We start from the raw sequence: 288358 nt of genomic DNA on the forward strand, positions 1-288358 counted from the left end.
TTTTCTCCTCTCTCTGTAACACGGAAATAATCACACTTACCCACTTCTGCACAGTGCTTTGAGGTGCAAAGCTAAAGAGCATTTAGTAGCATTGATATTACCTTGCTGGAATTGGTTTTGGAATTAGAAATACAGATCAACCCTTGCTGAACATTTTTTAGGGGGATGTAAATACAAATAACCTTCCAGGCAATGCAACTCTGAATGTGCTCCTGAATACATAAACGCAAGCACGACCTGTTAGATAATTTACAGCCCAATTCTATTTCAGGCATCAATTAATGGAAACTTCTCAGTTCAAGAATGGTTCTTAATTTTACGCTCAATCTAAAAGCGCATTTATAATTAAGAGTTTCCTTGAATAAGCACCGTCTTAAATGCCTTGCTATGCCAAAGGCCCTACTCTCCAGGAGGAACACAACCAGCCCAGAACATGCAGACATTGTTGCGCTTAAGCTCACAGCCGGAGCAGCAATCAGCGTACATTTTCTGTTCCTTGTTATCTTCATACCCAATTTGCTCCTACAGTTGTGACAAGCCCACGGATGGATGAGGGATACAGGTGCATACCTAGCATTTTGAAGGCTGGAAATCATCATTACTGATAAAATTAGGTATTATTTTCAGAAGAGCTTCCGTATGATGACGTTCAATTTCTCTTTACAAAGAAGGATATTATTATATTGTTAAATTTGAAAAAGTCCCTTTGCTCATCCTTCTCCTGCTCTTTGAATTATTTTTACGGTGGCAAATGTTTTGTCTTTTGCTTCAGTATTCTGACATTGACATTAGTCTCTTGCTTCCTTGTCTGTAGGGGAAATCTCCCTTGCTAGAAAAAACATGGTACTAAACAAGAGAGCTGAATAAGATCCCTAACATGTTGCAGGGCTAAAGGGCATTAAATTCCTTCTTTCTAAACTCCCTCCCCACCTTCACACGTTAACAGGAATCACTAAGGTGATTCATACATACCCTCTGAAAACACGGATGAACATTCAACGGCACCATTGATGGTGACTTATAACAGACAAAGTATAAATATAATTTTTCCCACATTAGCATTTCTCAGTGCTCATCAGCTTTTCATCCAGAACTGACTTGTCAGTCAAGTTTTCTGTAGTCGAGGACTGGGGATTAAGTAATTCCTGTTTAATGAGGGCATGCTATTTTGAAACGGTATCTTTAAAAACAAAAACCAAGTTGGGTAATCATTGCTTATTTGATACAATTTAAAAATTCTCTTTGAATACCGTTCATGGCAAAACTGATTCTACAAAGGCAGTATGGTGTTTGTGTTGTCCCATTGCAGCAGGTATCTCAGAAAAATTAGACAGAACCAACAAGGTATCCCTGCGTTAGTTGCCCAGAGAGGCTGTGGGGCCTCCCTCCTTGGAGATCTTCAAAAGCCTCCTGGACGTGGTGCTCCTGGGCAGCCTGCTCTGGGTGGCCCTGCTTGAGCAGGGGGTTGGACCAGGTGGTCTCCAGGGGTCCTCAACCATTTTATGAATTGCCCAGCAAAATATTAATTAAGGTTAGAACAAGGGATTACGCAGCTGGTAGCTGGACCCATCCTGCTGTAGCTGTGCTAGCTGCTTGAGGTGGAGTTGTGGCCAGCACCACCTCAGCAGCTCCAGCACCCACAAGGACTTCGGCTGCTCTTTGGCCTGCTCTGTTGCCCAGGGGTCTCTCGGTCTCTGGTAACTGGGTGTGTAACATTGCCCACCTTGGGGGTTTCAAGGCCTTCTGGCACTTTCCTGCCACTGCGGGAGCGTGTAATTTGTTCATTCGGTATAAAGAGTTGTGGTATGGAATCATTTACAGTAATCTGTGATAAATTACTTTTTATTCCCTTATTTTTTTTTTGTTGAAAGCTCCTATAATCAGATCACTCTTCTTCAAGATTGCCAGACTCCGGTCAGAAAACTGCAGATTGCAAACTCTCCTGTTTCATTTTACCGTTCTTCCAAATAGCTGTCATCAATCAAACTCTAGAAAAGGAAGATGTGTATTTCACCCTTCCACTTCCTCCTGACATAAATGAATTTCATAAGCTCCTTTCCCACGTCTCGTGGCAGCAGTTAATCCACAGCAAAATTCACAATTTCAGGAGAGTTAAAAAGCATCAATCAGTTACTGGGAAACAGAGAATAGCATAGTTTTCTCATAAGCCTGAGAGTTCAATTTGAACATGCATATAATTACAGACTTCAGATGCACTTCTCTGCATAAAGCAAAAGCAACCTGGCTTTGTACCACCGACGTTTGGAGATGCCGGGCCTTCACAGAAATCACTGCCTGCATATTCAGGAAACTGCGAAGAGCTACAACGTGATGCCTTTTCGCCTCACGGCACAACACAGGGCTTCCAGGATGCTGGGAGCCTCACCGCAGCCTCCTGCCCCCGAGCAAATTTCACAGAGCAGTGATAAATCTGGCAATTTTCCACCCTCGGGACTTCAGTGCTGCTACTTGGTTGTGTTGTAATTTTTTGTTAATATATAATTGCATAAAGCCCTTCATCAGTGAGGCCCCCCCCCCCCCCCCCCCCCCCGGCAGTGGTAAGTCAGCCTAGCAACAGGAGGAGCGAGGTCAGCCCAGTCTCTCGCCAGCTCACAGCACCGCGGCACAATGCGGCTGCTCTCCGCCGGGACCCGGGAGGCTGCGGGGCCGGAGCAGGAGCTGCTCCAGCTCACCCCACCGAGGCTCCTGGAATGGCCTTAACTGTGTGTTCTTGTACCATGTGTCTGTCTTGCCACGGGAGACAAGAAGGGCTTGTTTGGTCTAGCCGGGAGAATATGAAGACTGCTCGGGGATACAACGGCTGCCTGAAAGTACACTGGGGGTAAACAATCAGGAGTGAAAAAAGAAAAAAAAAAAAGGGGGATTTGAGTCAAAGGGCACTGCTGGCGTGTATGTGAACAAAGGGGTGTAGACCACCCAACTGTAAATGTAGACTGAAAACTGGAAGAAAGTTCCTGACCACAAGGGCAGTTCTGCTCCACTGAGAGCTGAGGACAAATCCACTCGGCTCACTCACTTCCAGTTGATGTTCAGCTATTTTGGGAGACCTCAGTAGCATGCAGTGCTACAGGATGTGGTATCTCCAGTCATAAGGGAGAAAATTTGGTGTCCCAGGGGACTTACCTTCCCGCTTCATGTTCCTAAGAAATATCTGATAATCTCTGGTTTGGATTTTTCTGTGTGTGTGTATGAACAGTCAGCTGTCTGAACAATTGGAGTACAGCTCCTCTCTTCCTGCCTCCCTCCAAGGAAAGACTGCTTTCAAGGGTAGCAAGCTGTTTTCTAGAAACTGTATTTTATTTCAAGTATTACTGCTAACAATAATGCCTCTCGAGCTTACCGACTCCCTCTTCTGAGTGTGTCTGTGTGTGTTTGCACATAAAGTATTTCTCTCACGCATTTAAATCAGGAGACCTGGAGTAACCTTCATGAAGTAGGTGGCATGAGGGTGGTGTGAATCAGTAGAAATAATTAAAACGGAATGCACGAAGTAGACAGAATCAGGCTGCAATACACTCAACGCTGCACTTTTATTGTGTGCTGCTACTGTTAAAGGAGGTTTTGGGCACCGGTTTAAGCCTTTAATGGCCAAGCGTTGCCGTCATCTTCTGTTAGTGCGTGCTCTGGATCTGGTCCTGGGTCTCTCGCCCAGAAGGAATTCCAGTGATGTTCTTGATGGTTACTGCAAATCCAGATATGGGCCAGCAAACTGCACAGTCAGAATGTAATTAATTTAATGTTCCATTAAAAAAGGGGGCGGTTTCCATACAAAGGTAAAACGACAGCTTCATTGTTATAAACCTTATAAAAGGTAGACACGTTTCCATCGCGAGTTCCCTGGGGAATTCCTCTGTTTTCTGTGGTCTGTTTCACCTGCTTGTATGAGGTATAAAGAAAATAATGTGCAAGTCTGGAGGAGTGTTTTATTAGGAGACATAAACTTTTGTTTTATCATGGTTCTGGTTCATTTATATATATACACTAAAAAAAATAAAACAAAAAAACACAACTAAAAGTGCTGCTTCATTGACACTGAGAGTTTGTCTCGGGGTTCTCAGCAATGAAGATTTATCTCCCCTAACATTGGCGTAACTGGTTAATTGCCCAGAACTCCCACTTTGCTGCAGCCCATAGCATTTCTGATGAGTATCTGGCAAGACGTTTTGCTGTGATTTTACAAAACGTATTAAAAAGGAACGATCTCAAGCAGTTACAGCCCTGTCCAACCTACATTACTCAGCTAAAACATCCTCAGGAGTGTAAGAGAATTCTCCAAATAAATAGTGTTATGTCCTTATGGTGTGAAAACTCATTTATCTGATTGTAATTTATCTTTTCAGTAATTAACTTAAAATCAGATTTTGGGGGAAGTGTTGGTATCTGGTCGCTGCTCCTAAACAATTTTTAGGAAGTATTTCAGTAGTTTTAGGGTCTGAAATACATATTTTCAGTAGTTTTAGCAATGAATTACAGTGACAGGCTAGCAATGCTGAACCTTTTTCTCTGTGAACCTTCTCACAAAGCAGTTCTCTGTGTGTGTGTGTGCATGTACTTACTGTATAAATGTGCCCCATGCATTTTTATGTCCCCTTGCATCCCATCTGTGAGGAGAGATCGCCCAGGCTCGGTGCTCGGCTCCTGAGCCCACTCTGACTGAACCGAGAGGGGACGGCTGGTCACGGAATCACAGAACCATGTAATTATAGGATCATTAGGGCCGGTGAAGCCGTGAAACCCCCTCAGCACACCGAGGCGGACCGTTAGCCAACGGCCACCCTTCGGCACCGACTGAGGGCGACCTGGCACCGGTCTCAGTCCCCCGCGCCGTGCGGATTCCCTAGCTCAGCTGTTCCAGCGAAACCTCCCGACAACAGTTCGGGAACACAGCTACCGAGAGCAGGGCAAAGACCGGGAATATTTTTTTAAACCGAGCAGCGAGCGGGCCGCTCTCTCTCCCTCCCTCAACGTGTTCCCCCCCCCCCCCCAAGCGGGCGCTGCCGGGACTTGTAGTCCCCACCGGACTCCATTTCCCACCCCCCCAGCGGTGGCGTCACCGGGGCGGGCTGATTAATATTCATGAGGCGTCCTCCCCCTCCCCTCGTCCCTCGCCCCTCCCCTCCCCGCCGCCCTCCCTCCCGCCCTCCCTCCCTAATGGCGGCGGCGCCGGGCGGGGAGCGGGGCTGGGGCTGAGGCGGGCGGCGCGGGGGCCCCTGCGCGGAGCTGCGCTGCCCGCCGCGCCCTGAGCCCTGAGCCCCGCCGGGACGCGGCGTCCCTCCTTCCCCCGCTCCCTTCCAGCAGGCGATGGAGCAGCGAGCCGGAGACGCCCCGCCGGCCGGCGGCGGGCGGGCAGAGCCCGGCAAGAGCCCGCCGGGCAGCGGCAGCCGGGCGGAGAGCGGCGGCCCGCGGAGGAGGAGAGCGGCCGGCGGCGGCGGCGGCGGTGGTGGTGGTGGAGGCGGCGGCGGCGGCGGCTCGGCGCCCCCCGCCGTGCTGGCGACCCCCGGCGCCGCCAACTCGCTGCTGCTGCGGCGGGGGAGGCTGAAGAGGAACCTCTCCGCCTCCTCCTCGTCCTCCTCGGCCGCCCCGGCGGGCACCCGCAGCCTGGACAGGAAGGCGCTGCTGCTGCTGCCCAAGCCCCCCCGGCAGCTGCAGCCGCTGCAGCCCCCGGAGCGGGACTGGGTGCGGCGGGACGTGCGGCGGGGCTGCGTGCACGTCTACGAGCGGCACGCCGCCTGCTACCTGCGCCCGGTGCTCTGCACGCTGGACACCACGGCCGACGAGGTGGCCGCCCGCCTGCAGCAGCTGGGGCACCGCGGCGGCAGCGGCGTGGTGCGGGTGCCGGGCAAGCCGGGCGCTGCGACGCCCCCGCCGCCGCCTCCTCCTCCTCCCGCTCCTCCGCAGCAGCGGAGACCCCCGCCCGAAGCGGCCGGGGAGAGGCCGAGGAGCCGCCGGGGAGCTCGGAGCGGGCCGGCCCCGGCAGCCGGAGGGGACGGCAGCGCCGACGAGAGCGAGGCGGCCGGCGGCAGGCCGAGCCCGGCGCCCTCCGAGCGGAGCCCCGCGGCGCCGCCCCCCGCCGGCGAGCTGTACCTGGCGGGGCCGCCGCTGTCCTGCCCGTCGCTGCTGGGCGAGCTGGGGCCGGCCGGCTCCGACACGGAGAGCTTCAGCCCCAGCGCCGAGAGCGTCTCCGACCGCCTGGACCCCTACAGCAGCGGCGGCGGCGGCGGCTCGTCCTCCTCGGAGGAGCTGGAAGCGGAGCCGGCGCCCCCCGACGGCGCGGGGGAGGCCGCGGGGCCGGCACGGAGCCCCCCGGGGCCGGGGGAGCCGCCGAGGGCCGGGGGGGCTCCGGGGGGCGAAGCCATCGGCCGGGAGCCGCCGTCGGGGCCGCCCGCCCTCTACGTGCAGCTGCACGGGGAGACCAGCCGGCGGCTGGAGGCCCACGAGAAGCCGCTGCAGCTCCAGAACGACTACCTCTGCCAGCTGGGCTACCGGGACCTGTGGCGGGTGCAGGAGGAGGGCATGGACGCGGAGACCGGCTGCCTCATCCGCTTCTACGCCGGTGAGACGCCGCCGTCGGGACGGGGGGGGGGCAGCCCGGGGCGCCCCGTCGGGGTTACACCGGGCTGGGAGGGTGAACGGCGGCTGCAGGTGCTGGCCTGAGGCCGCCGTGGGGTTCTGCGCTCGTAGGGTTTCAGCGCTTTGCAGCCCTGCCTTCCCTAAATTGCGTCGCCCCATAGCCCTCCTGAGCTGGGCTGCTTAGAGAAAGGGGCTCCTCGCAGCTCCGTCCTGCGAGCGCAGCCCTCTGCTCAGCCTCCCGCATCGCTCGCGCTTTGGGTTTCATCGCTCGCTGTTTATCAGAGGTGCAGGGCTTCACCCAGGGATTGAGGCTGTAAGCAGCGGAAGCGTGCCAAACGCGGGACGTAGCCTTTGGAAACGGGCTGTCAAAACCTTGAGCATAAAAGGCAGGAGCTTGCAAACGCGGCCTCGCCAAGGCGACTTTGGGTACAGAACGTGGGGAGCGTTGGGTGGGAAAGTTAGCTCCCACGTTGCCGTTACGCAACGCTGCCGTTTTGTAGTGCTTTAAAAATATCTTCTGTGTCGGCTGAATTGCTTGGTAAAAATACCTATTGTCGTCTTGGAGCTCCTTGGGTTTTAACTGTCTCGTCCAGCCCTCCGAGGAGGGGAGTGTTTAATGTCCAGCAAAGTGTTCAAATACCCAGTGAGTTTTCCTCTGGAATAGGTCAATGTAGTACCCAAAGATCAGGTCCCGCTGGTAAAGCAGCGAATGACTTTCCCTCGCAGGGCTGGCTTAACAGAGTGGTACTCCACTGAACCGTGAGAATTCAGCGCTTTAATGCTAAAAATACTGAGATTCCTCCCTCTAGTGAATTCCTGTGGATGTAAAATAGAGGCGGTAATGGCAGGCCGGGAGGGAGAGCGGTACACTGCATGAGTGCCCCTTCTTATTCAGAAGAGAATGTGGGAGTGACGGCGAGCGGTCAATTCCTCTTTTCTTCAGTTTTCTAGGTTAGCTGTATTAATGACCCCAGCACAAGTGGTGCTTGGTCAAGGAAACGACAGGAGAAGGTTAGATGTGCTGGGGTCAGAAAGGAGATAAAATCTTTTTTTCAGGTGCTGAGGGTGGTCTGCGTGTTGCTTTGGCCGTGCTGGTGAGGGTGGAGTTCAGCAGGTGGTGTTGGAAGGAATGCTGCTTCCATTATTTCCATTCCCACAGCCCAGTGGGAATGCATGGGCACGTTTCAAAATGGGGCGACCGTGTGCCTCCTTTCCCAACAGGATGCGTTCTAAAGAAAATACAATCAGAAAACATAGCTAAGCCTTCTATACAGTTAAGCCTGTTTGCATGTAGCCTTTATGCATTAAGTGATTAATTCTATCTGCTCAATGCAGCTGTTCCAACTGTCTTATTTTAGTGTCTCGACTGCTAACATAGTTCATGTGTTCTGGACTTCCTTGTACAAGACTTCTAAATAGAAATTTAAATCTATAAGAACACATACAATTAAATGAATGCAAATCTGTTACGCAATTTCATATACTAAGCAGTATGTCTCTGCACTTCAAAAGTGCAGTGTTTTTTTTGAAATTTTATCTCTTTGGGGGGATCTGTGATCAACATCTAAAACACCTGCGATCAGGTGCTCGTAGCAGAGTGGTTCCAGCATCTAATGTACCGGACCATCCAAAAAGAGCTAAGAAAATATTATCGACGTGTCATCATACTGATTTTCTATAACTGTCTTGGCAACTTCTCGGCTTCCTTATTGTAATTTTTTTTTTCCTACCGGATGATGAAAGGGGGGGGAAGGAGGAAGACTTAAAGAATGCACATCAAATTAGACTTGGAAAGGGGAGTGTGTTTTGGCCCGAAAGTCAGGGTGTTTTGGTTAGGAGAAGTACCTTTTTGATAAATGATCCTCCAGGAATACCCTAAGGAATGCTTTCAAACAGTGATTTCCTGTTTGCCCCGGACTTCATTGGTTTAAGCAGACTGGCTTGTCCCAATGGATAGAGAACAACTAGCATCTCTATCCCTGTAATTTCCTGCAGGCTGTCTCAGCAGGATTTGGTGATTCTGGCCTTGTACTGATGTAAAATGGCATAAACCTAGGCTGGATTTATTGCACTGCTTCTAAAAAGAATTCTTTTGTCTAATCCCCTTGAAGTGGGGAGAGGAGAGAGCTTGTTGGTGACTTCTGGGCTTTTCTATTTCTGGGGAGAGACAGCTTTAAAACTGGAAGATTTCAGTACTGAAACGTGATGTTAAAAATTCTGAACAAGGTAACGCGATATAGCCAATGATTTCAGTGATTACTGTATGTCGGTGATTTCTCTAGTTGTCATCTGTTTAAAAAAAAAGCATTTTAGAAAAAAATAACTAGAACTGCAGAGCATCAGGGTTTTCACTGTGACAAAATAGCTTTCTTAATGTTTAGCTGTTCGCAAACATTCTGTAAATGAAATGCCTGTTCTTTAAATGCAGCATTCCAAATTTAAACGTCCCAGAAAATAAAATGTGACACTAGGAATGTAAGAGTCCTTCTTGTATGCTGTTTTGACTCGCTTCAAAATGTGGTTAGCGCGTATTTATTTTGGTATCTCCCCTACTTTTCTTACTGTGAGCGTGCGGTTGATTTCTTCAGTCTATTGACTGAGCCTTGCTCTGAGATGATGCTGTTGCTGAAACAACATTCCTTACAGATTTCAGGATCTGATTCTGCTCCCTCTAACATCAGTTTGAGCAGAATTGGACGTTAGTGGCTAATTGCGCGTGTCAACTTCTCCCTCTGTTGAAATCTGTCTCAAGAAAATATACTGTCTTCAAAGTTTGAAATGCTTAATCTCTATTTAAAAGGATATGGTTAAATAGCTTTCTGCTGAGATACTTGACTGGTTATGGAACTGTGTAGGAATCCATAGTGCAATTACAGCCATGATATTGTAGCTGGGAGACCGATTAGGTCAGACTTACTAAACTATTCCTAAAACCATAAGAGTGGCTGTGATCCAGAAGGCCTCTCGAAAACAAGTTATAGTATTCCTTATTGCTCTGTAAAAATAATTCTTGTAAAACATAACTTCTCCCCGTGGCCTTGCCTTCTCTATAATTTGCATGTCGAAGGAAAAACGGGCTAATGCACCAATCTAGTCACTTAAAAACTGCAGGACGGCTGACTTGTTTTGAGACTTCAGGTCAGAAGCGAGTGGGGAATTCTATTCAGTGCTGTGCTCCGGAGCATTTACGTGGCGAGCCGCATGAGCAATTTGATCTTGATCTTGAAGACTGGTACAGGACAATGGATGTTTGAGGCTTTTTTGTTTTACGACCTCAAGGTGATGTTATTTGTGATTCTGGCACTGGGCTGTCAGTAAATCGTCTGCTCTTTGAAGTGACATAGGGCTTCTGCACCTGCTGGTGTCATCAAATATATCACTTTGCAGGAGATGCTTGCCTATGGGCAGAGTACTAAGGAATGCCAGATGTAATTAGGGGTGTTAATTTTGCAACTGGCTGTCAGGTTCTCTCTCGGAAGAGAGGCTTCTTGCTCTCCTCGAGCTGTGAGGAGAAACCCATCCAGACCTGTGTTAGAGTTGGTTACATAAAATGTTGGTCTGTCCAGCATGGAGATAAAGGTGGGAAGATCTACCAGCAGGATCATTTGTGGTGGTCTAAGAAATTTTTTTAAAAGCATGCTTGGCAATTGGGGTCACATGAAGGCTTCCAGCTGTATGGATGGAGACAGGGTTTTGGATGCTTAGGGTTAAGTGAAAACACTGTAGGCCAGGCAGTGCTGAGCTCTGGAAGATGACATCTGTTGAATCACCAGCCGTTTGCTGCACTACTTGGTGAATAGCTCAGTTCAGCTATTTAATACGTTGGTAAACTCGATTCAAGATGACTGATGTTTAAGGGAGGGAAACGTGCCAAAGACAGACGTGTTTTTTAACTTGGGGTAGGACAACAGCTGTGCTGCAGAGAAGCTTCTGCCTTTGGAGCATCGACGTAGTTCTGAGATCCAGCATCCCGTTTAAAGTGAAAAAATAGTTCTCCTTATTGTGACTGGATGTCTTTTTCTACAGCTGTGATTGGAAAGGTGAGGTCTCGGTGTGCGAACTGTCTGAAACCGAAAGGAAAAATAACCTCTGCCTGGGGCTGCCATGATCCTGATTTTCTTTCTCTTCCCTGCGTGACTTGTCTATACGCCCTGTTTACCTTGTAATCATTTATGTGTTTGCATTTCCTGCAAGGGGAAGCAATACCGAAAACTTCCCACTTTGGGAAGTTTTCATCTCATTTCAACGACATTGAATCCGAGCAGGCGGTCTTGGTGTGGCCAAACAGGGGACATTTCCAGCCCTGTTCCGCAGGGAAGTGTAAAATGGCTGCGGTGCTGGGCTTGCTCCACCTGCCCGTGGGCAGCAATAGCCTTGTGCTTATCGAGCCCCAGTCGGAAGGGGGTCTCTCGAAGGCAGGCGATTTCCTGAGGCTCGGGGGCTGCGAGTGCTCCTCGGCTGTCCTCCTGCACAGGAGGAGCCCAGCAGATAAAGCTGGAACGCTGGTGGGACTTGCAGCTGAGCCTTGGTATGTAACACCTGTTAAGCACAATGGGTCTTGCGGCTTTTAAATTCTCTTGTGCTCCTGGCTAGCATCCATAACTTAAGTACTTGTGAAGTATCAACATGGGAGATTTCAGTGTCATATACGTAAGTTACTATATGTACTAAATATATGGTACCTAAACTGGTGCACCCAGGAGCTGCATTTCCTCACTGCTGCAGCATGGAGTGCAGCATTCTCCTTTTCCTTTTTTTTTTCCATCCTTTTTAAGTGTTTCGATACTATCCCTCTATCTCACCAGCTATTTCCTTCTTTTTTTCTTTCTGAAACTATACATAAAGATCCTCTTGATCGTGGCACTGTTGATACACCTAAAAGCCTTTGTGCAATTAAGAACGTCCATCTGTTCTGTTAGGACACTGGCAGACTGCTATGCATCTAAAGCGCTACATGGTTCTTGGAAGGTACTACTGAATAGTACAAAAAACCAAAACAACAACAAAAAAGCAACCACTAATTTGAAACAGTGTTAGAAACTGGTGTGTGCTTCTGATCTACTGAAAATTAGTTTGTGGTTTAATGAAACAATGTAAAGAGAGATTTCTTTGTTATCCTGGTGGGCCTCTGGAAGAGGAAGAGGTAGGAAACATGCCTAAGAAAGCCAGTTAGAGTATATGCATATGCAATTTCACAGAACAGAAGCTTAGAGAGAAATCCTAGAGTGTTTCTTGTTACCCTCCTCCATTTAATTTGGAGGGAACCTGTACCTTGAGTGCTAACAGCTGTATTTTCCAGTGGGCTTAAGGGATTCTCATTTTGAATTAACTGTTTAAGTTATTAGTGTGTCAATCTGTAGACAAAAAAAAAAAGGCAAAACAAATGTAAAAATGACTTGTAGCTTTCTATTTGCCTTGGACAGTAAATGCAAAGATGCTTTGACTAACTCTTCAATGTTTCATTATTTCATTGCTGTGAAATTATTTCATTGATGTGGCACACTGGCATTTTAGGTGAGATGGTAAAATCTCTGCATGTGTCTGTTTTCAGCTTCCCTCAACGTAATTTTATTGCTGTATTTTAGAACTTTTACGCAGGTGGGGATTTGCACTATGGGAAGCTGTATGTCTGAAATAGCCTGCTAATTTTATTCTTAGACCCAGAGCACTGAATGTTGCATTTATCTCTAAATTTTTTATTTTTTTTGTGAGGTCTGTTTTGTTTTTTTTATTTTTTTGCATTTCTGTGTATTCAAATGGAATAGACTTTGATGCTTGGAGTCAGTCGCAGTTTGTTTGGGTAAGCCAACCAAAGTAGAAGGGGCGGAAGTACTAAAGTTTGTTTTGTAAGCATCACTATCTTGGCTGTGTAACTCTGGCTTATTTTTTCCTTCTCAAAGATGTTTGAGAGAAATGCAACCAACCCTTGTAAAAAGCTAAAAAGATTTAAACTCAAGAGTGGATGTCTTAACTTTTTTTTTTCTAGATTTGGCTTTAAGACAGGAGTTCTGAAACACTTAGCTTTTAACAAGATATTTAAGAAACTTCACAGGGACGCAACATCCTCATTTAAAAATAATCAACAATCTCTTCCTTATGATACTCATGAGTAAGATTGGAAACCGAAGTTGAAATTCCAGCTGCATGGTAATGACTGAATTGTGTATAGATCTGAGGTAGTTAAGCACTGCAAATCTTGTCAGAAAATGTTCTTGTGAAAATTCTAGATTTTTAGCTTTCTGCTTCACCCAACAGTCCCCCTGGTTTTATTCTTTGTGTAATTTTTGCCCTTCAGATAGGTTTTCTGTTGTGTTAGCTGTAGCGCTACCTTTTTGGAGAGAAAAATTTTTATATTTTTCACTATAAAATAAATTATTTGCTGTAGAATATTTTTCCCAGTTGGGTTGGCATTTGACCAATTATGCTATCTTAACGGAGAATTTTCCAAAAGTAACTAGTGACATTCTTGTTGAATGTCTTCCAATTAATTGCCGCTAAACACTGAAGCCATCTTAGGTATTAGATAATTTCAGATTTAAATCTTTTTATTTATGGTGTATTTTAATTGACTCTTTATTTACTTTTCTATGTCTGTTACGTGATAAAATGTTACATGCAAAGCATCACTTTTTATGATATGCATCACTTGCCTCTTGAAATGCAGCAGCTGTCCTAACAGCATGGAGAGGCATATGTGGGTAGCAAATGAGTAGTGCTACAGTATCCAGTTGAAATACCAATCAGGATTTCAGGTAGGCAAAATTAATAGTAAAAACAATGTTCTGTGGTATTTGGTTGTCACACCCACTTTGGTGTGCGCTGGCAGTGATCATAGTTCAGTGTCTTTTCTCTAAGATAGTATGGGCATGGTGTCCCCTTCCATACCCCCTGCCACTGTCATGCAGAATCCTTTAGCTATGTAGGTCGATAGTCCAGTTTTTATGTGTTGGTTGCCACAATCTGGATTCTTCTTGCTTCCCTATTTAGCTAGCTAGCTAGACAGACCTGTCCCTTTTAGTTTTACTGCTGAGACTTTCTGCTCTTGTGGTTGTGGTTAAAGTATGTGGAAGAATGGGAATGTTGCAGAATCTCTTGCACTGTTTTTTTTGTTGTTGTTGTTATTCCCCTTTACCCCCCATTATTTAAGGGGCAACAATTATTCTTTGAAGAACATTTTGTTTACCAATGACAACTGTTAAATCAAGAAAAAAGACCTCCTGGAGTGAAGAGTCATTTAATTTTACAACATTGCATAGCGTCTTTGAAGCTTTTTCTGTTGATGGGGAAGTAAAATTTCTTCCAGCTGGCTTTGACTTATTTGGAGGGATGCTCAAAATACTCATTGCCGAACTAGCTGTGTGTTCCTTGATTTGACAGTTAGGAATAACCATTTACATATTGATTTAAAATATGAAGTTTCGGGGAATTTTTCTGTCCAGTCTTATCTAGCTTAGTTCTCAGAAGGAAAATGAAATGAAGTTGTGTAAGAGATGTAGATGCAAACATCCAACTAGAGTGGAGAAGTCTTTTAAAGTTTAACTCGAATTTTTCGTGGGCCAAAGGTACATTTGGCCCTTTGAACTTCATAGGCCATTACCTGCTTGTTGCCTTGTCCAGTGGCAACAGGGATCTTCAAACCAACTTCAGCAGCCACCGAGTTGTGTTCGTAATTCTCAGAAAAAACATAATTGCTGCATTAACCGGTTGCTATCATCTGCGAGCACTGGGGGTGCCATGCCAACTTATTTAAATAAAAACAAAACAATGGGCCTTGTTCCAAGGGAGTAATGAGGAGCTGGAATGCCTTTGAAGTTCAGGAGCCTAGGCTGTAGGTGCAATTTACATAAACCTAATTATGTAATCTGAATGCAGTTTCTCTTCCTGTTTGTTCAATTTTTGAATCTTTGTGCCCAAAGAGAAAGAGATAGTAAGACCTGCAATTAAGATAAGTAGTAGGCCACTCCTCTTTTGAATGTGTGCTCTGGTGAGGAGAGAATTTTTGAAGCAGCATTCGAGGAGAACAAAACCTGCGATTCAGGCACCTTCAGTTGATGAGCATAAAACCAAGTCCTTTCCTTTCAAAGAGCTGCATGCTTCTTTAAACAATAACTATGCCCAGTTCAGCCTATTATTTGCTCTAAAATAAACGGTATAGAAAAGCTTGAAGTTCTTACTAGCAATGATTTTGCTTTCATATAAGCCGTAGGATGGTCTGTAAGGAGCTCTCCTCGGTTTTAGAGCTACCTTGAAACAAGTAAGTTTCTAACTAGACAGCAAGTTTCCTCATCAGAATGCTATGCGATGACATTTTGTTGTCTCAAACGCTTGCTTTTTCCTCCTGTCTGATTTTCTCTAGCCTTTTAAAAGCAGATAATATGCAGTAGCACTGGCCTGGTGAGGAGAGTCCTGCAAGCAACAAATTTAGCTGTATGTGCAGTCTGCTCATTTGTCGGATGGTTGGTCAGGTCTACAAGTGACTGTTTATCACCAGATATTTTATGATGCTTACTGACTCAAATTGTAAATGATGGAGGAACATATTTTTCCTTCTATTGTATATTACTTACTAGGACAAACAGACCTCTAGGGGACAACAGTCTCAGTGAGCAGTCATTTTATTTATGAAACTTAATTATATCTGAGACAGCCTAATATTGTGTGTCATTATTGGCTTACTGCATCTACATGTATTTGGCTTTCATGCTATAAAGCTTGCCTGGTATAATACAAAATGTAATGACAAAGCCTGTTATGAATGAAGTGTGAAACTCCTGGAAGAAGGCTTGCAGGTATAATGTACTGAATTTAATAGGCTAGGAGCTTTTGGTTTCTTATACCAATACCACAAGGTTACAAACACAAAAGCAGAATAATTTGCAAGTTGCAAACGGGATGTTTCTAAAAGTAAAGTTAATCATGTGTGCAGGAGGTGCAACTTAATGTTCTCCGAAATACCGTCAGGAGACTGTTGTAATTATATGACAGGGATTTTTTTTCCTGTTTCAGTCACAGAGTTGAGGATTTTTAATATACTGGCTTGGTGAAAGTGTAGAGCTCAGAGTGTGGTTGTGTCGATTAAAATTTAAAGATTAGAAGTAGACCAGAGCTTTTATCCTTTCCAAGCAAGTAGCTAACTTTTCTTTTTTTTCCCTCTTGGGTGTTGTAGCTAACAAAAGGAAGGACTGGCTGAAAATGGGAATCTGAACTCTTTGAAGTGTCCAAACGCTGTGAAGTGGCTGTGGACGTGTCTTATCTCTTCTCTTTTGGTGGCATGAAAATCACGTCTCCTGTCTGTATCAACCAAAATAGAATCCAAAGTCTCTATCTTCCATGTGAATCAACTGAAGATTAATGTGATACATTTCAGGCTATTAAATAGAGAAAGTTTTTCCATTTCATAACTTCAAGAACAATGGAATCATCTGTGTAAGTGTATTCATTCCACTTGAGATTAGACTGTAGCACTAAGGACTGCTTGGTTCGTGTCTCTTTAATCTTCTTAATCAAGTGACAACTTTAATTCCTGCTAATACGAGAAGACTACATTACATTATTTTGCTTTCTTTTGATTTGCAGATTCCATCTTGGGAATGTCTCTTGTAAGAAATATCTTTTGGGATGTTTGTTTTCTGAATCCATGTGGTAAAAGATCCTCGTTTATTTATCAGGTTCCAGCTTTTTCCTTCATAAATAAAACCTAGAGTGAAAATACGCAGATCAGTATTGCTAGATATCATAGCAAAAAGATTAAGAGGCTTTGTAGTCTGCAGTGGACTAAGTCATATCCCTTTTGTCAGTGCCAAAATAAGTGTCCAGAGAAAACTGTCTACTAGAGCCTGGGGTATATATTATATGTATTTAATTTGTGACACTGTGTGTTGTGATTCTTTGTATAATGCTCCACTGGAGTGTGAGCAGTTTCAGCATCTCTTGCTTCTTCAGTTTGGCATTAATAGGAAGCATATTTTGTACTGATGGCAAATAGCATATATTGTACCGTGGGAGTGAGGGATCCTTTTAGCCCAGAATATGCAGCTTAGCTCTTTTTCTGCAGGAAGTTTTGGGGCATTCTTGGCTGTATTTACCAACTCGTTAATTTTGTACAAGAAAACTTTTAGTTTTTCAATATCTTAGGGTGTTTCTCTGCAACAGATACTTATCAGTATGGCTCTTTGTTTTTTTTTTTACTTTTCCATGCATCTATGAGTCTGTGTAAAAAACAGTGCCACTGAGTTATTGTGGAGAAGAGCGTTCATTATAGCGTAGGCAATGTGGGGCTGCCAAAACAAGTAAAATTTTCTCCAGAAAGTCACAGTACATAGCTACAACAAAATTGCTGTGTCTGTGTGTTAACAGTGTAGGATCTGGCAATGATGTAGCAGGTAGAACAGACCTTTAAAGGAGTTTAAGGTATATTTTACCTTTTATTACAGAAACAAGCATGTAGAAAAATTCAAATATAAAAAAATTGTGTCAAATGTATGTTCTTTACACAGCAGTGCATCTCTTGCAAATATAGGATCTTGAGGCAAAGGTTGTAGCCTGTATATTGTTCTCAAAGTGCTTTTCTATGAGAAGAGTTTGTAAACTGGTTAGAAAGAAAGAAAAAAGCTTAATCACACGTAGTAAGAATTGTGGCTGATAGTAGAAGAATTCATGCTGTTAAAATCTTTGAACCTAAAACTGGGTGTATTGAATTTTTAACATCAGACTGACTTGTAAACAGTGGTATTACATGCAGCACTTCAGAAATGCTTATACTTTTTAGGAGTGTGTACAACAACCAGGGAGGAGTTTGAGCATTTGGCAATGCTCTCCTACTTGCTGTCACCAGCTAAGCTGAGTACATTCAACAGGTCAAGTTAAAAAATGCAGTTAGCAATCACTGTCCTTTCTGAATTGTGAAGGAAGGTACTGCTGAGGAATATGCTACAGAACAAGTCTAGTCTCCTCTTGTAACCCTGTGAAAGGATGTATTCCTGGAAAGCAGGTTCTGGGAACTGCAGACTTCTGTCCAGGAGGAGATTGCGTATGTGTACTTGACGCTAAATGCAAAAACAGCTGTAATTTCAATAGGGGTGCCTGTCCTTATGCCTATACGTCTTCATTTTGTTTCATTTCATTTCGTTTCCTTATGCCTTTGTCTTCATTCTGCAAGGTTCTTAAGCTTATCACGCTTAAAGAGTTGGTGAATTGCCTTTCCAGACACGGTATTGTGCCTTCAAGTCTTCTCATATTGACAAGCCTTAATCAGAGGTGTTATTGGAGACTGTCTTCCATAGGTCCTTTGGCCATTGTGTCTTGGCACTCTGTGTGTTGTTGCTGGCACTTCTGCTGAGCTCTTTTGTAGCTCATATTCCCTGATTTTTCTAAACATGTAGGGCATATACTCGTTTGAAAATCCTTCGAACCTTTCTCTGTAGACATGGCTATACTGGTTTGCAGCAAAACGTGTAGGCATCCAAAGATGGTCGGAGATTGTCTAACCTCCTTACCTAATGTAGATGCTGCCCATACCAAAGCAAATGACATGGCATAAAGTTAATGCCCACTAATCTTTTTGTAGTAGGAATGTCTGAATATTGTCGTGTCTTCATCCTCAGTAGCAAGGAGATAATGATACTATGCTATTTCCCTAATGAAAGATCATGCAGACCTTGTCTTACACATAAATGTCCTGTTTTGGCTTGTTGGACTCTCTTGAGCATTTGCTTCGCAGTGCTGGAGTTACTTTGGTCCTTCTGGCAGTTCACGCTCAGAGGAATATACCCCAGTGGGTGTCTGTTCACAGACAAGCATGCCTGGCTTTCTTGCTTTGAATGTGAATATCTGTTTGCTTCCCTTTCTTGCTAGGTTATGAAAAGCATGGTCGTAGATAGTTAGAAGTCTCATTAAGCAGTATCGTCATGGCCACTAGTCTGAGCATTTCCAATTGATGTGAGTCGGTGGATGGCTGGCATCTTTCTGCTAAGGCATGAGGACCAGGTGCTGTTATCAGTAGAGATGTCAGGTAACAGGCTGAGTTCCTGAATCATAAGCAAGGCTTGCTGAACCTTGAGAATGAGTACGCTGTGCTCTGGGTCACTCTAATCTGCATGTGCTGTTCTCATCCTGTCTCATTCTCATTTTCCTGCACAGTCAGAGAACGGCTGAGGGTTGGAAAGGACCTCTGGAGGTCATCTGATCCAGCCCCCTGCTCAAGCAAGGCCAATTAGAGCAGGTTGCCCAGAACCATGTCCGGGCAACATTTGAATACCTCCAAGGAGGAGACTCCACAACCTCTCTGGGAAACCTACACCAGTGCTCAGTCACCTGCATCCCAAGCATCCTCTCCTCCAGGCTGAACAGCCCCAGCTCTTTCACGTCTGCTCATAGGAGAGGTGCTGCAGTCCCTTCATCTTGTGGAAAGAAGTAGAGGTTTTAAAATCTCACGGTAGTTATTCCTGTTACCATGTGTGTGCTTTAATTTTTGCTGAGGCGAAACGAGGATCTGTTGAATGCTGCAGCATAAATCTAGTTGGGGGTGAAGGTACAGTGCCAGTGTTGTTCCAGGCTTTGCCTGGAAAGGTCGCGAGTTTCCCAGTAAATGAAGAGCAAAGGTGAAAAATGGACATGGTAAGGAAGCCTGGCTTGTCAGCAATCTGACTAGCGAAGACTGGTCTCCGCAGGTGGGACAGTACTCCAGTGCCATCGCCATCTCCTCTGGATGCTGGCAGGGCCCGGTGGTGGCTTACCCTGAGGAGAGGGAGAAGGCTGGGCCAAGGCACCGGGGCTGCGTGCTCCGCGCAGGCACTTGGGAAGGGGTTCCTTTCGCGTGCTGTCTAATGGATTCAGCCTTTTATTTTATAATATAATTAAATAACCAAGCCTTTGTGAGGCTCCTGAATTCCTTTAATTTAGCGGCAGCACAGAAGCTGAATTCAGAGCATTCATGGGCCTGTACTATCTCCCTGACTACTTGCCAGGTCTATTCATGCTGTTCTGAGTGCAGGAAGTTCTCACATTCATTCAGGACTGGGGGTGGGGGTGGGTGGGAGGCGTTGTGTGCTTGGCTTTTTTTTTTTCTTTTTCTTAAAGCAAGGGAAATGGTTATAAGGAAAATTCTTCAGTGATTCCCTGGGACCAATTTGCCAACTGTTAATCTGTGAGTAAATAATGGGAACAGTTTATACACTTGGCAGCTCTTGAGAAAGAGCAAAGAATCATGAGAAGTTCACAGTCCACAGCCCCAAGATAGCTGAATGCTTTGGTATGTTAGGATTTGTCTGAACAGGGATAGACCAGTACTTTTCTGTTAGCACGCGTAATCTAATATATTCTGAAGTACTAGGTTTGATGAGGAAAACGTTACTCTGGCATGTGCTAGCTGGCTGCTTATGCTTGCTCAAGTTAAGTAATTCTTTCTCTGCTGGAGTCTTAATGCTCTAGCCAATATGTTCATGTTCTCTTGCAGACGGCTACTAATGCTTCCTTGAGGAGAGGGTGAGGAAGTGTTATTTGCTGCCCGATGAGAGCAGAGCTGGTGGAATATTACCTTTCCCTTGTCCAAAGAAAAGCCAGAGGGAGAGAGGAAAAGGTAAAACAAAACTGAGAAAGCAATGAAAAAAATCAAAGCAAGCAAAAAGGAAGCAGAAAATGATTTGCAAGCTTAAGCATTCACTTCACTTCCCAGGAACTGTCCCACATCTCTAATCTGTGGTATCTAATCTTTATAACCAGATACCACAGTGATAGATGTAATTGCCATGTGTAAAGTGCATAGCAGAAAGGAAAGTGACTTTTTGGTGTAGGTTTTCTGCTGATGAAAATGACAGGTCTTGGGAAGTATGCAGGTAGGTAAATACAGCAGATAATCTGCAAGCAGGTTGCATTTTCACCAAAACAAGCATAATTGTAGTAATACAGACTCTGCAGATTTGGTGTTCGCTTGTAAAGTTCTGTGCCTGGATCTTCTGTTCCACACTTGAAAGAGAGGTGCTTGACAGTAAAGTTGGTATACAGCACTGAGTAGCTGTGAATGAGCAGTAAAGTCCTCAGCTGGAAACCTTTTAATGCATACAAGGCAAGCTGTATATACCACGTTCCTGCTGGAAACTGAATTGGAGGTGGGGAACCCAAAGTTTGTCTCTTAGGATGTGCTGAATTGCACCTTTCTGTTCTGGGGTATAAAACTTGCTAACCAGTGTACCCTTAGAAAAAATGTTTTTAACTCGGATTACCTTAAGGCAATGTAATTCCTTCATAATGTTCTGCCTTTACGGGGATCCTGGCATGCATAGGACTTAATGACTCCCTCTGCTAGGAGGCTTAATTTGCCACTGTGATGTTGACCTACAACTTCCCATTCTCCTGGAAACCAAAATGGGTGTTGAGGCTGTGTTCCTCTCCTTTGTGATTTCTATACGAGCAGGTATTTCTCTTAGGTTTTGGTATAGTTCTGTTTGTCCACAATAAGTACTTGGGCTCTTTTTGACCTTTTCTCTTTCCATTCTCTAGCTGCATATTTTTGAGATCTTTTGTCTTTTTGTCTGAAGTCTTCTTTCTGAGATAAGCTGTCATGAATTAAACAGTTTCTTATGGTGCTGTTGTTTCTAGAATCTCAGTCTGTTAAGAACATGTACTTGTGGATCATGGCACGCATTACCACACGTGACGCCAAATTGTCTGGATTGTTCTAGCAAAAACAAGGAAACAAGGAGTGTGAAATCACTGTCACTGGATAGTGTCTTCATTGCTTCTTTTTCGCCTTTAATTTAGAACTCCGAGTTCTGATTTCTGCTTTTTATTACAAGCAATGGTGCTGAATATTGGTGGCAGTTTTTTAAATTTACCATTTTAAGGTATTTTAAATTTACCATTTTAAGGTATTTTAAATTTACCATTTTAAGGTATTTTAAATTTACCATTTTAAGGTATTTTAAATTTACCATTTTAAGGTATTTTAAATTTACCATTTTAAGGTATTTTAAATTTACCATTTTAAGGTATTTTAAATTTACCATTTTAAGGTATTTTAAATTTACCATTTTAAGGTATTTTAAATTTACCATTTTAAGGTATTTTAAATTTACCATTTTAAGGTATTTTAAATTTACCATTTTAAGGTATTTTAAATTTACCATTTTAAGGTATTTTAAATTTACCATTTTAAGGTATTTTAAATTTACCATTTTAAGGTATTTTAAATTTACCATTTTAAGGTATTTTAAATTTACCATTTTAAGGTATTTTAAATTTACCATTTTAAGGTATTTTAAATTTACCATTTTAAGGTATTTTAAATTTACCATTTTAAGGTATTTTAAATTTACCATTTTAAGGTATTTTAAATTTACCATTTTAAACTGTGACAGCTTGGCTTTTCACATATATGTGCATGTATATAATATATAAAGCCTTCTGCTTATCTCTCCATATAATTATATTGTACGTTCTCTTCAGAGTTTAGAAGGCCATTACACATACTTCGAGAGGCACATACTTTGTGAACCCAATTTCATTACAAGGCTTAAAAATGTATGGAAGTACATGTTTGCTTCAAGGTTGTATTTTGGTGAATTTTTTTTAGCAACTTGTGAAAGTCTTTAGCAAAACAAAGATAAATAGCACCAGCTATTCCACACATTCTTGAGTAGTGGAGGAAGGGAGTATGTCGATTGAGGGAAGGTTTGCAAGTTAAATAAAACTGTTGTTGCCAGGCAGCCCAAGAAGTGAGTTGGCATCACTTGAAAATGAGAGTAGATTGTGGGTTGATGTTGGAGCAGTATGGACAATGGAGAAATAGAGAAAAGAAAGAAACTTGAATGCTTTTAAATTAGCTTGTTTCTGCTTGCAGAACACACAATATTGAAAGGAAGGTAGCTATCTTGGAAAGCCTATGACTATTGTGAGTAGGAAGAGAGCTGGACTACACTGAAAGTCTAATTCTCTTCATTTTTTTTATTATAGTATGTCATGGTGAGTTAATGACTGCTATTACAAAACAGGGTGTTAGAACACTTGAAATTATACTCTGGCTCCGCCTAGCCATGAGACGTGAGTTGACTGATGCTCAAAAGTTACCCTATCTCCTGTAATGCCAAGTTTTTTTGTTTAGCTTCTGGTTTATGTAAGTGAGCGTTTGCTGCAAGGTGCTTCGTGCAGCGCACAACCACCAGTAAATACCAGTCTTCATAGGATCCTGCTGTTCCTAACCTGGAGCTAGGCACCCCTTACAGAGGTGACTAGGAGTCACAGACTTGCTGTGTGGATGAGCTTTATGCATAAAGACGTCTTGGTTTTTAATGAAAGCACTTTCACTTGTCTCCTCCCCATCAGCGGTGTAGGATTTGCTCTGCTCAAACATATGCCTTTATAAGATTAAACTTGCAGTGTGCTTATGTTTAGCAGAATGTTTTAAGATAGTAATTAATGCTGTAGCCGTCATGTGAATGGAAAATATTTCTGCAAACATGTCTATGTATCTAGATACTTAAGAGGATAAAATTAGGCTTTGGAATTTCCCTCTGGTCCTGTTTAACTTAGTTAACTCGTAGACACGCTTTTATTATGGTGATAATGGTTATCTGCCATTGCTGTTTTACTTTTAATGTCAACGTTGCACTGTCCTTTGCAAGAGTGTAATGTGCAAACCATTACATGGTTGGGTTGGTGCAAATCAGGACAGTCAGCTGGAGGCTATGCTCTTACGTTCTAGCATCTGGCAAGCTTCCTTTGTTTCTTCAATTTTTGTGCAAGTTTGACAACTTGTGTAGCATCTTTCTTGAAAACTTTTTAATATTTATACTTCAACCCTTGTTGGAAAGTACAGTATTGCAAGCATATATTCCTTTAACTTGTCTTCAGAATTGGTATCCTTTGTGACTAATGAATATGGTAGACACTGATCTAGCTGGGACTCTAAATTGTTTTAGGATTATCAAGTCCACGCAGGATAAAATGTAACTGTATAATCTTACTGATACAATAGTACCATTTCTTCTTTTGTTCTACTTATTTTTGTGGAAAAAATCATGTAGGCAGCTCCAGGGGATGGACCATATTGTCTGCTTTTATTTATTTTTATTAAATTATGCTTTGCTTAACTACCTTGAGGTTAGGACGTATGTAGGAAAGCTTTGGGCTAGATGGCAAAATTTGTGGCTTCTGGTCCTCCCCCCCCCCGCCTCAATTGCTGAAAATTGTGAATAACATTGTTTTAGGATGTGCATTTCTTTCACAGTTCTGACCTTAAAACTGCAGTGGGAAATGGTGAATTACTTTTTCTGTTGCCTTTCTTTATTTCATCTCTAAAAGCAAACATTTTTCCAAAACAAAAAAGGTAAAGTCGTCATCTTGAGCGATTGTGTAGTAGAGAAAGTGAGGTGACAAGGTATTGTTTTCTGAAGGCTTCATATGAAAGAGAACATGATGGCTTGAGCGAGCAGTTGCAGCCACAAGCAAGGTGGATTCCAGACGGCATTGATGAAGCATGACGGCGATGAAAGAGCCGTCTCTCTAGGCTACACACACCGTTCAACTTTGACTGCTGCAAATATAAGCATCAAAATCCTTTGTCCCGAGAGTACTTGAGTGCAAAGTTCATTCTGCACTGAAGCTTCTCACCCGATGTGTATGCGGTCTGTCATTCTGTCTAGTATAAGGATTTTTCACCCCTCAGTGTGGTATGACACCGTCTCAAAGTGGCTGCCTTTTGGTCCCTGCATCATGCGGGTGGGCAATGCTGCAGGCAAGAGCCATTCACCTGTCCTCTGAGGAAGCCTTCTGACAAAATGGGTTGGGCATGGTTGCCTAAAGCAGTTGGACACCCTACCATTTTTACCAACCTTGGTCCCGAGCTGCATTTACGTTGCATTGATGCAGATATTTGAGGTGCCACTGGTGCTGGAACTTGTAATAGCTTGAATTAGCAGATGGCTGGAGGAAATATCTGAAACTTCAGTGGCCATGAATCGCTTGTGTTAATAAAACTCTTAGCCTCCTGTTAGCTGCTAAGTCAGCGTGTGTTTAGTTATGAGAACTCATTGGAGCCCTTTTCCTGAGTCTTCTGATTTGCGCAGGAATCAGGTTATTGCTGGAAGAACTCTGCTCTTCCTTTCCCTTCACTTCTGCCTTCACTTCTTTATAAAAAACAAAGTTTAGATTTAGGAAATTAAAGATTCTAAATGTAGAATTTAAATATTATAAATTTCAAAAATGGAGGGGGGGAGGGATTTGAAAGGCGGAAATTGGTCCAAGACCCTAATTCAAGAGAGAGAAAATAAGTCTTGTTCTAACATCTTTATCTTAAGGCTCTATTTTGCCAGGCTTTTGTAACAAGCTGGGTAAACAATACTGATAAAGTGTGTTGTTCTAATTTTTGTACACTTTAAACCTTAATCAGACTTCAGAGTGTTGCTTTCAAGCTCAGAGGCAATTATCTAGATTACTGAGATTACATATTTGTGATTGTTGGAGTTCTACCACAGTTTTTTTTGGCTGCATGTTCTTTCTACTGCAGAAGAAAAAAATAGTCCCAGGCAACTATGTTCCTGTTGTAGTGGTTTTTGGGGCAGACCCAGGGGGATGCGAAGTAGTCTGAAAGCAAATACAGGACTTCCTGGGGGGGAAGTTGTGCAGTGGCTCAGCCACTGCTCTGCTGTCTTGATTGCTGTATCGCCTGTTAAAAGTCACTCATTTTTAATTAACTAGAAGAACAGATCATCCTCTTTTTTTTTAAATGCGGCTTGTTTTTTCCATCAAGGGAAGGGTTCTTGATTGTTTTATTTTTTTTGTTTCTGAAGAGTTCTTATGTACTGTGCTGACCTGCTGCTCTTGGAGGCCCTAGGGAGCCTGTCAGTGTTTGTACAGCTTCAGGGAAATCTGACCCGCGAGTGCCAAAGGGCTGGTCTGTGCTGAATGAGAACGAAATCTGTTTCCGTTCCAAGGGGGTTCTGTACTGAAGACAGTGCCGTTGCACTTCTAGAAGACCTCATGAAGCAGCAGCTTTCCTAAGGCCTGGTTTGAGGTGGGGCTTTTTTGTTCAACTCTTCTGGATAGCCGTGAAAACAAAATGGACACTGTCTTCTGTGCACTAGGCTGTGACTTGAAAGAAATAATGAACACTGAGATTCTTCAGCCCACAGAAATAGACAGGAGCAGGAGAAGCCTTCTGGAAGAAGGCTCTTTGAGTGGGTGCATGTGGCAGTGCGTGCTTGATGTTTGCTGTGGTAAAAATTCTGTGCTCTGCTACCATAGTCTTTTTTCCTCTTCACTGTGGCTTAACAAGAGATACTCTTTTTCCAAGACTTGTTGGTCTTTATTATGGATGATACCAGAATTCCGCATCAAGGAGTCTTTTTTTCCTTTTTTTTCCTTTATTCCTTCAGTTGCCGTAACACGGCCATGCTCTGGAGTCACCTAGAAGTGTTGCCTCTTATTGAGGTTGGTGCAGTTGAGCTTACGTGTTGGCATGGGTCTGACACTGCTCACTGGGGTATGCCACTTGTAGGGTTTCCTCTTACAGGCTCTCAACTAGAGGACAGCACTCAAGCCTTGGAGTCTTGAAGTTCTTACATCCTAGTTTCTGTAAACACTGAGGCTGAAAAGCACATTTTAGAGGGTCAAATGTGTAGCGTTCAGCAGGCAGCGCTTCCCTTCATCTCCTTTTTGCAGTATTGGTACTTGAAGGCTACAGAGAAATCCTAAAATAAGATCAGTGCATGTCAGTACCATTACCTGTGCCTGTGGACGTCTGCATAGCTGAGCAAGGATTGGTGGTGTCAGTGCCCTCTTGTGCGTGTACCTTTTTTTATTAAAAAGGTTCTGTATAATGTGCATTGTTCTGGGACTGCAAATGCACTGATGGTACTGATGTGACATCTTGTTCTTAAAATATCTAAAAATCTTATTTTTGAAGTATCATAAATGAGTTTGACTCTATTTCTAGCAGTTGCTGAATTCTCACAGGTTCTAACTTAATACTTCTTCAAAATAAACATGTAAATATTTACGTGATACCTTTTCTCAGTGAGTGTCCTATGTCTCTTGCTGTATACTGTCCAACCCATGTATTACAGGCTATAGTTAGTAATGTATTGAACCTGTGCATTTATTATATATTTATTATTATTATGATGTGATTTTTGCACTAAGAGCAGAAACTTCCAACTCCAGGTTCCTTCACCTTTGATTTTACTGCCTGGATGCTGAAAAAATGAATTGCATGCAGTTCTGTGGCTAGCTCCTGTTCAGATACAAGGGATAAAGTTGATTGTTCATAAAGTTTTTGCTGCCTTAAGTTTGAGGCACCTGTGTTAACTAGGCTTTTTTTGCATAGGAATCATAAAATGTGTGTAAAGGCTGTACATGAGGCTTCCTCCCTGAAACAAAGGGAACTGCATTTGTATATTGGGTAAAGGAGTGTCTTCCTGCTTCTAAACCAAACAAAATCTCATCAAGGAGAGAGTTGATCTTTTCCTTCTCTTTCCAGGTGCTGTGTTGTCACCTTGCACAGAAGTTTTGTTAGGTGTCTGATTAGCATTTTGAAACATACTCAACTCTGTAGAGGGCTTTTTTACTACAGAATGTAATATGTGTTACAGCTTAAGAAGACACTTTCAAAATTCTTAAATATCAATTGAAAATGAGCTAGTGCCATGGAGGAATTTTAAATAAGGAAGACTACACTTTTAAGCACAAAAATTGAAGGTTAAGCCTGGATGCCCTTACTTGCATAATTTTTAAAGACTTAAGCTCCAGGCATAAACAAAACAAACCATCCTACCCTATTCTTCTCCAAAGTAGCACTCTTGGTGCGGATTAGAGAATTGCTTTAGGGTAATTTATGAAGTAGTGGTAGTATCGTGTTTACATATCTGCTGGTGTTACCGGGATCTAGAGTTTGGTAGAAAATACTCAAAGGTACGAGAAATGGATAAATTAGGAGACCGATTAAGTGTTTTACACTACTGCTGGTACCTCATTTTTTACTTTGTTTCTTCACTGTGCAGATGGCCATGTTTTGAAGAAGTCCTTTTGCTTTGTAGGGTTTTTTTTCCTCAACGGGTCTCAGGGAAAAGAAAGGTTTTTCTGGCTTGCCTTGATGAAAAAGAAAGAGCAGCTAGTAGATGGTTCTGTAGAAGGATAATTTGTCTCTATTAAATCTTCTGGAATTTGATATTTCACCTAGGATATGCTGTTGTGTCTCTATAAACACGCATGGTGTAGCATTCAACTTCTAGGATGTTGTCTGTAGATCTCCAGGACAAATATAAGGTTGACTTTCATGGCTCTGCAAGGTCCAACTGGACAAAGGTGCAGATTTACCAATAAATGGTTTGGGTGATATATGTGATTTGTGGTGGCATTTTGCGTAGTTTTGTGTGTTTTTTCTGTTTGAGGGATTAAAACAGCCTTATCTTGATAAGTATTATCTTGCTGAGGTTTAAATTTCATCACTTTGTGCAAGCTGACCGTTTACAAAGTGGTGTTGATGTATAAAATAAACTCCTTTTACAGCAGTTTTGTTGATGTGCAGATGGGGGGAAGGAGTCACGTTGTGTCACATCTTCCTTTGTCTCCATTGTAAGCTCACTTGGGAAGTCTGGAAGCAAACACCCTCCTAAGAAAGTATTGGTTAAGGAGTTCATGTACAACAGGGGAAAAGGCACAAGTATAGTGATCCCTGCAGAAGTGTTACACATAGTGCTACTTCTGGGCCCTCTTCCTTGAATGTAGGTGACTGTCAGAGGAAAGGAACGCTTCAGGTAGTTGAGAAAGGAATTTACAGTTTGGGGCGGGGGTTACATTAGATGCTAGCAAAATGGAGGCTGAGGAGGATTTGATCTAAACCTAAATGCTTGGGGCTTTCACCCCATCTAATATCATGTAGTTTCAGCTATCTCTGAACTGTGAACTGTGCTGAAACATAAGCAATAAACATGGTTTGACTCTGATTAAGTGAATGTTTGTTAGGAGTACGTTTGTCTCAAAGTTTCTAAAGTTTCTCAGCCACGTCTTGTAATGAGATCTTCAGAATTAGTCTGCCCTGGAGACAAGTGGGCTGCTTGTTCTCTAGGCTGAGCAAGCCCAGCTTCCTCAGCCTGCCATCACAGGGCAAATGCTCATGACCTTCATGGTGGCCCTCTGCTGAACGCTCTCTCTCTCTCTCTCCCCTTTTATTTTAATTTTCAGCTCACAGTCTTTACTGTACCGGTGGGCTAAAAACTGGATGTAGTATTCCAGTTGCATCTAACCGTCTGTGATTACAGGTGTATTGTATCTGCTGGCTGCACTCCTGTTAATGCAGTGCAGGATGTTGCCGGCCATCTCAGCTACCAGGATGTGCTGCTGTCTTGTTCGGTTTGTCTGCTAAGGTCCCCAGCTCCTTTTCAGCAGACCTGCTCCTCGGCCAGTCTGTCCCCAGTCTGTATCACTGCACATGGTTATTCTTTCCCAGAAAACACATGATTATTCCTTCTCTGGGCAGTGTTTTGAAATTCCTCCTTTGGAGCTTTGTTAGGACTTCCTTGCTTAAACAAATCTTGTTCTCCCGAGTATGGGGATGGACTGTGCTTGTGCTTGGGGATGCAGCTGTTAAAGCCCTGCTAGCTTTCCTGAGCTCCTCTGCCTCCTGTGGCTGGTTTCTTGAATAAGTCAGCTTGCTCGCCTGAAGCTGAGGGTCTGTACTCCGCTGCTCTCCTTCCTTGCTCCCCTCAGGATCCTGAACTCAAGTGTTTCATGGTCACCACAACCACGGTTGCTGTTGATTGCTGCCAGCTCTTCTTCAGTGAATCACACTGGTGAATGATAGGTACACGTGTACTGAAGCATCCCTGAAGTGACCGAATTTGGGACATCACATTTTATATCTGAGTTCTTTTGCAAGTATTTCTGATGCCTACCCCTCTCTGAAGAAACACCATTGGAAGCTTCTGGATATCAGATTTACTTGTAGAATATTTCTGTTCTAAATTCTCGCTACTGTTGTAGATTTGCTAGATACATTTAGTAGTTCACTTGTGTTTCTTTTTGCCCTACCTACAGGAAGTAATTAGTAACTAATTTCATGTTTTGCTTACTCCTTTCCCCTGTCCCCCAGTGTAGTTTGCCTCTTGTGTAACAGTATTTTTTTTAAAACCCATTGATCTTGATTAGCTTTTGAAGACTTTGTTCAGTCTTTTTATTTTGAATGATTGAGGGAGGAAGAAGGCGGTGTACAAAATGTCTTAACAGTTGAGTGTTGTGGTGGCAAAACACTCCCTGCTGGATTGGTATCATTAGCCTGGCTTTGGTCTCCTGTACAACAAACGAAGCCATTACATTAAAATGTACCAGAACTGTGATAGGAGGGTGAACTTAACTTCATGAAACTTAGTAATAGAGGGAGGTAGTGTAGCACCCTGCAACTGTATTTTAAAAATTTGTGTATATACATGCTTATGGAGGAATAAGAATACAAATATAAGCTTATCTGATTTTAACATCTTCAGTTGTCTTAGTAATGCCTTAGGAGCTAGGGTTACCCTGGGCATTAGACTTACTGTGAGGGAACCTAGAGCTCTTTAGGAAAAGGAGGACAAAGTGTTTTTTTTCCAAGAATACTTGTATAGGTATTAATATTGCTTGTGGCTTATACCATGGTTTGTTTAGTTTCTAACTTTTTTTAATCTAGGTGCCTACTATCTGTGAAGGGTAATAGATTTGGTGACATAGACAAATACCTTCTCGACAGATGCAGAGTCATTTCCCTTGGGGTCAGAGGTGAAGGTCTGACTGTCTCAGGTTGATGCAGAAGAGAATGGGTTTAACTCGGGGGAAGTGAAGCAATGACAGGCCAGAGTATTCAGATAATGTGTGGCATCAAACTGGTTTTGTGAAGCTGGAAGTGCATTCTAGACTCGTTTTCGCTTTCCTTTCTTTCTCCTTTGCCAGTCATATGCTTTGTGGTGAGTCAAGCACTTAAAGCACCAGAATTTATGTATGATCATGTAGAATATTCTCTGCCTCTCTTTTCAAGCCAGGCAGGGAGAAAATGATTCCTTCTGGAAGTGTTTCTCATTACCCTGGATGTTCGAGACAATGATTGGAGAAACGTATCTTTGGAGAGGTTCTTTGTAATATGGAGCATGGTGTTCTGCAAGAAAGCAAGACTGGAAAAACAGAAGTCTTTATGAGCTTACTTGTTCTCTTGAACTAGTTCTGCTTTGCTTCCTAGGCCAACTGTGCCTTTAGTTTTAGAACAGAGGTTACTCAGATGCTACATCACTATTAGCATCGAACTTGTGTGCTTGTTTCATTACGATTTAGCTGGCTCTCTTTGCTCTTTCTTGCTGATCTCAAAGGCTTCATGCAGTACAAGTCTTGTACTCATAGAATGCTAAAAGGCTTGTAAGGACCTCTGGATAGGTACAGTTCTGCAACTGGAAGGTTTCTTACAGTATCTTTCTCTAGTGAGACTCTTGAATTAATTGTTCAAAGATGGAATGAAGTGAAATACATTCTATTGTCTTGTTTCTCCTTTATTTTATATTTATTTGGTGCTTAAAAGGTTACCCTTTGTTACTAATGCGATAGGGCAAACGCATCCTTGAGGCCATCAGTTCAGGTGTGGACTCAGAAATACCTCCAACTAGATTCTAAATCACTGTTAAAAATACATTATTTTAAGGGGGAGGAGACTAATTGATATGAGTGGTGCATGTTGCTAGCTGAGGGGGTGAGTTTACTATGTAGAGGCCGTACAAAAAACTCTAGAGCTGGAAGTAAATTGTAATGAAAGATTATATAGAAGGGGTCCTGCACAGTGAAAGCAGATGGGCATGATAACTTGGGTTTGTGAAAGTAGACTTACTTTTCAACTGACTCCTCACAAATGAATTGTGTGTGTATATGGAGGCTGGCTGAATATAATGCCAAAAGAATTGGAAGCAGAATTGGACAGACCGTTTTGAGAGTCTTTCAAGAATAGAAAGCAAGAGGAAAGAAAATGGTTTGTATCTGTGGAGCTGAGGGAAGACAGGATGCTAGATGAGAAGAATCTAGACATGAGGTGTCCTTAAAGGTCTAAGTCATACTGACTAGTGGTGGGGCTTCTAACCTGGTTTGTACATGTAAACACTATCTAATGTTAAAAAATAAAACTCTTAACTGAGAATGTGGAAGCTGCATATTAGAGAGAAAAATCTCTTTGCCGCGTTACTAATGTTTGTACTGGTGATTTGGAAATGAAGTCTCTCTCGTGAATTAAAAGTTAAGATTCATTAGCATTTCTGCATGAAAATATATTTTCTGTCCAAGTTAGTCTGTATGTGTTTGAATGTGCAAAATTTCTTTCAAGCTGTTTTAAGCAAAACTGCCTATGTCAGTGGATTCATTTCTTGGTATTTTTAGAACATGGTGTTCTGCCTTAGGAAGAAATTAACTATTTCAGAGTTGAAGAGCAAGTATTGCGAAGAGATCTGAAATAAGTTTGTGCAACACTGACAAACCTTGCAAAGGCATTTGGGTTTCAGTCTGCTGTTTTTGCAGCAGTAATCTGCTGCAGAACTGCAGGGCTCGTTCTCCAGCACGCAGGTATAGTAGGTCTTCTCTTATTCTGCAGCTGTTTTATTGGAGTAAGGGAGTTGAGAGAAACGCTGTGAGTCATTTGTATATTGAAGTTCACCAGCATCTCCTATAGAGCCCTTGTTCTCCATTTCTATTACTCAAAAATATACACAGGACGTAGGTTTAAATAGCAGAAAGTTCAACTAGAGAACCTAGACAAGTAACTTTCTGTTCTCAGAGTACTACATCTTATGAAACTGATGTTTAGCTGCTCTAGATGACCCTGTTTAGGTGCTTTTAATTCATAAGATTAGTAGGGAATTAACATTTATTTTAATAACTTCCAATTCTGTGAAAAGGATCCTTAGCAGAAATGGAAAGGAGATCAATGTGGACTGCAAATAATAGTGTAAGAATCTGTTTCCTTCCAAGTAGCTACCCTTGGTTTTCATTTACAAATGTTTGGTCTATTCTTTGGAATAGCTTGTACAACCCTTAATAAAGGGTTATCAAATCTTTAGCAGGGCTAGGTTTCCTCTAAGATTTCTCTTAGGTAGCATGGACAGCATAGTCCCTTGTGTGAGCTGTGGTAATTAGATAAATAAGATGAACAGTTTAAAGAAAATGCATATTCACTGCAATAGAAATGGTACTGGATTGTTTGATAGATATGATAGTAATGATGTTTAATCTAAATATAGGTGAATTCAGTCTAATTTTTTTCAAAAAACACTTAAACTCACAGACTGAAGGGCTTGTGTGTCTTCTTTCTCTAGCTTAAAAAAAAAAAAAGGCCTCAAAATATGTATACCTGCGTAGGTTGTCTTCGCATACGTGACGAAGTTTGCATCTGTGGGACTGTGTCAGGAAATGCTCAAGGACTGGTGCTTGGTGACTTCTGTGACTAGACAAAAATTTTAATGGTGATGCGTGATCAAGTGCAGAAATCTCTCTAATCTGGCGTTTTTGTTTATTTTGTGAGTTATGGTAACCCGTGTATCCCATTTGAAGAAGTGCAGTGGGATAAGACCTGATGAGAGCCCCTGATGTCCTGCTGCAGTGGTTTCATTCAATTTGTATCTATGCTCCCAAGCAAAGAGAGAGTTTTACTGCAAACATGGAACACTAACCTCTAAAATTCTGTGAATTGCTATGGAATCTGCGGTAGTAACACTGCACAAAAATATTCCATTTGATGGCGGCTCTGAAGTAGTGTCTGAGATGATGATTGTTTGCTCCTTGCTTTCTGCTCAGTCTTAACAAAAGCTTGGATGTCGGTTTTATCTGATGCCGCCTACTGTGGACTTGAGATAGGGAGTCCCAGCTGCCTGACCCTAATGGGTTAACACTTGGATGTTCTTGGTTTGCGAGCTCAGGAATTTCCAGGAAGAGAATTGAATCAGTGTCCCTTACTTTTTTTTTTAAAGAGGGAGGGGGAGAAAAACAAACGGAGTAATTTGGAGGTGTCATTGCACAAATCTTGAGCTCTTGAGAGAATACTTAAGCTTGTCTGTTTAGCGGTGAACGTAATTGATCCACCTTCTCATTGCACAGAACATAACTCAATTATGGTAGGAACAAACAGTGTCTCCAGAGATGCAAGCTTGAGTGGATATATGAGATCCTGGCCTCTGTCCAGCAAATGATGCCATGACTTCTCTTACTTCTGGTGCTTAATATCTTATGTTAGAGTTTTTCTGCGGGAATTAATACAAACAGGGAGGAGAAGGATCTGAAGTGGTATCTGTTCTGTTTTAGCTGTCCTGATAAGACACTGCTGTCAATTTAAAATGTAACATGGAAACTTTTTATCTGTGCCCTTTTAAGATGCTTAATTTTATCTCTGGGTATGCAGTCAGTCAAGGGTGGTGTGTAGGGATTTCTTTTATGCATCTGTTTTGGGACCTTTCTGCTTTTGGGGGTCTGGACTGAAAACCAGGAGCTCTTTTTTTCTTTTTCTTCACAGTTTAAATATATTAAACATATATCTAACAAAACGGGTTTGTGTATCTTTCAAGCAGAGCTGTCCATTTCCACAGTGCTTTTTTTTCTCCTGATGCGGCTCTTAGTTTTTGTCCGCTGAAACTAATTGAAGCTAATTGAAGATGCCATGGGAGACCCAACAAAAGGGTTTGCTTAAACTACAGCAAACACCATCCACTTTGTACAGACCCTCATCTTGACCGAGAATAGAGTCAGGATGTGAGTGCAGTGTCAGCTTCTCGGATTTTTTTTTTAAGGTTTATTTTGTTATCTGCGAACTGGCTCTAGAATAGCAGAGCTCTTCTCTTGGGCATCTAATTTTACCAGAGTTTGGGTTCAATGAGGAGATAACCCTTGCACAGATTTAGTGTGGAGTCAGAGTTCTCCCATAAAACCTCTGGAGCTGAATTATTGCTAAATAGAAAAGTAGCTTGCTTTGGACCTACGATAAAGGGTATAGAGAGTGGACTTTGATCAAAGATCTATATGTGTATGCTGCTGCAAATAGTAACTTGTGCTAGCTAAAAGTACAGTGTGGAAATTGTACCTGTACTGCAGAAGGTCTTAGTAAGAGCTGTAGCTGCAGGTGGCTTGGCTCTGAGTGTATTTCTTCATAGGAAGAACCAAAACACAGACAGTTGTCCCCTGAAGCTGTGACCGTTCCCTGGCAGAAAGCTGTGAGCAAAGAGAGTTACAAGATCTCGGGACCCTTCTTGGGGAGAAGGGAACTATAACTGGGGAAGTCTAGCTTCTTTAGAAAAAATAAAGTGTATATTTGGTGATGCAAATGGAGTAACTGTCCGTTAGTGGTGCAGTTGATACAGTAGGCTATTAAGAAGTATAAGTGTTGGGAAGGGAAATAAAACTTCTGTGCCTGAGCTGAAACTTTTGAGATAGAGAAATTACCCTTGGCTAAGGGTACTCTGGTTTTGATTTTTCACGATTTGTAAGGTTGCTCTAAACTGTTTATGTTTCTGACTATGTAGAAAAAATGGCTTCTCTTCTGTGAATGTAATGCTGGCTTCAGGGGTCAAACTTTCAAAGCTGAACACGAGTAACTTGAACAGTGCTAGTTTAGTCTGTTTGTATTGTTACAGTTGAGCTAGTAATTGCGTGTTCAAACCAGTGTGCCTGTTTGGAAAAATACGTGTTGCTGTTCTGCAGGAGTCCAAACAAGTATCTGTATTCAGCTGATTGCTTTAGTCAATGTGCAATATTTTTTTTAAAAAGAAAAAGAAAAAAGTAGTACTACAGTAAATTCAGGAGAACAGTTAGTCTCATCATTTGGAACAGAGTAGGTCTAGAAAAATGCTTACGAACGTTACGTGTGTTTCTGTACCAGAGGAGAGGGATGAAGTATTTATTGATATTATTTGAGGTTCTTATTGTCTACGTGGGAGGTTACCCAGGGGTGTTTCTGAAATCCTGTAGTTTCTGTCATCCTCTGAAGATGGGACGTGAATCCTTGTAGCGTGGGATAGGTGCGGCTTTTTCATGTTTCCCATGCAGTACCTCAGTGTTTTTGGACTGCTCTCCTTCGTAGATGCTGAGGCAGGCAAGTCTTGAGGGGACTGGCAGCTCAGGCTGGTTTACCTAGCGCTGTTTGGTCTTTTAAAATGTTATGTGCTCTCTTGGGAGATCAGTCTGCCTTCTGAAATTCTGTCTGGTGATGTCAGGTAACAGTTTGCTCAGTTTGAACTCTAGCATAGGTAAACCTGGTGATGCTTTTGAAACAACACGGACTTTGGGAGAATTTGTACTAACGTGTGGAAATCTGTAATTTAGGAAAATCTCAATTGGCACTGCTTCGGGGTGCATCGACACTAAGAGTGGGAACCCCTTGGATGGTAAGGGTGTGGAAAGGTAATGTGCTGCTTTTTAAATTTGAGATTGGACTTCAGCATGGAGGACTTGGCGAGGTACCCCAGTGGAAGGAAAGACGTGGGTAAATGAAAACTAGCTCCTCTGTTTCTTTTGGTTCCGGGCTTCTGAGTTCATAGTGGTAGTTCATTTCTAATGACAAAAGTGTCTGGATGCTCTTCCTCTTCACCAAGCCCATGCCTCTCCTCAGTCAGACACTTTCCTTACTAGCAGTAAATTTACAATGATTTAAATGTTTTTCTGCTGCCTGTTCTCTGACCAGCTAAGTCCATTGCTTCTTAGATAAGGTTTGGATAAATATAGGCTCAATAAATAGATTCCCAGGTGGTTAAATCGTGAGTTGTGGACAGAGCCTCAGTCCTGGTACTTGTTTTCTTGGCTGTAATTTCTTACGGCTAATAGTACTTCCAGTTCTTCCTTAAGCGTTTTTGCACTGTTCTGCTTGTGATAGGCCTAGATAAATGCTAGATTGTAACACTGATGACAACAAACAACTGTTGTACTCTGCTCTTCAGGATGAATGGGTGCTGTGTTCTGTAATTACTAGGGTAAAAGAGGACACTCGAGTTCTCAAAAGTAAGCCGTTTTCTTTCTTTTCCGTCCTCTTCCTGGGTAACATCATCCAGGCTGTGGAGGGAGCTAGTGTTGTCACTTCATGCAGAATAGTGTGATCGAGGTTTGTTCTGGTCTACTCTGCTCAATTAGTCTAGCAGAGACCTTGATATAATCAAGGAAGTTTGTGTTTTTTCATTATTTTTTGGAGTGTGTTAGCTCGCAAGCTACATGTAATGTGCCCATAAGAAAACTATCTTGTAACTTCTGCTGTGGCCTAGACCTGAACAAATATTCTTGTCTGAGTGATTCTGTTCCTGTGTCTTCCACATCGATGTGTGGTTTCATCTGGAGTTGCAGGAAGCCTATGATAGTCTATGACAGACAAGCACGGGACAACCTTTTGCTGCTCTGAAGGAATGAGATGTGATATTGCAAGAGTTCTGCATCAGGACAGTTGAAGTGAGCATCAGGACTTCGGGCTTATCTTCAATGAGTGTTGCTAGTCAGAATATCTTCAGTACCTCTGTGAAACAGCGTGACAGACCTCTCTTCCCAGAAGCAGTCAAGGTGTTGGGTGCATGCACTCGTCTTAAATCTTAGGCATTCATTTGTACTTTCAGTTGAAAAAGGTATTGAGTGTCGTATGAGGGGAGGAGGGAAATAGCTCTTGACAGCATTCACAAAAGCTATTTAATAGCTGGGAATTTGGTTTTCTCCATCCCAGTGTTCTGTTTTTTTCTTAGCTGTTATCTGTGCAAGAACTAATGGGCATGCAGATGGCACAATGGATGCCTTGCACAGACCAAAAATGAATATTTCATCATGTCTCCCAAAAGATAATGTGTAGCTTGCTAAGAAGCTTTTTTTCTTTTCCAGCAAGTAGCTCAGCTCCTCTAGATTTCACAGTTTCCAAGTGCTCATCTAACTGAGGGAGGGCTTCAGATTCTGCAGCTGGCAACCTTAAGTAATCTGCCTCTTGCTCAGCGGTCTGGCATGGTCAAGATGAGCTGTGGATCTCGTTCTAAAGCATTGCTTTGTTGCTGGAGGCATTTGACCTTAGTGCTTAGGTTTTTATTGTAGTTATTGCAGGCTTTGGCAACCTAGCATGTAACTCAGAGGTAAAAGAGGTTTGTGGTGGTGGGTGGGTTGTTTGTGTGTGGTATTTTATTTATATATATATATATATATATATATACACATTTAACATTTCATGTTAATGGTAAAATGTCCGTACTGGTAACACTGTTTGTGAGCTACATTTGCTCTCTCAGAAGATGCTTCTGCTTTTATTTTAGGTAGTTAAGGGCTGATCCTCTCTTTAGGTCATCAGATTCATAAGTACTTTTTTCTATTTTGATTGATTTCATTCTGTAAGTTGAAGAGAAGGAGGGGAAAAAAGTAATAAAGAAGGCTTCTTAATAAACATAGACTCTGATGTCTGGATTTACATCCTCTACAACTAAAGACAAAGGAAAAAAACCAAAACCAACTCAGGGGTCTCTGAAGCAATTAAATGAGTAAAACGTTTCCATTTACATGGTTTATATGATGCAGCCAAAAATGTTAGAGATCTGGCATTTATTTCTTGGACAGCATTCTATTACAAGACAGACTAATGCAGTTGCTGGTAAGACGGTCAAACTGTTTGGGCTTAAAATTTCCACACAGTGTCTACTTAATGCTGAATTATTTTTAGAAAACCTCAAGGAAAATATTTAAATCATATTAAGGAAAGATTAAGGGAATTAAATTTTGCTCCCATGGAAGCGGTAGCGTTGTATGTGTGTATGGTGAGGGGAAGAGCATTAACAGCTTAGCACTTCTGTATTCTGGGGAAATAAAAATTTGTTGGGCAGTATGTATCTGACTCTTTCAGTGCAAATCTTCAGATTTCTTTCGTTCTTCAAGGAACTAAAAATCATACTGTGTGCATACTTGGAATAAGTGTAGCTTGGAAACTGCGTTCTTGGAAGATAGCAGCTGTGTGAAACATTGAGCTTCTGGCCCCCTGAGACACTAAAAGGATTTCTCCGACTACATACAGGATATAAAAAGTGCTGCTTTGGTATACGATGCAAGAAGTGAAAACAAGGATATCCTCTTTTTCTTTTTTTAAACTGTTCAAAGGCAATATTGAGAGGTTACAAGTTTGACTTGCTTACAATAGGTGATTAGAAACCATCTTGGTATTGCCTCTAAATTAGAGGTGTTTTTGACACGTGTTATGTTTTTATGGCTGGTGTTCCATTGCAGGACTCTTTGTCAGTTGTACATCTTCGTTTCCAAAATGTGTATATTCTCTCCCTGTATTTTCGTCTTTTTCATTTACTTGAGTGTTCAGCAAAGGCTTTGAGGTGTAATCAGTTTCCTTGGATGAAATGTCTGCAGTACTGTGCCTTGCCCATATTGGAATCTCATTAACTGCGATGCATATTTTGGGGTTAGGAAATGACTTACACTACTTGCAGGCTTCAAACAGTGTGTCCAAGTGATAAACTTTTTCTCCTGCTGTAGCCGTTGGGCTCCGTGGAGTAACGGATGCTTCGGCCTAAAACAGGAGGAGTCCCTGTGTGATTTCTGGCCAAATACTTAATGCAGTGTTACAAAACAAGTGAGCTTGATACATGTTTATTGTGAGAGAGGTTCCCCTGGTACTTATTATCAGAAGACTGGAATTTAAGCCTAGCTTTCTGTACCACAAAATAAAGAAGTTGGTGTAGGCTTCAGCTAAAGAAATTTCAAACGAGATTTTTTTCGCTAAGTTAGGCTATTTCATTTAGGGTATTCTTGGGTTTGTATTGCTGCTGGAGTTTCGAATTGAGATCTTTCATTTATATTTTAAAAATCTCCTCTTGAGCTTTTGGGCTGTGGAGGTGTCTTGAGATCTTAGGGGAAGGGGAGGAATTGTCTTGCTATGTGAAATGTTTCAAACAAATTTAATAATTTGAGCACAGAGCAGTTGATTCCAGCCCTCTATAAGACAGGTGGTCCCGTTGAAGGTGATAGGTGGTTTTTCTGTGTTGTTTATTGTGTGGTACTCAGTGGAGCTTCCAGAAGTAATTTTCTTTATACACAAACCTGTAAAAATACTAGAGTATTAACCACAGAGTGAGCGGATTAGACTTCCGGATGTAACTACGCTCTCCCTGGCACACAAAATGAGCAGATTATGTGGTTCTGTTTTTGTTAAATAATTGTGTGGTTTCTTTTCAGAGGTAGCTTGTACAATTTAGAAAATTGAATGGGACTGCTTTGAGAAATTGAGTCATGAAATCATGGAAAAGAGGTATGCAGGGAAAATCACTCCTTTCAGCTTCTCTGCAGCTCTTCGGTATGAAAAGAATCGTATTTGATGTCGATTGGAATTTTTACAGTGCGTGCTCGTGCTCGGTTAGCAGTGTACAGAATAATGGGGAGTTCTAGTAATTGGTACCTTTCCTATTTAGGCTTACAAAGACTGATGACAGGTTTTTAAATTTAATTGCAAAGCCATGTCTGAGTGTTCTTAAAGAACTCTTTAGTACTGCAAGCTGCTGGGATAGTGGTTTCTCTCGTACAAGATGAAGTTTTGCCAACAATGACGCATTGACTGCTATGCAGAGAGTCCTAAAGATTGTATTTTATGAGCAGGGTGAGAGAAACTTGGATGGGTCTCAGCAAAATCTTCAGCAGGGAGTGTAGAAAAACTGTGTGAGCTCCTCCTAATTTTCTCCCTGTTGTTAGATCAGTTTTTTTCTGTATCAAATAGTAGCTTCAGCTTTTGTTATGACATAATATGAAGACCAGATTTCATAGAATTTACAAAGATAACTAAGCCAACATTGGGCAAATTCTTAACCCATTTTGTGGTTTATCATCTGTTACTTACTGGGAAGGCTGCTAATACTGAAAATGAAGAAATATAGTGAGCTGAACAGGCTTGGAAAGTTGTAAGCATAACTTCTTTAGGCCTGAAAGTGTTGTGGCTTGAATAGGTGGATGTAATTGTAAAGTGGAATTGTAATAAGGAATGGCAAGTATACTTTACTTAGTCACAGACGGAAGAAATGTTGAAAATATGACTACTCTGGAGCTTGCTTGTAGCTCCAAGCGAACTCTGCTTTTGTCCAAAAAAGTACCTTAAGTCCTCATTTCTAAAACTTTGACCTTGTTTCGTAGGGCAGAGGAGCACTGTGGGAGTGGAAGACTGCAGTTTGCTAGTCTTCCAATTCTACAAGTCGATTCTCAGATGCAGTGGCTAAAAACAGCTTCCCCTGCTTCCAGTCATGGAGAGTACATAGGCCTTATGCAACTAAGCTTCTCTCTCCTTCTTTCATTTTATTTTTATTTTCTATATTCCTTTTCGCTCTGTGTTCAGCCCTGCCGTCGATTGCTGGAACTGGCTGTTTCATCTTGACAAAGGATTGCTTGAAGCAGGTGAGGAGAGGTGGGAGAGACCTTTTCTTGCTATGAATTATTCAACAGTGGGTCTCTAGCTGACACTTCTAATATTAACTTTTAATAGAGGCTTCTGTCCTCTGGTAATCCATCTGGATTGCTTGATTGGGTGACAAATTTTTTTCATGTAAGTCATGAAATCACTTACTAGGAAACCTTCTGCAGCCCTTTGTAGAAGGCTTCGGTCTGAATGTCACCTACTTGCTCTTAAAGGCACATAGAGCTTAGATTTTCATAACCATTACACGGGCTGCTGGCACGTGGCAGGCAGACCTGGAGTGGTCACCTGGCGTCTAACGGCACAACATGAAGTAAGTACAAGTGGTATTTAGCAGTGTGGGGAGCACTGCCCTGTTACTGGCTTTCTGTGCAGGGCCAGGTTGGCTTTTTGGCAAATAGGAGGAGACATGTCTCTGTGCCCGTGAGTGTTTGCACTCCTGTCACGGGCGAGAGCACATGTATGGTCATGGCAGAGCTGAAGGAGAAGAGATAAGCTCCTTAAAAATGCCTTCACCCCTCTGGGAACTTGTGACTGGTATGCCTGCCGTGTCTTGTAATGCAGATTTTAACTGAAGAAAACCTTAATAGACCATATATAAAGGCAAGTTGGGATTGAAGTAATGCAGCTGACTTGTATGGCTTGCTTGCTTTTAAATGTGCATCATTTGACTTCGTCTGTTGCAAATAGCACATGTCTGTTTGAGAAGTAGCAGGAGTTAAAACCCTGATCTCTGTTTAAGATGATCATTGTTTTTTTAACGCACAGTGTTGCACTGAGAGCAGATGGGGAAAACAAAGGTTGACAGTCATAGCTGGAAGACTAGGGTAACTTCTGGTGTTTCTCGCGTAGCAGCTGGGACTCTAAAAAGCAGGAAAACTGCTACGAAGGGTATGGAAGAGAGCAGACAGGAAAGATGAAAGGGAATGGACGTAAGCGTGAAAATTCTTGCCACCTCTCCCCCCCCCCCCCCCTTCCTCCAGTTGCACTAAATATATGCAATTCCCGGAGCACAAGGGCCACACACACTTCAAAACCAACTGTAAATATTTAGCTTGTTCTTTGTCCCAAGTTGCAGCATTTTGCTTGACAGGCTTTTCTCCTCTTATTTTAGAGACAATGGAAACAGTTGGTACTTATTTTCAACTTTGTAATTTAAAGAGGGAAGAAGTCCAGTTTACAGCGCTTTAAATATTATGCATAATATCCCTTTTAAGCCTTTTTCTGCGCACCACCAACAGAAGAGTCTAATGCTGAAGAGGAAATCCTACCATGGAGACTACAGTTTAGAATGGACCAGCCAAAGTCTGCAGCTGAAGGGACGGACTCCTGCTATTTCTGTCAGCCTACACATCATTGTTGTACTCTGTCAGGGAAGCTCCGATAGTCTGAGCCACATCAAAGCTGTAAATCAGCTGGTAAAAGCTTTACTGCTACATCAATGCTGCAAGCCTTGTCAACCCAGTCACATGCAAAACAATTGCCGTCTTAATGTGTGTTGGAAAGAGTGAATTGGAGTGCCATCTTTGAAGAGCTGAAAGCGTCTTCTCAATAATAGCGTATTTTACATCTTAAAAAGACAACAAAACCTTCATTTGAAATGTTCAGTGTTTGTTTAGAGGGAGGCTTTGCTGCTTTGTTTTTTAGTCCCCTGTTTCTCCACTGCAGAGGAATTACAGAGGTGCAAGAACTACATATACAGACTTGCATGCTAAATCGTCACCAGAAAGAAACCGTTGCTGTCGTGGAGTGCTGAAATGCTCAGGTTTCTTCCAGTTATTATATAAGTGGCACTAAAAATATTACTGTTGCAGTCAGCACTTTGAAAACTAAAAGGGAAGCAAATACTAATTCTTGGTTTTTGTGTGTGTGTTCCGTCATTGTCCACCTTCTGTAGGTAGTGTAGAGGATCTGTGCACAGATCAGGCCTGTATTGTCAAGGGGATAGCTTGTAGAGCTGATATTTTATTTGTAATAAAGGTTAGAGATGCAATGACAGCTAAAGCTGGGACTGCAGACAAGAGAGTGGTTTTGTAGCTAATCAAATAGGAATGAATTCTTCTCTATCCTTACTTTCTGTTAAGGCACTTATCGATTTACTTAAACCACTTTTTTAATTTTTGTTTTTGCAGATGGACACTTGTTTGTTTCCTGCTTTCTAGATCTTTCTTTTTAATTAGATGCACTTTAGCAAGTTACAATATCAATTCTTAAGACAGTGGGAGTAGGAAAACTTTGCTGTCTGAAGGAAGGAGCTGAGAAATGAGAGATGAGAACCTACTTCTACTGCTGACTCATTGTGGCCTAAGGCAAGGCTGTCTCTCATCTTAACCATCTGCAGGATGATGATGATGATACTTGTCTCGTGGTGGTAATTGCAAGCATGTGAGAGTTAATGTGGTATTGGAGAAATGAACTGTTCAGTGCATCTGGGGAGTAAATAAGGCAGAGGCTGCTATCTGGAGGAAGATAATTTTGTCACATTTCCAGAGTAAGACCTCCCTTTTCTGAAGTTAGTGCCGTACACAGGTAAGCTCCCTCCTTCAGTGGTGTGAATGCTCTTTTTTAGAGTGGAACAATTTCTCCATGCATCCTTTCTTTTCCAATCTCTCCTTCATGTGCTTGCATTAAGTTTTAGCTGATATTTGTAAGGGTTTTGAAGGCCTGGCAATGCAGCCTCCATGTGTTAAGCACTACTCAGTATGGCGTGTGATTTTAATTTGAGTGTTCATGGCATTATTTACAAGTGTAGTGGCTTCTGTTGATACTTAGCAAAGTTTGTGGTGATCTTTCATTGAGCAGCACATAACGAAGTTGAAGAACAGGAGATGACAGCTATGATCCTTGTGAGAGGAAGGAACTGTACACAACATTCAGCGCATAGTGAGAGCCTCACTGTTTCTGCATATATCAAGTCTGCCAGACATCTAGGTAGTAGGAAACTTTTTTTCCTTGATATCGAGAGAGTTGCTCTAAGAACAACTTTTAACTGATTGCTGCTTTGATGATCCTCATCACACTGCTCTGATCAGAAGTTGAAATGAATGTTTTCAAAACTGTTGTCAGGAAGCATAACTGATGGCAGATGGTAGGCCACACCAGGTTTGTAGTGTATTTCTAATCTCAATCCAAATTCCAGCTCCTAAAAATGACAATTGACTTGTTCCAAGATCTCATCAGCAGCAACTTTAGAAAGTTGTAGTTGCTGGGAAGAAGCCTTGTTTTCTGAGAAAGGTGGACAGCTCTTTAATATAATGTAGTGGATGAAAAGTGTGAAATGGTGTGTTTGCTTCCCTGCTGTTCTGGATTTCTCAGAATGCATTCAGAGTGTGACCGAAGTCAGGGGATGTAAAAACAGTAAGTACAAACTAGATTTGTTTTTGTCTGACAATTTGATGGTTCTGACATCCATGAAGATCCAAGTTTGTCATGTTCTTCACAGGAGGCCTTCTGGGGAAGGGGTGGCGGCATAGGAGAAGCAAGCTGTTTGTGGGACAGGTTTGCGCAGTGTGTGTGCAAGGGCCTTGTGTTTTTTTCTCTTTGTGGGTGTAAGTTTTCTGCCTGTATTTAGATATCACCTAGCCTAGTGGGTTCCAGTGCTATGACTAGGATTCCAAGGTGTTACAAAGAGAAATAAACGCATAGAAACGGTTGAAGCAGATGGCTTAGATGAGAACTGTTGGGAACAGAGGAGGCATCAGCAATGTGGTGAGAGTGCAGCGGGTAAGAGTAGTGAAATATCTAAAATTTCTTGCTAGTGTGTGTTTTTTCTTTGCTAAAGAGATCAGAAGAGTTCTGAGCTGGTTTGCAATTATTTAAAGTTACTTACTTCTATGGGATTCTGAATATAGAAACTGCATCCTCCAAAACCCTGTTGTCATTTTGTACACGAACGCAGCAGTTTCCAAGAACGGACAATCTATGTAAAGAAAATTAGTGGCTCAGTGGAGTTTAGTCTCTGTGGCAGGGAGTATTGTTTCTTGGATTCACAAAACCAAATGGAAAGGTATGAGACTTGCCTCAAGCTGTTTGGGGTTTCTTTTAGGCTCCTGGCATTCTTGCATGCTCTTAACCTAAAACACACTCGATAGAAAAGCACTGAGGAAGAGAGATGGAATGTAAATTCTGTTACAGGAATGGAAGGCAATGTACTTATTCTGAATTACATTTTACCTGGAGTATTCTGTGACTCTTACGGCAGCTTTGGTACTAGTTGTAAATTGTCTGGGTTATCTGGTTTTCCCTGGTTGTTGCTACTGTTTTTCCTTTTCTAATCTGGGTTCTCAGAAAATGGAGTTTGAGACCCTGCTTTTCCACAATGTCTTTCACTTAGAAAATAAAGGAAAAAAATGCTTTGCTGATAACTGGAAGGCACTGGGTTCTTTCTTGCATCAGGCCAATGTGATATGAAAGCAGAGGGGCTACTGCTATCTTCTGCTTGCTGGAACAAGAAGCAGAAATGGTACTGTATGCTGCTTAGATAAGAAGGTTGATAAGGAGATTAAGTCTTCTAAATTCTAACAACATACCTGTGTGTGTTATCTTGTCCAAAAAGATTTTCATTGCAGTATTTTAAAAAAAAAAAAATGAAAGGGGAAATACTAGAAGTTGTGAGTTGTGCTATCACCTTTTTATTTAAGTGGAGTATTAAGTTCAAATCTGATTGCAGGGGGGGAGGGGGAATTGAAGTGCAAAATCGTAATCAGCCATGCAGGTAGGGCAGATATCACAGCTTGTTTCCAAATTTCAGAGTGACCTCCTGGATTGCTTCCTTTCAGTTATTTTAAGTGGTATCTGGCTACTGTTGCCATCACAGTTTGCAATGGTGTAGGTTCCTGAAAGTAAGCATTCAGAGGTATGATAATCCAGATGTGCTTTGCGAATAAAGTTGTTAGAGCCAAATGGATGTTTTGGGGGTGCTAGGCATTATATGCTTGGGAGAATGCACGTCTCCATACAGTGAATCTTTTTAGTGTGTGTTAAAAATCATTGTAACAACCTCAGTTGTTGGTTTGGTTGGTAATGACATTTAGGTTGAGATGTTTTCTTGGCAGCCCCGCCTTTGAGGATCTGCAGAGTGCCCGGACTTCAATTCTGTATTTGCATTAACATGACTTCACATCTTTTCAGCTCCCTGCTGATAAGCAGGGTTCTTTGCCATGACACTGCAACAACTAGTGATCAACTACAAGCTAGAAAGAATTTACAGTGATCTAGTCCAGCTTTGTTTAAGTTGTAGTACTGATTTAAATGTTTTTCTTCTTTTAGAAAAGTTCCTAATATCCGCTCAAAATTAGTGCTTGTATATGTGGAGAAATGTACCTCTGTCCTCTGTGAGATTAATAAAGGTATTTTCAGTAATTTTGTTATTAAAAAGCAAGTATTTTGCTTTGTTGTGTAGTCTAAATATGCATAGTTTCAACTTCCGTTATTTTAAATTGGTACATATTTGCTGAACTTGAAGCTAGTTCTTGAATTTTTCATCCACTATGGAGAGAACTTGAAGACTAAATAGCCCCTTTTACCTTTTAATGGACCTAAATAAGACAAACATACTAAATTGAACTTAAAGGTACATCTTCAATCTTCTTACTTTTGCATCTTTTCATGAATCAGATCTCATTTCAGTCTTTGAGCTGTGGATTCCAGAACTAGCTGTAGTATTTCAGTAGCAGTTGCACCAGTAATACAACACTTTTAATCCTATTTGTATTGTCTATTTATATTCTCAAGGATAAAGTCAGCCCCTTTGACCTAACAGCACAGAGCTTTTCTGATTCAGGTGGGAAAACAAGCCAAACTCATGTGGCCAAAATCATTATACAGGGATGTGAGAGCCCTGCATGTCTGACCTGTTGTCACGACCTCCATGTGTCCCTGAGGTTTGCTACTGCAAGTATGTTCTGCGCTAGTTTTTCCACAGCTGGATGGGGATGGAAGTCCAGGTCTTTCTGAATTGATAAGCTTCAAAGTAGCTCATTTTACTGATTGATGGCTGGCCATCCTTCATTAGGCAAAAAGATCTGAACTCCATCTAGATCTTTTAATGGTTTTCTGGAAGCCAGGATCTGTTACTTTGTGCAGAAGTATGTTTTTCAGCTGTACTGGTAAACTTACCCCTAAGAAACACCTTTTTTGTTTGTTTCCTCCCCCTTCATTCATTGCCTCAGCCCTCCATAGGCACCATATCTCTCCCTTTGGCTGGACTCCCCTCAGAATTATCTTTTTTGACTAGCAGAATTATCTTTGACTATTCTTGTAAGTTTATCCCTCTAGAAATGCTGATATTTTGAATCCATTTTGATTAAAAACACGTTGATTTTGTATGAACGTGCTTATTTTTACCATCTCCCAAAGCAGTATGCATGGAGGCTGTTGATTTCAGCCTAGAATGCCTTCAATACCTGGTTCACTTGGGTAAAATCATGGCTTTCCTCCAGTGACTCAGAGCTTTCCTGACTTTCTTTAATTTCTTCTAATTCAATAGCATTGAAATAAACGATAGCTGTAAAAATGGGAGAGAGATGGAAGAATCTTTAGGGCAAGGGGATTGATCTAAGACTTGGAGGAGAAAAGTCTTTTCAAGAAGCTTTACAGTGTAAGTTGGCGTTTTCAATAACCAGTCAGGAATGTTGCTTTTGTGTTAATAGCAACAAAATCGGTACATAGGCAAGCTGACATTTAATAATGTATGCTACGCTACAGAAGTACTTTTGAGTAATTGGAATTGGGTTCCCATAATGTTAGTCATTGTGTAAAATATTAATTCCTGCCCTTGAGATCTTTGTATAGACAAGACAAAAACAAGGTAGTTGGAGCAGGCGTGAACAAGCAGAGTAGTAATGTAGTGGGGCAGGCATATTTGTTTCCCAGCTGTTGTACTTTCTGGTCTTGATTAAGTCTGGATTGACTTAATGGAAAGAGGTGAAGGCAAATTGCAGGGGAGCATGAGGGAGGGGTGGGAGTAATGTTGCTATCAGCTTGATGGAATGAGCTGGGGAGAAATCGCTGCTGTAGTTAAGAGCCAAGCTGTGGTCTTCCATCACAGTAGGAGAAAGGGAAGCGAGGGTCAGACTAACTCATGAGGACAGTAACTTCTTCATGGTCTGAAATGCCTGCGCTGTGAGATGTTCCTTCTGTCCTCTGGACAGTGAGAGCTGTCTCCCAGCTTTGTTTACTCTTCAGTGTGCATTGTGGCAATAAAAATATTTGCGGTAATTAGAAAAACTAATCCTTTATGAGAAGCAGAGGCAGTGATTATACTACTTACAAGTTCTTATGCATTTCCTGGTGTGATTAAAAGCAATTGCTTATTCCTGTGGATCCCCTGCAACCCTTTCTCCATTTCCTCACTCTCTGAAATTTGAAAAAATGTCTTCTCCCCTGCTCATTTTACAAGTGGTTTCTTTGTGACTAGGACGTTCCTAAAGCACATGTGTTAACTGGCAGAGGTAGAGACCAATGTGATGTGTGTAAGGATGAAAAAACGGAATTCTCCCTGCTGTCTGCATCCCCACCTAGCTCCGTTGTACCACCAGTGAACCAGCGGTGCCTGTCTTCTGTAGGACGCGGAGATTTCCCTGGAGCATCTCTTTAAGCGGGCTACATCTGAATCACAACTGTCCCTCTTGTGGTGGCTGTGAATCATTATTGCCTTGCTAATGATGGAACACTGGTCTCCTGTGGTTTACCATAATAAGATGAGTCATTAAAATGTTACCTAATCGCTGCTGAAATGTCTTAAGGTAATTTTCTTATTTAACTTATTTATTCTGAGTGATGCTAATATTTATTGTCTGTAATTTACAATATATCTAGTTAACGCAGCATCACTTGCTGATAGTGCAGATGCTGTGAACCGAGAGGAGCAAAGCCTGCTGACTCTGAATGCATTGGACAGCCTAAGTCTATTTTATTTAACTGAAGAGGTAACCATTCAGAGTACCCAGAATAATTAGTGTCATTTGCTTTTCTGTAGGTTTGTAGTAGCTTCTTTGTCTTTATGCAAATATGGCATGCACCTACTTGGGTGGTGAAGTCCCAAGGTGAATAATTGGGACAGGAGATGAAGTTTGAGCTTTTATAATCATCGGGGTGAGAAGAAGATTGTGAATCAAGGATGAGGAAGTCTCAAACTAAGGATTTCAAGGTCTGCCTTCAGTAATAGTAATGATATAATATGCAATATCTGAGAGATGACAAAATACCCACCGCATATACTTCTGATCCTTAATTTCCCCAAGAATGGGAAATGATGGATATTGCCCTACTGGGTGCATTTAAAGTAGTGTTTGAAATTGGCTTGTGCAAGCTACCTTGAACGTGACTGATGTTTCTTGTTTGAATTGTGTTCTTGAGAAATGAGGCAAACAATACACAGGGAGCCTTCTGTAAGTTCTGCCACCCTCTGCTCTTGGTTTGAAGTAATTTTTCTGTGTCCTAGGCTTACTGTCATCCCAAAACTAGTGGGGAAGAGTGAGATTTCAGGACAGATTTCATTGGTGTTGGAGAGCAAAGGTGATGAGTTAGTCTCTAAAGAGGAATTGACTCCAATTTTAAAATTATCTTGTGGAATGATTTTAGTGTAAGTACAATGAGGTAATTAAATATCTCCAGCTGTGAAATGACTGAGAAGCACCTGGTTGGTCTATGGAAGGAGAAGGCAATTTCAAATGGTCCCCTTGCAGTTGTCCAAAATGTGCTATAGGTAGCAGTGCCAAGATAGGCAGAGGGTCTTAACTAACAAAGCAGTGAATCTCAGAGTATTAGTAATGTTGCGTTTTCCTTTTATTTCTTATGCTTGTACCTTAGGTTGGGGGGGACGGCAGGGCAAGGCATGTGGGTAGCAAACAAACATCTGGTCACATAAGAGGGTTTTTGGAGATGTATGCATTTTGGAGATGTCTGCAGTGAAAGTACTAATTCAGGTTCAGCTCTATCTCGCAACATAGGAGCGTGCTGTGGCTCTACTCAGGCAGTTTTGTTGCAGGGTAGAAAAGGCCTCGAAGTCATCGCTGTCGGCCTTCTGTATGTTATGGGTACCCAAGCCTCTGGCAGAGAAAACACTAATCCTGATAGAGTTTTTCTGCTTTTCTTCAGCCTGCTTTCTGTAGATCAGCCTGAGCCCCTTGGAAGGAGGAGTTACAGGAGTTTAATTGGCCCAAGAGTGAGCGTGACAGTAAAGCAGTCTGCTACGTTGTTCTGCTTGCACTAGGCTGAATTACAATAAAAAATTAAATATAAGCCCCCAAACTTCCCTAAGAATGGGATGTACCACTAGGGAGCTGTGGCTGTTCCATCTGGCTTTTCTGAATTAATTCTAAAGCTGGAAAGCGGTTTGAGAGTGAGCAGCCTAGGGGCTCAAACAACAAATTGCAAATTGAGAAGTGATATTTTAAGAATTTTGACTCTTGGGGGAAGGGAGTTACATGCTTGAGCCTTGCTAGAATAAATGAAAGCCTAGCTTTTCTCTTGATATTGGTGTTAATTTTTGTTTGACACCATGTCATTGGGTTCGGCATTTCAGAATTTTATCTGAATTCATTGGTAGTTTTTTTCTCATAATCCCAGTAATTTGACAACGAAGTTATCTAGGTGGAAGAGAGAAGCTTTGGTTGAATTTCAAGGCACTTGGTCAGATTCCATGGTTTTGCACCATGTGTGGAAGACAGCAAGCACTTGTTTCAGGCTTTCTAAGGTTAAAAAATAAAAATTGGAGACTGACTTTGGCATCTTTTTATAAAGCTTCTGTAAACTGATTCACACAGAACAGTGAATAAAGTAAGGTGAGTATACCAGTGGAGGAAGTCATCAAGGTATCATCAGTGCTTAATTTCCATGACAACTCTTACCAACTAGCCACTCAGTTGATATTAAGAAAACAATTTTGAGGCTACAAGAAAAATAAGGAATTTAGTATTTTTGCTGTGTTCTTCAGCCTTTCTTCTTCCCTTATCAAAGGACAGACAGTATCACACCCTTCCCCGCCCCCTTAACTTTTTCTGGCTTAATGCGTCTCCAGACTGTGCAAAGGGCACTCAAGCGTGTGTAACAAGCTTGCCGCTGTTCTTCTGTGGAGCTTGGAGCTAGAACTGATGGTAGGTAGCTAAACAGAATTGCAGACTGTATAGTTTGCTCCTAAGTGACTTAAATAAATAAAAACCAAAACACAACAAAAACAACAAAACAAAAAACAATACTGAGCCTACAGTGCAAGGTATCAGTCATTTTGGGAGCTGTTACGTGAAACCAGCTGCTTTTCTACCGCATCAATTTCTGAACTGAGACCAGTGAGCTCTAAACTCTTTGCAAGATACTCAAAACGAAAGCCAGCTTGAAGCAAATCTAGAACAGAAACGAATGTGTAAGGCAGCGTGGAGGTGCCACCCATGACCCTGCACGTGGGATGCAATGCATCTGTTTATAAGAGCGTGAAAGTATCCACGTCAGGATGCACTTTGCTATGGTGGGGGTGTATCTGCAACTCTGCCCTTTATATCATTCTTATGTGGACAGTACTTTGTCCCTTATATCATTTTTACATCGACAATACGAAGTTTCTGTTTATCTGAGAATATAAACTGAAGTTTAAACATCTTATACTTCCCTGACGGCCAAATGATGTCAAGCTACTTTGAGCTACCTGTTGGAGATAGTAAACTGTTAGGTTTAACTTTCACAGCCTCGCTTTTCAGTGACTTATATAGCTGCTGTTGTTTTTTCTCCTGGTCAATTAACACAACTCAGGCACAGCACTTGTCAGGGCACTAAGCCTTTGGGCAAGGAGCCCTCAGAGCACTGACAAAGCAGGCCACGGGTTCCTTTTAGCGCTTCCAGGCAGTGTAACTCTCTGTATCGCTGTTTTCATCACAGAGGCCTCAGCTCAGCAACCTTTTTACCTCAGAGCATGCTTTGGCAGATGCTTTAATGGGCAAGCTGTGGTGCGGTGTATCGGCTGGGGGGGTTGGCCGTTGGAGGAGAGGGATGGGGAGGTTTCTGTTGCTAAGGAGGGAAGCGACGCTGGAGCTGAGGCCTGGAATGCGCCAGGCCAGTTTTCATGCCCGCGCATTCAGTGATGCTTTGTTTCGTAGGCAAACAGCTTGTTGAACAAGTTTTCTCAAATAAATGCAGCCTATAGGATAATGAAGAGCTGTGGTTGATTTCTTCCTTTTTGAGACACTGTGTTGCTTAGGTTTTGTGATCCTCTTGTATAGATGAGTCATTTTAATCTGAAATGTCTTCTGTGGAAGTGCTTGGGAGTTTCCCTAGCTGTAGTTTGGAGATCAGTGTGTGCTTTATACATGTCCCAAGCAGTGTCTTGCCATGGGAGAGGTTCAGATGTAGCCCACGTGGTTTGGGTATTCTGCATTCAACTGGTTGTTACTCTTTACCTTTTGTGTGAGCTTGTTCCCAGATCTTCATGATGTTATTTCAATGGTGTTAAACAGCTTTGGATGCTGACATGTGAATGTGTGACTAATTGCATGTACCTATAGAATTTCTTGCCCTGCTTTCTTCCTGCTACATGCCCAGTTAAGCCTCTCCTGCATCTTTTCCTAGTGTTGCCTCTTAAAACCGCACATTACCATCACTTCTGCAGCCTGATTGCAGCATTATAATTTTGTACAGTGGAAGGGTGGAATGAAACTCCTTGTGTAGCAATTATGTTTTTTGGGGGGATTTAGTTCAAAAGTATTCTGTTCATATGTTTACCACATGACCTGTTGCTTTGTATCTGAATTTTTACATGTGGGAGAAGTTGCCTGCTAACTTCAAGCATGGAAATTACAAGGTGGGAAGGAGATGGGCAAAGTGTTGGATTATAAAGGATTCTACAAGCAATACTGGCTTAGAAAATTCTCAAAAGAAAAAGCTGTTTTACAGCGGGGTAATTGCATGATCTGGCCAACAGCACATTCCCACAAACAAGAGTGCTGTTGTGACTGGGTGTCAGGGAAAGGAACACTGTAGAAATAAACTGCAGAAATGGGAGTGGAAGGGATGAGAATACCTTAAGACAATTGTATTTCTGAAGTGGGCACAAGGTGTATTAAAAGAAACCATGGTCTGAGGAGGAACGTAAAGGGAGTGGTTGCTCATGTATTCAGGGTGCAGTGGCAGTGTGCAATGTAACATGGTTGTATGTTGTAGGGAGTGAAACCACTGCTTGCAGTCCTTTGGGACAGGAGAGGAAGGGGCAAGAGTTTCAGAGGTGAATCTGGGAGATGGTAACCCTGTGGTGAAACAAAAGTGCTTGCATGGAAGAGAGAGCCAGACACAAGTCACCTCTCTGCAGAGCCCACGTGACTCTGTTTGCCTGGGCATAAAGACAAGTGACTGCGGCAATTTCCAAAACTCATGTTAACATTGTTGATGATGCTCTACAGAGACCTAGCTTGCATGTTTGACTGCTAAAATACTATTAGAAGCTTAATATAATGCTTCATTGTTGTTGACAAAACAGCCCTGTAGCAATGATAGAACAACCCAGACTACCAAATACATGCAACAACATAAACATAGTTTTTTCTTTGAATATGAACAGTATTGAGTTGCTGGCATATTTTCTGTTCTGTCAGCTATAGCTGAAGCTGAACATATCAAATGCTCATCCCTGCTAGCAGATGAAGAGTGGCTTCTCTATACGTTGCATTAAAGTGAAACTACTTAAAATATTAGTTCACTGCTTCGAAAAAAGATGTTGTCAGGAGTGTTAAGAGCATGTCAATTTAAAATAACTTCTTCCTTATATAGGAAGATGAATTAGGATGACTGTACTGTTAAAAAAAAAAAAAAGCTGCTAAATTAGTAATTCATTACCAGACACAGAGGTTTTTTAATTCCTTCCCTCCCTCCCTCCCTCCCTCCCTCCCTTAATGAAAATGATTTTCAGTTCAAGGGAGATGGCATTGTTGCTCACCCTGCAAGCTGTTACATAGATGTAGAGAACTGTTGCTATAAATACTAAGCATGCAGGATTTATTGCAGTTCTAACTAGAAGAAGTGAGACTTCGGTAAAGTTGATCAGCCCTTGGAAATTAAATGGGCAAACCCAAGGCCCAGGCAGAGTGCCAAAAGTAGTAACCTGTATTTTTTGAGTGACTTGAAAATGTTTAGCAGTTGTAAGTACCAAAGGAGAGCAACTGTTTAATGCTGTCTATTGGCATGATTTTTTTTGGCTTGGCATTTGGAGTAATAAATGTCTTATTTATACTTTACTTCTTTATCCTGTAGCCATTTACTGCAGTTTTGTTAAGTTTGCAATTCATGTGACAAGGTAGAAAAACCTTTTCATTTAGACAAAGAATGCAGCACTGCAGTTCTTTTCCCCATAGTTCTGAAGCCACTGATGAACTAAAATTCAGGAAGTGTTTTTTCTTCTCCCTTGTGATTTCGCTAACCCTTGTTAAATCTCCTGAGACTTTGATACTTGTTCATAAATATACCAACTTTCTCACCTTGTACATGAAGCATGTCTCACTGGTACTGTTGTTCCTGATGTTTGCTTCTGAGTCATGCTGATGCCATTTAATTGTTAATTTATACTAAGATATATATTTCATATAATATAAACTATATATTAACATAAATATATTTTGACATAATATATATATATCATATTGCAATATATACATATAAATGTGTAATATGTATGATTATATATTTAGAATAATGTTAATTTAATCAACAATTAATGGTGCTTTAATAACAAAGCCTGAAAAATCTATGAGATAAAATATCTTCAAGATGTCCTCTGGTCATGGAGTTTCTCTGTCAGATTTTAGGCTCTAAAAGGGAAACAACAGGCTATGGGACTTGTGGGATTTTAGGTCATGTGAAAACAATCTGCCTTTTTCCGTCTATGAAAGCTGTATTCTTTCCCTTTGACATCAAGCCCAATGTTAAAGTTAAGCTGAAGCTGGTAGGAAATACCTGAGTCATTGAGGAAGGATTCCAAAGTAAAGGTAAATGGACAGCAGCAACCCAAACTTGGCAAAATTTTTGTTGTATTTGCTTCAGTGTAGTCTGTTTCCTGATTTGTAGCATTCAGGTGGGGTGTCAATAAGGATTGTATGCATTCATATCCTTGTAAGCTCTGGCTGCAATAGGTGTTAACTCAAGTGTGGGAGTCATGTTGTCACTTCTCAGCTGTGAACTCATCTTCCTCTGCTGCAGAGGGGATCAGCTATTTTTGCTGTGACCAGTTTGCTGAAGCCAGTTGAGTTGGCTCTGAAAATACTGAGCATCAGCAGCCTTCAGCTTTTGTCTTTTTTCCCTTTTAAGGTGGTGAAGTTGATCACCATTTTGAAGTTGCCAGCATAGTTTTAGGAATTGTCAGTTAGGGCTGTGGCTCACTACTGATCTTCTGGCTTAACAATGTGCAGGTACCTGGGGACAAAATGATGGTTTGTGGATGTTACAGAGGAACTTTATCTTCAGGAAACTATAGGTAAATCTATTGGAGCACTTAAACTTGCAGGTGATTCTTTTTTCTTGTGTTTTACTGAATAAATCTATTTTTAAGTTGGAACTAAAATTGCTTTATTTTCCTAATCCTTAATAAAATAACACGCTCCAAACGTTGAGACTGTGCTCTTACATAATCCCTAAACTCAGGCATAAGAGTTACACGTAGGCTGTTTTTGGTACAGAAAAGTTTTTTCTTTAATACAGCCACTTTGAGGTTCTGTTGCAAGCACATTTCATGCTCAGCTTTGAGGTAGCATACTTTAGGAAGAGAAATCTTATCTGAGCTGTATTCTTAGCTGCTGAAGTTTGTCAGTCTCAGGGCCCTTCGGAAGACAGGCTTATCTGTCTCTAAATGACAGATTTACTCTGTTCCTCAAAACCACAAGGTGTGCTGTGGAGTCTGGTCTGAAGTAAAGGCATCTTTCATCTAAGGATGGAGCTGTTTGATTCAGTGCTTGTCTTTTACTGGTATTTCTAAAGTAGAAAAGTAAGTGTGCAAGTAAGACGTAGGAGCTGTTCCTTGTGATTCTTGGTCAAGAAATAAGTATGTGCAAAATGACTTTAGTCCTTCTGGCTCTGTTTAATTCTGTCTTTTTGTGTAGGTTTTGCAAAAAAATTAGGCAATCGATCTTGAGGAGAGCTTTATTTCAAAGCAGGTGACTTCTCATTTTCTCACCTTCTTGTAACAGTTTAATATCTACTTCCATATGCCTGAGGAACAAGATAACACATTAGTATGCCACACAGGGTAGAGCCTACAAATAGGTCTTGATCTGTATGCTTTTCTGATAGCTGAAATCATGTGGGTGTTGTTACCTGTTGTCTGAGTGTCACTTCTCTCATCATGGCATGTGTCTCCCGTTGTGTGTGGTGGGGGATTGCTGGCTCCTTCGTGCCCTCCTGGTGATCTTTGTGGGACAGTGACAGCACGATCTTGAACAGCAAAACTTGGGCTGTACTGAAGGATATGGGGTTTAGAAGCAAAGCAAAGTTCGTGTAAACCATGTACAGAGAAACTTGACCAGTGCTTGTAAATCTGAAGCAATGTTCTTATAATAGATCTACCTATAGCTTCATTGAGCCCTAACAAGGGCATGGAATGTTACACCAAGGTGGCAGATCTTGGGAATTCCTGTTAATGCCAAGAAAGCGAAAAAAGGAAACAGAGGGAAGAGATCATGTTTCTGAAAGGTCTATTGCACTGTGATTAATTCTGGTGCAATATTACTACTTTTGTCTTGGTACCAAGTGATCTGACGCAGCATTTGTATTCCAGGTGCTGGGCTGTGTCCTGAGGCATGTGGAAAATAGTTTCATGTGCTTACGAGAATAGAGCGTACCAAAAGGAGAGATCCAGAAATAGGCCAGGCTGGTCAGAGAGTCAGTATTTAAGATGCTTGTCTGGTGTATGTCTCTTTCTTTTACTAATTAAAAATAAAGTAAAATAGTGTGTTTTGGGGTTTTTCTTTGGGGGTTTGGAGTAGGTTTTTTTGCTTTATTTGTGGCATCCTGGCTGAAGTTACTGAATTGACAGAGGCTGTGTATAGGTGCATTTAAATTGGGAGTCTCGTGCTTTAATTGAAGCATCAAAAATTTCTTCAAGTTATGAAATAAAGTAAGTCGTCTAGTCTTGAATCACTGTCCACCAATTTCTGAGGCTCTTTTCTTTCCAAGTTCTTAATCCTGAACAGAAAGAATAAGCACTGAATATAGAGCCTTATTTTTGTTTTTTAGTATCACAGGAAGGGAATTCCTGAAACTGCGTGTCTTGCATCTTATAGATTTGGTTCTTTTTAAAGAGAACCCCTGGGATGTTGCGTAGAGTTAGTAGGGGTAGAACCTTACTTAAAAGGTTTTGGAGGTTTTGACTTGCACACTTAGGCAGCTCTAGTCCTGTTGTGTGGGTAATAATGGTGGGAGCAGTGCTTAGTGAATCAAGGGACGGAGTGGAGCCCCCCTGGAAGAGCACTCCTTTGTTCCACAATGTCATTTAATGTTAACTGTTTGCTAGCCTTATCTTCTGAACAGCATTTTCTTTCTCCAGTAAAAAACTGAAGCGGGAGGAATTTCATTCTTGAGTACTGGCACAAGAGAGGAACTAACTCCTCTAAAGTCAGTAGGGATTCGTTAGGGAAAGCAAGTCTTTACTGGCAGTGCAGAGTCTTGCGTGTGGTTTATTGCATTGACCGAAGAAGTATCACAGCCTTGACAGGGATGACTCCTGTGCAACCGGCACAGTAGGCTTGAGGGAGTTTTCTGATAAGCAGCATGCGTTCCTCCTCAAATACAAACCAACATGGTAACTTCCAAATCTTTGAACCACAGTATGCATCAATACGTGTATGAGAAACTCTTAAAATGATAAATGGTGTTGAAAAATGGCAGGTAAGTAGGTTTAGGCCAGGCTTGGGGCCCTGGTAGTCTTTGCGAGTCTCCTTGGGGAGCAGTACAAGTAAGCCAGCATGCAGGGCTGGCAGGGCAGGAGGCATCAGCACTGAGGCTGCCACACGGCTCATGACAGCTAGGTTCACAGGATTATGAATCAGAAATCTTAGTGACTTTGAAAGTACTGTTTGCTTCACAAATGGGCAAGGACAGGAATGACTCGGTTACGTTTGTCAGTGTGGTTTGGCCCACAGCCAAACATTTTCTGAACTGGTTGCAAGAGCAGGTTTTCCTCTTTATATATCAGGTAGGGAACAACCACAGAGACAGTTTGCTTATTGTGTAATATATATACTGAACTATGGGACCCAGGGTTAGGATCCTGAATATGGTCACCCTATAAACAATACCACATTTTAATTTAAAGACTTACCGAAAAAACATTGTCTGGCCTACATACTGCAATGTACTGACTGCACATCATAACCTGTTTGGTTTCTCACAGGAAACAAGTCCAGAGGCTAACTTGTTGCTTGTTTTCTGTGGAAAACTTTCCATTTCAAATAGGTAAATTGAAGTGCTTCTTAACAGAAGAGCTCTGAGAACGTACTCACCAGCTAAGGGAAGCTGCTTGCTTTCTTCAAATCCAAACAAAAGACCAGACAGTGTATATTTGAAAGCCCCTTTTCATGATTCAGGTCACTTGTCCTAGTTTCCAAAGGCTGACTTCAATCCTGTGCGTTTGAGATGGACAATGGGGTATGTCAGTATTTGTTCTACCTCTTCTCTACTTAATAACATCCTAGTCCCATTATTTTATCCCTGCTCTCCTCCCGTTGTTAAATAGCTTGATTCTGTCAGGTTGAATAAATATCTAAATTCAGTCCACTGGAGAATTGCTCAGTTTCATCAGCAGATATAAATGACGCACAATTTCTAGAAAATGGAGCAGCACATTGTTGCTGCCTTTGTCTGTCTGTGAGCTACCCCTCTGTGCAGAACTACTAAAACTGAGACGAAGTGGTGAGAACTGCAGCTCCTGGTTTCTGTGGGCTCTGCACCTTTCGTGCTCTAAAGGAGCAGGTATTTGTGTCAGCGTGGCACCCATGGGCTATACTTTGGCTACCCATATCATGGACAATGGTGAAATAAATTGTTTTTAGCAGATTGCCACAGAAGTGCTGGAGTAGCATGTTGTATTTTGCGAATATGATTTGGAGCTAATGAAGCACATCAGAGAGAAGCAGCCTTTTACATAATGCCATTGCTTCAGCACTAATATGACTAATCTATTTGGACAAGTAACGATGAACTCCTGAATGGCTTATTGCAGGATGCTTGAGTAACTCGGTTAGAAACAACAACCTTTGTGTTGGCATGATAATCTCTTTTATAAGAACAAGTGGCTAGGTTCTCTTCAAAAGAGTACTATTTTTGTTTCAGAGCAGTGGGATGTCAAGTCTTGGGGCAATGCATTAAAAAATAATAAATAAAAAAAGTGGGGGGGAAATCATCCGAACTTGATTGTAATTGCAGGCTGGAAAATGTTATTTGGATGATCATCTGTGGATACAGAAGAGAGGGATGCACTGGGGATGCATGGTGATGCAGGAGGTGTATTGGGGGATAGATAAAACTGCTAATGGCCACATATAGAAAGTTTGGCACCTTTCACCTGAAATTATTTAGGTTTGTGATAATTTACCCTTAAACTAATAAAGAAACAAGAAATTAAAAGCCCTAAGTTTTAGTGCACTTGCTTTTTCACAGGCTCTAGGAAAATTTGTGTTAGTCCCATGCTGTGGAATCCAGGGGCTGGGTATTTTTCTGTTTTGTGAATTCAGACTTTTTTTAACCTTTTGTGTGCGTACTCCTGGTGCTACTCCTTTAGCAGAATCGGTGACATAGAAGACTGAGTAATGCTTAGACTGAATCCAGTTTTTCCTCCACAGATTGGTGTAATACTGTTTGTGTGTCTACTGTAACATGTCACTTCTGACGTGTTCTGAGTGCTGGCTGACTCAGTAGAGGAGACAATAAACCAGTTAACATAGCATAAAAGTATGGGCATCAGTCATATCTACAGAATTCTAATAAACTGAAGTTCTCTCTTGTCAGTAAGAGTGGTACTGTTGCTTTGTATTCCTCTTGAAACTGAAGCCTCGTAACAAGACAACATACCGGCTGGAGGCTGACTTTTCCCGGTTAGGCGGAAGCATGCAGCAACAAAGGAACCTGCAGCATTCCCAATTTTTCCTGTCTGGTATGTCTCTTATTTTATTTTTGCCAAGGGCACATCTGCAGCAAGAAGCTATGTAAGTCCTGTACTTGGTAGCATCTTTTATCTGTCAGTGATACATGTAGGAGAAATAATCTTAAGTGGTTTTGTTTCTATTTTGTTTTCTTGGAGCATTGCTCTTCTTAAGCATAAGGAGAAAGTTAGGAGAGAATGCCAAATATTGTGTATCTGGCCTTACTCAACAGGAATATTATTCGCTTCAGAGTTGTGTAGGTAAAGCTGAAGGTGGCTTGATAAGGAGTCCTGTACTTTGAAAGGATAGACTTTCAGAATTCACTTTTTTTCACTATTGCAATCTTTTGGCCAAATCTGTCCCTAAAACTGCTGCTCATAACATTTTTAGCTTTCAGCAGACTTCCTTTATGAAAGAGTTATGACTCTCTGATCCATCTCTGGGAAGGTTATATTTAGTCATGGGGAAACTATCTGTTGCAACTATTTCCAAGAAAAGTAAGAGTAATCCTGAGCTACTGTACTGAGGTTATCACTGTGACAGTTCCTAGTTAGGAATACTAAATTTGCAAGTAGATTTTGAAGAAAGTCTGACTGTGAGTTGAACTGTATTTACTTTGCTCCCAAACAGGTTTACCCCTAATGAGAGTTGGATGAACACAGCTGCTCTACTTGCAGCTTGAGTAGAAAGTTTTAAAAGTAATTTTGAATGTGGATTTCTTTTTTCGTGAAATGATGAATAAAGCATAAAATCTAGAAGGCAAGAAAATCTGGGGTTAGAAGTTTGCGTTTCAATCCAGTATCCTGAGGCCTAGCACAGTGCATTCAGATCATTTCCATGTTCTCCACAAGCAAACTTACGTAAGGGAACGTGAGAATTTATTTTGCATGCATTGAATCCTCTGTGGTGAAAACGTGATACCGCCTATGGATTCAGAATGTCTTTTTTTGTATTAGCTTCAGAAGCCTTGGCAAAGGAGTACCTTCGTGCTTGTTACGAAGTAACTGCTTCTGGGATTAAAAAAAAGTATAGGGATTTTTTTTGAGTAGAAGTGGTCTGTGTTCTTATTTTAAAATGACTAAGTTATGTAGATTTGGCTGTTTCAAATTGAGTTGGTAAGACCAATATCTCTTTCAGTTTAGACTTGGAAGAAGAATAAAGTGGCTTGATTAAGAAGCAAAGAAGTTAATCCAGTAAAAGCTAGTTGTTTGCTCTAATGATCAGGCGCTGGTGGATCGATGAGTTTGTTTTCCAAAGATGGTCAAATGATTTTGAAACTCTGTGAAGTCCTTGGACTCTAACTGCCTCATGATTCAGTAAGACAAAACCTCATGACAGCTTCTAACTCATCACCTCCCTGGAGCTGAAATCTCCAAGTCTAAGTCAAATGTTCAGACAATGCCCACTTTTTTTTTTTGGAGAAGTGGTTGGTTTTATCATCTTAGCAAGTTCTGGTTGGTTTGCAGTGCACTTTTCAGAGGTGTCTTACGGATGTTAGCACTTTTTTTTCCTCAAAGCTTTGCTAAATATTTCTGCTTCCTTTTTGTCTTGTGATGACAATTACAGCACTCTAGGTTCCTGACTGAGCAGTGGCCTAATATTCATAATGTGTTTTGCATCATTTTTTCATAATTTTGCAGTAGCTTCAGGAAAACGATCTCTGCCATGTTAATTAACGGTGATCTTGTTTTTTTATAAGCTTCACTTTACAGGACTTGGGTTGGTTCATTTCATCCTTGTAAAAAACATGAATGACTGCCGTAGTCAGCTTCTGGAGACAATAGTGAATTCGTCCCTGAAACTAACAAAACCTGAGACAGAGGAATAGTGAAAGTGTTTATGGGAGGAAAATAAAAGTATTAACTAACCATAATCATAGGAAAAAGATTTCATTCTCCCTAAGAACAGAGGCTAAGAAACTTGTGCGAATGATTTTTGTTCAAATGCTGAGTTGTATAAATGGTTGAGTTCAGTTACAGTGCTTGCTCAAAGCCTCTCTATTTGTAAACAGTCAAGACAAGTGTGTGCTTTTATAGGAAAAAGAAAAATAATTAACGTAAATGTGAACCAAAAGGTTTTTAAAGTCACCTCATGGATTTTCCCACTATCTTAGCAGTTCTTATGACAAATAGTTCAGTGGAGCAGCAAGACAAAGTATGTCTAAACAGCTTTTTATGCTATGATTTAGTATGCAAAATGCAAATTGGATGAGGTAAACTACACAGTTCCTTTCCCTTAATTACATTCCAGGTCATTGGCTTACTTTGCTTCAAAAACCAGCAGGAGGCCAGTACAAAAACTCAGATTTGTGAGTCAGAATTTGAGCAAGACAAACTGGGGCAATCGGGAAGTGTTTCGCTTTTCTGCCATGAAGGGGTATCTCTCCCTCCTGCTGTATTTCCTGCTAAATCTTTGCAGACCTTCCAGTGGTGTATGGATGTTTGTAAGTCTTCCTCTCGTCATCTGGATTTGACGGCAAAGCCAAAATATCAATGCTAGGGTCACTTGAAGTTGAAAGCAAGAATCTGTGTGCATAGTTGCCTTTTTCTTGTGTCATCGAGCATGTGGCTCCCCAGCTTCTCATAAAAGATGCGTCAGCTGGTGGCAGCAGTGCCAACCCCCCCCTTGAAACAGAGAAAGCGTGCTTTTGGGGCCTGATCCTTCTCCCCATACAGGCGCACACAAGTGCACATGAAGATGACAGCAGCAGTTCCCAGCCCAGTTATAACAGAGAACAGATTTGGTTATTTGGGCAGCAGTAGCTGCCTGAGCAGCTGTTCCCCATTTTCTTTGGGGAACTGGCACTGGCAGGGAGCTGGGGGGGGACTGAGCAAACTTGGCCTGCTCCCAGTGCCACAAGATGTGTTTGCCAGTGCTGATTGAGCCTTGAGATTCTTGCACGGGCAGAGTAATGGAGCTGCTCTGGGGACCTACTGGGTTCCCTGTGTCCCACAGAGTGCTGCGAGCTGCATCAGCCTTCTGGTAAGAGTGGAGGAGCAGGCTGAAGTTCAGCTGCTGCTGGTAAAAGAAGTTTGTCTGGTTCCTCTTCTTGCAGTGTCCTTTCTTGGTGTGCTATCTCATTCCGTGTATGCCTTCACATGTAGCGTGCTAGCCAGCGTGAATGATCTGAACTGTTTTTCTCTTGCTTGTTTTTGCTTAAGATTTAGGGGAAGGTGCTTTCAAGCACGTATCCTTCATTTTTACATTTGTGCATATCCAGAGTAGTGATGAAATGCAGGAAAAACAAATCTGATTGCTTTTTTAGTCTTTCAGTATTTCTAGTAAAAGCATTCAATTGAACAATTTTGTGGTGTTTCAGCTCAAGTCTCCTTTCCATAGCCAAATGTGAACAGCTCCAGGAAATCTTTTGCTACTTCAGGTGCCTGAAAATCAATTAGATCATCTATTAACTCAGTTCAGCTGGCAACACCGTACATTTAAAAAATAAATAAATAAATAAATTAGCAAGATGTTATTACTGATCTGAAGTAAAATAGATTAGCATCAATTTGGAGATTGGCAACATGCTTGGCATTTTGTACCAATTCCCTTGTGCAAAGTAAATAGTTCAGTTGCAATCAATTTTAATGATTGTTTTGCCCCAATAATAAATTTCACTGAACAGATTTTTGTTTCTCTAGTATTTTAAATGAAAGTAAGCACTGACAATCCATAGGATTAAAAAAAAAAAAATGAAATTAAAAAAAACAGCTTGCAATCATAATATATCCTTGACCTCTTCCTTTTTTCTTTTTTTTTTTTTTGCTAGGGTGGAGATGAAAATATTTAGAACATAAATAGACTCCGTCAAAAAAAATCTTCAGGAGTCTCAGTTCTGCCTTAAAGGAGTGTGACTAGGCAGAGAAATCAAAGATAGTATTTTGGATTATTTTCAAAATATATCCAAATGCTTTTAAAACTTAATCCTGTATGTCTGTGAATGAGATGGCCTCGTGAACTTTTCCTGTGTGTTTTTTTCCTGACAGTGAGCTTCATACATGTTTTAGAGGGATCAGCTCTAGCAGTGATCTTTACAGGATGCCTTTATATTGTATCGCTGTATCCAGTAATACAGCAGAGCTGTGGGAAGGCAAGGCACAGAAGAGGATTCTGGTCCATGGCCACTTCCTTCTCTCTGAGTTTAATAAATGGGTTGCAGAGCTAGCACAGGAGGGGATTTCTGCTGTTAAGGATATGTCTGAAAAATCCGGGCCATTTGCATTCCCCAACATTGAAATAACTTATGAAATACAACTTTCAGAAAAATAAATGTGATATGATCTGTTACTTTGTAAGAACCCAAACACTAAGAAGACAATCGGGCTGTCAGAGTGGGTGGATCAAAATAGAGAGCCTGCTTAAATAAGATCTTGCATATTTTAGGTTTTTTCCTTGATTACAGGGTGGAGGCTTCAATACAGATTTAATAAGATTAAAATATGTTGAACTTAAAATGCTGTACTTTTTTTGGGGGGGATTTTTTGGGAAGTGGGGAGTGGGTGGTGGTTAAATGCCAGTATTAGACGTGGATGGGGGTTGGAAAAGTTCAAGTTGCTCTGCTTTTTGGATAAACAATTTAAGTACAGTGTCTTTTCAGCCACAGTGTTTTTTCCAATGGTACAGAAAGCATTCATTTCTGTGACAGAAAAATGAAATATTACGGTCAGACCGCAATCAATATCCATAAACAGACAGGCTTGTGCTCTGTATCACACTAAACATTGTCCAGCTGGTCTGCTCTTCTCTCTTGGTGTTGAAACGTCTTGGATTCAAATGCCAGTGAAGAAGGTGCTCAACATTCAGAATGGGTTTCTCAGGTATGTCAATGGACACTTCAGACTCGTGGGTGATGGTGTTTTCACCAAGAGGATGAAGCTTAGACAAGTAGCCCCACCTTCAAATTGATCCTGCAAGTGTTGTGCAAAGTACTTGTGGGGAGCACTTAGGGGTTGCTGTCTAAAATTATCGTGAGCCAGAGTTAAAGTCATGCTCTGACTTCCTTTAAGTTCCTGGGGTTGTTTTTAGCACACTCGCTTTCCTGTCAAAGCTGAATTTTGAACTAGTTGTGATTTATCTTAGGTAACTTCCTGACTTAAAAGTGGCTTTAGGAGCTCTAAATCAGAATTGTAAAACTGGACCCATGCACAGGCTTTTTCTTCTCTTGCTGTGAGCGTGGAAATTTTCAACTTTTTTTTTTAACAGGAGTGTAACATGAAACAAGAATCCCTGTGTAGTCAGCCTTATTAGGTAGCACTTGTGATTGTCCTTTCACAGACCCTTGGAGTGCTGTGGACAGAAAAGTGATGGGTTTGGGATGACTCAGATGTGCGATAGTTGATTTTAATTTAAAGAAGGAATGGAAAAAGCTGATCTCTTCTGTTTTTTTTCCTGCCTTTTGTAATAAAAACGTATGACATGCACTCCTAGACAATTCCCATATGCTATCCAGTTACTTCTAGTCTCTGTGGTAGAAAAGAGAAGAAAGTGTCAAACCTGATATCTGTGGGCATGTGATAAATCTTTCTGCCTCTGTTTTCAAGGGTAGAAAGGCATTGAAAAAAATGTTCCCTTTCATGTTTCTTCGTGATACATATCTTCCACTCCCCACTGTTTCCTTGTTCTAGTGCTTTAGAAAATCAGCTCTCCTTTCTCTCTTTCTCAGAAATGTGCTCTGAAGTACAGGGCTTTTATTCAAGTTGCTTTTTATTGGTCCATATTTCCATACATTTACATAGAAATTTAATGTATGTTGACATAATCCCATCTTTGTCATGTAAAATAAAAATAAACACTTGATTTGACAAATTGATTGGGAGAGAATCAACAGGTGCGTTCTTCATCAAGAAAAACACCTTGTCAGCTCTGAGCAGGCAGAAACCAAGGTAGTGAAGCTTTCTGAGGGTATCTTGATCCTTTCCCTGCATTTCCATCATCTAGACTTCTGCACGACTCTTTAAAGCTGCTGTTGTGGTTAAGTGGAAATGAGGGGCTGGTACAGCTGCTAGTAGGAGCGATCTCTAGCTGTGGAGTCATAGGAGAGAAGGGGGAAACGTGTGGCCAGCCACAGTCCTGCCCTGCTGCAGGTCTTGCTTTTGGCTGAAGGTTTGCTCCATCCCACTTACCGAAATGAAAGCTGTCAACCAAAAAGGCTCTTAAATGTGCTGTTTTTAAAAATAAATAAATAAAATGTTTGTAAAAACATGTTACAAAAACGTGTGCATGCACAAATGTTGGCTACTGTTATTTGGGAAGAAGCCAAGGTATACATACAAAATGTGCCAACTAAGTTTATATAGCAGTTGAGCAGACTGGCTTATAGGATATAACAGTATAGGTTAGAACAAGATCGGTCAATAGGGTCATTGCCCAGCCAGAATTCCTTCTAGTCATAGCATGGAAATCTTGTGTTGATGAAGCTGAACTTGAAATGCTTAATTTTTAAGACTGACAGATACTCTCTGACTAACGCGTTCATGCTGTTTTTACTGGGTTTTGTACTTTTTTTTGTCTTTCTGTATCTTGAAGTAGTCACTTTTTTAATCTACTAGTTTCTTTTTTTGATTAGGTAATGTTTGTAGATGTTAACAATTTTAAATCCAGCCTTCTGACCTTCTTTTTACAGCCCTAAATTTTGAAGGGGGTTTACCAAACAGCGTATAACATCTTTAAGTATTGTTGCATATCAAAATTTTGATTTTTGTACTAGACCTAATTGAGCCATGCAAGTAATAGCTTTGTAATACTGTACAGAATTGTTTTGACATGAGCTGCTTATCAGCTGGGTCCTATAATAAAACTTACATTTAGATTTTGATCTACACAATAACGCTAGTACAGTAGTCTATTGTAGGAAATGTCATACTTAAAATGCTTTACCTTTATGGGAATGTAGATTACCACATACTTTTAGATATGTTGTACAATACCAGATTTGGTGTCTTCTGATGAAAGAGCAAGGAGAAAAATCACTATTTACAACCTGAATACATTTAATGCACAAAAATAGTTTAATGATTTTGAGGTGGATGGCATTTTAGTCTAGAATACATTGACAAAGAGCATTTGTGTTATACGTGAAGTTCATATGAAACATTCCTTGATCTAGTGTGCACAAAGTATTTGTTCCTCCGTAGCTTTTGTTTTTTAAACATTTAACTATTGACATCTTCCAGCCTCAGGACCAGGCAGGTAGCTACAGGATCATGGGGAGTTTTGCTGGTAAAGAGCACAGGTTTCCATCTTTCTGTCATAGTATTAAGGCATACAGATGAACTTCTGCCAGGGGCTGTCATTGTTCCTTCTCAGAGGAGTGTGTGTTCAAGTAGTTATTTTGAGCTTACATTGCTGCACTTCATGTTGAGCATCTAATGCTGATAAAACCTGAAAGCTGCTGTTAACTTTAGTGGAGTCATCCGAGCAATTTTGTTCTTGAATTCCACCAAGACTCCAGCTTTGTCTAAAACGGTTGGTTAGCTCAGAGCTTTTGCCAATACAGCGATTGCATTAGACAGGATAAGTATCCTTTGGGATGCCAGGGATTTTACTGTGCTTGTGGCTTTATTGTGTGTTGGGAGTGTGATAAGTAGAAGTCAATTTTGCATGACTTCACAAAAATAAATGTGCATTTCCAGTTTTCTGTTCAGCTGTGCTTTATGATGACTGAGCTGGGGGAGAAAGGGGAAAGATCAGTTGAGCAATCATTGGGTCCTATCCTGCTGAAGGTGTATGTGCTCTTTTGCAAGTTGTAGTACTACTGGCATATTTGTAAAGCGTAACTTTCTCACCCTATCTGTTCAATTTTCACTTCATTAATTTTAGTGCATATGATTGTAAAATGGTGCAAAGTTGAATTTCCATCTTAGTAAGGGACAGCATGAAATGCTGCTAAAATATTCTTATGAAATATATTTGAGATGTGATCAGATAATGGCATAAGTCTTCTCAATGTTAGACTTACTCTGTTTAAAATTTACTTTTAAGCAAGAAAATTTGGTAGATCTCACTAAGGAACTTCTTCAGCATCTTCCTTAAGTGAATCTGAAGTTCAAGGTGAGAAAGTTGTTTTAGATGGTACTTCCAGGAAGCTTCTAGACCAATACTGTAGCTTTTTATAACCCTGTTAAAGAACAAGAGAAAGGAGATGACTTATTTTTTCTCTTGATGATTCCTTTTCCTTATGATACTACGATTATTTTTCCCTGTGGAGGTGGGATTATGGTTGTTTCTGAAAGGAGTTGATACTGAGTTTTACTGCTGAAGGCTAGGAGACTCTCCTCCCCTTTACGAGGTTTCTTCAAACAAATATTTGGTTATAACAGTAGAATTCAACTTGCATGCCATTGTGTTTCTGATGCAAGTGAAAGTGAGGATATCAAGAGCACTTCTTTTTCTCAAACAGCTCTGCCTGCCTTCATGTAACTTGCTTAAATTTCCAAGTGAGGAGTGCAAGTGCTTTGGGCTGAGAGTTTGAATGTGAAGGACCTGTTTTTCAACCAGAGGGGAGTGCTCTGTAGGAAAAGATGGGAGGAAGAGATTAAGGACATGTGAGTTATAAATATGTTTTGGGGTGTGTTTTTTGGGTTTTGCTTACACATGCTATACTTAACTGATATGAGTTCTCAAAATACATTGGAGCAGCTAGATCTGCAGTTCACTTGTTACGGTAACTAACAGTTGGAGTCCAATACTTGGGGTCTGCTGCCTCTAAACAGTAATCCAGATGAACTTCCACCATGATTGCTTGCTTTTAATTGCAAGCAGCATCCTATTCACCATTGCACGTCCTACTTTATAGCCTGTTGCTTTCATTAAGTTGTCCCAGCACAGAAATTGTGCTAGGTTAACAATGAATCTTAAATGAGTTCTGCTGATTCACTGTTCTTTTTCTTCAAAAGATTTTGGCTTATGCAGTTTGATATTTAGCTTTTGACACTATTGCAACCATTTTCCACTGATAAATATGCAACACCTGATAGAAATGCTGTTAAATTTTGCCTGCAGTATCTTTTCAGCTGTTGATGCCATGTTTTCAGGCCTCTTGTGTGGAGGTGGTGAGTCTTGTGAGAACAAGATGCAGGGAATGATCGAATGAACAAAAATTGAACTCTCAGTGGGGAAAAAAGAGGGATATTTTCTGCATTATGAAATTCATTCAAACCTTTCCTCCAGAGAGTGTTTAATTTAAATGGAAGGCAAGATTATTGCTATAAAACTAGTAACTCTTTTATTGCATCGTGTCATAGAGATGATGCCTCTCCTTAAGGATGATCTTCCTGTAAAGTGGGAATATGCTTCACAAAAACTGGAGGCTTGTCTTTCTTCTACTCTGTTTTGTCTCATAGTGGATATTTCTTTGAAGAAAAAGCTGAGTTAAGGCAGTTCAATAAAATTCAACTGTTGTGTCTTTAAGTGTGAGAACTTGAGCTGCTAATTTCTAAAAGAAACATAACCACTTCAGAGCTTCCCCCAGCCCCCTATTAATACAGAGAGCAGCAAAATGAGTATAATGAATGGCATCTATGCTAATAGTTATGTGCCCATAAAAACAGCATGATGGTGTCCGAGTCTCTGTTCCAAAGAGCAATACAGAATCAGTCAACAGCTGCGTGTTAACTCTTTTAGGAATTCATAAGAGTCTAAGCAGATTTGAGTGCAAAAATTGAAGTCCTCCTTTTCCGAATGGTTTGTTATGTAAAATTTTGCTTTATATATTCTTGGTCTGTTATCTTTTCAAAAAGTCTGTTATCTTTTCAAAAACATCCTCTGTTGACTGCTGGTAGAGACTACTAGATGAATCCTTGGTCTTAGATGTGAAACTTGCTAATTTTGTACCTTTGTTCTTAAATTGTGTGGTACCTTCAGCAAGGAAAAACACTTCTAACAAGCACATATAAGTAGGCTTTCTTCATAAGGTTGAAATGAAAATGAGAGTAGTGCAGTAGTTTCAGGATTTTTTACTCATGTTTTTGTGCTTCCTTTGCTCTCTTCCTTTTTTCAATCCAACTTGCTGCTTTATTTTTACACATCTTGTTGCACTGGGGCCTTGCCTGAAGTCATCTGTGCTGTGCTTATTTTGACTTCAGAGCAAGGGGAAGGAGCCTTAAATGACTGGAAAGCTTCAAAACCATTGCAAGCTATAGCATTCTCTGTTCTTAGTGAAAGGTTTTGGGCAAAAGCAGAACTCTGCAGCAGGATCTGGTAGTAAGGGCTCAGCACCAACTCTTCCTGTTCAGGTCTCCCAAAGGTGGATGAAGACACCTGAGGTCTTTCAATGTGTTAGAGGGGTCAGTCTCTGCTTACGGCTCATCAAGATGAGTGCCTTGGCTACCTGACCACAATGTTGTGTGCTGGGGCCTGTGGGCAGGGCTGGGGCAAGGTCTCCCCCATTTCCCATCAGAGGCATGCCTGAGGTGCTGCTGCCGCTAGGGACCAAGGCATCTGACTGCTCTGATGATTTTTGACAGCTTTGCCAGGAAACAAGCCAGCTTTTCTCTTCAATCTGACTGCTGGTCTTCAGTTTTTTCCTCATCTCCAGTGTGTACAAGTCCTGATGTTCATAAAGTGTCAGTGTGGGAAGTATCTTATTTCTGAAATTGCTTGGTGAAAACCGTAGGTGGGCTTAATTACATATCCTCTCCAGCAGCAGCAACCATGTTGCGGGCCTGGCCCCCGCATGCCGTTCCTCTGTTCTCCATGCTGAGCTGCTCGCCCTGAGCTGTCCCTGTGGCCTTTCGGTCAAAGGGAAACAAGAAATTAAAGCACTTGGGTTTGCTTGAAACGGCTTGGGGACAGCTTATGGCGAACAGTTGATGTAGTAGGGTTGATGCGACACTGGCCTCAGGCCAAGGGCCTGGCAGTGTGCAGATGAGAATGATGACCTCAGTCGCTGGCCTGTCTGTAGCTGAAAAAGGACGTCCCCAGATTAGGTGCTCAGACCAAGTCCTTTGGTCACTTGTGAAATGCCTTGGGCTCGGACATCGTTCCAATTGAACAACCAGTGGCTGCTGTTTGTACCTGAGGGCGGTCCCTCCAGTTAGGCGGCTGTCTGCGCCGCACGGGCCCCAGAGTTGTTAGCTGTTGTTCTGTCAGGCCAGTATTAGCAATTAAAATGAAACGCGCTGCACAGAAGTGAACGCGTTCCTTATGTCAACACTTTTCCCCACTCTTATTTTGGTAATGTCTTAAATAGTTCTTTAGAGGCAGACTTTATTGGCTATACTTTTCAAACAGGGTGGAATAATAAGTACTTGCAACTTAATCAGCCATATAGCTTCAAGAGAGCTTTCTCTTCCAGATACTTTTATGTCCCATAATGAGCTGGTATTTTATAACTTCTGATGGTAATGTATTCCATATGCCTTCCATTGCTAGGATGAAGAGCTTTACTCCAGCATCCAAAGCAAGTGGGTGTGGGTATTTAGTAAGGTTTGAAGTCTTTGCACTAGGCAGAAGTCCAGTACGTTATGCACCCGTAGCTTCCTCATGCTGCTCATGGCAAGGACTTCGTGTTTTAAGATCACGGGAGGGCAGCTGGTGTCCCATACATGCTTCCTGTGAATGGCTCATGGTTCTAGACAGCAGTCCTGCCATTTCAGTCAAATTCCTTCCTTTTCTCTGTCCTTGTTCTAAATACCACTAGCTTCCCTCCAGGACTTTGGACAAACTAAAACCGAGAGGAATTCAACCATGAATGTCAAGATAGCCAAATGAGTGGTCTGTTCATAATTCCTTGAGGCATCTCCTCTAATGCCTTGTGCAGAACAAAAGTCCTGTTGTGGGTGTGCTTAGGAGTTGCTGTAGTCTTGGAGTCCTGACAAGAATGAAAAATAATCTTTTTATGGTTTCTTGCTAAAACACTTGAACTGTTCTGGTTGGGCTTAGCATTTGAAAAACATTTTCTGGTATGCAAGTCTTCTAGATGTTCTGGCATATTTGCCTCCACTCTGATCGAGGCAACAATAATTATCTTCAAGTTTTTGGCAGGATTTGAATTTGTGTTTCAAGTCACAAAGGATCATCGTTACCTTTTTTTATCTGCACAACTGTCAGCTTCAATGCAATATCACAGGCCCCACTGAAAACTTATCTGCCCCCTCTGGGTATAGTTAAAACTGAAGAAAAATCTGAATATGAATTTCACTATCTTCTGAATCTCAAGTGGGAGGTCTGTGAGACAGATTGAGGAAGGTAATTTCAGAACTGCTGATCCTTTTACTGGAAACAGGATTTTCATCAGCACTGGTAGGTTACTTCAGTAATTGATTTTTGGCGGTGGCACTCCGGTTATGGCGTAACTTGTGCTCTTCGATCCTTCGCCTGAAGACATTCAGATGAAGTTCTGATGGTCCCATCCCTTGTAAATGTTCAAGGAAAAGGTCATTTGTACCAATTGCTGATGCCTTTTCCTTTGATTATTTTTCGAGTTGTAAAATACGTAGGGGACGTTTACTCTTCTTTTTCTTCCTGCTCCCTCGGTGGCAGTGATGCACTCTCTTGTAGGAGCCATGCTGTGGGGCAGCAAGAGACTCTGCCACCTGTTGCTCTCCTTAGTGAAGTGAGGAGCAGTGAGTAGTAGGATCACTTTGCACACTTCTCAAGTCACATCTCTCTCCTGTTGTGGCAGTAGCTTCCTACCTTAGTGGTGTTTCAGCTTTGCTTGCCTTTATGGTGTTCTGTCACCAAATTTCTGAGCTCTTTAACACTGCATTCTCTTTAGGTAAGCTTTCAGTTTAGGTAAGCTTTCAGTAGACAAGGTTGCTTCTTGTCAAACAGTCTTTGCACTGAAAAACATGCAAAACTTTAGTGGGTTTAGGGACCTTTACTTACAACTGAAATAAGTCGTCAGTTTTTGTACTTTTTTTTGCATGATAAAACATTTTGATACTATAAAATCTCAACAATTACAACCCTTTAGCAGGAATAAAACTGAATGATATGTGAGCAGATTGTGTCTTAGGCAACAATGTGATCCAACATTAAATATAGATTTTTAAGTTTTTTAGTGGTATAGAGAAGAATAGGAAGAGGAACCTTTTGCTTTTATAAAGTAGTCTCAATATTTTAGTGTTGTATGTTCTCATCAGGAATCTTTTAGCTTTCATGTAGCAAGGGGCAGTACTTCCTAGGAAAAAGTGTCTTAAAGCCTTATAATTTGAATGGGTTGTTTAAAAAAATCTTTGTAGGAATAGCTGAATGTTTTTACCCTGGTAATTTTTCCATCAAATCTGAGGTTTGAGAGAAAGTACAGTTCATACCTGGCATGAAGACTTAAAATGACAGCTCTGTTCTTGTTTTTCTAGCACAAGTTTACTAATGATACTAATTCTTACTGTGACTTGCAACTTAGGATCTCTGTGAATTTACCTGAAGTTTGAAGAACTGCCATTTAGAGATTACTGGGTAGTTTTACAGGTCCAGCTGTACCTAACTTCATGGAGCTAGTCCAGGAAAGTGAATTGTTCAGTCTGGTCCAAAGAAGCAGGTTTTTCAGGCTCCTGACTACTTTCATCTAGCTTTTCTGAAGATTTGCTAATTTTTCTGCACCCTCTGTGAAGTGCGGGCACCTGGTACGGTATTCCAGTAATCATTTTGCCAGTACATTAGACAGGGTAACGTTAATTTTGTATTGCTTCTGAATGTTTTCATGTTTCATGCCAAGGCTTTTGGCTGCAGCGCTGCAGTGGGATCTCACGCTCTTTGTTATCCACCATAATCCCAAAGAACTTCTGAGGGTTGGTATTTTCCAGGACATAGGTCTGCCCCTATTAAGTGTGAATTACTGTTTCTTCCTAGGTGGGTAAGGTTGCATTTGGCTGTAATAAAATACACGTTGCTAAATGAACTTGGCTTTATGAGGGATAATTGTGCTTCGCAATCCTAAAGAGTTCCATCAGCAATGGGTTGTGCTTTTCCAAGCAAGTTAGGGAGCAGGTAGCCAGAAACAGGCACTGGGAGATAACCTTACTTAAAACATCAACATCACTTTCCAGTTGAAACCGTACACCTGACAGCTGTTTAATATGCAACCATACCTTTTATACATACCAGGCACATTTTACTCCATTACAGAGATTTGATTGTGTGGGTTTTTTGTCTGATTATTTAATCAATTCTTTGTGGTATGAAGTCCATTGTTCTGCACAGACTAGATAAATAATCAGTTACTTCAGCAACCACACTTTCCATATTTCAAATATAAAGTTCGATAGGGTTTCTGTGCTTAATTAAGGCTGAGTTGTTCTATTCTACTCACTTGTATTCCCTATCAGTCCTGTGGCTTTGTAAGGAATGGGTATTCTCTATTCCTTCCGTTCTGTTGGGCATGAGAGAAGTGTTTATCTGCAGCTTCTGTTGTTGGATATGAATTTGTTTGGCAGTGAAATTCCTGCTTTCTTGGGGCACCTATTTTTCACTAGACGCCAATACCCTGTGAGCATTGAAGTTGTCTCTTAGCTTCAAGCAACAGTAACATTCCTGCAGATCCAAACTGGCAGGCATTGGTAGCCTCAATGCTAGTGTTTATTAGAGCAGAGCAAGGCTTGAGGCTAACTATGCCAAGTCTTGGCTCATTAAACTGGCAGGAAGATTCAGGAAGGCTGCTTTTAAAGATAAGGGCAAGAGTTGGCGCGAGGTGCGTGAGGGTGACAGAACTACGGTGGGTAGGCTGCGTGGTAGGTGTCTTCTGTCTGCACTTGGGTAATCTGGAGGCAAGAGCAGACTCATTGAGACAAATTGTTCTGAAATATTGGGGTTAGAAAACAGGATCAACTCCCTGCTTTTCTGGAGACCCAACCAGTTACTAGTTCATTGATTTCTGAAGAAATTTGTTAAAGATTAGTGTAGGAAAATGAATGATTTATCTTGCCTCGTGATCAGGAAGCTACCTGAAGTTATCATAGCCTTTGGTTCTTCATCCAGGGGAACTCCCTTTCAAAGTCTCACTAGCACTGGTGTTCTTGTAGAAATCTCAACTGGTTTAACTTGAACATGATTGCTGTTTGTCTCTGTTAGTATATTTGGATGAGTTGGTTCTGGGCTGGGTTGTTCAGGGCTTGGTCCTGTCAGAACGAAGATGAGAGAGGTGCTTGTCTTTGTGTTGCCCTTGTTAATGACAGTTTCTATAGAGCAGAGTATTATTAATAGATTAGTAGAATCTGAGCCACTTAAAGTCGAAAAATCATTTGACAAATTTGGTGTAATTGCTAGTGCTAGTCTTGCTAATAATCTGAGTTACAGTGAATTCATTGTAATACAGGCAGAAGTACTTTGCTGTTTCTGAAACTCGACTCAGTCTGAAGCAGGGTCTTTGAGAGATTTCATCTGTTCACGTTGTGGCTTACATTGGGTACTGCCTCTGCTGTGGGGTTTGGACCGAACAGGGTGGGCTGGAAAAGGAGTAGGAACTGCTGTATTCTTTGGGCAGCTACTGAAGCTATTCAAATCAGGACCTTAAGGATGGCAGGAAGAGAAATGGAAGTGCAAAGGTGTGAGTGAGCATGCAGTACTTCCTCCTTTTGCAGTTACCAAAGGGTGAGCTTTGAACTCAGCAGTAACCATGGTTTCTTACTGTTGAGGATGAATGTTTCCAGGTCTGGGATAGAAGACTGGTACCACTGATTGGTACTTCTGCGACTATTGTGGATTATTTCACGTACTGCAAGGCAGTCATCTGCTCTGTGATAGCAACTGGTCATATACTTCTACCCATGAAAGATACCCGTACTAAAGTTGATACTCCATTACCTGCTTGCATGGTTCTGAACCTGTTTCATTTGCCTCAGTGTGACCCATACCTTAAGAATTTGTTGATAAAGTCTCGGGATGGCCTGAGTAAAAGAGGCAACGATTTTCTGTGATTAAGTGGATGCTTTTGTTTCCATTTCAGGAAAGCCCCACAGCACTGGCAGCTCCGAACGGATTCAGCTCTCAGGAATGTACAATGTTCGAAAAGGGAAAATACATTTGCCAGTCAACAGATGGACAAGACGTCAAGCTATCCTTTGTGGAACATGCCTAATTGTCTCATCAGTAAAAGAAAGCCAGACTGGAAAGATGCATGTCCTCCCTTTAATTGGTGGAAAAGTAAGATTTGATTTTTACTTTTATTTTATGTATTTGTGTGCTTAATCCCTGCCTCTTTACATGGAGGAGATCACATTCAATTATGATGATTTCTAACCTCCCCAAATCTTGTTTCTGTTAAAGAGATAATCAGAGTATATAAATGACTTTTGATTGCAGTCAGATTCATACTTAATGATTTACAATGTTTGGATTGAAATACTAAGGAAAAGTGAGGGGAAACACATTCAGTTTCTTTTTGTCTTCAGTGTTTTATATGCATAATTAGCATTTTATATGCATAATGGCACACAATCAAAGGATACACACATCTGTATTGTGTATGAAATGTACCAAGCCTCTTCATCCAGTTTTTATCCATGCTATGTTACTCTGTTCTCAAAAGTAAACAGTAAGGGGATGGTCTTATTTTGAATATCAATTCGGGTTTGATTCTTTTGTTTGTTTGGTGGATTGTTCTCCTTCTGGGGGGAAGGGGATTGTAAGAGTAGTAGTGGTCTAATGTAAGCTAACAGCAAGAAATGTTTTTAATAGCAAAAAGCTGAAAAATTTTTTTTCTGACGAATTCTGTCTGAAACGTAAGAGATTCTGTCAGAACACAAGGAATTTTTTTTCCACTGTGTGAAATTTTCATCTCAAAAGCCGTGTGGACATCGTCCTGGGCAACTGGCTCTAGGTGGCCCTGCTTGTGCAGAGATTTTGGACCAAATAGCCTCCAGCAGTCCCTTCCAACCTCAACTGCTCATTGGTCTGTGGAACTTTAATAAGACATTAAGATATACACCATTATTATTTCAGCTTAAATAGCGTTTCAGAACACTATTATTGGCTTGATTAGCCAAGGTAATGGGAAGAGCACCATTAGTCTGAGGATGAATTTACACCTGAAATACTGCTGTTTTACTTTGCATGCCGATAAGTTTGATTCTTAAGAATTATTAGGAGGGGAAAAAGCTTGGTAATATATGCAGACTGGAGTTGATGCAGTAACATTCTGTACTAGTAGTGTGGAAAGCAGTGATTTCTAGGAGTTTTTTCCTATACAATTCCATGATTCTTTGACTCTTTCCTGGACGTGCTGAAGTAGAGGCACTTTCCTCTCTTTTAGTAGTAGTGTGTGAACTCTGACAGTGAATTGTATTCCTGGCTGCAGCGCACTTGAGAAGGTTCCCTATTAACTTTCTCTTTAAGAGGAACAAGATTTTATTTAATTAAAAAGAATTCTCTTTTTTAAATTGCTTTACATAGAATTTAAATTATTTTTCACAGAAACGCCTCATGTAACATAAAATATGAAGACTGTTAAGCTGAAAGTTGACAGCAAATTTTAAAAGAAAAGGAGAACCAAGCTGAGAAAAAAAATGTACTGAGGGCTTCTGCTGACAAAGCTTGGGTGGAGGATGCTTGGCACAGAATTAAGTGTTTTTTTTAAATCATCACTCAAAAAATATTCTTCCTCAACCTCATAAATACACTGCACTTCCTGGTTTGAAAGGCTTTCCAGAATGCAGTGCTGAGACATTGAGACCATAAGTTGTGTGGGACTGCGCGTGTATGGTATCAGAATGATGTATTCTGGGGTGTTTTTAGCAAGTTGAGAAATGCCAAAGAATTAATTGGGGTGTAAGAGAAGCATTTTGTTAAGCCTGTTTTTAATAATGAATATAAATTGTGCTCCTTTAGGTTGTATTAAAGACAGCCTGAGATACGTTTCCTTAGGAAACCTTTTATGGTGCTCAGTCTCTCTTAAAATGTTGTTCTTGGTGTTTTTGTTCTTTGATGGATTCTTTGTATCTTGCATACTGAAGATAGCTACCCAGAAGAAGGTTGTAAATACCTGGGGAAAAAAATAAAGTTACAAGGAAACAACCCGCAAAGAAACCTTAAATACTGAAAATAGCAACAACGTATTTTATTTCAATATCACCATCAACTTTCAGTTCAAACTAAAATTGTTGCCAAATTTATCTGCCTGCAGCATCTCCAGTTTTTGCATACCTTTTGTTTGTATGACATGAGATTAAGTCATGTGGCTAGGAATTTTTGTCAGACGTGTTCTTTGTTTTAGAAGTTTTTTCTGGAAAATGGAGATGAGCAAGCTTAAAGGTTCTTGTTCTGTTCTTATGTCTTGCTTGTGTAGATTTCATGGATGTTTGACAGTCAAGACCTAGCTGAGTACTTGAGGGAGTTAGTACAATTCTACTTGAAGAGCTCCTCTTGAACACATTTTATCTTTTCCCTTCTGTAGAGAGGTTCTAGATTCTTTTTTGCTAACGGTTTTTGTGCCTTTATTGTAGGTGGAAGAAGTGAAAAAGCACCAGCACTGTTTAGCATTTAGCTCCTCTGGACCTCAAAGCCAGACCTACTACATTTGTTTTGATAACTTCACTGAATACTTGCGATGGCTTCGACAAGCATCAAAGGTAAGAAGAATATTAATCCCTGAATGGGATGTTGGCAGTGTTACCCCCAGTTCTGTCCTCTGCTGCAAGGTAGTCCCTCTTCCAGGTTCACATTATTAGGAGCTGCTGCTGCTGTTAGTAGTGCACAAAAAGGCTCAATTTGGGAGTTCTTGATAGCAGACAGTAGCGAGGTGATTTTTTTTGCGTTTATACTGAAACTTCTGTGTACTGAGGTTGTGTAAGCAAAGTTCTTTGTTAAACTTTCTCCCTTTTGTCATCTTGATCCAGCTGGACGGATGGAATGAGATCATTAGAACAGGAATAGTGACAAATATAACTGTCAAAATTAGAATTTAAAACGCTGTGTTAATAAAACCTAAAATCGTGTCGGATCTTTTTTAATTAGCTCCCTACACAGAACCCAAAGCCTACGTTGCTAGAATTAAGGGGTTGTTTCCTTGCTTGGTAAATGTTGCAGAATCACTCTTTAGTTTTATAATTATTTTTTTATATGCAGACATGTCAGCTATTAAAAATTTTAGTTTAGGAAGGGATTAATTAGTAAACTTCATACCATGTTTAGAGCACTTTTTTACTGGAATTTAGGTCCTGTGTTATTTCATTTGACTTTTCAGTTCTCCTGTATATTGTTGAAAGGCTGTTTTTGCAATTACCTGGTTTATCTCTTAATCCCTGCCACTTCTGGATAAATCCTCTCTTAAGTAATTTGTGTATCTTGACCCACTGATTTTTGATTTTTACCACGCAAGTTCTTTTGTTGTGTTGTCAGCACTCTGGTTTTCTAGTGGTGCCTAAACTATCCATTAGTTTTTACTTGACAGGGCTGTTCATGTTCTTTGCTTTGTTAAAGCAACTTGTTTTTATATAGTACTACTCAAAGATATTTATGGCACACTAGAGCTGTTCTGTCTCTTTAGATTGCAATAATGCATTATCCAGCCTACTGCCACCGGTACAGCTGGGTTGCATGTTTTTTATTTTATTTTTAAGAGGTTTGGTTATTATGTCAAACTTTCTTTGAGCAATAACTACTGCACCTCCCAACACATGCATCATTTAAAATGTCCTTTGTGTTTTCTCTACTAAGTTTTAAATTCTTCTTAAAGACTCTGTTTTGGCATCCCTACTCGGGCCTGTTAAGGCTCAAGGTAAAAATCACTAGTGCGTGTTTTATGAGACACTAAGGTATGGTCTGCCAGATTCTTGAGTTCTTGCAGCTTTGTGGCTCTGCCTGGGAGAGTAGTGTCCTTTCATCTCCAGAGGCTTTGACATTAGATAAATGAAAGGCAAATCTAATGAGTGAGAAAAACAGTGTAAAACAATGAACTTCAGAAGTAGAGATAAATGGCCAGAAAGTCCCTCTGAATTACTGGCAGCATAAGCTTATTCTGTGCCATGCTGTGCTTCTCTCTTTCTCTCTGGTTCACCCAAATGACTAACAGCATTGGGAAGGTAGCCAGCATGAGAACATATCCCCATGCACTCATGAGATCCTCCTATTTCTCTTATGTAAGAGTAGAAAGGAAATACATAGTTTAAAGTGTCTTTTCAGACCCTCAGAACTGAGGAAACTTGCTCTACTTGCTGGTAAGACATGCTTCAAGGAAAAAATGAAGCCTAATTTTCCCCAGCTCACCCCTCCTCCAACCCCAAAAACTGTGATTTGTGGATTTTGAGACTGTACGTTGCCACTTCAAGTTGCTTTTTTAATGTTTGGGTTTTCTGTCCTTAGATTGAAAGACAGACATGAGCATGATTGTATGCAAGGCAGTTGTGTGGGAAGCACTGTGCTGTAACAGTTTCTAAAGAATAGAAACAGAGAAACTAGTAATGCTGCAAAGTAACTCAGACTTCTTGCGGCTGATGCTATCTGTCCCTGTCCGAATTTTTAATTGTAGGGTAAATCATTCCTGATTTTCACGTACAAATAAGGAAGGTTCATTTTCAGTTCTGTAGTTCAGGCAAGCTAGAGTTCTCACGCGAGGGGTGGGGGGGAAGACATTTATATAAGGTAGTCTGCTTTGAGTGTTGTGAATGTGGAAGCTACTTGAGTTCAGCGAAATTGAAAAGTTCTTTCTAACCAAGAAAACACTGCATAATGTGTTGTATGTCTGAAGGGAAGTAAACTTAGGAATGGAAATGTTTTTCCCCAGCTTTCAGTTTCTAGTTGCTTTCTATGGGCTGGGTTACGTGATACAGGTTCTTGTTTAGTTGTGGTTCTGTATGCGACGCTTGCACTTCCACGAATCATGTCTACGAGCACATTTTAAACATAGTTGATATTTAATGGCGTTTCTCTCGAAACTGGCACTTATGTTAACTTAGTTATGTTCATTGATAGCTTTTTCTGCAGTCCTTCATGCTCCTGATTGACACATGCTGCTGAAAACTGAGGTTGCTGATACTTACAAGTGTAATTAAAGCTTTGATATGAATTTTAATACAGAAGGCAATCATGGGTAATATGTTTCATTAAAACTTCTCAATTCAGTTTTTAACTATGAAAAAAGTGTATTTTATATACCTCGAAAGAGCCAGATGATGTTATTTCAACTTTTAAATAACAAGCTTAATCTTAAAAGATTTTACAAAGAATGCTTGCTCTGCAGTCTTCCTCCCCACAGAATATTGGCAGTGTTGATTTTTTTAGGAGTGTTCCAGAATGAGACAATTCTTAACACATCACTTCTACAATAAATAAATGTATGCTAGAAAAGATTTGAATTCATGTTTGCAGAGACTTGGGCTTAGTTTAATTAAAAATGAACATCACTTGTGTATAGTCTGATTCATTCTAACAGTCAAATATATCTTAGCCAAGAGAAATCTGATGGTTTGCCCCAGTATATTTTAGGATGGGGCTTATGAATAGGTTTTTCGATAGGCTGTCTCGTATGCATACGTGTCTTGAGGTGAACAGAACTCTTGTTTTCAGGACTGACTAAAATTATTACACAAATAGTGACCTAAATATTGAACTTGGTGACATACTTACTCCAAATAGGTCACTTTTAGATATGCTGATTTATCCTCAAACAGAATATTTTTAAAAGCTGGAAATGTGGCTTGTTCGTTAATATTGATAGTTTTCTGTACCACAGCGCATTTTCTTTCCTTTTAACTTCCAAATACTGGAGTCCTAATTAAGGAAGCTCAAAAGGAAAACAACAACAACAAATTTGGTCCTTTGTGATCTAATGTGTTCATTCTGTTGCCAAATGTTGAAAAATAAGCTTATGCAACCGCAGGGGGGAGTGGAGGGGAAGAAAGGGACGTCTTCATGGCTTTAAAGAACTTTTTCTTCTGCGTAAAGTTGGCATGATGGTGCTGGAACTCGCGCAATTACTTGCAGAGTAATTCTGATCTGCCACTGTTTACTACTTGAATGTAAACTGCAGAAGGACAAAAGAATGTGCAGTTAACAGTACTCATACATGATGAGGGCTTTCCTCATTTGCTACTTCCAAAATTGTTGCAGGTGGGTGCTCGAACAAAAGAAAGAATCTACGCCCTTAATGTAGTAGAAGAAAGCTCTTTCCTGTATAAAGTGTAATTGAGTGGTGGAACTTACTGTCACAAGGCTTGTATTTGTGGTGTGGTGACGTGCTCCTGCTGTTTGACACTAAAACAGCTAAACTAAGTTTAACGTTTTTCAATATGTGAAATTGCTGTGTAAGAGTTGACTACTACATGACTAATGACGTGGATTATTTAGCTAGTGGAAAAAGGATTATCAGTCCTCCATGTTCCAAGGCATACAATTAAAGGGGGACATCAACATCTATCTCGGAAATGTAGTATTGCATAGCTTAAGTAGAGACATAGTACAGGATTTTCTTTTCTTGGAAACACTGAGCACCACTGTGCACATTGAGATGGGTTATCTGACTGTGCAAAACTAACCCCACCTCTTCTCTGGGAGACCAGGAAGTGTGTTGACAGCTTCTTGCAACAATTATTTCCTGCCGTAGTGCTCTGCTCAGTGGGGCAAGTAGAGGAGGAGAGGTGATGAGAGACGAGGACTAAATAATGCACGACTGCTTCTCGTAAGCTGCCTGTGCAAGGCCAGATGAAATACAGGTAGATCAAGATGTACAGGCACATGCCATTTTACTGGTCCTTTACTGAGCTCTTCTCAGGCTGAATTGTACAACAGCTGCTGTAGTGACAGTATATTTAGTGGAGAATAAGCTGTTGTGCGCGGCTTAGATGCCAGGGTAGATTTGTACCTACACACAAAAAAAGGCTGTTTAATAAATTATGAATGTCCAAAGCGATCCTTGATTAATAAAGATTCAAATTTGAGTTTTCTGCTCTGTGCCTTTGTGTTTTCCCTTCTCTGTTTCAGTCACCTTTGTCTTCAAGTCTGCAGTGGAAATGTCTGTGCTGTTCCAGATGATCAAAGCCTGCTGTTAAAAAGGATAGAGTAAATGATGATGTCAGTGTACACGATGTTTAAAAAGTTCTAAGAATAGCAAATTCAAGGGAGAAGGGCACGCTGCCATATTGGTCTTACTTTTTTCATGTCAGTGCAGAACACGCTGTTCATAAATTCATTTGCACTGTGAAACTGGCAGAAAACAAACAAATTTCAATTTAATTTATCCTATACAAATAAGTAGTGAAGGAGCCCCTGTAGCAGTTGTATCCATCTTTCTTGAACTTGTTGCAGAAACTTATCTGAAATAGCAGTACAGAATGAACTTTTTAGCATTTTTACCTCTAAAGTTGTCCTGCTCTGACAGGCTGCCTTGCTCATTATTCTAGGTATTTTTTCAGTACAACAGCTTCATGATAGAGTACATTTTCAGTGTGAGTCTGAGCTATGTGATGCAGGCAAAATTGATCTGTTACTCCAGTAATACGATCTTATTTCTGCTGAGGAAAAATGATTTGAGTTCTGACTACATACAATCTTGGTGCTGTAGACAATATTTATATAAACAAGAAATTCTATAGAACATAAAGAATAACTCTGAGCCTGGTTGCAGTTCTGCAAATGTATTCCCAAAATAGGGGAACAAAATGATTGGCTTGTGCGAGTGTTTTACAGGAATGGTGCTGAGGGAATGCAGTGAGCAGCAACTCAGTGTTACTGAGAGAGGTACCCTCATCCACCTTTGAGGTACTGGAAGATAGTCAGTTGTGGGACTGCCTTTTCCTCCAGTGCAGAAGATTCTGCTCGTTAATTAGTGATGTGTAATAAGCAACATCTGCTTGTGCATATAGCTCCATCTCTATTTCAGATACTGCCGGATATTAACAGATTATTTGTTCATATAGGCATGGTCAACCAGCAGAAAGACTAAAGTGTGGATTCAAGTTTAGGGTGGAAAATAAACTTTGCGGAGCTTTTTCATATGAAATATGGCCTTCAGCCTCTAAAGACTTGAAGCCAATAGTCTCATGGTTAAATTAGTCCTACATTGTACCTTCCTTGGCTTGCCCACTCTGAATGACCTGTTTCGTATGTGTTCCTTGATACTCTAATAAGCTGTACCATCCTTACAGAATCCATCATTGGAGGGATTTTTATTACCAAACCTCAATTTTCTCTGGAGGTATTAAGGACAGGCATTTCTAACACTGTTCAGAAACAGCTCTGAATATATGCATCTAAATATAGACGTGTGCATATATATGGGAAACTCTACAGAGAACTGTTGTACGGAACAAACACTATTCTTGTTATTCCTGACTTTTTTTTTATAATTTTGTCTTGCTCCATGTGTTTGATCTGGGGTTACTGTGTTCATGTGCATGCTGGGGATGGGTTGGAGGTGAGGGATGTGCTAGTCACTGAAAGGGCGACTGCTGTAGCTGGCTTCTTATGCCAGAAGCGCTTGGAGGCTTGAAAATGACTCTTTCTACCCCTATGACCTAAGAGCGAGTGTAGTATAATGCCAACATCAGTGACCCAGTCTGGAAATAGCCTTTCATCAAATCCAAGGCTCTGCAGAAGGCTTGTTTTAAGAACAACTATCTAGGTTTCTTTAAATTTGTGAGGCTAAGTAGCATTAGCAACATGTTTGTAACTGTTCATTCAACTTAGGGATCTTTTTTATTCACTTCACGAGTTTTTCTCATTTTTTTTGCTGTGGCTGGTGGGTTTTGTTGTTGTTTTCTTTTGTTTTCCCTTACTTATAGGAAATGTAGTGACTCTGCAAAAACGAAACCATTTTTCCCTCTAATACCATAAAATGACAATATTGAGATAATGCCTTCTCTAAAAATAGATCCCTAAAAATAAAACCACAGCTTCCTTTTAGCAGTGATTACAACTACTCCATCATAAACAAACCTCTCACTTCTGTGTGGAATTTGACTTCCTTTTTTGTGTATGTGTATATCTTCAATATCTGGGACCTTTGCTCTGCAGTGATATCTGGGCATTCTTGCTGTAGGTGGTTTCTTGTCAACGCAAGCCTGAGGCCAATTTGGTTTCTCTTTTGATTATAACACTGGAAAGTATTCCTCCTCCTCTTTCCCTGCAAAACCTATCCTTTTGTGCCTTTAGTTGTTAGAGGTCAGTTGTGTTTTGGAAGTTAACTTCTGTTCATTGTAGCATCTCTTTTAATAGTTCAGGGGAAAGCTTTGTACTTTGGCTCTGCTGGTTAGTTTTCCGCATTAAAGTTGTTCAGCTGACTCCAAAGTGGTATAACTAGTGACCAAGATTTTCCCTTAATTTTGGTTCTAGCCAAGCTGTAGCTTCACTTTTTCGTGCTGAAATTTAGTCTGTTGTCCTTGTTTTGGACTTGTTGCCTTCAGTTAAGGGTAGCTATTGAAGTTTTGCAGCCACAAGCGAGAACGGAAAACTAGGTTTCGCCCACACATATGGAAATATCATTCAAGTAATGTCCTTTGAAGCCTCTAAATCAGGTTCTGATATTGAAGCTGAGTTTGTGAGGTTCCTGCATAAATGCAGGGAAGCTTAACTATGGCTTACAGCTAGCAGCTCCATGAGGTGTTGCAGTTGTTACCTTTTAAGGTATGTTTATTTCAGGAAGTTCCCAAATTATTTTCAGTAGCCTCTTGTGGTAGGAGGTGGGAGTGAGCAGGGGAATGTAACTTAGTTCCCTGGAGCTTCATTAAGAGCAAAATGTCTGTGGTGAACAGATCCCATGAGACTGGGGGAGGCTGCAGGGACTGGCATACTGCGCAGTACTTCCTTACATACAAGGTGATAACCAAGTTGGTCTTGAAATTGAATGACTGTAGCACTGAGAGCCTTTCCAACCAAAGTCTAGCAGGGAGGGCAAAGAAAGGAGAGGCATTACCAGCAGAAACTGATTTTAAGGATGTTTGGTCTCTTTAGGTGGCTTATGTTGTTCAGGGAGAAGGAGGAAGGTCTCCACAGAGAAGAGGGAATGAGTGCTGCAGACTAGTTTTAGGCCCCGGGCCAATAGAGCTATATTCTTTGTTTGTGTTACAAAATACTTGGGTCAGAAGGCCTTTAAAAGTTGCCATGGAATAATGGCATGAGAACAGTTTATCTTATTGTAGAATTAATCCATATGATAGTGTTTGCAGCTATGTAGCAGAACCTACGTCAGAAAATGGTGGCCTAGCATAATGGCTTACTTGACAGACAAAACCCAACAACAAACCCACCAAAGGCAAATGAAAAAGCCCTCTGCTTGTGGGACAGGGGAGATGTGGGCAAGTGAAGACCTATGGGAAATGCTGACAGTCCCACTGGTGAGTCTGAAATCTGTAGCAAACACTGAAAGAAAACCTTTGCTGGAGAGCTGCTCATTGCAAAGCCTGCTTACTGTCTGTGCGGCTGTTTGTACAGCTAAAAACTTTAGTCTAACAAAAGAAAAGGAGGTATTTCTCAGTTTGTGTGAGAAGGACCTGTTTTTTCAACATTTCCAATGAGTAACAGATTGCTTTTAGTCAAGCTGTTTTAAGGATGTTAATATTCCTTGCTCCACCAAATGGAGATTCACATGCCTGAGTTATAAGAAGCTTAATGCTACAGCTAATTACTGTCCCTTAACTCTGAGTTGCATCTTAAGCCTTGTCCTTGCAGGGGTCTTATCAATGTGAACATCCTGGGGTGACTTACCACCAAGGTGGTGGTGTTGATATCATTGCCTGTGCAGTATTAGGGTCTCTCAAAGAAGAGCAGTTTTCCTTGTGAGGGAGCAAAAAACACTCATGTTCTGGAATAAATGACTTCAGATAGTTCCAACATACTGAAATGACAGGTGGCTAATGTCATCTTACTGACAAATTCTCACTTTCAAGATTATGACGCTTAACCTGGGTCATTGACTTCCACATCTAAGAACCCTTTTTTCTGGGCCTGTATCATGCAGAATAAAGGAATGCAGGTTCTGCTTCGTTATCTCCATATATCCTCCCTCCATGCACACTCACGCTTGTTACTACTGTTTTCATTTAAGTTCCTACAGCTGTGTGTAATGTCCAGAAGTCAAAGCAAGCTGTTTCCGCATGCTGTATACATCTTCATTTAGAGATAGGGAGAGGAGAGCAGGGGCGAGCAGAACGATTTTTGTGTCCCTGAGTCTCGTCAGCACGAGGAGTTCGCTAGAGACTTTGGGCTGTGAGTTGTGCTGCTACTCCCATCTCGGTAGGCAGCTACTGCTCTTACCCATGCCATTGCCTGTTGGTTGGTTATGTGAATGACTGAGGGGTTCTCAAGCTTCTGCTGAGCTCCATTTTCTCTTTTCAAGGCCCTTAGCTTGAGTTGATATGCATCTAGTTTGATGTCTGAAAGAAAACAAAAGGGAGAGGCAAGAAAAGCTGTAATCTTCTAACCCTTTGGACTGCCTCGATTTTCAAAGTAGTCTTTTAAAAATGGAAGTATAAGGCTTTGAAGCAACAGGAAACCTTTTTATTCCCCCCCTCGTTAAGGTTTTTGGCATTAGTTTGTTCGCCAGTCTGCGTGCTCCCTTGGCTCTTGAGGGTGCAGCGGGGCATGGATCTGTTCCCTTGCTGTGCAGTCGGACGCGTGGGGCCCCGCTGCTGAGTGGGGCTGTGGCACTTGAGCAGGGAGTAGGATTAAGATTTGAAACAAGGTCAGTTTTGAGGAGAACTTGTGTGCTCTAAGTGGTTAGCTTAGATACTTCAAGTGTACGTACCACTGTTTAGTTAAGCCTTATGCATGTGTTGGTGGGATGTGACGGTTATCAAGCTGTTTAAAAACAAATCTTAGAGGAGAAAAATTATACTACTTCTGTATTAGCATGTCTATAGCAGGTGTAATTTAACATCATCAACTCAGTTCAAACAGACTGAGAATTTGGCTGCCTTTACAGTGTGGGCTGTTTAGTTATTTTAATTGTCTTCTGTTGAAGTCCTAAATAGTAATTTCTTATCTGAATAGAACTGTAGGGAATGGGCTGAGGGTAAACAGGAAAAAGACATAATTATATTGGTTTAAATTCGCACTACAGGTCACACCAAAAAATGGGCTTGTGTAAACAAGGCTTGTGTTTGTCCATACAGCTGGGTTCAGCTGCATCCATTGCTGACATCCATTGTCAGCGACAGATCATTTTTGTAATAAAGCCAAAGCTTTAAAACAAAGGCAGTAATAAGACGTGTTGCGTAGCTCGGTGACAGAGGTAGTATTATACTGTTGGACAAAGCAAAGCAGTTTTTCAGCCCTGTGTAGCCAGAAGAGGCAAGAATATTGGTTGATACAAATATTTTTCTGTATTTTTATTGCCAGCTGCTAAAGAGTCACAGTGAACCTATGCTACATTTTCGTTAATTCTAAAATAGTTTATATTTTTAAAAATAAACACCTTGATGAAGCCTTTTACCTTTAAGGTACTGTTGGCATACATGAGTTGTTGTTCATACTTGGAAGCACCATTGTGACACAAATAATGTGTTTAAAAATGAGGTTTTGTACCTGGGAGACTCCTAGTTCTTATCCACTTGTGCAGATCTGAGATGGGCAGCAGCGGGACACATGCAGGGGGCGGAGTTCTCCAGCAGCATTACTTGTAGTCGTGTTTGCGGAATAAAGCTGTACTTCAGTGCTGCTGGAGAAAAATTTAAAATCGTGACAACAGGTTTTCTTGATAGTTGCAGTGTGTAGATACAAGGCTCTGTCATACAGGTACTATAGGTTTATACCACTAACTTGAAACTCTGTTTCAGTAAGCTGGACTCACATGGAGACCCAAAAAAGAACTTTAAATACTGTAGGCCAGGGCTGCGCAACTGAGGTTGCACTTGGCCATACTATATTACTACTACTCTAGTATTAAAATGGGAGACTTCACAATGAAGTGATTGACTGTAGAGTGTTTAAAAATCAGATTCAGGAAATGGAGAAGAGCCACATGTTTGCTCCTGTTTCTTTGTATTTTCAATGATGAAAAATCGACAGAAAACTGGTACTTCAGAAGCACAGAGCTTGCGATGTGTTTAGGCTACACTGTTGTGAAGCTGTTGCAAGTCTTCCTTTTCTGGCAAAGACAGGCAAGGATTCTACAGCTTCTCTGGCACAGTGGCTGAGACGCTGTCACGCACCATCATCAAGAAGGTCATTCCCCCAGCCACCTTCCCCATTTTATTAGTATAGGAAATGAAACAGGGATTTCATGTGAAAACAAGTGTCAAGGATGTATTCAGATTTGGATGTGTTTAGAAGACATTCCAGAGGGATTGGTCTGGACAACGGCTTCACCCTGCTTGGGAAAGCCATGAACTGTGCTTCTTGTGTTGGTGTTACTTATTTTTGTGCCTGTATGTGTACGCATACATCAAGTGTATAAAACAGTTATACTTCTATTCGTAAGTTTTTCCCAAAGAAAACACCTAACAAGCCATAATGAGAGCTTTGTGTTTGCTCCACATCTATCCAGAAAGTACTTCTCTCACATCTTGCTACCACACTGACTCCAGTATTTTTGTTAGAGCACAGGCCTGTTGAACTCAGCCCAGATAAATTGTTGGGGTATTTATTTACAGTGGAATGTCTCATTTTTCTTTCTTCTAGTAGAAACCCTACTTGCTGCAGATAATGTCCTAAGGATGTTCCTAATGTTCCTAAGGATGCTCTTTATTCTTTGACTGTGAGGGGTATTCTAGCCAGAGATTTCTTACCTATTATCAGCATTTCTCTGCAGTGATTCCCCACAGTGAGCTGGAGAAACCCAATGCTTTATTATACACTCTACTGTGTTTTAGAAGAATGCTTTGCAATAAACAATAGCAAACAAACACATGTGCTCTTAATAAACGATAGCAAATGCATGCACAGTCTTAATGCATTTAAGTCAGTTGAAAAGCAAAATTGAAATATCCCTTTATTGTTTTTCTTTGCCACTCCTTGTTTTTCATCTTTTTCCTCTGTTCTCTAGGAATTTGTTACAGAGAAGTACTGAGCAATGAGAAGAGTAAAGACTCTATCCGTGCCTATGAGAATAACTGTATTTGTTTATATGACTGTTCCTTGTAATGATTCAGAAGTTAATTCTTAGCATACTGCCTTGGTAACAAAAAAGACTGCAATAAAATTAGTTGACTTCAGAACTAACTCCTTTTAAAATATATTTAACTTTCACAATTATCTGTGGTAGAGCCATCGTGGAATATGTATCAGTTTTATGATTAATGAAATTCTTTGTATAACAAGGTGATTGCTTTTAAAAACAAAACCAACAAAAATAAAACCACACACAAACAGGAGCTATAACTTTTAAAAACAAAATTACTTTTAACAGTTTTTTTTTCCACAGAGGTGGAAGGCTTTAACAAAGCACTTGAATTCTTTTTTTGAGACCACAGCAGAATTTGGGTTTGGCTCACTTGGAGTTATCAGTTCTGGTATTTTAAACATCTTAGAGTGACAGGCCTTGCGGAGCTCTGCTGGGTCGCTTATTACTGTTCACACTGCATTCCAAACAAGCAGTTGAAGCAACAGTATGTGTAAACATTGCACCTGAAATTACACGTTCTCCTTTTTAATTTAATGGGTGTCAGTGCTTTTTCATCAGATGTTTTGTGTAAGGAGAAGCATGCCCTGCTGGGCAGGTTCTGGCACCGTAAATAGACCGAATACCTACCTTTTAGAAATGACAGCTGAGAATAGCCTATGAATAATTTTTGTCTAATACTACAAGAGGAAGAAAAATAGTAGCTACGGTGACAAAAGGACTGAACTAATTGAGTAACAGAAATTCAAGCATTTTAATGGATGTGAGAGGACTGGATTATTAACGGTCACATTAGAGAAAAACACTACACCGTCTGTTCCTCTTGAAGCTTATGGCTGTGTGTTTGTAATAGAGCCCACTTATCCTGAGGCCTGTGTAGCTTCCATTAGAGAGGAAAAAAAAAAAAAGGAAGAAAAAAAGTCCTTGGCCTTCCTTTCAGTGGCAAGCTACTTCACTTATGCCAGCAAAAAAATTATCTGTTTCTGTGTTCAGGGTCCTTCATGGAAAAGGCTGTATCTCTGCCTACAAGATTAGATGATATCTCCTTCACTGGAGTTCCGAGGCTCTTATAAACTGCCACTGGGCTTTGTTTGAGGATTTCTTGTTTGTTTTTCTTTCTTGTCCCTTAGATGTGGTGTTTGTACTTCCAGAATCATAGCATGCGAGGCCAATCAAAGTGCCAGTGGCAAAAATGTTTGCTTCTCTTGCAGTGAGCAGCCGACAGAACACGTCACTGTTTGAGCACTGGTTGTGCAGCCCCACAAGTCTAAGATGGTAGCGAACTTGTTTGCTTTCTCTCCTTTGATCTAAGCCATGTCTGCTCCAAAAATGTCTCTTACTCTTCTAGCACTTGATTGCTCCTCCTTGCCCACCATCCTCACTGTATTGTATTTCATACTTTCTGATGGAGGTAACTCCATGACTCCCAAGACTTTGAAAGGGTTTGCTTAATAGTATTGGACAGAAAATAAAAGTAATGATTCTCAATGGCAGTGCTCTGTTTTTTGTTTTTTTTTAATTAAGTAAATAAAGTGGCAGGTTGTAGTTCACTCAGTCGTATCTTGGAGATTTGGTAAGGTGCAGAGTTTCTGTTTGAATTTGCTGCCTATAGATCTCTGTGGAATGACGCTAGCCCTTTCGTAGTGCTAGGTAGTATGATTTCTTTGGCAGCTGCAGACTTCTGTCTTCTCCTTTCTGGAGGAGTGGTAAGCTCCCAAATCTCAGTTTTGTTCTCATCACATTTTTATCAGTTACCCTAGGCCAGTTTTCTAATTTAGCGAGAAGAACAGAGTGCTCAGTTCTTTGCTGCTGGTCAGATACTGTTTTCCCAGTAAGATGTAAATGTGATGAATTGTTTTTTTCTGACGTGTAATAGTGAGATAGGTTGACTGTTATCCCCTTACCTCTGCTCACCTTTTGCCTTGATACACTGACCAACCATACCACCATATAGAGGACTTGTGCGCTTATATTTTTGCTGCTATTACTTGCTAACCAAAGGACTAAACTAAAGTTTGTCAAATCTCTTACCTGTTTTTCTGGTCACAGAGTATTGCATAACTTTCATAGATAAAAATGAATTCATTTTGCATATTAGTTTGACAAACCTTTGCGCTTTCCCCCTACTGGCCATCTGTGGACCTGGTTTTAGCACTGAGTTGGAACAAGATTGTGGGTTAACTTCTACAAGTGATGTAAACAGGGTTGAATTAGCTGCATATGCTGACAATAACTTGTGTTGTGGTTAAAAACAGTTTATCTCATGCTAGTAGGGCTGAAGGAAATGCTCTTGATTTATTACAGTATTAACGTATTGGTGTACCTATTGACTTCCAGGTTGCATCACAGCGCATAAGCTCAGTGGATCTTTCATGCTGCAGCCTGGAGCAACTGCCTGCCAACCTGTTTTATAGCCAAGACCTCACTCATCTCAATTTAAAGCAGAACTTCCTGAGGCTAAACCCTAGCCCATCTACAAGTAGAGCGCTTAATGAATTGCAAAGGTAAGGTCTACTGGTTCTACTGGTCTTCCTCTGCCCTCGGAGCCAAGTAACCACTGGTCTGCAAGAACTTTCCTAAAGTGATGCTGGTTTAAAAAAAAAAGTACCTCCTCTTGTGGAGGAGTGGACAGACTGTAACGCTTCAGAAATCGGTTAACTGCGTGCTGGCTAGAAACAGACCAGCTTTCGTAAGAAACTCGATGTTTTTCTTTTTTATGAAAACTATTTTCGATATAAAATGCAGAAATGCAGTTTTCAGAGTGTGTTGCTGTACACCTACCTACTGAGGCTAGGCTGTAATCCTTCAATCTGTACTCATGTGAGAGAATGAGTTGCTGAGTTGCCCATCAGCAGCATTCTAGGTAGGGACAACGCTGTGTGCAAGTTCACTTCAGAGTTTTTGTTTTCTCTCAAGCAAAGAAAGCCCTGATTTAATAAATTAAGCCAGATTCCTGTCATCTGTCTTCTCTGTTCAAACCTCATCTTTTCCTAGTAACTGTGACTTTCCAGGTGTTCTGTCCATTGCAGCTCATCAAGAATGTAAGAAATGGATGGACAGCAGCCCTACTAGTGATCTGAATGATTTAATGTGTGTGTCCCAGAATTGTGAAATCAGCAGTCTTTCTGTATGCTGGAAGATTAATGTTTCCATAGTAAATATAAGCCTGTGATTTTAATTTCAGTAGTAACTGAATTGCAGAGTACCTCCGGATTGTATTTGTGCATAGTCCTGTTCAAATGAAATGTTTTCAACCACGTTTCTACATCCCTTCATCTCAGAAAAAGAACCAAAAAATGCAAGATGAATTATGTGGGCTATTGTATTTTATATAATTCCAATTTTCTTCTAGAAAAAAAAAATGGCATAATGGAAGATGAATGAACCCAGCAGGTCTGCTTTACAAACAAAGCAGGCAGTGCTTCCAAGTTTATGAACAGTCTGGAGAGGAATACTGGATTAAATGTTCGGTGAATATTGGTATAGATCTCCAAATAACAAGTGGAATTTTAGCAGAAGTCAGATGATGAACACAGACAATTAATGAATATTTTTATTTTAATTTTTATCATTTTCCTTCTTTAAGTATTAGAAATTGTACAGTAGATACTTAAATATTTTTGTCCATGTATATACAGCTAATTCTGTCTGGGGTTTGAAAGCATTTATAAATAACATGGTGGGTGATGTTCTTTGTTTAATATTTTCTTAGTTAGTGCTGCAATTGTAGGAACAGCAAGTAAGTCTTGCTGAAAGCATTAATAAATTATTAAAATTTTCATCACTAATGTGGGCCTAAATGTGAAAGTGTGAAGGGGTTCAGTTTACCAAAAAAAAACTCTCCTGTTTTCTGTGATTCTGCATAAGGAAATTCTGGAGAAATAGCAGAACAGGTAGCATGAAACAGATAAGCCTCATTTTTTTTTTTAAAGAACTGGTCCCATTCTGTCAGTGACTGATAGTCTGCTCTACCTCCACTGCTTTGACCTTGCCAAGAAGGCACTGGAAGATCCATGAACTTCTGGAGCAAAGGTCTGAGTGATTAGGAAGGATAGCTGGGAGTATTTCAGTGGATCAGAGCAGTGCCTCACAAGCTCTTACCCTTTGGCTCTGACCTTCCTTTTACCACCGATGTTCTCCAGCCTTATTTTCATCCAGCACAGGTGGCAGGAAGTAAGTTTGGAAGCTACTTAGCCAGGAAGTAAGTAGCTGGAAGCTGCTGCTGCTGTTCCCATTGCTCTGCAAGAGGAAGGGATTTTGTAAGATGGTAGCTCCTGCTGAATGTTAGATTTTTCCAATTCTTTCAGTGCTCTATCAGTTATCTTCCTCTTTGAGGTGGAAAAACTTGAGTTTTCCTTGTGCTGCAAGAAAGCTTTGAGCCAGCTTGACTACTGCTGTAAGTCTACTTTAAATCAGTGAGTAAAACCACAAATACCTAGCAAGAAGGGAGCACTGCCTTTGAAATTATTATTGAGTCCTAATAGTGAAAGCATGTGCAAAACAAGGGAAAGTCAATCATTCATGGAAACACAGGTTGCTAGTTGTCTGACATCGTTTTCCCCTTTTTCCTCTAATTTAATAATATAATATTCAAAATGTTGGGGGTTTTATGAGGTAAAAGTAGACTGGATAAACCAAAAATCATTTTTCCTCACTCTTGTTCTTTCAAACCACTGCAAAGCAACTGTAAAATCTCTGTTGTTCTGATCTGGTACTGTTGGCTTTTATACAAAATTGTCAGTTTTAATTGCAGCCACACACAGGGCACAGCACCAATGAATCAAGCCCAGAAGTATTTAAGGCTCTAGAAATATCCATGTGCTTAGATGTTGTGAACAAAATGTATTGGCATTTCATATACCTAGCCTTCCTGGTACAATTTTTAATAGAATCTGGTTGGCAAGGCAGTCTAGGAAAACTTGTCTCGCTATAACCAGCGCTCGGTGCTAGCTGTTCCTCATAATAAATCACTTTCGGTGGTAATTTAGTAGATGTGCAGGGATGCTAAATGTCAAAACAAAAGGTATGTCAAAGAAGAAAATACCAGGTTTTCAGTGACCCACTGCGTAGACTCTCAGAACCAGTTTGGTCGTAGTAGTGAGGTGCTGTGAATTTCTGTGCTGAACTGTCTGAATGTTGAAAAGTATATACAGCATCTGTATTTTTTTTCTTACCAGGGAAAATACGTATTTCATACTACATATGAAAGTAGTCTGAAAATTTGTGTTTGAAGAACAACACAGCAAGTTTTGATCCTTGTTCTCCCTCACTGTAGTTTTTTTTAAAATAAAGCAATGGTGATTTTGGGGGTAGAAGAGGGGTCTTAGCTGAAAGATTTCCCAGTTGGTGACTTACTAGAAGTTAATGACATACTCTGTGATAATATCCCAACAGAGTCAGAGTTTGTCTTAAAGGCCTTGGGGTTTTAGCCATTGTATCCTACAGGTGGAACAACTGAAGACATTCTGTTGTCTTAAGTTGTCAAAAACTTTATTGGTTACACTTTTTTATACTGGTTGATACATTTTAACCATGAAGTTAAGAGTTGTGTGCACTGTTTCCAAACTTTTTTCCCTTATCTACAGTGAAACTTCACATCTCCTTTTCTGAAACGTGAACAAGAATTCATGATTAGTAGTTTTGCAGAGTACTATCACTCTAGGTTTCAAGCAAATTAATAAACTGCAGTCATTATTTACTGTTGCTCTGTTTCAGTGGGCTAGGCCCATTTTATACATAATTGTTTCAGTCACTGTTGGAAAAGACTGTTTACATCAAGAGTACTGTTTCCTTGTTAATATTGAAAAGGAAGTTGCCAGTGTGTGGATTTCCAATATAAGCCTATCACAGACTTCAGCACTGATTTAAAAAATAAAGAAAAAGAGGGGGATGTGGATGTAATAAACCAAAAAGTTTGCTTTAACAATAACAAAATGATGCTTGCCAATTTTATCAGAATAACAAGTTATTCTTCTGATTGTGGCTGTTAATTATTAACAGTGATTATGTGGGTTTTTATCTCAAGATCATTGGGTACCTTTTCTTTTCTAGAGCCTCTTTAGAAATCATCTGTCCTCTCTGGCATCTCAGTTGGAATTCTTCTGGGCTAGTAGCAGTAATTTAGAGTTGCTTCCATAGGGTATGAGAAGGCTAGAGAACTTAAAGATATCAATGCAAGTGTTTCTGAAATTCCTTGCTACTTCCAATCATAAGATAGCTGCTTTTAATCTGAAAACCCATAACTTAGGCATCCCCATGCTCTCTTTACAAACGTAGAGTGCAGTAAATAGGTGCTTTGAAATGCAGTTATCGCTCGGAGAACATTCATGTTCCCAGACAGTGAGGCAGGAGCAGCGTTAGCGACCAGACTGGTGTGAACCCAGCAGCTAGGCTTATCATAAGTTAGGGTGGGATGTAGTTAAATCCTAGCTCGACCCTAGAGGTTGAGGAGTAGGGAAGAAAGTCTCCAGCCTGCCAGTTGCTTGGTCTTAAAGTGCAGTGAAGTGCTGCTTGAGATTATCACATTTAGTGCATGAAACTGAGGTTACAGAATAGTCAAATGGTTTAATGATGTGGCATTTATGAAGGTGGAAACTCGTAGTTCAGTGCCAATGCTTGCAAGGGTGTTGCTGGGCAAGTGAGTGCGATAGTTGCGCTAGTAAGCGATGCTGGAGCTGGGGGACAGTGCTGCTGCTTGAAATGATGTTCAACTGCCACCACACCCCAAATACTGGAGATAGGACTGGGAAAGCAATTGCTTTCCTCCGGCTGAGCTCCTTATTGAGCCATGTGTTCTGTTTTGGGTGCAGTAATCACCAATGTTTAAATGCTTTTGGTAAGAGTGAGGCAAGACTGGTTTTGTCAGGCTAGGCTTTTATGGCTGTGTTCCAGTAACTGTGTATGGTCATCTCAAATACACTTTTTCCCCCCTCCAAGCATACTGGAACACAAGTGCTGTACTGTGTGTTTCCTCTCCTGTGTACACCAAGTAGACCTGAATTTGAAGTTGGCGTATCAGCGCGTTGCTTTGCCATGATAGGAACTGCTCTTGTTAGCCCCTTTCCTCATTTTGCGTATGTCAAACTAAAGCCACTCCTGAAGTGGCAGCTTCAGGATTAAGTTATTGGGTATTTCTGGGCTCAGTTATGGCAATTAGTGTTCAGTCATGTTGCATGTTTAAAGGAAAGGGTTGACGTGTAACAATTTGCTCTGCCTTAAAATAGGACTCTTTTATGCCAGGGAAGTGAGTATTTCTGTACTGGTCATTACAATAGAAGGTCTAGCAAGCTAACTGAACATAACATGTCAAGCAGTGCTGTTCTTTTCTTTTTTAAAGGTTAACAAAATATAGAACTAGGGAAGGTGGAAGAAGATTACACTGTCACACCTCAAATGAGCAATTCTTTCCCACAACACATGTGGGGACAACATTGATGTGCCCCCCTGCTTCTGGGAGGAATCAAGATTTGGGGGTGAGAAAACAGCAGGGATGTTGTTCTGTAAAATGTTTGAAGCCCACCGCTGCAAACTCAGCAGCAAGAGAAAACTGGAGTCTGTAAAATACTTTTCTCGTACCCTATTTATATCCAAGCTACAAGTGCTACTGACTATAAATCTATCCAAATAGAATAAGCGCTATAAACAATCCAGAATTTTAATATGCGGCATGGCAGTGCTCCATAATGGGACTACACTGTTCTGTTTGTGGTGTGGATAGCACAAAGTGAGTGACCAGAGATGAGAGGCAGACTAAAGATTTTAACTTCAGGCACGTACCTGCCTGTTCTGCTTAGAATAGTTTTGTAATTGACACTGCTCCATGAGAAGAAATGTGACTTTAACATCTTGCAAGTGAACATGTTTGCAGAGTAGGAGGAAAATGTCCTGTCGGTTGTCTTAAATTAGCCATTTAATACTAACCAAGTTTAAGTGTCTGTCTTTCAGATTTCCTTTAAATATTATTTAACAATAAGTCACCTCTGTGGATTATTTGACAGAAGCATTATATGTGCATTTTCAGTGAATATCCAGTACTGGTAGTACTGCGCATCCTCCCTTACATGTTGTATAGATCAGTTGACCAGTCTGGTTCGTGTCCTTAGTAATCAGATTAACTAAAAGTTTAACATACAAATTAACTCACAAAAGACCCTTAATAAACACATGTTAAAACATACACTAGAAGAGTAAAGATGTAATACACAGACAAATAATTTTTTTCCTTTGACATAAGATAATTTTCTACAAGAGTGCAGAAAATCTTGAAGCTGAACGCTGCGTTGGAATTTCTTGATGTAAACAATTTTTTTAGCCTCCTCCCTTCCTATCTCTCCGCCCCAAATCCTCTTTCCTCTATGTCACAGCTTGATCTTTGGTAATTTTATCTCGAGATTGTATTTGGAGTCTTCTAGTAGCTTGTGGTTTTCACTTGTTTAGTGAGCAAAAGCCCTGAACTGTTCTTGAGACTCCAGAGTGGCACGAGTAAAGCCTGTAGCCTCTGTGCTGGTTATTAAATCAGTTAATTCTTTTTTTTCATGGTTGACTTGAAAGCTGGAATGTTTGCATTTTGCGGCTTCTCCAGCAGCTTTTACTTATTTTTGACCTCGTGTTCACCACTACTTTTGCACTTGAATACTGAAAAATTCTCATTTGAAACGTCATTTCTATAGGCCCTCGCTTTTCCTGCTTGGAGCACTCATACTGTATTTGCGCCTGACTTTGAGGAAGCTGTGGGACAGCTGTTCCATCACAGAATCACCCCAGGTTTCAGAGCAATGATGCATCTTTGGTTGAACTCTACAGTTGTCTTCAAGATAAATGCAGTACTGTGAGTTTTAGTTCTAGGTTCAGGATTTTTAAGCCCCTTCTCTAAAATAGAGGAATAGGAAGGTATTTTATTCAAAATGTTTCTTTTTCTTTCTTTTTTTTTTCTGGCTAGTACCCCTCATTAACATTAGCTGGCTTACCCTAGCCTCCTTTTATTTTATAGTTCTCCCTCTAGAGATGCATTAGTCATTGTTTCTGCACAGTAGCATTTTTTTCCCTGCAGCAGTAATTTGATTGCAGGATTTCATTTAGTTTGTCTAACTCTGTTCCAAACTTCTGCCTCCAGCATAGCACAGCTTGTTCAAAATCTGTGATAACTGGCCATGATTTTTCCTTATTTTCTTTTCCCGTCTTCGCACCGAAATAGCAATAGAGAGCACAACATTCCCATGTTTGTTGGAAGGCTTTGTAAATATTAAGTGTATTTACAGTCTGTACTTTGGGGTTAAATCCGTGCCCCCATTGATAAGAGATCCAAAGGCAATAATTAACATTTTCATGTTGAGTTTTATTCAGTGGCAAGAGTTTGATCTGGCCGATACTGAAGGTTGTGTACCAGTTAATTGAAATAGCTGGTGAGGGTTTTTAAGAGTCTTCTTGTGTTAAAACTTTGTAACCTGTTCAACACTTGATGCGTTTTCTGTCCTTGTTTTCTGGCTGGGGAAGAGCAAAGTGTTTTGAGGTGAGAATACGTTGGGCAATGCAGAGGCTGTGAATGCATTGGCACCTACTATCAGAGATCACTTTCGTGAAATAAAAGTCTTCATAGGTACAGTTTTGCTTCCATTACTGTGTTATATAAAAGTCTGCTCGCACAAATAAAGGACTTGAGAGTTAATGAAGGGAAAATTAAGTCTAAATAAAATGTCCTGGCATAAACCGTGCCAGAGAAGAAACTTCCTCCCATCTATCGGAACCGACACAGATCTTTTCATTCATCCATTTATTTGCCTTTAGGCATACCTCCAGTGGTTGTTAGGCAACCATAATAACGTTGCTGAACATTCAGGCTGGCTAATTGGATTGTCCTCTTCTTGTATGTGTTTTTTTGGTTCAAACAGTCTTTTTGGTCATTTCTAATAAGGCAAGCACATGCAAGTTACTTCTTTGGCTGACTAGATAAATCAAGGGGATTTTAAGAGTTCTGAGACACGTTGGGGACAAAATTTTGGAATTAGTGTGACATCCCAACGAATTGTACCTAATCAAAACCCTAAGGATTTAACTCGATTGCTGTAGAAGTCTTGCTAAATATTGCTTTAATTAAGTACACTTTCCATTTCTGTTCAAACCAACCTATTCTGATGACATTTTTGGCTGAAAGGCAGTATCTATTTGCACAAATGGAGCTGAACTGAACTACAAAAATGTACTGTCGAAATTGGTGGAAAAGTTCCTGCACCTTGTAACCAGTGTTACTGTCTTACTAGCAAGTTACTGTTAACAGTCTTACTAGCAAGGAATGTGTTCAGAGATACAGCAGTGTTTCAGTATGGGATCAGATGCAACGGAAGACCTCTTCGGAAATGACATACATCATAAGGATGGCAAGGGTCTGTTCTGTGTTACTTGTAGACATTTAGTTCAGGAGGGCCTGTTTCTCCCATGCCAGCTTCACATGAGTGAACTCTTGCAAGTGGCATTGAACTTGAGTGTCTAGAAGTTTCCATGCTTGTTCTGAGTACATAAACTAAAAATGCATGTCATTTTTATTTAAATAACCAAACTTACCTTGTATTAATTATTGTAAGGCAACTTGGTATGTTTTATGCTTCACTTCTTTCTCTTTTTTTCTTATCTCTGTAGATTCACTAAGTTGAAGAGCCTTAACCTCTCCAATAATAATTTAGGAGACTTCCCACTGGCGGTCTGCAGCATCCCAACCCTGACTGAACTCAACGTGTCCTGCAATGCCCTTAGAAATGTTCCAGCAGCTGTAGGCGAGATGCACAAGCAAGTACTTTCTTAAAACTCAACATACACTGCCTGATAGTAAAGGCAACCAACACTTTCACGACTCTGTATGTGATCTTGCTATGAAAAGTGATTTAAACTTAAATGGGTTGTGTCACAGCAAACTGTCTTGTAGATCTGTATTGAAGCAGTTGTGAGCTGCAGGTAGAGAGGAAGCACCCTTTGTGTCTTGAAGCTCTTCCAGTCCCCAGTATTTGACACAAGGGTCACCTTTCATGGTGAAGAGGATCTCTAAATGTCCTTGATTATGTGCTTCAGTCACCACACAGGCCACAGTTGTGGGTGGAGATGTTTGAAGATGTGATGTTCCTACTAGCGTGGCCTGCGTTTTGTAGCTACCAAGGCTTTTAATTGCTCAGTATTTTCTGTAGCAGATGTTAAAGCAGTATTCCTTTGTTTTTATTTCTTCTGCCTTTTTGTATATTTTATTTCACTGTAACCACAGCAGATTTGTGTGTTTATAGGAAGGAAATGGGATTTAACAGGTCACTCACTTTCTTCATTCTCCCTTTCCTTCCCCTGCCTGTAATAGCTTGCAGACATTTTTGCTGGATGGTAACTTTCTCCAGTCCCTTCCTGATGAACTGGAGCATATGCATCAGCTCAGCTACGTGAGTCTGTCCTTCAATGAATTCACTGACATTCCAGGAGTATTAGAAAAGCTGACTGCCATGGATAAACTCTGCATGTCGGGAAACTGTGTGGATACCCTCAACTTACAAGCGTTAAAAAGGATGCCTCATATTAAACATGTGGACCTAAGGTAGGTATTTGAAAATGGGGCAGAATAAGTGAATCTAAATCACTGGTGTTGAAACAGTTTCTCCTATGTCATAATATCCCCTGGGTATGAATCCGTTGTGTTAATCCATTGAACCGTGGACTGTGCTGTTAACTCACAGTACTTGCAGAGACTTAGCCCTCTTCTTTGAGGAAGAGGTAATATTTAGGGCAAGTGATGGTTAGGCAAATGAGTTTCGGAGGAAAATAATATTTACACCGAAAGTTCAAATGAAACAGGGCCTGGGACACTGTTGACTTCCGCAGTTCTAGTTGGTGCACTATTAGCATAATATAAATGATAGCCCCTGATCCCAAAAGCTTCTATTTGAAATATTACAGATGTGTAAGATGATGAAAAGGTAAATTGAGAGGACAAAAATAGATGGCTTAATGTTCCTTGGTATGTTACAAAGCCTAGTCCACAATTAGTATTTTATCGATGCTTTCAGCAGATTGTGAAGAGGTCCTTATTGCAAAAGGCTCTGGTCTGTGTTGGTTCTTTCTTCTTACTGTCCTTGGACAAACCAGATTCTGCAACCAGCTGAGTGAGGCTCAGCCTGGACCCTGAGGTCCAAATAATAATGTATTTTGGAACTGTTTTGTTAAATTAAGCTGTTGAACCTAAAACTTAGTGTGCTGTACTGTTGCGTAGCTGTTAGACTTTGGATGCAAGAAAAGGCCAGCATAAGTATGTGTTAGTTAAGAAAATAGCTGAGATAGATTAATGAATTCTTAAGTGTATTTGGTGGGGTTAAAACATGTCTTTGAGTTTGTATGTTAAAAGACAGAGACAGCTCCCTTACAGTTTTAGCTTTTTTTTTTTATTCACTTCCTCGTGTCCTTCATTAAAGTCCAGTATTTAATTGATGCAGTTCACCTTTGTGCGGTCAAAGGCCATATCCTGTGAAAGTATAAAAGCAGGGGTATGACTTCTTCAAGGTGTCAACCACCTGATTCTAGAGCCTGATATCAATGGTCAGGAGAAGCATAGAAGAAGAATATAAGAAACTTTGATTTTTATCCCTAAATTATCTTTGTTGTCTTTCTAGTCAAAATTAAACCATGTATGTTTTAGTTCATTTTGAACGCGTTCAGAGACATGCGTGAAGCGCCTTGTGTTTTTAATCACTTTTTTTTTACAAGCTGTTGTTTGAGGAACAGGGGACAGGAAAAGAAGCCCCTGATCACACAAGGGAAAACAGAAGCTTTCACATCCTAGGCCCATTGTGGCATTGTGGTGTTGGTGCTTTTTTCAAAGATCATCTGCTTCCCATTTGTGTGAGGTCTGAAGGTTGTAAAAAGCAAAGAGAATCTTGAAATCTACACCAGCTATTTCAGTGGTTCAGCTTTTAGTTAATGTAGCAGTACCGATCGGGGTTTCAATAGCGTTAGCTTTTGGCCTTGGAGTAGAGATGCTGTGGTTGAGATTGCCTTGAGTTCCAGCTGTGCAGTTTATAGAGCTCTTTCATTGTCTGCCGCATCCTTTCTGCACCAAGCAGTGAACATTAGTTCTTTGTAAAGCTGCCCTGGCTATTTCATGTCAAATATGTTTGTAAACTGTACTTGCTGTACTGTGAAGTGTTTTGCTTTAGTGAAATCAGAAGTAAGCACTGCCTTGTAAATTGCAAGCAGAAGAAGAAGCCTGTGATGGTGGAGGGGGCAAATTCCCTGATTTATTTTAATGGAAAAATGTAGTTACTTTGAAATTATAAAGCTGTTATGCAGAGGACAACTTCTGAAAGAATGAGCAACAGCAAAACCCTAGGTAGGTGCCCTCATCCTCACTAGGGAGGCATAATGGGCCGACAGAAGCTGATAGACTGATTTTAGTGTTCTGGTCAGATCTGAGAATTTGAAACTGCACTCTTTGAAGTGCTCTGCAATCTCAAATGTTGCTGTTACAAATAGTACTATTCCGCTTGTAACTTCCCCAGAAATTGCTGACTATTTGGCAGCTTTAATGCACTGCAGTGAAGCTGTGATAAAACCTGTTCTCTCTGACGGCCTTGTCTTGGGTTTTTGCTTTTTCTTTCAACCCCCTTTTTCAGGTCTCTGAATTTGCTCACTGTGGAACATGGTGAAGCAAGAGGCAAGTATGGGAATTTATAAATCTCAGTTTGGCCTTTTAATAAGGCAGGAGACACCAATATTTGCAGATTTCTCATATCTACCAGACCTTTCCAGCTGATGCTCATGATACACCTGCAGTTTTTTCTTTTCCATACTATCAGGCACAAGTAACAGCCAGATCATCTTTTATTTTTCCAGACACAATAAAAATAATACTTACCTTCTTGCAGAGCTTTTTATCAATGTTTTTCAAAGTAGTTTAGAAAGGAGCTCAGTGTCATCGTTCCTTTGTCATGATGGATAAAACAACAGAACTGATCCATCTTTCTTTTAAAATCACATGATGTAGAGAAAAATGTGTACAGTCAAACTTGATCAGAACCTTGAAGCATGCTAGTTTAATCCAATGCAACCGATTGTAGAGTGAGCATTAGTTTGTCAGCAGGGTCCTGACATGTAGCTACATTTAATCTCCCTTTTTGTCTGCAAGACTAAATTCAATTAGGAGATTGGAGGCTGATGAAACAGACTTTCTGCACCATGTGACCCAATTGGATCTCAGAGACAACAAACTTGGAGAGCTGGATGCGACAGTTTTTAACAATGTTGAAGTGTTACACTGTGAACGAAATCAACTGGTAACTCTCAAAATCAGCGGATATTTTCTTAAAGCCCTGTATGCTTCCTCGAATGGTAAGTGTGTTTCCAGGGCAGCTGTCTTCTCAGACAATTTCTGGGTTTCTGTAACTGGTTCTCAGTGGGATGCTTATGGAGTACAATGCAAGTAATTGAGAGGAGTCAGGAGGCTCTTGACATGACTCCAGGATAAAAGTTTTTACATATGGTGTGTCATGACTTTTGAATAACGCTATGCTACTGATTTGGATCTTTCAAAACTGTGAAATCTTAAAATTTAGACCTAAATTCCCTTCTTTGTCAGCAGGGAGGGGTCTTGAAGTTGTTGTTTCTTTGGGCTATATTAATATGTTGCTTTACCAAGGATAATAAGGAATTTATTGCTTCTCTCTGGACATAAAGTTTGAACAAGTGGCTGTTTTTGAGACAAACGAAAACTATATATTTTTGCTACTACTTTTAGGTACTTATTCTGGCTAGAAAGCTACAAATTCTATAATGAGTAACTTCATTTGTATTGTATAGTAAAAATTACGTGGCCTTTTCCAGTTGAATAAGTCCTGTGTTCCATTAATAGGATTTGTTTAATCTGTCTGTAGAAGCTGCTGTTGCTTAAAATACTCAGTTTTCACCACCGTTTTTATTGTTTGGAGTAGTTTGGCATGGAATAAACAAAACACAAGCTCAGAGAGCTGTGAATTTGCTGAACAGTCTGCACTGTCTTTAAAATGCTGTCATCCTAACGATATCCAGGCCTGTGCCTTCATTAAGTATTCATGCCAGGATCTTTGTAGCTAAGAAAAGTTAGCATAATCTGAGCATGTGCTGTGCAATGTGAGCTGAGAACCCAAGTCGGCCTGGATCTTGCAAGCAACAGCCTGTTAGGTCGGATAGCCAGCAGGAAGAGCAAGGCACTCTCTTCTTTGCACCCTCAGCCACCATATTTTAATCTCAACATCCATAGGGACTGTGGTGTTCATTACATTTTCACTGTGGTGAATTTTCTGTAGGCTTAAATACATGTCTGCTCTTTTATTTCAAGCTCAACACTAAGCATTAGCTACCTAAAAGCTTAGGATATGAAACATTATTGAAGCAATCAAAACATATTATTACTACCTGTAGATGAGAAGCTCTGAGAGGTCTGTAGGGCTACTTGAGTGCAGAAGCTCCACAGCAATGCAAAGGCTCGTATAGTGTGTTGAAAAATCCTCCATGTCTTGCCATGACCTGGAGGACTCTGGGGTATTCTGTAACTTGTAGTTCCAGAGTGGGGGATCTTCCTTCTTTGTCTGTACTATTGCTGACCCGGTGAAAAAAGCAGAGTACTGACTGTTCTGGCTAAAAAAGACAAAGTAGGGTGACAGAGGTGAAGTTACACCTCTGGGACAAAAATGGAGAAATAAAAATTTGCTGTGAATTTTTTTAATTCTCCATTTTCTCTTTCCTGTTCAGTTATGCAGTGTCTGTCATAGCGAGTACAACCTGATGTAGCTAGCATACTCAGATATAATGAAGAGGGAAAAAAGGCCCAAATCTTGAGAAGCTCTTTTAGTTTACTGGCTGACTCAGAAATCTATGGGTGTTAACTGCTTGAAATACTTTGTACAGAATAGCAAAAGTGAAAAGCTTTATCATCACGTTTGTTTATTTTTCGCCCCCTAGAACTTGCTCACCTTGATGTGTATCCAGTTCCTAATTATTTGGCTTATATGGATATTTCTAGGTAAGAGTTGTTTACTATTATTTTTTAAACATACAAAGTTTATGGAATAAGAAGGTTCACTGGTGTTTTACTGAGTGGAAGTGGAAGCAGGAAATGGACCTTTATGTATGAGAGAGCTGATTCTCAAAGTCAGTCCTTGGGCTTTTTCCTACTGGCCAGCTCTTCCCTGTTTCCTTTTCATTTATTTTTATTTTTAGCATTAAAAGCATTGCGTGCCTTTATAGTTACCGGAAAATAATTGTCCTGTTTTAAAGATTCCCTGTCTTATACAGACAACACAGGATTATTCAACCGTGCACCGATATGAGACATGTAGAGAAGTTCCTTTTTGGACATGTCTGTATCAGTCCCAGTGTAGGTGACAGTCTGTTAGTCTGCTTACTAGTTGTGCGGCTGCTGCAGCGCATCGTTGTCCGCAGCCCTGGCTGTCGCAGGGATGTCTGCAGTTGCTATTTGAATGTATCCATATTCTCAGCTTCAAAAGGGAGGTGGAGTAAGGAAAAATGAAAAAGGAGCTATTTTAATTTGTGGCTTTTTTTTTTAGGAAAGCATTTTATACGTGTGCTTAATGTCTCTTATTTAAGGAATTACTCATCTGCATATTGTGGTGTAATTTCATTCATTAAAAAGTCTGCTTAAAGCACTCTGTCCAAGGTGATTGTAGCAATTACTGAGTTAACCTGGGTTGGCGGCCATCAGCTTCAAAGTTTCATTAACCATGAGTTACTCTTATTGTGCACCTAAATGTAACATACAGGTGTGACTAAGTAAGTGCGGTTTGTTTAAGTGTTCTTTGTAAAGCTGTGTTCTCCATTTAGTTATAAATGAAAACGGAGCAGAATATGTGATGTTGATCACAAAACCATTTCTGTGCTTTGATGGCATTGTAACTAAATGGATGGGGTATCTTTAGCTTCTTGGCTCGCTTGGAATTTGGGAAATGTTTTTGAGATTAAAAAGGAAGCTATTTGAGGATGAGAGAGGTTTGGTTACTGTCACACGTTTTGGTGGATGGCTACTGTATGAATAATCCAGAGGATACAAGTTACATGAATGAGCAAGAACGTTGATTTATGTTCATGCTGTGCAAGGGTCCTGTTCATGAACTTCAAATCTGCAAGTGTCTGATCATGATTTGATGCCCAGTTTTGTATCTGTGCATGCTAACTTTACATCTGGATTATGGCTTAGTATACCTCGTGTGTTCTTTATTCATAGAAATCGCCTGGAAAACCTACCTGAGTGGGTATGTGACAGCAGAAAACTGGAAGTGTTGGATGTTGGCCACAATCGGATACGTGAGCTGCCTGCCCGGTGAGTCTTGCAGACCAGTTGCAAGATTTGGAACAGGATAAGCAATTCAGAAATAATTGCTGATTCAGTGTTTAGCTTGTTCCAGTGATTGTCAGACCCCTTTTATCTTCTGTTTTGATTTTATTTTTACCTTGTGGGGAGTCGTCATACCACAAGTTTCCACCCAGCCTTTCTTCTTTTACTTTTATGCAAAGAAATCAGTGCCTTTGAACTCAGGTTGGAAATTTTGAAGCTGTTCAAGGAGGAAAGCCCTTCATTTTTAACACTGAATATTAAATATTTACAGCCATAACTTTGCACGACAGTTTAGAGATCCAGGAGTTGTGACTTATTTCTGTTTCAGCGGTGCCTAGATACTCTGCCTCATGAGCTTCATTTGAGTTGCAGATAAGAAAAAGGATTAAGAGGAGAAAGTAAAGCTGCATAAAACAAGTAAGCTTTTGCAACTAGAGCAATTGCCTTTACTACAAGGATGATTTCCCTTCCAGGAATCTGAACTTTAAATTGATAAAGTGGTAGGAAAGCAAGTGAGTAGGAAGGAAAATAGGAGTTGGGTTTAAATAATGAAGGACTGTTAGCACCTTTTGTCTAGAGAGACCCAGTCCAAATACCAGTCAGGTGGTGGTATTGAGAATTTTTAAGTGCCTGACTTCACTGGAAGAGAGCTGTCATTTCTGGCTGCTCTGTACACTTCAAAAGACATGTTGTGAAAGAGGGAGAACATGCTGGCCACAAATAGGTAAATTAAATGGGGAAGTACAGAGCTATTGAAAATTGTGGACAGCTACTATATGATGAGCTATTAAATATTTTCCTTCCAAAGCTGTACAGAACAAAAGAGCATCAGAAACCAAAAAGAATAGTTTTGTCTGGGTCTGGGGATTTAGTGTTGGAGATGGGAAGAGAATAGATTTCAGAAATACGGGCAGAACAGGATGTGAGGAGACTTACTGAGCAAGTTAACAGCATAACATGCAGACTATTAATCCCTCTGTTTTTTCTACACAAAATGAAACTTGCATCTACTCAGAAGTGGGGGGAGCCAAAGTTCATTTGCCTTTCATTTGCACTTCATAACAGCAAGGAATATCAAGGCATACCGGATATCTTTGGGAGATTAATGATTAGCTTGAAATTAGGTACAGTCAACAACTTGTCTCTCCTGCCATCTTATCATTAACCTCAGGAAACAGCTTATCTTTGAAAGCTCTTCTTTGTAGTATGTGTCTAGATAGCTTAGCTCCTAATAAGTCAGCTCAGTTTTAGGGTCCAGTTCAAAACACAGGCTTTGAACATCCATTAATCTTTAGAGAAACTTGGGTCTGGGTTCAAATGCAAATGGCTCAGACGTACAGACTTACTGTAAGTATCAAAAAAAAAAAAAGTGCCCAGTAATTGGATTCACGTGCACAGTTTCTTGCTTCTACTTCTATATAGAATAGCACTCTGAAAATCTGTCAAGTAAATGAACAGCACTTTCCTAGGGGAATGCTTGCAACCTGAACCACTAAATGTTCAAGCCTTGACCAGCAGTATCCTGGAAGGCTGAAGGTTGCACCTAATCTAAACAGACTACAGTTGAGGCTGTTTGTATTTGCTTCTTAAACAGAAAAGCAGCCTTGAAGCCAGAAAGTTGAAGCACTTTTAGATAAAGGACTGTGTACTAATATTTTCCTCAAAGAAAATGGGAACAGTGTATGCTGTTGGACTGTAATGCAGCCATTTCTGCTTTAAAAGTACTGAAAAACAACGAAAAGGGTACTTAAGTCTCAGCTATGCAGAGTAAACTCATTATCATAAAACTGACATTGCCAGAGAATTCCCCAAAGAAAATGTAAATGCTTCAATTAAAGGTTGCCAAAATGACCTTGCTGCCACCAATGAGCAGATGTTTGTATGTGTTTTTGTTTTTTCGTCCATTTTTTGAACAGATCTATTTGTATGCAACATGGTGCTTTTTTTTAACAGTTGCTTACTGAAGGAATTGGTTGGGTGTTTTTACTAACCCATGTTTTCTCCCAAGATGCTGATGCTAAGTGGCATGCCTGCCCTTAGAAATTTTGATCATTTTTGTGGGAGTCAGGCAAGTGGGAAAGCTGCCCATAGGGAAGAGAAGTCCTGGTGTCCTGGTTCCCTACCCAGCCTGAGAACCAAGTGTCCCAGGCTCATCAGGAGCTTGCTTGGTTGAACGCCGGTGGTTCAAGATTTCTTCAGGGAGCCCAGTTCCTCTGGTGCTTGTGTAACTTGGAAAACAAGAAAAAAAAAAACACGCAACCTCCTAAGGACTCATTCAGTTTTTCTGAATTATTTATACAATGCATTTCCATAGAAAAGTGGCCTGTTAAGGTTTTCACCGTGATTTGTACTTCTCTGATTTCAAAATGTCACTGCCCCAACCCATCCAAAAAACCCTAAATGTGATGATTATTTTTTTGGAGGTGTTCGCGTCTAACTCTGCTTTTTCCTTTAATATTTGGTTTGATGATACTGGCCAGTCTTGATTAGGAAAGAAAGTAGTGTAGAAAAGCAAATCCGTAGATGAGAGAGATTTTCAAGTAAATGCAGAAAGAAATAAAAAAATGGTCAAATACCAAACATGCAATAGATATGCTTATCACTGGATGATAAATCTTTTTACCGTGTGTTGAGTCTTCTGGAATGATATGGCTGGCTGTTGACCTGTATCCATGGTCATAGTGCAGATGATCGAGCCAACTGAGATAACTGTTAACGCTGGCACACAGATACAGAGTATGACTGTATCTGTCAAGGGGAAAATAGTCAGCATACTTCATTGATTATTTTGGCACAATAATCTAATGACCTCTGATGTATTGTAGGGAAGGGGGGGGGTTCTTTATGTGTATATAGTTCATTGTAACAAAGGGAAGGAGGTTTTTTGCATTAATGCTGAGTAATTTGAAAATCTTTGAAACTGGTCAGCAATATGCACAGGCTCGCCGGATTAAATGGTACAGTAGCAAGAATGTAAGACGGGTGGCAGATGAAGAATGAGCTTTTTTCATAATTTATTGAAAGGGGTTTCTCTTCAAAATAGAGGCTTGTTCCTTTTTTGAGGTCATTGAGTGCAGATTTTTAAACTCCTTACTAAGTTCTTCATACTGCAAACTTTAGCTTTGCTATTTGATTAAAATAGCCATTCTTTCCTTTCTCCTTATATTGCTCTCTTCTTCCATCTCTCCCACTATATCCTCACCTCATACAGAAATGGAGCAGGGGGATGGGACTGTGGGTCATCTATCATTTGTAAAAGCTCAAGAAAGGAAAGCCGATTAGATAAATTTCATTCACTGTAGAACTGGAAAGGAGGCTTTATGTTAGTCTGGTATTAAGGGAAAAGGAAAATGGGGGATGGGGAATTGCATTGGAGATTGAATCAGCACGTGATGAATAAAGTACAGTGAAGTTTGTGGGGTAACTGGTGATTTCACCCACACTTGTTAAGTTCTTCAGCTATCTTGAGGGATCCCACAAGTGCCATTTCTGCAGCCATTGTTAGTAATTACCTACTTCATAGTCGTGTTTCAATATTCATGTCCTATGCACTGCAATAAGATAACCCTTTCTCGCTACTTTCCCTCCTTAATCATCCTTAAGTCTCCTTCCCTGTCTCTGAACAACCTTTTTAAGAAGTTGGTGGAGAGTGGGAAGATGTTCTCAGATCCGTGCGTAACTAATACCATGTCTGCTAATCAGTTGGCTGAATCACTTTCTGGTAATGAACTGTGATATCACACTTAAATTCACAAAGCAAATCTTCAGCTGAGATTTTTCTTATTTTTGGTGTTTTTTCTTTTTCTCAGGTTGTTTTACAATAGTAGCTTGCGTAAGCTGCTGGCGGGACATAACTTGTTAGGAAGGCTACCAGATCGGCTTGAACGAACACAAGTGGAGGTCCTGGATGTGCAACATAACCAGCTCCTTGAACTGCCATCTAACCTGCTTTTGAAAGCAGACAGGTAAATGTAAAGGAATTTGATTTCAACTTGTGTGTGAGAAACCTTGCTTTGTGTTTTATTTCCTAGATGAAAGGGTAATTTGAGGTTCCCCTAATTTGAAAGTTGTCAAACCTTGGGTGATAAGAACAGATGTCTGCCCAACTCACCAAAACACAATTTCTTTTTATTCTGGTGTTGTTGCCTTATACGGTTACTTTTTTTTCCCTACGAAGCTCTTGCTGTACACCTACTTCTTGAAATCTAGCTATAGAGTGAAGCACATGCTATTTTCTACTACATGCACTCAGATGAGTTAGTGGCAATTTCTTTAAATATATATTTCTTACGTTTGCTTGATGAAGTGTGAAAGCTTCTCCCCCCCCCTTCAGTCATAGGCTAGAACTTTTTTATACCTGTCAAACAAAACAAAATCTGTGCATAAGGCTGTCAGAATAACTCGGTTATTCCTGTGTCCTTGCTTTGTGAATTTCTTAAGCCTTTCAAAGGTTTGTCGCTAATTTAGCTGGTGTCACCGCTTGATCTGATTTTTGGCTTCTTATTTTTATACTGCTGTTCCTTTAGTCTTAAAGTCTTCATAATCTTTCTTCCTTGATCTAAACATATCCTGTAAAGTGACTGTGATTAAAATACCAGGCATTGCTGGGGTGGTGGATAGGCTTGCCACACTTGATGTCAGTGTTCCTTGCACCTCTGCACTTCAACAAATTGTTGTGGGATTTCTGAATATTTTAACCCATGTAACTTAACAGTGAGATTTTCTGCTGTGGGGTTTTATTTCTAATCTTAATGGTGACAAAAGGAACACGCAGTCCCTGGGTTTCTTGAGAGGTGAAGAAGCAAGAGGACTGGTGATCTCTGTCACAGATCATTACCTAGTTAAGAATAGTGCAAATCTCCTGCTTTATACTGTTAATTCTGTTGTGAACCTCTGTTTAAACTTCCTGAGATTCAGGGCATCAGAGCTGCAGAATTGGGTTGGTTGAGATGGTTTCTGTGTAAACTTGGCTTTTGAACAGTGTCTTGGTCAAAGAATAAGAAGGAAATTATCTTTTAGTTGAAAAATTGTCTTCCAAAGGATGGACTTTATTAGGACAAGGTTTTGATTCTCCCAGTATGGCATTTCAGTCTTGATTTGCTTAAAAAAAAAAACTTTAAAGTAATTTTTGTACTTTAATTTTTATTTTAAACTATTGCATACCTGTCTGCATTCAGCTGTGGGTAGGGTACCACCTTTGAAAAAAAAAAAATATCAGCAAAGTTGTTCTGATATTAATTACTGTTACAGTTGGGACTTTACATAAAAATGCAATCAAAATGATCAAATTTAGCAATGCTACTGCTGTAATAATTATAGTTACTGGTTATGTTTCTGTTTAAATGTGATGAAAGTCATACGGGAAAGTTGTTTAACAGCAGCGGCCGTAATCATCTTGTGGATGACTTTCTCAAACTCTTGTACATTAGATATTCTATGAACTTCAGAAGTCAAACCTTGTAGAAGTTTTTTCATGAAGGCTGCGAAATTAGGTCAATTTAAAATGAAACAGTCCTATTTACAGGTTCTAAGTTGAAATTCCTGTCAACTTGGAAAGGAAAGAAACCTTTAAGTAAGATTCAGAAAGGTACTGGCATCTGAGAAAGCAAAGAGCAATACTTCTGTAAATTTATTTACAAGTTGTAGGTCTTGAATGCAGATTAGTGCAATTCTGGCAGACAGAGAGAACCTGGATAAAAATTCTTGGGCTGCAACTCACCTTTTTAAACTGAGCTACAGAACTGTAGACAGCTTTTCTCCCCCCCCCCTCCTTTTTTCATGATGCCAAAAGGAACAAGCACAGGCTAAAACTAGAATTGGGGCTAGACTTTCAGAAGTTGGCAAAATGTTGGCTGAAAAGAGGTAGAATCTGAAACCTGCTTTGAATAGCATATTAAATGGCTGCTTCCGACTTGCAGATGGGAAAAATCTCCACCTTTGACATGATGCAGCTTCCAAGCAGCGCAGGGAATGTGTTTAAACTTTTCTACAGGTATTAACAAAACAAGAGGTGAACACAGCTTACCCATTCTGGGATTTCATCACCGCTGCAGCCTCCCTCGTTTGTGATAATAACAGGAGCAGTTAGCTTGTGGAGCTTTCCCATGTCGCCTACCCTGTTACTGCTTTAGAAGACTTGGCTTAAAAACAGTTTGTCCACGCTGGTGCTCCTATTCCTGCTGCAAAAGTGATACCCATGAATTAAAATAGCAGTCCACAATGAAAGAGTTTTAAGTTTGGAATTTCCTACAGCAAACATCTTTCTCTTCACTTTGCTTTCAAATGTTTGCTTCTGTCAGGAGCTATGGGTCTGGGCTGGGGAAGGGTGTTTAGGGCTTTTGTTTGTTTGTTTTTTAGGAAGGGTAAAATGTTTCTCTTCTCAAAGCGTTCCCTGGGAAGCATAATCTGTGCTGCCAGACATGTGAAGAGAACTGGGTTCCCTGAGCAGTCTGCCATGGTCTTTTCCCAGTGTGTAATGTTGGACAAATCACTTTACAGAATCCTTATCTCTCCATAGAATGACTTATCTTCTGCAACATGAAAAAGTTAGTTTATTTTGGGGGAAAGGTACTCAAGTCTATGCAGTTGGCAGATGATGATCTTGTCTCAATATGAAGTCTCACATTGTGAATTATAAACGCTTTCTCCTTCTCAGTCCTGAATATTTAACTACGTGTCTCTGAAGTGCATTGGGAAAATCTCAGCGCAAACACTGGCAAGCTTTGACATCTAGAAGACCTGAGAAAGGCAGGGAAACCAGGGCATTGGTGCGCATAGAGGGAATATCACTTTCACCAAAACAACAACAAAAAAAAAACCTGAAAAACCTCTCTGTTCTCTTCATAAAATGTATGGACATCAGTTTTTCTCTCTTAATCCTTCAAAGACAATTAAAAAGTTTGATTCTCTGATGAAGAGTATAATTTACAGTTACTTTGTCTGTTTTTTTAATTTTTCTTCTGTTTTAAACTGTTTTTTGAGAAGAAATGGAGGACTTTCTGTGAAACATTGCTCTGACCAAGACTGAACTTGGTTCTGTTTATTCTGCTGAAAGTATGCACATCTTGATCATGTTAGCAAGGATTTCTCTTGTTGGGTGGGGATTTTCTTGGCAAGACGAGCGCCACAGAGACAGCCAGATAATCTGTTCATTTTTCATTACCAGATGCTGTGAAAATAGAGAACTCATGCAAGTGCTATAGCTGATGGGAAAAACTCCCAAGCAGAGTCCTTAACCTTTCTTTTTTTTTGCACACCTGGAACCCCACAGCCTTTTGTTTCTACTCGCTGCTTCATTTGTGGTGTTGGCAGATGCCTTTCCCACTCTGTCCAGTTCTCATACAGCCTTTTTGCTGCCTTCCTCGACCAGCTTGCAGCAAAATAACAGTGTAAGGCCATGAAAGCAGTTCTACAAAATGTCCTTCAGACAAGATGGGCAGGCATTTAAGAGCTTTGCTGAGTTCGGTAGAAAAACAGTGGCAGTGGGTCAGGTGGGTTTAAAAGTGGAGAGACAGTGATGAAGGTCAAGGGTTTTGCTTCTTGCCTAAACTTCCTTTCCAGTTGCTGTGAATGTTATAGCTATAGGCAGACCTTTAAAAGAGCCCCTGGCTTATTTAAAGCAGTTATATGGTGAAGATGTGTAACTGTGATCTGCCTGGATTAAATCTTGAGCTTTCTGTTGGTTTGTGGTGTCCGGCAGTGGCTAGCTGTGGAGGCTAAGCCAGTGTCAGGTATTCAGAGCCCATCCTCTAGGCTCTTTTCTGCATGATTCTTGTTTTCAGCTTTGTTCAGCTGTTCTTACCTGTTTTGATTTTGTTGTTGGTGGTGGTTTTGATCTGTTGTTTTGGTTTTTTTGCCGGAGTTCTGGAAGGTGACCCAGTTAAACTTGTTTGATATTTGCCATTTCCACCCACTGTGGCTGCTGCCTTTTTATGCAAGTACTCGTACATATCATGGATACAACAAAAGTGAGAGAGGAAACAAATTCAAATGAATGCAAAGAGTGTTTGACGCATGTACTTTGGTTGCAGAAATGCTTACCTGCAGTTGTTTCATTGTTGGTAGGTCAGGGTTTGCAAGCAGATATATTAGAAACTGGGGATGTCTCAGTTAATGAAACAGCTGAAGATAGGTTAGAAAGTAAGAGCTGAGGTGACAAAAGCAGTCAAATGTAGTTGGCTTGCTTTTTTGGCAGTCCTTCAACAGGATGGGGATTCACTCGAGTGTTTTTGTCCTTTTCTTTTTTAAAGGAGCAGAAGTTCTTTGCATTGGTTTGCAAAATTTCCTTGGTAATTTTTTCCCCCAGACACACCAATCAAGGTTTCTTCCTCTCACACACTTGCTACTGCAATCATAAATTATTTCAGGATTAGGCGATGAGAAATTGAGGGCATGTCTCTGCAGAAGGGACTGAAGAAGAAATTTTCTGTTTTGATTGCTCTGTGCTGATGGAGATCTTGGGGCACAGGCCAAGCTGAAGATTTTGATTTCTCCGCGTATTTTATTTTACAGCTGCAACGTTCTTTCCAACATTTATCAATGTTTTTAAGCTAAGCTCAGTGGTTTTGACTTGCCGTTGCTTTGTCATTGGATACAGTTTTCTGTGTTGCTCTTACTGGTGTTGAACATTCGTAAGCATTTTGGAATACTTAAATTATTCCTGTGGTGGCTGTGCCTTAACTGCAAGCCAAGTTTGTCCAGCTACCTCAGAAGATGTTGAGGAATTGGGAGATGCTATATAAGTGAGACATAACAATTGGCTATATTTAGCCTTTGTGTGTGCTGGGGGTAGACATCGTTGTTAAAGGGAAAAAAGAAGATTTTGAACCTTTGCAATTTACCATAGATTTTCTTCCTCTCCTTTTGGAAGTTCAAATTCAGTTCAGAGTCCTCTGGATTTAAATAGGGAAGGCATGTGAATGCTGCATGCATATTAGGTCTGTTTTGTTGAATTAGATCCATGCCCTTGATTTTAGTGTATTCTTTGGGACAGTCTTTTTCTTCTTGGAGAAGTTAAGTCTAGCAAGGGATTTTATTTTAATACCCCATAAAACTGAAGGTGACTTATTCCGGCCAGAGTTCAATGTTTATATTATTACTCCAGAGGAGAATTTGCACCTTGTCAAAGCTGACGAATTCTGGCATCTTCCTGCCAATTCTTTTCTTTCTGTCTTAATCCCTGACACTCTTCTAGTACTTGTTAATTCATGCTCCCCTCACTATATTATACGCTGGTATGTGCACGGGCTGCTGAATTCAGGTTTTTGTAGTGATGCTGTACTTTTTTCATGAGCTTGTGGTATAGTGTGTGGGTGGAATTGGAAGGGGAAACAATTGATTTTGGACTGAGCTTTAATACTTGACATTCTGCTTCCATCTGATAAGCAATACGAGTGGGATATCTTCAAGGAACATGAATCAGTTAAGGTCCATGCACAAGAGAGATGGGAACAATTGTGCCCAAGTAAATTTCCTCTCCTCCAGAGGGCATTTGCAAGATGCACCTTCTGAGCTGGCGGCTGGCACGGTGCATGAGGATGAAGAAACAGGGGAGTGGAAATAACACAGTGGAGGACTTTTGTGTTAAATCAGAGGGAAAAACTGATGGGCAAGTATAGATTTTTTGGACAGAAGAATCTAGCACAGAATCAACAAAGCTTTATGCAGCAGCAATCTGCTAGTTCATTCTGTTCTGTGCCCAAAGAATGGTCTCTCTTTTTTAATCCAGAGAATATGTTGAAAAAAGGATCTTTGGAGAAGGTTGTTTTTTTACCATTTTAACATAACAGCTGGTCAAAAGGAACATGTAAATAAGCAGCATACTCTTGTCTCAAAAGATAGCTGATATCATTAGAATTAAGCTACAGATGGAGATTACTATGTGACTATCCTGAATCTGAGTGCTGCGTGGCTGTGAGTGTGCACATGGAGGTGTTTGCTAGGTGTGGTGAGGGTGAGGTACTCTGCTACCACAGGGTTCCCATCCTAGACTGCTGGCAAGATGTTGCTAGCCACCTAAGCATTGTTAGCATCATGGCACTAAACGGTAGGTCAGGATGCTGGGGATTTATTTCCCGTATTTTCATATCACTCTCTGGAGGATTTGGCAAAAGGTGGGGAGGTGGAAGGATACAGGGCAACAACTATCCTCTCTGCTTTCCCTATAGGAAAATGTGTGTTCAGAACCCGTTTTTGGCAGGAATATGCACATTTCAACCACTTTTAATGCCAGTGAAGGGACAGCTTGAGAATTCTTGTTGTATTCTACCAATGTTGAAGATCTATTAGAAACGGAACACTTCTTGATTAATTTTTCTTTTGAATTTAGGATGACTTCTGTATAGTAGATTGTATCATATAGTGGATTGTATCAATGTCAGCATTATCAGAACAATATACGTTTTCTTGAAGACTTCATCTGTGTTTTGGACTAGCTGTATTTGAGCAAACCTAAATTCTTTGGTGCATTAAGAACCTCATAGCCATAGGATCCTCTATAGGTTATCCGTTAGGCTCCATTTGGTAATTAAAGGAAGGTACCTGTGAACCACTGCAATTTATTCTGCTGCATCCTACAGGAACATAAGGAAAATACACACTTCCTCTTCAAGTGGAAGATGTCTTTTCTTGAGAGGTTTTTCTGTTTGTGTTTTGCTGTTACCTCCTCATCCCTGTCATATTCCTGGGAAAGCTCATTCTTCCCTCCAGCCTTAAGCCTTTTTATTACTTAAACCTTTCCAGACTGAGCTGAAGATGTCCGTTTTGTACTGTGAGCAGTACAAAAGGCACCATGGCTTTAATGTTAATGAAAGTGCCTTTTTGTGGAGAGAGAGAGATTGTCGTGGATATTTGAATGAAGTTGCCCAAGTAATAATTGTCTATACTTTAGCAATAGGTGTGCTTGCTGGTGTGTAATTAAGTACAGGAACTGTTGATGTGGTATGCTTCAGTTTAATAATCCAACTTTGAAAGCGCTTAATATATTTTTAGTTTATACCTAAAGGGCAAAACTGAGCAGCCTCTTTTTTAGAATAAGTAAATAACGTTAAAAACCCTTTCAAATGCTTATTCCCTTCTCTATTAATCCTCCCTCTCCTCCCCTCCTCCTCTGGAGTTTTACCACCCTTGTGAATAATGAATGAGCCTCAGGATTAAACTGTTTCTCCGTAGTGGACTCCTCGGTCTGTGTAGAACAGCTAACCTAGTTTCAGTTCTGTGCAGTGCTGAGAGATTTTTGCTTCTAATGGAAATATTTTTAAATCCTTTGACATCCCATGTGACTTCTCTGTAGCATGCCTGACCCTTATTTGCTGCTGAGCAAGTTGCAACCAGCTGCAACTCATGCAAATCCATCTCATTCATTAGCAGACCTTAAAGGTCAGTGTGAATTCCCGTGCACTTAGGCGAAGCGGGGGAAGAGCCATCAATATTTTATCACTTTCTCTTAAGATCGATGACAAGAACGCACATACCTTTTGTGTCCTGATCACTGGCGTTACAGGTTTCAGCCAGCTCATTTCTGAGTCCTGTGTCTTGAATGCAACTGTGACTGTTGCAGCTGCCTTTTGCTGTTAGTTGGTAGGAGCAGTGCAGCCTGATTTCAACACGCTCGCTGCAGGCTGGCAGCCACACATTTACTTCTGTATCACAAGTTCTCTAAGGCAGCCTTCTCTGAAACAGGGAGGAAGGAAGAGAGATCTTAATTCTCTTGAAAAGACATGGTCAGTTGGTTACTAACGGCTAAATGGCCTTATTTTTCCATTTCTTTGGAATTGCCTGTTCTAGCCCTTGAGATGCTAACAGCGTGCATCCTTCCAGAAGTTCTGCAGTCACAGAACTCCCTTAAAGGAACGTGAATCGTCTGTGTGCAGAAGGTCACTGGCTAGAGTGGGCAGTGCCTATTCTTCAGCAGGTCTTGTTTCCACCCTGGCAAGGATCCTCTGAGGGAGAAAGAATAACTTCATTTCTATGCGTCTTCAGTCCTTGCTGCTTGTAGTGGAGTAGCAGAAAATATTGACAAGGGCTTCTGCTAGGGGAAGGACGCTCAGGATCTATAGAGAGATCTGGCTTGCTTGCTGCATAGGTCAGCAAGCATCTAACTTCTTTAATTTAATTGAGCATTGGCTCTGTTTCTCTTTAAAACAGAAGAGGTAAATTACTGCTTGGGTCTCCGGGTGTGGTTTGTTGTGTGTGATTGGTATGTCTTTAGCTATCCAAATATTCACAGAGAACTTTTTCATATTTTGTAGATGTTTTCAGGCCTGCAGGTTAAAACAAACAAACAAAAACTCTCTGTATCCTAGCCAGTATTTAAAGTGCTGAAAAATTGGCTGGCTTTTTTACCAGTGACTTTTTTTAGTCATTTGAAGGGCAGCTATGCTCTCATGGTTCATTGATAATGAGATCAGAATTCATTTTTATGTGGAACAAATACGGAAATGATGTGGTTTGTTATTACTGTTAGCTGTAGGTACATCTGTAGTAATGTCAGCAGTATGAGGCTTTCATAAAAGGACAGAGGCATTTTGACATACTTATTTTGCTGATGTTATGTTCATAGAAATGGGTTAATTTAAAAATGGGATCAAAAGTTTTGTTTGTAGAATACTAGACTTCTGGTCTTTCTGTCCATCATTGTGCTTTTGATCTTTATAACTATCTTATAAACAGAAATTTTATTTATACTTTTAGACAAAACCTGCAGGATGTTTCACTGAACTCCCTTATGCAACATTTCTTTGCAGCCTGAGATTTCTTAATGCATCTGCCAACAAACTGGAAATGCTTCCTCCAGCCACTCTTTCTGAAGAGACCCATAGCATCTTACAGGAGTTGTATTTGACCAATAACAATCTCACAGATAAATGCGTACCCTTGCTAACAGGCCATCCACACCTAAAAATCTTGCACATGGCCTACAATCGCCTACAGAGCTTCCCTGCAAGGTAAGTAACTGGTTTTACTGCCACTGGCCCACCAGTGGGCAATGTGAAATATTTTCACAGTGAGAACTAAGTTGCACAGAAATCTGGCGGCGCAGGTTGTATTTTGAATCTAGTGATATTGCAGTGGGTGGATGCATCTGCTCTGCCCTGTTGCACATTGCTACCCTCTCTTGCATTGCACAGTGTTTGTTGGTGCCTTCTGATTGCACTTGGAATTCTTCTCAACTAGGCTAATGTAGCGTGGCTGCAGTATGCTTCTGAAGTCAATTAAGGAGATCTGTTTTTCCCAGTTTGGTCACTTTGCTCACACCTGATGGACTTCTCCTTACAGGAGATTTGTAAGCATAACAGTCTGAAAATGTCCTTTGGCAGTGGATTAAGCTACACTGGGAAAAAATCCTCTCTCCCGAAGGAGATTCTCCCTTGGCAGCAATTTAGATGAACTACTGTACTTTCAATTCACTCTGGTTTAATCAGAAATCTTTCAAGTGTAAGATGTGCTGTAAAGCTGATGGGGTACAACCTTGGAAAGGAGATGCCAATAAATAAAGGAAGAGACATCTCTGTCCTTGTGGGATGTTCTGAGCAACTGGGCTTCAGTGGCAAGGAGAGATGGAGAGGGAGGGAGATGAATAAGGGGGTGGAGCTGAGCAGGATGCCAGAAGGTGGAGGGGAAAATCTGGGATGAAGTGGAAAGCTAGGGTTGGAAGAAAGGAGGAAAAAGTGAAAGCGAGCTGGTAAGCAGAAAGAATGTAAGCAAAATGAGTCACTTCAAAAGTAGAATTAATAAAAATTGGCAGAAGCAGCACAGATTTTGGTTCCACAGCTGTTAGCATCTAATGGGAGGAGAGGTGACAAGCACTGCTGTGAACAAGGGCCAAAGTCTGCCATTGTATTTTCTTAAAATCATGAAAACCACTGCTCTTATCACCATTTCAAAACAAAACATGTATGCATGTTAACAGCAAAATTCTCAAACTCTTGTAGTAAAATGGCCAAGCTGGAAGAGTTGGAGGAAATTGATATTAGTGGGAACAAACTGAAAGCCATTCCAACAACCATCATGAACTGTAGACGCATGCATACTGTAATTGCTCATTCCAACTGCATCGAAGTCTTCCCAGAAGTCATGCAGCTGTCTGAAATAAAGGTAAGACATGAATGTGCTGTGAAAGATGCAAAGTAATGCATGCTTTACCAATTCTGTTTTTCCCTCAGGTCTGTCATTGCTGCAGGATAGTATATTCTCAAAAATCGTGGAGATCTGACAGCTGTTTTTTTGCCTGAGGTCATATGTAAAGCATTCACCCCTGTGCTGCCTCATAGTGGAAGGGAGGAAGGTCCTCAAAATCTGATTTTACACTCACCTTCACCACATCCCATTTTCTTTGCCAAATAAGTGTTAATTGTCTTCCTGTGGCAGTCTGTTATGATACGACTTAAACATTTGCCAAGAGCTATACACAATTAACTCTTGGTGCCTTGGCAGTTGGTTAATTCTGTAGGAATGGACTTTGTTTTCAGCATGTGTTTAAAACCTGCTGAAGCTGCAAAATAGGATAGGCCTTGGGGACAGAGATAAATTCCAGGAGTGCAGGATTTGAGTAGTTAGGCAAGCTACTTCAGTTTTCCTAATTGCAGTCACATTTTGCACAACTGGAGGAACGCTTAATCCATCTCGTGTGTGTTACCAGAAATAATTCTGAGCTTTTCCTGACAGTTCTTTTTTGTGAGACACGTTCTTTGCTTGACCGTGCCGAGAGCAATACCGCTTACCTTTTGTAAATTAAGTTCGTGTCCCTCCTGGCCACAATGCAGAATATTTCTGATTGCATGCTATTTCCACTGCTTGGAGCTGGGAGATGGTTAACTCACAGCATACGAATCTTGTGGTACGATCAAAAAAACTATCTATCATTCCCTGTGTTTGAGAACTGATTACCTATTCGTGGGATCAAAACAACTTATGTGTCCTTCGCACACTCTGCAGAGTCAAAAGGCTAAGTTCCCAGACTGGTCTCTGTGCTACAGTGTCTGGGGTCATGCAGAGCAGCAGGAGGAATACTTTTTTTTGGACAGCGAGTACACGTAAAGATGAGCTTTGTGGTTTTAGCCAGGAAATCTCAAACAAACTTGTGGCTTTTTGAATACTCCTCCCTCTTCGGAACAATGGCCAGAGGAAACTGAGGGCCATTTAGAATCGATTAGAAGTAAAGCTTTTCTTCTTAGAGGAAGAATTGGGGTGGGGGAGTGAGGCTCTGCACAGTAAACATTTCTTTAAAATATGAGGGCATTTTAACCAAAAAAGGAGGATAATGTAAACACGTGGATAACGAATAAGCAACTTTCTCCTTTTTGTTCTCACATCTTGGGGATAGCTGAATCTTTTTTTTTTTTTTTTTTTAGAAGTAGCAGTATTTAGAGTGCCTCTCTGCTACAAAGCTTAGCAGAAAAATGTTCATGGAAGACCTGGTGGTTTTTCTTCCTAATGGCTCCCTACAGTTATTTAGTTCTTTCTAGCAAAAGAAAAAAGGCATGGGTGTCATTAACTGTTTTGCAACTGGAGAAATAGTGTGCATGTCTTCATCAGAGAGGTTGCAGTACTCTAGGGCTTCACTTTTGTGGAAAGAAAACATCTCGTCAGTACCCACGTCTGGTTTTGACTTAGGTGAAACTTAGGAGTTCATACCGTTGCCAGATGCCTGTGCCGTAGCCTTGGTGGGCACAGGGCTTCTTCTGGCCTCTTGGAGATTTCTCTGGGTCAGGGCTTGGAGCTTGTGCAGCCTGGCTGTATCCATTACTAAGCGTGACTGGAGCTCCTCTTCGGATGTCTGAAAGCACTCAAAATGTGCCAAAGCAAGGTAAGAAACTGGAGTTTGAGGTAGGGGTTGGTAGTTCGGTGAAATAAGCTTGCTTGTAGCAAGGCACAGAGTTGCAGTCTCATGTTAATGATTGTCATACTTTCATGATTAATCTTAATTGAGGTGGCATTCATATATTCTAAACTTCTTGGTAAACTGTTATCTGAGGTAATAGCTGCTCTGCTTTGTATTTAATTAGCCTGAGAGGGTGACATATTACATTTTTCAAGTCAGTGATACTGGAACAGTTAGTAGTGGCAGTTACGATGTTGTCTGAAATAATTTCAGAGGGAAAGCTAATATAAGAGATGATGCTTTTGTACTTAGGGTAACTTCAGGATTTCTAAGCACAAGGTCATTTTAGTGATACAGTTGTTTCTGAGCTGATTTTACATGCTACAGTTAAGGCTACAGAAGTTTTATGGTGTTCTGTGCATTTAAAAAGCCCAGCGGATATCCCTGAGATAACTTGTGTAATACACTTTTTAATTTTTTCCCTAAAAATAAATTTTGTAAAGGCTGTTTTGTGTACATTCCTGTGTATTAAAAGATTGTTATGGGTACAAAGTGAACCAAGAAGATCTGGTAGCAATAGCGTCTTAAGGCTGAAGTTCTCAGTATTTGATAGTTTTTCTCCTAGTTCGGTGAGTGATATGCCCACCTTCAGTCTCAACTGCAGATAACTCAAGCCTCTGTCAGCTACAGACAGGACAGTTGCAATGCCATAAATGCAGTGTAAGCGAATGCTGAATATTAAACTGTCCACCACCTGGTCTGTGTCCTGTGTGCAGTTGCAGTTGTTCTGGTGCTGCCTGGGTGGGGCTAGCCAGCTTACATTAAAATGACGCACAAGGAAGTCAGGACCGGTTAGGAAATAGGCTTTCCTGCTTGCCTGGGGAGTAGAATAAGGACTAAATTTAACATAGATATGCAGAAAGTCCCTGCTAACCTATTCTTCAAGCGGTACAAATGAAATCTGAGAAACCCTGACCTGACGAATAAACTGTATTCCCTAGTACCTAGGGACTGAGGGATCTGCTCTAGACTGTTGCTGCCTTCAGCATATTGGGCATCTACTGAGAGCAATGAGATGATTTTACTGATTTTGTGCTCCTTATTCCAGCATTCTCTTACATCAAATTTGCAATGGCATTGGGGTGTTGAACCCAGCAAGGCCTGCTGTTAGCTTCGTTAATCTGAGAAGTAATTACAGCCTCTCTGGAAGCAGCAAGAAGTAGTGCAGAAGAAAAACAACTCGCTGGAATAACTCTTCTGTTAAGCTGTCTACTGTTTAGTTTGTATGATGGATATAAATTCTGATTTCTTTATCAGGCTTAGGTAATGTTAGCAGTTTGTTCTTCCTAGATAATGAGGCCTTCATAGCAGACAACGTTAGGATTCAAGATGTGGTCATTATCTGCATTGCATATATCTAATCAAGTGTTAGATTTTTCTTTTCCAAATTTTACTAGGTTATCTTATGTCTTCCTCCAGCTCAGGACCCTTTATCTTTGAATATACATAGAAAAATAAGTCTCTTGCTTTTATCAATGGAAATTACATATTGATCAAAACATGCAGCTAGGAAAGTTGTTCCCCCCCGCCCCCTCCCCCAACCTACCCTAGCTATTCAGACTTTGGTTTTACTAGAATTTTTGAAGTCTCTTTTCTTTCAAGGCTGAAAATAAGAAACTCCTTTCTGAAGGATGTGGATAATTCTTCTGTCCTCAGTTAAATATCAAGCTGCTCATGCTCTAATTTTTTTTTACTGTTTTTGGTGTATGCTATACCTGTGGTCCTGTAATAGGGTTTGAAGAGTTGTTTTTTCTAAAATGCCGTGGTTTTGTGTACTGACTTTCGTCTGGATATGCAGCTTTAACTATGTTTGGCTTGGGATTTTGTCATTCTAGGGCACTTGTTCTAGCTAATTTGTGCTTAGCTGGAGGATAGCCAGCATGTTTTTCTGCTGGTTTAGTATCTCATTTTTTCTGAAATATTTCAGCTTCAGTTTTTTTACTTATTTTAATTCAGATTTAAATATGAATCCTTCTAAGATGATACAAATTAAAACCATATTGAAAACTGCTCTGATATTTCTTTCCTTTTCCTCCCTCTACTCCTCCCTGCCCTATGCATTTATAAGTGCTTATTTTTGATATCCCTCAGTAAGTATCAAATTCCTGTGTGTGTTTATACTTATGCTGGCTTATATGGACTTCAGAGGAGGGACTGCTGTGATAGTGCCTTAGAATCCCTAGCCTCATTTTTGTTTCCTTTATCTGTTAAAAGGCTGGCAACTGTTTTCATCAGTAACATTTTTTCTTTAATACTTATTTGTTAATGAAAGTAGTGACCATCTTTCTGTCTGCAAAGAGCAGACAAACCTTACTGGTTTTGCAGCATGATTACACCTGGCTAGAAATGGAAATGGGATGAACATATTTCTAGGTGTCCCAGACATCTGTGAAGAAGGCTAAATGCCAGTGAAGAACCACTTACTTAAATGAATAACTTTAGGTTTTGGCTGCAGGCTCCCTTATTCATGAAATGTGCATTACTATGTTTAATCACAGTTGGATCTTAATGACATCTGAATTCTCTTGCTTATTTAGTTGCTTTCTTTTTGCAGTGTGTGGATCTAAGCTGCAACGAACTGAGTGAAATCACATTGCCTGAAAACCTGCCTCCAAAACTGCAAGAGCTGGACCTGACTGGAAATCCCAGATTAGCCTTGGATCACAAAACCCTGGAGCTGCTGAAGTAAGTTAACTTACAGAGTAGAGAAGGTGCAGAATGACTCCTGTATATTGTCACATATTAATGATAGAAGTGTAGTTTTGCCTAAGACATGTGACTCCTTGTTGACAGTGGATCAAAAAATAAGACTGTATGTATAGTTCAGAAATTAACACTCATCCTCGTTAAGGAGCATGACTAACCTACTTCAGTGCGGTTGCTTTCAGCTCTAACTCCTGAAGGGATCTGTTGGGCCAGTTGGATCTCCGTTTTACTTCTGACATTAGATTCAACCAAAATGTTCCACTGCTGAGATGCCAATAGCTGCTTATTAAGTCTTTTTCTTACATTCATCTGTGAATTTCATTCACTGTGATCCTTGTTACCTCTTCACATAACATTTTTTGTTATCCATCATACCTCTCTGCTTTTGTCCTTTTTTCTTTTTTTGCATATTAAAACATGTCCTGAAGGCTTGCGTCTCCCACTCTGCTTGCAGCAAAGCCAGTTACCTAGCTTTGAGATGCTCTGTTTCCTTCCTGTCTGCCTGTTTGTTTCCTGCTCCATGACTCAAGTGCCATCCATAACTGAAATACACCAAGTGCCTTCTGCTGCCTCCCGTAGTGTGTTGAGATATTGTTGCAGTCAAACAGATAATCTGAGTATAGCTGTGCTGCCTTAAGCCTTTCTTATTTCCTGGAGGGAACTGCACCAGCTCTGAGTTTCATTCTGAGTCCCTTTGATGCTTAAATACTGAGTGATTCCAAGAAGGGCTGATATCCTTCTAAGGGCTGAGCAGTTGCTTCATGTGGTTTGCTTTTAAATGGTTAAGATCTGGCACTGAAGTATTAAATCTCATCTGTTGTGAAAGCAAGGGAATCTTGGTGTGAGTTTGCTTTTAGCTTGAATCAATGGATATTGTAAAATTTAAATAGAAATGTGAATAATGAGTTTTTACAGATAGAAAGCAAGAGTCTGTTTCACAGCATACAAGGAGGAAAAAAAGCAGGAGGGATGTTTGTCTTTAAGAGCTGCTGATTGTGTGTAGAAGAAGAAGCAGTGTGTAATGCTGCTCTGATTTGTAGTGTGTGTGTGTCTTTATATATAAAATCAAAGCTAACTGAATGGCACCTGAACTTAAAGTGAAAGATCAGCTTTTCATGCTGTTATGACCAGCAGACAAGGCAGGCAAACTAATCTCTTGCCCATTCAATATTCAGGCTTCATGCCTCATAGCAGTATTGCACAAATTTCAGTCCTAAGCAGTAGAAAAGTAGTGTTGCCCAGTGGCACGCTGTATTTTCACTAACATGTGCATTGTCTTTAATTCACAGAAAACTTTTTTCTTCTTGTATATGTTTTTTTTAAATAAACAAATTATTCTTACAATTTCAGGTCTATTCTCATCCTTGTAAATACTCTTTAGCTGTGGTCAGGATTTTCAGGTCTCCTTCAGGACTTCTTAGTGGTTGTCTCTATTGATACACTACAGTGACTTCCACAGTGTACTGCCACAACTGAATGTGAGGAAGGAGATGCTCCTTACATTTCTTTTTGTGGCAAGCACAAAAATACTTGTGCACTTGGTGCTTTTTATATCTTCCTTCTGCATGTGAAAGGCAGCTCTCCATCTGTGCCCTGGCAGGATTTAAGCTGGTAGTAGGTTAATATGTAGTCTGTGTTCTGCTGAGAAGAGTCCTGTCATGCATGCTTGCTTTTTTCATGTGTGTGGAGGTCTTAAGGGAGGCTTGCATGCTTACGAGAATGTTGCCAAGTGATTTATAGGTTGTAAGAATTTCAGTAGCAATTATAAGGAAAAAAGGAAAATCTGTGGTTGCTAGATACTGTGATTTTTTTTTTTTAGGAAAGAGCATCTGGTTCAATTATAACATTATAAATTAGGAGGAAAGTAACCCATGCAGTATGGAAGCTCTAGCCCATCTTCCTTGTATAGGATGTGATGCTGGATATCATTTCTTTCTGGGCACATGGTCTAGTAGTGTAATTGTACCACTGAGGAAGCTGAAGGCGATGCGTTGAGGTAGCCTTATTCGCCACTGCTGGGAAGCGTTGAGACATCTCCGGGTCCTTGACCTGCCCAGGAAAAAGGGGTCAGTCAACCCAGTTAAAAAAGAAACAGAAAAAACCCTTTCGATCCAAGTTCCTTTGCCCTGGAGGATAAATGCCTTGTACAAGAAGCCTGTGAAGAAAGTGTCTTTGCTTGTGTATGCAGTATTTTGTATGACAAATTGAAAATCTCTGCTACTTTAGAACAGATCCAGTTTTCCAGTGTGAATCAAACTTCTTTTGTAATGCTCTTGGTGAGGTGTCTTCCTTATATTTGCCTCACAGAGGGCTGCAAAACCAAGGGCTTGAAACACCAATGGTTCTAACATTATTTATGTAATTTGTTTGCTTGTAACGTGCCCTAGCTGATGTGTGTCCTGACTATCAGCATTAAAAGAAATCAATCTGGATGTGACAGTCCTTCAGGTTACTTGAGGAAGGCTGTGAAATGCGGAGAAGACTTTCTTGTGTGTTCAGGTCAGGTGGAGGGTTGGACAGAGAAGAAATGAATCCTCGGAGTGAACAGTTAGACCTTTCTGCCTGTGTCCTTTTATGATTCATTTAGTTCTTGAAAGGTTTGGGTGCCTTTGAAGTTTCTGCAGCGTGTGGGGAGCTTGCTTTTGCTGCCTTTGGAAGAGAGCAGTGGGGAGCGCAGGGGAGGTCATTTCTCCCTACCAAAGCAGGGCTACGAAGAGAAGCACATAAACAGATAGGGTTGGTCCCTTTTTAAGTCTTTACTGTGCTATGTGAGATATTTGAAATTCAGGCTAAAGGCCATGTTGGTAGTAAATTGGAGGGTAGAGGATCAAGGGCCTCGGTAAAAACCGGACTGCAAAATTGCAGAAGGGCTGTGCTTGCTGCCTGGACTGCAGACCTGCTCTTGCAAGTCAGAGCAGCCCCAGGATAGAGCTGATGTCTGACTCGTGGGCATTTTCATGGAAGTCTGTTACTACATGTTGCTGTTTCTAAAGACTTTTTTTTTTTAATTTAGGGGATGGTGTGGCTCACAGAGTAGGTTTCATTTGAGTATAATGAAAAGAGCCCAGAGACTTATTCTTAACATGGGTGGGAGAGAGATATAAGTTAGAAAATCACTCCCCATACCGGCTTCCATCAAGTCAGTGACAAATTTGCCTTGTATTCGCCCTGGGCCAGGGTGGAAATAAATAGCTCAGGGGTGAGGGAAGGGAGAAGAAAAGCTGGGTAAGCAAAAGAGTGCAGCTGACACCCTCATAGAGGCTGTTATTTATTGCTTTTTTGTTCTTTGTGTGCAGGCACATAAAAGTAAACCACTTTGGATGTCCTGCTTTTGAATGTTGCTAAAGAACTGGGAGGAAAAAAGCTTCTCTCTTTTCTATCTCTGTTTTATGCTGGATCATGTCAGTATGTTAATCCAGTGCATCTTTCCCGTTTCGTTTACAGCAATATCCGTTGTTTCAAGATCGACCAGCCCTCAGCTGGTGATGCTTCAGGAGCTCCAGCAGTGTGGAGTCATGGTTACACAGAAGCATCAGGAGTTAAGAACAAGTAAGACCTGGCGTTGTTTTCATTATACAAGCATCCCAGCAGCAGAGAGCCTCTATGCTGATACAAAGAAATCCTTTTTTTTTTTTCAGTGAAAGTTTGGGGACGTTTTGGGCCTCACAAAGGCAGAGGCCATGCCATGACTCTATATTTGTATACTGGGCCCCTGCCTGGCTCTCAACTTTTTTCTTTGTTAGGAATGTTGCTAAGATACAAGTGTAACCGACACATTTTGTCTGTGTGAGCCTCCAGTACTCGCAAGAGATCTGAGTGTTTAAAAGCATTTTCCTCTTTGCAAAGCTTCTTTATCTTCAGCTAAAGGATGTTTACCAAGCAAAGCGGAGATACTAAAGGAAGAGGTAGAATGGCCAAAACTCTGAATATTCATAGTATGTGGAGCTTCTGTGACTAAGGCAGCACTTGACAAATAAAGTACCAAGAGTCTGCTAGTCTCTGTTGCTGGCAATGTGATGAATCTTTCTTTGTTCCCTAAATACCTCTTCAGAAATCTTCAGCTACCTAGGTTTCCCTAGCAAGTGCCAGCAAACTTTTGCTTACTGTTAAGTAATTTAACTCAACTTGGTCATCAGCACGTTAAATCGTAAAGATGGCTCTTGGAGGGGCAAGTGCCCCTCAACTGCTGTTGTTTTGGGCATACTTTTCTCCCCTAAGCTTGTTCCCCTTTCTCTACAAATAGGAGATCTGTTTGCATGCTGAAAAGGAGGAAGATTCCTTAGGGCTTGGCTTGAATTTCCAGCACAGTTCTCTCCATGTTTTACACTGTTAGATGGGTCTGACTCTTCTCCACAGCTCAGAAAGCAGTTTTGAAGACCTTGGAACAGAGTTGGTTAAAACTGGCTCTCAGACCAGGCTGCACCTTTTTTTCTGAACAATATGAGAAATTAGTACTGGATAACAATCTTGATGTTCTCCTGCTTGCCTTTACCAGGCTGTGTGTGGCAGCACTCTCGGCCAATAACTTCTGCGACAACAGGGAGGCACTTTATGGTGTTTTTGACGGTGACCGCAATGTGGAAGTGCCGTATCTCCTGCAATGCACTATGAGTGACATTTTGGCAGAAGAGCTACAGAAAACAAAAAATGAAGAGGAATACATGATCAACACGTTCATCGTTATGCAGAGGTGAGTCTTGGATCTGAAGCATTTTTAACCTTTTGTATGCTTCCTGAGCAGTTAGCTTTCAGGTTAGGCACTTGCTCTTTTCTTGCTCCAAAAATGGGAGTGGAGGGGGCAAGCCTTAGTATCTGGGAATTGTGTATTCTTTTATTGCTTGCTTTGTGAAAATTGCCTTCTGTTGCTTTCAGCTGTGGGGAGAAAAACCCCAACCCTTTCCCACCTATCTAAACAAACAAACAAACAAAAAAACACCCTCAAAATCGCTGAATGTTTATGTCTGAGTGGTTTCACTCCTATCCGGTATCTTCTTGAAGTCTTATGACTCAAAATTTGCAGTAGCCAAGATAGTAGTGTAAATTTCTTGATCATCTTTTAAACTTCCCTTATTACTATTCCCTGCAAAGCCTGGGCTGATCCTTGCTGTTTTTTCTGTACCAATCCAGGTTATTTAAGGCCACGCAAATATTTAAAAATATATATTCTGACTTCCTGAAAAATGTCGTTTCATGTCATTCCTTTGACCTTAGAATATTATTTGTGCACGACTCATCCAAAGAGATTGTGATACAATAGCTGTAAGTGTAATAGCAGCTATGTGTGGTGGTTGGGAGATCTGTGTGTATGCATGCTGTTCTTGACAGAACAAGAAATTGTGCCTGGGGAGACACTGAGTGAGGAAGGAGTATGAAGGGAACTGAACAAAAGCGAACAAAGAGGTCAGGGAAACAAAGGAGAAAGCAAATAAGCAGCTCAGAGATGAAGGAAATGGATCAAGTTGAAAGTAGGATCACTAGTCGTTCAATGGCTGCAGTTTTGGAAGGGAAAGCATTCCAACTCTGATATTAGGAAAGAGAAGCATTAGGATGGTATTCAACCTTACAAACACAAGAGGAAAAAAAAAAGCTGATTTCCCACAATTACTTAGTGCCTTGGTTAGACTAGTAGCTGAGAAGAAGGTTGCCATATACTTAAAATCATCAAAAATGATATAAATTTACATATTGAAAGTACTTATCGTGTTGGCTGTTTTTTTACTACTCACAGACTCTGACAGGAATGTGGTATTCCTGGAAAAAAAACAACACTGCATTTGAAGGGGAGTGGGAGGGGAGATTCAAGTCAAAATAAGCTAATCACTCCCTTGGAGAAACAGAAATAATACTCATTCTAGTTGCATGTAACCATTCCTTGAGGAATTACTACAGATACTATGCAACATTCTTGAAGTGCCTTTAAAAAAATAGAAAAGTGTATTGAAGCCTTGGTACAAGTTTAGTTGTGCATTATTTCCACACCATTTTGAATCAAAACTTCTTGCTAGCTATACCTAGCCTTAACATAAATTTTAGTAGCCTCTGTAATCAGCTTTCTAATTGCTCTAGTTCTTAATTACTGTAGGTGGAGGCCCTGATAAACGAGAAACCAGGAAGGACAGAATTTTCTTCACAGTCCTATTTCAATTTAAACAAGTAAAATGAATAGCATTAAAATAAGTGTACATTCTAATGACAAAATTCTGAAAACTTTAGTTTTATCTATTTTTTTGTTTGTTTTTACTGTGACCCCTGCTAAAACACCAGACTTAAATATTTCAAAGAACCTGTTTTACGTGATAAATGAAAAGTCTGCCTTCTTTTAGTGGAATTAACAGCTACTGTGGTTTTTTTGGTCGTTGTTTGATACTTCAAAAGCATTATTCTGAAGGCATCGCAAAACAATGAACCTCTAACATCTATTTTTGCTCAAAACTGGAATTTCTAGAGTTAAAATTACTGTTCGGCTCCTGAAGCTAAAGATTTTACCATTCCAAAGCTCTGTCTGGATAATATGACCCCCTTTTTAGGTCCTACCTGTACTCACTTGATAGCCTTCAATACTTTTCTAACCCTCTTTGCTTCCCTCCAGCTGACCTTTAAATCAGATTTCTTTAAGATGTAGAGTAAGAGCACTGACTGTGTGACTCTTACAAGTGCAAAGATTTTTCTTTCTAAAATTGAGTAGACTTGAGTATCTGCATCTTGCTGTAAATAGCACACTGCCTGAGAGTTGTACGTGATTACTCTGCAGTGTTGCTATCGTGTTGCAGTCTTCAGTGAAGACGTTTGTTTCTGTCCCAGTGATCCAGTAGAGTCAATGCCCTGAGTGCTTGTGGTTGCAGAATAGCAGTTGTTTCTCCTTCGTACCCATAACACTTGTTTTTCAATTAAAGAACAATCATTGTTTTGTTTAAATTCCAGGAAACTTGGAACAGCTGGACAAAAACTTGGAGGCTCTGCTGTTCTTTGCCATATAAAACATGATCCCATGGACCCTGGCGGATGCTTCACGTTAACCTCAGCAAATGTAGGGAAGTGCCAAACTGTTCTCTGCCGGAATGGGAAACCTCTGTCTTTGTCCAGGTGTTATGTGATGAGTTGTGAAGAAGAACTGAAGAGGATTAAGCAGCATAAGGCCATTATCACAGAGGTTAGAGAACTCAGATGTTGATGTGAAAGGAGGACTGCTGCAAGTTGCAGCTTCCTTTGAGGACATTTGCATGATGGTATATGAAATTACACATCGGTATTAGAAACCTCTAAGAGGTGCAGTTAATAGCATGGGTTCCAGAGTAGCACTTTTCCTTTCAAGGTGATTCATATCATGCAATCAAGTTGTTTTTCCATCCCATTGCCAAGCTAGACTTCAGTTAGCTTCAGAGCCTGAGCAGCTGTGAGCATGCTGTGGTGAAACAGGAAAGCTGAGGCCCTCCTCCTGTTGTGGGGGAGTGCTGTGTTGGTGCTGCCATGAAGAGCCCCTCCAATCCAGAAAGATGAGGGCTGAGCACTCAGAACAATGCTTCCCTTGGGAGACTTCGTAATCCTGGCAGGATGACTTTGCTGTCTGAGCTCCTGTGTTCTCAGAGCTGTCCTCTGACAGACCGCTCTTGAAGAGAGCAGTTGCCCCAAAGGAAAACCTGTCCTATGCTCAGCTGAAGAGCCACGAGAGAGGAGGAAGCTATTTGCTCCCTTTCTGCAAGCTTAAAGCCACTACTGTCAGCTGTGCTTTGCCTTGTGTGACACATGCATAGGAGCAGATAAATATTGTATCCTCTTAATGGGGGAGGAAAGGGCACAATACTCACTGCTGTACACCCATGAGGAGGTTTGTGTGTGTGTGTAATAAATCGTGTGCCTATTAATCTTGCCAGGAAAAGGTGATGATTGGAATCTCAAATGTGACAAGTTAGAAGGGAGTCACTCCAACATAGTGTGCATCGCTGAGGCACGCTCGTTATGCTGTTCTGTAAAGGAAAAGGGAAATTTCTGCACAGACTCTTAAGATGACTCACTGATTTCATGCATGTTGATGGCTTATCACTTCTGTCAGGCTCCTAATGGGGAAGTTAACAAGCCGACAAGGTTTTTTTCTTTTGGGTGGCTTTAAAGGGGAAGCTTTTTTACTCTTGGTTTGCTTTTCTGTGTGTTTTTTTTTTTTTGCTGTATAATAACCAGTGCTGTCATCATCTGGACCAAATGAGCATAAATCCTCACCTTTGTTGTTGGTCTCCAACACACAATTAGTAGGCTGCAGCTATCCCCAACAGGCTGACAGATAACCAGACTTGCTGTTTCAGATGCTTGCTCTGCTTATTCTGGCAGCTCAGATTCTAACCAGGACAGGAGCCTGGGATTTGGATGTGCAAGGGATTTACTTCTCAAATATGCCCGTTTTTACTGGTGTTTTCCCTTCAGATATTACTCTTCCTCCCCTTGGAAATGTCATATTTAAGTGGAAGCACAGTAAGTAATTGGGGCATGTAAAACATTTCTCAGTCAGCTGCACTGTAGTGAAATGCAGACTTGATCTCTGCTGCATTTGACTTGCATGCTTCATTTAAAGCCTTTTTTTTTAAATGAACTTTTGTTTCCAGAATGATGAGCCAAGATGAAACCTACAATTGTTACAGCTGCAAGAGAAGAGTCATAACTGAATGACCTGCCCCTATATCAAATGGAGCTGTGTGTGACTTTGCCCTGTATAAAGCCAGATATCGTGGGTGGAGGAGGGATAAGTCTGACTCATGGGTAAAACATTAGTCCAGTTGGCTCCCACAGCTGCAGAAGCAGAATAGATGTTTCTTTGTTGCAGGCTTCTGCTTTGTTGGTCTGGATAGGTGATGCTGATGACAAATCAGTAGGGTGTAGGAAGCTCAGTGCAAGGCTGGAAACCAGCCATTGCTGTGTTCTAATCCCAGCTCTGTCACCTTCTTGCAAATCACCTCTTTTCCATATTCTTATCTGTAAATGGCTGTGTCTGGGGTACTGCAGAACAGACACTGGTAAAACACACGGAGGAGATGTGAGTGCCATGTGTCTTTGTCTGCGTTGTTTTCAGTTTTGTCTCCTCTCTCATTTCAGGATGGCAAAGTGAATGGTGTGACGGATTCAACAAGAATCCTGGGATACACGTTCCTTCACCCGAGTGTTGTACCGCGTCCTCACGTCCAGTCCATTACCTTAACTCCACAAGATGAGTTCTTCATTCTGGGGAGCAAGGGGCTGTGGGATAGCCTCTCGATGGATGAGGCAGTGGAAGCAGTCAGAAATGTGCCTGATGCGCTGGCAGCTGCGAAGAAGCTTTGCACTTTGGCCCAGAGTTACGGCTGCAACGACAGCATCAGCGCCGTTGTGGTCCAGCTCAATGTGACGGAGGACAGCTTCTGCTGCTGTGAGCTTAATGGGGTCCCACCCCCCAGCCCCGGCATTTTCCCCCAGTCCGTCAACGTGGTCATCAAGGACAGGCCTGCGGATGCTCTCGGGATGCCGTCTTCGAGCAGCGGCATGGCTTCCGAGATCAGCAGCGAGATCTCCACCTCAGAGATGAGCAGCGAGGTGGGGTCCACAGCCTCCGACGAGCCTCCGCAGGTCACCATGAACGAGAACAGCCCAGCCTACCCCGGGGAGCAGCGCTGCATGCTGCACCCTGTCTGCCTGTCCAATTCTTTCCAGCGGCAGCTCTCCAGCGCCACTTTCTCCAGCGCCTTCTCCGACAACGGCCTTGACAGCGACGATGAGGAGCCCATAGAGGGGGTGTTCACCAACGGCAGCCGTGTGGAAGTGGAGGTGGACATCCACTGCAGCCGAGTGAAGGAGAAGCAGCTTCTCCAAGTGCCTGTGGAAGCCAGTGACGAAGGTATTGTCATCAGTGGCAACGAGGATGAGCCCGGCCTTCCCAGGAAAGCTGAGTATTCTGCCACGGGCACAATAGGGCGCCGACGGGGCAATGGCTCAGTGGCGCCGCAAGAGAGGAGCCATAACTTGATCGAAGTTGCAACGGATGCGCCTCTCAGAAAAACAGGGGGATACTTTGCTGCTCCGGCACAGCCAGATCCAGATGACCAGTTCATCATCCCCCCAGAGCTTGAAGAAGAGGTCAAGGAGATCATGAAACAGCACCAGGAGCAGCAGCAGCAACAGCAGCAGCGGCAGTATCAGATGGACAACCTGGCAGACTATTACGATACACCACTATGACCCACTCTACTGCTCGCAATTAAACTAACAAACAAGGAGACTTGAGTGCAGGACCCAGTGGGCTCATGCTACAGCAGGGGTTTTCCTTCTCCTTTTCCTTTATACACTTCCTTTTCCTTATCCTGCCACTACAGATAACTGCAGCTTTTCAGTTTCTTAGGTTTAATATTCGTGGACTTTCTTCTAGAGACGCTTTACCAGTAAAGTTTAAAATAGTTAATATTCCCTTAACATATCAAGTGTAAAAACAAAAAAAAAAAAAAACAAAAAAAATAATAAAAATAATAAAAAGGTTTAATATATTGCTGAGAAACAGATGATGATGTAATATTTTTTAAAATGGCTTGTTTGTTTTGTTTGAAAAGCAGGGCAGTAGCCAGTGCTAAATGATTTAAGTAATATTGTAATACTGTATTTCTTTGAGAGAAAAGGCTTTTTTTGGTCTTGAAAATGATAGACATTTGTAGAATATGGAGACTAACTCCTAGGAGTTGCTTTACTCTTTCAGGTGACTTAAGTCACTGAGATTCACTAATTTTCTCTGAGAGAACAGTTGATTGGGAAACTACTGTAAATAGCTCAGTGTTGTATAGTGATGCTTCCATGTTTTGTAGCCTTGGCATTAAGGACACAACCTGAAAAACTGACCTTTTTCTTAAGCAACTCTTTGGGCCATGGTCATTAAACATAACGGACTGAGTGACTGCATACAAGTTAGCTAGAGTTTAGATGGTATAGACCATTGAAAGAAACCCACTTTTTCCTCTGGTCTCTTTCTTTCCTTACTTTTGCAGACATGTTTTATTTGTGTTCCTTATTGCTGCCACAACCAGCATGATTGTATAGAGCTCATTTGCTGTAGAACATTTACATACCAAGAGTTATATTAAAGCCGAATGCACAAATGAACATGTCATAATTTTTGTTATAATAAATATGAAATTTACAAACAGTGTCTGCTTTTGTCTGAATAGCTGAGCAGCAACTTTCAAACAGCTTGCTGTGGTTCATCAGCATGCTGCAGTGTGTTTAAACTGCGAAGTGTTAAAACTTTTTCAACTTGGTGTGCATTTTTACAAGAACCGCAGAAGCTCACGTGTACTCTTAGAATTTTTAGTAAGCAGTTCACCCAGTAGTTGCTCAAAATGTCAAATGCTCTTTAAAAGATACTAAACACCAAGGAATTAACATACTTTTTTTCTTTCTCAGTGTGAATTCAGCACTATTGATTTGCCCTTCATGGTGGTACTGACAATGCCAGAAGATGTAAGAGGAGTGGTGCTCTGACTCCGCCACTGGGACTGAGTGACTGAGGGTAGAAATGATGAAGGGATGATGTGGGCTAACAACAGGAAGAAGGAAAACATTGGATTTGAAGAGAAGAGGAAAAATGTAAAGAGAAGGTGGAAAAATGAACTCAAAGCTACCTACATAAACTAAGATGTGGTTGAACACGTTAAATGAACATGAGTTTAATGGCAGTTTGACTTTGGTAGCAAAAAGGGTGTGTTTTGCTCATTCCTCTGGGAAGGGACCCACACCCTTTCTCAGTATTGCCTCCAACCAATTGCTTCATTCTCCTTGTCAGTCTCTAAAAAGTTGAGTTAGTGCCTGATCACAACAGTGTCTTCTTCCTTCATAACATTTGGTCTGTATTTTGGGAGCGGCCTATGGTAACAGGCAGTTGTCCTTACTCTGTTCCAGGATGCAACAGCCAAGTTAGGGCAGGATTGTCATTGATAAGATATTCTGAGGTTCTTCTCCTTAAATAATAACAGCAGAGGAACAAATACAAAAATACATGGTTTGATAAATGCTTATAGTACTGCCAACTATAGAGCTAGAAGATTGTATTGTATTGTAATTTGAGCTTCAAAATACCACTTCCTTAAAGAAAAATCATTAAATGTATTGAAAGAAAAGTTTTATTGGCAAGTAACTCAGGTGTTCTTTAGTAACAGTTTCTATATTTCTAATTTTGTTGAATGACTCGTTTTTCCTTGGTGTCCATGGAAAGTGTTTTTTTGTCTTTTCAGTTGTTTTTGAGACTGAAGGGTGATAATTAGCATGGACACTACCATGGCCTTAGGCAACTGGTTACAGGTTTAGGATTTCCTAAGCAGGCTGGAAAATTCTCTGTGTAACACCCGTTGCTAGTAGAGGAGTAATCTTGCTGCTGCTGCTGTCTCTATTCATGTTAATGTGCCTCTGGTGTACTGAATTTGTGGTGCCTCTGGGGCACCATGTCATGCGAGCTAAAGTTTGTTCCCCTGCAGAGAAATTACTGAGAATTCTTACTCCCTGCTGTACCCCTTCCTTGTCTGAAGAGGAATATATGTACATTGGCAGGCTTCATAAAGAATTTCCCCTCCCTTCATTTGAAGGACTAACATCAGCCATGGCAGTAGGAGGTTACAGGGAGCAATTCGGTTTTGCTCCTTGTTGCCTTTCCTTGAAGTGTAGATGGTCAAAACTCAGAGTCCATCAGAGCCTGCCACTTTCAGCATGGTCCCTTTTATAAAGTTAGCAACTGCATTCTGGACTCAGAGCTTTCATAGCATCGAAGTGACAGGACTTTGGCTGAGGACCTGTACGTTTTGGATTTCTGGTTTGTCTGAAGATGTTTGCATTAGTAGCCTTCCTTACAAGTAATAATGTGAGGGATTGATGCATTCATAGGGATGTTTTGTTCCCCCTACTGGGTTCCCTATAACCTACTGAACTGGATCAGTAGGTTGCCTGGCTGGGAGCATCTTTGGAAAGTTTAGCATTTATTCTTAAACCAAGGGTAAAGGTTATTTTGTTCTCGCTTTAAACTGGGACTTGGAAAGCAAGGTACAGTTTTTGCAACTCGTGACTTTTCTGGACATCTCCATCCTTTCACAAAGGGCGTTAGCATGCTCTTACCTCGTGAGGACTGAAGCTAAAGTCATTGATTTCATTTTGGTGCATTACTATCATACGTGAGTTTATGATTAAGTGCATGGTATATTTTACACAATTTTGGCCAACCAGGAACTATCTGACTCAAAAAGAGAAGTGGATTTGTTTGCAGAATTTGGCAGCTGTAGCAGGGGCAAAGGTTGCGGACTAAAACGAAAGGAAGGCTTTCAACTGAAGAAAAAAGAAGAGAGCCACGCTACCTTTATAATCCAACCTTTCATGTCCTTTAAAACTTGCTGATAGCCATATCTGCAACTAGCAGAAATGCATGAACAGGAGGAGGTAGATAGCTGGTGGCAGAAAAATGAATGTATTTACATTGTTTTCTGGAAGGTAACTTCAGATAGGAAGCTATGATGGTATTGAGTAATAACTCAGATGCTTAAATGCAAGCCTTTTTGGTGGCATAAAAGCTTTTTTTACCTTGCTTTCTGCCATAGTGCTCTTACATAATGTATTTTGTTGTGCATGAGCAACCCATTGGCATTCTGCTTGTGCATTCAGCGCATGGCACAACCTCCTCTGGTAACCAGCGCTGTAGTGTTGCTGCCTTCCCATGGCTTATTGCTTTTAGAATGAGCCAAATATCCGTGTAGCTCATCTCCCTCATTACCAGAATGCTGTCATGGTGCTACTGCAATGCCCCATAAGTTACCTTTAAAGCATTTCCTTCATAATGATCTCAGCCTGATCACTAGCTGTCGTGCTTTTAACTCATACACAATTTTCTAGCAAACCGTATTTATATATTTTCTGCAGTATGACTTTCACTTTGGAAGCCTATCCAGGTGGGGGTAGGTGTTAACAGAGTATCACACCCAACTTCTGAAGTTATTTCTAAGAATTCCCCTGGTAGTCAGCTGTCCCTTAGTCATATTTAGGTAGTTCGCCTCTCTTTTGTGTTGAGAGGCACGTTCCCGGAATGACTTCAGTTAGCCCCACCAAGGCAATGGTGGATAAGCCAAGACGAAGTAAAATCTGGATTCTGACATAAGATAACATTGGAGAACAGTGGCATCCACCCATCTCTGTAAGAGGGTGTCTTTCCAGATGCAGTTGCAGAGAAGCACATATACAGTGTCCCTGAGTGACCCTGTGCCTCTCTGCCTGCATCTCAGCACTGCTCATGGATGGTGTCTTTTGGGTTTGGCCTTGCAAGTCCAGGTTGAAAATGCTCACTTGTGTAGGTTGGTTGGAATAACCTAGTGACCAGCTTACAGATCAGGGCCTGAATTATTTCTAGCAGAGCAAAGGGATTTAAAGGAGTAAACAAAAGAGTAACTTCAGCCTAGTCAGCCTGATTTGCCTGCAGTCGATGAAGAGATGAGCTTTTCTAAGAGGAGTAGGCCCTCAAGTCTTAAGCTGAGCAGGCCTGAGCTCTGCTCTGCAGTTAGGTCTCTCAGAGCTTTGGCTAGAGGGAGAGCTGCATGGCCAGAAGTTGGCCAAAAAAATCAAATCTTTTGCTGGCAGTGGCAACCAAGACTTCAAAGTGTCTGTTAAATGACTGTGTTTATGCTTTCCTTGGTTAACCTGAATTACTCTCCTGCCTCATTAATTGAATCAACTTACTTCAGGGCCAATTTATTGCAGTATTGCTGGATTAACTGATTTGTTTCTCACTGATTTAGTTGCTACCTGCATGCTGGCACATGCTTGCAGTGAGGATCCTGTGGGGTGCTGCCTGAACCCGTCTTCCTCTGGTTTGCCTGTGCTTTGGTGGAGGTTGAGCTGCGTCCCGTGCTGATGGTGTAAATGTCCAAATGCCCTTCCTAACAAGACTGATGCTCCTATGGGAAAATAAAGGTTAAAATTCAATTGCTGCCTGAGGGCAAGTAAAACCGTCATAGCCATTTCAATCAAAAGGTGGAGGGGAAAAAAGCTTAAATATTATTTCGATTAACAGCAGCCCCAGGTCAGAATTGGTATACTGCTTATCTCAGACTTCAGCAAGGAAAACAGCTTTAGATAATTGATCCCTACTTTTCTCCAGTCTTTTGTTTATACTTCCCCTCCTGTTGAGTTCAACAGTTCATCCTTTGCACCTTTCTTTCTCAATCTGAAAAGTTGAGATTCACCTTCTGTTGACTCAGCTACCTCCTCCTACCTCTTCTGCATTTATCTCGTGTGGTCAGCTAAGACTGTCCTCTAGGTTATGACTGAGGCAGGACCTGAATAGGGAGTATGCCATTCTGTCTTCTTCCGTATTACCTTAATACTGTGAGCTTGAAGGAGATGATTACAAGAGCTGGTCAGGAGCCTGATGGCACTGTAGTGCTGAGGAAGCTGTTGTGTGGTAAATGGGATGGGACCAAGACCTGTTAAGTGCAAGGCAGGACTCCCCAGCAGGGACACCTGAGAGAAGATGAGGGTGGTGAGGCCCTGGCACAGGCTGCCCAGAGAAGCTGTGGATGCCCCATCCCTGGAGGTGTTCAAGGCCAGGCTGGATGGGGCTTTAGGCAACCTGGTCTGGTGGGAGGTGTCCCTGCCCATGGCAGGGGGTGGAACTGGATGATCTTTAAGGTCCCTTCCAACCCAAACCATTCTGTGATCCTATGAGCCCCTGAGCCTTTCTGCTGTAGGGGAACTGGAGAGCATGGGTTCCCGCGCCTCGGGCTATGGGGTGGTTGAAGTCGGCAGTGCCAAGGTCGGGGCCTAGTGCCTGCCATTGCTGCCTCCTTCCCCTTTGGTGTCTCAGTCCCGGTGCCGTGGAGCTTGTCGAGAGAGGGTGCTCTGAGCACAGCAGGCCCTTCTCCTCTCCTGTCAGATTAAGCACAGCTGCACTGGGAGACATCCGTGCGTTTTAACAGTGAAGTTGTCAGTATTGACTCACAGAGCAGATGGAGCTGTTTCGCTAATTAAATATATGCTGTGGAGTGCTTTAAAATTAGGACACAGAACTATGGAGGAAGCAGAAGTGTGCGAGTCAGTGACTTGTAAGATGCTTTTTCATTGTAATCCCTACAAAGGAGAGAAAGGGAAAAAAGTTTCAGTCAGTGCTTATCTTGATCCTGGAAAACTTGAACACGCAGAATATATAATGGGGTACTCTGTATTGAAAACTGGGTGGCAAGGGAGAGCAAAAAATGCTGTGTCTTTTCAGAGATGAAAACAAATTGATGCTCATGCCCCAGGGGCCAAAACTCTCTTCTTGAATACAAGCAAAGGTGTCTGAAATACCGCGTTCAGAGCCCTGTTGACAAGTCTCCTGTAGTAGAGTCATTTCATGAGGGGTATAGGGATCATCCCATTCCCTCACGGTGGCCAAAATTTGACAGGCCACTCAGAGCTAACTCGGGTATCAACAAAGTCTTTCCATGAGACTCTTGTAGTGCCTTGAAAGAACAAATGAGGTAAGAACAGGGAAAAATGAGACAGAAGTCCAGCCTGCCATTCTTTCCCTCTCCTGGAGATCTGTGGCCTGTCCCTTTTTGAACCAGAAGTGGTCTCCTTGTGAAGAGGGTAAGAAATGGCTTTAAGGCCTCGCTCTCTTTTTTTTTTTTTTCCTTATTGGAGACAGCCTTTGCATTTGGGGTAGAAAAACCTGTACTACTGCCGCCTTTGTTACTTGAAAACTGCACGGGCTCCCCCTTGCGTTACCGCAGGCCAGGAAAATGATGGCTACAGCCTCCTCTTTCACCGGCCCAAGTGAAATTAGTGATCTTGCATGCACCATCCAGGACAAAAAAAAAAGCGTCGTCTTTGTTTGGGTTAATAAATTGCCTGATCTTGACCACTAGGGCTGATCCGCAACAGTGTGAAAAGCTGAATCTAATTCAAGTTGCCAAGGACATGGGGCTGTCTTGTGGGTGAGCTATTTCTGTGATCTGAAGGAAGGAAAAACACCCTTTCAGCTGTACACCCCTATGGTGACTACACATGGCAGCTAATTTTCCATCACCAGCTCTTCTAGTGTCACGTGGCTTCCATCGCTTTGTGCTGAGAATCCTGCCCCAAAATATTTAGGATTGGGAAGTCACTGTGTTGGGTCCTTTGTATTTGCAGATAAGGGCTGCTGTGGTGTAGGCGAGAAGTGTCGTGGGTGTGCAGATGACAGATTTAGGCACAGCTTTGTACTATAAATCTGCGTACAGTGGGAAGCCTATGAATAATGTATATGCAACGCACACAGTGTCTTCACAGCTAATGAAATTCCAATTTTCAATAAACAGCTGGGCAATGGAAGCTCTTAAATTTTTTCTTCCAGCACTTCAACTGTCCATATTTAACTTCAAAGACAGTATGGGATAGCAAAAAAAATCAAGGTTTTCATATATGCGTAAATGTCTGAACAACTCTGCTATACAGTTTCTCTTGCAATATTGAAAATAATATACCCAGACCACAACCGAGCTTTTCAAAGCCTGTTTAAAACATATGGTCCTTTCCTGGGTGTACCTGTCTCCTGAGCCTTTTTACATTCTGTTGAAAGACTAATTACCTGTAAAATGGCTGGATGCATTTCTCTCACTTAAGCTTTTCCACATGTCCTGCGAGTTTCACAAAGTCCAGTAGCAGGTGCGGGTCTGGGTGCAAACGGCGTGGCTGGAAATCAATAGCCCATTTGTAGCAATGAAGGGCATCCTGTGACTTGCCAGTTCTGCACTGTCACACGCCAAAACCAATTACATCAAACACACTGATGATCTGCAGACCTTGCACGGGGCCTAATGTTTTATTTATGATGGGTGATGGTGAGCATCTGTGACACTTTTATGCTGTGCTGGCATTAAGCTGCTGTAATGTATTGAATGCCACCTTTTCTCGGAGGTGGATGTTGTGAAAGAGGTGAGTAATGATGGGTGTCACGGCTGTCATAAACAATGTGGTTGTAGTCCCATTTAATAACTTATCGGGGCCTTAGAAAAGAAGACGTACAAGTTCTGCAAACGTAACTGAGAGATCAGCGTTACAGCAGGTCTGCTTTGTATTTAGAGCTCAACTTACGGTGAATCTAAGTTGCAGTGGAAAACTACAGGAAGGCAAATCTTAATGAAGACAAAACTGCACTGGGAGTAAAATACATGGATTACGAAAGAACAATTTCCATTCAAACTGTTCTTTGGTACTCTAATCCCCATATGTATTCTCATCACTTTGAAGCAGTTTCTCACGTAAACTGAGATCCCAGGTTTTCTTAAAACTAAGCTTTGACTTCCGTTTCTGCTGTTGTACAACCTGTTTGTGTTCGTAGGTTTTTTTTCTCCACATCAGATCTATTTAAACTGCTCTGAAAGGTGGAAAGAGGAAAAAAGGCCGAATCATGATAAAAGTTAATGTATTCTGGGAACATTTTCCTAAACTTATTAAGAAAATAAGAAAACTTATTGTTTGTACCTGAAAATTTCCTTTCTGTGGGTGGATACAAAAGTTGCTCCTCTGTGTAGCTGGTCAGCAGCAGGAGGGTAACGCCCTAACATGACCAGTGGTGGCTTTATGCTTCCAGATGACTGAACTAATTGGAAAATGTAAAGGTTATGTGTATTTGGAGGAGTAAATATGTTCTTCCTCCACTGGCCCTATCCCCCACAGTTTTACCTTTTATATTGAAATAGAAGAAGCCTGCATCTTGGGATGCTAATTTGCTCTGTTTTGGAAAAGATTTTCCCCAGACTGAAATACTTTTTATTCAAATAATAGTTCATAAAAGAAGACATTCAGGAAGATCTGTGTTCAAAGAGACAAAAGCCTACCAGGATGAAAATTTCGCAGCAGTGGGATGCAGAATCAGTGGCGTGGAGTTTTTCTTTTTAACATAACAATACTAAATATCTTATGCCCTCCATTTCCCCCTCAGAACTAGGGCATGGAGAGGCATTTTGTCAAAAAAAAAAAGGCTTTACATTTCTGTGCTTTGCTTGAGATAGTCTCTCTCCAAGTCTGCGAAGAGGGGGTTCCTCTGTGGATGATGAATGCCTGGTGAGCTCAGCTGGAGTTTTTGCTCTTGGACTGACTGAAGCTTGTTTGCTCCTGCACCAGCGACAGGTGCAAATTGATGGTTTAAACCCAAGAGGGGCTGGCAGGTAACTGAGATAAATGAGCTACTGAAATCAGCCCAGCACCTTGCACTGGTGGCCACCTGCAGCGGGATTTTTCTCCAGCTGGTCAGCTCCAGTTCACCCTGCCACCTGCATCTCCAGAGGTCAGGATAGCGGTTATTTTAATCCTCTTTTCTGAAGCTTCTGAATAGGCTCGGCTTGCCAGAAGGCTTCCTACTGTATCGGGGGTGCTGTCCTCAAGGCTTTTAGGTTGAGAGAGGCTGTACTGCTTACTCACAACAGCCTCTGAGAAGCGCAGGTTTGACCTTTGCTATCAGTGCAGGAGGTGAGAAGCTGGTGGTGGTCACAACAGGCAGGCTGGATGTGCCCCGAACAGCCCTCATACCAGAGCGACTTGGGGCAATGGCCATGTGCAGTCCTTGAGTTGCTAAAGGCCTGGCTACTTGAGGCAAAATTTGGCTGCAGAGACAGCTCCGAAGCAGTGAAGGGGAAGGGGTGATTTTACCCCAGTGCTGACCTTGGAAGCTTCACGCAGGCTTTGCATACATGCATGCACGGAGCAGGGAAAGGCTAAAAGAAATGATGGGGCTGGCAGGAGCCCCGTGCCCTGCTTTATTTTCTGGGTCTCATGCGGCTTCTTGTCCTGTACCAGCTGGCAGTCACTGTGCTGAAGCAGCGGGAGGTGGGGACACTCATCTGACCCAGAGGACACGACCACCTGCGGCGGCAGCTGGGGACGACAGCCTGTTGCAGCCTTTGTCATCTGTGCGAGGCAGAAAATCCGTCTCCCGTATGACACCTTCCCAGCCTGCACGGTGAGGATTGTCAGGGCGCTCACAGACCGCCAAGGCTCAGCTTGTTGCAGACAGGGTTGTTTGGTTCCTCTGGTGGTCTATGGCTCGCCCCGAGGGAAAGGAAAGCTTCCTCTTCCCTGCCATAGTCCTCTGAGGAGCATTTCTGGGATTTTCCACTTTCCTCTGCCACGCATCTCTCCACGAAGGCGAGCGGAGGAAGCAGAGCTGGTGTTTGTTTCCTTTTTGGCATTATTTCATAGTGGTCTCTCTTCACGGTGCCAAGGTCTCCAGGCCTCTGTCGGGGGCACTTTCCTGCCGTGGGGACCTGGGAGGCCCCGAGTGACCCGTCCTCGGTTGTGACTTACCAGGTACTGCCGGGGCTGCTTGCAGGGCACGCTGCTTGCTGCAGCACTGCTGGCTGCAATCTGCTTCTTACAAGGGATGATAGAGGTTTTGTGGAGAAAGTCTACTCAAAACAGATTGCGTGTCCTGGGACACAGGACACGGTAGGCCAAACCGCGTCTAGAAATTTGGGCTGAGACTCAAGAGGCATTCCCAGGCAAGGTCTGCATCCAAGGGAGCCACCAGTCCCTGCAAATGCCATGAAAAACGGAGGGAACTGGGACACTGGGTATTCCCTGGGCTAGAGAAAGAGGCAACCACATGGTGGCATTAATGAATTTACTGTAGAAAGTGGAAGTATAGCCAGAGCTGACAGTCATTGTTAACCGGGTTGAAGGTAACTATTAAAAGTTGGTTCTCATTTGTTTAAGAGTTTAGCAAGCCAAATCATTTCGACTTTTGTTTTCAGTAGGTCTGGATAAATGAGTTTTACTAAGGGTTTGTTACTTCTGACCAGAAAGCTGGATGAATAATGTTTGTCAGATTTAAAAAAAAAAAAAAAAAAAAATCAAACAGTAGCAACTTTGCTTTAGGAAGAAAGTGTTTATGCACATACAAGAGTGAGGACTGGGAGAAAAGACAGATATACAGCTAAATAGACAGAACAGCTGGGATTAGGGTTCAGGTGAGGATGGATGCAGATGGGAACTTGAGGCACCCTGAGCCTCAAGCAGGAGGTAAAGCAGGAGGCCTGGAAGCTCCCAGGAAGCTTTATCACTTCCCACCTCTTGCTCTTTTAAAGGAGGCATCGGGGCTGGACTACTTGCAGCAGATTGAGTCCTGAGATTTGAAACATGGGGGAGTGGTGAGTGCAGGGAAGGAGCTGGGTGAGGAACTGAGCAAACGTGACTGGGACTGACGGGATGCTTGAGGCAGGAGCCTCCAACCCAGCACCTGTAAGCAGGCTAGGAGCTCCTTTCTGACTCTCTTCATAAAATGCGTCAGATTGCTCCTATTATTAACAGGAAAGGGATGTGACATGGATTGACTGTGGCGAACGCAATGGGCCCAGGGGGAGACACTACAGAAGAGTCCCTGGGGAAATTCTTCACACCTTTTTCTAAAGACTGAATTAACTTGCAACAAATGAAGCCTTTATCATGTACACAAGAAGAAAAAAACAAACAACAGTGCTCATGGAGGACTGCTCCTATTGCTCAGAGATGGCAGACAAGCATTCAAAAACGAATGAAATGGGGCTGAGTAAGAAGCCCCAAGATTAAGGTTCGTAACATACACGTATTTAAGGAGTGAATTAAGATTTATACATTCTTTTCTGCAGCCTTTTCTAATCTTTTGAACGTGTCACTTCACGGTGCTTTTTTTTTGTTCTTAAGTTAGTCTGCCATGTAACTAAGCCTGCACTCAACACGTGCAAGACGTGGGAGTGGTGCAGGAACAAGTGCGCAGGCAGTAACACCTAACGTGATTCTGAGCTGCTAGCGGTCAGCTGTGGCTCTAGCTACGTGCCAGACATCCCTGTAGCACACTCCCCAGCCTGTTAGGGCTTACCAGTGAAGGCCTGGTTCTGGGCAAAGACCTAGAAACTGAAGTCTCTATTGCTAATGTGGGTCACAGCAAGTTTTGAAAACATTTTCACTCATGTCTCTTTATAAGCACAGTAATGCTCTGAAGCTTGTTTATGTTCAAATTGTTAAAGATATGTTTACAGTATTATATCAATGCCAAATACTTATTGTAATCACATTTTCTTGTTAGGCATATATAACCTCAAACATAATCCTTTGAGACATGTTTTTGTGAGTGTGTCTACATATAGGTATATAAAGTATACCACAAACAAGCTCTGTTATGGTTCAAAAGAGCCCCATCTGGGCAATGATTCTGAGCAGACAAAACTGAAAGGCCACAGCCAGAATCAAAATTGCCTCTTCCCTCCACGCACATTGAAAAATCTGAGGTACTTCATTAATAGCCTTTTTCTTCTCATTCTCTCATCTATGAAGTCCAGTGACCTATTTCATCTGCCTCAAACAAAGGACTCTTAAAAGATGGTCTCTTAAATTTATTTTCTCAACCCTGGGGCCATATAATTACTGCTGCTCACCCACGCTTTTCGTGTTTAGATACTGGAAGGATGCATGTATTCTTTATCATTGTTACAACATTCCCATGAAAAATCAGTGGCAGCCAGCATGCTCCTGACTTGGGTTCTGCTCATGGTCAGCTGTAGTCAGCCAGCCAAACCTTCTTGAGACGGTTACAGAAGCAAGTGGTATCTTCATTAAGCTGATAGCTGACAAATGTGCTGCCTCTCAGGTTCTGAGCTCTGCTCGGATCAAAACAGCAGAGACCTGGAGCAGGACCCAGATGCTGGTTTTGAAGTTGCAGCTAGTTCCCCTCAGCAACGTTCCACAGGGAGCGCATGATCACCATGTGATGACCCCCATGACTTAACAGATAAAATGCTTCATTATGCCAAGAGAAACAGGTCACAAGCGTAGCTCAGGTTGAGATTCAGAAAGGCACTTGAGTGTCCCCTGCTTTGTGAGTATTGTGGCTTAAGTCAGTAGGATGCATCAACAGGCACAGGATCTGTTCGAGGACTTCTCTGCAGAGATGGCTGTCTGTGCTAGCTGTGTATTCAATTCCTTAGGTCAAGGGAGACGAAAGGAAGTGGTTGTTAACACCAGCTTGGCAGCACCGTGATTGCAACCTGCTGACAGCCCACTGTTGCTTAGATTTGCTCTGTACAGGGGGAAAACATTAGAATTGAACACCTTTTAAATGCAGGAGTCTGTTTGAGAGACTGATGCAGAAAGCCCTGTTAGAATTTCCTCTCAGCATCCCTTTTATTACATCATGTTATAACAGTATTTTTACATTCGGTGATTTGATACATACTTCCAGTACCTTGTTGGACAATGCACTTTGGACTCATTGCCTGTTAGGCATGCAAAGTCCAGTGCCCGCCCCTTGCTGAAGCTCCTGTTCTTTGGCACAGTCCCAGAGCTGACTTCAGACTAACGTGGCAAGAGCCTGGATGTTGCGGGAGCTCTCAGGGGTCCTGTGGACGGCGTGGTCATTGCTGATATTTCTGTCTCTAATGCTGCTATTGGGGCTGTACTGAGCCTTGGCCGCGTGGCTCCGGAAGGCCCGGACAGTTCGAATAGCAAGGATGCAGACCACAAAGCTAGCGAAGTACAAGCAGGCAGCAGCAACGCCAAAGAGGCCGACGGCTGCGTCGCCACCCTGGACCACGCAGTTCATGGAGGTATAGCCGCGGCGCGCGTACAGCCTCTCGCGCCTCTTGCAGGTTTCCGTGGAGTTCACCTGGCTGACAAAATGCAAGTAGAGGCCGACTGCGGCGATGTAGCCCGTGCCAGCCAGGAGGTTGAAGGCACATTCGCCAGCGAGCAGCCCCAGTTTGAGGCGGTGGATGGGCTTCACCCCCACAACAAGGAAGACGAGCGTAAGTGCTGCTGCTGTTAAGCTGAAGGCTACCCCGCCATAGACGCACGGGGCTCTCATCTGGGTGATCTGCATGTCAAGCTCTCTCACCTCCTGGAGCTCCGTTCCCTCGAAGGGGCTGTAGGCTGAGTTCAGGTTAAAGGAGCCGAGACCCAAACCGCTGAGGGAAGTGAAGCCTGCAACAGAGGCCTGGGCAGCGCCCACGCAAATCAGAACCAGGAGGTTAACTGTGATTTCCACGAACTTCAGAATGCCTGTAAGGAGCAGAAAGATGGGAACAGATGTCAAAATCACGTCTTGAGCAAACTGCGGGTGATAAAAGTACACCAAAACCATAAACAGCACTTTTACGGAGATAGTCCTCTTGGCTACAACAACGGAAGGGTATTTCTTTAAAAGTAATAACGAAAAAAAATAGTGCGAGCTCTCACGGGTACGTTTCAGAAGTTGGGCAAATTATTATTTTTTTTTTAATTTGTCAGTGTGCTTGATAAATGGATCTCCATGGGGATGGAGGGGAAAAATCCATAAAAATTTTACTGTGCTTGTGTGACTGCCAAGGAAAGTGAACGGTGATTGTATTTTGGCCTGTAACTACTTGGCATAAACACGGAACAAGAAATATCCAGTATGAACAAAATGCTGAGGTGAAAGCTGACAAAAAACCTAGAATTTTCTAATGGCTTAAAATTTGTATAGTTATTTAGGTCCTTAAAAACATGTTTACTGCTTTAACTTACGTATTTTGTGTCTAAGTTTGTTAATTTAAACGTACTGTCTAATCAGATACAACTTTCACTTTCACAAAATCTCTTCATAATATTAAGAAGCAGTTCCTGATTGATCAGAAAAAGTGGGGGATGGGGACAAAAAATACCTTACATGTCGGGGTAAGGTAGTGGAAATTTGGTATCACTTTGTGTTCTCTTACGCATGCCCAGTTTCAGAAGAAAGCCTTATGATTTCTGAGCTGACTCTTCTCATGTTATACTACTGATAAAGGTAATCAAGATTTTTTTAAGCAAAAAGAAGTGGATAAATGGCTTCTGTTTGTACTAGTTGCCTGTCAGGAAAGAGCAGCGTGGCTTAGATAAATCTGATTATTCTGTGACAGCTCACTAGGGGTCAGGCTAAGATTAGTAAACATGACTGTTGCTGAAGTGCAGCATAGCTAGAGTTGCCTATTTGGGAAATGAAAACCTCCAGTGTATCACGTGTCTTGATCCTCTGGTCCTGAAATTAATTACTGAATAGTGAGTCGTCTTATCCCACTGTAGTCTGACAACCAAGAATGTAAGATGCTTCACACAGTGGTCCTATATTTGTCTTTAGAGAGGGGTGGGATCCTTGGCTTGCATGCAGATGTTCATTTTATGCTACTAATGTTGATCAGCATGGCATTCTCCTCTTGAGCAACGGCTCAATTGCTGTCAAGGCTGTATGGGCTTGAAAAGAAATCCTCTCTTGTGTTGCCAGATGCTTCTAACCGAAGAAAGTCAGCAACAGCCGCTATGAAGGATCATTGGATATTCCTGGATATTCCAGGATAGTCCTGTTCTGCCCCTTCTTAGTCCCTCCACAGAGGGCTGAGACAACAAATACCCTCCTGCTGCTGCTGCTTGCTTTCACTGGAAGGCGCTTCTGACAAGGTTTGACAAGGGCCTTTGGTTACTTCAGGAGCGCTTGCTTTCCCCCTGTCACCAGACTGCTCCCCTCACTTCTGCTAACACAGCTGTTGGTAGGTGCTGAGCCCGTTCACATCACGGCCCTGTGAACCATCTGCTTAGCACACACAGGAGCAGTGACAGCAGTGGTAATACCTGGGAACAGAGTATCTGAGGCTCAGCATGTTTCAGGTTGTGGGTGTGTGCATGTGTATACATATAAAGCGTACACACATTTCATATCCTAAGGAGAAATAGGTAAAGCAGGCAGAGAAGACAGTGTTATCGTTGAGGAAGAAATAAGCATGCACTTCTATGCATGTTTTCTTCATAGATGATGCCCATTTCTGCGTGAAAACCTGCCTTTTCCTTGACCCTTCTTTCACACAACCATTTCTGTGAAGCATGGCAATAATCATGCTGTTTACTAATCGTGTTCACGAGGCTTTGTCATCTAAGGAAATATTTGTGAAGCTATATGTAAAGAGAAATTTAAATCTCAGTCAATGAGACAGGATTTGGGCCTCCTTGTACCAATTTCAAACAATGAAAGCAAAAAGACTTGAAGTTTTTAATGGGTACAGAGTCACTGCTTTAACTAGGACTGTTCAAAATATTTTTAAAGAGTAATAGTAGTACAGGACATTCAGTGGAACTGGATCAGATTTTTTTTTTGTCTACCCACTTGATCTGTACTATATGCCTCCCAAATTCAGGGATTTGGCTTAGGTCCTCATGGTCCTTGAGCAGCGTCAGTTGCAGAAGGTGACTGTAAGGGCTGACAACTGATTTCACAGATGCTCTATCGGGAAGCAGTTCTGAAGAGTTTACAGGGAGGAGAGACTGCCTGACGAAGGGAAAGCTAAGTTTTAAGTACGTATGGAAAATTGAAAGATGGGAATTCATGAACAGCCAGACGTCTCCTACCTCTGTCCTCAGAACTTCTCTGACCAGTGAAGCACTCTGACCTGTTAAGTATCAACTTTTCCTATACATCACCTTGCTGAGCTTTGGAAAAGGCAATTTTCTGTTGCACCTGCTGCTCCACGTCTGTAACAGTATGAAAACAACTGACCCCAATCCTCAATGGCTTTGTTCGAAAATTTCCTATGTATTCACACAAAGCCTTGACTTTACTGAGCTGACTGCTGGTACTACTGTAGGACTGGCATGATGTGATGAGAGGAGAAATATAATCAGCGTGGGCTACTGTATTTTTAACTGCAGTAGTTGTAGATGCTTTAATGGCATGCTTGGAAAATTTCTTTTGACATGGCATTCAGGTTGGACAGGTTTTATATGTACCTGTAGTGTTTTCACACACGCCTGCTGTAGAATTGATTGGAGTGACTAAGCAATGGAGAGAGGTTCATTAGCAGTTACTCCATCGGTTATTTGCAATATCTGGATCAACTTTAAAACAAACAAACAAAAAAAAAAAACAGTAACAGAATCTCTGGTATTATAGAAAATCATAAAATGATGAACACTATGTAGATCAAAGCTGTGAGTGTAAGGTCTCTGATGACAGCCAGCAGGGTTTGTGAAAACAATAGACAAGATATTCCTAAGGCCTTGTACAATCTTTGGGATTTTGAAGGAAATGTTAAGCCCTACAGTATTTTCAAATCTTGACCCAGGCACCCTAAAAACTTCATACAACCTTCACCTGTTATCTGTTACAGTTAAAAGCTGATAGTATAGTATATATAGTATATAGTATAGTATATGATGGTATAGTAGATTGGGATCCACTATACTAGTATAAACAGGATAGACAGACTTGAGAAATAAGGAGTAAAAGGACAGTGAAATTTTGAGTATTAAGTCTGTCAAGGTATGCCAATTAACGCATTGTAGCAGTGATCTATGTAAAGCGTTATACTACAGGCAAAAAGGACCAAGTTCACATCCACACTTGACCTGAGTCTCCATTGTCATTCTTACTTTCACAGGCTGGTTAGCTAAGTCATCTTAGTTATAGCTGCAGAAACCACGTTGCCAAAAATTTTTCCAAAGTGGCAGCTGTTGATCTCTGCAAGTATTCCCTAATCCCATGCAACGACAAATGTGTTGCAGGACTTGAGCATAAAATGACAGGAGGCCTGAAAATCACAGACTCATAGATTCATAGAATCTCAGAATGCCACTGGCTTGTATTTTTTTCCCCCTCTTCCTTTCTCAAGGTCAAAATCTTGGGATCAACCTAAAATGTTACTGATTTATATCAGAATTAGCAAAGGAAATAGCTGGCTTTGGGAATGAGCTCTCTCCATCCTGAGCAAGTAATGAGACTGAGTTCTTGGTTCCTCGATTTCCACTTCCCTTCCCACACTTTTCTGCACTGCTTTTCAACGCTAAAGGTAGGAAGAACTGATGCAATCCAGAAGGTCATGGATGCTGCCAGGAGCTTTCCAGAGAATTGCTTCACTCATTCTATAAAATCCAAATCTGCAATGGGTGATACCTTCAATTTATTGCACTTGTAAACTTTGTCTGCTGTGTAAGCTACCTGCTGTAACAAACATGGTGTCTTCCACAAAATACAATCTTTCAATTTATATCATGTATCTATTATTCACCGTTTTTCTCTCCCTTCTATGAGAACTGCATGCTTTGCCATTGCCATGGCATCAATGCACTGATCAGTAGCTTTGTTTTATATAAAATGGTGGGCTCAAACATGCAGCAAAGCAAGCAGGCAGACTGGAAGGGTTGCAGAGCCATAGGCAGCTGACCTTACTCTAACAGGTCCTACCCTTGGTTGGGCAGTCATCATGTTCTTCCCTGGCCCAATAACTCTGGCCTAGTATTAAGCCCTTCCAAGAGCTGTTTTAATAAATTAAAAGAGCAGGAAACGATTCAACTCTTCTCTTGTGTGCTGCTGTTTTTTCCTGCAACTTTAGCAACTTGAAGTGACTCATGGAGTATCTGATGAGCAATTGTGCTTGGCGCGAGTTTAGCAGGGGAAATAACACAGCCAGGACCAGAGAAGGATCAGAAACTCTCCTTTTCAGGTGAGGCGAGATGTTAAATCTGCATGCGTTGTCTCACAAAACAACACTGCGTGTGACTGTGTGGTACTCAGTAGACCCAAGGTGTGTTCAAGTCTCGCACGTTGGAAGCTGTCAAGTCTTTTTCACCCAGGCACTGTGGCAGGATGACCCCAACATGCAGGCATCACGATCAGCATGGGTATGTACATGCGTCCACAAAGTAACACGGTCAATTCGCGTTTGTTCCTACGTTTCCACAGCTGACAAAAGGCCATCTGTAGGACAGTCAGATCTGGCTGTTCCTCTTGAACTCACCCTGACCCCGTGAGGGCCTGACTAACAGACGAGGCCTTCAGAGCGTCTCTCTCCACTGCGCCTTGGCACAGCAGTCACTTTTTTCCTTCTGTTGACTGCACGTGGGCTCTTCCTCCTGACTCTTTTGGTACCATTCCTTCCTGTTGATTTAACAACTCTAAGATACTTTATGTTCGTCTTTCTCTACATGGCTTCTGGCTCGCTCTCTCCCTCTGCTCCCCTCGCAGGCCGTGTGCAATTGGGATCGGAGGTCCCAGGGGTGTCTGTCTGTCCCTCTGAGAAAACCTCGACCCTAGTGCCACGGTGCATGTGACACAGCAGGCAGCACAAGGAAAAACCGCACGCGAACCCGCACAGGTAAGCGGTGCCTGTGTCACATCCCATTAGGGGTCGCTCAAGGAGAAGGGAAGACAGGAGTTAACGGCTACAATACACGCAGTAAAAATAATTCTCCCAGCCTTTCTCAGTAAAAGTTGTCTTGTTTTCCAGTTTGGGTAGCTTTCTGCTTCTCAGAGGTAATGTTTTTTATTTTTTTTCCCCCTCCAAAGGAGCAGACAAGTATTTTGACCATATATAGCAACTTACAAAAGCTGGAGACAGTCCTGAAAAGGATTTCGTATGCTGAACTTCTCTCGACAGTGCAGGTTTTGCATTCCACAGAGAGTAAGGACACAGCTCAATGTGCAGCTTTGGTCACCTCTGGGCTAAACTGAGTTGGTGGCAGGAGAAATACAATGGGTGGGAAGGGGAGAAAATGTCAAAGGAAAAGGAATTTTGTTCCCCAAAAACGCGACAGAAGAGAGGAGGAAACAAAACAATGGAGGAGGAGACCTAAAAAAGGGAAATGAAAAGGAGACAACAGTCGCAACAGATTAAAAATGTTAAATCTGGATGCAAAGTATTAAAGTATCTTGCTAATGGTGTTATTTCCCTCATGTAGACCAGCATGAAGCATGATCTTACTCTTACTGAAATGAGTAACGAGAAGTAGACCAACTTCGTTAATGCAAGTTCAGGGCAATACACAGCTTTGCCAGAAACAAGCAAACCTTCCCCAAGCCCCCACACCACCACTCTTTGTGTAGGTCTCCATGTTCTTTAGTCAGTGGTGGGATTTAACTTTCACTGAGTTATGCTAAAATCTCCCTAATAGAGTAACATTCAGAGGATTAAAAAAAAAAAAAAAAAAACTCAGAACACGATAGTTACAAACAGGGAAAATTAAATTATTCGTGTGCTCTAGAAAGAAGCACTACTACTGTCTTTTAATGAGTTGTCCCTCTTTACTAAAGAAGATCGCTCTGCTAGGAAATCTCAAAGGATGATCAGCCTTGGTTTTAATGATTCACACAAGCCTTATATTCATAATTAATGCTCAAATTCAAATGTACTGCCCTGTTTTTCCATGTGTATCATCTTCCCTTGAAAAACTATTGTCCCACCTGCTCTACCCAATTTTCACAGAAAAGCATAGACTTGATTTGCAGAACTACTTCAACAGCCTCTGTCTCCAGAGAGTTTCCCACCGCTGTATGACACTGATTTACTTGCAACTGAGGCACAGTTTCAGTGTTTTTTCCCTGTCTGGGAACAACAGCTTTTGTCGCAGCAGTTCCTCAAAGCATCACTTGTAAGCATGATTTTAATTTCTCTCCTGTTAACCCAGCATGAGTCACCTTCTACAGTTTTGGAAAAGGTGGGAAGCAGAAGGTCTTGCATTGAACTGCAGAACTTAGTAATACTGATTTAAATACAATAGCTGTAAAAAGCCTTCGATGTATTTGTGTCCCTGGTAGGTCTCCGCATGATCACCTCATGTTCTGCATTTCAGGAAATGGCATTTTTTCTTCCTAACGTACCCGTCGTTTGGTCAGGTAGTAAACAAATATCTTGGTATCAAAACTAACTTGCAGGGGTTTTATGCTTTTTTTTTTTTTTTTTTAAGTCCAGAAAACAATGAAATGCTCGTTTCTTATGCCAACTTTCTGTAGCCACTCCTTTCATTTAAACTGAAACTGAGCCGCCTTTAGAAGGTATAAAGATTGGGGTGTTATCGGTCTTTAAGTAACCATAGCCTGGCTGAAGGTAGGGCAGGTTGGAGGAGCCTGTGAACCGGAGCTTCTCATTCACTTGACAACTTGTGGGTTGTCGTACCTGGTGAGCAGCATTCCTGGCTGGGTGTATTTTTCTCCTTTAAGTGAGCTATGATCCCTTGCTAAAGAAATACAGCTACGTTCAATATAGTCACTCTGCTGTATGAATCAGCTTGGAGAGCCACTTTTTGAAGACAACAGTTTTTCTTGGTTGCTAGAATTTGGGTCAGATGAAAGGCAGACAAACCCAGTGGCCTTGCAAGAAAGATGGTACCACTCTTATTTTACACTGGTAGAGCGCAGACTTAACTAAGATTTCCCAGTAGGGAACCATGGACCAGAGTCTAACATATGCTTAACAGCTAACATCAACTTTGCCTGCTTTCCTTCCCTGCTACCTCAGGTCAATCTTCTCAGCTGTAGTTTTTCCCTCTCTAAAAACAATAATGTACCTGTTAGCACAATCCCAAAAGGTGGGTGAAAACAATTGATATAAAAACGTGGGCAGAGGGAAGTCGCATATCATGACAGGGCAACAGTTTGTTAAAGGTAGGATAGGTTATCTGCAACGATTGTAGCTCCCCTTCACGGATTTATAGAGTTAATTGCTCGTGGCTATTTGTATTTTGTGGCAAAACCAAGCTTACCTCCAAATGAAATACTCTTCAGAACAGGAAGGTTACCTGCAGCTCTGCTGTGCGCTGTATCTTGTTAATGTGCAATATTAATTAAGCATTTCCAATCATCTGGACTATCTTCATTTGCTTAGCTCTATCCAATTCACACTATTAATGCCCTCTGTCTTTACAATTCCAGGATCAAAAAACTTGATGGCAAATTTCAGCTGTTTTTCACACTGTATTTAAATATACTTTGTAAGAGATAGAAGGGGCATGCTACCTAATTACAAGTGAGACTACAGGGGAACTTAGTACTCTGTTCTTGTAACAGAAACATGTTGAAATTAACCGAGCGTCTACTAGCATGATCCTTCTGCTTAGGGTGACTTTTCACCTTGTTATTTTTTCCACTCTATGAGTATTTGCCAGCATGTGCAGCTACAGGAAAAACTTAGACTGTGCTTTGCGAAAACAAAAGCTTATAGATGTTTACATTTGAATTAATGCTGGCTTGTTAATGCTTGAGTATAACTTGGAGAAAGTCATTGTTATTCCCTAATTCTATTTCCTCCTCCAAATAAATTTAGTTTGATATTTCCTCCTGGCTATGTTTGAAGTCATAGACTTTTTTTGTTGTTACAAATCATAATACTGTCTTCTTCTGAGAGGAAATTGGTCTGAAGGCTATAACAATTGTGAATGTTAGAATCTAAGCTAAAGACATCAATGTTTGGAAGCGCCTACAATATGCTTAAGAAATCTGATAGTGTTCATGGCGCCTCTTTAAGCTGTAATCATGGCAGAAAAGAACAGGGACTCAATTATATCTGTTCCATCACAAACTTTTTTCTATCCTTTTTAAGTGCTGTCTCCCTTAAATGCCACATGGGTCGAAGTACTAAAAAAAAAAAATAAAGTTAGCACTCAAGTTATGACTAGCATGGTACAATTCTATTCAAGGCAAAAATGCAGGCATTTCCTGAGCCAGATACTGACCAAAGATGATGGTAGAAACTTTGTTTACCTTCACCATTTAAGCAAAACTAAAGAAAACATTATCCTGCAATTGCATTGCTCCACCTCTTTCACACCAGTATACATAATGAAGTTATAACAAAAAGTTTTTGAGGTCAAGTGACCAAATATCTGTGACCAATTTAAGATCAGCAATTCGCTCTTGGTTTTGGCTCAGATTTTGCTCTCTCTAAGGTGAAGGAACAACCACGGCAGCCAGCCTTGAACAACTTCTCTTGTTCCTTCTAAGCAAAGCAAATATGATTGCTAACTTAATTTTCATAGAACTATAGAAATCTTATCCATACCAACCGAGAAAGCAAGTTCAATGTGATTGTCTAAAATAACTTCAGCTCTAAGTATCCCCAGGCCAAAAACTCTGTAATTTTCAACGTGTTGTCGTAGCTGCAGAAAATGGTTATTCCAAGCATTAGTTCCTTAGCTGATGATAGGTTCGTCTTTATCAGAAGTTTATTTCCAATTCTTGTATAATTATAAAGAATACCTAGATAGCTTGACACCATTCTATAAGCTGGTGTGTACTACAGAAACAGAAGGTGGCAAACTTCTGTGTGTCTATTGTCTTCTGAACCTACACTCTGCAGATCCAAAAGTGTGACTTACCCTATGAAAAAAAGCACACAGTAACTAGACATAAAGCTAGCATAGCAAAGAAAAGTCAGAAGTTCTGTAGAGGCGCAGGTGTTTGAAAGAATCAGCAGATATATGAAGAGAGGCAATCCAAGTGGTAGTACATCTTATTTTTCAAAAAAGTTTATGATGAAGCTTCTGGCTAACAGCTCTTAAAGGACACAAGCTCCTGTGAGATAAAAGGGAAGATCCTCTCACGGATTAGTAGTTGTTAAAAGAAAATAAAGAGGAAATGACTGGCTTTCAAGCAGATGGAGTTAAGGGAGAAATCTTTGTTCTGTGCTGCCTGTCACTAGCTATGCCTGTATTAGCAGTGCAATGGGAGTGGATCCACAGAATGAAACAGTTGGAGACCCTAAAAAGTATTAAACACAACTGAAGTGAAAACAGTTATTCAGTTCACAAAATGGTACCTATTCCAGAGAACAACTCACTCTCTACTGGTCCAAATCCCTACATTTCTCCTAAATTTGCACTCTAGTATATTGCTTGAGAGGATGTGTAAGTAGATGACTTCCTTATACAATCCAGTACTGCTACCCACGTGGTATCGACCTGAACAGCTTTGAAGAGGTCTTGCTCACAGAATTTTTTAACAGATCTTTTCCTTCTGTTTTCAGGATGAAAGGATTAAAAAAGGAGCAGAATGGTATGAAGTTTCTTAGATAGTATCAAATGTTCCTAATCGTGCAAGAGTTTAGTATCAGTTGGCAGTTGTTCCTCCTATTATATTCATGTTGGGTTTATTTTCATAATGCAGTTAAAGGGAAAAAAAAAAGCGGGGGGGAGGGATTAGGGACAGAAGGAGAGAATAATAAAAGATAGGAGAACAATGTATTTTTTTGTGCTGCTGCTTGCAGCTGAGGTGTTAGAAGGATCCCTGCAAAAGTAACAGTCTGTTTAGGAAACTTGACTTTAGCTTTTTGGGATATTGCGGGTGAAGAGCATGGATAAAGAGGGCAGCACTTAGGTGAAGCAAATACTTCACAGAGCCCTGGTTGTTTAGAATTCCTCTCTGGTATGACAAACTCATCAACACGCACTGAAAACTTAAGTATAGTTGCTGGGCAAAAAGAAAAAATAGATTTAGTGAAAGAAGAGTGATGCGTGCTCAGAGACTTCACATTTCCTTAGAAAAGACTGTGCTAGATCACTTGATTTCTCAGCCTCACTTGATACTACTAATTTATTTTGGAATTACGGCGATCGGGAAGGGGGATTTTATCAGTGTGCTGATAAAAAACACTGGCAAAAGAAAGATATTTAAAGAAGCATTTCGAGGAACTTTCAATGCTGTAAGAAGCTGTACCTCACATGTACTGACTCTATTCAACAGTTCATGTAGTTTTTCATTTATAATGTTTGCTATCTGACTGAAGGAAATACAGAATTCTGCAAAACAGTTCTAGGGAATTCGGCTAAATCTTGGTACTTTCAAAAATTAAGTGGGGTGGTAAAATTCTCATGATCTTATCAACCTCAAATTTCTTTTCATTTATTGAAATAAAACCATTAACAAAGTGGTTTATTTTCTATATGATCTCTTTTCCCTCTTCCACTGCAAGCTCAGGCACTATATTTTTGGGGAAATACTGAGCAATACCTGGGGGAGGGTGGGAGTGAAATCATCGTCGTCAACTGATGCATGCAAATCTAGGATATTTTGAAAATGTTAATGACGTTTAATGCGCTGAAATAATGAGAAGCAAATGGGGGGAAAAAGCGCAAGTCACATTAAGCTACCCATAAGTCTAAACAATCAGTGAAACTGGAAACTAAAAATAACGTGGCACTTCATTTTTCTAAACCTGTGGAAAAAATAACACATGGAGTCTTCTAAGGTTTTTCAGACGAGTTAAAACAATCCAGCACTGTTGCAGGAAGAACTGCCAATACAATCTTATCAGGAATAAAATAATTACGGGTCTGTGTCAGTAAATACGCTCTGCTAACTGTTGGAGTTAAAATTCCTTGAAAAAACCCAAAGTGCATACAAATAAACAATTACAACATATTTTTAAGAGAAAATAGCTCAGCTCACTCTTAAAATTGTTCACACAGAGAGAAATATCAAGAGCAAATCAAGTGTGTTATTTAACTTCCCTTCATGGAGCAAAGAAATAATATTGTGTTATGTGTTTTCATTTCCTTGCAACAACTAAACTCTTCATTTGTCTCTTTAGTGGAGAACACTGCAAGGCTTTTTATATACTCTGCCAAAGACCTTGCACCTAACTGCATGTTTTAACTTAGACTGCAGTGGGCCTTTTTTAAAAACAGCGAGAATGCTCTCTGTCCTGAAGAGAGAAAATTTTAAAGGAGCAGTAGGCATTTTAGCTGCTACTTTTTTTTCAGTTTACGGGAATGAGTTTAACTTAAGAGTTAAGGCTGATTTCCTCCCACATTCATGATTGCTTCTCTGTTTGTTGTAGCCACTTTCTAGGTATGAAAAAAAAATTGTATTTCTCAAGAGCTGTTTTCTATGGACACGAATCCAACAATAGTTTTGTGTCATGCTACGTTACTTTATAAAGATGCATCAGCGATGACTGGATTATATCCAGAGTTGATAAAAAGTCTGAGAAGAATGTGTCAGAATCCTGAGGCTTTGATGTTGCATTAGTCATATTTAAATTGCCTACGGATGCAAGTATTTATTTCATTCCTAAATCCCAAAGCTTAACTCTTGCTGCACAAACTGGCAATTATGCACGTGACCCACACTGGTGCTCTGGATGCAAGCTCTGTATATGCATCTTCAGGTATCTAAATATCTCTGTAAATCTTGCTTTTCAATACCTAAAACTAGTTACTAACCTGCAGTTATGTCATTCATTCATTTTAACTTAGAATTTTAGATATTCCCCTCAGATTTACATTGTTGGGCTTCTGAACACAGAAATCAAAACCAAGACCAGCCCTAGGAAGGAGAGAGGAGTAGATGGCAGGTAGTAAGAACCTCACGTACCTCTTGTTGTGCATACCTTTGAACACTTCATTGAGAAGGTTTCCTTGGGAGGATAATACTGAGGCGGCGGGCCAAAATATTCCCGTGATGCTCCTGAAGTTTTAGAGTATGAGTCTGAGCAAACAGCGGAAGAAGCCCTTGAGTGCTGGCCACCTCGGATATCTCTTGCTGACCTACAATGGAGTAAACAGGTAATGTATAGTAATTAAATCATGCTTTCTTGTGAATGTGAAAACATTAAAAGCTGGAAGAAGCTCCTTTTAGTGGAACCAGCTGACTCGTTTCATAAGTCTCTGATCTTTTTTGCTTGTGTGTTTTGGAAGCAAATATTGCATAAAAACTCGCATAAATCCATGCAAAACTTGCATAAATCCATGTTCACAAGCATATTTGCACTTGATCATTCATTGTTATTTTGGAAAGCTGTGTACTCACAGGCTGCGCTTGGTTCAGTTACTCGCAAAAGGCAGCAAGAAGAGTGTGAGGGGAGAGTTCTTGTCTCCTTAAAAATGAAGTAACAGATTTTTTTCCATGAAAAACAAACATTTTTAGCTAGTCCTGAGAATAAAACTTACAATTATTTTCAAATTAAAAAAGCAGTTGAAGATGTTAAAACTGGGGAAAAACATTAGCCTGTATGTCTTTCTCTCTTTCCTGAACTCTCTAATGACAGGTGAAGAAGAATCTAAAATCAGCCAAAATAAATGAATTTCATGGATCTCTGCTTTGAATCTTCCATTTGTATACTTCAAATTGGAATTGTCTGGTTTGCTGCAATGACGTACAGCTCCACAAATCAAGACTGATGATGTATAAGGTTGGTGGGATTTAGATTATTCTGTGTGAACAGTGCAATTTGCTCTTTTAAAACTGAGTTAACACTCGGGTTAAAAGAAACAGTGGCTGTAAATCACTTTGTAAATGCTTGCTCTAATCTAAATGTTCTCCCTCATTTGAAGGAGAATTGGAACTTGCCTTTTTCAAGGTACAGCTGGATGATGTTGTTATTAAAGGGTATTTTAAGTCTCATTCCACATTATTGTTTTATGTCTTCCTATTCAATTACTATCTTGAATTTCTTACCCACATATCAGTATTTACAACTGTAGTTTTGTTTCCTAGTATCACAGCACTTGGGTTTATCTTCATCCAATTCCAGATTCAACTTACAAAAATATTATCACATTCATCCACATTAAATCATGTTCTTTGTAATCTTACATTTTAATTAAGACCTTCAGTAACAAGACCAATGCTAACATCTCCGTGTGTAGTTGCCAACAGCTCTATTTGGCTGAAACAATCCTGATTTTTCTGACCTTTGTCCTGTGTCTTGTGCAACTACCAAAGCATCCTGCGCAGCTGTGTCACATAAATTAAATAAGCTGTGTGATTTATAAAACTTCCAGTTAACTTGAAAGCAATCCCTTTGGTACTTCTGATGCAGCTGCTTCTCTCTATTGTATCTTGCTACATGCCAAAAAACAAAACAAAAAATAAAAATAAAAAAAACAACTCCCCTAATGTTCAGTAACTGAGTACAATTGGAAAAAAAAAATTCTTCTAGATGTTTTTTTTTTCCTCATAATGGGCCTCTTCTGGCCACCTTTGCTCCTGTTGCTCTCCAGGACTTTCCAGTTCAGCGTAATGCAACTCTTTCTTCTCGGCAATGAGAGGAAGCATGCTATAGGAGTTTCAGACAGAAATGTACTGTGAAAGAGAAATACTGTCGCTAGAAAGTCTTTGCTCGTATGGGAGTGCGTTACACACCCAAATTACAACTCCTACAAAACTCTTCCCATCTCTTTAGTTATGGTATCTGGAGGTCTTTTGGTCAATTAACCTAAGATTTCACCAAAGTACTGTAACTTCCTTTCAAAATCAGTTGTTCTTGAGAGGTACACAGGAGAAATGCTGTTAGGTTACACCAAACTCCATCAAAACGATGAATGAAAGTTTTTTGATTAGTTGCAGTGAAGACTGGTGCCTGGAGTCTTGGCTTGACTCTAAGAATGATCTCCGTGGCTGTTACAGATCTCTATCTGCAGCTTCCCCTTCTCTAATCCATGCTGTATACAGTGAAGGTCTGTTGGCCTTTCTGGTCCTTCCACCAATTTTCAGTCTGCCTCCAGTAATTTATTTGTAATGGCAAAAACAAGAAGTCCAGAGAAGTTGCTTCAGTGATGCTGTATGTGACACCCCCGACACATTTTTACAGTGGGGTTAATTAATATATTCCCAGCAAATGCTGCTCTCCTTCTAACATGTTCAAGATAATTTAACTATATTCCCTCCTGATCTTTGCTTTTACTAAGGACAATCATACAGCCTCTGAGGATGACTCTTAGGCTGATTTTTGTTCCCATTTCTCTCAAAATTTTCATAGCACGTTAGCTGGTTTTCATAATACAACAGGATTATCATCCAATTTTTTTATATATTTAACTGAAAGTACTCTTTCTAGACCACACAGTGCATTTCACTACTGCTTTTATTCTCATCCTGTTTTTTTTGTTAATGTGTATTGTTGGGGAGGACTTCAGCATTAGAACTTTTCAAGAATCTTTATTACATTTATCTCCTCCCCCCTCCTTGCCTTTTTTCTTAAATTGCCTTACCTTACAAATAGGCCCCCAGAGGCTAAGCAGATGTGAGGAACACCTTACTGCCCTGGCTGATTTGCCACTGGTGTTTACAGCTGCAGATCTCTCTCCAACAAAGCAACCACTGGCATACCCTCAAAGAAAAACAGTCTAAGCTCAGTTCTAATATGCTGTAGGCTAGCCAGGCTGAAAGGAAGAGTACAATATCCTGAGAGTTTATTTGCCACTCCAACCCTTCTATTAGTTTGTTTATTGTACTGATAGTTGGCTGACCCACTATTAAGTGCCACGAACCGCCTGAGGCACTTAAATAAGTACCCATTTATTGATTGCAACTACTTAAATCAATCTTGTTTTGGATTAGAACTTGTTCGTAGCTGAGCTAGACCAACCTAAGAATTCGGTTAAGTGCCTGTGCTGGTCTCAGTCAAGTGATATTCTGGCTTAAACAATGTGTATTTAGCAAGCCTTGACTTGCTCTTGCCTGCTGACCAACTTCTTAACCACCTGTACAAAGACCCACGGCCACACTTCAACTGCTTGTGACCCAGCTTTATCCAGATAACCCTACGAAAGCCACAGCTCTGCTTGTGTCACACAGCCTCTCTTTCTGCCTCCTCTTAGCCTACTGTTACCCTGGAGCTCAATAAAAAATTAAAAATTGCTTAAAATTTCAGTGTAAAATAGTTTCCTGATTCTTAAAGCAGCATGCTCAGGCTTCATGATTTCAAGGCTGAGAAAATGCTTTGTTTACTACCCTAATATGAATGTATTTAAAAGCAAAAAAGAGGGCAGGCATTGTAGACCTGCTGTGATATGTTCCTTTAAGGTGGTAAAACCTACCTTCCATTGTATGGGTATTGCTTTCTTGTTCTTCTGTCTTCCTCATATCTATCAGATCCATGATCCTCATGGTGCCTGCGCTGCTTATCTTGGTATCGTCTCCCATCATGAGGCATCTTGTCTTACATGTATTTTTTCTTTCTGAAATAACTTCCTGCACCAGAAAAATAAGACTGTTTCATTTTATAGCTCTACTCAAAGTTATTCATTGACCAGCGCTTACAGAACACATCCATGTCATGCTGATTCGAGACTTGGTAGAGACTTCCTTAAGAAGTAAAGGAAGTAAAATCCTTTAAACTACACGTAAATTAAGTTCAGTAAAGAAGGATGTTCTTCTCTACATTTCCCTATCGATCAAGTAGTCATATTTTTTCAATATTCAACAGTTTTTGCCCTGAGTTGATTAGGTTTGCTCTTACCCTCTTGTCTCTGCTGCAAGGACAAGGCACGGTGTCCGCAAAGAACATGGATCTCGACTTTGTTACTGTGCTTTTTGTTTGTTTGTTTTTAAAGCCAATACAGCATTAAACACAGCAAATACCCATGTGAGCACGCTACCACCACCCACCCTGACAACCTTTATTCTGGAATTTTCAAAGAGGAAGGCACACCTCGGCGTCAACAGACGTGTTATTGAACATCGCCTCTCCTTTGGAAAAGCATGCTACAAGCAAAGCTGAAACTAACTTTGCACAAAGATATATCCTTTGTAATTTTCTACTAGCTATTTACGGGGGTGTTGCTTCCTGAAAGTGCCTTTGCGCTTTCGCTGTAAGAGATCTCAGCACACAGCGTAAGCACCTAAGCGACCATTTGCCATCACCGCAGCCCTTCAGCGTTGCTCTAAAAGTGCCCCGGTCGATTTGGTTTTGACTGATCGACCTCAGGCCTCGCTTAACGACTCCCCTTCCGTCTCCTTAGGGTGCCATTAAAGACAGCAGCCGCCTTATTTATTTATTTTCACGGCGCACAAACAAAGAGCCGCTGTCTCCCCGGTGGAAGCTACGCTCCCCCGTTCGGGGCAGAGGGCACTCCGAATGGCGGCCGCCACCCGCTCCTACCCCGGGGCAGCGGGGATCCTCCCCCGAGGGCGGCCCGGCCTCGAGCCCGGCCACCTCTCCCCGCTGCCCCCGGCCCCTGCCGCCCCTCACCTGAGGGCAGCGCCGAGCTCCGGCTCCCGGCCAGGGCCGTCCTCCGGCGGCGGGGAGGCGGAGGCGGCCGGCGGCGGCCCGGCCCCTGGCGCAGGTGCTGCCCTGCGCCCTGCCCTCCCTGCTCGGCGGGGCCTGGGCGGGTGGCTGCGGCCAGCAGAGCCCCACAGGCATGGGGGAGCGAAATGTTGCGTCCCGAGGCATGTGACAGCCCTGGCTCTGTTTAATTTAATAAAAGAAGTCCTCGTTCTCCTTCTAAGTGGGGCCCTGAGAGGGTATGCAAGCAGACAAGTAATAAAGTAAAAATCCCAGCCCCCTGTCAGCTGCCCTTTTTTGGGCTGTTTTTAAAGACAATTCCATCTACATGCAGGGCTTGGGGTTGGGAGACCTGCAGTAAGAGACATGGAGGCAAAATAAAATGGAGGAAATTTGTCCCCAGGTGTGGATGGGTAGGAACAGGCTGTTTTAAAGCAAGTACGATAGATGGCAGCTTGAAAAGGGAGGTAGCCACTTAACTCTCCTCAGGTGTAAAGGCAGGATTTAGGTAATTGAACACTTGAACACGTACAGTCTGTTTTCCTGGTGCCCTGCTGAAAGGCCTTACTTTGATGAACAACATGTGGATCTTCTGGGGTTTTGTCTCCTCACTGCCAGCCTGCGATGTTTCCCTCACAGGAACAGTACACTGCTCCCTTCAGGATGCTTCTTGACCATAGGCTGTAAAGAAAAAACACATCACCTTTTCAGAAGCTGTTGGGGATATATCTACTTTGTGCAGAGAACCTGGGCAGACCCATGAACTGGCACTGCTGTGAACTAGTCACTCATTGTGCAGTCCCATGTGGAAAAACTGTAAGTGCCACAACAGCGGGATGGTGGTGGTAACATGGCACAGTGCCTGGCTAATCTGGAGCTTTGGAAAGCTTCCTGAGACTTGTGCCACCCTGCAAAGGCAGAACCCACCCTGTAAAAGCAGAGCTGGGACCAGAATATCCCTTGATTTCCAAGGGTTTATACAGCAACACACTTGGGGTGTCAGGTCTTCTTGAATTTAGGCTTAAGATGTGCAGCTGTTACAATGCAGTCCTATTATAGGGCTAAATGTGACATCCCCTTCAAGTAATCTGTGGGTATCAGAGGAACTGCTGCCTCTGAAATGAGGAGATATCTATGGGAACTGAATACTTAGACATGCGTTTTGGAAATTGCTGGAGCACAGTAAGACTGATTTCCTGCTCCAGTTGAGCTGTGTTAACAGCTTATTCTGCTATTTACCATTCCCACCTCTCCTAGACCTCTTTTACTGTTCCTGGTTTTAGCCGTACAGCTTGTCTTCTCTTTGTCTTGCACCAACTCTAGTGCTCACTTGATTACATAGTAAGCCAATTCAGCTTGCTTTCCAGCCAAAACCAATTTACTTTCTGCTGTTTTAGTGAGTTGAATTGGCTTTGTGCTTCAATCAAATGTGTGCTGGAACAAGGACTTGGCAGAAGCATGTCTCAGAGGGAAGAAACTGGGCGAGGGTTGCGGGGAGAGGGCTACCTCTCTTGGCAGCAGTGAGTGGTTAATGTAACTGAAGCCTTAACGTGAAAGTGCAGTTTAAGACGCTACTATCTACCTATGGGTTAGTTGATACACTTTCTCAGTTTGGGGCTGTCATTCTGGTAGCAAAGACAGTATAACAGCAGGAGTGTTTTATTGCTCCTTAATATAAGTTTCTAATTAAAAATAGTGCAGGCTAGTTTGCCAGGTTTTATGCTAGAGAAGGTTAGGGTGCCTGTATGAATTCTCAATTCTCTTCCATCTACTTGATAAACCTTTGGGAAATCTGTTCTTCATTTACCTCCGGCAGAGGATGTCTATTCTTGATGTGAGGCACAAGGAATAACGACTCCCTTTAGGTAGGCACGTTTCATACAAACAGTGGATGCTTCTTAGGGGGCCTGCTGAACGTCCTCCTTTGGTGGCAGAAAAGAAGCTAGATGGAGGGAAGAAAGATTGCAGGGAGACTTGACTAAAAGCAGACTGACTTTTTTTTTCTTTTTCTTTTTGGTGGGGGATGGGGGTTGATACATGAAAGTATCCTGGCAGCCACTCTCTACAGTTTAAGTAGTAGCTTTGTTAAAGCATTTCTTTTTCTGGGCTGGAAGGGGTTAGTCTGTTGCCATTTGTGTCTGATTGAAGACCGCATGCCGCTCAATGGATATGATTGTAGAATGGATAAAATTCAGTGAAGCTGACAGACTAGATAAGAACTTAAAAAGTGGCTAAAGTCATCTACACTGTGTGATGAAAGTGATTGCCCCTGAGAACTCATAAAGCAAACATAAGGTATTGAGGTAGTGTTTGGTCGAGCTGCTTATACATAAAAACCGATGAAACAACCCATGTTAAATGCTTCTGGTTAGGGAAAAATAAGAAGAGCTAATAGTACGAATATGTCTCTAAGGTGAAAAAAAAGTAGAAAGAGCTCATGGAAGGATCAGATAGGAAGGATCAGATATGGTACTGACTGAATTTGGATGAGAACAATCAAGGAAAAAAAATGTCTTGTTGCTTAACTTGTTTCAGAAAAAATGCCCCCCTTGTTGTATGTAAGGAAACAGTTTTGTATCAAAGATACACCTGATTGTGCCATCAGTTTCTCCTTTTAATAGAAATAACTTTTGTGACTGAATTTTGGCTAGCTGCTGAGGTCCAGAGGGAGTAATTTACAGAAAATGAAGTGTGAAACATTTTGATTTTTTCCTGGTAATTTACTTGAATAGGTCACATCTGTGTCTTGGATCAATGCTGTCCTGGATACTTGCTCTAGGATAATAATAATAAAAAAATACTCTAAAAACCAATCTAGGTGTAGGGTACAAGGTGCCGCAACTAGACCTCCAGGGACAGATTTCTCCAGCCAGAGAGGCAGGGCACCACTGGAGTCTGTTCAATTTGACGGGAACACTAAGCTCCTGAGATCAGCAGGACTAAAATTAGCTTTGGACGTTTTTTTTTTCTACTCTCTTGGTGTTGTTTTTACATGAAATCTGTTGTTTATTGTTATAAAGAAGAAAAAAAAAAAGAATTTGGGTTGAAGGCTTCCTTTTCTTTCTTTCTTTCTTTCTCACTTTTTTTCCTTAAAGGGATTTTGAAATCCATGGTCTTTTGGATGGGAGGTAAATTGAGTTTTGGAACAAAGCGGTTATGTGTTTGTCAATGTTTCCGGTTCTAGTGGGAAAAAGAAACAGCATCACACCAAACACTGCTTCAGCAAAAGAAACATAAACAATATGCATGGTTTCATATTAATATTGCATTCTTAGTGTGTGTTGTGCTGTTACATGCTTATTTTTTAAGCAATGGAAACTATCATTAGGCTTCTTTTATTGCTGTGTTGGGTGACTTATTGGTTTGGTAGTTGTTTCATTTCATAGGCTGAGTCCTTCCCAGAGTCTGCTGAGCAATTACCTAGCACTGATATAAAGATCTTATAGTACAATTGTCAGAGAAGTGGGATTTTGTCACACTGAATCTAGAGGCTGGCTGGGGACTAAACTGCTTCTGGGACACATCCAAAACAGCCTGAAGGCAGCAAGGATGTTTCTGTTGAAGCCTTGAATCCCCGAAGACTGTTATCTGCAGGCCCCTTCATATTTATATCAGCTTGAAGTGCAGAGCTGCAACACCAGCCTCTGTAAGGCTCTGCATCACCACAGCTGTCATTGTCACGCTGACCTTCCTCAAGTTCTGCTGTTCCTGGCCACCCAAGCTGTATCTGAAACCTTATCATTCATTTTTTTTCTCCCTGTTCTTAAGCTGCGTTGTAGGAGGCTGAAGCCATTCTTCCCTTTCGGAAATGCTGAGCAAAACCAAAATGGCTTTTGAAATCTGAGAAACTGTTAGCATTGAAATTTCTCCCTCCTTTCTTAACAGTCCTTTGTCAAGAATTACATCTGTGTTGTGCTGAATTTGGGAGAACTCATGTCTGAGTAGATCTCGGAGACTATCTGCAGTCCCATACTCCTCTTTAATAATTTACCTCTTCAATGTAAAGGTATTTCAGGACTGAAATTTGCTTTCCAAAGACATTTAGGACTTGAGCAGATCTCTTTAGCCTGCCTTGCCATGGCAGTCACACTGGGGACCCTTGGTGAAGTGCCTTTGTCTTTACCTGTCCAGAGGTTTGCAGTCCCAGGCCTGTGATTAAAGGTGCCAGCTTGTAAAACACACAGAACTGCGGTAAGAGGAACTATCTGGGAGCTCACTTCACTGTCTCTTGGCATGAACACATTACATTCCAGGCTTTTGCATGAAATCGTTTGTATTAGTAAAATATTTATGAAGTTTTATTAACATGGTAGGAGCTCTTGCCTCTTTTACAAGAGGTAGAAATTACGAGCAGTCTGCCTTCTCTCTCATTTAATCTCCTCTCCCATCTAGTGTTTTTCTTTTCTCATCTGGACGTAGATAAAATCCAACAACACTGGATATTTGTTTTGCGGTCAAAACTATCTGGAGTCAACAGTCCTGGCAGGCATTGGAAAGACTTCTTGTGCATAGAAAATTTATGAACACGCAGAGATGCTGGGTTCAGTAATCTGGCCTTAAAAGGTATACAAACGTTTTGTTCGTGGTCAAAACACATAATGCTGTGGAACTGAGCTATTTACATCTGGACTGTCTGGGGCTGTAACACTGACATATGTGTGCATGGAAAGGGGAAGAGAGGCATTAAATTTAGGTGTCCGGTTCACGCAAACAATTTGTCACGGTTTATTTTGACCTGCTGAAAAAGAAATGCAACAGTGGCATCCTGTGGCCTGAATGGTTCATGACAGGTGTGCCTGTCACTGAGCTCTTCCTTCACGGCCTGGGGAATGGCACAAATTATTTCTAGAAAGTTTACAAAAAAAGTGCATAGTATTTCACGCGCGTGTGCTGTACGTTTTCAACCTGAAGTTAAAATCTAAGAGCCACCGATATTTTTCGTCGGGGACTTTCCACTGACTGAGTGATCCAGCCACCAATTTATTTTACATTCTGCTGCTGGTTTTGCTACCGAACGCTTGGTGTTTGGGACAGAGAAGATGACTTCAGCTGCTCACTTAGGAGACAGGACTTTGTGACACAGTCTTTGTTCTGCTGAACGTTTCCTCAGAAAAGAGGAATAGGCTGAGAGTGTCCTGTCTTCCAATAACCCATTGTTCAGTGCAGTATACTTGGTCTAAAAATGAGCATTTCAGAAAAGTCCTGTGAAAAGCAGAGTAGTAAGAGTTCTTTTTCCTTGCATCTACATCATATCCAAGTGCTCGCTCCCACCTCCTGTGCGTGTGCATATGTGTGTCTCTTGAGTTTTTCAAAGTCCTAGCCTTTACTCGTTTAACTTAGCCGACTGCAATTTGCTTGCCTCCTCACCAGCAGATATTGGCAGCTGTGACCAATAGGCTTTCTGAAAGCCTGCAGGCATGCCAGAAGGCACATTAATGGGGAACATGCAGGCTCACCTGCTCTCCTGTGGGGAGATGTCAGGGAAGCTGCTGAAAGCCTCATTTTTTCCCTCTTCTTCTCTGATTTCTCTTCTCAAAAAGAGGAGGTATTAAGATCTTGTAAAGCCTCTTCCTTTCTACTTCTTACCTTCATATTGAGAGGTGTAAATACTACTGAATGCTCAGCATCAGGAAAAAAATGGGGGAAAATTTGACCTTACCGGTAAATGAAACAGTTTTCATCATTTTAATTTTGCTTTTTCCTGTGCCCAGAATGCTCCAGCTCTGCACGTTTTGTGCGCAAGAAGTGAAAAACAGAGTACAGGCAAGGATGTCCACGGCTGTCCGTGCATGGAAGAACCTGTGAACATTAAGTTTTCCATAGTGCTGTAAAGTTGCCACGATCCCATTCTTGGGGATGTTGGAGTGGGAGGCAGGGGAGCAGAAACAGCAGCAGGCAGGGGCTTAATTGTTGCCTTTAATAATGAACAAGTACTCTTAAGATTTTTGCAAAGTTGCTTAACTGAGCTTGCACCATGGTTTCTTGCCAGTATTAATCCCTGGGCTGTCTCTTAAAACATGCACACGCATGAAAACAAACAAATGTTCTGACTCGCTGTGGCTCCAGTAATGTTAAACCAAGCTCCTTTTTGTCAGTTAAACTGACAACGAAGATAAGAAGAGCCGGTGTTGGTATCATCTGTTGCATAACAAACCACTCTTGACAAAAGAAGCAGCCTCCTGTCAAACGAATTTCCTTTATAACTGCCGAGGGGACTATTTTTAGTTTCCTCTGCCATTCTTTGCTCCTTAGTCGTCCGTTTCGCTTTTCTGTTTTTCTCTGCTTTCCCCTTTTCCCACCAGCTCTGATACCAGGTACTGCTGATAAGCTGCTGCAGGGAAGGCACTGGGCTCCTGTCCGCGCCGAGGGCCTGTAGTGTGAGCACTGAGGATACTGCCTGCCTCGCTGCCTCCAGGGGAAGGGAAGGACGAGCAAACCACCCCGAATCCACACGAAGGATTTCAAAGACCAACAAGGAAATTAAATGAGCTCTTGCCAGTGAAGCATTTTTACTAATGCCGCGCTCTGAAAACGTTGTGAGTTGCATGAGGGGAGCTACAAATGGTGTTTAAACGTCACAGGCATACCGCACCAGGCAGCAAACTCTTCATATTCCATTAGCGAAGCAAGCTGAGCCTGGTTTTTCCACTGCAGATAAAATTAAAGTGCTTTGGAAATGATGGTGTTTATTCCATAGGTCTTGACTCTATAGTACTGGCTGTGTTCCCTTCTGGTCTGTTTGACCCACTGCATGTTTTCGGCCCTTTGAGCAGCAGAACGATTCTTGTCTTCTGGCTGAGATATAAAACAGAAGTCCTGCCTATCTGTAATCCATTAGAGATTTTGCGGTGCTGTTTGCAGCAGTAGGAGTGTGTTAAGGCTTTGGTTGTTCTGGAAATAACACTGCTTTGCTCAGTTGCATATCGTAGTTCAGTCAATCTAAATCAAGCAATCATCATCCTCTTCAGCCTCCTTCTAAAGCCTAATTCATGTGGGTTATTTTATACTTTATACCTTCTTCCCCCACAGCATACAAGAGCTTCACAGTAACGAGTGTTTTTTATGCCCAGGGTGCTTCAATAAGTTACAAGTCACTGTAATACTCATTTTTTACCTAGATTCAAGGAGCACAGAGGCCAAGTAAATAGCCTTAAGTCAACTATGAAGTCTGCGGCAGCACATTTGTGCCTCTGTTCTCCAAGTGAGCAAAACAGCCTTGAAGTTAGCATACTAACATGTTTCAGGAAAGTGATGCAGTTCTCGTGAATAAGGAATTGATGGAAATGTCAAAAGTTTTAACCATTAGTATTTTCTTAACAAAATTGAGTTTTCAAATGCTACTTAATGATTGCAGAAAACGTATTTCGAGAAAGTGAGAAAAAAACTTGTTGGATTCAAAACAAAATGAGTTGGGTTTGTGATTGAAATACTCCAATCTCTCTCTATTTCCCAAGTGGAAAAAAAAAAAAAAAAAGGAAGAAAAGTGTCTGATGAGGAAAGGTAAACAGGGACCTGGTTTCTCAAATGTAATGAGAATACAAATGTATTTAATGGAAAATAAAAAGTACACTGCATTTTTTCTTCAGGCTTTCTCCTCTCCAGTCTTAGTCTTTTCTTTTTTCTTCCGAATATAAGTGACTAGTGCAAGAGTGACTGGTTTCCCTAACCCTAAAAAATCATGTACCAAAACTGCACAACAGTCCTTAGCCAAGTAAAGTTAGAGGGAGCTGGGGAGAGTTCATGTGGCCGATGACAACAGCTCCTTACGTGTTTGGCTGCTCTACTGTCTGACAGGATTGGACAGGGATCTCCTCGGCAGATTTTGCTGGCTCACTTCCTTCTGCCTCAAGGGTCTGGATTATGCCATAGCCCCAAAATTAGTGCACCCATGCTGCGAGTCACCTGGCGTGATCCCAGTCCACACAGCAGAGTCACTGGGTGCCCCTCAGGAGTTATAATGCCAGCTACCCCTGACGTGGCATACACCTCTGTGCAGTCTACGGGCTGAGATAAAACTGTTCCTGCTTCTCTTTTCCCTTTTGTTCCATTCTTTTTATCAGTGTAACTTTTTAGTTTCTTTCAGCTTTATTTTTGATTCTGCAGTTTTCAATCCCCTGAATTAGATTTTGTTTTCAGAGCTGGAAGTGGGGGGAAGCACTAGAAGGAAGGCTGATTTTTTTTTTATTTTTTTCTGAAAATGCTTGAAAGTCTGCCAGTGAGTTGTCAGGTTAGTTATGGCTTGTGACATATCAAAGCAGACAAGCACGGGTTCATAATAATTCAAGATCTGTTGAAAACAGCATTGAATGTGGTTAGCGGTGAGGGCTTTTTAAAGAGAAAATAATTATTGCAAGTGTATTTCAACAATTGCTGTAGAAAGAACCTATCATTTTAGTGTGTATCATCTGGATTTTGTGTCTCTTACTCAGATTTTCAGTGTTTTCATCCCAGTTCATCTGTCTCATTCCTCGCCCCGGTGCCTGGAGAGAACACTGCTCTTACATGTCTGCACATGGGGAATCCAGGTTTTCAGGCCACCTGTGTTCGTGAAGCCTCTCTTCCAGCCATTTTATCCCATTGTTCATGAGTCCCATTTTCTGCCTTTGCAGACTTTCGTCATTCTACAGAAAAGGAGAGGTTGCATCTCCTGGGTCAGTGGTGTGAGAAGTAGCAAGAAACTTCTTGGCGAGGAGCCTTAAAAAAAAATCGTTTAGCTTCCATTGGGTGAAGAGGTTCTGGCCTTTAGAATCTCTCCCAACGTTTAAGAGTTTTTGGGCAAAGATGTCTGGAAGAAATGAGAATTCCACTTTCAAAATGGATATGAAATGAGAAAGCCAAAGAAAAAGACAAATTTTCCTCTCACACTGTGTAAAGGGCCCCGTGCTGAAGACATCACCAGCTGAATGCATATAAGAAGTCGCCAGCAACCATTAAGCTCAATTAATCTTATTCTTGAGGACATGATAACAGCTGTGGATTATTTAAACAAAGCAATGGTGGGCAAGCAGGAGAGGGAAATTAAAGAAAAGAGGTTCTGCTGTAAACACTCATACCACCATCACCCAAACTACACTGTAGTGTAGAAACTGGGTCAGAGACACCCTTCCCCCTCCAGGCTGTCAAAGTTATTTGAGCTTCTATTGAAACCATCACAATAGAAGAGTTTGGCTCATGCATTCACTGAGCAAAACTGATTTGTGTTTCTTGGTTCAGAAAAAGCTGCTGGGTAATTTTCCGTGCAAGTACAATGCAGCAGTTCAGCTGATCCCTGAAAGCTGATTTCTTGGTGATTTGCCTTTCATTTAACAGAGCACTTCTGCTTTTATTCAGTCTTTCTAAATTCACATGCTGAATCTGTGTTTAGAAGCCTGTATCGGGTTTAGGAACCATACTGGTAGCCTTCATCCAAAGTTCAAAAGATTTCCATAAGTCTATTGAGATGCCGCTTGCTCTGTTTTCTTACTGATGATATAAATCTAAGTTAATTGGTTTGTTTGCTTGTAGGGTAATTGAATTAAAATGTATTGTTTAGGAAGTATGGCTGGACTAGACACAAACACAGCTCTTCTGGACTATTCCCACTCCCCTTTTTAATCCCATATTTAAGTCTTTTATCCTTGTTTACAGCTGTCCTATTAGCGGTCTCGGCCTTCTGGTGTGCTCTGTCTGCTCTGTTTTTTGTGTGTTTTGTTTTTCTGGCTTCTTTCAGGGAGTCCCAGTGCCTCCACCTTGTCCTGAAAAGAAAACCAGCCTGCGCTTTATACCATGATGACCGGCTACACAGGTTGCCAGCAAGCACAGAACCAGGGAGTTATGCTGTCAGACATGGCATTAGATGGCGGTGCTCATAAGCCCTTATTCCAAAGGAGTCACAAGTGGAGTTAAACAACAGGTTCCAGAGTTTGAACCTATTTTCTAATGCTCAGTTAATACCTTCTCTAATGACACTTCCCCTCCCTGCTGCCCTGCGTGTGCACTTTTACAGAATGAGCATGTGCGCTGTCACGTTTCTTTCTGCTTACGTGAAATGTCATTTCTTTCTTGAAAATCGCCTGACACGATGGTTGGTGTTGCCAGGAGGTGTCTGTGGGACCTACTCAGCTGTGGAGCCAAGAAAGCTGTTGTTCAAGGAGCTGCACACCCTAAGGAGCTGTGGCATGGTGCATTAAGGAGGCATGGGAGTGGCGGGGTATCAGGAGAAGCAACACCTTTTCCTTGAGTCCGCTCTCCAGATGAGATGCTGGTTCTTATCAAGCAGCAGTGAGAACTTTTCTACCCGTACACATCCATCCCAGTTCCAATTCACCATCATATTGTGTACACTAACAAAAAAGAATTGGAAAAAATCTCCCAGTCTGTGTGCTAGTTTCAACAGCAAATGTCTCAGGCTACCTTGCTCCAACTGGCACACTTATTGAAGCTATGTGTGTTGATATGTCTTCCTTGCATCCTCACTACCAAGAAGAAAAGTATAAATTCTTGCCATTCCACACAGCTGCCCAAACGAATAAACTAAAGAAATGGTTTTGAGAGAAACTCAAGCTGGGAAGCCATTTGCACCCTGAAGTTTGACAGCAGAATGCCTCCTGTTGTTATCAAGGCTAATCACTTTCCAGCCCTGTCTCTGGCAAATGCTCTATCTGCAATAATCAAGTCAGTGCATATGACATAGTTTTTTGACAGGACAATATTTCTTAATAATTTAGTAGCATCGCACACACACAAAAATAGAGTTATAATTAGCTCTCATCCCTGAAGTTGGAAGAGCTTTTCAGCTCGTTGGAGGCTGCTGGCCAATTCTCTTATCTAATTGGATGAAGTTCCTACTTTCTCCCATTTGTATGATGTCTGCTTTTACACAAGCTCATTAAGTGCAGCTGTACTCCAAGTTTATAACAACAGCCCCAGTGAAGCCTAGGCAGAAGTTTAATACCAGTTCTGTTCTCCCTTTCTCATCTGATTTCAATCCATTCTGGGGGTTGATATGTGCCCAAACATCTTTTCCTAGCACCTAATTCTCCCCCCTCCAGCTTTTTATTATGAATTATTGTAATAATTAGAAACCAGACAAATTACATTGGATTCATCTGTCTGTTTTGAAACTGGAGAGTTTACAGCTTGCTTTCAGGAAAATACATTTTAAGGCAATTTTTTGCGTTCATGAGGCATATAGAAGCAATTTTTTCCCCTTTCATTTTAAAGCTGTCATTAAGTTGCAATCAAATAATTGCTACACCATTATTTAAATCTTCAGCAGCATTGAGCTGATTATACGGGTAGAAATCAGTACAGCAGTTAACATTATATTAAACTTTTGCATTTATATGTGTGGGGCTTTTCTGGCAAAATAAATACTTCTTTAAAAACAAATCACTTTTGTCAGTATAACTACATTTTTCTCAAGTTCTTGTGCGTAACTTTAAATCGTGAATTTCTACTTAGTAGAATATGTATAATAGAAAATCTTCATCTCCCAGAACTTGAATTTTTCTTACTTTATTGCCTACATATATTCAAGTTACATTTATGAAAAAAAGATTCACCATATACTTTCTGCGATACAGATATATCGGTTTTAGAAGTGATTTTATAATTTTTGTGGATACTTTTGTTCTTCCACCAGAGAGCTATTCCAAGGTTTCTTGGGGAACTTCCCACTGCATAATTTCCTTCTCCTGCCATGTTCCATGAGAGAGATGGAAAAGAATCATAGTGAGACACCAGGGGGAGAATTCAAAGGGACTCCCTCCTAAGCCAAATTCCAACAATAAGGGAAATTTCCATCTGCTGGTGTCCCTCCTCCTAGCATCTGTATTCCCTTGAGGTTGTAGTCCTCTCCTGGCTCTGAAGGCCGACAAAGGCTTGACCTGTACAAAGTCCACAATATCCTTAGCTCTGTCTAAGATGTAAAGATGCAAACGTCTTGCAAAATCCAAAGCCCTGAATGAACAGGGAGGAGAGAATGAAGGAGGGCACCCAGCACCAGCCTGACCTGAGTCCTACTTGAACTTGCTCTGTGCTTTAGCCCTCCCTTGGTTCATATAATCATAAAGAGGTACCGGAGTTGAATGTTTTGTTTCGATTCCTGTCAGAGTATGAAAAATGAACAGTGTTGTAACCGAGTCCATGGTCACTGCTGTCGATGGATCTTTATGGCAAAGTTTGTGCGTGCAGGTTGATTGTCATTCTCATTGATGACGCAAACTGGTGGTTTAATTGATTGTTTTAATATAAAACAATCTCAGCGTGAATCACAAATAGTTTCGACTGATACTTGAATTTACTAGAAAAATGAAATCCGTTAACGTCTCTCTCTCTCTCTTTTTTTTTTTTTATAGGTGGTTCCATGTTTAGACAAATAAAAATATGGACGTTCTTCTTGTTTAGTGTCCCATCGCTCCTGTAGTTTTCATATGGGGCTGCTGCCCCACGTATGCATCAGGTAAGTTTGCCTGACATTTATAAGCAAGGACATTGAGGTTTCTTCTAACCAGTAGAGAGAATTTTTGTAATTGACATCTACCATCCTGTTGTCTTCAAAAAATGCAGGCTTATTTTTATGGGAAATACTTTATGTATTAGAGGGGCTAATACAACACCAGAACATTTGTTTTTCCAGCTACAGTCGTCATGGGCACATCATTAAAATGACAACGGTAGCTGCTCCATGCTGTCTGATTTTGTAATGTTTTGACAGAATTTAAGACACAAATGAATGTTTGTGCTGCTAGCCATTGGTGAATCATACCACTTAACTGGAAGGGTCAATGAGATAAATATATGTGGTCTTCAGGAAATGAAAATGGCCTCTTTCATTTGTGATTTCGAGCTGGTTTGTACACTGCTTTTGTTGGAAGTAGCATCGGTTGACGGAGACTAAGGCAAAAGCGGTGAGTTATTTTCCCAGCACTTGAGTGAGTGGTGATAGTTGTTGGAGGATGTGATGACAGAAGAGAAGCGGGTTTTAATTTTGTTTTTGAAGTGGGAGGGGGTGGGCAAATGGATGCTCAAGACACATTAATGAAGTTATGTTGACAACTGTTAAGTGTGAAGTCTGTCATGTATCTCATTGCAATGAATATGTCTTTATAAGCAAACTGTGCTAGAGACATCTGTGCAATTGTCAGCTGTAATTAGAGAAAAGGATGGTTCAGCAGTGGACATACAGTTGAAAATGAAGGACAAGGTTTTTTTGTGTGTGGATGTGTATACTTCTGTTTGCCAAAAGTGACTTTTTTTTTTTTCACTAGATATTCTCCCCAAGTAACTACTAAATCAAAAAAAAAAATCCTTTTTTAAAATTTATTTTTAAAATTTCTTGTAGGATAGAATTTGAACATTTTAGGGCAAACAGGGACCTTTTTTCATTGTGCCCTTGTTGGTGGCATTCTGAAGATGTGTGAAGAAATGCATTCCAGAAAGACTTCGGAAAGCTTGAGGTAGAATGTCACTTGTCGAGTGTGCAAAATAAGCAAAGAAACTAATAATGCTTAGACCGGGGCATGTTTGTGTTTGCACATGTTGTGCTCACTTGCGATACATGCTGCAACTGTGTGTCATGTTCAATTTTCATAATACCTTTGTGACTGTATCATGGTGTTCCTTTCAAAGGGGCTTACGTGCATTATACGGGGACAGCTGTTTTATTGTCAGAGTAAGTGATTTGCTCCCTGTTTTTTTTTCCAGTCATGGAGCTCTCCACCGCTCTAAGTCAATTTGAGCTTAAGACAAGCAAATATATTTGAAGAAAGGCCTTTGTCTTTCCCAGGTAGTTGAATAACCTCTTGTGGCTTAAAACCTTTCTGCAGCTATCAATGGTTCCACTTCCAGTGCATGCAGTAAAAGGTCTTTCCCTGGCTCCAGCTGATATTAACGGGAGCTTTGCAGTAGATGATGGTGGGAATAGTTCTAGGGTTAGTAGTGCACTTTGAAAGGTGTGTGACGAGAAGAGCAGCCCGGGCCTATCTGAACCCCTGATGCTGTCTCACCTCTTGCTGGAGGTAGCAGTATCATTTCTTTCCATTTATGCTTCTTGGATATCTTTCATGACCTCTGGACTGGCCTTACTTTCCCCCTCCAGCTTGGCAGAAAGCAAAGAAGCAGCCGCAACGTAACAGGACTGAAATCTAATTCCAGATCTGGAAGCTATGACTTGGATGTGACTGGAAGCAGTGCTGCCTATCTGTCCTTGGTTAAAGTCTGATTTTCTGTCCCTAATGAAAATACTGGGAGAATGTAGAGGAGTGCTGATTTAGACGGCCAGCAACTAGAGTTAAGAGTTTATTACATACCCTGTCTGTGAGGAGGAGGAACGAGGAGGAGCTATAAGTCAGCACCTTTGTTTAAAATACATCTGTTTCTTTCTCATGGTCACATTTTTAAAGTGTCAAATCTACCAGCTTCTTTTAGAGCTATGTGTTGGAGGAAGCTGTGTGTTCAGCTAGCAGTAAATGAATTACATAATGGGAAGAATGTTTGCAAAGCTTGTAGAGAAATAACAGCTGCTTTTTTAAGTGCAAAAAAACCCTATAACATTTCAAAACTGTAGCAAGAACAAGGATTTTTTAAAGACCTGGATGAAAGGAAATCAGTAATGCGTAGGGGGTGATGAGTGGACCAGACACCTCACCTGTTTTATTCCTAGGTGCAGAGGGAATTTGCAGTTAGACGCCAGATGGAAAGCAAACTCAGAACCACATGAACTACTAGCCAGTTTCCTTCAGCAACATTAATTTACAGTCTCATGAGAGAACACCTTGGTTTTCTGCCAGCTTTGGCTTCAAGCAGGATTGTAAGAGGACAGAGCAGAGCAGTCAGCAGTCCCTTTCAGGCCACACTGTCTGTGCGGTGAAGCAGACGGCACAGGCTGTTAATGGGACTCCGCTGAAAGAATTACAGAAAACGTCTGTGCCCCTGGTCGCTGGTGAAAAGCTTCCAAGTACATTAATTATAATGCAGTACTGTGGCTTCTCCTCTGCCTGCCAGGCATTTTACAGGACGCTGGCATCTTTATGCTACAAAAGCTGGCTTGCCCAAACTATTGTTTCAGGTTTTTTGACATGTTTTGCATTGCTGGATCCTGCTGGTAGGTTCTTCATTGTTCAGTGGAAAGGTGGCTCAATGGATGTGAAGCAGGTCGGGAAGAGAGGCTTGAAAGTCATTTTGATTTGCCTTTGACAGTGCTGTGGGATCACATCATGTGGGATCACAGCGTTGTGATGCATCTTGGCCTTTTGGAGGGGTACTGCCTTGAAGGAAGTGTGTAGAAATACACTAAAAATTTATTTCCGAACTGCCTTGTCGAATGTGGCACTTCAGTTCACTTTCTGATCTCGCACTGCTTTCTTTCCAAACTATCCAGGAGTTGGAGTGTCAATTGTTTTCTCCCTCCTCTCTACCTGGTAGTTCTGAGATGGTATTAGCATTTCAGATATGTAAGATTTAAGAGATGAAAGTGCAGAAAATGCTGCTCAGTTTGAATGTTGCTAAGCGTGCTTCAAATGACTTGAAGCATGTGCTGTCACATAAGTGTCTTGGAGGGCTGAACCCTAGAAGAAAGCAAGAGGCTTTTTGACAAGAGAGGTATTTCTCATTTTTGTGTGTAAACTTCTAATAGTGGATGGCTATTTCTACCACAACAATAATGTATAGCACAGTTTTTTGTTTGTTTTAGTGCTCAAGGCAGCATTTTCTTCCTTCACAATTTCAGATGTAATGTCCCAACAAAGACAAGGATTAAGGATCTATCAAAGCTATTTCCACCCCAATGTGAATGAGTTAACCTTGCCATTGGCCCCAGCCAATGGTCAGTGACAGACTATATGCATTGATCTTGCACAAACTATGGCTGCTTTGACAGAAATGGTACCACATGTCTCTTCAGAAACTTGTGCAATTACAAACCAAAAGAGCTATGGTGGCATGCTTCACATACTCTTTCGTTGTTTGTCTGTGCAAGTCAGTTTCTTGCAATTCACAAATCGTGACTACTTGGTCTTTTGCCCTGAATATGGCTGCCTCAAAGGCAGTTCTTGATATCAAAATGTTACTTATGAGCAGAAGGCTAACGCCTGTTAGGGTCAGATGTGATGTGAAATTTAAATGGCAAGTAGTTGTTATCTGGCCATTCACACTGGAATAAATTCCACTTCGTATCATTTGCAATCTCTCATTAATTATTTAATAAGCTAGAGGGACAATAGCAGGAACTACGGGCATTGCCAGGCTGAGAGCCTGCTGTTTCAAAGGGACTGCAGCACACTGCTGGCAGTGAAACTTCAATGAAGGTTTGCGGTGTTTGAAACCATTGGTGTGTATTTTGAAAAGGGAGCTTTCTTTGGCCCAGCAAAGCTTGTTTTAAAGGTGCTCCTACCAGTGTAATTTCCAGAGTGCCAAAACCCACCTCAGTTATTAGGTGTAACATTCATTTTGTCTTTATCCCAACCTCTTCTGTTCTCATCTGCTCCCTGTGCTTTGTCCCAGTAATAAGGTAGGCATTTAATCACGGGTGCTAATCCCTCTGCTTTTTACAAAAACTTGAGTCAACTGTCCAGGCAGGAAGAGGGGAGCCACCAAAGTAATTTACCTGTTTTTGCTGCCTTGGTTTGCCTTCCTAGAGAAATTTAATCACTTCTTCCTTCCTTAGCTAGAAATACAACAGTGCTGAGGATACTTTCCTTCAAGTCCTTTCATTCTTCTTTCAGTCTCATGGAATAATCAGGGAAAAAATGGGAGTACTTGCAGAACTGCAGATTTGCTTGCCTCCTGACAGTTGCAAAGGAATTTGCAACCTCATCTGCTGGGCAGTTCGATCCTGGGCTTAAGAGGACAGAATCTATTAGTTGTGTTTTTCTGCTGTGGCTGCTTTTTTTTTTTTTTTTTTTCGGAAAGCTTCATGCTGCTTTCCTCTGCCTTCTCTGCCTTTGGGGATGCAGACGTAGGGGTAGATGTTTTTGCACATGTGTCTCAATTTTCCTGGAAAGGCATTAAACTACTAGCTAGCTTGAGGCACTCACTACAGGTGCATTCATGACAGTACACTGCACATGCTAGGTTGCAAAACCCACTCAAGACGTTGGGTGTATTCATGGGGCAGTTAAATACTCATTACCTAAGCTAATCTAGCTATGTTCTACGTGAACTACAGCTACAGAAGGTGTGTGGTAACAACCGCAATGTTGAGGGCCAGGTAATATGAACCCTTAAGAAGCAGAATAGCTAAACACCTACTGGAAACCAATCATAACGGTAACAAACCTTCAGCAGTAATAAAAAAGCTTTGCTTTTTACTTTTTTTTTTTCTCAGCCCACTGAATCTTGCTGATATGCTTTTCCAGCTTCTTTCTACTAGGATGAAAAATAGTTCTAGTGAAAAAATGGAAGACTCACTGCACTTTCAACAAGACGTTGGATATATGAGACAGTAGAGTGGGTGGCAGTCAAGACAGTCCTTCTGTCTTGAAGTATCTGATACACCTGTCTATTGTATTTCACACAGCAGCAGCTTATCAGACCTGTATTATTGTATTTTGATGCACAAAGGCCTTTGAGGAATGCTGGAGAAGTCTCTTTGCAGCTTTTTGGGGAGGTTTTTGTTTTAGATAATCAGTCTAGAATGCAGCTCCTCAGGGTTGTGTCCATAGATGTGATGTTGGCTGCTCTTTTTTTGGGATCCAGAGAAGGAAGAAATGCAGTAACAGAATTAAACTATTGAATGTAAGATAAATGCCATCCTTTGCAGTTGCCAGCAGCACAGATACTTATGTATGGCTTTAGTGCTTAATTTACATACTGCTTAAGGAATATACCTACTGATGCTCTTCCAAGTAAGTCCCATTTAGAAGTGATTTTGTCCCAAGGTCTCATTTGGAGCTTGCTGTCCTCTTTGAACCCACCTGGAAGAAGTGACATGTAAGTTGACAGACTTACTATATCTGTGATTCCTGCCAGTGCAAGCTATGATAAAAGAAAAAGTTAGTCTAAGGAAGAGTCTTCAAATAATCTCACTTGAGGTGTTGACTTGCAGACCTACAGCTCTGAATGCTGTAGTGAGTGTGACAGGATGCTGTGAGAGGTTGTTATACTATGGAACATTAAGCACCTGATTAACCAGTCTCCTAACAGTCAAAGCAAGGAGAAAGCTCTTCCATCTTCTATCAGGACGGTCCAGGCAGACCAAGAGCCCGCCTCAGCTATTCTGAATATCACCTCTTTCCCTGATCTTATGGGAAGCCTGTGGACACAAGTTCATCGAACCTTCAAAGGTGAATTTTATAAATACATTCTTGCACAGTGCACTCTGGGTTAAATACAAACCTGCTATGCGTACAAGCTACCACACACAACTTTTAAACATTTTGATATTAGCTTGAAAAATAGCACAGCATTAAAAAAAAAAAACCACTAAAATTTTGTTTATGTGCCTCTGTCGCATAAACTTCAAAGATGTAAGTTTTGTGTGTATGTGTTCTTAAAGCATGCCTGCTACCATGTAGTGTAGAACGTTTTTTTTCTTTTATTGTTTTTTTTTTTTTTTTTTAAGAAAGCTCAAAGACAGTTGCATTTCCATAATTCCAAGATCTGTGGCTTTACAAAAATCATCTAATACTTTGGATCTGGAGAAAAAGCATGGGTGAGTAGTACTTCTACAGTCTCACTGTAGCCTGAAGATGTTGATATCAAGCAGAACATGTCATCAGAACAATCAAGAAGGAAACATGTTTCATTTATAGGATTGCACTCATGAATGTTGGAGTAGTGTTTTATCAACCAATCCTAAACAATTCAAATGCAAAACAAGTAACTCACAGTGTGCTTTATTATTTTTTCACAATATTAACTAGACAGACATGGAAAGTTTAATGGCAGCATGTTGTTATAACATTTTAAAGACAAAGAACAACATAATCATATTAAATGATGATAAACTGACAAACTACATTACCATACATACATCATCCAAAGGTACTGGGTAAACGATATCTGCTTATGTACATTTATGCTGGTGATAATTAAAATTCAAATATTCAGAAGAAAAAGAAAAAAAAATATGCTACTTAAATTATAAAAATATATAGTTCTGTGTGGAATTTTTAATGCTGTATAACTTGGTGAGAAAGATTTCATCATGTGATGAAGCTGCATTAACTTAGTATACGAGTGTGATTTAAAACAAATACAGATTAAATTGGCTCTTTTGTCTTCTTTTTGTGTAGCCTGGTTTGAAAGAGAGAGAGGAATGAAAAACAAAGCTGGGCTTTTGCAATGAGAAAGAATTTTTATGCTTATAAATCAAAAGATGTTTAATTTTTCGTTTAGTACTGAGCCATTAACTCATAATACAAATGAATCATTTTGCTAGCTTGTTTAAAGACAGAGGAAAAAAAGACAGGCTTTAAACATGCTACTTCACTACACTTTTAATTAATAGGACTTCTAGGTTTGTGAAGTTGAATGCAGGTGCACAGCTAAGCACAGTGTCATGCTTCAGGGTCAAAGCATGCAGACCTTATATATATCTGAATCCCACTGACTGAGCTAGGGAGACTGTGTGCATGCAAGGCTGGGGTGTCCTGGGTCTGTATTCTTTGAACTGTACCACATCAATGTTTCCTTTGCACATCTGCTTTCAAAGAAACATTTTTTTTTTCATAATTGTTCTTTATTAGTGCAACCCTACTCAGACTGCGTAGTCTCAAATCATAACAGCAAACCAATGAAGTTTTGTAATGATTGGATAATTTTATAATACTTTTTAAAAAAATTGCGATTGAAAAATTTTAGTAATTATAGTCATGTTGTAGTGCATGACTTTGTATCCAGTTTTAGTTAAAAGCTATTTTTCAGACCACCTTGGGTGCACTCCTGCATCATCTGAAACTTGAGATTTTCTTACATACCAGTGTCATTCTCCATATCTTCCAGCCCCCTTCCTTATCTGTATATTCTGTTACCTCCACAGCCTCACTCCTCCTTTGTTGGATCCAGTGCTTGTTCTATTGAGAAATTTCCTTTGTTTCAGCTCTGATTTCAGAATGCTTGCAGATTTTTTTTTCTTGTTTTTCCATTTGTTCCTAAGTTACTGATCTGTAACAGATCTTAGGTGATTGTAGAGAGATTTTATTTCAGAAGCAAAATATTTTCCTTCATTATTTTCTTAATAAATGGAGTGAAAAGGAATTAATGACAAATAAATTAAATACAGCCAAATCAAGTATTTCTCTCAAATTCCTAAGGATTTTCTGTTTTGCAAAAGAATGCCTTCAGAATTAAGTTTTACTGTGAAGAATAATCATGGGGTCTCTGTAATCGGTTACTCTGCCTTTGTATCATCCTTTTTCAAGGGAAAGAATGAAAGATGAACAAATTCCATTTAACAGTCATCTTTAACCAGGGAGATATTTCAGTGAGCTTTCTGATTCCCTCTACTTCTTGACCTCTTCCTATGTTGTCCTCTGATCTTCCACGCCTAACCAACTTCAGAAGTGTCCCTCCTTTTTTAACTTTTGCTTTGACAACTCGGGTACACAGGGAGTGACCAGCTATGTGTGTTTGCGTAGTGACAGAGGATGGATTTTCACTGAAGTGTAGTCTTGGAGCATGAAAGTCTGTAAGGCATTTTGTGGAACAAAATTCTATGTGACAGTGTAATGAAGAATAGGAAAGACAGGAATTATTGCAAAAGAAATGCGTAAGTGAGAGGAGAGGATTTTATTAAAGAAGTTCAAGCTTTTATATACATTCAATGTTTCTACTATGTTTCTTAATAAATGTATTACCAACTACCGTTATAGCTAATGCAGCCACAATACTGTACTATTCTGCAGTCAGGATGGGAAAATTCCATTAGCTCTTTAATAAAATAAAATCATCAACAGTCATCACAACTCTTCTTTTTGCCTGGTATTAACTAGTACACTGGAAAGTCCAGTGAGTAGACACAACAGAACACAAAATCCTCAATATTCATTTAAATGTGTATCATGTGTCTTCTTCATATTATTTCTAAAGCAGCTTTAAAAAACTTTTGCCATTGGAAGGTATTAAAAATAAAAGCCATTCAAATTATCCTTGTAGTATAGCAGCACTGGAATTGATAGTTACTCTTTTATTACTTTTGACAATGTAAACCTTTAATAAAATAAACAATATTGAAACAATTTGAGGTCTAATAGTTCATGAACTTCAATGGGCGTATGGGCACAAATTGAAACGAAGACTAGATTGTGAAATGAAACATTAGCTCGATACCAGCCAATTCCAGTTTGGAAATTGGCTTCAAACAAATTCAGCTTTGTAGCTGAAAAAATACAAAGCCCACACTCAATCCGCAATACTTGGTTGCTCTCATTTAGAATGTTTTTCATATGAATCCTGCATGTATACGCTCACTTCTGACAGAAGCACTCTAAAAACATTGCAGGTGTTTCTGTTTTGATGCTGTTTTTTCTTTCCTTTTATTTTATTTTTTTAAAATCAAGCCTAGTTTAGATCACATTTTTGTGTTCTTAGAAACATTTCCTTTATATGCTTCTATAAAATTAAAAGTAATTTCAAATTTGAAAAGTAAGCTCATTCTGTCTTTGCTCATACGAAGTGTAGGTGCCATGACTAAATAGCAGTAAAAATGCTGAGATGTACAACTCTTAAAAACAAACAAACAAACAAAAAAGCAGCTTTGAAGACACAACATCGACTACAGCCTTAACATTGAACATATTACATTCCCAAGTTAATGGAGCTATTTTGCATATAATGCCACAAAGTTATCCAACTGAAATCTTGAGGTTGAATCTACAGTTTATTCACTGCATTTTTTCAGCCTTATAGCACTTCTGTATTGTACGGTACGTTTTATTCAGAGCTTTGCAACCTTTTCTTTCTCTCTCTGGATGTCCATTTACCCACAAATCCCAGACTTCAAAAGTTTCATAGAAAAAATAGGAGCGCTTGATTGGAGACGGAGATTTCCATTACTCAGAGCAGTCCGTGCGACACACTCAGATTCTTCTGCTTCCTCAGCAATTCTGGACCCCTCCGAGCACATGGAAAAGCCCCGCTCTGACATATATCGACACGTCTGGTCTCAGAACACAGGTCTGTTTATAAAACTGTATATCAAGTAGTCTGCATTAATTGTACTTGAGTTGCATTTAAAATAGGGGCAGATGACTTCACCCTCCCCTTTTCCTCCACCCTGTTTTCGCTTGAAATGACAGTAGGCACCTGTGCGACCGAGGTGTCAGAGAGTCTCTGTCCAGATAGAGGAGTTGGAGTTTCTTCGTCATCTTTTCTTCTGTAGACAGTCTTAGGAATTTATTACCATGAAATAATTTTGGGGGTGAGGGGCAGGAGGATAAAGCTCACTTTCTTTTTTTTTTTTTTGTTATGAAAATGAGCTTGATTTTGGTGTCCAGTTTGATAAACAAGGATAGTCAGAGCTAATTTGTAACTCAGCTGAGGTCTGTTTCTTGCCGAATAAAATTAAAATCTTTTTCAACTTTCAGGGACTTAGAGAACCACATTTAATTGGTTTCAAACCCCTGGAGAAGCTCCGTAAGTAAACAGGATTAGTTGCAGATACGAGCCCACTGAAGTGGGACACAGGTCAGGTCTTCAGACTCCAGCTCTGCTCTGTCGAAGCAGGCACTTAAGGTCTCCTGATGTTTCTGTGTCAATAGCCATGAAAATGTTTTACTGCTGAGAAAATCATTGGAACAGTAATTTCCTGCAAGCCCCAAAGATTTAACTTCACACTTCTATTAAAAATTATTTCAGTTGACACACATTAGGGTATTGGATGATACTAGTATGACTATGATGTGATGGCACGACTGGTAACTTGAAAATGCATGTTTACAAGGCATAGGCAATCATATTTCAAACTGTAGGGATAGCCAAGTGTCCTTCAAGAAGTTGCCATTTTGACTGCACGTATGTACCATGTTGAACTGTTTACTCCGTCAGTTCTTGCTGGCAGGACAGGGTTAGAACTTCGTTCACACTGACCTTTTCTTTCAGATCCCTCCCAGCCATCCAAAAAAATGCGAGGAAAATCAACACAATTACGCAGCCTTTAGCAGCTCAAGTAACTGCCTTCCTAAGTGTAAGCAGGTAGGTCTTTGTCAGTATATTTGCTCTTCAGAGATAAAATAATCCAGCCAGCTGCATTAATTAAAAAAAAAAAAAAAAAAAGAACCTAAAAGACAATGGGGCTCATTAAAGTTAAGAATAACAACATGATGTGATGACAGATACAACTTGCAGAGTTTCTGAAAATAGCAGGTTAAAATGTAAATATCTTTTAATAAATAATTTTCCTGCAATGTAAAAATAAATGATATTTCCTTTGGCAGTAATAGCTGATTTAATCTTTAGCCAGGAAGTTGTTTTGCTCATAAAATACCATTGTGCTACAGAAAAAAAATATTATTTTGCTGTTTTGAAAGACTTTTGTAATCCACGATAAACTGGGTGACTCTACTTATGTCCGAGATAAGCGCCAAGAGTGATGCAAGCTCCCACCAGAACCAAACTCAGGATAGTCTTCAGAGAGATCCAGGAGAAATCGAACAAAGGCCTCATACTGTTGCCATACAACTCCACGAAGGCATCCTAGAAAGGGAAATAAAGCAATATCAGAATCCCAGTAATTTTTTAAGAGAGGGAGGGGCGCTTCTTCATGCACAGTGGTCATCCAGCAGGAAAAAAAAAAAAAAGGAAAAAAAAAAAAAACCAACACAAACCTTTTAAAATAGTGGTTTGGGAGCTATGTTTTTGTGCAGTGCTTAGTGCAAAGTTCTCCTGCCTATTTCTTTACAAACATTGCTGTAATTGCTTACAGCCTGACATCTGCTATAGGCATGCACAGTCTAACAGAAAATACAGGAACAGCATTTTAAAACATGAGTACCTCCCTTTTGGCTCCTCATCGTATAAATACAAAAATACACAAAGGAGGTAAATGGAACTTCATTCTCCAAACTTTTTGTTTCCACTGGACATGGGGCATCTATTTTGCTGGTCGGTGTTGCTGAAAATAAGGCAGTGTTTATTGGGTTCCCTAGGGGTGGGTTCAGAAGACTACACGTAGTAGCCACTGAGATGTTTCATCTGTGTGGATTAAAGCTGTTAAGGTGCAGTACTGTGTTATGCCTCTGCTGGTCTTTCATGACTGGCACCAGAAGGGGTAACATCTCGGTCCTGAGCTCCTGATAGTCATACTTTGGTCTGGCTGCAGGGTCAGTCGGGCCAACCAGCTGATCTGGCACAAGAGTAACCCAGCCCTGAAAAAAGAGTTGTTTCTCCATGTGGTTGTCTTGTCAGCCTGACTTGCCCTGGAGCTTACAGCCACTACCTTCAGCATGAGGAAGAGGAGGGGGAAATAGACAGTGCCAGAGGGCTGGCCACTTCTCACAGCTGCCCCCAAGTTGAATTGTGTGGGGGGGTAAAGGGAATGCTTGCCCTGAGCCCAAAACATGTTGTGTTTCCTCCTTCAAGATGCAGTCCTGTACGTAAGGAGAGCTGCTCTGAGAATGTCTGGAGATGCATGCAAGCACCGAATGGAAAGCCTGTTTAAATATTAAAGTTTTTGTGGTCCATAAATACAGTCGGATTTTACTAGGCTACTGATCAGACCGGTAACACCCCGCGGTTAATGTATTTCTTTCAAGCTGCCCGTGATTCCTTACAAACATGAAACTTCAGAGCATTCTGAGAGGTAAATTATACCGTGTTGCATGAAAGCAATAAATAGTAAAGCTGAATGACTTTAAAAATGGGACACAACTCATAGCAGGGTTTAGGACAATTCTTTTATTTTGCAACCAGTCAAGGCCTGCACTCAAACTACTGAGATAAACCCATGAAATAGCTATCCAGTGTGGAGTTTCCCATCCCTCCTTATTACTCTAGGCTTCCTTCCTTTTCTTTTTTTTTGGTGTATGTAAACATTCTCTATTTATGTTATGATGCCTTTAGATGTTTTGTAATGTTACTAAGCTAGGAGGTAACCTGCCTTCTAAAATTGCACATATGTCATGGATTACTGCAGGAATTAAGACAGAAAGGTCTCCACCATTCATATAAACCTTCCAGCCAGGTGTATTTTCCATAAATTACGTAAGTTAAATTAGCCTTCATCATTAGCGTTCTCTAGTTATTGTAAAAATAAAAGCATTTGTGGTTATACCACGAGAGGGCGTGTAAGGTTTTTTTATATTGTGCCATTTGCCTGTTCACTAGATGCTGAGTGAGACTCAAATAAGTAAAATGTATGTAATTTCAAAACATGTCTTTACATTAAATAATATTGGTGCATGTTTTATATAAGAATGAGTGTGTCAGTAACAGAATAGCTATAGGATTTGGCCCACAGATTGACCTGAATCATGTTCCTCCTGTTATTTCTCAATGCTTGTTACTCCAGGCAATCATTTTCAAGCATGGGTATCCAAGGGTATATTCTTAAGTGAAAGCAGCTTAACCTTTGGGGGGAATGTCTTAAAGCAAACTGTTCATTCCTGAGAAAATTTGGCAACTTTCTCATTGCTGCCTGGTTTTTGAAATAGACATTTGCAAACTCTGGCCTTAATATTCAGCTGTGCTGTTGCAGAGCTGAAAAGCACAGAGTTTGCAGTGCAGCTCTTTGGAAAGCTTCCTTTATTTCTCCTTAAGGCTATGAAGTAACACAATATCCTAAAATGTTACAGACTGGGCTAAATCCTGTTGCCGCCAGTGCAGGCTCACTGACTTCCATGGGAGCTTTGTCTGGATAGGGAGTTCAAGATCGGGCCTTATAAAAATACAAGAAGGGTAAAGTTCAACACTTGGTGATATTATGGGTGGAAAAGAGAGGAAATGAAAAAAACAAAACAAAACACGGAAATGCAAGTCGTGAAAATATTTTAATGTTATATTTCCATGGTTTCTTTCAGTGGGCTGGGTCTCACTTCTGTATAGTTATGACAGCTGATGCACACACACTATCAACTGCAAAATGAGCCTATTTTGTGCTTTCTTTATACCTCAGTTTAGGAACATTCAGCCCAGTTTGGTCTGAAGGCCATTTCCAATGACTCACTGATCTCCCGGTACTTGCTATGAGGATGGACAGAGGGTTACAGTAACATTTGAAGACCAGGCAAAAGTATGGCATAACCTATGGTTCAAAAGAGGAATGCTAACAAAAACTGTGCAGCATGCAGTACTTTTTCATCAGAGATTATTACAACAATAACATGAACCCAACCTAATGGTGTCTGCACTATATATTACAAGTAGCTCTTTATGATCATTCCTCCTCCCCTTCTCAAACATCCTGATTAGGCCTATTTCCGAAGCTTGTTTGAACAGCCTGTCACTATTTGTTTAAGTTTCAAACCTGTTTTAAATAAACACATGTCCATTTTATGTACTAAAACAAGGCGAGGGGGGAGAGAAGTATGACCCATTACTGGAAACTATTTTAGCACAAAGTGAACCCTAAACAGAATCCTGACTGTTTCATAAGGTTTGTCTCCTTCTATAAACCCATGTATTTGTCACTGGATTTTTGTCACCTAAACCAGTCTGTTTAAAATAAAAGAATCTGCTCTAAAACAAATAAGATTAGCAAAATTGCTTGAAACACTTGATGTACTCTGAAAAGCACTCTTTATAATGAAAGCAAGGGTCCCCTTGGCAAATAGACCGAGGTAAGTCCTGGCTTGGTCAACCTTTCTGGAAATCTTACACAATTGGAAAGAAAACGCTTGTAGGCCTTTATTTTAAGACCTGCCTATTTAAAATTTAATGGAAAGTTATATCCTGGATGTAAAATTATATCAGGGCAGTTAAAAGTTATACGGAAAAGAACTCTTCATTCAGCTCTGTAAGTTTTTTGAAAGCAATTTCTTTGGAAGCTTTTATGAAGTCAAATCAGTCCGTCGCTGGTTTACTGTGCAAATTCACCTTGACCGTTTCCACCCAGCAGGAAAGATGGAGTGTTGGAGGGAAAGATGCTCTGCCTAGGTCCCTCTTGGTACTACGCACCCGAGATGGCGGCCTCACCTTCTCAGGCCCGACTGGCAGGCCAGGGGCATGCCGAGAGCCCCCCTGCCTGCTGAACCACACATGGGGAGACACCGTGGGGATGGCACTGAGCAGCTTTCCAGGGAGCCTGGGGCAAAAATGGAGTTTGTTGAATTTTGCCTGCGAGGGTGAGGAGGTGTGAGAGTGCCCTGCGTCAGGGCCGTCTCAAAGCAGAGGATCCAGATCACACTGCCCTCCCCTTCCGCTGGCCCAAATTTGACAGTGCTGATCCACGAAACAAATGTCCTCTTTAATTACACAAACATTCTTTTCTTGCACTCGGAGTTTATTTAGTCTCGGTCCTTTTGCAGCTCGGCCTTCATCCCTGCCCGAGAGGCAGGCCCTAGCTTCCAGGCTGCAGAGGAGTAAATACTTCCCATATGCTGCGCCCAGCGAAACATTAATGACACGACTGCTCCCTCCTGACTATGCAAAGGGAAAAGCCAGCCTCGGCATGGCATTCTGCATTTGTGACTGAGGGGGTGGTGGGGAGAGCAAACACGAGGAAGTAAAGACTTCCTTTTTCTACCTGAATCAAACAGCTGTTGAGGAAGTGACTTTATTTCCCTCGTTATCATTGGTTTGACAGGATATCCTCTTGAGCCACATTGTATTGAATGAAGAGCCAGTGAGACTTCCATTTTACTGAACGGGAATTGCCTTGCGGCTATTTCATGCTGCCCTCTCCGTGACTCCAAAACAAACAAACAAACAAACACACACCAGCTCCACGCTTTTGAAGAAACCTGCCCAGGTTTGAATGACACAGCTCTGCCATCTGTTACGGTGGGAGAGGGAATGACATCCACTCCGATGCCGAGATGTAGCAGCTGAATGACTTTTCACTCACCACTGCCTCAATATGAGCGACATAAATTCTCGTAAAAGCTTTCGATCCTGCATGGTAACTCATTTCAGAGAGAGTTTGGGGAGGGAGAGAGCCGAGAGAGCTGCTTAAATCATCCCCTGTTTTCTATGCAGTGAAACCTCATTAAAATGTCATCCTGAAGCTAATGAGAAAAGTTCTTGGAACATAAAAAAATAGATCTGTAGCTGTTATTCTCCTGAAGTGTCCATGGGTCTTTTATGCAAGCCCGAGTAGTGAGGACATGCAAATCAGGACAGCTCAGCCACAGACGGTGGTGTGCCGAGTGTGGTGTTTCACGAGGTCGGTATCTTTAGAGAGGCCGATATCTTCTTCTGCCTGGGAGTGCTGACATGCTGGCACTCCAGCCAGGTGCACTTTATCAAATTATAATGTGCTGGAAAAGAAGGTGTCACCACGCCACTCTGCTGACCGCTGGCGGGGAACCTGCCCAGGGACTGGCTTTAGCATGTGTATGCCCGATCAAATCCCCATCCAGGGTGTTTTTAGTTTGGTTGGTTGTTTTTCTGGTTTTGTTTTCTGTTGTTTTGTTTATTTTTTTTTTGCCCCTCACCTTTGTCAGTGAATCTATTCTGCCTTCTGTTTTCACTATACCCCTTAGATATGCAGCTTAGATTAGTTGCTGCCTGTATACCCTTTTGTTTCTCCAGTGATATCTGAGGTTTCTGTCTTTGGACAAAACTGGTTCTCTTCACAGTGGTCTCACCTAAGTTCTTTGTTTGTTGTTTTTTGTTCTTGCTATCTTTTTGTTTAAATACTTGCACTGGTGAGCCTGTGGTCTTGGGGGCATATCCTGCCGCTCCTACTGATGCCAGGCTCTCATGGAAGGCCATGTAAATTCGAATAAATGGAAATAGTATTTGGATTTTTTGCTGTCTAAACATGGCACTCCGATGGAGACATCTAAGGAGTAGAGACTAATTGCAGTTAGATTTGTTCATAAAAACCGATGCATATGCTTAGAAATATATTAATCTGACTGGTTATAGTAAAGGGGATGACTGTTCCTGTTCATGGTTCTGGATAATGAACCTGGCAGCAGACGGATTTACTCCATAGTTGAGAGAGATGGAGGATCAACCCAGGCTATGGTCAACCCTTAAAATATGGGGTTAGTAAGGTGTAGATTGTTCAACTTGTATGGCAAGCCATGCAGTGTTCAGACAAGGCTGCATTCTTGTTAAACCAAGTCAGCATGAGAAATGTTTCAGCAATTTCGTCTTGGCATCTCTACTTAATTCAGTTAGACGTGGCTCTGCAATATGCAAAAGCCCAGACCTAGGGGAGGCTGCCTGGTTTTCTTATTCCTGGAAAGGCCCACATTAAAATGAGGTATTCCTGGCATCAGCTATAGTGTTACTGTAGCGGCTCATTGGTGGCATTTAATGGGTGCCACTTCTGAGGGAGCAATATTAGCATTATGGAGAGAAAGAAGTCAAGAAGGCAGTCTGAACAAACTCCTCTGTATTCAAACAACACAGTCAAACTCTACTCAGGCTCTACTCAGTCCTTGACAAGTTCTTCTCACAGCTTTTTCAGAGCTTCTGCAGGTTTATAAGCCCATTCAACTAATTTGGTATTTTCTTACATCAATATTTAGCAGTTTGGTTTTAGCTTCTGGAGTCATACTACTTGGGTTGAATGCTAGAAGCTGTATATAATTTGTACACAGAAACAAATTGCACATATTTTCACTAATCTTAGTTGCACTGAGAACCATCCGGTTTTAGGCCATCTTCTTCTAGCCAAATTTATCAAATCACTTCTAATGAGTTCATACTTACATACAAACTTATCAAACACCCACAGTGATTTGTGGATCACTTTGGAGGACAGAGCAAGCATCATGGAGTTGCTAAGGGAACTCATACTGTACCATCACGCAACCATATCCTTTGCAAAGAAGCACGATGTATTGGGAACACTTACAACTTTTTGAATGACTCAAAAATAAGGACAAAATGGGTCTGAATGGCAACACAGGCCTGTTCTCTCAAAGTCTGGTCTAAATTCTGTCTTGCTAGTAATTTATTTTCAATTTGAGTGCCATTACACTGGAAATAGCCTACCTAAATTAAAAAGCTAAATTTGAAAATTTGGAGCCGGCTTGTAATGTAGTGACAGAGAGAAATATGAACACATACACCATTATGTTCCCTGCATGCTCCAGCTGCCAGTGTCTGTTACTCTCAGGCTGCTGCAAAAGAGTTAAATCATGTAACAGTCTGAGAAATGGGAACTGAAAGTAGCTGCTTGTAGAAATGTTCAAAGTGCTTTGGCACAGCTTTTGTCATCAGCCCACCACTTCAGTAATGGAGGGTTTTGTTTAATAAATGTATCCAGCTGTGCTGTGAAAGGGCTTGAGGCACAGGTATTAGCTGAGGTAAACAGGGAAAAGAAAGACAGAAAGACCAAGGGTTTGCCAAGGAAGGGCTTGCTTGAAGTGGTCTCTGCCAGAACAGGCAGTGCACGTGAATGCGAAGGGTGAAACCGAACTAGTCTGAGCAGGCTGTGCCATCAGCTGAGCCACGAGGGACCAGTCATGCATTTTTTTTTCTGCTGCTTGTTTTAACATCTCTTAGGGAAATACTTGATCCCCTGTTTGCTGTCTAAACAGGGAGTTCTGATCCAGATACCTTTGGCTCGCCTGCCTTGCACTCAGCCTTGAGCTCCAGCAGCACAGAAGCGTTGCTGCAGCCGTAGCGCTCCAGCCCTGTGCTGGACAACACTGCACTGCTGCAGCAGCCTCTGGTAAAAGTTCAGGTGAAGTGGCACCTTCTTCAGAGATGCCATGCATTCCTCACACAGCTTGAAGCAGGCTTTGGTTGTTGTTTTTTAAATCTTGTGACAATCAGCTGATTTACCGGGGGAATGAAACAAGCGAGGGTTACATAAAGTAACCTTACGATAAATCTGCAATTTAATGAATAAGCACAAAAAAACCCTTGAGCCAAATAAAAAATGCTGAAGACTTAAATGGGCAGCTACACTTCTACCAGCAGCCACCTGGAACATATGAGCTTGTGCATGTATTTTCTTTGGCAAGCTACACTTCGTTAGTGGCCCAAACCATTTTTGCTCACCTGTAAAAGCCTTATTTGAGGAAGAGACGAGGTAGCGTTTTTTTTCTCACTGCTTTCTCCTGCCATTTCCTGAGCCAGACCCTGCATGCTGTACCCCGGTGGGTGCTGTGTGCCAGCATCAGCTGCAAGGCAGGCAGATGTGGCCTGGCAGTGAGGCAGCCCGGTGGAGCAAACTGTAAGCCCCCTTCCAGCACTTATCACACACAGGTGTGAAGATCACCGGCATCAGTGTGCATATGCACTTCTGAATTGCCTTGTGGGGCTGTTCCTGAAGGCCTTTCAGTGGCTTGTCCATGTTTTTTCATCATTTCACAGCTAAGTGGTAATGGGAATTTAATATAAGGGGAAGTTCCTGGTCTGCATTGGCTCAGAAAAGATTGGTTTTGGTGCGGGTGCCTCCTGTCCACTCCTTCTCCTCCTCCTTTGTGTTCTGCTCACCACTTGCACGAAACCACAAGACACGGGAGACTTATGAAGGGTGACTGAGCAGGGAGAGGAGTTAGGAGAGTCTGTGCGGGCTGAGACAAATGGGAATATCAGACAAAGTCAACTGTCTGAATAGTACACATGAAAGCTGCCTGTTGCCACCATGAGCTGAACCCTACTGAGCCCATGCTTGCTTTGTAAGTTGCCTTGCCTGGCAGAGTGCTCACAGGTTAGGGTTGGCTATGAAATCTTCAATTTTTCTGTTCATCCAGAAAGTCCTTTGGCAAATGTTATCAGGTAACAGGGACTGTATGAAAAGAACAAGGAAAATCAGGATGTAGGGATATGATTCACAAACAGATTGAAGGACTTTTGTTTTGCTATTCAAAACAGCTCTTAAATTCATTTGCATGCACAGTTGTAACCCGTTAGCTATGACCGTTAGATTTATTCAAATGTCACCATGCAAAAACAAAATATGAAGCCTTAATGAAATGCAAATAATCTCTGCCCATGCACCTCCAAAACCAACACCAAAACAAACAACAGGCATCCCACTGCAGAAGTGCTAATTCCCTTTGCCAGGCCCATCTGCTCTTTCCTCCTTCCTAGCCCTTCCCTCCAAAAAGCATCGGGATGTTGGAAAGAGACACACTTCCCACCCATATGCATGTTTTAATTCCTCTTAAAAAGGAAATAATGCATTGCTGATACAAGAAAGGGCACGAAGTTTGTGTGTTTCCTTTTAGTGGAAAGCTTTAAAACTGAAAAATACTAGAGACGAGTAGCAGGAGAAAAAGGGTTATTTTGTACTAATTTGAGTCTTTGCTGTTGTCACTGCTCTGGCCAAATCACTTGATGGAGACATGGTTTCTACCAGTTGGAGGAGGCTATCAGCATGGTTTAAATACCTCCCAAACAATGTGAGCTGCACTGGCAGAAGGACTCCACAGTTTGGTGTTAAGTCTATGTAAGTCTGCATACTGGGGAGAGGAATCATGCCAAAATAGTTATCTTTGTAGGCTAGAGATGTGATTTTTTCCCCATGAGATAGTTATGCTGGCCAGATTTTGTCATGTAGACCCTAGGAACTTTTATGTGCAAAATAAGACTGTAATTTATATTAACCAGATGTTCAGCATTGATCTGCGTCTGTGCATTTACAGTACACTTTAAGTAGTTTTTACTGTGAAAGAGATATATACCTTGGGCACCGGTGAGATTTTAAAAACACAGTGCTGAAACTCTAGGGTTTGGTGGGCTCTTCTTTCCTTTTGGTGGTGACGTGTAGTTCCCAATGAAGTCAGCTGGTATCCTGGGTGTCAAGTTTTGCTCTTATCAGTCCGATCCCCTGCAGATCCTGAAAGGCAAGTCTCAGCTCTCCCGCGTACCAGACGCTCACATTAATCACCAGAGCAAGCTATGCCGCTCCTTACAACCCAGCAGTGCTGGGAGCTCAGGGTGAGGGCCGAGGCGACCTAGGATCTCTCCTTTTTTGTAAAGAGTGGGAGGTACGGGTGCCAGCCCCCTGAAACAACAGATCCCTCTTTGTTTTCTCTTGTGCCTGTTTTTTCCTGAGAGGAGGTGGGGGCTGGTTCTGCCGCAAGACGATGAACATGAGGGTGGTCACACTGCTATCGCTGCCGCCTGAAGCACCACTATCAACAAGTTACACATACACATCTTTGGGAACAGCTGAGATACAGCTTAGCCTGCATTCCTATGGCCAGTCATTCAAAACAGAAACTAAAGGATTTGGTTAACTGCTGCTTTTTTTATTTTTTATTTTTTTAAAGCCTGCATGTCCTTGCAGATCCTTCACAAAGAGCTGAGCATTTATATTTCCTGTTGACATCCTTTGAAAGGGAGAATGCCAATGGAAATTGGATCTTTTAATGAACAATTTCTGTGGACAGCAAGTCAGATGCAAATTTGTGAAGTGTTTAAATCTGTTGTTGTGACCTTGAACTAACACCACTAGGAAGGAGAAGGCCCTTAACTTAGGCAGGAAAGACTGGTAATTATTTGATCTGCTGGTGTTTCCAAGTGAGCAGAAATTTCATGCAAAAGTTCAGATACTCAAAGGAAAGACTAAAAAACAAAATCAAGAATATCAGCCAAGAAAAAATAAATGCATTACCTATGAAATCAGTGCTTGAAAGCTTTCCCACTTTCTAAAATAAATAAGACTTCACAGATTGGAAACTGCAGATCAAAACTGCTATGATGTCCAAAACCTTTGCCTTTTACTTTTTCTAAATACTTCTACATGCAGGTGGGTCTATATGGCAGAATGCAGTTCTGTGGAGAGGAAGAGGGAGCAATCCAGGCAGCCTAATTATTCCTGCTGCTGTGAAACTTGTGCAACTACTGTTTAGATGAAGCTCAACTACCAGAGAAAAAGGGATAACTTCTGTTGTGCATAAAGACTTAGAACACTGTCTTTTCTGTACAACAATATGCACAATGTGCCCAAGCAGCTGCTGCTGAAACACCAGTCTGTCTTGCTCAGTCACTTCAAAGTAGCCTCAAGAATTTCATTAAAGCATTAATCTGCTGTTAAAGAGCTGCCCTTACTTAAGTGCCAGAAGAAGCGGTTGCAAGAGCTGAGGGATTTGTGTGTGGTAGAAGGCAAGGGACTAGATCTGGAAGTAGGTAAAGCAGTCACCTAGAGGATGACCACAAATACCTCCCGTGTACAACCACCTCCTGTGTCTGTCTGTCTTCACTGATGACCTGTGCCCATCTTGACTCTCTTTGTGTCACACTTTAACTATTATGGTCATCCTCCTTCTTTTCCCCCAAGTCTTCCATCACCGATGTCTGCTGCTCTGCCTCTGAGTGGGAAGGCAAAAGGACTGTTTCCATCAGCTTTGCATCAGCAGGGGCTTTCTGCCACAGCAGTAACTCTCAGCCGGCAATTTCTGGCTGGAATTGAATGTATAAGTGACATAACCCACCCAGGAGTAGTCTTCAGAAACTCCTATAATTAACTGTTGCTGCTATAAGTTTAGACAAACCCAGGAAATCACATGCAAAATTCTGTCTGATTTGCTATCTAATCTTCCTCTATCTAGGTTCTTATACCACACACATTGCTGTGGTATCTGAGCATCTTGGTGCCTGGATGCAATTCAGTTAAACTCTTTTCAAGCTAGCAGCCTAAGCTGCCGTCCGAACACTTCTGCACGCAGCCAACTGTTTTGCTATGAACAAGCAGCAAAGAAGAAGCTTCTTCAAAGGCTCTCCCAACGTACCAGCTTCTCTTGTCTTCCTTTCCCAGATAATGTAAGATTGGGAAATTTGCCAAGCATCACGCTAAACCGAAAGAGACATTCAAATTGCTGCAAGTATAAAGAGCCAAGGGAGCCCAGTCTGCCAGAATGTTATTGCAGCAGTCTCAAGAAGCTCATGGCATTAAGACTTCATTTTGTTGTGTGCCTGCCTGTCTAGGAGATGCACCTCCGGAGGCCAGAAAGTCATTGCTTCCTCAATATTAAAGACAAGCGTCTCGGACAACTGCAAACCATTCGTTAGCTTCAAGCTTTTGAGTCAGTTTTCTTTCTTTTGAGATTGGAGGCATTTGATCCTGTGGTTACTGTTGCTTGAAACAGAACTTCTGCTTTCAAGAGGGTTTTAAATACACCCCTTTCTGGTGAGCTTACAATCAAAAGCAGGAACGCAGAAAAGGGACCAACAGTCAAAAAGGTGATGAAAAGAAGCTGTGTTATTTCTGGATGAGAAATACTAGATATAGGTTTGACTGATTTAAGCCCAAGTAAAGGAAGAGAAAAGTTCAGAACTTATCTACATTTTAACAGTAAAGAAGCAATCCTCCCCCCAGGAGGAACCATTTATACTGATATCAAAGCGTATTCTGACTCATTAACTGAAATATGTTATGCTGGTGGAAGACAGTTATCTCAGCAAGATTTTTGTCTACACAAGGTTTTGCATCAGCATAGTTTATATCCCTAAAAAAGTCAGATGCCTAACCAACACTGGCATACAGTAGAGCGTGAACCAGGAGTGAAAGGTGGGGAAAATTGGGGGTGCCAATGTTTCGGGCTGTGTGTTTGTTTTCACAAATTTGTGTTTCAGAAGTTCCTGTATATCTATGATGACAACAGCTAAAATAAGAAAAGCATCAAGAAACTAAAAGAAACCTAAAGTCCCTTCCTTATTATTATTTTTTGGCTATTTACTCCCACAGTTTTACTCACAGAGATGGAGGGCAGTGAAGGGGGAAGGGAAAGAAGCTGATCACAGCATTAAGTTGATTTGACTATTAGAAAACTTTAATTTAAATGTTCCCCATGGGGTTTCTGGTATTTATTTCCTTATTTACTTCTTGAGCCCATTTAATACTTTGACCTGAACGAAGAAGATTTTGCACAAGCAAGAGGATTAAAGGTTCAAATTAGTTAAAGATGAAACAAATCTACAGATTCACTGAAGCCCAGTGTTCTCAGTGTCACTGATGATACTATCATATATTAAACTGTTAATATGCCTGAAGTGCAGAAAAAAGACATTTTCAGCATAGGCTACAGGACGCATTTGTTTCAAAAGATGTACTGCTCCATTGAATCCTTTTTGCCTAATTTCTTCTTTCCCACCCAAGTGGACATCCTACATGTCTGTAACAACCATGGGATGCTCAGTGGGCCTCCTGTCATGCCTGCCTGTCCTGGTATATTGTTTTTACCAACTTTGTCATCTTTGTCCACTCCCAGATTGTACCTCTTAACTTGCACCTCTTTCATATCTTGGTGTTTGGTTGTTCTTCGTTTTTGTTTTGTTGTTGTTGTTTTTTTTTTGTTTTTTACTTCTTTCTATGGTTATATAACCTCCTTTCATTCATTACCTTTCTTCTTACTATTCACCTTTATGCGTACAATACTGCCTTGTACAGTTTCCGCAAAGCATGCATGCATACACAAATTACAACTTTTCTCACTGGTATATTGCTTACTCCTCCTGTCTTTGGAGTTGAAGTTAGTGCAAACACAAGATTGTCATTGTGCCAGCTAATCGTGCTTAGGCTGTGGTCCCAGCAGGTTTTAACTGCAGCTGGCTGCCACAATGCTGAGTGCAACTTAGGTGAATGTATTTGCAAAGTCATTGTGGGCGTCGTGCCAGTGGGACTCTTCAAGGTTGTGTTGTGACACAGATGGCAACTTGCAGTGAAGACTAGCCCTGCTTAGTGCTCCGTGAGGCTGCAATGCATGTTTTGTGTCTAGAATGGAACTAAGCTGCAGTAGTGTTCCTACAGAAGCAAGCAGAGGTGGGTAGGCGCATTTGAAACACGGCTTGGTGTCAACACCAGTTGTGGCTGGTTTGCTGTGAAGCCAGCATAAAACTGTGCTCGGAAAGCAGGAACACCTGGGCACTGTGTAGCTGTAGGTGAGAAAGTCTCTTGAGGGGAGTCTCTTTCAGTCTCTTGGGGGGAGGAACAGCTCATAAAGCCATGTTTTGTCCTCCTCTGACCCTATTTTAAGGGTAGGTTTAGGAAGAGAAAGATGAAGTTGCGCTTTGATCAATTTCTTAGATAGTAAAATATGTCCTTATGTCAAGAGTTTTTAAAGAAAATAAAGTAATACCACCTCAAAGAGATTAAAGTTTTGATCCAGGAACATAGGAGCTGCTGTACTGAATAGCCTTGTGGTCCATCTAGACGTTAAGACTTAGTGAGTCAGCTATGATCCGTTTGTGATTAATATCTGAGTTAAGACTAGTTTGTTCCTTTCGGGTGTCACTTTTCCAAGATGCTGTTGCCTCAGGTGTCAAGAAATCTCTCTTTTAATCTGTATTCCTCCTGATCTATTTGGCCAAGCACAGGGGAGTAGCCAAAGTCCCTATTAATACAGTTTTGTTAGTAGTTGAGTTCAACATTGCTCACTCAGTTTCCTTCTCTTAAGCTGGCTATATAGCAACTAAGGCCTGCTAATGTCTTTACTTTCTGAAAGTTGTTAAAATGCTGTTGAATTTCTAGTTTTGCATTTCTTTATTTGTCTTTGGAGATTCAGTTGCGTAGTGCTTCCCACTTAAAGTTCATCTAAATAGTGCTTATGCTATCCTTCTATTCAGCAGTATCTCCTCTGCCTCTGCGGACCAGTCTTTCTTTCCTGAACATGTTGTACGTAGATAAAATGTTGTTCCACTATGTCTCCCTCCTGCCCATTATAATTGAAATCATCCTCCATGGCAAAATACTCTGATTGTTCTTTTGCTTTTAAGCTTGTTAAATTCGTTTAAATACTTACACTCATTCAAATCCTATATCTGATACCTTCCCAGTTTTACTGAATTCCCTTTTATGCATTTACCAAAATTATGGCTCTCTGTTGGTCATAATTGGCATGATGTTCCCTGAATTCACAAGATGCTGCCATATATACACATGTCTTTAATAGACATATTTGACTAATACGTTCCCCAGATCCTCATAACTTCTGGCTTCTTTGCTAGCATCTACTTCTGTTCTGATCCCCTCCGTTTTCTAGGCTCTCCCTTCCCCAGGTTTTCTCACTCTATCAAAGTAAAATGCCATCTCACACAATCTTCTTGGCCACACTCAGGACTGTTCTTGCTGCCACGCCAGGTTTGTGTATGAAACTGGGAACGACTTAGTCAAAGCCTTGTCTCAGACCCAGAGTTTTCTATCTTGCCAAATGAAGCTAGTTCCCAGACAGTCTCTCTTACTTACTGATAGGAAAAGCTCATCCAGTGTCTCATGATATCCATATGTTTTGCTGAAATTAAAAAGCTTGCCGAGTTCCTTTTCCTTTGGACTGCATTCCCTGGGACGACTGGGGGCGTTTGCCTTGCCAGTCTCTTTCTGCTCAGTGGCAAACCATCTTCAGTGATGCCATCTTCAGTGATGGCACTTTCAGAAGGGTGATCTGACCCTCACCTCTGTAGCCAAGCTTCTTTTTTATCAGGAGACTGGCTTCTTAAAACAAAGGCTTGGCTAGGCTCTATCTAAAAGCCACCCTTCCCCTCCCACATGACCTTTCAGCCTCTGAGCTTCCTCAATTTCTCACAGACATTTCTGGGATTTCAGAACACTTGAATGTTCTTCTTAACAGAAGGTAAGATATGTTCAGCAGTTCCCTAATCAAAGTAAGAGTTGCTATCTTTCTGTCTGTCTGTCTTTAGTTTTAATTAAAAGGTGAGCTTTTGGTTAGGCAAATAACTGTTGGTGGCTACCAGTGGTGTATTGGCCAAGAGTCCTTTCTCATTTTCACTATAATGTATCCCATTTCCCTAAATCTTAAAAAAGCATGCTTTCAAGCTAGATTCCTAAATACATGAGTATGCACTTAAATAAACAGACTGATTTTCTTCTTTTGGTTGTCTGAGGACAGGTAGGTTCCAGACTTTGAAACTCCTGGGCCAAGTAATACATTTTGAAGCTACAGTATGAATGGGGACACGATCCCAATTCTAAAATTTTAATATTGTGCATTAATGATCATTGCACTGATAATCATTTAATTAAAAATTGTCGGAGTTTAAAAAATATTTTCTGAAAACTGTGTTTGAAATTTCTGAACTACTTATTTAACTGAGATCAGAGTGGAGCAATGAGACTTTAAGAACAGAAACACTTTCCAGTAGAGAGAGGGAACTGGAACTAGTCATATTAGTAAATAACCAAATAACTGAGCGAGGAGTCCATCAAATAATGAGTGACAGGGAGAGAGCATGTAGGTATGGAGACTGCAGTCCTGCCCCTCATGTAAGAAGACAGATTTCAATTACACAAGGAAAGACAGAAATTCAAAGCTGGTAAGACAAAGTGTTTTTGCGCAGGATCCACAATTAGACCTTCAGATTCACTGCTACAGGACACTGAGACAGTGAGTTTCACAAGCTTTGGCGAATAATAAAGTATTTCTATGGTGAATAAAACCTGTCAACAGTAATCCAAAATAATGGTGGTGATGATGATGATGATAAAAATTGGAAGCCTTCTGCTTGAAGGATTAAATCAATCTTTGAATTCTTGGGATTAGTGTGAGGTCTTCACTAGGGCTAGAGGGAAGCTAGGAGAGAGAAGAGATTATCCTACATCCGCTTCTTGTGGATTTTTTTTGCTTTTGTCTGAAGCTGGTGGTGCTGAGCATGGGTACAGTCTCTGCTGGATCGATCACAATTTTGGTAAAGAGCAATTTTTAATACCTGTGTATTAGCTGGGCAGGGGATGTTTGTGTCCTTCAATTTTTAAGATTTTCTAAATATTTTAGTCTTTATTCAGCTAAAAATGGCTTCAATTGAGACAAAACCCATGAATCTCTAAATTAACATTAACATAGAAATTAAAAAAAAAAAAAAAAAAGGCAACGTAGTACCTTTAACTTAAGGAAAAAAAAACACAATCAGTCTTTCTTTCCAGAAAACTCAAGTTGCTATTTAGTATTCCAAAAAAAATGCTGGAAGTTAAATGCAAGTCATCATAAAAGGTTAAAAAAGGAAATTCAGGAGAGATTTTTAGAATGGACAAGTTATTTAATCTTAAAAGGAATCCTCTCCCAAAATATATAATGAAAACTAAAAAGTAAACTGAAACAATTTGGTTTTGTCCGTGTACTTTATCCAAATGGGAAAAATGGAAATAAACATATAATGAAAGAAATGTAAAAGAAAGAGTCTGTATTAAGAAAAAAAGATAAGCATGTTCCTTATTTAATTTAAAATAAAGCAGAACAACCTGCTAATGAATTGAAACCTGCACCAGGGCATAAAATGCTACTGTTCACACACGGCTGCCTTCACTTTTTTTGTCCAGCTATAGATGACTGTGATGTTTCTTTCTTTTTTCTTTTTCTTTTTCTTCTTTTTCTTTTTTCTTTTTATTTTTCTTTTCTTTTTCTTTTTCTTTTTCTTTTTCTTTTTCTTTTTCTTTTTCTTTTTCTTTTTCTTTTTCTTTTTCTTTTTCTTTTTCTTTTTTTAAATTGTATTTATTACAGGGGAGGAGCAGACTCACCCAAGCTGCTCCGAAGCCCATTCTTTGCCATCTTGAGAGGCCTCCCTGCACCGCATGGGGCCACTACGAGACCCAAGGCTGCAGAGATATGGGTGGGCAGAGGGCCCCAGAGCCACCAGTGCCCCCTGGGCAGCCTGGTTGATGGCACCAACTGAGGACACCGGTGCAGATTAGGCTCCACCAAGCTCCAGATGGGCAACCAGGCCCTGTGGCTGTACCCAGGGGCAGAGGGGAGGCCTGAGCATGGCTCTTTGCCGAGTGTGGGTGTCCTCGTGGAGGCCACCCGTAGGATCAGGGCCCCAGACTGTCTCCCTGCATGGGATGATGCTACAGAAAATAACAAGGCCATGTTAAAGCCTGCAGGACGGCATCAGTGTTTTGCTTGTTCTCTACTCTCCCAAGAGAACTCCTTGGTTTATTTTTATTTTTCAGCCTTCCTTGAATCTCTTTCATTTCCTCCCCTCCTCAATTCTACATCACCATACTATGTATTTTTAGATAGATGTGTATGTATATTTTGAGTTACATGAAGTGTTTTAAGAGAAGAGAAAATACTCACAAATCTTCTCTTAGAAGATTTCCAGTGTGCCACGGGTAATGTCCTGGTGCCTTTCTCACAGTCTGCCGTGCCTCGCCAGCTCCCCTCCTCCCCGTGCAAGTACTTTCACTCACCTCTTTTCAGACCACTAACCAACCACTGCCGATCACCTTTCACGCCCCGTCCCACCACTTTCGCTCTCAGTCACTTGCCCACTGCTGTTACTCGGGCAGGGTGCACCTCGCCGAACCCTAGCAGACGCCCACCCCTTCTTACTCACCCCTCAAAGCCTTTCATGCGGGCTGCGACATTAAGCAGCAGCTCAGCGAGAGATGTGGGCACTGTGGTACATCCAGAAAATCTGAAGCACGCATGAGAGAGACGTGAGTGGTAGGGGTGCTAGGTGGGAAATTCCTCAGCCAGAAGCTTTGGCAGGTATAAAGGTCTCAGAGCAGAGGCAGGAGATTCACCTGCTCCAAGCACTTCTGCGATGCAACAACTACACCCACAGGCGGGTCCCCCTCAGGTTCAGTAAATACAAGGACAGAGAGCAAGAAACTCTTCGAGAAGGTGATTAGAGAAGAAGGAGCCTGACGAGAATATCCCCAGTTGCCTTCTGGAGAAACCTCTCCCTCTGTTGACTGTACGGGGAAAGTCCTTGCCTACATACCTAAGTGAGAATGCCTCACGCAATCTCTCTATCTCGGTTCATCATCTGGGGATGGTGGTCATAAAAGGCTTGACTGGGGCATGTGGAGGAGTGTTCCTGGAAGGTGAGTGTTACAGCAGCTGTGGACCATCTCCCACAGTAGGAAATTACTAGTTTCTCTGCATGTGCACAGAGCTGGGAAGTCCCATGCAAAAAGGCTGCCCATGCCTGCTTAGATCGATGATACATACTCGTTTCTCTGCTTTGCTGGTAAAAAGGGTCATCATTTTTCCTTTTGTGAGTTATATATTACAGTAAATCAATTTTAGCTGAGTTTATCTTAGGTGGATTTATACTCCTGAACTAGTTTGCTCTAGTAAAATAAAGACTTCCATTTGCATTTGCATATCTCCTCATTATTGTGTATAAAATGATAAAGAGAAGAAATTTCTCAGCTACTCTTCAACCCGAACACTGCTTATCTTTTGTTTCAGCCTACTGTTGAATGAAATACGTTTCAAGCTGAGGGAGGCATTATTTGACAGAACAATAGGTATCTCTTAACACCTGTCAAGTTAAAGAGTAACTGGAAGGTACTATATTCTGATCTATTATATTATGTAAGTATTGTGCAGATTCCAAACATACTTTTCTCTGCAAATAAATCTGAAGACTAAATATTGGAGATATATGTATATGTGCATGTATTGATATGTATGTATATATATGCATAAATATGTGCATTTGTATGTTTATTCCTGAATAGATTGAACAATGAAGTGAAAACTCAAGACCCGTGTAAAGAAGTAATTCCATTACTCTTTTCCCAGCTAATGACCATGCTCTGAAATGTTCTGGTTGATTAGTAGTGTTCACCATCGAGTGGTTATAGATGCAATATATCCATCTTGGACATTGTAAAGGCTGAGATCTGAGTGCTACAGCCAGCACTTTCCTAAAGTATTTGTTTCATCCACAGCTTTGAGGTCAACAGAAAGAGCTCCCCTGTTTTCATGTGACTTTGGTCAGGTGCTCATGCTAAGCTGAACTTTTCCAGAGTGCAGAGAAAACTCCCTCACCTGTAAAGAGGACCCCAGAGCCAAGCTCCTTCTGTTAGCAGGGGTGTGAGGGTAGCATCAGCAAAGAGACCAGGCAGATCCTGGGAGAGAATCGTCTGGAAAGTGCACTGAGGGTTTCCATTACGAAGTTTGCTTAACCAAAACACTTGCTGCTGCAGGTGCTGGAGAGGTTTTGTTATGATTCCTTGATTCTTCCTATCTTTGCAAACATCAGAGCCCTCATGCATAATACTGGTTTATTCAAGTTTCCGCTTGGGACCATGGCCTGACCCCAGACCACTGAGGAGCCGATCTCATCCAGCTAGCAATTGCCTGTGTGAGACCTTACAGTTCTTGTCCTTCACAAATACTTCTTAAAACTATTGTCAATTAAATTTCCCCAGTGCGAAGCAAAGAATGTTAGCAGCATTTTGTATGTCCACACATTCTCTAGACTGATAAAACGCTCAGTATATATTAGGAATATAAGTGCTCTCAGTCCATTCACAACACACAATAAGTGTACAATTCAATTAACTAATGCAATTCATATTTCATTAGGACAGAAGCTGTTTGTGACCTTAAACGGACAACAATTTCATGACAGCATTGCAGAATTTTAATTAGATAGGAAAATAACAGAGAAAAATGAAACAGAGGGAAAAAGAACTGCCTGGCAGAATTGTTCCAAAGAACTTAAAAACAAAAGATGCGTTTGTTCTCCTAAGCTCTTCTCCTCCTTCCCCCTTACTAATGATGGAAAGAACAAAACATTATTGCCTTTCTTTGGCTCTGATTAAGCATTTGTAGAGAAGGCTACCATTTCAGCATTTATGGTTTGCACCTGGTGGCACCAAAGGACACAGGAAAGAGGAACCCAAGAGCCTAATGCACCTTTTGCTCATGGGTATCTAAGTGAAGAGAAACTCCCCTAAGAAGAAGGATTTTATACCAATTTTTTATCTTTTTGTTTGTGAAGGAAAGTGGTAAACCAGCAGCAACAACAGATGCGATTAATAAAATTAAGTGTTAATATGGCTAGTACAAAATAGCACACAGATTCGCTGTACATAAAGGGCTGTGATTAAAGTAGAGATGGATTCCAAAGTTAAGCTGCAATTGCTGTAGTATTTCTTTTTGTGATACTCTTAAGAAAATGAGGAGAGATTAATAAGGTTAGTTGTTATTGTCCTGTAGTAATTTCATATTTAATCCAAAGTATTCCCATCTATGCTCACCCCTATGTGAGAAAAATGGCTCCCTGCAGACTGTAATTCAGTTTCATTAATTGTATATTGCCAAAACTGTGTCTTGTATTACAGAAACATAAAGGGAAGGGATACTTTGTTTTTGAAATAGTGCATTTAAAGAGACCATAGAAGAATGAATCTAGCAGATCAGAGTTCATGGTCTGTCAAACATGATCCCTTCCCCTTGCCCCTCTCCTGAACGATGACTTCTATTTTTAAGATAAAATCAGTAAATAAATTTTGTAGAAAGCTTGCCAGATTTTGTGTTTAAGGCAAGATGCTGCATAGGAAGCAATTGGGTATGTAGGAAGATATGTCTGTTTAATCAGGATATTTGTCAATCTGGGTCAGTAACAAGATGGTTATTTGTCCCTGACCAGTGGGTGGCAATGGCAGCAAATGGCTTATAGTAAACAAGGATTGATTTTGATAAACATGTCCAGATGGGTATGATTTAAATCAGTAAATATATTGCTTTGTATAAAGAGAGATTTTTAAAATTAATTTTAAACCAATGTTTACAGTAAGTTGTTTACATCTACCGGTCACTAAACACTACATATTTGTCTTAAAATTAAATTTCAGCCAGCAATGTGATCAATGAAGAAGAAAATAGCATTGCCTTTTCTGATCCTAACACCTCTGATACTTTTCTTCTTTATGAAATATTAGATCAAAGCCCTATTTTCTGTACCAGTAAGTCACAAATATCAATATTATTTAGTAGTGTTTTTCTCAAACTTACTGTGAGCTGAAGCTAATTTTACTGGAATGGATTCAGTTACTTTATTGGCAGTATTGTCAAATGCAATCAAAGCATCAAAAAAGTACAGCTGCTAGATGAGAGAGATCATAAAAAGGGAGTTTCCAGAACTCACTGGTATTAGCTGCTCACCCATACATTCCCTTCCTCTCAAGTTTCAAGATGAGATTATTATTAAAAAAAGGCTGATTTGTCAAAAAAAAAAAAAAAAAAGAAAAAGAAAAAGAAAGAAAGAAACTGTCTGAACAAATCTGCAAATAAACCAGCTTGGGGAATTCCCAAGTCTGTGCCTGACCTCCACGATCAAAATAAGGCATCCTCAACGCGATAAAAGATTTTGCTATTTTCTCATCCATAACTCCTACCCCGATGCAGTATCTGACCATTACAGCTCGTGCTTTGCCAACACTGAACTTGAATTGTGGTCAGACCCCTGGCCCACCAGGGGTGACACCAGCAGTGCCCAGCTCGGGGACAGAGTCGTAGCAGCAGCTCTTCGCCTGCCCCTAGCACTGGCTATTTATTTGTCAGAAGAACAGCCGTGCAGCCAGATTGCTCCATACACCTTCCTTGTGATCTTACTTGTGATCTTCCTGTTAGGTTTTTGGCTTCGCTGATGGAGGAAGTGCGTCCCAGCAAAACTGCCTCTTGGCAGACCTGCTGGCCGGGCGCTGGCCACATGGGAGACACCTCACGAAGGTGCCACGTTCAGCTGGGTACGAAGTACTGCACAGGCCCATCAGTACTGTGTTCTTCAAGTCTTTTTTCTTTTTTAGTGTGTGTGCTTTTTCTACACTTGAATTTCTCAATTTGATTCCCAATTTTTCTTTCGCTGAGTGCTGCAAAACTGGAGTTATTCCCAGCTGCAGCGTTGGGATCTACTCCGAACTGCCACCGATGCTGCCGACAGCTTTTAGATAAAAGGAAACCAAGGCTAGAGAGCAAAGAATATTTCTCGCCTTCATTGTTCTTGGAGACTATTTCTGGTGCACAGGAAGGACTCACAAAATCACTGTCATACTTATTTTAGTTAAGTCCATACATGACTTGAACTATTCCAGAGGCGTGCGTCAAGCTTCAGAGAACTGGTGGCAAATTTCGTTCCCCGGTTAGACATAGAAATAGAAGTATGGCACTCTAGGGGCTGGCTGGAAGTGCTTTATTATAAACAGGGGAGAAAACAGCCTTCAAACGCTACGAGAGAATATTAACGGGAGTGTGTCCAAATATTGTAGTCTAAAATGAACACTTTGATAATCATAACAATGTGGTTTGAAAAGCATCACTTTAAAAGGTCAGCTATACCACCCTCTGACTGCACATTGAAAGCATAGCGGATATATTGAGTCATACATATTGTTCATTGTCATTTGCATTTGGTGAAATCCCTGCATTTTACCCAATTTAGTAAGCAAGCACCGCCTTGGGCTCCCTTGGCAATACTTACATCTAAACGTAGTTACTGTTTGTTGCTCTAAAACATCTTGTCCCATCCCACACCAATAAATCGCTCTGCGTTCTTCTGATAAATTTCTGTCATTTAGAGCATGTGGTTCATTTTGCATTAATGGAGACAGAGGGAGCGGCACACTAAAGCAGTGTGGATATTTTGGGATCCACCTCTGGGATACTTCTGTGCATGTTACTCCGAACCAAGTGACCATCTATGTCGGCTTGTAGACAGCCGCTAGTGCACGACAGGGTGTTAACCTAACTTAGTACTTGTGTGGATAAAGACCTTCTGCTTAATTCTACAAACGCCACACAGCATCGTCGGGCTGCGTTTCAAGAAAAGGCCTCACCGAATTCATATACACTTTTTGCATTCCAACATTTTTCTAAAACTGTCCTCAGGATTTCGCCTCATGCCCTTTTCCTAATTTTTGCATATCACCACGACTAGGGACTGCTCAACTTTCCAATCACCATGTAAGTGATATTTCCAACCAGAATATGGAGGAAGCTGTCCTCACCCTTCCGGGGGCTACACCTGAAGAGTAAGCAAATTTTGTGGGTGTTTAAGCCTTTTTTTATTTTCTATGAGCAACGTGAAAATGACTCATTTGTGCTTCAGCTGTAATATATAGTTGGTAAACAATGTTGGCAAGCAATCATATTTCAAGATTTGTAAACAAAAACAGTCCTGGCTGCCACTGACTCTGCAGTCGCATTACTGGTGGAAGTAACTCTGAAACCATTCTGAATGAAAAGAAAAATAAAAGACCTCGCAGAGACGCATGTATATGCAAAGCAACATGGAGCCCAGTGCAAGGACCACTGACGCCAAAGGGAGACTCCCATTGCGTGCGTTCTGGATTGAGCCCTGGGTGTGGGTTGGTCAACCTCCCCATGCGCACTGTCTTAAAGTCATCAGTTTGAAGAAGAATTTGGCCTGAATTATGGAAAAGCACGTGTACCATGAACAAACTGCTCAGGAGAGAAATCACCTCTAAGTGCATTTGTTTCTGTAAAACACACATTTTTTCTATCACCTCGGAAATCGTAATGTTGTTTGCAAGGATTACATGAATGCTCTCCATACACAAGTCATATGCCTTCTCCTCGATAGGGACAGAAAGACCAGTGCTCAGAGAACTTAATTTAGACCCCTAACCCAAGCTGCTCAAGCAATTCAGAAGGGAAATTTGGAAAAAAAACCTGCTGGCTTGTTCCTTCTCTCTGCTTGCCCCCTGGAGAGCACAGTAGGCTGTAGCAAGATGCCAAATGCCAACTGTGGTGTTCCCATTTCCCTGGTTTTGTTGGGTTGGGGCTATTCCAAGACCAAGCCAGCGTGGCTGGCTGTCCTGCCTGGCAGGCTGGGTCCCCTTGTCCCCGCCCAGGCTGCAGTGACCACAGCTCTCCATTGCTCCACTGCTGCTGGCCCATGCAAAGCACGTTTGAGACCCAACACATCCCTCCGGTGACGCCGGCTCGGAGTTACCCGCTGATGAGTAATAGCATGTAAAAGTAAATTACGTTCAGATTCATAGGCGCCTGCTACTTCAAATGTTAACAATGGGGAAACTTGCCCTACAGGAATGAGGATGGGGGCAAACTTTTATTAGCCCCACATGGGCTTTATCTGTTTTAAATGTTTCATTGTCATAGGGAGAGAAGTGCCATTGTTAACAGCATTACAAGCAGTCAGCTGCACTCAATTTAAAATTAAAAGGGGAAGAAGAAAGAAACGAAAAGAAAAAAAAGAGTCTGCCTGACATATTGCAGTATGGCAGGCGATGGTAACTTGCCCCAGAAATGCTTTATTGAATCCAGTCCTTCCATACAAAAGAATTTGTTAACCACTTCACGATTCAAAGTCTGCTAAAGACGTTACACTCCTTGGCCCAAGTGAGGCTGCTCCTGTACACCATAAGCGTTGCATTTGCTGATCAGCATTTAGTCCAGGGTTGCATCTACAAGTAAATATTATCAGGCCATGCAGACAAATTGTGCATCCCTAACAGAGGCTGTCCTGCCTAGGGCAGCACCACTGAGGTCAGGAGCAAGAGCTCAGCTGAGGCAAAGGCACCGTCTGGACATGTTAGGTGCGAAAATGGTGTTTGGGCTGCATGAAGGCCACAGGTGATGAAAGAGACCCCTTCTCCTATCTTGCCCCAGCACAGTACTGGTGCTACACAGGCGTACGTGGACACACCAGCCTGATCCCACATGGCTGACTGTACCTGCCCCCTGGGACCCTAACGTAGCGCAGGTCCACTCCAATAAAGTTAGACCAGCGTAAAGACTAGCAGATCCAGACGCATTCTGCATGAAAAATAATACGACATGAGCGTAATCCCTCTGTTGCTCAGGATTTCCTTTGAAAATGTTCTTTTATTGGTCTTAAAAAGGTCGGGGGCAAGAGAAGCAAGTGTGACTCTGGAAACTGGCAGTATCTTCACGTCGAGTTAAGATTTCCACTCTCTGTCATACATTTTCCAGTTTGCACTTCATTGACGCACACGGCGCTGAACGAGGTGCAGCAGGGGATGTTTTTCGCTATATCTGCAGACCAGGTGGCCCCGACTGCCCGCGCAGCACTTGCTGCCTGCTCTGCACTGCAGTGGCCACCTAATGGCCAGCAATGTTGGTGGACGTCAACCAAGCATCCCGCTGGCCTCTCCAAAACACAAAGGAGACGCCGGTGGCGGTGTCACTCAGCTTTAAATAGCCCCTGGGTCCGCTTCATCCATTCATCCCCCCTGCAGCCTTGGTGTGAATGAAAGAGTCCCCGCTGAGCAAACAGATAAGGGTTTGGAGGAACCGGTCGATATATTTAGATAAGGTGTGACGAGAATACGTGGCAACCCCTGTCTTTGTCGGCGCTCGGTGGAGTGAAGAGTACAGGAGGGGAAAATAAAAATCCCCGTGTTAGCTGCTTCAGGCTGAGACCTTCTCTTCCGCACCGCTGTTAATCGACACCACTGTAACCATGGAGCCGGCGTACGGTCAGGATAACGCGGTGGTGGTGGCATTATTCGGAAACTCAAACACAGAGATACAGCTGGAAAGTCCTCGGCCTCCTCAGCAAATTAATCCTTTGAGCCCAGCTCAGCCACCTGCCCTGCCACATACGCTGTTCTTACAGAGAAGATGTTGGAAGTTTAAAAATAATTTGCAATGTGTTAGTCACGCTTGAAATGGTCAAATGAAGATTAGAGCAAAGCAGCAAAAAACCCCCAGCATCTTAACTGAACATGAGGTGACATTAAATGGTATGTAAATATTTATATGTAATTTTATAATAGTCTGCTATATACTGTACTTTCTTTTTGCCCACACACTGATTCCAGCACTCATTAACTGGAATTTCCTTAATGGGGGTGAGAAGAAAAAACCTAGGACAGCATCGACTATGAAGCAGCTTTTGAGAGAAGAGCCACTTCCATGACCAAGGCTGTATTCGATTGCTTCTGCTGTTTTCTTTCAGGGAAACAGCTGAGCAGTTTTAAATAATGGAAGAAAAGGGTTTGTTTACAGAACAAACTGGAAATGAGACTCTACCTGCATATGCAGAATACACTGCCAAAGGCTCCTCTGGCTACACTTGTGCTTGAGTTTATTATGAAGCTAAAAAGGGCATGTTTCATCTTTGTCTTCTCTCAACTATGCATATATAAACACGTACATGGACACACAGAAGACAAAAAGAGCGACTCGGTCTATATAAAATCCCCTCTATCTTTAGCAGAATTTTTTTCTGCTGTGTCAAATTCAGAACACAGTGCAAAAGCAAAATCTAGAGAAGAGTATTTTGAGACCCGTTTAGTTTTCAGGGGATTTTTTTTCTTATAAACACAAAAAAATTCACCCTATGAACTTACCTGTGTCTGATGTAACAAGCTATTAATCCCTCTTTCACTATGTGCTTGTAAGACAACGCATTTAGCGTTGGAAATTCACCAATTATACCTTATAAAAAGGCTGTTGCTAATTGAATTTTACAGAAAATCTTATCAAATTGCTTATGGGGAAAAGAAACCGCCAACATCCCGCGGCATTTGCCTTTGTCCAAGTGTATCTGTTGGAAGCGCACGCCGCATTATTATCCACCAGAAAAACATCAACCAGCCTGCGTCCAAACACTGACGAGTGAGGCACGCTGACAGGTGCCTCCGTCTACTCAGTTCCTTTAAAAAAAAAAAAAATCTCCTCAGTACTTTATTTATAGCCTGGGCCAAATGTTCAGCTGTGGTTTTGACTTCGGTTTCCATCCACTGAGCCCCCCAGATTTCAAGCGGTGTTTTGGCCCGAGGCATGGCACCCATCCATCTCTTTGGAGGGCTTTCCAGTTGCCTCACGCAGGTAATGCTGAGCACTTGAAGAGCCAGACCAGGTGTGTGGACCCACAAAAAGATGCATGCGCTCACACAGGTCGCTGTCAGGATCAGGCCTTACAAGAAGAGGGTGTTTATTATCCTCGTGCTACTGCTCCCCTTTTGGGAAGAACCAAGGTTCATTCTCCCCCTTTCTCTCTGACCAACATGACTACTCTGTAAGAGAGCATCTCTGTATAAGTGGGTCCCTCTCCTGTTGAAGCTTTCCCATTTTCTTTTAAATATTTAAAATTAGTCACTGGAAGAGGATGAATCCCACATCTTTTAGGCCAATAGCATGCGAAACAAAACGGCTTCGAGAGGAGATGAGCTTGCTGAGGGCTCGCTGTTCATGGGGAGATGCCTCAGAGGCAGCCCTCAGCCAGCTCTCTGTGAAGGCCAGCCCAATTTGCATGGAGATGCTGTTCGCAGGTTGTGATACTTGCAGTAATTCCCAAGTCTAACATTCAGACTTGTATCAAAAAGAAGCAGCTGATGGCCAAGCCCAGTAGTAAATGTGCTTACATTTTAGCAAAGCCTAAGTCAACTGTTAGATCCCTACAATCCAGAAAATGCTGAGCTACAATGTCCCTGCTTTGTCTGCCAGAGCCAGGGATAATGTAATAACCGTCATCTTAAATGGCAATCATGCACTTTCTTCCCTCTCACATTTGCTTTAAAGAATCCTAAATTAACCCTAGACATAACAATCATACAACCAGGCTTGTGATCACCTAGGACAGGCACATATCAGCTGTCAGAGTGTAACACTGTGTGCATTTTTTTTCTCCAGGTCAAAAGGAAAAAACATTTTTTAGCACAAAGTCCTGTGGAGTGACCAACAGCTGCGGTGGGGTGGTGGCAACACCGTCTGGTGAGCAAAGCCTACCAGCTTTAGAGGCATTATTTCCAGTGAGGTGGAGATTTCTGGGGCAATCCCCACACTGACTTTGAAACAGTGGCTCATGAGAAAGGAAAAAGTAGCATCATGCTAGCGAGATGTCAGAAATATACAAGAGCGAAGAGAGGGCCAAGTCATCTGCTGTCCCTTTCCCTCACCTGAAACCCCAAGTACATCTCCTGACACCTGCATCCCAGGACAAACCCTTGAGAAAAATAAATAAATAAATAAAAGGAGAAGAGCCCAGCTTATCTGCATCTGCAGAGTCAAAGGGGCAACTCGTGTTCAGAAAACCCGAGCGTTCAAGCAATCTTGCCTCTGCAGCCCCTCTCTTCTGCCCAGGCTTTTGGTAGGGTCGCCCAGGTAGTTGTGTGTTACTGCTTGCAGACAGGGAACACCATGCTGAAGTGTGGTTTACCTGCATATCCCAAATGCGCTCCATTTGTTCAGCTTGGATGGGTTCAGTTGTTCATTTCACGTAAGCTCAGGCTAGTCTGAACCTGTTAAGTGCTCAATTACGCCCGATCCGCTGCACCCCTTGCTTTTATTTTCTGTGTAGCCGGATTCTGCTTTTTCCATGACACAAGCATTTCACCAGCCTTTTGGAAAAGGTGTTTAGCTGAAAAGCACGGAGCAGTAGGAAATTGTTTGCTCTCAGTATGCTTTGATGGAAATAAAGTCAACATGATAGATTACTACTGAGCAAGTGGAAGTTATTTTTCCCAAGATGTCACACTTGTGCTTCAGAAATGAGTGATCTAGAGCTTCAGATAAAGTACCAGCAAAAACACTAAAATATACATCATTTATAGCAAAATAAATGCCATAGAGAAAAGTGTTATAAGCTCACGCTGAGCCATACGAAGCCCAATAAACGTTTGCTTGTCACAGTCCAAAGCAATGGTTACAGCACGCACAGGAAATTATGTCTACACCACAAGAGTGTGTGTCTGGACTTAAAACTAGGTGGACGGATCAGATCTTCATCTGGTGTAAGTCAGAAAAGCTGCAGAGATTTCAGTCAGGTTTTAGATGATTATTCCTAACGAGCTCCTGCTCCATAAATTCAGCAGAGACGCTTGGTTTACAAGGCCACTGCTTTGAAAATTCATAATCTTCCTTTTAGGCTTCTCCATAAGGAATTCCTTATACAGATTTGTTGTTTGATCCTCCACAGGAGGAAGAAAGCTGAATAACTCCCCTCTCATTTAGCTCCAGCTGACAAATTGACATAGGCACCAAAATTAAAATTCTGCTCAACTTAATTTGGAAATGAAGGAAGAACCTAATTGGGGGTGGAAAAAAAAAAAAAGAAAAAAAAAAGAAAGCCCTCACAGCAGATTGTCTCTGGCAGCTCTCGCACGTCCTACGAGCTGCTATGACACAGACAAAGCATGCCTCCCGAAGCAGGGATGGTGGGGGGAGTTTCCCTCGAGGGCTGTAGCTGTAGTTTATGAACGTGCAACTTCATTAGCAGCCAGTGACCCCATTAGATGGGGTTCTTCGTGTCTGGGCTGGAACAAAGCTCCCCAGGGACCGACACAGCTGTGTGCCACGCACAGGGACCTCGTGGCCGGGGTGAGGGAGGTGGCCTTCAAAGTCACCTTCAGGAAAGGCTACGTAATTCCAAGATCATCCCGTGAATTTACAGAAAAAAACAGCATTTTGTTTGTTTGTTTCTTTCTTTCTTTCCTTTTTTTTTTTTTTTAAATTTTACTTTATATTTCTGAATCCAGCTGCTGTAACTTGTAGAGATAGCTATTCTGCAGAACATAGCCTCAGTTGAACTCTCAGGTGAGGACACTGAAAATCACACGTAGACTAACAAGGCTCCTCTTTATAATTAGCTGAGACGCAAAAGGGTCCTTATTTCTACCATGACTTCATATCCCCCTTCCTTTTTTTTTTTGTTTTTGAAAAAAAAAAGTGGAAAAGAAAGAAAATTCGTAAGCAGCTGATGAGCTGATGACCTGATGGGTGCGGATCAGTTACAGAGGAGTAACTGTGCTTCTCACAAAGGACTTTTGATGTAGGCACCAGGCAAGCAGTGATTTAAGATGGGCTGAGGCTGCAGGGTGGTGGTGGCAGGGGACATTTGTGGCAGGCCTGAACTCTTTGCCAATTAGCTCAAACCACCACAGACTTCTCCGCAGGGCTCTCTGGGGAAGAGGGTGTTTGGGAAACCACGTCCAACTAGCTGGGGGATGCTGCCAACAGCCAGCACTGCCACCTCATCACTTTACAAAGCAGAGGAGAAAGAATAAATGATGCTGATGGGGTCCTGGTAGGACAGATGCATTGAACCAAGCGCAGTAGGCACCAAGACCTCTACCAAGATGGCAGAGGTTCAAACATCCGCTTACAGTAAAGGAGCTGTGAGAGTAGTGGGGAAGGAAAGGTCACACTGAATGTCACGTTTTTCACTACTCAAATCTGTCGGGTCACAGATGCATTTGAGCATCCTTTGGCTTGTTCGATTAAGCGCTGCTAAAGCTTTGACCTGTGTTTAAATCCTGGCCGGAGACATAGACGACAGCAGTAGCACTCAGCAAAAGCTTACAGTGACAAAAAGATGTGGTGAACCCTGTGCTGACAGAGTTTCAACAGCATGCTCTGGATGCTTCTGTAGGCTTCCCATACGCATCTGGGAGAGAAAGGGGATATAGATGTTGTCATTTGTACATGCCGTATCAACTGCTGTTCCTAATGTGTTAGTCTGGCATGATTTTCTGTTCCTTTCCTTCAAATTTCCTTTTATGGCTGCCATGCAGTAGATCTGTTATTTTTAAACTACTGCATTTTTTTTTCTCCCTTAATACTCATCTGATTGTTCAAAGCCCAGCCATGGATTCTCAAAATATACATCTCTGTTTTTGCACATTTTTGTGCTGAGTTCACGCTAGATTTTTATCAGCTGAAGGATTTCAGCCTGGGAGGTTTTGCAGCACTCAAGCCGGTGGCTACAGGTGGGAAGTTTTGATTCAGCCCTGAGCAAGTTCGAGGGCAGCAAAAAAACCTTCTGCCGAGGCTCCAGGGCTGAGCAGTAAGCTAGCTGGTGTACTGGAGTTTCCAATGTACAACATGTTTCAAGAAGTATCAGCAGTTTTGAACGGCTGGTAAGAATGAAGGGTAGTTTTTAAACAGTCCTGAACTCTCCCCTCTTCCCACTTCTGCATCGCTGTTCTACTCTGGAAACTTCTGTTGCTGATGATTTCTTCACGACGATGCTCTCATGTACGAGAGCTGCTCTTCGAGGCAGGGCCATGGCTGAGGTGAAGAGGTTCGGCTCCACTGGCTTTTGGCTGGAGATGTGCCAGTTTGCACCACCTGAAATGGAGCCCTCTGAGCACTTTCAGAATCAGATCTGCTGTATTTAGAAGCAAAAATCGATTTCAACAGTTTCTTAATCTTGTTATCTCTATAAAATCACGCAGCAGGGCAGGGAATGGCAGCTGGCAGGCATCTGTTACAGGACAATTTTACCAGTGAATGGAACATCTCCTTAACCATCTGTTTGTAATGCACAGAAAGAGGAATTACCATCGCTGGTGACTTCAGCCTCGGAGATATTTGCTGGATATCTCATGTGGTCATTCAAAAATACCTTAGACGGCTATGCACCCAGCATGCTTGAGATGAGTACTGACCTCATTCAGATGGCCAAAAAAAAAAGAGTTTACAGATTTAAGAATTAGCAGGTGGCTGTGCACAAAGATGACCATATTAGGATCAAACAGAATGAAGCATCAACCAAGGAAATGTATGACAGAAACTTAAGTGGGTCTGTATCTCGAAGCTTGAAGTATTAGCAAAGCCAACTGGCAACATGCATTAGGAATAGAAAGAATTAACAAAAATATGGATTTACAATAAGGCATCCACAATTCCATAGGCAAGTTCAAACCAAACCAAATCAAAACCTAAAACTATTAGTCTAGATAGAAGGACATTTCTACTTAAAAAAAAATAATAAAAAAATACAGAAGCAGTGATAAAAAACACAAGTGTAAAAGAACGCGAGAAAAAAAAACACTAACAAACAAAAAACATAAATTCATTTAGAAAAAGGATTTAAAAAACAGGGCCTGTTATGGAAAGTCTAATGCCTGTGAGGGCACCTCACTCCAGGATGGGAGCGGTGAGGCTCCTGCTCAGCCAGGCAGGCAGGCTTGATGAGTTAACAGTGGCTATGCCCCTAACCTCTACAAACCTAAGGAGAAGCCTACTCTTGCCACAGATCAGAAACACATTTAATTGCCCTTGAGCTAGCTCTCTCACGGACAGTTTGCAGGTGGCAGTGCAAGACCTGCTCTTGTTCTCATGGCAGGAGGCATGCAAGGCCGCATTGTGGTCTGTCCTGTGGCAGAGGAACCACACCAGCCTTAGCAAAACCCTAAGGAATGAAGGCTGGAAGGTATGTAGATGCAGCTGCAGGTATCACATCATAAACAGGTAAGTTTTACTTGTCTGTTTTGCAAAAACAAAGTCCAGTATTTATGAAGTGCACGTGAGCACTCCAACAAGCTCTGCTGCCTCACAAAGCCTGTGCAGGGAAAGGAGGGAATGCTGAGATACCTGCATTTTGGAAGCAATTGCTTTCCTCCAAAAAAACAAACCCAGAGGCCTGCACATTCCTCTTCCTTCCAGAATTATCCCTCTACTCTAACCAAAGGGGTCTGGACTCACCCCACACTGTAGGGATATGGGAAGACCTGGGATCGTTCCTCCCTCAGCCTGAAGGGACAGCAGACCACTGTTTCACTTTGCTTCCAACTCAGCGTCATGGGTTATCCTGAGGTGAAGATGCAGCAAGCCCCTCCTGCTGTAGGGTTTCCACAGCTCACAGTTAATTTAGTGAGACAGAGGAGCCAGCCCTGTGATCCAGCAGCAGATGCCCTCACCCAGGAAGAACTGGGAGATCCAGCACGTAGAGCACTACGGCAGTAATGTTAGAAAGGTGCTGCCTCTCCTTACGAACCCTGCCTTCCTCTTACATTTGCGTTCACCAGGGTAGGAGGAAAACGCCAGATCTCTGCACTCCCTGCGTGGCACCTCAGGCCATAGAAATGCCACATTATCACTGGAGCGGTTCCTTTAGAGGTGTACGTGCTGTGCTTTCCTTCCTTTCTTCGAAAGCCAGCACGAACGTTTAAAGGAAAATAATTCCTTTATCCTTTGCTTTTGCAAATAGGAATTAACTTGTGTATCTAAAACTTCCTGTAGAACAAACACAAGCCCTGATTCCTAAAGCCGTGAAATGAGAGAAGGAGGTAAAGGAACTGAGGGGGTATGGAAACCTCTTGCAAAAATTAACAATTTTCACACGTCTTTGAGAAAGATCATTTTATGTGTTTGTTTGTGGAATGACAAATGTGTTATGAGCCAGTAGATCTGAGCAACAGGGTTCACTCTTTTTTTTAAAAAAAAAACAACAAATGTTCTGGATTTGTTAGGTCTCATGCTCCCCACTTCCTATTGCTTCACTTGGCTCGAAATTGGAGCCATTGCACTTTGACCTGGGACTGATTGGTTTTTCTAGACTGCTGCCCTAGATGTTTGTAATACAACAACCCAGGTTATCCAGTATCTAATTAAACACAGGTGGAGCTTGAATTTCTTAACAGGAAAAGAGTAGAAACCATTTTGAGCAGCCTGAAGGAGACAAGGGTGCATTAGTGGGGAAGTGAGGAGAACATGGGGGATGAAGGCAGACCACTTTTCCATTTAAAGTCAGTAACAATGGTTCTAGCCTCTTCCAGAGCAATGTGCAGTAGATTAACTTTGTCTTCTACTACCAAAAATATACTTAAATATTAAACTCGCATGTTAAATGTTTTTTTTTTTTTGCTAGTATCTGTTGCATTGAGAATTTCTTTGAATCTGTAACCTGCAAGCATCCCAACAGCCCTCACTTACAAGACAGAGCTAGCTAATCCTCAACACCACCTGTTTTTTTCTGAGCCTTGAATGAATTTTGTATTAGGTTACTGCTCCTTGTAAAAAGCATTATGTTTCCCACCTGCTGCCTGCAACTTCTCCATCAGCGAAGTGAATTTTTAGGCCGATGGCAGAGAAAGCACAAAACTAGCGAGTCCTCTGAGCTCCACTTGGACACGCAGCTACCTCGAAGTCAGCAGTGCGGTGCCGGCCTCCAACAAGCCTGTCCCACGCGAGCACTTTCACGCTCCGGCTCCAGATGCGTCACACACAACACCCTCATCAAGGCCATCCCAATTATCCTCACGCCCTTGCCCCTGCCACAACCCTGCGGCCGCTCCATGCTGCCTTTGCTGGGGCTGCCTCGTCGAGGGTGAGGAGGCCACAGGAGGCAGCAAGGTGGAGGCAGCACTGCCTCCATGTCCTCAGCAGGCCGATGGGCCTCGCGACTCGCCGTCACGACGAGAAGAGGGAGCATGCCGGCGCCGAGCGGCTGCATCCCCACAAGGAAGGTGGCAGGGGACAGGGTTCGAGGTGGCGGTGGTGGAGGTTTCTCCCCTCGCGCTCCCCTCCGCCCACCGCAGGAAGCCTCTCGGATGTGACGGGGATGCAGCGCCCGCCCCCGCTTCTCAGAAGCCCAGCTCTCACCACTACCGGCCTTCTGCGAGGCTGGGCGCCGTGGCCCCGTCAGCGGGCACCCGCCCCTTCTTTTCACTGGAATCCCCGGCTTTTGGCTATTTACAGCCTTTTCTTAGAGAGAGGCAGGAAGCCGAATGAATCAGAGCCATCTACGGTTACCTCCCACGCCACGTGCTCGTGCTATGGGGCTGAGGCAGATCAGAGGGGCGATGCAGTGAAGCCTCCTCCATCCCAGGGCTGGGAACTGCAGACCCCTGGGGCAGGGAGAGGTGTGGGGCCCCCCAGCTCCTCTCTGCATCCCATGGGAGAGCGGTACCACCTTAGGTATCTCACACGGGAGGCAGAGCAGGGATGTCCTCAAGGAGGTACCTGCAGAAAGGAGAGGTCCATGCGTCCTCTCCATTGATTTCATGTCTTCATCTTGGGTGTGCATTAGCACAGGAGGGAGGGAGGAAGTGCTTCAGGGTAAGAGGGCTGTTTCCACGGAAAACTAAAAAGCACATCGTTCCTCAGAACGAGCGCACTGTATACAAAAACACTGTGTATCTTGTCAGAGGAAGCATATCCTTTGCTCTCTTCTCTTGTGATGCCGGGTTTACCCACAATGTGAAATGCTAGTGAGCCCTGCTGTACATCCCCCAGGGAAGGGTCCTCTTCGCACCAAAGCCTTGAAGAATATGTGAAAAAGGTGGCAGGAGTTACTTAAAGCTACTGCTCCACAGTGAAGACACAAACCAGCAGAATGAGGCCTGTGTTCTTCCTTTGCATGAGGGAATCGGGGTTAACATCTTTGCTGCCCATCAGATAGAATAGGCTCCCTTTGAACTGAAACAATGCATCTGTGTGCTTGCTTCTGACAGCCTCGCTGTCCCCATTTCACTGATGGGAACGCAGGCAGGGGAAGGTGAGATGGCTGAATGGCGTCTGAGCAGCAGGGAAACTGCGCATAGGCATTGCAAAGGTGCTCAGCCTCTGCCACCCAAGCAGGCCACACGGAGCTGCAGGGAGCCCTCTGCCACAAGTGCCCAGCCCCGTGGGGAACCGATGCCCACAGGCCTCCCCGGCCACGCAAGGGCTCAGGCCAGAAGCCTTACACTGCCACAAGCGGCCAGGTCCTTTGTGCCAACATGAGAAACCGACCAGCATGCCAGGAGGAACAACACACCCTTTGTGCATCTCATTTGAAACTTCAAAACAAAGAGCACGTCTTCTTTTTTGCTTAAGAGGAGAAAAGTATCCGTCAGCTATGGCAATAGGGCATCCAAAAATAACCTCTCCGATCAAAAGAACATCAAAAATTGCAAAGGTCAATACTCCAAAGATAGGAGGTGCCAGAACTGAGATTGCCCATTCAGCTCCAGAGGAAGCGGGCAATACAAATGAAAGACGGACTCTGTGCCCCGTTGACAGAGGACTGGATTCTCAGGGTCCTCCTTTCCCCCCCCCTTTTTTTTTTTTCCTTTTTAGAGAAAGGAAAGAGGAAAGAGAAGAAAATTAACTACTCTCTACTGATAATCTGTTATGTGGAGGCATTTCACAGGAGTCACATTGCATAAAACAACACCGAGGCAATGTTTTGGTCTTCACTGAACGGATGCACCAGAAGATGCTTTTTATCAGCACCACACATATCAAGCTATATTACTTAGAACTTGCACTTAAATATTTCTGCATTGTGAAGTCATAATAGCTTGTGTTGTCAACTGCTCGGCCCCAATACTAATTCTGAAACTAAATAGCCGTGCTTACAAACAAACCAAAATATTCTGGCAACCCAAACTCACGCAGCTACACAGAGTGTACACTCTTTATTTTCTAAATCTAGCCTGCCTTCCAGTAACCATCTGTTTCAGTAAAAAGGTGTCTTGTTTGGAAATTCAACGTGACTGTCCTTCTGGAAAAGCGTACATTCCATACATGGGTCAAAGGAAGGGTTTTGTTTTGAAGTTTCATTTGCTCTGTGGTTTCAGTTTATCAGAGGGTGTGATTTATCAGAAAAATACGAACGGTGATAGAAATTAAAAATTGGTGACCTTTCACTGCAAGGAACGGCAATTTCACAATGCATTCCTGATTAGAAAAGAACATCAACTGACCCACATGCTGGTAGCTAAGCAAATGAAAAGCTGACTCTTTGCAACCTACAAAATCATGGGATTTTTTTTTCTCTTAAAAAAAAAACCATACAACACCATAAACAGTCTACATTTGTGTTCCCAAGTGGAAGACGTGTCTGAGGACCTTATTTACTGACTCAGAAGCACAGGCTAATCCCTTAGCCTTGTAGGCAGTTTTAGGAACTTTCAGATTTTTCTTGGCAAATGCTCAAATGCAACACTGATGCCTTGCTCAGGGTAGTTTTAGTCAACACGATTTCTGTTAGACTCACCTGCTGCGTGAATCGGGCAATTGTTTGGCCTTATTACTACTAAACAGTTATTTTAAATAGTAATCCTTACAGTTAACGAAATGACAACAGAGGCCTTGGCTTAGATATGCACCAGGAAGAGAGCATTTTCTTAGAAAAGCATAGTTCTCAGTAAATGATAAACCACAGAGCTACTGCTGTGCACATTAAACCACAAAGCTACATTCATATAGAATTAAGGGTCTTAAATCCCACCTCCAACCCTGCCCCCCAGCTTCTGCCATCCAAAAGCAAGGATTTCCAGATGCACATCTAGCATTTTGACTCCCAACACAACCTCCTGACCCACCCTATTAGGCATCCACCTTCCAGCCATGCGGGATACAAGACCTTTTTCCATATGCCTGTTTAACTTAAGGCATCTGAAACATCTCCATAAAGTATTACTACTGATCTTCTGGATTACAGCTGTGCCAAGAGGCCCTGCTGTGCCAGCATCATAGCAGAGTCCCTGTCTGGTAGGACAACAGCCCAGCACGACCACAGAGACACCGGGACTCAGCCAGGGGAAGCAAGTGCTGTGACCCCAAACACATACATGGGAAATAAGTCATTCACAGAAACAAGAAAGCATCCCAGTGCAGAAACATGTATTTGAAATGTTCATTCTTGGCCCTAATCAGATACGAGTGGGACTGGTGAGCTCCACAAGGCCTTGTTCACCTGAGCCATGTGCAGCGCTGCCGCTGGGCTGGCAAGGCCACCTTGGGCTCATTTGGAATTTTCCAATGGAGAAGCACGAACAGCCTGTATGGTGTGCTGGCATCCAAAGCCAGGTCCATGTGAGCTGAGTGGTTACAAAAAGCATTTGACAAAGCAGCTTCTGTTGTAGTAGGAGGGCAAGGCTCATGGACCAGTAGAGCAAAACAACATGTGGAGATGTTTTCCTGTGCCTAACGCAACAAACTGCCAGTAACATTGCCTTCATGGGCTGTTTTCTATGTTTTAGGTAGGCAAGAAGAAACAGGACTTAATAGCGCTGCACCTGCACAGTGTGAACCAAATCCAAGCTCAGGAAACACAGACAGTCCTCAGGAGAAAGACACCTGTGGGGCACATCCTATGCTCCTCCAGGCTCATGCATTTCTGTCCCCTTCCCATGGAAACCTGTGATAGGAGGAAAAGGGCACACATCTTGCCCCAGCACAGCCTTCAGATACCACTGAGCCTGCTAGCATATGATCATAGTTTAAGAGCAATGCAGAGCTTTACCGGTCCTTAAAACCCTTTTAGTCAGTCTGGGTTTAACCCTGCTGTAATGTAGGAAAGATGGATGAAGGCAAATAGCACCTTTCAGTGAAGCTTTTATTGGCAGGGCTTCTTGGGATTCAAGAGGCAGTGTTTCATTGAGCAAGCTCCACCATGTATCCAAGGCTGCAAGGACTTTGTCCTCCAGCTGCCAAAGGAAAGTCTAAGGAGCCCTGTGTGGAGGAAGAGACTCCAGGTGACGACAGTCGGATAGATTGTTGCCTTTGCCATTAGATGAATATCAGGATTTAGTAATAAACCCAGGAGAATTGACAGCTGTCTCAATACCAGTAAAAGCCATGATGCTCTTCACAGGGTAAGGTGGCCACGGGTGATACCAAAGCCTCAGAATGACTGCTGATGTTTTCCCTGAATGTATTTGCAGTTTTGGGCAACATCTGCTATAAAGTGACAACTGCCAGCACCATATTAGTATGGAGTAATTCAGACTATCCAGGTAGTTTGTATCATGATCTAGATAGGCTCTTGGCACCACTGAACTGAGCAGTTACTCATTACTGTCCTCCCTGGCTTCAGCTGGACAAAGATTTGATCCTCTAACCCCGTTAGACTGACAGCCTGGGAGGAAAATGGAAAGACTACAGTGCTGCCTAGGAAAAAAAAAAACAAGCCACTGGGTGACTCACTTTTCCATATCCAATGTGATTATTTTGTATCTGTAAAAATATTTAAGCTCACAGTGACTCCTGCATCAAGTTCACTCGGTTCACAAAGCAAATAATGATTTTCCTCCTCTTAACCCAGATGATTCAATGGGGCACCTGTTATCAAGGGAAGTCAAAACATGTGGGTCTGGGCTGAAGGTAGAAGTGGTTGTTTGACCAAGGTTGAACAAGGCAAAATGCTATGTACTGCAATTTCCAGACTGCTGAGGAGAGACACAAACATGAGTTAAAAGTATTCAAATGACCCAGTGTGGAAATAAAAAACTAAAATTCTGGTACTGATGACTTCTGTATTAATAATGTATTAACTGTTAGAAGGAGAGGAACATTTCCGTCACATATCTAAGGAAAGTGGGAAAGGAGCATTATACTGGAAATATAAATACTGCTTGAATAACCCTTGCTACACTTAAAGGGGTTTCTGTTTGGGCTAATTAACTAACTTTTCCCCCCAGGCACTGACTTGTGTAAGTGCTTTCAATAACATGGAAAACAATGAGTGAAATAGCCATTGTGCTCTGTAAGCTCACGTGCCCTATAACTTCCTACTATGAGACATTCTAGACATGTTTTATTCCCCAATTTGTACATGCAGCTCCCACTGAAGTCAGTGAGAGCCCCATTTACACTTCTCAAAGAAGAATTTCTCCCATAATCAAACTACAATGAGCGTGAAACAAATACATACTTTTAGAAACCTGGTGACTGGAAAAATGCACTAAGTATTTTTAGAAGGTAGTTTGGAGGACACTCCAAATCTCTGGGTTTACAGTGGCTCAGCTCTAATTTATGAAGCAAGAGTCTGGCAAGAAGAACAAAAGCACGTGGATTTACCTATTGCACATCTCATGATTAGTTTTTAAATGGAAAAACAGATGAAAGATACCCAAGCTTGGAATAATACTATTCCAGTCAAGGGTTTACACAAACTGGGTGTGTCTTAAAGTGTTTTAAGGCATTACTTAACACAAAGGTACTTCTCTAACACTCCATCACTATATAGTAGACAATTATTATTATAAAAAGGAAAATGTCTTTTTTGAGAGGTTATGGTACAAGGGAACCCACACATTCCATTTATTCAAAATAAATCAGAAGAAAAAAAGAAAACACCAAAGAGACCAGCAATTAAGAGGTGGGGAGAAGAAGATCTCTCGCTCATGGACCCAACACTGTGTGCTGCACAGAGCAGGCCATGGGAGCAGGCTTGGCTGCTGACAGCAGCCTCAGATGATGGAGTAACCACTTAGTGCTTGCCACTCTGATGAGCTGGCACCTAGGATGAAAAGTTTAATTGCTGCATAAAAATAGGGTGGGGGTGTTAGTTTATGTCTCTAGACTAGCTGATGATATACTCTTGGCATTTCTATAATCTCAGAAACTTCCAGATATAAATTTAATAGTGACTTAGATCTACAAAAGTGTCAAAATGCAAGTGCCTGGGGAAGTGACGAATCCCTTTTTAAGAAGGGGCTTAGGCAGAAGAAACATGAAGAAGTGTGAAAGGGAAAATACCAATGGAACTATAACGAAAACCCTGCTGATGAGATCAAGTTGGCTGCAGAAGGAGCAAAACCACTACCACTGGATGCATGTACAATCTCTTTAGACTGTCATAGATGTCCTGCACCCTCGCTTGCAACCATTTCTCGTTAAAGCTTTCTCTGAAAGAGATGGGAATACATGAGGGAGCAAAGGACTGGTTTCCAAACGCTCCTACTACCAAAAGGTAAGGCATAACCCAGCAAGAAAGTTTTATTTAGCTCTTGAAGGAGGCACGTTTAACAAAATCCACCACACCACAAGCCTTTTCAGTGAACAGTACTGGTTCTGCACAGAGCAGAGGAGGTGATATTACCTCCCTGTTAAGGTACTAACGGAAGGGAGTACTGGGAGAAGAGCTATAGAGACGTCTCTGGAAATTTTCATGGCATCAACAAATGCTTGGTTTGATCCCATGCAATAACCCAGGCTCTGAATATTCCTTCCTTAACCTTGCTGCTGGATGTTTGATGAAAAATGCATCTCTGTGAACCGAGGCAATCAAAAGCGCTGTATTTGTATTCCTCCCCCCAACTCCACTTTGCACTGAGAATACATGGCTTCAAGAGTGTTCACGAAGGGATTTTTTTCCTCCTCTGGCTTACACAGTGAATGGCAGAGCTCCGAGTCTGAATAAACAGTGTGGGTGGTGACTGCTCTGTGAGGCCCATGTAAAGGATGCAATCATTTTCTTACTCTGTTCAGCATTAAATCATGTGAAACTAGCTTGATTACCACACATAACATCAAGTCTGTTACAGACTATAACATACCGTGTATCCTTCCCTAACTTTGCAGGGAAAAAAATAACAATTAATTCTCCTAGCTTCAAGTGTTTAATTGTGTATAAAGTTCATTGACCTCACTAGTTGCTGTCAGATGATCTTGCTAAGGCCTGTGAAAAACATCCCAGGAATGCAGTGATGTGGGCAGAAACAAAGTGAGTTCATGCCACAAAATGCTTTAAATGGAACAAAACCAGCAACCATCCAGAGAGGCTGCACTGAAAACAGGACTTCAGAATAATCACTGGTTTAACCTCACCTAAGCACTGCTAGTCCTTGAAAAGGGACAGTTATAAATCATACCCTTTGAAAAATAAATCCTTTGGGGATCCTGCATGTGACTACATGAAGTAACTTTGTTTACTGGTGAATCTCTGCAGCTGACTGGGAGTCAATGTTTTGGAATGACTGGAGAAACTGGGACATACAGGAGATAAGCTGGGAACAAGGAACCTGTTTTTACGCTCTGTCCAGTTCCCATCAAATGTGACCATAGATAAGTCACTCGGCCACCGTGAGACTCGATTTCTTCCTCTATAAAAATGGAAATAGGACTGCTTATCTACAGGCAGACTTGTGATGCTTTTTTTTGTTGTTGTTTGTTTCTTTTCTCTACGCAGGGAAGCCACTGTCAACAGAAGGAGTTATCACACATTTGACACATACATAAGTTTTCATGTTGCGTTGTTTTAATGGCTCTGTTGAGCTGTAGCACAGGAAATCACCTCCTGAATGGCTCCAAAGTAGCTTGTTGCAATGCCTATTTCATATACCATTATGGAATGAATAAAATCAGTATAAATTCTGCTGTTCACATCCATTAAAATATGCTCTGCTCTCATTACATATTTTTCACGATTGGCCTATGTGATTTCAGGATGTCACAGCCTAATTTTCTCGGGAAGCAGTGCATGAACCACTGATTAGATGGTAGCTTTCCTTAAGCCTTAAACCTTAGCAAAAGTTGAAAGCACATCTGCCAAATTTCCATTAGCAAGGTCTTCTGGACAGAGACCAAGACAACCTATGGGCTTGATGGCATCCCGATGCTCCCTGCTCCAGCTTTGGGCTGATGCAGGTGGAGGAGCAGTGCATCTCACCAGGGCAGGGCTGGAGGTCCCCACCACAGAGCTCATGGTACTTCTGGTGTTAGCACCTTCTGCAGAGCCTGACCATGCCCAACAGAGTGCACCCAAGTGAGCTACCCAGCAGAGCACTTCTTCACCACTGTCGCCCTGCTCTCTTTCCTTCTTCTTCTCCAAAGGCTGATGGACACAAGGTGACTGCAAAGCTGGCCTGAAGAGACGGGCTAGGAAAAGGGCCTTGCAGGGAGATCGTGACAAATCAGAGGGCTGGGCGATCACCAACCGCATGAAGTTTAACAAGAGTAAGTGCTGGATTCTGCACCTGGTAAACGGCAACCCTGGCTATACGAACAGACTAGGGGACGAGATGCTGGAGAGCAGCCCTGCGGAGAGACATCTGAGGTTTCTGGTTGATGGCAAGTTGAACATCAGCCAGCAGCGTGCCCTGGCAGCCAAAAGGGGCAGCCATGCCCTGGGGTGCATCAGGCACAGCACTGCTAGCTGGTCGAGGGGTGGGATTGTCCCGCTCTGCTCTGCCTGGTGCAGCCTCACCTCCAGTACTCTGTGCAGTTTGGGGAGCCACAGTATAAAAAGGACATAAAAATATTAGACAATGTCCAAAGCAGGGCTACGAAGATGGTGAAGGATCTAGAGGGCAAGACATATGACAAGCAGCTGAGGTGGCTTGGCTTGTTCAGCCCAGCGCAGAGCAGGCTGAGGGGAGGCCTCATGGCGGCCTGCAGCTCCCTCACGAGGGGAGTGGAGGGGCAGGCGCTGAGCTCTGCTCTCTGGGGACAGCGACAGGACCCGAGGGAACGGCATGGAGCTGGGACAGGGGAGGGTCAGGCTGGGTGTTAGGGAAAGGTTCTTCACCCAGAGGGTGGTCGGGCACTGGGACAGGCTCCCCAGGGCATCGGTCACAGCACCGAGCCTGCTGGAGCTCAAGAAGCATTTGGACAACACTCTCAGACACATGGTCTGATTTTTAGGTGGTCCTTTGTGGAGCCAGGAATTGGACTTGATGATCCTTGCAGGTCCCTTCCAACTCAGGATATGCTATGATTCCATGATCCTACGATCACATTGCAGTATGTTGTCTGACAGCAACCCTCCTTAGTTTGCTGGGAGCATTGTGATTCAAAATATTTCCAATATAATTCTGATATTTTACATTTCTTGTTATGGCTACAGCAGATAAGCTCCTGAACAAGTAATTCTGGTGAAACTATGTTCCATTTGGTTACTTGGTTCATTTTGGTGGTCGTAACAGGCTTGGATTATAACTTCTACCATCTGGAATTTAATCTTCTTCACAGACAGATAAAACCAGATAATAGCCATATTAAATTGTAGATTATGATTTCTCTTGGTATTAAGTTCTAAAGTCTTACCTCAGGGGGGTACAGGATTAAGACAACCTATACTATTAAGTGCATTGGAAAAGATGTAGTTCATGATTTCTCAGATCAGTTCTATCCGCTCATTATCAATGTTAATAGTGGCCTTAATCTTTTAAGAAAATACTCCTATCAAACTCTATAACCGAAACAGAGAGTATGTTTATGCTGTCCTTTCCTCATTTGCAGGTGTTTGGGTGGGAGAGGAGGGGGAGGTAGAAAGAGGAAAAAAACAGAAAGTGTGATGCAACAGTGTTTATGGGAAAAATATTCAGAGGACAAGATATCTATGAAATCAATGGGTTCCAGGCCACAGCCAAGTATTTCATGCTTTTCACAGATGCTGACATATTGGAATGTTCTCCCAAACAACAAGACTACAAAATGGGGTTTCCGCAGCTGCAAATATGTAAGAAAACTGTAACCAAATGCCTCAAAAATCTACAAAATACAAAAGCCATTTAAAAATACATTTTAGAGAACTGTTTGAAAGAAAACTGTAATAGTTGATGACACACCATCCTTCTGGATTGTATTTTTGGTAATAATAGAGCAAAATACCTAAGTAGCAATAGTAAGAAATAGGTTTCTGAGCAACACCCACATATGTAAAGGTACAACAAAGACTTGAGTTTAGTTCAATCATTTCCAGAGTTCAAGATAAATATTCTGTAACAAAGGACTTAATGTAAGTGCAACCCTATTTTATTATTCAGAAAACTATGCCCTACTAAAATAAACTGAGAAAGAATTCATGGGTTTTACAATTTGTCAAAAACTGAGAAGACATTAAACTTGTCTTAGGGGAAATACACCTACGTACACATATATGCATACACACACCCCTATATTTATACATTATATACCCAGACACACTAATCAGTAGTTGGGCATAAAGATTTCCTCTTACTTGAAAATGTCATTCTCTTTTGTTAGCACCTAGGAATCTAAGAACGACTGGTGAAAACCAAATAAAGCTAGGAAAAGGACTGCATATTGATTCAGAAATTCCTGCCACATCACTCTTGTTCTTCATTTCAGGAAACCTAACTGATCTTGGAAGCAGGCGTTGTATCTCAAAAAGCAGTGTCCTTCAGTCATGTTTGATACTAAATAACACCTTGAGTACTATCCTCCCATCTCCTGTCTGCTGTAAAAGCCAAAATGATTTTAGCATCCCACTAGCTAGAAGTTCATTGGACTAAGTAATCGTTACTTTGTACCATCCGAATACTATGTTTTGGACTGTATGAAGAACGGGCTGTTAGATCTAATAGTTCCTGACACAATGAACGGCAAAAGCACGTTGAAATTTGAATTAAGAAGACAAATATTATCTGTATGTACATAGATAAAGACCTTAATTTATATAAGTTTAGTACCCTTACATATTATAGAGCTAGAACATTGTTTGGATACTGTTGCAACAGTATAATCTTGGCATTCCTGTGGGATACGGCATGTGTTTCTACCCCGGGTGATTTATGAGCTATTGGACTTTAAAACTCTCACTGCTTCTTTCCTCTAGCAATGTTTCGCTGGCACAGGTCCAACTCTGAATATAGCAAGTCCACAGCCTTTGACTGTTAAACATACTCCATTCCTGCTCATTTTGAGGTAATGAACTAGGAAAGTCTCCACAAGTAACTTCGCAAGGCCAGCTTCTGGACATGTGTGTGTGAATACAACTCCACCACGTTCAACATCGCTGTACTGATTTAGACCCCTTGAGTTTCTATGCCACGATCCCATATTAAATCTTGGTAGTCCTTTAACATCTTAAGAACAAACAATCAACCCTGAATTCCCATTAAGATAAAAACATGAAATCACCATGAAATGAAGGGAGATATTGCTGTCACTTCCAGAAGTGAGGATTAAAGGACTCCTGTCTCATCAGATAAGACTCTGGATTTTCATGTCTAGCACTCTCGTTTTAATCTATTTTCCAGTTCTAAGTGAAATGAATTATGGCTAGATCTGCATAGTATTTAAGGACATAAATCTATCCTACAGTGTATTTGAATTTAAAATACACACAGACTAATATATTTCATGTCTGAAAAAAATGGAAGCGAAGTCTCAGGAGGAACAGAGCAATTACCTATTTCAGTCAACGTGTGAAGATTAGTCAAATAAATGGGCTAACAGGCCCACCAGCTGGAAAAATTAAACCGAAAGCCTACTTCTGAATATATGTATTATATCACCCTTAGCCAGAATGGCTTTAATTATTCTTAAATATAGCAGCGAAATGAGAAATAGGAAAATCTTACAGCCCTTCTCTCCCACAATGGAGAAAGAGATGAAAAAGTGCCATCATTATAATTTTTATTGCCTTTAGATAGATGGGTAGTCTTCTGGGTCATGGTAATCCTTCTTGGTTTCATATAACTTTTATTTTGCCTGAGGATATGTTTTTTTTAATGCTTGTGAATTCTGTCACTCATCTGTCATCTGCTGGGAATATAAATAGCATTGGGCCCATTCTGCAGGTGGGAATAAACACCACTGCATTAGTCACCAGGCGTGATCACCGGCCGCGTTGTCAATGCCAGCTCCCTGCCCTGACTATTAGTCCACTCAAAAAAGTCGAGAAATGTAGGGTGGGATTCATTTTACCTAGCCTGAGTTGTCTTAAAACTACAAGTCTAGACTGAACTAATCACGTAGATTTCTTCCCTGGATGAATCATCTAGCTTCACCCTACCTATTTTAGGACAAGATGAATCACCTTCTGAAAGTGTCTGTCTGCTGGATGCCTAATTTTTAGATATCTCAAATCCATCCTCTGCAGAGAAGCACAATCATATCTAGCTACTAAATAGTTAATAAACGTTAATATGAATCTAGTTAGGGCTAGTAACATAGCGTCTTACCTTTTCTTAATTTGAATGTAATTACAAAATACTGAGCTCTTAATTTTCATAATCTCAAAAATCTCTCCTGATAGAAAACAAAAAGCCGCTAAATTTCAACAGAATACACTGCAGAAAATATTACTTTGTCTGGCACACGACACAGTTGAAATGAAAACTCTTAGTCAAGATGGCGAGGAAGGGAAAACAAACACATAATCAGACTTCACAGCGAGCTTGCCTTCTTCTGTACTTCTAGTTTTTTTTATCCATGTTTCTTCTTCTATTTATTAATAAAGGGCTGAAATTATGTTTGTATTTTCTCTGCAGCCATTTGCTAGATGGGTTCTTCCTTGAATATGCACTGCCAAGAGACCTAGTTTTGCCTGAAACAATGCAGCAGAGTTCCTGGGTCAACTACACCTTGATGCTACAGCTGGACACAAACTTCTGCTGTCCATATAAACCTGTGCCTATTGCTCACTTACTCGTGGCATCCAAAGAAGACAGCGGAGCTCAGTACAGATCTAACTGTAGGAATTCATTGCTTTGGGATGACAGAGATGACACAGAGTTTCCTCTCTCTGGAAAACTCCCTAGTGAATTCCCATGTGAGAGCCAAACCCATTCCAAGCCACCAGCTTAAAAATAACAAGTTGGGCTTCAGAAAAAATGTAATTCTGGGGGGTTTATGTTGCCTCTGTTTTTGACTCTTGGAGGTTGCACGGGAAGAGGAGCTTTCAGAGAACTTCTCTGCAACCAAGAAACTTTTCTGCAACCAGCTCCAGGAGCATAGACCTTAAGAAAATCAGTCAGAGTGAGACAACTCAGTCCTGTAAGACATGGCAATACTGCCAACGTAAATGGCAGACAGAAAAGGCTCTGAAACATAAGAGGCCTATCTGAGCAGAATTGCAGACAAAATGTGTCTCTGATCCCACAGTGACAAGTGCCTTGGAGATACCAATAACACTTACAACAGCAAGTCAACAGATAGACTGCATCAAATTCAAACTGATGAGTCCCCATTTTATGACTGATTTCACTCTTATGGGTAATCCCCAGGGTAAAAACTTCTCCCTGTTTAATGCCAAACTGCTACCAACAGGTTTTAGGGAGGTTCTGCGTAGCTTGGGGATTTTTCTTCAAGTATTTTAAAGCCTACATGATGAAAAGACGCAGTGACTAAAACAGAAAGCATAGGCATTCTGCACCATATGCGATTGCTTTGCCATAGAAAATTTCAGGGTCTTAGGGTTCACAGCTGGTAAATGACAACCTTCTTCCCATGAAGTTGCTAGTATTTAGCAGACTCCCACTACTGCACCATTCATTCTTTGATTTCATAAGCAGAAAGAACAGAGGTGGCTTTTTTTCTTCAGTCTGTTTCTCTTTTTTTTTTTTTTTTTTTTTTTTAACATGTGAGCAGAAATGGATTTACTGGATGTGTAGAGATCACAGAAGGACTTCTCATCCGATCTCAAAATGTAGTTTCTCTGCTTTGAACCATCAGCTCTTAGATGGCTTACTTGCAAAGAAAACCTCACAAATGTGAACTGATGTGACACTACTACTCTCAAGCCTGCCAGCACACTGGCAGAAAAATGATCAAAGTATTGGGAACTGCTTCTGTTAAGCCAGATGGACAACCTAAATGATAACAGCAGCAAATTATTGCATTGATACTAATATTAATGGGATAACCACCTTCACACGTGTAAGGGCAGAGCAGTGTTTGTGGGTAAGTTTGAATATAGTTGTACTTTTTCCAGCTGACCTCTAACCTTATAATATCTTCTCTATATAAACAACCGACAAAAATACTGAGGCTCTTGTATATTTCCTCTGCTTAAGCACTAAAATCAAGGCAAGAGATGATATAACGTAGAAAGGAACTGTTTTACCATATGATGAACTAATTCCTTCTACGTCCATGCCAGAACCAGGCTTATGAACTGCACCCCAACAGTTAGAAAAAAAAAAAGGGGGGATACAGAACATAACTTACTGCTAAAGAAGTTATTTATCTAAGAAGACAGCAAGAAGAGGGTAAAAAAAAAATCCAAAATATGGAATGAAATTCCAACATTTATGGAAGTAAAAAGCAAATAAAGACTGGTAAAATTGGAGGCACTTTCTCTATTCTGGGTGACAAGATTATTTGGGATTAACTTCTGTATTGGATGGATGACTCTGAGTACACTGTGGGTTAGGAGGAAATAATACACATTTTTGTGGCTACAAACACTAAACCAAAAAAACTAAACCGTCTGGCTTTGTATTGCTAAAATGCAGAGCTGTGGAAACACTGCTAAACTTTTGTTGGTACAGACCTTCGTACTGACCTCATCTCTTTTGCAGTTTCTTTATCTCACGCCTAATCTTCCATTATACTTTCTGCTTTTTCCCCTTTTTCCTTTTCCTCCCCCTCCTCCTCCACTCCCCCTCAGCATTTTGCTTCTTTCTGTCTCAGGTAGAGAAAGGCCAGTTAGCAAGGACATCCTGATGCAATCGTGATGCTTTCCTGTTGCCCTTCATTATTGACTACAGCTATAAAACCATAATGAACGATATCATGATTACTAAATAATTTTTGCTCAGATTAGATTTCAATAGCCTAATCTTCCCCTTTTGTTTCACTTTTAAAAAAACACTTCCTTTTTTCGGTATGACATGCAGAGAGCTGATTTTTGGACGTCCTCTGCTTTTTCTGCACCGATCAGGCTGTGGTGGTGGCAGCCTGTGGGGCTACCCTGATGCCATGGGGTGCTCATGGGGTGCACCAGCAGGGTGGCTCACCCTCCTGTGCCCCATCAGCACTGTGCCCTCTTGCAGGACACAGGCCATCGAGGTGAGCAGCTGCTTCCTGAAGGTCCTTTAGAAGACCTCCTGTGTCCCTCTGCCTCTCTGTGCCCATGAGAGGAGCAGGAACCACAGCTTTGCTGCCAGCACTCAACAGAGGTGACGTCTCTGTCCTAGGATGTTGATGGTGACAGAGCTGCCTTGTTTCCCTGGGGTATTTGGCAATTACCCAGACTTAGATAACCCAGACCTTAGGGTGAACTGTGCATGGTGGGGAAGGTTTTGAAACTCAATCCTAGGCTTGAAAAAGCAAGTCTTAACATCTCCTCTCCATTTGGCACCTGTGCAAAGCCACACTAATGTTGGCAAGATAAAAGAAGCAAGGCATAAACAGACTTGGTCTACTGATTCCTCCCTGGCACGCTGGTGCCACTTCCATCCTCATTTCCATCTGTGCAAACTGCATGTAAAACAACTTAACCCTATGTTGGCTGGGCACGTAACCACGGGATTTGAGCTGTTCCCAGCTTCTGTCCCTACTGACACACAAACGCTGCATACGCACCTCTGGAGGCCGCTGAATTGGTGCCTTTGTGTGCTGCACGCAGAGGAAACACAGCCCATCGGTGGACACGTGCCAGTCCCAGCCGGATGAGACCCGGCATTGTCTGCCTAGCGAAGCGTCCGCGTTGCTACCAAACACACTGAGCAAGTTTTCAATGGCATATTCAGGCTGTATACGTACTAAAACAAATGAGCCCGAGTTTCCTAAAAGCCCACAATCAAAATGCACAAGAGAAAGACCTGGATATTCAAGTCTGGGCAAAGAGCAGAGAGGGCAAAACTTCCACAGCATCTTTCAGCGCCAAGTTTGGGAGCATCCTCAGCTGCAGCACCCAGGGGTGCTCAAGGGGGACGTGCCAGGCAGGCAGTGCAAGCAGCCTAATAATTTGATGTTTAAACGGTTAGAAGGCCGAACAACTGCAAACAAGTCAAAACCAAACATATTTCTCTCATCTCCTTGTTTCCTCCCCCATGTAACAATTAATAAACAACTCTACGGGGTGGAAATATACACACCTCCCTTGGAAGACCTGCAGAAAGACAAGGCTGGTGTTTCAGACAGCTTACCACTTTTTCATGTACAAATCACCAAATGCTTCTGCAGTAAATTGTTATGCAAACCAATGCTTGATGGGGTTTGGGCTAATTAAACAGTCTTATGTCAGAGCCAGACTCACAGGAGGGCCTTATATGGGTACCGAGCATCTCGGCAAGCACACAGACCTCTGCCTTCCCAGCCCACGCTGCCCCTCATGGGCAACTTGTGACCACCATCACCCTAATGAGCCCGCACCCTCCCAGCACTTCACAACTAATGACCGGCCGGGCTGATTAGAAACAGCCAGCAAGGGTTTGGGGAGGAAGGCTGCCATCCTGCACAGCGCGGCAGGGAGACGGGCGTGGGGGGAACGGGGCCGGACGCACTGCAGAGGGACAAGCAGGGCACTGCAGATGTCCCGCCGGCACAATGCTCCCCCTGCCTCCTGGCAGCGAGGGACGCAGGGCAGTTGGTGTGCATTCACTGAAATCGGTTTTGTATACAAAGAGGACTTCAGCTGCCGCAAGGCAGATGGAAGGCGCTTTTGGCCGCGTTGAAATGCCGGGTGCTGCCTGCACTCAGAAGCATGCACGGGGCAAGAACAAAATGCACTACTGTGCAATTTGGTAAAAAATTAAATCAGCGCAGGGCTGATTGAACTACAGGAAAACAAGGAGAAGCAGGTGGCTTATGCTGCTGCCCCTTTCTTTCCAGTCTCCTAGAAGGGAGCTGCTCACCTGGCTGGTCAGGACCGGCAGAGCTCAAAGGAAGGCGAGGGCAGTGGCAACATCGCAGAGCTTCTTTTTCAGAGCGGAGGAGGAGGCAGCTGTGAGCAAGGAGCGTCTGCCCAAATTCAGCAGGGCACTGCCACCTCCCTTAGCCATCGGTAGCAGCTCAGCTGTCTGGGATGGGACAGATCACAGCTCGTGCTCCCGTGCCGCTGCCCCTGCCGCCTGGCAGGGTGGCACAGACGCGGGCTTCAGAGAGTCTGAGAAACTCTTTGCTAACTCATATGACGAGGGTGATTGCATCACTGAAATATCTGGTTTCCTCTAAGTTTTAATTGGGCCAGTGTTTTTCCATTTAAATTTGCAGGTCTCCGTAGATTTACCTTCCAGTACCCCAAGCCTGTTAAAAATCTTTCTCCTGGTCCAGTTTTGTATGGTGCAAACGTCAATCCACATCAAAGTCCACAGGAATGCTACACATGTGAATCCAAGTTTAACCAAGAAAAAAAAAAAAGGGGGCTCAGATTTTTATTACGTGAATTTTATTGGAACATTCCCTTCATGTCCCTACATACAGAGGAGCGTCTGGATTCAGTTACAGCTGCATTTACTCCTGCACATCTGCTCGCTCATTGTTACAGTTACCTTTTCTCAGGAGATTTTAAGAACGTACAAAAAAAAAAAAAATCCCTTCACCTTTAGGTACACGATGATGAAGATCAAACAGCCTTCGGCATTCCTGCGCTGTGACATTCAGCGTGAATTATGCTTTGATGTTGTTTAAACATTGCCCCCGACTCCTGCTCTTCTAGCTGGGCTGCTGCCGCCGTTTGATCACTGGCTTTCCAAAACCTGTACAAACAGCAGGCTGGTGCTACAGAAAGGCTCTCCCTTTCTGCCCGTGTAGGTGCCCGGCTTCTGTTTATACCACACAACCAGTCCGCGAGCCCCGTTCCACTCCACCAGGCGTAGCACGAGGTATAGTGCAGTGCCCTAGCAACAAATGCAGAAACATCACAGTAAACTTTGGATGTGCCGGCCTCGATTTATTACACGAGCTGCTCAGCAGGCTGCCTCATCAGAAGCAATAGGAGCACAGCCCCGGCCCGGGCTGAGTCCGCCGCCTGATGTCCATGGGCTTACGGGTACCTGGCACAGAGAAATATCAGGTCCCAACAGTGCCACAATCATATTTCAATGTATTTCACTCAAGTGTGGCCAGTTGCTACAGCATGATGCGAGATCTGTCCCTACTTTAAACAATGCCTGCGTGCAGTCCTTCTGTGAGGCTTTCACAACCAGTGCAGATCGATCCCGCTCTGGCTGAAGGTAGGAGGGAAGCTCTGGTTTATGTCAATGCTAACAAGGGTGGGCACTGAGGATCCCCACAGGGGAAGGACGAGGAGGATGCCAGGGCTGTCAGGGCTGAGGCGCCGCAGCAGCACGCGAAGCACATCCCCTGGGAGAGGGAACCAGGACAGAGCAGGGGGGTTCTTAAAAATGCCCAGCTGGAAAGGCTTGTGGCAAAAGGACAAACCATGGAGCTACTGCAGTGATGACAACGGGCACTGCTGTTACTGACATGGGCATGAAGCATGAAAAGCATGGCCTGTTCTTGATTGCTCACATAAGCCAGCTAAAGCCAGCTAGTGCATATTTGGGGTTGCAGCTCGAACTGATCTGGAGACCGGCACTGGCCATGTTTTCTATGCAGGAAAAGCATGATCCAGGTCCCAGCAGCAGTCATCTTCACGAGGGGCAGTTTAAAATGATTTTAGGTATGGATGGACACGAAGAAGCAAACTGGCATATCAAGAATCGTGTAGGGATAAAGCTGAAGTGAAGAGGAGGCAAAACTTATCTGAACCACCTCCTGATAACCTCAGCATGGACCACTAGGACCCACCAGGACATGGGAAGAGGCACTGTGGTTGTGCACTGCCCTGCTTGCAGGTGCCAGTCACTCTCGAGGACAATGTGTTTGCTGCCATCCCATTGCCCTTGCCATACAGTAGCAGTCCTATCCGAGCCCTGTGAGCAAGGAGAAACAGCCTACTCCCCAGCTTGTAAATTAATTTAATTCCTGGAGTGCACTTACAGAATAATGCCTGAGGCTTACAAACACAAAATGGAGCTAGAGACAGCACATTAGTCTCTGGAGAGACGCACCAGCTGTTTCACGTCCCGGCCCCTCTGATGGGGGTAGGGTAGAAAACAGGGCTGTGTACAGCCAGCACCATCCGTCTGAAAGGAGAGCATTTTCCCCTTACTTTCCCACACTATTTACTAATTGTGAACCTGAATAAATATAGGAAAAAAAGCAACTTTGTGGAAATGCAGTACACTTCTGAGGTGACAAGCTGAAATGGGAACAGCAGTCTTTTCCTCTTACAGAGCATTACCAAGAAATAATGACTCTCTCTGATGAAGAAACAGATTAAAAGGGAAATTGAACTGCAGATTTAAAGTCAATAGTAATGCACCCACGTGAGACTGAAAATAAACCAATCTGACCATCTAAATTAGGCATCAATAGAGAATTAACGCTGACCTCTAAGGAAATTTTATGCCTTAAAAAAAGGAAAGGGTAGATGAGTGTCCCATTTCAAATATGAAATCTACCATCAACCCTCTCAGAAATGAAAACTGTTAGGACCTAATGGTAGGCAAATTAGATTTAAGAAATATGTGAAGGGTTTTCATTTCAACTAAAGGGCAAGTGGGAACCCAAAGCTGAGACCCCAGTGCTCCTAAATTTTGCAGAGGTCTAAATTTGTGTCCAGGCATTACAAGTAGCCCATGTATTTTTAATAAGCTTTACCAAGAACCTGCACTCAGAGAGCTTACCACACTGAGATACCCCAGACCCAGAGCTCTTCTCCAGATTGCAGTCCTTTCGAAACGCTGACAGGAAGTGCTAGGGGTCCCTGCTTTGGCATTCTCATTTCTGCCTCCCAGAGAGCGGTGGTTTGCACAACACTGAGCTGGAATATCACAGCTCCAGCTCGGCTTGAACCAGTCAGGTAAGGCACAATGCTGCTGATCGGCTGGAGCACATAATTACAGCATCCCTGAGCTGCTCAGAGGATGCTGGCACTGACAAAGTGGGAAAGGCTAAAAGCATCATATTAAAATGTCATAAAACATTCATTTTGCATGATTAGAGAAACTGGTAATTAGCATTTTTCTTTTAGTGCTTGACTTTTTATTCCAGCTGCTCTAATCCAGCTTCTTTCTACAGCAATTATTGCCAGGAAAGCTGAATTTGGCATTCTTTTCATGTCCACTTTAAAACCTGTTCTGTAATCTGTCAGCTAGGCAGGCCTCATGCGCAGTATTTGAAGAGAAGTGAGGGATTTTTTTCCCTGTAGTCAAATCATGTTAATAATAAGCTTCAATTGCTAAGCATTGAATTGTAGGAATATGTCCATACTATATTAAACAAATCACATAAATATGTTTCTTCTCTGTTAGACTACATTTATTTTGCCAAGGCTGAAGCTTTGCATAAAAGGACTGACCCCAGGAGTGCATATGTCAAGTGGAATTAAGAAAAAGAAAAAAAAAAAAAAAAAAAAAAAAGAAAGGAAAGCCATATCTAAACTTCCCAAGAATAATAGGATGTTGATTAAATTATTAGAAAGTTAAATAAACAAGTGATTTTTTTAACTGTCCTTTGAATGCCTCTGACTTTCACTCCCCCTAACTGCCTCTGGAGGTAGAGACGACATAGCCAGTTGCTGGAGGGCATGCAGGCTTCAGGAGGCAGTACCCTGCCAAAGCTTTCTGAGCAAAGTTGGGCAAGTCACTGAAGCCTGGGGCATTTTGACATCTCATTTCCATCCAAGTAATTGAGTTGTTGTAGGAGTAAACACAGAGCAGAGTGGGAGATCTTAGCAGCAAAAGGGCTTCACTAGGCACGCGGAGGAGTTGCAGCGCCGCTCAGCACAGGGATGCCCATTGCCCACGTGTTGCTCTTGGAAAGCAAATGCCAGCATGACCCTGTCAGAAGCACGGCTACAAAAGGGGGGATGGAAACTGCTGAAAAACTTGAATCATTGCAGGGTTATGGCTGTGTATCATTGCTGCTACATGTATCCAGAGAAAAAGACAAAAACCAGCAGGTATCCCCATTTCTGGTGGCCACTTCTGACCATAGGAGGCCCATACGCTACTTGGCACAGACTTGGGTGACATTACCGTGTAGGTACCACAGGCTGGGAACCACTGACCTGAGGTGTGGAGAGGGTACCTCCACAGGCTTAAAGCAATCATCCATCCCTCTCCTGCCTCTGAGGGTTTTTCACTTGGGTATCACTTTTTGGGTATCACTGGCTTTAGAAGAGCAATCCAGGTTAACATTTGCAAATATCTGGCAGGAGACAACTGCAAACCCTTAACCTCCGGGATCTTGACTTTTTTTCAGGAGTTGGACTTGATGATCCTTATGGGTCCCTTCCAACTCCGGATATTCTATGATTCTATGATTTTTCAATGGTGTTCTGCCCCCGCAAAGCCCTTGGCATCAGCCCTCGTGATGCTGGTCATGCCTACCCAGACTCTGTGGCTCAGGCCACCCATGAGCTGAACTGCATCCATGCTGCTGGAGAACCGTGTAGAATCACAGAACGACTGAATGGTTTGAGTTGGAAAGGACCTTAAAGACCATCTGGTTCCAGCCCCCCTGCCATGGGCAGGGACACCTCCCACCAGACCAGGTTGCCCAAAGCCCCATCCAGCCTGGCCTTGAGCACCTCCAGGGATGGGGCATCCACAGCTTCTCTGGGCAGCCTGTGCCAGGGCCTCACCACCCTTTGAGTAAAGAATTTCTTCCTTCGATGTGAGCATGGTACCAGACACCAGACGCTGCCTCCAGGTCCTTAGCAACCTTGGGGAGACTTCTCACTCACATTTACGTGTTTTTTCGGATGGGAACTGGCTCAACCTCCAAGCTGCTGTTGGTGGGTAAATGGGTGAGTGGTGGGTTGTCTGTACCCCTCCACCTTGACCAACAGACAGAAAAGCAGCATGCATGTTTCACCATAAACGCCTTTTTAGCTTACCTCAGCTAATATTTTTGTTCTCTCCTGAACCCCTGAAGAGCTATCAATCTCTTCCTGGCAAAATGTGTCAATTTTTCCACTTATAGAAAAGCAATGCAGACACAGAATAGCATTTCTTGGCTCATCAATAATTTCAGAGACGCAGCCCCATTTTTCCTCTGCTGTATAATATACAGATTAGTTTGTCATTTCACATTAAATATGGTACACAGGCATTAATTAACCAACTGTATTTCTCTAAAACAACACACTAGATATTTTATTAGATATTCATTATTATTAAATATTAAATTAAATATTCTAATCACCTCTCCAGTGATTAAATTCCTAATAAAAACAGTAACTAATAAATGCTCTTCTATAGATGCTAGTAAGAAACCTCAGTACGTTCACAGGTTGCCAGAGCTCCTTAGTATTAGATAAACTTTGAAAATTGCTCGTATTAGTTTTATTTACTTACAAAAGGATCTCACCAGTGTTTGAGAAAGAAAAACATGAAAATCAATATCAAGAAATATAAATAGAAACAAGGAAGATATTAAATTAAGCCCCATTTGAGAAGTTTCCTATTCCGATGAGTACATGATGTCCAGCCAAAAACCTATTTATATACTACAACAAGTATTTAAGTGAGCACATCAGCAATAGGTTTCTGTGGGAACATATACTGGGGATCTTGTTTACGATGCATATGCAGGTGAAGTCAATCTCAGGCAGCCAACTTAGCATTACGAGACACTCCTGCCTGCTGTCCACCTCCCCTGTGACACACAGCTTTGGAAAATCATTTCAGGCTGAATTGCCAGCATTTTCAACACCTCCATACATATGGCCGTGGATCCTCCTATTTCCTCTCTGCTTTTGCTGGACTGCAATTTCTGACACACCCGTTTTCCCAGTATTTCACCACAGCAGGCAGGCAAGAGCATTTCTTGCTGTCTAGCTGCACCTTCAGCCTGGCAAGCCTATCTGAGGCCATCCCCTGATTTTTCAGGAGCCCCATGTCCACTGGCACAGGGAATGGACACGAAGGGCCCTCATGTTGCAGACAGCTTCCCAACAGCTGAAATGACTCCGGCAGAGCTGATTGCAGTGCAGTGCTCAGGGGAAGGAGCCTTTCTCGACAGATACCATCTCCCATCCTCAGATGCAATGGCACGGCACTCTCCTTTATCTAGCAGGTGATAAGGTGAAGCAGAAAGGTGGCAACGGGCCTCACAGGAGAAACTTGAAGAGCAAAACTTTCACGGGGCTTAGGTCTGATCTAAACCAGCCCTTTCCAGTCACTCCCCTCTCTAGCTCACAGAGATGGTGAGCTCTGTAAATGGTTTCAATAGGCTGCAATTCCTTTTGTGCAATTATAAATATTTTAACATATGACATCAGTACAATATGTTTTCATTGTGTTTAGATCTCTTTAATTAGGATGGGGCCTGAGTTCTCCTTGCTGCCTTTGGTACTTAGACTTGGCAACTAAATTTGTTTTGTCTCATCTCACTGTTCTTTCTTCCAGCGCGGGAGGAGCAATGTGCACTGCTTTTTTTATTTATTGTTCTTGATAATTGGCTTCATTTTCAGTCAGAACTGATCTGATCATCATGGAAAAAGAAATAAAACACATAAAAAAACCATTAAGGAATATTTATCTCCAAGTTAGAAGGGTAGTGAAAATAACCAGAAGGATGAGATAAGTGGTATTGCTAATCTAAAGGATAAAATCCCCACTTAAACATCTACAGACGACGATACAGCTTTCAAATGCAAGTATTTATGTCCTTTTATTTCTGGACTTTGCACTTAATATGGTGGCTAATTTATAGCAAGCAAAGGCTTCATTTACAGGATTGCAATAAGCCAGGAGCACAACCCCGATACGGAAGAAGTCAACGACACACCATCCGTTCCCCCTCCATCACACGGGCAATAGCTGCACACACGGTCACACCTGGGCAATGTCATCAGCCACAGCCTTGGGCATTGACCTTGGGGCACTCCAGGAACCCAGCAGTCCCTTCCCCTTGGGCTACCATCAAAAAAAGAGAGCCCTGTCCCACCCTGCCCCAGCAAAAAGCCCTCAACTGTCTCCCAGTGCCAAGTTCTTCCTCCCCACAGCGATGCTGGGAAATGTTGGGATTATTCACCCCGGGGCTGGAAGGCTTGCGTGCTGCTTAGTAATGTGAGAAGTACCAGCAAAGGGTACTTTCCATTGCTTGTTTAATGTTTACTGGTAATCCTTCGCCATACAGAAGGGGACGGAGGGGCCCGGAGGCTCTGCGGAGCTGCCTGGTTACCCGGGGGCTTGGAGAGCGGCGCGGTGCAGGTGGGAAATTTCTGTTTGGGTATGTCCAACTACCAGAATTAGTCTGCAACTTTTGCTTGCTCATTTGTGGTCATCGAAATTGCACTGCTACACCGCATTATTAGTCAAAGCAGATACTAAAACGACCGAATCGCTAGAACATGGAAATAAGCTAGTTAGAGTGAAAGATTACAAATTACTAAAGTACATGGAGTAAGAATGCAACTCCCTTTGTAAGCCAACATGGCAAGGACAGACGTTTTTTTCCCCCCTAAGCAAGCTAATAAGGAATGTTAAGCAGGGCTCCATTTGCTCCCGAGAGAGAGTCTTTTTAAGTAGATTTAAATGTATTAACTAACATACCAAGATGCTCTATGAGAAATCCCGGTAATGGAATTACAGAGGTTGACAGCAAATCTGAAGTGAAAAATTAAATCATAACTGGTATGTCCTGTCTAATCCCATTCATTTCAATCAGTGTGAGAGCAAAACTTGTCATCGGAAGAACAAGAACTAAATGAACAAGATGCCTGGGGACTTTCTGGTTCTTTCCTTGATGTCTGCTGAGGGCATGTAGAGGGGGTTTCATCCTATGATTCAGCCAACTGGCCAAAGACTGCACATATAAATTCAGTACTGCATATTGGGCTACAGCTTGATACATCCTCACTACATAAAGAGGACGGCTGGCCTGGACTCTGAGCTCTGCTACAGGCTCCCAGTGTGACTCTGGGCATGCCAACTTCTGGCTAGATTGAGAAAAGGCAACTGCAGCTTTTAGGCAGGACAGAGGCACAAGTCTCTGCGACACCCACAGTGAGACTCCACAGGCCCATGTTGGTGCCGTGTCACCCCGGAGCTGGAGGAACTTGCTTGGACACCACTGTTTTACTTTTCAAAGCTGCCCAACCCAGGTAGGAACCTATTACCTGTGGAGCCAAACCAGGAGAGCATGCCTAACCCATGCAGAGGTCCAGCTTCTCCCACGTAATGCAGCTGCTTTCTTTCCTCTAAATGCACAGCAGTCGACTTCTCCAGGCTAGCAGCGAGCACTTACCCAGGAGGGGCTTTCTCAGACTGAAGGGTTTCTAGGTTCCCACTGCCTGACATGGAAAGCATCCTAACCATCTGAACACGGGCTGTCCTCCTTGGTGGGGGACAGAGCCCCCCTTCCTTCATGCTTGAACTGCCACAGTAGTGAGCAGGAAGCACCACGGGTACCAGGAAGACCAGAAGTTAAGTGGGAATGGGATTTGGGGGTTAAGCAGGACAGGGTGCCCAGGTCTCCAAGCCAGCATCATATTGCTTTGGTTTTTAATCCAAGATCAATTGGAGGTGCAAAAGCACACATGGTTCTGGTGGCAGCGATCAGGTTCCAGACAAATGAGTTGGCTCCTAAATTCATGGGACAGTACCCACATCATTGGACAATTTTGTGGCAGCAGCCATCTCAGTTTGTGGTCATGCCCCTGTTAGAAAAAGTTTGTGCTATTGCAAACCTGTGTGCAGAGGCAGGGTGGACAGGCATGTGCAGCCCTCCTCAGGCACCCATCCGGGCTCTGCTGCCAGCACAGCAGAGGGAGACCAGCTTCCAGAGAGTATGGGAAAATGGAGACAGCGCATGATGACTGCACATCGGCACTGAGAGCCGAATTCTCTACTATGTACAAAGTGCTCGGGAAATCAAAATTTATGTTTAAAAATCTCTGACTGTTATGCAACTTACATAAGGATAAAGAATTGTATACAAGAGAGAGAAAACGTTTGGAGGATGATAACCAGGAGGAGCACCACGATCCTCAGTTCAGAAAGAAGCTGTGGAGGACAGCAAAAGCAGAGCTTCCAGTGATAGTTACGCAGCAAAAATCTTCAGGAACGTGTCTTTGAAGTACCACCGGGAAGGATCAATCCTATTACAGCCCTCCTGAGGAAGTGTTAATCTTCTAGACAAAGAAATGAAGGCTCACTCTGTGAACCGGCATGTATTTCTGATTGCTTCTGGCTCACTTTTTTTGTTTCGTTAAGGCACATCAAACCCAATCTTTTTCCAAACAACTAAACCAAGCCCAAGTCAAAGGCAAGTGGAAGCTGCTAGAAAACATCAGGCCACTTTCTTCTAGGAAGGGTGAATTTTTGGGCCTATATATTTAACTGTCACTGACAAAATGCTGCCATCGTGGAATCAGTAAAATATCCCATGGACAACAATGGTACTAGGATTTTATTCTTGATTTAGAAATTGCTGGCTATGGTAGAAAGAAAAGAGAAAAAACCTGCTCTGAAGGTTCAAAAATGATGCAAGAAAAAAAGCAAAGTGGTAGGAGATAAGCTACACTGATAAAATGTAATCCTTTTATGTCGGAATTAAAAAGGATTCAAGGTTTATGTATCCAGTGCTTTAGACTATATTTATCATAAATAAGCCTAAGTTAGTATAACGTAGCATAGTCTGTTGGGAAGAATTTACAATCAGCCCCTTTATTAGGATTACCGTTACTACTTTAAGGAAAGGCACTCAAATCTGAACTCAGGGCTTTTTTTTTTTTTTTTTATCTTCCAGGGACAGATGAACAGCATTTGGTTGGGGATTTCTTTTTATTTATTTATTTTAAGTATAAAAACCAATTACTGGTCTTGACTGAAGCTGAATTCAATTCCTTTTTTGATGTTCTGCAGTGCACTTTTGAGCAGCTTTTGGAAGCTATGACTGTCGTACAGCATTTGCAGTCCCTCCAACAAAACAGAACATATATTTGTAAGCTCATTACTACCAGCATGGACACAACTCAAACAGTTTGTTCTTGCATTAACGGTGAAGAAAATTCCTAGTATGAGCAAGGGGAAAATCACAGCCATCGACTTCTGATTAATTTAATCCTTTTTTTTTAACATTTAGGTGTAGATTCATTGTATCGGATGTTTTCCACCACTTGCACCTTCTTGCTGGCAGGTCCCAGAGGGCACCACCTGGCATGACCGGCAGGCAGCATCCTACAAAAGCCTGAATTTGCTTTCCTATTGCAAGGCTCAGTGCCACATCACTTGCTGTGTTGGCCCTGGCTCCTGCTGACCGGCTTGCCCGCTGTTTTCCCCAGGCCCAGCCTTGCCTGAGGCCATGCATCACCCTGCCTGCCGTCGGACCAGCCCATGGAGAAGGGGAAAGACTTGCCACCTTCAGGCAGGCTCGACCTGGTATCTAAGGCTGGGATCGAGACCACAAATGCAGTAAATGCATTTGTTGCGGTGATAGCGCTGTTCTGCTAACGCACCGCAAGCTGCTCCAGTCGGATATTAAGCGGGAAAAAATGCACCGTGGAATTGAGTTATGGCATTAATTTGATTTTGTTGAATGGAAAAGGGGGATAAAAAGAGACATACAAGAGCAGCTTCAGACATAAACAAGGAGCGTATCCCGTTTGGACGGCCTCACGCACTGCGTATGGCACAACATGCAGTTTTCTTCTTGTTTGTTGTTTTCAGTTTAGGTTTTATCCAATTATATATCTATTGTGTGACAGGCCTGGCATGAGAGATTCCATTTACAGGAAATATTTCTGAGATCACGGGCCCTGCAGGCTAAATGCAAACACTGGAGCAGATGGTAACTGATCCAGTAGAGCCGTACCTAGGGGTGCTGGAAGGGGAAAAGACTTGGAAAGTAAAGCTGCTAACAAAATAGCCTTGCGTTATTAAAACCTACAACCACATCGGTCCAGCGAGCAGCTAGGGACCTCATTAGGGGTGCCTCCTACCACCACCGCCGGCCCGCTGGTGGTGAGGGGCCGCTCTCAGAGGAGAGGCCCGAGATCAAAGTGCCAGCCCAGCCTCTGAGGAGTGAGGAGACCCTTCCCACCCCGCAGGGTGCTGAGGCCTGTCCTGCATCGCAGCCTCAGTGTTGGGTGCGGGTGCCCCCTGGGTGCTCTCCCACATGCCATCCCTCTCGCCTTCACAGCAGCCCCGTCGGCACGAGGGGTGGATGACCAGAGCACCTGTGGTGGTGTATGGGCACTGGAAAGCTCACGCAGGACAAACTCGGGTGATCCTGGGGGAGGGTGGGGACAAAGGAAGGAAGCTTGCATCAATACGCTCCCGAGCACTTTCTCGCAGCAAAAACACCCTTTGCATGACAAACTTGCGTTACGCTGGGGTGCTTGCATTTATAAAAGTGCCGTGACAAGAAATCACAGCCCTAATGAACCACACAGTAGCAGGAAAACAATTCAACCACAGACCTGCAAAAGCAGGTGCTCTGCCTCACTGTGTATTTAAGTAGCATCTATTAAGGTGGATTTCCAGCCCTGATGCTATGACAGCATCTCAGTATAATGATGGTGAACACAGCTTTTAAACAAATGAGGGGAAGTTCAGGGAGACTGGATGATAAAAGTGAGATTCCAGACCAGTAAACTGGAACAGCTGACCAAAGCCCTTGAGAAACGCTGACTCATTCACCATCAGTATTTTAAAGGTTGGTGAAAGTTACATCACTTCATAAGGCAGAGTGCAAAATATCAGCTCCAGTTACTTTACCTACTTTGTTTGCTGCAAAGGAGAGACAAGCCGTGTCTATTTACCTACGTTAATTGTACTGCCTCCTCCTTACGAAGTATCTGCACAAGCTTTGTTACTCTACAGGTGGTCCACCAACGATGCCTACATCATTTTTGACACTCCTACTCTTGTCCTACCGCCTTCTGGCTCTGTGGCTGCCACAAGACTTATCATGTTATCTGCTAGCCTTCTGCACATCCACAGACCAAGAGGGCAGAGTTTGCTCTAATTTCTCCCATAGGCTATGTTCCCCAGCCACAGAGGAGGCCTCTGGACTCCCTCTCAGATCGGTGACCTCTTTTTTGTCCAAAACTGGACTCGGTCTCCAGCTGAGACTTCACCACCGTGGAACCTCTGTACCACGGTTTCTTCATCTCACTCCTGTCTATGCATCCCCGCATGTGACTTTTTCGCCCTTTGGAATGCAGCAACAGGCCTTGATTTACACTAGCCATCCAGTTTTACCAGGATCCTCTAAAATAAACTCCCATGCTGCTGCAGAGTCCTGTTTAAATCAAGAGGCCTTCACATGGGTGAAGACGTCTTAAAGAAAGATTGGGATGTAACTCTGTCACAGTTATTATGATTTGGTAACATTTAGCAGCTGTGGTTTTTTGCTGTAGACATCAGTTTTATAGCTGAAACTGTTCCTTTAATTTTTTTGCAAGAAAGTTTAGCTATTTTTTTTGTCGTTGTTGTTTCCTGGACTCCTAAATATAGCCAAGCGGAATAACTAGCACCTCTGTAAACTGTTGGTTAAATGCCACAGCAAGTTTCATTTTGCACTCTGGAAGGCCATTTAAAACACATCAGACTTGTAGAGCTCAAAATTTAGGAAATTATTTACATTCTGGGAATAACTTCTAACCATTTCCTCAGGCTTTTCTGCCTTTAATACATGTTAATGCTATTCCCACCAAATAAAAACGTGGCTTGAAAAATACCAGGTGTCAAAGTAAATGGCACTTCAAAGTTTAAAAAACACAATTGAAAAATGAAAATCTTGAGAGGTTGCTCTGCTGTCACGAGGTGTTTAGTTGCTGTGATGTTAAACAGCAAGTTGACCGCTCTGGACTTCACAGATAATTTCAGGCAAAGCACAAGAGGCAAACTCACCGGCAGTAAATGAAGCTGCTGCGGCACTTAACCCTATGGAGCTGAGTTCATTAATATCATCACTATTTAGTATAAAGACATGCTATTTGAAAACTAAAAACATCATAGAATTAAGCATCACATTTCTGTCCAAAATGGAAGTAAGATTTCCATCCCTCTAGTGTTTATATGGCACATGGGCTAAGATGGTGAATGCCACTGGAGGCAAGAGATGAATCCCTCACCCCAGCTTCCCCAAAAAACCCTCACACAACAGCAAGCTGAGATACAGGGGTCAATATTTAAAAGTACATGAATTCCTTGATGACCCAAAAGGCCATACTACATTCTTGACTTCTAAGTCACTCGAATAGAAGCTCTGGAGTTCCTTCTAAAATGAGATTGCCTGACCCACAGAGTGTAAAACTCGCTTATTTGTTCAGTTTACTGTCAACATTTCAAAGGAATTATCATCCCCATTTTGCAGAAAATAAGCTGCTTGCCTAAGGTCAAAGAGTGAATTAATGTTAAACTAGATTACAGAATATCATGGTTCCCATTCCTGTGGTCAACCAGCTAGCATCTGATTAGGTCACCCCAGTACATTTAATTTAAAAAGAATGTTGAATCTAACACTCTGCCTAAGTGCTCAGGCCTTCAATAAAAAGTCATGTGAAAGTGAGAGAGGGAACAATAAACAAGAAGGCTCCCTAAGCCTCAGTAACTTGCAGACCCAAGGAGTCAAAGAGCAATGCAAAGCAACTGTATCGAAATATTTGCATTTGCTGCAAAAAGTCCTACAAATACTCTTGGTCTTTGGGGCACAAAAGCATCCTGCAGGATCTGCTGCAGCATGGGGTTGGAGTGAGCAGCATTGGATAGGCTCAGCAGCTGTTCTCTGCCAGCCCGAGCAGTCCCATGAAACTACTGCCTCCTCAGCGTCTGCAAAGGTATCACAGCCTGGCCAGAAGGAAAGCTTAATGAGAATTAGGTATCATGAATAGCCAGCGAATAGCTGCCTGCCCAAACCAAACTGCAGCATCTCACACACAAGCACTTGTACCCTGGTACATTTAATATCCTCAAACTAACCCTCATCTCTGAATTTGTACTTCGAAGCAGTGGGGAACTTAAAAAAGATTTTGCTGAAAATATATCTTCAACATAATTTGTTGACAATATCAAACATCAAATAGCCTTCTGTACCTGTTTGGTTATTTAAACAAAGCTTGTTCAGTTTGCTTGCCAAACTAAATGTTTCTGAAGTCCCCATTCAGACAACCACTAGGTAACATAAACTGCGAAGACAGGTCTTCAGAAAAAAATAATCAAAGCATCAGCTGACTATCAATCCAAATAAAATACCATTTAGCCCAAAACCAAGCCCTGCAGCACAACCGCAGAGCTAACTGAAAGAATAGAGCTTGTCTTTATGTGGGATTGCTGAGGAGCAGCTATTTCTGAATTCCTCCATGAGTTGACACTCTTGCTCTACAATAAGAGTGCTTTGTTCCTCTTTAGCCAAAACCAACTCTGCAATACACTAAAGACCGCTCAGGAGCAACGCGGCCTCTTTCCAAAAAAGAAAGACTAACAGTTCATGGACTCACTCCTCCACACCTGTTTCTGAACAACATGCAAGTAGACAAACCCTGGGAAATCTGTGTCACCAAAAATGTGAAATTACGGACTCGTGCGACATGTTAGCCACCTACGTGCAGGTTGTTGGGTATCAAATATGAACAGTAGACGTTAAGCTAACTGTCTTGGATGGACTGTATGAAAAGCTGTTGGCAAATCAGCAGAATGGTCACTACAAAACCTTAAAGGTCAAAAAGTGGAGTCTTTGCTGGCAGAACCACCGTTGATTTCCCAAAGAGTTTCTACGGAGCTCTCCCTGTGCTACCACATACCAGCCTGGATACAACCTCATAATTGGTGAATTTCATGGCCTATCTCTCTGTGTACACATAAGCCATGATGAACATGCCTTTTGACACATAAAGTGTTATTCTCACAACAAAACCAAGCCATTTCTTTCTGCAGATAAATTCAGTCTTCATGTAAAAAAATTGACATATGAACAAGCCCATGAAAATTAGTCTCATGTTTTCTAAATTCACTTCTAAAAGTACATTGCACAAGAAAGAGCAAGAAGACAGACTGAACAACTAAGTACAATTCATACATTTTAGGATACTACTTTATTTTCATACTCTTGCCTCTCCAGTGATCTATCCTAATCTACCCTAATTCAGTGGAGTTAACCATGTATCCACTTGCCTTCAAAACATCCCACAAAGGTCTGTGAATATGTAATAAATGCACAAGATGTGCCTCCCATAAGTTGCATTAGTAAGGGTAGGGCTGCATCTCAATCAAAGGAATGATAATTATAACCTAAAGAAATCTTTCTTCACGGGCAAGTAGCAGTGAAAAAGAATGTACTCATTCATTTGTGCAAGGAGGTCTCTGTCCTCGAAAATCCAGTGAGGCTCAGTAGTCGCATGGGGAGGATGTGGGATGCATTTCTTCCTGTCTGCTTCTCCTTGGTTAGTGCACCTCTAAAATTACCAACATGGTTCTAGAGCTGTGTTGGTAATTTCACCAACCAGTTTTACCAGCCCTCTCCTTTAACTCCCACACAGTAGAATTATCCAGCTTGCACACAAATCTTGTATGTTAGCATGGAAGAAAGCTTGAGAGCTACTGCTACACCCACAGCTGTTTTCCACGAATCTGAAGAACGCCATCAGCCTAATTGTTTCTTTGAAGATAGACCATCCTTTTCCTGTGGCCTAATTTAGACTGAACATTAAAAGCCTATAAAGCTAAAAATGGAAAATCACTCATAGTTGAACTTGCAAAATGTAGAATCTATTTTTCATGAAACAATTTCAAATTTTATTTTTTTCTCGTATAGACGGTTTCCTACCTCAAATGGAAAACACTATACTGATTACCTATTCCATTATGAAATCCCACACTTAAGACCTGTAGCAAGTAGGACACAACACAAGGTGAAAAAGGATGGCTTCAGATCTGATTCAAAGTGTCGCAAGGTCAAGTGAGAGTCTGCTGGGACTGGGATCGTGACTGCAAGAACTGCAGGCCTTCCGAGACAAAGGCAGTACATGACAGAAGAGCACAGAGGCAATAGCAGGAGGCCAATAAACATTAGCCTTTCTCTGAAAATGAGCAGCTGTTGGGTGTTATGATAAGCCGTTAAAATAATACTGTTTACTGCCAGTGAGTAAGCAGCTTCAGAGCTTGCTTAGTACAGGGAATGTTATACTAGCAACGCTAACAATTTTGAAACACAAAGCACCTTCAATTCAACAGAAGCTGAAGTTGGGATACACTCAGAATCCCGTTGGGCTCAGACCTTCAGGCCCAGGTTGTGTCCAGCTGGCGAGACGGCCTCCAAAGAAGGACTGGTGTGCAGACAGCTATTAAAATGCCCCCAGACAAGAAGTCTTAATGGGTCCTCGCAAAATCCGGGAACTGTGCTATCCATTCTTCAGCACCATCTACTGGTACCGTACCTAGCATCAAACTATTTATTCGCCTGCAGGCCATAGCCAGCTGTCCCTTGCCCATGCCAGTGAGAAAACCAGGGTCCCCACGAGGCGCAGGATCTCTTTGTCATTAACAGCAGCCTTTCCCTCATGGTGGATATGCCTCAATGACACTTTTGAGGCTTCTCAAACTCCTTTCCAAGCTGAAATGCCTACAGCTTAGACTTGAACCAGCTCATATGGTACCAGGGGCCTATGTTAAGGATGTTCCTGCTCAAGAAATGAAACAATGTATTGCCACAATCAAGGTATTACTGACCATACCTGCAAGTGTTGACCTATGTACACCCTCAGATCTGCTGAGCACAAGAGTGCTATTTGATGAGTGCTAGCTTTGCCCCTATTCATGCCTCTATCACCTTTTGGGCTCTGTGGTGTCCAAGTGGCATCCCCACTTGATGACACTCTACTCATTCAAGAGGACAAGAGACTAACCATAGCACAGCAGCTTCCCAAAGGATAGACTGCACGTGCAAATAGGTGAGCTTTGCACAGAGACAATACAGAAGGTCCCAGTTGAGCCTCCCTGGAGCCGGAAAGGTGTTTGCTTCCCACCACGCGAGCTCTGAGTAGCACTCGCAAAACCAGCACCCAGCAAATAGTGGAAATGCAGCTTGCAGCTGGTTAGGCTGCTTCTGGAAAGCAAAGGAGCTGAAGGACGTGTTCTCATTAATAGAAAGAGGCTTTCTGGGGCCGCATGGACAGATCTGGAGACCGAAGCTAGCACAATGCCCAGGCTCCCATCCCTGCTTCAGCGTCTTCAGGGCCTATTGACTTCACTGTTTCAGCTGAATGTTGGGAAAGTGTTGACAGGGTTTTCAAAGGGAAGTTTTGAGTCTAAACTCATTGTCAAGTCCAGGCCCTTGGCAGTTGCTTTGTTGCACAAGAGAAAGGGGGGAAAACATGAAGAAAGAAGCCCACTGCAGGCACTTTCCCAGGGCACAGGCGCAATCACACAGGCAGCTGAAGTCCAGCCCCGTGCTGAGCACCGGGAGCTGCCGGTACCGCACCGTGCTCGCACACCGGCTCCTGCACACCATCCCCCTGACAGCCCCCCCAAAATGTCAACACAACCAAAAGGGTCAGTGCCATTTCACTCTTTTAAACTGCAATTGCATGGGAGCTGCGCAGTGTTGTTTGCAGCACATGCAAGGACAAAAATCATCTTTTTTATCTTCTTGCATAAGAAAGCATCTTTGGAGATTCAGAATGAACTAAATTTACCATTTGGAGGAGGACCCGAATACAGATGATAACCACTGACGCTCTATTTAAATCTAATTTTAAAGTCTGAATATGGAATTTAAATATACAACACATACTGTAAGCAGAAATTAATTTCACCCTCTGCTACCCATGCTTTTTTTCCCATTTGGCTCCGTCGTTTAAAGGAAAAACTTTCCTCTTGAACTCTAATCACTTTTGAATGAATTATTAAAAAGCTTGACTTTACAAGCAGTTTTCCTTTTATATAAAACAGCACACAAATAAAAGAGGAAACTGATTAAACGGGGAACATGGCAGTATTCACTTGACAGCATACTTTGTAAAAACCAATGGTGCATGTGTGGTGCATGTGCGCACATCTGCCTGGGTGAGGAGGGGTGGCTTTTTTCTGCAATCTTCTCATTTACAATAACCGTGTGCTGTTCTGGCACTTTTAGTTTGAAAACATCAGGCTAATTATGATTTGAAGTCAGTAGCACTTCTTTAAAGAGAGAAAATATTTTAGCTTGTATTTAAATTTATTTGTATAAATTTATTTGTATAAATTGATTTTAAATTAATGGAGTTTACCTTGCATACTTGAAAGGCTTGCATTTCATCTCTAAAAAATCCTGATAACTCTGGAATACCTAACTTCTTTCTTCTTGCTGCAAACAGAGTCTCGATTATATTCATCATAAAAAAACGGGGATGCTGCCAGCTCTCTTTTGAAAAGCTATGGAAATAAGATGTGTATGCTTTGCTACTTCATGTACTTACTTGCGGCTGACAAAAGACTTCTTTTGAAGTAAATTATAAGCACGTAGCACCTTGAAGTGATTAAAAAGAAGTAAAATACTCAAATATGCCTATTTTTCATCAAAACAATCTCTCTTGTAACAGCTAGGATGTAGTGGGGATGGGAACAGTTTTCCCATATCTTAACAGGTTAAAGCAAAACCTTTCTCGGGATGGATGGGGACAGGCGCTGCAAGCCTGAAACACCCGCGGGAGAAGAGGTGAGAGGGAGGAGGACGTGAATTTAGCCACTATTGTGCCGGGAAAGACGGTGGGATCCCCCTTTCCCACAGCGCAGAGCAAAACCTGGGTCTGGCTGCAGCTTTTGTGCGCAGCTGAGGGCCAAGCCCCAAGCAGGGGCAGCAGAGCTCGCCACCTTCCTGCGCTGCTCCTTGGGTCGCTTCTCACGCCTGCTGCCCTTCTGCCAAAGGCTTTGCCCATCAAAGAACAACTGAATACAGCAGGCAGCTCTTGAGCCTGGCAGATTTTTTTTTCAGATCCTCTCTTTCCATTTCTGTGGAGGGCATGCATATTCGATAACTTACACACTTGCCTATACTGTGATACTATTAGCTTCCCACATGAATCTCATTTAAAATAATAATCATAATAATCAGGAACATGAACCTAATTAGGTTCATAATTAGGAACATGAAAGTAAGGCAGATTACGTTCAGAAAATTACAACAACAAGATGATTTTGAATCAAAATATAACCAGAACAGTCTGAGCGTAAGGAATGACTCCTCTGACATTAAGGGCACAAAACACCAAAGCTGACATTTCGGGTATGAATGGGACTGTGAATCTCTGGCTACCCAGAACAATACCAGTTACCCCTGGAAACTTCTCCTGCTCTTCAGAGGACCAGTGCAAGCGCATGTATCACATAAAGACCAGCTGAGACTTCTTAGAGAGAAGCCACAGTGATGCTGACGCCTCGCCCTGAAACTCAGCATTGGGTGAGTGCTGCCCAGCACGCATACTGGAGGGGACACGTTCCCAAGTGATTTGCCAGATACAAACCATGCAAATCATGCACCCTGTCGCTTGCTAACGTCACAGAGGAGACAGCACGTATCCCCTCCAGAGAGTGATCCTGCAACCTGTACTGATGCCGACGTCCAAAGACCGTTTGCCAAGATGCTGAATGCTGCGCTGGGCCCTTGGGTCGTACATCAAATGTTCACATGCACTGACAGATGTTTATGTTGGTCATCCTGATTTAGCTCCCATTACATCATTTACCAAGCTACTGATGTTATCATAAATGCTCAAACAAGCCGGCAAAGGAGACTCAAATACAAATTTGATTTCCTTGTGGTATGAGGGCATTACAGCCCAGACTGCATCTCACTCTTAAACTGAATGACTGTACCGATTCTTTAATTCACTTGAATTCTGTATGGAAAAGAACCTTTTTGTTTCAGAAGACTGATTTCATTCATCATTTGGCTATCACAAGATGAATGAAAGGTACTAAAAGGTAAGGGTGGGTCAGACTTTGAATCACAGACTTACTGATATAAAACTAAAAACTGTTTTGTACTTTAATTTAGGAGCTATTCAGGCTGGGATTCGCTTCAGCTACGTTAATTCCTAAACGTCTATGGCTTAGCACTTCCAGTCACTTGTTTTGTGTCTGACTGGACTATTTTAACACACTGAAAATCAACTGAAAGTTGTGAGGGAGCAAAATTAATAAGCACAGGAAGTCCTCGACCTATTGTATGTGTGCATAACACGCTGGCTGCCTCACACAGAAGTACTGCCTTATTATCAAATGCAAGGGGTTAAATGTAAACTCTGTGGCAGCCTCTCTGTTTGCTTGGTTGTCATAAGTGTGGGGAGTGACTAGGAAACACTTCACACATCTTGTTTTCCGCTTCTAATGTATCTTTGAGTTTTCTGCTGCAGTCTTTCCTTGGATGTGTAATCACTGTGGAATGGCTACTATACCCTTGCTACACTGCATAATACTTTCCCTTCCTCCTTCTGTAGGATTCCTCATGAAAATAGGCACTTTGTGTTTCTGGCCCTAAGGACAGAACATAATGTACTGTCTCTAGGAAAAAAAAAAATCATTAAAACATTTTCCACTACTTAAAAAAAAACAACACATGAAGTACTACTGTATTTCTTTTATGCACATGACCTCATAGATACATGTGTGCATCCACACACACACACACAAATGCATTCAATTTAGCTATTTATAGAGCTCTATAATTTTTCCTGGCTCAAGTTTTAGTGAGCTTCCCCTGATGGGGTTCGGTTCACACGGTTTCACAGCCCGTCATTTTGCTGCGAGTTCACAGTCGTGGAACATCCCCTCCCGATCCCCGCCTCCTCCTACAATCCCGTTCTGCCGCTTACACTGGCCGGTTGCTTTACTGAACTCATCAGGAAAAACAGAGGGTTTTTTCTCTCCCAAGGAGCTGTGTGTGTTTTCTCACTCTTTCTTATGATCTCCTAGCAGCAAAACTCATGCAGCCTTGGACAGCCACCCCTGTTTTGCTGATATGACCTTCGACACGCGTCAAGAGGGTCTCAGCAGAGTCACGTAAAGCTCTTCCAGGCGTGCTGTCACTCCCTTGAGCAGGAGCAAAGCAGGTTTCAAGAACATTTGCAAGCCACTGAGCCTTGATGGGCATCCACACTGCACTGAACTTTTTCTTGCTCCACTTTCAGTGAGATGAGCTCAGATACTTCAAGGCAGGGAAAACTTTTTCTCACCCTGGAGCTAGCCCACCTTTTGGTCCCCCCATATTGCAGCAAATGGGCTTGCCCCAGGGTGAAGGATGCCCCTGGCTGACCTAGGACAGTGGGGTCTGCTGGTACTTCGCCTCTTCCCAACCCCTTTCTGGCTTTCTGGGCTGGGGAGGGAAGGCTGATCTGCAGTGAAATCCAGCAACCTCTTATTGCAACAGTGCCTGCTGAGAGCTAAGCACCAGCCTGCAAAACTCCCAGCTAGGCTCTACTCTCTTCTGGAAAGAAACCAGCCCCCAGCTGCACCAAGGTAGGATGCTGGAGGACACAAAACAACAATAACAACAACAGAGAAACAACCAGTTGTCCCCCTTTCCACATGACAGAGCTCAGCACAGTTGGACCCGATAGGTACAGCCTACACAAAGGACAGGGAGGCATGGCTCAGAGGGTAAAAAGCTATTAAAGCAAAAACCCATGAGGCAGATAACAGCTCACGCCAGAGTTTTCAAAATTTAAGTGTTGATTGTTCAAAATTTATGTCTAGATTTTTCTTAAGAATGCAATTTCCTGGCACATGGTACAGCTCGCTGTAGACCTGCATGTCAGCACAGCAGGCATCCTGTTGCAAAGCTTATTATGGAACTATTGAATGTTTTCATGCCAAATTTGTCCAAATTAAACCGAGGGGAATGGAAATACTTTCCCTGGATAGGTGGTGGTTGTATTAGGTGGGTTTGTTTATAAGGAGAATAAAAGTTATAGCTAAATATAAAAGCAGATATATCATAATATTGTCTAAGAACTTGAATAACATGTCATTCAGCCTGCGTGCTGTGGAAAGAACATTAAGGTCAAGTCTAAAATAAGATCAGTGACTGTTTGACAATAGAAACATGTAGGAGGTAGAACAGGAGAATTTTCCACATTTTTTTAAATGACATTTTTCTGTAGAAAAATATTCTTGCCTGTCTTGCTACGGGTCTGATGCAAACCCCATCAAACTCAGTGCAAAACACGCTGTTTAATTCAGCATGTGTTTGATCACCCCCCTGACAAACCTGCATTAGTCATTTGTGCCAAGTGTTTACTTTTTGCATTATGCTCAATTTGAAAATAAAAGGAGGCTTCTCTGTTGCATTTTTGTTTTTAGAGAGTTTCACTTTCCGCTTCAGCCCTCTGATCCCGCTCCCCTGGAAGTCGATGACTTCAGTGAGGTTCCTGCTACGTTTTAAAGGTAAGCACGTCTGTGTTTGCAGAGCTGGGGATCTAGCAGAATTCCTGGCAAGGTCAAAAAGAAGGGGAGGAAAAAAAAAGAAGAAGGGAAAAAAAAAAAAAGACCCACACCAATACTTTAAGTACTTTATAAAATAAAGTGTTCCCTTTCCACTTTATTCATCCACCAAAACTTGGGGTTAAGATACGGCTCCAGGGCCCTGGTATTCCCCATAGCAAAAGCACCAGCAGGATGCCAGGTCCCTGGGCTGCAGCGGCCAAGGCCAGCGGCTGAGGCCAATGCCCACTGCCACCATGTCACTCCTCGGGACACTCCCAGGTCTGGGGCACAAGAAGGGGACATTGCCAAAATTAGTATCACACTGAGGGCTGGCACGCGATGACTTTGACCCTTAACTATCCCGCTGGGAACACGGCATTGTTCTGGCCCTATTAAGAATAATTTGCATCTTGTCTAATGGCCCTGGGAGGAAAAAATAAAAGTAAAAAGGGTGGCAGGCCTTGAGGGAGGAGAAGAGGAAATGGGAGTGCTGCCATTTTCTTCTGAGAACTGGCAAAATAAGAAGGCTGACTTTCTTACGGAGCCAGAGGTAAAACCAGTCCTTGCAAAATTATTTAATATCTAACTAATCACCCACTCTTCGTTGCCACAACGCAGGGTTTTCAAAACCTCTCAGCTGTACAGAAGAGCTTTTGTCCAGCCGATCTGGCAGGGACCTTGACCACAGGAAGATTATTCTAGAGAGACCCCGAGCCTCTCCCAAGGCACTGCTGGGGCCGACATCTTGTGATAAGGAGTTACTCTGAAAACAGGGAGAGAGAAAAGGGACCTCTGCCCACCACGTTTCTCCACCACCCTTGGAGCCTTGCTTCTAAACAGCAGAAAAACAGCATCACGCTGCCCTGGTTTCTGACATTTCTAGCTGAGAGGTGTTTCTTTAGGGATCAAAATGTCCTTAAAAACAAACAAGCTGGCTGTCCATCCCTTGCAAGGAAGCAGGTAGTTTATTCCAGCTGTCAGTGACGGCAAACCAGCTCCGCTCCCACTGTCAGTTTTAGCTCTAGGCCAGTTATTAAAATTAAACAGTTTCATTTGTGAGAATGATGTATTTGTGTCTGCAGGAGGGAGAGAAGGGAGCAGAGAGGGGAAAAAGAGAGCAAGCTTTCTAAAACAAACCCTAAGCCCATTTACACAGCGCAACGTCGTGCCAGCGCTGCGTCTTCACTCAGCCCATTAAGCTGTCACAACAGCCCCAGCCTGCAGAATGCGTTACCATACCCCAAAACATCCTTCTCCCTGGGTTGGAAAAATAAATAATAATAATAATAAAAAAAACAGGAAAACAAATTTTTGATTTCTTGCAAAATAAATACACTATTTCCTAGTGAAACAACCACCCTTAGCAGATGAGAAGAAAGGTACAAAGAGATGCCTCATAAGGTTTCCCCACCTCTTGTGCCACCCAGACCAGAGAGCCCTGGTCCTCATCAGCTCATCCCTGGGTTTGAGAAACACTTCACTAGCTGAGCAGGGCCAGGCAAACCCAAGGAAGCCTTTCTGTAGTTTTCCACCGCTGCACAGATGTGCCCGAGCACCCACCACAACCAAGCCTTTGTACGGCACTTCGTGGAGCTGTGCCTGGGCTCTGCCCGCGTGCTGCCTGCTAGATGATGCTGGACACCACTGTGTCCTGGGGGAAGCTCTGCTGCACTGGAAAGAAAAAAAAAAGCTATCGACTGCAATCGGGCCAGGATGCCATGCATCCAGTCCAGAGCCAGGCAGGCGATTTTTCTACTGCAGCATTTTTTGCAGACAGCCGTGAGCTACTGCAGAAGCCTGAGCGAACTCCAGGCTGGGTCATTTATTTGCAGTCTGATTGCCACCTGACATTTCAAATGAGGGATTTTATTTCCTCCCTTCCCGGTGTGCCCTGCTGCTGCATTCCAGCATGGGAACGAGGAAAGCATTTCCCTCTGCAGGCTTCAGAGCAGCGTCGCTATTTATTGCTGCGCATTAGTGGCTCTGGGCAAGGAAGAAGGGAACGGGCCAAGCAAGAACTTGAAAATAATACGCGCATTAGGCCTCCTTCTGGGTTATAGTCGGGACCTTTCGCATCAATCAGCAGACGGGGGATTAGATATTTAGACAGCATAATTTAGCGTGATTTGCCAGATGACTTCAGTCAAGGGTCTTTGGATGTGTCTAACTGAACTTAAATTCGCAGACACTTGGAGCACAACGTAGCATTTACTTTTATTATGAACGAGGGAGCTTTTTACTTCAGTTTTTTTTCAATGCCATTTTTTACTTGAGCTGTGCATACATCCTTGATTAAGAAAATTTTACTGATAGGTAACACTGATCATCTTATTTTGCTAATTGAAATGCCCACTCATTTACTACTGCATATGAATTCTCCTTTGAATCATTTTTAATTCTTTTTTACTAGGAAAAAAAAAGATAGAAATAGGTTCCCTCCTACATTTCATATTACACACTCTGAATATATGATGAGTTTTCTTCAGAAACGAGTTCTTCCCTTTAAAGACAAAGTTGACAGAAGTTACTCCCTCCTGAAGACATAACACAGGACTTTCTGGGACTGCAGAAGGAGGAGTTTCGTTAGCCTTCAGTCCAAGGACCTGTCCTGACTTTCCACTGAGTCACCCAAGTCTCTCCAGAGCAAGCAGTTGGAATTTTGTCTCATAAGCCACAATTCAGAAAGATAGTTTAAGCTAATGTTAACCTCATGGTCAAGCCCAGAGGTTTGATTACTAGACACTTTTTAAAAAATTATTTTTGTTTTAAAATTGCTTTTTCCGCCTATATCCGAATGGAAGCAAAGGAATAAGCGTGCACAAAGACACTTTGCATCTGTGCACATAACATAGCTTATTACTCCTTCCCCTGAAGTGCCACATCAGCTTTTACATGCACATTTTGTGGGAATGGGAAAGGAAGGAAAATCTCCCCCATTAAACAAATGCCTGATGAACTGTGCTGATACATAAAGGAAAAAAATAAAGTTGCAAGTTGCCATTCCTCATGTTGTTCGCCCTTTTCCTAAATAGAAACTACAAATCAACAGCTGAAATAAATCTTTCTAACTTTTGCTTCACAAGTATTGCTAAACACATCCAAACAGCATATTGGAAATAGTTTAAGTCTAACTTCAATTTAATTTTTTTCTTCTTTCTTCTACCTCACCTCTTCTTGTTCAATACTGTATCTCGCATGACATTTTTTTCCCAATTAAAAACCATCAGCCCATCTCTTGATATCAAGGGGGTCAACACATTTCCCAGACCTGTAATGATGCATAGCTAGCAAGATTACCCATTTAATAGGGGTCTGACTGAAAAAGAGAGCTGTTAATGATCTGCCCCAAATCACGTAAGTGTATTCAGTGCTAGCGCCAAGGAGAGGCAGTTGAGTTTTGACTCTCAGCTGCCTTCTGTAACAACTACGTGACAGCCTCTGAATCACTATGTGGGGAAAACAGGGCCTTTTCATTTTGATTGTAGCTGGCACATATACTTAAATGACTCACTGAACTACCCTGAAGCCCACCACCAAGCCGGCTTCGCAGACAGCAAAATGGAAACATCCTTTTTCTTCCTCCAGTAAAATAAAATAGCAATAAAATGATACATGCACTGAAAGATGTTGACTTTTATTTTTCCTTTTAACCAACTCTAAATGTGAGAATTGCATAACAAATCCTCAGTTACTCTGTGCGGGAGTAAATTCAGTGGTGTAGAGACTCTTAACTAATAGAAAACTATGAAATAACATGCCCCAGAGAAAGGTCTACGCGCAGCACTTAGTGTTCTAATTTCAGCAGCTAACATTAAATATATCCTCTGTTTCATCAAGGTGTATGATTGCTTTTCAAAGCAGTTTTATTTGAACGTAAGTACAGATGTTCTCCTTACCCTTATAAATACCTAAACCTTCCCTGAACCCAGCTTAGTACTTCCTCCCAGAGCTCTTCCATGGAAACAGCTACAAAAGGTTAATCGTGCGTTGCAGAAAAGACTATTTTTTTTCTATTAGTTGAAAACCTGTGGCTTTTTCATTTGATCTTATTTTTCTTGCCGCATATACAAAGTAAACACAACTACAATTGTCCAATTAAGTGCCTCTTCCTGTTCCTATTGAAGTCAATGGCAACACTTTCTAAAATCAGATTTGTTTTCTTACTCATTAGCTGTAAGATCCAGAAACCTGCAAGGAACTTTCCAGTGAGGGGAATTTAGCAAAGTCTACCAATATGCAATCATTATGACAGCAAACCAACATTAGTATAAAATAACAGAAATAAATTCCAGACTTTTAGATGTGTTTGGAAAAGTTATTTGGTTTCACAGTCTTTCATGAGCCAAAAAAAAAAAAAAAAAAAAAGGCAAAAAAAAAAAAGCCATCAGATTGTTAATGAAACTGAAAGCCAGAGTAAAATAAAAATCCTTCAAATCTGTCATCGGCATTCATGTTTGCCAAGAAGGCCTGGATGCTATCCGGCTGCGGAAGAGAAGATTTATGGCACCGCACACCTTCATCCATCCTATTATTATAAATGAAATGGAAAATAGAGCTGGCCAGCACTGCCCTCAGAAATAATCAGTATTTTCCCACCACTGAGGAACACGCGTTACCATCATTGCTAAATCACCAGGTACGAGCCACTTGTAAATGCATTAAAACAAAACCTAGAAGAGCAGGGCCATGGAGGAGATGAGCCGCGGGAGGGAGGGGAGGTGGGCAGGGTCTGGCCCCACACAGCTTGGTGGGAGATCATTAGCAGCCCTCCCAGAGGCTGCTACGGGATGCTCTTGTGGGCATCGCTTGGGCAATGGGGTGGCCTTGCCCAGGAGCATGTGCCAGGCTCTGCTTTCCATCATGGGGCATGACTTGCCCACCCCATGTGGACACGGCGCTGGTGGAGATGGGGTGAGCAAGGCTGCAGCTTTGCGTCACCGCACAAGCGGCGCTTACAGGAAGGGAGGGTGAGGAAAGCTTGGGACCACCAGCTGCAGATGGGGCAGAACAACGGAATGGGCAAACAGCCAAAAAAGAAAAAAAAAAGCAGCCAAATGAAACCGTGTGTGAGGGGAGCGGGAGCTCATCCTGGTAGCTCGTGATCATGCAGGCAGCTGTGCTTTCATCAGCGCAGTCATGTGCTTCACCTTCACCTGGGTTACTAAAAGGGACAAAAACGCCATAGTCAAAAGGCTGGAATATCTCCACCCTTGAAGACCTTCAAAAAGCAATCGGACATGGTCCTGGGCAGACTGCCCTGGGTGGCCCTGCCTGAACATGGGGTTGGACCAGATGGCCTCACGCAGTCCCTTCACACCTCAACCATTCTGCAACAAACGCATTTTACGGTCAGAGATTTGTTACTTAACCCCATCTATCATGCTGTGTAGTAGTTACAACTGCCCTACTGCCAAGGCTGCCGACCCACGCCGTGGCCACCCGTGCCCCATGCCAGGAGCTGTAGCGGTGGCAGGAGCAGCAGGGTCCCGTGCAGCGTGGCCAGGTGGCGCTGAGACCTGCAGGCCAGCCTAACCAGGCGGCTGTGAAGCCAAAGGGAAAATAAGGACACAGAAAGGCTGGCTCACTCGCACGCCAGAAACCAAACCAGAGACCAAAACCAGAGGTTTCAAAGCGACACCCAAGCATCGCTCCTGTCTCTCCACCCACTTCTCTCCACCATCCCAGGCCCAACAGACCTTAGAGCAGTACACAAGGATGAACCACAGGGCTCAGTTTTGTTTGAGATGTGGTATACAGTCCCTGAGCTGCATTAGGGAGCCCAGGCCTTGGTACCTGGCCCCTGAGAAAATGCTCCTGCTCCACACGCAGGCTTACACATCACTGCGCCAGTCTCAGGACTCTGCCCACTCCTAATTTGAAGTGACATACGGGCAAAACGAAGCCACTTATTTTTCAGCAGAGCAGCAGCTCGAGGGGGCCTGCACTGACGCAGACACAGAGCTGCCTTCTTTCTCAATACTGAAAGTAAAGCAGAACTTTTTAATAGGATTGCTGTTTGAACTTCACGGTTCTTTGCAAGATCAAGGCAAATGACATCACCTCCATAACCGAGACCAGTGGTTCTGAAATTTTAAAGGTCATGGTCAATACATGTATTAAGAAAAAAAAACAAAGAAAGAAAAAGACTTCTGAGAAAATATGCAACCTAACATTGTTGCGGGTTACGTAGAAAGCTGTCACATTTGAAAGAGACTGGGGAACGAGGGTTGTTTTCTTTCTCTCCTGGTTCTTCCCTCCCTGCTGCCACACAACTTCCCCGCAGAATGAATTTCTCTCTCTTCGGCAACAGCAAAAATAAAAATATTTTGATAATATTTTGTGAATTCGATTATAAACCCACAAAGCCACAAAAACTGGCAAAAGGACCTAGAAGGTGCAACACTTGAAACTGCCAATTCATTTATTTCACTTGGTGGATTTCAGATCGCTTCCTTTCGACAGTCAAACAGTGACTTGGGGTTAGCCCCACAGGGGATTCAGCCGTGGCAAGGCCGCCTCTCACCGCCAAAACCCGTGGCGCCTGCGCTGCCGCGGGGGCACCTGGCTGCCGACATGGCCCTGCCATGCACAGGACAAGTGGACACGCAGGAAAAGCGTGGGCAGTTTTGGGAATGGATGCAGTGTCAGTACCCATACAGGGGCAGGCCCCTGCATCCCACCAGCATCTGTAAGCGATAGCGCTGTCCTGCTATAGGCATCCACCACCCCTTGCTGGAATGATCAGCCTGTGAATTGCCACAGGGCAAGGTCTCTCTCCATGCTTCCTTCTCCAGGTGTGCCAGCAAGCCAAGTAGAATAGAGAGGGGAAAAAAATAAAAAAATGAAAGGAGGAAGCTCAGTGATCGGTGCAGTCAACCCAGGAAATGGGAAACCCGGGGTCTAGCTGCTGGTCCAAGAAGCATCAACACGTTTGGCTTTAGATGGTCACCTCAGAAAGCATGTCAGAGAGTGGGAATTGGACACTTAGCTTCTTCCTCCTCCACCAAATGAAACCTCACCACTGCAGAAAGAGGAGCCCCGTTGACAAAATAGAGGACACCCCAGCGAAACCAGCTGCCATCCAGCAAACAAAGCCTCCTGAGATGTTGGAGGCACAGGAGTAAAATCCCTCAGGCTGGAGACAGACTCCTAGTAAAACCTTGGGAGCAGACTTTAACCATGAAGCTGCTAGGCAAAGCAGGGGCTTACCATGGCTACATTTGCAAGTGACAATGGAGCACAAGTGACGATGGCCAGGCCCAGAGGACACCTGCTGGGCCTGGGACATGGTGGGCCTTGGGAACGGCGTCCCCGTGCAAGGCAGGGTTGCTCCCAACTGGCTCGGGTGCGGACTTGCAAGAACGTGGGGTCTTCTGCCTCAGAGGTGGCCGGGGACATTTAGAGGGGGCAAGCCCTAGTCTTCCACCTGAGGCCCACCTCAGGTGCTTAAATCCTTCTCTGTATCTGCCCTTAACTGTGGGACAGAATAAAGAACCGTGGTAACAGAACAGCGCTGGATGAAAGTGTACAGCTATCACATCCTTGGTTCAAACACCGATGTTCTCATTTAAAATGATGTTTTCTAGATTTTCAGCGAACAGACCTGATGTCGCATGCCCCAAGAGGAACCTGTAGAACCTGCAGCTGCAAGACAAACGCAGTTATTGCCCCCACACCAGCTGCACCACATTTCATATTCCCTACATCAAAGTTTAAAGTCGTAACGTGTGCTAGGCCACTGCAAAGCCAGCCATCCTGCCACTAAAACATCAGGCACTAGAAAATAAAATGAAGTCATTCAGGTGTCAATCAGAAAGCATACATTATACGAAGGATCACAAAATTGCAGAGATGAGCTGGTCCTCCTCTTATTTCTTTTGTCACACAGTTAAGATGTTATCAGGCCAAAGTACAATATTGTGGTATCCTGACCTATGTGAAAATCTTTGAAAGCTGCATTTACTTGCCACCAGAACCACAAGCTAATACTACAGCCTTCGAACAGGCAGTATCCATCTGTTGCTTTCTCTAAGTTTTGAGCAAAATATGATGTTTCATATTGTTATGGTGTTAATCCCCAGGCACCGGCAGCAGTGGATGTCTGGCGAGGGTTGAGGTATGCACTCCACCAGCTACATCCCCTCCCAGCCTGCGCTCCGATACGCTTCTTTCCTTCTCCATTTTCCTTATAACACGAAGGATTCACATCCTTCTGAAAACAAACGGCCAACACATTGCCAAAACAGATTCAGAATAGGAAGGTTAATAACGAAGACACTTCAACCTAGCTTCAGACCTGGGTGTAAGCCCCAGGCCCATACAATAGCCTGAAAGCGCACACGCGCTGTCCAGTGTGCTTGCTGTGTAACACACACTCATGACTAACTGCAACGCTCGCTTCCTAAACCTTATCCTGATGCTGCACGGCCTCTCATAAGCCCACAAATCCCCAGCATGCCAGGAAGCTAGACATGAAGCAGTAGACGGGGCTACAAAAGCAGACACCAGGGAGCCTGGGTGATACAGAGATGTTGCATAAGGTTATGCTGAGGTCCTCCAAAGCGCAGCCACCTACAAGGTGATCAGCTGCTTAGGAAGAGCCACTGATGACACTGTCATGAGCTTTGCATGCAGGGCATGGTACAAGTGCCAAGCTGAAGACTGAGTACTTCACAGAGTTGTGTTAAAGCATGCTTTTCCACTGATGTGTCCTGAAAACTAGGAGGGGAAAAAAAAAGGATCCAGTGCCCCATGCCATCCTTGATTTCTTCTGGCTGAAGGGAGGATCCCAAGAGCTGCACTTGAAACTTCATTTAGTCTTTAACTCTTCGTAACAAGCTAGAAGATTTTGCCTGTGCTTAATACTAACCAAATGACTCAGAGGTACCAACCATTCAGGCAAAAACCACTGTGGGTTACTACTTTGCACATCTTCTTCCATATGCATGTTGCAAATAACACGCAGCAGTAAGTGGCATCACATGCACCCAGCATCAGGAGCTTTTGCTTATAGGAAACCTCAATAAACAGCTAAATGGCTGTTGATAAGAAGCATCTTTGCCTTTTAAAGGCATTTAGTGATTCTAGTTTAAGTTACTTCTATTTCTAACCATCAGGAAAGAGCTGCAGCATTCACCTTATCTGGCCAATCATTCCTGGTAACACCTGTCCGTTTACATTCGCATTTTTATTCATTACTTACGTTTCTCCTCATACACTACGCCCACAGGACAACGCATCTCCAGCATGCTTACAGATCTGATCCAAAGCTCGCTGGAGTCAACAGGATGACTTCACTGGCTCTGCAGCAAGCCGTGGGCCCCAGCTCCACAAACGGGCTTCCAGCCTGAAGTGGGACTTACGCACGAGTTAGGCATCCCAGCCCAGAAGAGCAAGCTGGAAATCCCTAACCCTTTCGCTACTCATGTTTTAACCAGCGAAGCTCTCCGGCAGCCTGAACTCTTTACTGATTTTTTTTTTCTTCTTTCCCCCCCCCCAGCTCCCACCTCAGCATCTGCTTTGTGAAAAAAAAACAACAGCAGCAACCCCCGGGCAGTGATCTGTGACACAGGGGATCAGAGCACAGGTCTCCCTCTTCCCAAGCGTGGTCCGAACCACTAGGTGCTGGAGTCACTTCCTATACATACGTGCACACGTATATATACACACGTACACACCCACACATGCCTGCCCGTGTATATACAGACAGACAGACACGCACGTGCGTGCACACATTTTTTGCTCCCCCTCCTGGCCCCACGAGCTGTGAGTTTTTTCTTTCTGGGTGGAAGTGCGGGAGAAGAGGCGGACAGTCCCGCCTGGAGCGCAGCTGGCAGCCAGGGACCTGCAGCACCCTCTGGACGATTTCGGCTGAGAAGAAGGCCCCGAAGTCTTCCTCCCTCCACCGGGGCAGCATGCTGATGTCCCCCACATCCCCGGACACTCGCGCCCTCGGCTCAGGTGGGCTCGGCAGAGGGAAGGCAATGCCTTCACGTTTTAATAGACGGTCAACGTGGGCGCACGCCACCGAGCGTAATGCTAAGCTAGCAAGGGACCAAAGATTGAAAATTTAACGCTTTGCAAATGCCGGGCTTACAAACCATGCTAACTGGGAAACACACGCTGTATTTTCCATTCCTTCACACACACACCTCCCAAAGGCATGCCATGCAACCGATTCCTCTCGCTGCCTGTATTTCACAGGAGACCAAGCCTGGAATTAACAATCTCCTGGCCAGCACACCTCCATTTCCAGGTGACTGATGCTAGCTCTCAGCCCGTACGTAAAGTTTCTTCTTTGGTACAGCTGTTGCCTGGTCTCACCCCAACACATTAATTTTGCAAGCTATATATACATTCAGCAGGTTTGGTTTGCGGGAGAGTGGCTGGGACCACATTTTGTCACAGTATGTCAATTAATAGCAGAAAAAGGAAAGAAATACCCTTCCACTTCCAAATGTGGTTATTTATTTTGGAAAGAGAGAGAGAGAAAGGGAGGGTGCTTGACTGACTACGAGTATAAAAGCTGTCCATTTTCCACAAGTGGAAATCTTCCCTTTCTGGATGATGCTAAAACCAACCTCAGCCAGAGGTGATTTCTACCCCGGAAACGTAGCCGCATTTGACTTCACAACAAACACTAATTTTTCCGGAACGATCCCACGGACCCGTCTCCCAGCACCTTTGTTTTATGGTGAGACAAAGACAGATTTTTCACCCCAGAAACATCCTCTGCCACGGAGCCCTGTTCCAGCTGCCACCCTGGCACCAGCAGTCACCTGCCCATTTGGTTGCCTCTAGCACCATGTCCCCACACTCGCCGTGCACGGTGCATCACCCCAACATGCAGGGATGGCCACATGGTCCCCACACCCAGGACCTGCCACCCCCCTTGCCCAATCCCAGCCTCTGCAACCCCTTCCCATGCTGCGTTGCAACAAGCCTTGGCCAGGGCTGATGCCACCGGTGGGTGAAGGTGATGGGAAAGCGGAGCCCTCCAATGGAAAGGACACCTTGCTTGGCCTTTCGGCACCTGAGGAGGGAGCTGCAGCTGCCCCCCTCCACAAAACAAACAACACCATTTCACTGCAGCCGCACCATCAGGTGACACCCGACAGCAGAGGAGCCAGCAGAAGGCCCACACCGGCACAAAGACGCAGGAGGCAAACCTCGCGTCCCGAGGCTCGCACTGAGGTGAGCACACGTGGGCACCCGTGAGCCCCAGAGCCGCCCCAGAGCCCCCAAAGCCGTGGGCCATCGGAGGAGGAAAGCAAAGCGCAGGGCACGTACCCAGCCTCCATTGTCCTGGATCCAGTTGTGCAGGTGCCGGTTCAGGTACTCGGTCATCCAGGCGGCGATGCTGTCCACCAGGGGAGACATCTCCCGGTTGACGCTCTCGACGCACATCACGCCGCCGAACTCGAAGAAGGCCACGATCCGGCCCCAGTTCACCCCGTCTCGGAAGAGCTCCTCCACCACGGCCACGAAGCGGCCTCTGGCCGTGAAAGGCGTCAGGTGCAGCTGGCCGGACATCTGGGCGAAGTCCCGCTGGTAGCGGCGGGAGAACTCGTCCCCGGCCTGGCGCAGGGCAAGGTGGACCACGGGGGGCGCGGGGCGCAGCCCCTCGCCCGGGGGCGCCTCGCTAGCAGCAGCCGAGCCGGGGGGCTCGGGGTGCGGGGACAGCAGCCCGGCAGGGCGGTGGCGGGAAGGAGTCCCAGCAGCAGCAACCGCAGCAGCAGCAGGAGCGAGAGCCGTAGGCGCGGGCGCCCTGTCCTCGCCGGCAGCCCAGTCGTATCCCCTCTGCGAGAGTTTATAGTGGATGTACTTCAGCACTATCTCCCGGTTATCGTAGCCTCTTCTCCCGGGATGAGCCATGATTTCCGAGAGGGAGCAGCAAGAGGAAGGGAGAGAGGAAGAAGAGGAGCAGGATGAACCCAAAAAAGTAAAGCAGCCAATAATAATAAATTTAATAACACCAAAAATTATAATCCAGTTACGGTATCGGGCACGGTTTCATTCATGGTGACGTGGGGGAGTTCCCAGGGTCTCGGAGGTACGTTTGTCTTCTCAGTGTTGCCTCCTCGCTTTGAGATGCACGGTATAAATACGGGTTAAAAAACGCTGTAAATACTTTACTTCCAGACGCACATTTATTACTTATTATAAACCTACTTTAGAAAACACTTCCTCCTTGGTGCTGAGACACATTTTAAAAAATATTATACTTATTCAAAATCAGGTGCATTTTCCCCTAGGTGCCGAGCTACCGGGGACACGGAGGAGCGGGCGAACGCACACCGTCAAAGCTGCAATTCAACGTGATCTGCTAAGCAGCCTTGGATGAACGTTAATCCAATGCCCTTTAAGCTAGAAACCTCGACACCGCTCTTTTAAGTTACACAAACTAAATTTCCTCTGTAAAGTACTTACTTGGGACTATAAATATGTTCCTCTGTCAAGTTTCCTCTAAAAAAAAAAATAGCAACGACAAAACCCAAACATCGCCAAGTCTTCAGAAACGTTAAGCTCCGGCCGCTTTGATGCTTCAAGTCACCGAGGGGATGGGAAAGGGGCAAAAAAACCCAGGATCGCTACGATTTCCAATGTTTTTTCCCAGACTCCCGTTTAACAGGCATCTCCGGAGATCTGTCAAAGCTCAGAAAATCCCGCCTCGGAGCCCAGGGAGGCGAACAGCCCCGGAGAGACGGAAAATCCTGGAGACCAGCTGAAGCACATTTGAAGGCAGCCTCTCGCAGAAGTGCTCCGTTTTTCCCTCCAGTGCAACGTACGGGCATATGCATTTACGTAGTTTCATTCAGACACCGATCGCAGGAGCCCAGCGCTTCCACACACACACACGCACACATAAAAAAATAAAAAATAATAGAAAATATGTTTGTTTTTTTTTTTTTAAAAAAAAAAAAAAAAGAAAAAAGAAATCAATTCTTTTTCACCAGGAGGAGCGTAGGGCGGTTTTGCTTTTTTAAAAAAAGAGGCGAGCGGCTCGCGAGCGTGGCCCCGGGCAGAAATAATGCCATTTCCCCAGCAGCTTTTGTACCCGAGGAGGAAGGAGAAGGCGACGAGGGGCGCGGACGGGCCGCGACCGCCGACGATGGGCACCGCTGGGCACCGCTGGCCGGCCGCCCGCCCGCGCAGCCTCCGCGCAACCTCGGCGCAACCTCGGCGCAAGCTCCGCGCAAGGCTCCGGGCGGCTCCTCCGGGCGCTCCGCGCTGCTGCTGCTGCCGGCGGCGGCTCCGGGAGGCTCCGGGAGGCTGGGGGGGGGGGGGGGGGTAAAGGAGGGGGGTGAAGGGGGAGCGGAGCGCAGCGGGGGCGGGGAGAGGCGGGGAGGAGCGGAGCCCCGTGGGGGGGAGGCTCCGGCCGCGGTGGGTTGCTAGAGCTCCGCCTCACGGTTCATTCAAGAAAAGGGGGAAAGGTGGGAGGGCGGCTGAAGAAAAAAATATAGGAAAAGGAAAAAAGGGTGAAAAGAAAAAAAAAAAAAAGGAAAGGGGGAGAGGGCGAGCAGCCCCGCGCCGCCCGGGCCCGCCCTCCATCGCGGCGGGCGCGGGGCTGGGGCCGGCGGCGGGGCGGTGGCGGGGCGGGGCGGTGGCCTCCTCCTCCTCCTCTTCCTCCTCCTCCTCCTCCTCCTCTTCTTCTTCCTCCTCCTCCTCCTCCTCCTCCCCCGAGGAAGCGGGCGGCGGGGGCCAGCAGCGCGGCGGGTGGCTCCGCGCCGCCCCCCCGAGGTTGCTGCGGCTGCACGGGTTTGTTTCAAAATAAGAGATTAAAATTAAAAAATAAAAATTAAAAATTAAAAAAGCTAAGGGTGGTGAGGAATAAACCGAAGCGCCCCCTTCCATAAAAGCCCCCGGGGGCTGCCCGCGCTGCAGCCCCGGCACGCACCTGCTGCTGCTGCCCGTGGGAAGGGGAATTTTAGGGCTTTTTGCAGGAGGGGGCGCCCCATGTCCCCCCAGCCGGCCCGGGGGGGCTTCAGGGGAGAAAAGAGGGCAAGGAGCTGCTCGGGGACGAAGGGCAGGGACGAGCGGTGCCGGGCCGGGAAGTGGGGAGAAATCCCAGGGGAAAGGGGGGCGAGGAGCTGCTCAGCACCTCCCTCTGCTTAGGAGGTTATTATTGCCCTGCCTGGTTTTGTCTTCAAGCCCACCCGAGGGTGATGGGGATGACAATCCCGTGTATGAACCCCCCCCCCCCCCCCCCCGGAAAAAAAACACACATGAATTAAGCCGTGACCGGGCATTTGCTTCGACGGGGGAGCCCTAGGGCAGGGATGCTGCCCCTTCACCCCCCCTTTTCCCTCCGGCCCCCACTCCGAGAGCTGCCCGGCAGCAGGACAAAGCTCCTGGGGAGGGAGCTGCCGACGAAAAGCCCCCCCACCCCCAGCAAGGACGCCCCCTTTCGCTTCAGGGAACCCCCCCACACACATCCCCGAGCCGGCACCCTGCGGCAGAGCCCCGGCGGGATGCTGTTGCCACCCAGCGGCCGCCGCTGGCCCCCCAGCAGTATTATTTTTCCTTCCTCCTGCCGGGAGAGGGAAGGAGGCGTCCCCTGTGTCCCCTGTGTCCCCTCCCGGCGTGGCCAGGTGCCTGGATGCTGAGCGGCAGCCCCCCGAAGGGAAGGCTTTGGGGATGCACCGAAGCGTCGCTCCTGATGAGGAGGCGTGGAAAATGCCACGGGATTTGCTTAGGGCATTTCGCGTGAGGGGACACGTAAGACCATCAAAACGACCAGAGAACATGTGAACAGGAAAATAGTTTTAGAATTTGTAACCGATTTCTGATAGCAACAGGTACAGCAAAACTTCATGAGCTGCTCTGTTTGGAGTGGGTTTAGTAAGGATGCTTTTTTCCCCCACAACATTCAGCACTTTGCTATAGCAATGAGAGATCCCAGCCTTTCTGAAAGTCTAATACAAAACCAGCTGTCGTGGTTGACAGGAAAGCTTGCTAATACTGAACACAGCTGATACCAAAAGATGAAAAACACAAGAGAAAAATCCTAGGAACTGCTCGCTTTAAACTTGGGTATTAAGGGTGAGTCATGGGAAACAAAAACTGTGCCTTGAGGAACGACAAACTGGGCTCTGGTTAAAAAAAAAAAAAGTGCATTTAAAGTCTTTTTTTTTTTTCCTTGACGTGTCCAATGCATTGCAGCTGACCTGCATTTATGCCTGCAATTGAAGGGAGCGGCATCTTAAACCCAATTATAATGCCACCTGAGTGGGTGATGAGCGTGTATTAAAGTTTCACAAGTTTGCATTACAGTACTGGTTTTTGCCTTGTTTGTTTGAGCTCAGCAGGATAAAACAGCAGTTAAAAAGGCATCCAAAATGCAGGCAACATGTTTTTTGGGGGCATATAGAACAAAGCAGCAAGAGAGGCTCAGGATGTAACAAGGAACATGAAATGAACGCATAGAGTCAGTTAAGAAGTCACCACTGTGCTTTCAGGCAGCAGTATAACACATCAGCTACTAAACATCTGATCCTGCAGAGCCTTCCATGCACACATCTGTCTTCATGTGAGTGGGCCCACTGAAGTTTATCAGACGAATAAAAAGAAGCAGCTGCAGAAAAGATCGGAACTAAATTAGGAAGACGAGCAGCAGCTCGGATGAAAGCAGCTCACCTGAGCATTAACAGGGACAGGAGCATCGACAACGGGTATCAGTCAGGCCCGGCAGCGTAAAGGACAGATAATTTTGGTGAGCCAGCTTCCTCACCTGTATTTAGGCAACTGACCAAACGGGGAGGACTCTGCAAAGCCTGCTGATTCTTTGATGGCCTCCCAGATGCGCGACGTGCGGTCGATGCCTTGCTGACAAGTGCTCTAGGAAATTTCTTAATGCCCGCTCTGTGACAAGCTGCAAGGGGAGCATCTTTTCCCTCTGTCTTTGTGTTAACATCAACAGGATTTCAACAGCAGCCCCGGTTCCTGGTGACCTGCCCGCCTTTTTTATTTCCCATGCTCGTGAGCAGGCAGGTTGCATAAAAGCAATTGCTTAAAGGGCTGCCTGAGCAGCCATCAGGTAGGTGGGGTGTATGTTTGCTCCGTGTGACGGGACTCAATCCCCGGGCTGCTCCCCGTACAGCCAGTGGCGCTGTAAATGCCAGCTGGTGGCGTGTCCAGTGGGGCTTCTGCCTCCGTCAGCCACAGCTACGCTTCAGCTGGGTTTCTCCGTTCACGGCGTTCGGTGCTTCTCCTTTCCACGCCGGCCTGTGTTTGCTCTGCACACGCTCGTGCCTGCCGGAGCTGCCTGTTCTACCACTGCGCCTTGCCCTGCCTAAAAGTAGCTATTGACTGCGTGACCTTGTGCATTTGTTTCTGTCCATGAGACCATGACACCCACAGACCTACGGTATCTTTGCCAAGCCGCACGAAATGCCTTGAAAAGAATGCTCTTTCAGAGACCTGCCTGCGTGCATTTAATTCCTTGCTATTGACTGCGTAGCACCCTTTATTGCTAATAGCGCCTCGTCTGTTTTGCTCGGTGCCTGACACTGCTATCCAGGCAGCAGCTAGGGGCTGTGGTACGAAATACTTTTTAAAAAGGTTTTCTGTGTGCAAAATTAAAAGGAGAAAGTAGCATCCCTGAAGTTTGGATGAACGTTTTTCTCATTTTTACCCGGGACAGCAGCAGGTTAACTGGAACAAATGAGTACTTCTGCAGAGTGCATTCCTGAAACGGGAGATTGCCTTTCATCCTCCAGGTGCTGCAAATGTTACGGGTGCAGAGCAGATCCTTCTTGTTTGAAGTGCTTGCAGAGCACAGAAAGCTACTGTAAAAAGTTGAAAGCCCACTTAACCTACACTTACAGTTTATTTCATGGGGCCTTCATTGTGCTTTCCAGGAAAGGCAGTGGCCTGAGATGCTGAGGTAGCATCGGTAGGGTCCAAACAGCTCCTGCCTTCCAGACCCCTCTCACTGTCCTCATCCCTCACCCACCTTTACTTCTTGCCAAGATGTAACAGGTGGAGGGAGGCAAAACGGCTGCAGCCAGCTGGTCTAACAGGCCCGATGGGCACCGCTGGAAATCCTTCTCCTTGACGCCTCTATTTCACTACGTGGCAGTCGGGTCTTGTCTTCACGCTCCCTGAGCTGTCCCCCCACCGCCTGCAAGCTACCGACACATTCGTGTGATTTCTCTTTCTGTTGTGGAGAAGGGAATCAACCAAACCCGCAGTCAGAACAGCAGAAGAGCAAAGGAGACGGCTCCTTTGCATCCCTAGAAGAATGGGAAATGGGAAGAACGTGCTGGACAAATGGAAACTTTCACCTCTGACCCATGAACTTTTATTTACGCTTGTTAAATTCTCTCTTAAAGTGAAAAAAAAGGGAAAGCATTTTTGAGTAAATGCCTTGAGATAAAGACCAACACACTTCATTTTCACTACTTCCCTCAAATCAGCTTTAAAAAGGATAATTCACTAACAGGTAAATTGTGCCTAGAACATTTCAAAGTCTTTTGAGACTTACTGTTTTACACATTATTTACAGCTGGTATCATTACAGCGTTTAACTCTGCTTTGGCCAAGGAAATCAATTCTCAGTGTTTGGTAGCACGCCTAGTATTAGGCACGTATGTGTTGCTTTACCCTCTCGGGTTTATTTATATTTCTCTAGCAGCACTACTACAGAATTCACTTCATAGTTAGAACTCGAAAGGTTTAAAATTAACATGGGGATTTCCCTCCAGGCTGAAAACAAACTTGTTTTCAACTTAGAAAAATAAAATTTCAGACTGCCTGGGTGGCACCCTACCATACAGCAGGTTGGGTAGTATATCCCTCCATTCAAGGTTTCACCAAAAGCCAACCTTCCCAAATCAGTTTTTCAAAATGCTTCCACTTTTCCAAGTTCGATATGCAACATCAGGGTTAAAAAAAAAATAAAACCACACTTTCTACTTCCTTCAGTGCAAGTTTCTGTTCAGAACCTTAACAGCATTATTCCCCTCACCCCTTCCCACCAACAACAGAAGACTAGTGTTTTTTTTGTTTGTTTGTTTTTACACCAGTTTAGTGCCTGTAGAGGTTGGAAAGCAAGGAAATGAAGACGATGGGAGGTGTGGCGGGAGACCTCATTTAAAGTTGTCTGGCTCTCATGAGAGTCTCCCCCAAGTGACAGAGGAAAGCAAGTGACTTGACAAGGTTTTACTATCAGCTCTGACAAACACCCACCTACTCTTGAGTGTGCTTGGTACTATCTGTGGAGAAAAAAAAAGTGGAACTACCAGGTAGTTTGGCCTTTTCACTGAAATCTATCTATATTTTTTAAACAAAAAATGCTACATTTTTACATTTTAAATTGCCTACAGGAATGAAGAGCAATCTACTTTGCTCTGCTACTTTTATTGAAAGGGAAGAAGTCAGCAGCTTCAGTTGTGAATAGAACTGTTAACTGTCCAGTGCTCTAAGACTAACATCAGGCCGCTTGGCTTGAAAACACCAACACCCTAGCTTTAAAACATTTCAGATAGCATAAGCTTTCCTCAATCCGTTTTTGATTTTGGCTCTCCCGTAATTCAGTAAGAATGACTTTATAAAAGATTGAACTACTGTGATTCTGGATGTGGCAGTAACCATCTTAGGGGTATTTCTCCCTTACTTATTATTTTCTTGGAGCTAGCTGTTCACCCAAGCACTCCTACCACAGAGCTGGAACGGCAATTTTATATACAGCTGCACGTTCACCAGTGGCACAGAAAGACAGCTACTGTGGAACTATTATTTCTATTGTTTTCCCACTAGGAAGAAGGAGAATCACTTGGCTCATCACGATTCACAAGCAATTCCAGAGAGCACAAGCACCAGTTATATACTGGCGGCATCTCCTACAATAAAGGCAGATTTTGTCAATTTGGTGCCACATTCCACTATGGTTTGATGACAACACTGAGCGAAGGAGTTCTGCATCCTTCGCCATCTGCTATACACCTCTGCCTAGGCTGCCAAAAACGGAGGAACATATTGCCCCCTCTGCCGTCCTAGAAAATTAAGAGGATCCTGTTGAAATAATCCCAGATTAAAAAAAAAAAACAAAACACCAAGCCCTGCGAATGAATTTAACCATTGCTCTTCATCCCTTCAATGAACTTCAAAGTTAGAGGCATTGTTGATCCTCCATTTATTTTGAGAAATATAAAATATGAAAACTAGTTTACAGTTCCGGCACAAAAGTGATGAAGCAATAAGCACAAAGTTTTTTTTTTTTTTTTTACAAATAGTACTATATATTTTTACCATTTAAAAGTGCCTAGAGTTTTTCACAGCAAATAAAGTTTATTTACCTATATCTTTTGTCTTAGTAAAATATTAAATCTATTTAAATTGCACACGAACATCTCGGTAGAGTAAACTATACATAAAGTTACAATAAATCTGTATTTAAAGCAGACAGTCATTAGAAACTACACGGAATGGAAGAGACTATTGAGGTCTAAATTGAATCTTAAAGACTGACCAAGAAAACAAGAGACAAGACACCGACTGATATGGCACAAGTGATTAAATTACTGACAGTTTGACAAAAGGTAGTAGTGGCTATTTGAAGTTCTTCATGGATTTAATACACTGCTAAAATGTTTCGATGCAGAGGTTTGTTTAACATTTAAACTGGCAAGATAGCTTTTTTGACTGTTAAACATTATTCCACAAGATTACATGGCATCTCCTTCACTTAATATTGGACTTTAAAATGAGTATGATGGTGTGTAAGAAAAGAATGAGTAGAGTGTACATAAGAAAGTTTTACACCAAAGATTGCTGCAGTAGACAATTTACTACACCGTGACAATAAAACGGTTGAAACGTTTATCAGTTGAAATGAACTGTACTAACGTGCAACAACAGAAACTAGAACATTTAGAGAGATCATTCATTTCTCGTTTCTTCTGAAAGTCTGCCCGGTTCAGATTTCCAGAACTGCTGCAGGGGTTCAGCCTACAGTTTTACTGCCGACACAACTAACTTACACTATGCAAAAATCAGGTGTGAACTGAAGCATCTCTAGACCAGGGCCTTAACTTTTTCCCAGTTTCTTATTCCACCTTTACAAACTCTTGTACTGAGTTACACTGTTCATTATTTGGAGGAGTCTTCAGTCAAGATTTCCTGAAAAGTGACTAGTGGTTTAAGAGGCCCAACCTGAAATATTTTAAAGAGGCCCAGCTGTCATAGTGTGTGCGCTCTGACCTTCTGGATTGTTTCTGAAATGCAAACACTAACATCCCAAGTTGAAGATCCAAAAATTCAAGTATCCAAAGTCTTACCGGTTTCAAGACCTGACCTTCAAGCCTGTGTTGATGTGAGGTCACCTGCATAAGCATTTCTTTCAAACTACTGCATAACTGATTCACCCCACTTTGGTATCTTCTTGCAGATGGTCAAAGGAGTATTTGATTTCTCATCAAAATACGAATTAATGTAGATAATCAGGTCCAAATCATACTGTTACGTTGCTTTAAGAAACATAGCAATGTTGACAATGGATGTATGATAAATGCTCCATTATGTGTCATTCACATTATACAGCACAGAAAACACATATGCAGACCAGATTTCTCTGCACTAAAGCCCAGCTGTTGAAAAATGCAGGAATATACTCTATTCTCAAAATTAATTTCATAGTATAGGCATGCACAGCTTCACAGATCTGAACAAAATCAAGAGGCAGGACTGAAAACATAGGCTTCAGGAAGAATTCTACAATGCCTCAACGTCTGCAATCTAATGAAGGTCTAACCACTTCAAATGAGAGTGCCAGTGTGACTCCCCCAATGTGATCGTAAACCAGGTATTACAGCAAGTTTAGCCTATGTGAACAAAAACTTAAAAATGATCAATAGAATTCAGAGGGAGAATAAATAGCCTTAATAAGTTACATTTCAAAGTTCTTCTGGTTAACTACCTGCTATTTTTCATCCCAGCTTAACTGAATACCTCTTCTTAAATAGGTACATAGAATATCTTAAAAGCAATCAATTTTGCTTACTTTGCTGTTAAATACTACTTTCAAGGAAGTGAAAGCGCCGAGTTTTAACAGTAATTTTAGATTCAGAGTACTGACTGAAAATGGAAAAACTGACATTAAAACACAGCAGTGCTAACAAATACAAAATATGCAGCTTTTGGGAAAAAAAGCAGCTCACAAGGCACTTGCTATAGTGGTCCATTAAATAAATGGTGTATATAGTGCACCCTTGAAACATCATTGTTATGCATCAAGCTTTTTCAGTGTTAAACAAAATTTATTAGAAACAACCATTGGGTCCTGCGTATTCTGAAGCAATTATGGAGCAGCCTTGATTCACATATCGTGTAAATCAAACAAATTACAAGAGGGGCAGGGGAGAGTGTTTTAAATCATTTCTTGTCATGTTAGAAGTTCTTCTGTTTAGTGATAAAACTCATCGTGGAATGCCACCCTGATTCCCCTCCCCACCCCCCATCCCAAAAGCTACATTCCTGCTCCTCTAAGAGCCTGGTATTTTAATTACAACTGATTCTACCATCAACTACTGGTTTGGCTCATCATTTGCAGCTTTGAAAAATAATGTGCATAACAGCAGCATTAAGCTACCTTCCTTTTCAAAGCAAGAACTGGCAGATAAGAAAAAGTAAGTAGTTGTAAGAGTTGTACTCTATTTCAATGGCTTAAAATGCTGAAAGTCATAATCACACTTGATACTGGTTTCGTCTGTTGTTGTTGTTGTTCACAACATACTTCAAGGGCCAGAACAGCTACAGACCCAGTTACATCTCCTAGCATTTCTCTGCTGGAATGGGTTCTTCATCTCCCTTTAGAAAGTATGCATGTATTATACCATACTTTTTAATTACTCCCAGACTGAGAAAGCTTGGATCATACGTGTATCTGCCGTCTTAAGGTTTCCACAATTGCATGTTGAACAGAATAAGGAAAGCTGTCATTGACAGAAGGATCTGTAGATTGGCCAAAGGAAAATGTAACATTCTAAATTAAAAAACAGTCCCAAAACATTAGCAAGAAGTACCAACTTGTTCAGGGGACTTCAATCTACTTCTGCCCAGTCTGCCATGGTACTTATTTTTTCCATAAGCACCAAAATAAGAAAACTTAAGCATTTGTCCAGAATCACCACACATAGTCCATTCTCAGGTTCTACCCTACAGATGACTTACAAATTCTGCAAAGTCTCTCCAACTCAAATCACCAAAAAAAGCTAATCCTCATTCACACTTTTGCATAGTTTGGCATTTTCTGGAGTTATACTTTTGTTTTCTTTCATTGCTTTTGAGGGGACTCATCTGTCACATATTCAAGTGCTTTCAGCCTAAATCCTTCAAGAGAGAAGCCGAGTCCCACTTGAGCAGCAAGCTGTTCAGGACTGCTTGACATTCTTCTTTCAATTCAAAGTTAAGGTTATTCAGTTTTATCTGCACTGTCAGATTTTTCCCTTTGCATCATGCAGCGACGAACTATGCTGTCAAAACTTCCTAGGTAAAACAGGCCAATGATGCGAAAAATGCCCATGCAAACCACCTGGAAACAGAGAGAAACATCTTTCAATTCATTTAGGATCCTGGATTGCAGGATATTTTTTACTTTTGAAATAAAAGTTCCATGCAATATAACCAAGAAGAAAAAAAACACTTGAATACCATCAAAGCTATGTTACAGTTTGAGACTAAGAACCAGGCAGGAATTTTAGCTTTCTTGCCAACTCAAAAATATGACTTCAGTTTCCTAAATTCAAGTCTCCATAGTATTGAGAGCCATTTGATGGAAAAAATAATTGATGTTTGCATAATGTTCTACATATTTTATACTATTTTAAACTAAGAAGTTGTGACTATGGGACTCTTCTCAAATCTTACCTGCTGAAGACCTTCAGTAATAGAAGTGACTGGTGACATTCCACTTGTCAATATTGATAGCATGTAACCGTCGGAACCAACTGAGCTGTTAAAGTTCCCTTGCTGGATGGAAGGAAAACAGCAATTAAGGGCAAAAGTAATTTATCCAGTTGTGCCAAGTCATGACGTGTCTTAATTTTACAGCTATTCACGATAATTAACTTGATGTCAATCTGAATTAATATTTTGGTTAACTACAGTAATATTTTTTATGTTAAAATATTAAAAAATTGTACTATACAGCAGCATTCCAAAAGGCATTCCATTAAAAATGGACAAGGACCCTATCTTTTATAAAGCTACAGATGTGATAAATGGCTAAGTATTGCTTTATCAGCTGGGAAGGATCTAAACTTCTTCTCGAATCATGCTTATTAATGGAGAAAACACACGATGCTCTGTTTGTAAATATTTCAGAGAGAATTACACCCTACCTTTGTCAGATCGCCAGTCACCACTATAACTGAAAAATAAAATACTGCTTGCCTTTTGTTAAAATTAGGTTGCTGGGAGAGGTGTACTTGAGACGCTATGTAAGTAGTACTCCTTCATTTATGTCAATGATCCTGATTTGCCTCCTCAAAACTGCAAAATACATTGCCTACTAAGCAATTCAGTTGGCAAAAGAGGGGGAGACAGAGCAAGATAAAGCACCATTTATTTATTTTCACCAGAAATATTGCAGCTCTATAGATCTCACTCCCAACCTTCTCCTTTTCTTTTTTTTTCTAGCAGATTGTGCTGGAGAACAGACTTTCTAGAACTCTGCAGGACTACACCTATGGAATGCAGAAGCAAAAGGAAGAGGTGGTACTCCTGAATCAGGGTAGAGGGTGTAAGATTTCACAGAATCACAGAATTGTAGGGGTTGGAAGGGACCTTGAAAGATCATCGGGTCCAACCCTCATGCCAAAGAAGGTTCCTTAGAGCTGGCTGCCCAGGTAGGCGTCCAGACAGGCCTTGAATATCTCCAGAGAAGGAGACTCCACAACCTCCCTGGGCAGCCTGTTCCAATGCTCCGTCACCCTCAATGTGAAGTTCTTCCACATGTTGGTGCGGAACTTCCTGTGCTCTATCTTGTGGCCATTACCCCTTGTCCTATCCCCACCAACCACTGAAAAGAGTTTGGCCAAATCCCTCTGTCTCCCACACCTCAGGTATTTATACACATTGATGAGATCCCCACTCAGTCTTCTTTTCTCCAGGCTGAACAGACCCAGGTCTCTCAGCCTTTCCTCATAGGGAAGATGCTCCAGGCCCCGTATCATCTTTGTGGCCCTCCGCTGGACTCTTTCCAGGAGATCCCTGTCTTTTTTGTACCGGGGAGCCCAGAACTGGACACAGTACTCTGGGTGAGGCCTGACCAGGGCAGAGTAGAGGATTTGGCTGAGCTATTACCCAACACACACCTGAGGGGACTGAGTTCCTACAATAAAGAACTACTACTTTTAATTTTGCTTTTACTCTCCCAGATGATGGTTTGAGTGCACAAATACCCCACCTGAACTACTAAATAATCCAAAGTGCTGGAAAGCATGGTATAGAAATATCAGATGCTTAT

General features: G+C 42.3%; 4 protein-coding genes and 2 long non-coding RNA genes across 8 annotated transcripts in view; 2 read left to right on the forward strand and 4 right to left on the reverse strand.

Moving 5' to 3' along the window:
* Positions 1-2494: 2494 nt before the first annotated feature.
* On the reverse strand, positions 2495-5060 carry LOC121065249. Its single transcript, XR_005816960.1, has 2 exons — positions 4578-5060; positions 2495-3897 (listed from the first exon to the last, which is right to left on the reverse strand). It is a non-coding gene; the product is annotated as an uncharacterized LOC121065249 (long non-coding RNA).
* A 140-nt stretch (positions 5061-5200) lies between these two features.
* Positions 5201-137059, forward strand: PHLPP1 (PH domain and leucine rich repeat protein phosphatase 1). The gene is made up of 17 exons (XM_040547959.1): positions 5201-6574; positions 75962-76158; positions 78456-78581; positions 92339-92505; positions 100634-100780; positions 101334-101564; positions 104145-104347; positions 105956-106016; positions 107235-107330; positions 111155-111310; positions 120089-120289; positions 121277-121439; positions 125780-125910; positions 129376-129480; positions 130427-130621; positions 132853-133081; positions 135013-137059. Exons 1-17 carry the CDS (start codon positions 5323-5325, stop codon positions 136126-136128), a joined length of 4776 nt encoding a protein of 1591 aa, XP_040403893.1. The 5' UTR covers positions 5201-5322; the 3' UTR covers positions 136129-137059.
* An 11998-nt stretch (positions 137060-149057) lies between these two features.
* Positions 149058-166754, reverse strand: LOC121065252 (MARVEL domain-containing protein 3-like). 2 transcript variants are annotated; one of them, XM_040547961.1, is made up of 4 exons: positions 166617-166754; positions 165463-165616; positions 162017-162189; positions 149058-149949 (listed from the first exon to the last, which is right to left on the reverse strand). In XM_040547961.1, the coding sequence occupies exons 2-4, from the start codon at positions 165576-165578 to the stop codon at positions 149243-149245; spliced, it is 996 nt and encodes a 331-aa protein (XP_040403895.1). In that variant the 5' UTR covers positions 165579-165616; positions 166617-166754; the 3' UTR covers positions 149058-149242. The 2 variants fall into 2 exon arrangements, with proteins under 2 accessions (XP_040403895.1, XP_040403894.1); XM_040547960.1 differs by lacking the exon at positions 166617-166754 and adding an exon at positions 165885-166527.
* A 5017-nt stretch (positions 166755-171771) lies between these two features.
* On the forward strand, positions 171772-173976 carry LOC121065253. The gene is made up of 3 exons (XR_005816961.1): positions 171772-171868; positions 172361-172476; positions 172952-173976. It is a non-coding gene; the product is annotated as an uncharacterized LOC121065253 (long non-coding RNA).
* An 11472-nt stretch (positions 173977-185448) lies between these two features.
* BCL2 (BCL2 apoptosis regulator) lies at positions 185449-277448 on the reverse strand. Of its 2 annotated transcripts, none has more exons than XM_040547962.1 (2): positions 275182-277448; positions 185449-190262 (listed from the first exon to the last, which is right to left on the reverse strand). In XM_040547962.1, exons 1-2 carry the CDS (start codon positions 275764-275766, stop codon positions 190128-190130), a joined length of 720 nt encoding a protein of 239 aa, XP_040403896.1. In that variant the 5' UTR covers positions 275767-277448; the 3' UTR covers positions 185449-190127. The 2 variants fall into 2 exon arrangements, with proteins under 2 accessions (XP_040403896.1, XP_040403897.1); XM_040547963.1 differs by lacking the exon at positions 185449-190262 and adding an exon at positions 219829-221543 and having other exon boundaries at positions 275182-277164.
* A 5564-nt stretch (positions 277449-283012) lies between these two features.
* The window catches only part of KDSR (3-ketodihydrosphingosine reductase), a 23381-nt gene continuing 18035 nt past the window's right edge, over positions 283013-288358 (reverse strand). The window contains exons 9-10 of the mRNA XM_040547964.1: positions 286759-286860; positions 283013-286423 (exon numbers count right to left, since the gene is read on the reverse strand). Of these exons, the coding sequence (XP_040403898.1) occupies positions 286304-286423; positions 286759-286860 (222 nt within the window). The 3' untranslated portion in view covers positions 283013-286303. The remainder of the gene's footprint in view (positions 286424-286758; positions 286861-288358) is intronic.

This window comes from Cygnus olor, chromosome 2 (genome assembly GCF_009769625.2).
Source record: "Cygnus olor isolate bCygOlo1 chromosome 2, bCygOlo1.pri.v2, whole genome shotgun sequence".
NCBI lineage: Eukaryota > Metazoa > Chordata > Aves > Anseriformes > Anatidae > Cygnus > Cygnus olor.

What these genes read in the sequence shown, in the direction of transcription:
- LOC121065252 (XM_040547961.1), bottom strand. Translation starts at nt 165,578, where the DNA reads ATGCCTCATGATGGGAGACGATACCAAGATAAGCAGCGCAGGCACCAT. An exon ending in CAATACCCATACAATGGAAG is followed by an intron (nt 162,190 to 165,462) that starts GTAGGTTTTACC and finishes ACTCCATTGTAG; the next exon opens with GTCAGCAAGAGATATCCGAG. An exon ending in AAAGGTATGCACAACAAGAG is followed by an intron (nt 149,950 to 162,016) that starts GTACGTGAGGTT and finishes TGCTCCTTACAG; the next exon opens with GCATTCTGAAGTTCGTGGAA.
- PHLPP1 (XM_040547959.1), top strand. Translation starts at nt 5,323, where the DNA reads ATGGAGCAGCGAGCCGGAGACGCCCCGCCGGCCGGCGGCGGGCGGGCA. An exon ending in CCTCATCCGCTTCTACGCCG is followed by an intron (nt 6,575 to 75,961) that starts GTGAGACGCCGC and finishes TTTCCATTTCAG; the next exon opens with GAAAGCCCCACAGCACTGGC. An exon ending in AAAACCCTGGAGCTGCTGAA is followed by an intron (nt 125,911 to 129,375) that starts GTAAGTTAACTT and finishes TTTCGTTTACAG; the next exon opens with CAATATCCGTTGTTTCAAGA.
- BCL2 (XM_040547962.1), bottom strand. Translation starts at nt 275,766, where the DNA reads ATGGCTCATCCCGGGAGAAGAGGCTACGATAACCGGGAGATAGTGCTG. An exon ending in TCCAGGACAATGGAGGCTGG is followed by an intron (nt 190,263 to 275,181) that starts GTACGTGCCCTG and finishes TTCCCTTTCTAG; the next exon opens with GATGCCTTCGTGGAGTTGTA.